The sequence below is a fragment of the Heterocephalus glaber genome, unplaced genomic scaffold (assembly GCF_053883595.1).
Source record: "Heterocephalus glaber isolate CG9 unplaced genomic scaffold, H.glaber_assembly_v1.0 deba00001465, whole genome shotgun sequence".
Lineage (NCBI taxonomy): Eukaryota > Metazoa > Chordata > Mammalia > Rodentia > Bathyergidae > Heterocephalus > Heterocephalus glaber.
In genome coordinates, this window is record NW_028258312.1 from 1,161,480 (window position 1) to 1,437,299 (window position 275,820).

A 275,820-nucleotide genomic window follows, 5' to 3' on the forward strand; every position below is an offset into this window, starting at 1 on the left:
GCTAGTCATTATCTGAACACGGGCAATCTTGTAGGCCAAGCTGGGCTCCTCGTGATCCTTCTGCCTCAGCTTCTGGAGTGCTGGGGTTACAGGCATGGGCCACCCAGCCCAGGAACTTTTTCTCTCTTAAAAAATACTTGCATAGGGCCGGGGATTTAGCTCAGTGGTTTTGTGGCCTGCTGCGCAGGTGCAAGGACCAGTGTTTGATCCCCGGTACCAAAAAACAAAACAAAACATGCATAGGGTCTGGCTGAGGTTGTTGCTCAGTGGTACAGCACTTGCCTACCAGGCTCAAGGCCCTGGGTTCAATCCTCAGCACCTCAACAAAAAAAATTATGTACGAAATAAAAAGTGAAAGTTTCACCTGCATAGCGGTGCACACCTGTAATCCAGGTACCAGGAAGCTAAGGCAGGAGGATTGCAAGTTCTAGGCCAGCCTGGACAATTTAATAAAAGTCTGTCTTAAAATTTAAAAAAAATTCTTTTATTGGTACATTTTAGATATACAATACGTTTACATTTATCACTGGGTGCTTGTACCTGTACATGATCTATCTTAGTTCTTATTTTTTTCCCCATTACCTGCGCGCCCTTCACCCCCTATCTTAAAATTTTAAAAAGGGAGGGCCGGAGATTTAGCTCAATGGTTCCGGCGCCTGCTTCGCAAATGCAAGGTCCCAAGTTCGATCCCCGGTACCAAAAAAAAAGAAAAAAAAAAAATTTGAAAAAGGCGGGGACTGGGGATGCACCTCAGTGGTAGAGTACCCTGGGTTTAATCCTCAGAATGGGTGTGTGTGGGGGGGGTGTTTCTCCTTCTTGAACTCCAAATCCTGTTTCCTAAGATTTATAGTTATCAGTTTGGTGTATATCCTTCCAGACCCTTTTCTTTTCATTTGTCTATCTCTATATAAACTTAGGGTTTATTACTACTCATATGGGATCTTTTCTGTCTTGCTTGTCCTTTTTGGGGGGAAGGGGGTTGGGATAGGGTCTCACTTTGCAATTCAGGCTGGTCTTGAACTCACTATGTAGCCCAGGCTGGACTCAATCTCATGGCAATACTCCTACTTCAGCCTCCCAAGTTCTAGGATTATGGACATGTGCCACCACATCTGGCTCTTGCTTGTCCTTTTATGTCAGCATATCGTGGATGTTTTTTCACGTTGGCATTTGCAAAACTACACTTTTCTTTTTCTTTATTTCTCCTTATTTAATATTATTTTGTGTGATAGGGATCTCACTATGTTGCTCAGGCTGGTCTTGAACTCTGGCTCAGGCAAACCCCCATCCCTTCAATTTCCTGTGTAGCTGGGACTACAGGCACACACCACAGCCTGTTACAATGTCACAGGGTTTTCATTTTTTTTCATTTTTTTTTTTTTGTTGTTGTTTTTGGTGCTACAGGGATTGAGTCCAGTGCTTTCACACTAAACTACATCTCTAGCTGCCCCCTTTGTTTTTTTGTTTGTTTTTTGGGATTTTTTGGTATCAAGGATCGAACTCAGGACCTTGTATTTTTGAGGCAAGCGGCAGCACCACTGAGCTAAATCCTTGGCCCCTGGCCCTGTTTTTTTTTTGGTACCGGGGACCGAACTCGGGTCCTTGTGCTTGCGCAGCAGGCGGTGAAACCACTGAGCTAAATCCCTGGCCCATGGCCCTGTTGTTTTTTTAAAAAACAGGGTCTTGTTGTTTAGTCCAGCCCAGCCTGGAACTCACGGTAATCCTCCTGCCTCAGCCTCCCAAGTGCTGGATTATAGGTGTGCACCACCACTCCCTGGTGTCCCCCCCCAACCCACATTAAAAAAAAAATTTTTTTTTGAAACAGGGTCTCTCTAAATTGTAAATTGCCCACATTGGGTTAGAACTTGCAGTCTTTCTACCACAGCTTCCCAGAGTATTGGGATTACAAACATGGGCCCACAATGCCTAGTTATACTTTTTTTCTTAAAGACCATAGAGTATTCAAGCTAATGACTGTGTCTGGGCATGGTGGCACATGGCTGTAATCTCAGCACTCTGTGAGGCTGAGGCAGGAGGATTGCAGGTTCCAGCCCAGCCTGGGCAATTTAAATTTAAGGACACCCTGTTTCAAGATGATAACAATACATATTTTAAGAAGAGCTGGGAAGGGCGGGGGATTTAGCTCAGTGGTTTCGCTGCCTGCTGTGCAAGCACAAAGACCCAAGTTCAATCCCCAGTACCCAAAAACAAAACAAAACAAAAAAATTAAGAAAAGCTGGGGATATAGCTCATTGTGAAGCCCCAGATTCATCCCCAGTACTGCCCCCTCCAAAAGAAAAGTAATAATTGATCGCAATTTATTAACTAAAACCCTACTGAAGGATATTTAAATGATAGCTAACTTTTGGCACATTTATAGAATAACTTCTAGATGTGGTATTTCTGAGTGAAAGGATTTGAAAACACATTTCTTTTTTATATATTGAAAGATTGTGTACTAAGAAGCTTACACTGACACCTGTCCTCAATCATGTGTGAGACCCCTGTTTCCCTGTGCATGTCTCCCTTATCCGCTGCCTGCCTCGCAATTGCAAGGTCCTGAGTTCAATCCCTGGTCCCCCCAAAAAACCACCCTTATCCCAAAGGAGGTCAGACACACTTTTTCACATGCTTATTGGCAATGCATATTTACTTTTTTTCTTTCAAATTTTTATTTTTCTTAGTACATGTTTGGAGTACATAATGATTACATTCATCATGGGGAGTTGGTACCTAACACAGCTTCCTTCTTTTTGTGTCCCCTTCTGCTCCCCTGGGCGCCCTCCCTCCTGGTGGCAGTGTGTAGCTACCACTCAGATTTGCATGCATTTATCTTTCTGAAGCTTGGTCTCTTCCTTGTTAAAATAGGGATGTACCCCCTGGGAATCCCAAGCATGAGAGTTATAAGACCAGGAATCTAAGTCAGGGCTGGGGTGTAGCTCAGTGGTCGAGCACTTGCCCAGCATGCCTGAGGCCCTGGGTTCAATCCAAAAACAAAGAATGAAAGCTGGGCCTGGTGGTGCACAGGTATAATCCCAGCACTTAGGAGACTGAGGCAGGAGGATCACCCTGAATTCAAGGCCAGCCTAGACCACATAGTGAGACCCTGTCTCAAAAAACCAAAAAGTAAAAAATGAATGACTGTCAGTGCTTGTGCAGTTCCTGCTTCCTTCACCTCCAGCCCTGGTGGGTGAGAATCCCATGCATTTTGGCTCCCTTTTGGAAGCAGGCCCCTGAAGGTGGAGAGGGAACAATAGGAGCTTCTAGGGGCTTCTTTGTTGTCATTTGTTTTGTTTTGTATTGATTTTTGTGCTGCCAGAGATTGAACCCAAAGCCTTCACACTGAACTACCTCCCCTGCCCACTCCCGTTTAAGTTTTAAAATTTTGAGACACATTCTCCATAAGTTGCTAAATTGCTCAGGCTGGGCTGGAATTTGTGATTGTCCTGCCTCAGCCTCCCAGAGTGCTGGGATTAGAGGCATAAACCACCATGCCTGGCTAGGAGCTTCTGTTCTGAACAGCCTTCAGTCCCTTTTAGTAACTCACTGGAAGTCCCCAGTCATTGGTGGCAGGACAAACAGCACCTGCATCTCCCTATAATCCTCGGCGACAGCTTTTGAGGGTGGCCAGATTCTTCCAATTTGACTCAGAATCACTCTGAGGCATCATGGGAGGCTCTAAATTGCCCAGCCCCTTCCTGAAGGTGATGTTGACCAATGGATAGAGGTCCCAGCACTGCCATTTATTTTGCTAAATAATAAAGTATTGGGCGGGGGCCATCCCCAATTTGAGCTCAGTGCTTCTATCTGAGAAATGCATGATGGAGGCCAGGGATTTAGTTCAGTGGTTCCGCCACCTGCCTTGCAAGCGCAAGGTCCTGAGTTCAATCTCTGGTTATTATTATTATTATTTTTGGTACCAGGGATTGAACTCAGGACCTTGCCCTTGCGAGGCAGGCGCCGGAACCACTGAACTAAATCCCCGGCCCCTGAGTTCGATCTCTGGTACCAAAAAAAGAAAGAAAAAAGAAAAAGAAATGCCCAATGGAATTGTTGTAGGAATTGATAAGTGAATACATGAAGTACACCAGGCAGCTGTCCAGGTGGCTACAACTTATTTTTACAGGTTTCCAATCACAGATTTCAGAACCTCTCCATAAGTATCCATTTATAGCTGTCAATAGAGAAATAAATCTTTTTTTTGGGGGGGGGGTACCAGGGATCAAACTTGGGTCCTTGTGCTTGCGCAGCAGGTGGCGAAATCACTGAGGTAAATCCCCGGCCCGAGAAATAATCTTTTGAAATCAGAAGGGCTTGATCCATTTCAGCCCATTTCAGATAATCGCTTGAGCAGTTCGGGAGGCCATTTTTAGGGCCCTCTGTAGCTTTTTCTTTTTCTCCTGGTTCCAGGCACCGTCGGCAGAGTGGTGGAGTGAGAAGGTAGCCTGGGGACTGCTCTTTCTTTGCCCTGCACCTGTCCCTGGAGACCCAGATACTGTCTGCTGTCAGAGGAGGGACAAGGGAGGGACGTGTGGTGGGGAGGGGGACATTCTCACCTGGCCTGGCTTTGGTGAGATCCCTATTGTGGGGCTCTTCGCACACACCCCCAAGTCCCAGAGGGCCTACTGACCCGTTCTGGAGAAGGAGCAGGTGGGGGTGGTTGGGCTGAGTTAGAAGCGGCTCCTGTGGAAGGTTAATAATCATCACAAAGGCCGTCCCGGCTAGGGTGGTCCCAGGATCCTTGGAGGCTTGAGGGGCTTTCACATTCAGGATCCTGGGGGCCCCCTTTGATCGTTCTCCATCCAGCAGTGACAACGGCCCCCTGTGACAGTGCACTTACCGTGGTTTGTAACAATGGCTAGCACTGATTGAGTGCTTATTAGATACCAAGCCCCTTGCCACTGTTTGGGAGGAAGATACTATTACAGTCAAGGAAAAGGAGGCCAAAGGCCCTTAACGGCTCAGCGACCAGGCAACCTAACAGCCTGGCCAGCTCTGAAGGCCCAAGCTGGGCTTCAAAACCAGTGCACCCCACCTCAGAGCTCCCTGTACCCCCAGACCTGCCCATTGTTTCCCTCCCCCTACACTTCAGTCCCCCAGACTCCCTGTATCAGTTTTCCTCAGGGCTCTTTTCCCAGATCTTCCAGTCCATTCACAGATCCAGTACTCCCCATCTTCAATCAGTGGCCCGCCAATTATCCAAGACAGCCCTGAGTCAAAGGAGAATACTTTCTCTATCCTTTCTTTTCTTTTTTTGTTTTTTTTTTGGTACCGAGGATCGAACTGGGGTCCTTGCGCTTGTGCAGCAGGTGGCGAAACCACTGAGCTAAATCCCCGGCCCCCTCAATCCTTTCTAGTCCAGCCACGTCTGCATTCTTTTTTGTTTTGTTTTGAGACAGGGTCTTACTATGCAGTTCAGGCTGGCCTCAAACTCACTATGTAACCCAGGCTCACCTCGAACTCATGGCAATTATCCTGCCTCAGCCTTCCCAGTGCTGGGATCATAGGCTTGCACCACCACACCCAACCCCTGCATCCTTTTTATTTTTCCACACTAGGGATTGAACTCAGGATTTCTCGATTGCAAGGCAGGCATGGCACCACTGAGCTAAATCCCTGGCCCTATCAGGTCTAGATCTGAACAAGCAACCTATCCCTCAGAGCTAAAGGTGGGAACATCTGGTCATCTCCAGGCTCAGGTCCCACTGCTTAGTAGCTTAGTGATTTGGCCAAATCAGTCCCCCATCCACTTTGTTTTTGCAGAACTGGAAATTGAACCCAAGGCCTCACGAATACTAGGCAAGGGCTCTGTCACTGAGCTATAACCTCAGTCCACTTAGCTCCTTCTTGCCTCAGTTTCTTTATCCATAAATTGGGAATAAAGATAACACTTCTGTAGCCTTTGGTGAGAATTAAATTAGGTAATACACATAAATACCTAATATGAAAGGCTGGGGATGAGTGGAATGGTTTGAAGCATCAGTTAGCACCAGTGGTCCCAAATGGAGACAGTCTTACACTGTACTCCCCAGAGATAAAAGATTCCCTGTTTTGAGCCAGGCATCATGACACCCACCTGTAATCCCAGCACTCTGAGAGGCTGGGGCAGGAGGATCCCAAGTCTGAGCCTATATTGGGCAATTTAGAGATTTACTGAGACCCTCTCTCAAAAAAAATATAGTTTCCTCATTCTGCTAAAGAATCCCTTATAGCTGGGCACAGTGCTGCAGGCCTATAATTCCAGCTACTCGGGAGACTGAAGCAGAAGAATCTCAAGTTCAAGCCCAGCATGGGCAACTCAGTGAGAACCTGTTTTAAAATTAAAAAGGGCTGTGCTGTAGCTCAGGGACAGAATGCCCCTGGGCTCAGTCCTCAGTACTTAAAAAAAAAAATCCCTCAGAAGCACCTGGTTGGCAGGGAACTGGGACAACAATGTGCAGGAAAACCAGAGTGGGGCACTAACTGATCCTGTGGTTGTTTTCTATCTTTAAGTCTCAGGGCTCCTAGGAAAAGCTTTGACCATTGGCAAAAGGTTGCCTCTTTCCCTCCTGCAGAGGCTCCTCCTGCATCAGCAGGGTCTCCTCACTGGACTCCTGGGATCTGACTACATAGGCCCATCTGCATTTTGGCAATGGCACCACAAGACTGCTCCTTTGCCCAGGCATGGTGGCACACACCTGTAATTCCAGCCCTTGAAAGACTAAAAACAGGAGGATCACAGTGAACCTACCCTGAAAAAAAAAAGTTTGCTCCTTTAACCAATAATTCTACATCTACAAAAGTTTCCTGAAGGGCTGAGGATTTAGCTCAATGGTGCTGTGCCTGCCTCGAAAGGGTAAGGTCCTGAGTTTGATCCCCAGTACTGGCAAAAGAAAAGTTTCCTGAAATAACAAAAGAACCTGGCAAAGATTTTCTCATAATGCTATTTATAAAAAGAAACAAGCTCCATATCTAGTGACAGGAGACTGAACCTATACATCCCCAACACAACAGTCTGTAGCAGTCATAAATGGGCAGCATAAGAAGGTCTTAATAGCAGGAACCAATATTCAGGATCCAACTTCTTTAATTTATCATTTTTAAAGAAATTGATACAAACATTATATATCTCTTCTTGTTGCCTTTCTGTGGTTTCTATTTTTTTTTTTTTTTTTGGTACCAGGGATTGAACTCAGGTCCTTGCACTTGCGCAGCAGGCCATGAAATCACTGAGCTAAATCCCCGGCCCTGTAGTTTTTAATTTATTTGCAAATGAGCATGTGTTAATGTTAATATTGTAATAAACAAAAAAAGCCACATTTGGCAAAAACTCAATAAGAGTTGTGGATTGGTGGTGTGGTTTATAGGCAGCTAAGTTAGATAGAAATTAATAGGCAGTCAGACAGGGATGGGCCCTTGAGAGAGTTAGTGCAAAAGAGGAGAACATGCCAAAACTGTGGCTGGAGGCACATCCATTGAAGGCCAGGCCTCAAGATAAAGATGCAGTGACCGGGCCTACACGCCTCCCTGAGGGGTAAACAATAACTTGAGATGGTACTGGGATTGGCACCACCTGGTCCAGTAAAGTCCACACAGACATCAGTCACCCAGATGAGTGACCAGAGTATCTGGACCCATCCATTCCCCAAAATGACCTTTGTTCTTTCCATGCACCCTTGCTATATGACTCGCTTCCCTATTGGTTCAATATTAGCTGAGCAGCTATACTTGTAATCTTAAAGGTTGATTGTAGTTTGACCCACATTGCACCTACATTGTGACTTTGCTGTATAAATTACCCCTGACAAAGGGCTTCAGCAGCAACCCATTTTTGGGACCCCTCCTCTCTCTCAGGAGCTATTTCTCAATAAATCTTTCTTACTTTTAACCTCCATTGTTCCTTAGAACTCATTCTTTGATTTCGGGGAACATAAACTTGGCACATCTGACATCTGGCAGGTTGGGAGTTCCGTTTCTCCTGCATCGGTGGCGCTTGCTTTGTATTTAGCTGCTGGATGGAGTCCTGTCTCTTGGTGGGCCAGTGAACTCCAGAGTAAGAAGTCTTCATATATCTTTAGGTTTGTGGCCACCAGGGCTCTTTGTCAAGGGTAATTCATACAGCAAAGTCACAATGAGGGTACAATGTGGGTCAAACTACAATCAACCTATAGGATCCCAAGTATGGCAGCTTAGCTAATATTGATCCAATAGGGAAACAAGTCAAGTGGCAAGGGTGCATGGAAAGAACAAAGGCCTTTTGGGAAGGGAGAGCAATGTGGGTCTGGATGTTTTGGTCCCCACCTGTGCACCTGATGCCTGTCTGGGCCCACTGGGCCAGGGGGTACTAACTGCAGCCAAATCTCCAGTTGCTGTTTATCTCTCAGCCCTGGCTACTCCGGTGCCATTCTGAGGCCTGGCTCTCTTCAGGTTTGTCTCCAGCAACAATTCTGTTGTCTTTATTTTTTGTACTGACTTCCTCGAGGGCCCAATCTCTCTCTGACTGCATATTAATGTCTATCTAACTTAGCTGCCCATAATATTGGGGGATAGAAGTGTTTTGGAGGGTTTGCTTCGCTTTTTTGGTGCTGGGGATTGAACCCAAGGCCTCCTTCATGTTAAGCACAACTAAGCCACACTTCCAGTCCAGGAAGGCTTTTGAATTGGGTCTCAAAAAGTGAGAAAGGATCGGATAGGTAGAGAAGGTGGGGAAAGGATATTTGGGCCAAAGTGCAGAGGAATCTATGATAAGACCAAGAAAGATATTGGCAGAGGAAGAGACAGGGAATGACAGGAAATGTGACTGTGAAAGGGCCTTGCAGGCTAAGCTAAAGGTTTGGACTGGATTCTGGGGGCAGTCAGAGCCATTGAAGCCAGGTGTGGTGGTGCATGCTTCTTATCCCAGCACTGAGGAGGCTGAGGCAGGAGAATCCCAGCCAGTTTAAGGTCAGCCTGGGCTATATAGGAAGACCCTGTTTCAAAAATGAAGCCACTGAAGAATTTGGGCCCATGAGTATATTCCAGTAACACAGAAGCGTTAACATAGTGTATATTAGCAGGTGGTAGAAATGAGTCCCCATAGTCCCAGCTACTCCAGAGGCTAAGGCTGGAGGATGGCTTCTGTAGCCCACCAGTTCAAGGCCAGTCTGGGCAACAAAACGACCATATCTCCTTAAAAATAAGTAAATTAAAGCTGTTAGCCAGTCGAGGTGGTATATGCCTGTGGCTTGTAATTTCAGCACTCAGGAAGCTGAGCTATAGGATCACTTCGAGCTCGAGGCCAGCCTGGGTATATAATGAGTTCAAGTCCAGCCTGGACTACATAGTGAGACCCTCTCTAAAACAAAGAAACAAACAAAAAACAGAAAGAAGGGCTGGGGATTTAGCTCAGTGGTGCTTGCTCGCAAATGTAAGGTCTGGAGTTTGATCCCTGATACCAAAACAAAAAACAAACCCAGAAACAAAACAGAACACTTGTGTGTGTTGGGTGCTGATTTGTAATGAAAAGGATGATTTCACTTAGTGCTTCCAACCATTTTATGAGGTATCTCTTTTTGTTTTTTGAACCCAGAGCCTCAGACATGCTAGGCAAGAGTGCTATCACTATATCACTGAGCTACACCCCATGTGGCTAGAGGCGGTGAGCCCCCTGCAGGCCGGGACCTGCTGCCCAAGAGACAGCGGGCATAGAGCAGGGCTCCAGCGCTCGGAACCGCGGGGTCTTTCAGACTGCCGGGTGCCAGGCAAACGGGCGGCTGCGCGCAGCGCCCTCTAGCGGGCGGCGAGGCCTCAGCACCGCCGATGAGGTCACCGCTGCGAGGCATGCCGGGAGCCCAAGCCGCCAGGACGGTCAGCTGGGCGGCGGGAGGCGTGGACGCCTGTCAGACCTGTGTCCTCACTGGAGACTCAGCGGACACCCTGGTGCAGGGTCTCCCGACTCGAGGTCCCAGACGTGCGGCGTCACGGAGAGCCCCACAATACCTTTCCCGCCTTCCAGCCTGTGTTTTGGACAGGTCCTTCATGTTCCACAGTGGATCCCTTCTCCCTCCACCCCTCGTCGCCTCCTCTCCCTTACTTTCGAGGCCAGGGCGTCGTGGGCCCCGAGGGTGCTGCACGACCTCCGATTCCCCCGCGGCTCTCGTCTCAACGGTCTCTCTCCTAATTCACACCCACTCTTCTCCAAGCTGGAGGCCACGGCAGCAGTCCGTCCTAGGGACAGTTAGGGAGGAATAGGCAGCGTCAGGTGTGACGCGGGGGGGCCAGCCTTAGAGATAACCGCATCTTACTCCAGTGGTGATGTATGGAGGAGGCTGCCTTTGTGGGTCCTTTGGATACTTTTTGCTATGTGCCCATAGCTCCGTGGGCCTTGGCTCACCCCAGAAACAAAGGCTAAGACCCTAATTGTACTAATCAGAGAAATACTTAGTTTTAGAAAATCAGTGTGCTCTATAAGTATGGGCAAGACAAAGATGCCATGTTGAAGGCTTTTAAAACTTTTAACTTTATCTCCCTAATGAGTGCATAATTCAATCTTGTTATTGTACTGATTAGTATTTTTCTGATTCTAGAGTTGCACACCTTTCCTTGTGCTATACTGGCTATTTATCATCTTCTTATGTCTACTTTTTAATTGGGTTGTCTATTAATGAGCTATAAGAGTTCTTTATATATTCTGGTCATAGGTTATATGCATTGTAAATATGGCCTGTTTAAGGACTACTTTTCATTTTAATGATGTCATTTAAAGTTCTAAATTTTGATGGAATCTCATTTATCAATTTTTTTCTTTTATACATCATGTTTTCTGTATCCTAGGTAGTTCTTGCCTACCCTGAATTCATAAACATTTTCCCTTATAATTTTTCTTAAAGTTTTATACTTTTAGGCTTTCATATTTAGGTTCATAGATCCCTTCAAGTTATTTTCATGTATGGAAATAAAGGGTTGAGGTTAATTTTTTATATATGGATACCAGGTGTTCTAGTGCCATTTGCTGAAAACACTATCTCTTCCTCGGCTCTTGAATCGAGTTTATATTCTATAAAATGCTAATGTTAAATAATCTTTCAAAACTCAGTGGACCATATATGTGTGGTTCTATTTCTAGATTCTCTGTTTTATTCAAATGATCTATATGTCTTTTCTTACACCAACACTGCCTTGATTACTGTAGCTTTAGAAGAAGTCTTAAAACTAGGTACTAAATGTCTTCCAACACTGTTGTGTTTTTTGCTTTTTTTTTTTTTAACTTTTCTAGGTCCTTTGTACTCCTACATAACTTGTAAATTTCAATATTCAATTCTTCATTTACAGCAAGTATACACAGACCTGAATTTTTATATATAACTTGTGTTTTCTAATCCTGCTAAATTCAAATACAAGTTTTAGGGGCTCCTAGAGATTTCTTAGTATTTTTTCTGTAGATGATCATTTTATGTACATATAAAGATTTTGCTTCTACCTTGCCAATCCTATCCTAATTGTGTCATTTTATTGCCAGGCTATTTTGGTTGGGCCTAGGTTTCAAAGTTTAATGAACAGATAAAGAGTAAGCATATATGCCCTTGTTTCCCACCTTAAGGAGAAAGCATTGTATCTTCTCCATTCATATAAGGCATTCTCGCTGGAAGTATGGAGTACATGTCTTTAATCTGTTGAGAAATTTCTGTTCTACTTCTAGTCTCCTGATAGCTCTTACCATGAACAGCTGTAGAATTTAGACCAATACTTTTTCTCCAACTAGTGACAGGATCATATGGCTTTTTCCTTTCCTCTGTTAAAACGATGACTTTTGGAGGTGGATCTTCCAATGCTGAACCAACACTGCTATCCCTATAATAAAACCACTTTTTACATACTGCCAGATCTGACTTCTAATAATTTGTTTTGTTAAACAAATTTCTATCTATGTTCATACTTTTTTCTTCTATTTTCTTTATCCACTTTTAGTATTAGTACAATGTTGATTTCCTAAAATGAAGGGAGAAGTGTTCCGTCTTTTTTCTGCCTTAATTGTTTGATATAATCTATCAGTTAAAATGTATATGAGCCTGCTGTTGTCATACAGGTAGGTTTTCAAGATAGGAATATACTTTCTTTAATAGGTGCTATTTAAATTTTATATTTCCTCCAGAGTTAATTTCATTAATTTGTCTTCCAAGGTATTTCTTAGAAGTTGTCAAATTTATTTCAAAAAAGATTTTTGTTTTATGCTTTCTATATCCTATTAAATTCTGTAAAATCTGTGGTAATGTCTCCTAGATCTTGATATTGTAATTTTAAAAAATGTATAATTGATATTGTGTAATAGGAAGAAAAGGTCTAAAGGTGCAGGGGAAGTGGGAGGGGGAGGGGAAAGGAAAAAAGGGAAAAGAAAAAATATGAGAAAAAAAATGGAAACAAAGTCTTTGCAAGTAGGGAGGGGTGAAGGGGGTGAAAGGAGGGCAAGGGAATGGGGAAAAAAGTAAGAACCAAGATACTCATTTAAAGGTACAAGATCCCAACAATGAATGTAACTGTATTTTATACCTAAAATGTACCAATAAACTTAATGGGGAAAAAAAAAGATGCCATGTTGAGACGCTTACCTTTGAGCTTCTCCTACCATACAGCTCGCAATATTATCAATAAAACTTGGGTTTACTTTACTTTTCATTATCTGAGTTTCTCATTACATGCTGCCAGAGAGATTTTCGGTTCTGAGTGAGCCTCACTTCACCCCTTGCATTCCTGAGAAGCTGACAGAGTCTCTTCATTGGAAGACACCAGCTCCCCAGACCTCCACCTGATGCAACGCTGCCCTCCGCAAGTCATTTTCGGCCCAGCAGCTGGAGGAGGGCTCTCTGTAAAGATTCTGTGGTTCCCAGGACTAAAACTGCAGTGCTTTCTGGGAGTGGTGGTGCACACGTGTAATCCCAGCACTTTGGGAGGCTGAGGCAGGAGGATTGCCAAGGTCGAGCCCAGCCTGGGCAACCCAGCGATTTACTAAGACCTTGTCTCAAAATAAAAAATAGGGCCAGGGATTTAGCTCAGTGGTTTCGATGCCTGCTGCGCAAGCCCAAGGACCCAAGTTCGATCCCCTGTACCAAAAATAAATAAATAAATAAATAAATAAATAAATAAATAAATAAATAAATAAGGGCTGGAGATGTAGCTCTGCATGAAGGCCTTGAGTTTGATTCCCAGTACAGGAGGGTGGTGGTGGGGGTGTCAAACTCCTACAGCTGACCTCCCCACCCCATCCTCTGACCTTTGCACCCCTAAGCCCACCTTTCACAATGCCTTGATCCAATCTCAGCTGCACCAAAATCATTAGTGAAGCTTGTTAAACGTGCAGATTCTGGGTTCTCAGCTCCAACTCACCAAATCAGAATCCCTGGGACCTGCGTTAAGAGGCTCCTATGATAGAGATTCATTTCTTGTAGTTCCTCAAGAACACCAGGCTGTTTTCCCTCCTGCAGGATCCCCTCACCTAAAAATACCTGCTTCCTTCACATTGAGTTTCAGGGCCACTCTGATTTCCTGAAGTCCTGGGCTTCTCCAAAAGAACAGCACTTAGGGCCGGGGAATTAGCTCAGTGGTTCTGGCGCCTGCCTCACAAGCACAAGGTCCCAAGTTCGATCCCTGGTACCAAAAAAAAAGAACAGCACTTATTAAGTGACTTTTTCCTGTCTGCTCCTTGGTCTGCCCGACCAAAATGCAAGCTGCTCATGCCAGGGGCTGGGTCTACCTTGTTCACACAGCCAAGTGCCTGGCATAGAGAAGCCTCATTAAATACTTGCTGAGTATCTGGGCAGAGCCAAAGTTTAAGGCAATTTCAGGAGCTGGCATGAGGGGTGAGAAGAGAAGCTCAGAATAGCCAGCCCTGGGGGTGGAGGAGGAAAAGAGATGAGAGGGTAGTGGACCCTTACAGTCTCCCTTATGCTCCTGTAGATTATGGAGGTCTGGTTTAGGGATACACCTTCCTTCAAGGATGCCTAGGAGTCTGAGTCCATCTATCTATCTATCTATCTATCTATCTATCTATCTATCTATCTATTTTTCTTTTGCCTTTTTCTTTTTTTGAGACAGACTTTCAGTAGTCATTCAGGCTGGCCTTGGGCTCATTAAGTAGCCCAGGCTGGCCTTGAACTCATAGTGATCCTCTTGTCTCAGTCTCCTGAATGCTGGGATCACAGGTGTGTACCACCACGTCCGACTCTGCTCAGGCACTTTCAGCTCAGCTCACTGGAGCAGAAGCAGCTTTAATTTACTTCAGCCTTTTCCTAAATAGCTCCTTCCTGTGGCTCATGGTGCCCCTAGAACACAGGGGAGGCACAAGAGAGGGAGCAGGGGGCAGAGAGCATATGCAGAGCTGGCCCTGCAGTCCTGGTCGGTCCCCTGGGTGGCTCTCCAGGCCCAGGCAGACAGTGTCTCCTCTTTAGTCTGCATTTATTCTTTCACCTCTCAAAGGGGAAGGACTAGGCTGGGGATTTAGCTCAGTGGTTCTGCCGCCTGCCTCACAAGCGGAAGGTCCCGAGTTCTATCCCCAGTACCAAAAAAAAAAAAAAAGAGGGCGGGGGAAGGACTGTTATGTGCCAGTCACTGTAATAGGCCCTGGGACTCAGTGATAAACGGGACAACAGCTGTCTCTGTCTTAGTCCAACTGGCCACCAGGTGTCACTAGCACCAGCCACATGGTGCCTCACAGGCTGGAGAAGAGCTGGGTTGGGATGGGGAAGTGTAGGTGGGTGACTTTGACCTGCTCTGCTTGGGCAAGCCTGAATCAGCACCAAATTTCAAATCCGGCGTGGTGGTGCAGGTCTGTAATCCCAGCACTCTGGAGGCTGAGGCAAGAGGCTCACCAAGGGTTCGAGGCCAGCCTGGGCTACATAGTGAGTTCAAGGCCAGCCTGCACCACAGAGTGAGACTGAGGAGGAGGAGGGGGTGGGGGAGAGGGAGGGGGAGGGGAAGGAAATTTCTCAAGTAGAAAAGAAACCTCCCTCCTCCCTCCTGATGTCCTCCACAGCCCAGCTGGCCCAGGACATGGCCCGTCACACCTCTGGGCAGTATGAGCAGGTCAGGACTCTTTCCGCAGCTGGTCCCTCACAGGGAGCCCGCCAGGCTTCTTGCCACTTCCCCCCTTGGTGATAGGACCTCACTTCCTCACAAAGCAGATGGTCTTATTAGAAGTTTCTTCCTTGGACTGGGGCTGTAGCTCAGTGGCACTGCACTTGCCTGGCAAGCTCAAGGTCCTGAATTTGATCCCCAGTACTGCCAAAAAAAAAAAGTTTCTTCCTGATTTCAAACCAAAATTTGATGCTCACTTCAACTTGTCCTGCTTCTGCCATCTGTGGTCACAAAGAGGAAGGGTCTTCTGTCCCACACAGTGCTTCAGACATTTCAAGAGAGGCTTGGGTTCCTTTAGTTTGTGTGTTTGTTCCCTTGATAATGACTCTGTGAGAGCATTTGTTCTGTGTTGGACTTGGGGCCAGAGCAGAGAGCAAAGAAAGTTAAGGCCTGTCTGTCTGTGTCTTGTCACAGGTAGGGATCACATAACTGACCTAATGAGCCTAGGCTGAGTTTTATTTCCATTTTTCTCTTACTCATTTCTCTATCTCTCTTTTTTTAGTGGTAGTGTTGGAACTTGAACTCAGGACCTTGAGCACACTGGCTGAGCACTGCACCACTAAGCTATATCCAGCCCTTCAGTTTTGATTACAAAAACAATACATATTCAGGTAATAAAATATTTAAACTACAATAAACCAAGTTAAAATCTAAAGTTATTAGCAAGGCGAGGTGGTGCAACCTGTGATGCTTGCCATGTGTGAGCCTGAGGCAGGGAAATCACAAGTTCAAGGCCAGCTTGGGCAATTTACTGAGCCCTTGTCTCAAAATAAATTTTTTTTTTTTTGGTACTGGGGATTGAACTCAGGACCTTGTGGTTTCGAGGCAGGTGCCAGAACCACTGAGCTAAATCCCTGGCCCTCAAAATAAAATTTAAAAAATGACTTTTGGTAGCATTTTATTTATTGCTATGTAACAAATTATCGCCAAACAGTAGCCTCAAACAACACTTTTGTCTCACAGATTTTCTGCTTCCACAGTTTGAGAGAGACTTGGCTGGTGGTTGTGGCTCAGGGTTTCTCCCAGGACTGCAGGCAAGATGTCAGCCCAGGCTTCAGCCACCTGAAGGCGTCAAGAGGGCTGAAGGCTCCCTGGCAAGACAGTACCAATCGATTGATCAATCGTAGGAGGTCTTGTAGGTCATTGTTTGGACCTCTCCAGCCTGCTACTTGAGTGTCCTTGTGAGATGGCTGTGAGTTTCCTCAAAGCAGGTGAAGAAAGAGAACAAAGAGGAAACCAAAATGACTTTTGTGATTTACATTGGAGGGGTGCAGGGTCTTGCTTTTTAGCTTGGGCTGGCCTTAAACTCACTGTGTAGCCCAGATTGGCCTTGAATTTGTGGCAATCCTCTGCCTCAGCCTCCTGAGTGCTGGGATTACAAGTGTGTGCCACCCACACCCATGCCCACCTCTTTTTTTTGGTACCAGGGATTGAACTCAGGACCTTGCATTTTCGAGGCAGGTTCAGTGCCACTGAGCTAAATCTCCAGCCACGCCCAGCTTTTTGTGATTTTTTTTTTTTTAATGGTACCAGGAATTGAACTCAGGGCCTCACATTTGCCAAGCAATGCTGTGTGGCTGAGCTACATCCCCGGCCCTTGTGATCTATTTTTATTCCTACACTTGGAAGTGGAATTAGGCTTCATGTTTTAATTTTGCTTGAGGATCTAAACCAGGGGTACTCTATGACTGAGCTACATACCAGCCCTTTTTAATTTTTATTTATTTATTTTTAATTTTGATGGTATCCCCAGGGATAGTGGTGCCAGCCTATAACCCAGCACTCCAGAAGTTTGAGGCAGGAGGACTGAAAGTTTGAGCCTAGCCTTGGCAATTTATTAATTTAGTGAGACCCTGTCTCAAAAATCAAAAAAAATAAAAAAGGAGTGGGAATGTAGCTCAGTGTGAAGATCCTGGGTTCAATCTCTAATACCAAAAAACCAAACAAACAAAAAGAAAAAAATGAGATCATAACATACGTAGCATGACTTGTACTGTTTTATTTAATGTTCAGAGAGGTAATTATGCACACAATATAAAGCTTTAAAGGTGCAAAAGCTCCAAAGCATATGCAGTTACAAGTGAGTATCCTTTTATTCTTGTTCCCAGGCCTTCAGTTCCCTTCCCTAAATTTGATTGCTTTCCCAGCTCCTTGTATGCTACAAACATATACTGTACGTTTATCTACCTTTCGTTTCCGCATTCACAGTTGTGTAACTTACTTTTTCACCTCTCAAACCAAACCCAGGGCCTCAAGAATGCTAAGCAAATGCTCTTCCACTTAACTGCACCCCCAGCCCCAAGATTGTCTTGTTTTTAGAGATGGGGTCTTGTTATGTTATTCAGGTTGGTCTTAACACTCCTGAAATCAAGTAATTCTCCTGCCTCAGCCTCCAGAGTGCTGGGACATGTGCCACCATGCCCAGCTTGTTTTTATTTTATATACCTACAAATATACCTATTTAAAAAAAACTATGAGTATATGTTTGTAGTACATAATGATTGGATCCACTGTGGGCAGTTGGTACATCTTCGTAACACATCTTAATTCTCTTTACTTCCCCTCTCTCTTACTTCCCTTGTCCTATTGTTTCTTAGTTAAAAGAAGGAACTGGGAGTGTAGCTTGGTAGTAGAGAGGGGACTCAGCATGTGCCAGGCCCTGGGTGTGGTCTTCATCAACACACACACACACACACACACACCACCACCACCACCACCACCACCACACGTGTTAGCTACAAAACTATAGAATTTAAGAAAAAAATCCATTTATACCTATTGTGATGCCACACACCTGAAATCTCAGCTACTTGGGTGGGTTGAACAGGAGGACTGCAAGATCATAGCCAGCCTAGGCAACTTAGTGAGACTGTCTCAAAATTAAACAAAAAAAAAGTTGTGTTTTGTTTTGTTTTTGAGACAGTCTCGCTCTGTGTTTCAGGTTGGCCTTGAATTTACTATGTAGCCCAGACTGACCTCGAACTCTTGTGGCAATCCTGCCTCAGCCTCAAAAGTGCTAGAATTACAGGGATGCACCACCACACTCAGCAAAATAAATAAATAAATAAATTAATTAATTAATTAATGTGAAATAAAAATTGGGCCAGGGATTTAGCTCAGTGGTTCCACTGCCTGCCTCACAACCGAAAGGTCCCGAGTTCGATCCCCTGTACCAAAAAATAAAAATAAAAATTGTTTAAAAGGGGAAACTGGGGACGTAGTGGCAGAGTGTCCTAGGCTCAATTCTCAGTATCTCACACACACACAAATTCTACAACAATAACATTACAAGGAATAGAATAGAAAACAATTGATAGTTCCTCAAAAGCCAAACAGAGAAGTACCATAATACCACTCCCAGGCATATACCCGAAAGAATTGAAAATAGGGACTCAGATGCTTATAACAAAACAAAAACCAAACAAACAGGGCTGGGGATTTAGCTCAGTGGTTTCACCGCCTGCTGCGCAAGCGCAAGGACCTGAGTTTGATCCCTGGTACCCAAAAAAAAACAACAAAAAAACCCCAAACAAACAAAGAAAGGTGAGCCAGGCATGGTGGCACATACCTGTAATCCTAGCACTTGGGAGGGCAAGGCAGGAGGATCACTGAGAGTTTGAGGCCAGCCTAGGCTACATAGTGAGTTCAAGACCAGTCTGAACTACACTGAAAGATACTATCTCAAAAAAAAAAAAAAAAGGGCAAGGTCCTGAGTTCGATTCCCGGTACCCCCCCCAAAGATGAAAACAATCCAGTTGTCCATCCATGGTGAATGGATAAAAAAATGTAATATATTGTACAATGGAATATTATACAGCCATGAAGTGTTCTGCTTATTTTTTGGTACAGGGATTGAACTCAGGACCTTGCACTTGCAAGGCAGGTGCAGTGCCACTGAGCTAAATCCCTGGCCCTAAAGTGTTCTGATATATGGTAAAAATGGATGAACTTTTTTCCTAGTTTCTTTTTCAAATTTAATTTTTTTTTTTTTTTTTTTTTTTTTTTTTGGTGCTGAGGATTGAACTCGGGACCTTGCACTTGTGAAGCAGGGGGTGGAACCACTGAGCTAAATCCCTGGCCCAAATTTTTAAAATTTTTATTAGTGGGCCAGGGATTTAGCTCAGTGATGCCTTGCCTGCCTCACAAGTGCAAGGTCCTGAGTTCAATTCCTGATGCCAAAAAAATTTTTATTAGTACATGTTTGCTTAACACAGATGAACTTTGAAAACATGATGTTAGTGAAAAATGTCACACACAAAAGGTCAAATATGGTATGATTCCACTTTATATAAAATATGGTCATGATAGCAACTGAAGATTAGAGGTTAGCTTAGAGACTCCCAGAGGCTGAGGGGATGGAAAAGTAGGGAGTTATTGCTTAATGGGTGCAGCATTTGTTTTGGGGATGATGAAAAATTTTGGAAACAGTGATGAGGTACTGTACAATACTGTGTGTATATCTATGCCACTAAATCCTACACCTAAAAATACTTCAAAAGGCACACAGTGGCACACACCTGCAACGCCAGCTCCTTGAGAGGCTGAAGCAGGAGGATCACAAGTTCAAGGATGGCCTTGGCAATTTAGCAAGACCTTGTCTCACAATAAAATAAAGAGGGCTGGAGATGCAGCTCAGTGCTCCTGGGGTTCAAACCCCAGTACGGGGGGGGCTCAGTTATCATGGCAATATATATCTCTTTCCACAGTAAAATTTTTTTTTGGTATGGAGGATTGAACTCAGGTCCTTGCACTTGCAAGGCAAGTGGCAGAACCACTGAGCTAAATCCCTGGCCCCACAGTAAAATTTTAAGAGTAATTATAGATGCATATACATTTTTTCTAGTGCTGAGCCGTGAGCAGTGCCCTGTGTTGCACTAGCAGTAGCCCCACACACCTTGTGCTCATGGTGTCTCTTGACTGCATTGTTTTCTCTTGTGCTTCACTGAGTCTAGTGTTTGTTCACCATGGCCTCTAAGTATGCAAAATCTGCTTCTAATGTCAGCGAGAGGCCATGTTGAATGACTGACCTGGAAGTGATTAAAGACTACAAAGATAGAAAACCCATCATGGCCATTGGTCACCAGTCAGGCCCCTGGATAGCTTTGATCTTTTCGTATGTACGTGTGTGTGTGTGTGTGTGTGTGTGTGTGTGTGTGTGTGTGTGGTACCAGGAATGGAACTCAGGACCCTGTGCTTGCAAGGCAGGTGCGGTGCCAATGAGCTAAATCCCCAGCCCAGGATAGCTTTTATCTTGAAAAATAAGAACAAGGATCTCAGCTCTTGAGAGGCTGAGGCAGGAGGATTTCCATTGAGTTCAAGGCCAGCCTGGGGCACATAGTGAGTTCAAGGCCAGTCTTAATTACATAGAAAGACTCTGTCTCAAAAAAACAAAAACAAAAAACCCCAAGGTAACTGGAACTGTTAAAAGACCTGCTTCACTGAAGGCAAGGAGACTAACACAAATTTGGGAAGGGAGGCATGAAGAACCATCTAATGATCTAGGCTGAGACCCTGACACAGGAGCTTGAGTCTCTTAGCACCTGATGCTCTCAACTGAAGCCAGTTTGTTTGTGATGTTGAAAGAAAAGGCTGGACTCCCTCTGATGATTAATTTACACCCAGTTTATGGTGGTTTACATGATTCAGAGCCATGAGTCACGACACAATGTTGGCCCCCATCACAGATTTGTCTTCCACTAAACCAGTAACAAGTACCAAAAAGACAGGACTGCTGGCCTAGACTAATCTCAAACTCATGATCCTCCTGCCTCAGCATCTCAAATGCTAGGGTTACAGGCATGTGCCACTGTCTCCAGCTTTTTTTTTTTTTTTTTGAGACAGAGTTTTGCCGTATAGTTCAGGCTGGCCTCAAACTCACTACTCAAACTTCACTACCACACCTGGCTGTCCTCCACTTTTGTTTGTTTACATGTTTATTGTAGCAAATACATTAATGGCATTTGACACAACTCAGAATTTTCTTGAAATAGGTTCAAATCTGTGAGACTAAGTCAGCCAGAGTAGAGTCTTTAAAAAAAAAAAGAAATCAAACAACCAAATGATGCATATTGTTATATTGAATATATATGCATTATATTCACATAGCAAAATATGAAAATAGAAATCAAGTAACAAATGAAAAAGATAACTAAGCAAAAAATTTAAAGATTTTGATTCTAGCCATTTGACTTTTTGCTAGTGGTCCTACCATTGTTATAGATATAAAACAAGTCTTATAATAACTTAAGATGGCCTTCCAGACTTACCAAGAGGTTAAAAGAAAAAATTTAAACTGCCGCGTGTGGTGGCCTAAGCCTGTAATACCAGCACTCAGGAGGCTGAGGCAGGAGGATCGCTGTGAGTTCGAGGCCAGCCTGGGCTACATAGTGAATTCAAGGCAGCCTAAACTATGTAGTGAGACTCTGTCTCAAAAAAAATTTTTTTTGGTTTGATCCCCGGTACCAAAAACAAACAAACAAAAATTTTTTGAAAGTGTTCAAATAGTCTATAAATATTATTTTTTGTCTATAAATATTATTAACAAAATATATATTTTATTATACTTTTTGTCTTGGTTCAGTGAAGAGGTCCTTCAGCGAAGATGTCCAGGGCTCAAACTCAGTACCTTGCACTTGCCAGGCAGGCATGGCACCACTGAGGAAACTCCCCAGCCCAGATGTCCTTTTAAACCATCCTGTTTCCTTTTTGTTTTTTTTGGTACCGGGGATCGAACTCGGGTCCTTCCTCTTGTGCAGCAGGCGGCAAAACCACTGAGCTAAATCCCCCGGCTAACCATCCTGTTTCTTAACACTGTTTCACACTCTAGGACAGATGTTAGCTTTCTTCCAAGGTGATAATCTCAGTTTATCACAATATTTCCAATTAAGAAAGACAAATAACTCTAGAATTGTTCCGCCTGAGAAAAAAAGGGAGCACTGTGGCACAATTGATAAAGTTCTTAGAGTTAGTTAAATAAAATTATGGATCATCCATTTGACATTGTATGTTGATAGTTCAGCACTTTTATTTTTTGTTTGCGTGTTTTTATTTTTTTTTTGCAGTACTGGGGATGGAACTCAGGACCTTGTGCTTGTGAAGCAGGTGTGGCGCCACTGAGCTAAATTTCTGGCAGTTCAGCACTTTTTTTTTTTTTGGTACCAGGCATCGAACTTGCGACCTTGCACTTGCAAGGCAGGCTGCAGAACCACTGAGCTAAATCCCTGGCCCCTAGTGTTATTTTCAAGTTCTATTCTATACATCAGTAGGAAGTTTCTTACATAAGGTAGAAATTTTTCCTTTCTGTAAACATGCAGTGCCAATTGTTTCTTCAAGTAGTTTTTTCCTTAAAAGAGAGCTGCTCCAATGAAGATTCATTTTTTTGCGTATTATGTCCAGATTGCCCCCCCGCAAAAAAACCATTTTTCTGTGAAAACACAGAAAATAGCCAACCAATATGAAAGCTCTCTGTAATCAATTTGCCTATTACAAATATGTAATCAGGCCGGGGATTTAGCTCAGTGGTTTCACTACCTGCTGCACAAGCGCAAGGAGCCAAGTTCAATTCCTGGTACCAAAAAAAAAAACCAAGACATTGGGCTGGGGATTTAGTTCAGTGGTGCTGCTGCCTGCCTTGCAAGCATAAGGCCCCTTGTTCGATCCCTGGTACCAAAAAAACCCCCACAAAAAACAAATATGTAATCAGTCCCTACAGGAAAGCACTGACAAACTAAAAATGTTCTCCATTTTCTCAGAGCTTGTCAGACGTGCTGTTTAGCTTTGGTAATTCACATTCTTCAGTGGTTTGACAACTCTGAAGGATGCCCTTACACTGATTCCTGAGATCCTCTTACAAACAAATAGTTCCTTGTTCATGAGCCAAGGGTAACACCTTTTCACTCAGTAACATCTGCTCTTGAAATCCTTCCTAAGGAGTATTAGCATTTCAGGATGGTAAAGCACAGACACAGGTTTGAGGAATAATGAGAGAGGAAGGTAGGGTGTGGCTAAAACTGGCTGGGAAGGAAGGAATGACAGGATCCCAGGACACATGTGCACAGCAGTTCCCAAAACCCTGCCTGTGGACTTCTCGAGAGAACTCAAGCAGGTTTTGCACAGGATGGCCTAGACCTGACCTCAGCCTGAGGACTGGGTGACACAAAAAGGACGGTCCACAATGAATTTTTGCCACTGTGTTCTCTCTTGCATGGTGGCCCCTCTCACGTGGTAGGGTGTACTTCTTTCCCTACTTTTACTTGGCCCAAACTTGCTCTGCAGAGCTGGTTTCTTTTCTCGACTTTAATATAATTTTGCTACCATTTGCACTTGTCTTTTTTTTTTTTTTTGGTACTGGGGTTTGAACTCGGGTCCTTATGCTTGCAAGGCAGGTGGTGGAACCCTGAGCTAAATCCCTGGCCCAGAAGAGCTTTTTTTTTTTTTTTTTGGCGGGGCGGGACCAGGGATCGAACTTGGGACTTCATGCTTGTTAGACAGGCGGCAGAACCACTGAGCTAAATCCCTGGCCCATTTGCACTTGTCTTGACCAATTCTTTGCTCAGGACAGAAACAACCTAGAAACCATCTCGAGCACCCCAAAACCTGGTAACAATAAGGTACAATGTGGCCACTTGGAACTTCCCATGCATCTGTTTCTCATAATTATAAGCTGTTAGGGTTCCTTGTCTTTGAAGTAGCCCATGAGAGAAAAAAAGTGCAAGAAAGGTCTCTGCTTGACCAAATGGGAGAATGGCTGGGGAAGACACTGGCGAGACCAGTTGTCTTAGACACAATATCCAAGACCCACGGCTGTAAGGAGAAAAGGTTTATTCTGGCTCCCAGTGGTTTCTGTCCATAGTTAGCTGGCTCCAAGGCAGGACAGCATGGCAGAGGGGCGTGGCAGAGGAGAAAGCTCACGGCATGGTGGTGGGAAGCAGAGAGGGTTTTTTCAGACAAGGTTTTGCTAAATTGCTAAATTGCCTACACTAGATTTGAACTTGTCATCCTGCCTCAGCCTCCCAGAGTGCTGGGATTATAGGTATGCACCACCACTACAGCCAGCTTCACTTGATATTTAAATGCCCCCCAATAGCCCTGTTCTAGCAGGATTAGGGGATGCTGGGGTGATGTGGACAAACCCTGAGAGGCCACAGGGCTCCCTGCCCCTCCACATTGTATCTAGGGCTGAGCAACCTGAATGGGGCTAGGGGCTGATTTCTCTTTTGGTTTTGTTTTGTTTTTTTGAGTAGGGTCTTGCTATATAGTCCAGGCTGACCTTTAACTCACTGCGTAGCCCAGGGTGGCTTCAAACTTGTGGTGATCCTCCTGCCTTAGCCTCCCAAGTGCTAGTATTACAGGTGTGTGCCACCACCCCTGGCCCTGATTTCTCTCATGAACACTTTTGACAAGTTTCAGGGAAGTCTAGTGGGAGCAAGAACTGGGCTGGAAATAGAAACCAAAAGCCTGCCCAAGCCTGCCCAGACTAGTCCTTCCGGGCTGTTTGGAGAGAAGCAGCAGCTACCAGGACACTGGCCTGAGAGCCCAGCAGCCTGGAGCTTGGGCCTAACTTCCCTCCACAGCCCTCTGCTTCCTCCTCAGATGACCAGATGGTCAGTCTGGAAGGGCTGCAAGTCCTTGCCCCTCTGTATGGCTGTCTGAGTTCAAGGACAACTCCATGCAAGCAGCTGATGTGACATTTCCTAGGCCCTGAGACCCTGGCTACAGCCGCCAAATGTCCTGCTTTGCTTTCTATCCTCTTCTTACATCGAAGAGCCTCTTAGAGACTGGGTTGTGCTCTTAAGGGGGTGGGCTCAAGTCCTAACCTCCAGTACCCATGTCTTAGTCTGCTTTCTGTTGCTAATAACACAGTACCACAAACTGGGTCAATTATAAAGAAAAGAGAGTTGTTTTGGCTTATGATTTTGGTCAAAGGTTGAAGGCTTCATATGTTGATGGCTTTCTTACTGCAGAGTCCCAGGATGGTACAGGGCATCCCCTGTCAAGAGACAGGGAGTGTGCATGGGTCTATCTCCACCAGTCTCCTGCTTTAAAGCCACCAGGCCAGTCTTGGTGGCGCACACCTATAATCCCAGCACTTGGAAGGCCAAGGCAGGAGGATTGCTGCAAGTTCGAGGCCAGCCTGGGCTATATAGTGAGTTCAAGGCCAGCCTGAATTACATAGTGAGACCCTATCACAAAAACCCTCCACATAAATAAAATAAAGCCAGCACTATTCAATCATGAATGATCTGATGACCTCCTTAAGGCCCCACCCCTAAACATCAGGGTTGAATTAAATTAAATTTTATCCTCTTACTACATCAAATTGGGGATTAAACTCCAACATGAGTTTCAGAAGAGTACAAAATATATTCAAATCATAGCAACTTATAAATGTGACTTTATTTATTTTTGTTTTTTGGGACAGGGTCTTGCTATATAGTTCGGGCTGGCCTTGAACTCACTATGTAGCCCAGGCTGGCCTTACAATGATCCTCCTGCCTCGGCTTCTCAAGTGTTAGGATTATAGGCATAGGGCACTATACCTAGCTCTTTACTGCATTCTTTAAACATTAAACATTTTAGGGAGGAGAGCGTCGGGAATTTCCTCCATTCTCAGGAAATTATTTCCAGTAACCAGAGGATTTCCAGGAAGCCATAATACTCCCAGTAGGCCAGGAAGATCTGAGCTCATGTCTCCTCCTGCATCTGCTTATGATGTGGTCCCAGCAAATGGTGAATTTGGGCACGAATGAACTGCTGCTGCTCTGTGGGCACCACCCTAATCCCACTCCCTAGCCTCCCCTGTCCTCAAATCAGCACAGAAGCCAGAGACAGAGATGCTCCTACACAAAGGGAAACTGGATGTGATGCATGAAACAGGGCTCTGGCACCTATCACCCTGTCTCAGGAAATCAAGGCACAGAGCAAGCTGGGCTTTGGAACAACCCACTGAGCTTCAAAGCCTCTCTCCCTTGCTTCCTGGAGCAAGTTATCTCAACTTGCTGGGCCTCAGATTACCCATCTGTAAAATGGGGATAGCATTGTAGTTGCCTGACATGGGGGCAGGGAGGACTGTGTGAAATGACATTTGTAGTACTTGGGAAACACTTTAGAATTATTAATGCAGAGACTGGGGGCCCTGTGTGGCCCCTCCCCGGATGTTACATTACCAGCTACACAAACCGCCTGGGAGCAGCTCTCTGACACTTGCAGGGTTGACAACTTCCTCCATGCAGTGCAGAGCCAAACCCCAGTCCTCCGCCAGCTCCTCCCTCAGGCCCTTTGTGTTTTCCAGGAAATAACTGTGCCTATTTCCCCACCCCCTCCTGATGTCCCATGGTTCAGAAAAGAATCTGCATCTGGAAATCCTCATCAACCAGACAGGGGCACTCGTTCGTGGCTTTCAACCCTGTGTGCTGTCCTGCTGGATCTTATCAGTGCTTGGATCAGTGGCAGGGCTGTGGTTGCAGGTGAGGCTGACAAGTGAACACGGCAATGGAATGGGGCTTTTCCAAGCCTTACCCACACCCTCAACTCAGGCCTGGCCGGTCAGGGCTGAGAACAGTCTGTCTCCCTGAGGAGCAGGAAATACCCTTTTCCTCCTCAAGTGGTCTGGCAGGGTGCCAGGGCTGAGGGCTTGCTGAGAAGGTTTCAGTTTTAATATTTCATTTCTAGGTTACACCCTGAGAGGCTCGGGTGGCTGCTGGTAGCCATTGCACCGACTGGTCCTTTGCTCCCCGTGGTCTTCCAAGAACAACCTGTGTCCAGGAGGCAGAAGGTAGGGGTAGGAGTTGCCCTGCTGGGACCCCAAGCCTCAGAAATGAGACCCAATGTCTGCTCCCACTCCCTGAGCTCTGGTGACTCAAGTCCTCCCTGGGGTGCATTTTAAGACAGCCCAGGCCCCTCAGGGTCCCTGGCAGGTTGGGTGGCACAGAATGCTTTCAGGTCTGGGTTTGGGAAAGTTGCTGCCTTCTTTCTGCACCATACCTATGGTCTCACTCGGGTGCGATTTGGCATGGAGGGGAGGCTGCTCTGTTTTCAACAAACACCCTGGACAGGAGCTACTGGGATGATGCATAGCCAGGCTACCCGCTAGAAGTGTCCCCAGGAGCAGCCTGTGGGAATGATGGGCACCAGTTCAGGGGAAGCTGAGGGAGGTGCCCAGCCAGGGCCACAGTCCCAGCAGGGCAGCAGAGTGATGTGAGTGTGCCCACAGAGTTCTTGGTGCCCACAGATGCTGTACTCCAGCCTGCATCCATCCATCCCACGCCCCAGGGGTCACAGGGCCCAGGAGGCAGCTTTGGTCCTGCTAGGGTTCTGCCTAATGGTCCTTTGGGGGACTGGGGAGCCGATGGACCACACTCTCCGATATCTGGTGTTCCACCTCGCCTCCCTGCAGCTGGGCCTGCTGTTGAAAGGGGCTTGCTGTCTGGCCGAAGAGCTATGCCATATCCATTCCAGGTGATTGCCTACTGTTCCCAGGAGTCTGGGTACCCAACAAGCCTTGCTTCCTTGACTCCTAGCCCTACCCCTCCCTGAATTTCTCTGCCTGAGTTGGGGCTGGGCTGTCCCCTGCAGGTACCGGGGCAGCTACTGGAAGGCTGTGCAGGCCTGCCTGGGCTGCCCCATCCGCCGAGTGGCAGTGCTGCTGCTGTCCTGCTATTTCTACTGCTTCCTCCCGATGGACACTGCCCTGTCCCTCAGCTGGACACTTGCACTCCTGGGCCTCTCAAAAGCACTCAGCATCCTCCTGGGCCTCCAGGTATGACAGGGAGGGGGAAGGTTTGGCTGAGTGGATGCTGTGGCTAGTGTGACCTGCCTGAGCTGAGTCCTGGGAGTGGGGCTAGTTTAAAGGGTGGGGTCCTGGCAGGGGAGCCTATAATGACCTCAGACGGTGAGCCCAGTGACAGCAGAGAAGGAGCAAGTCCACAGCAGGTTGGGAAAGTGTCTTGGAGGAGGAGGGCTCTGGGTGTCCTGCATGAAGGAGGGCCCACAGCCCCATACTGCTCTCCACAGGGCCTGGCTCCAGCTGAGATCTCTGCAGTCTGTGAAAAAGGGAACTTCAATGTGGCCCACGGGCTAGCATGGTCATATTACATTGGGTACCTGCAGCTGATTCTGCCAGGTGGGCTACCCTCTGTGTCCCTATTCCTGGGGAGTAAAATGCCCAGCCTCTGTATCCAGAACCTCCTCCATTTTGCAAAGTATCTTCATGTCTACCAAGGGCATCCTGGAAGGCTTTTGACAAATATGTACCTCTTGCCTCTTATATGCTTTTTATCTTTTACCTTATAGTCTGAAGAAGGGATAATTATCACCCTTATATTTATTTATTTATTTTTGTTTTTTGAGACAGGGTCTTGCTATGTAGTTGAGGCTGGCCTTGAACTCTATGTAGCCCAGGCTGGTTTCAAACTCACAGCAATCCTCATGCCTCAACCTACCGAGTGCTGGGATTACAGGGGTGCACAAACATGCCTGGCTTATCACTCCTATTTTAAAGATAAGAAAGTGTGATTCAGGACCAGGGATTTAGCTCAGTGGCACTGAGCCTGCCTTGCAAGTGCAAGGTCTTGAGTTTGATTGCCCGTACTGGGGGGAAAAAAAGTGTGATTCTTGCATTTGGGAGGCTGAGGCAGGAAGATTGCTGTGAGTTCAAGGCCAGCATAGGCTACATAGTGAGCTCAGGGCCAGCCTATACTACAAAACAAGATCCTGTCTCAAAAAACAAAACAAAAAAATGTGATTCTGAGAGATAAGTGATTTGCCCATCCCTACACAATTTAGTGAGAGGAGATAGGATCTGAACCCAGGCCTCTCTGGAGCCTGGGCCCTTGACTAATTCTCTGTGGAGCCCATGCATGTCTCATCTGACTATAGGCCAGAGCTGTGGCTCTTCCACATCTCAATGCTGCCTCTCTTTGGTCCCAGGGCTTCCCAAGGGAGCTGTTCTGGAGCTAGAGGCCTGGCTCTGTGCACCTAGCAGTGCTGGAAATGTTACCTCCCAGGCTCTGTCCATCTCTCAGAGCCCTGAAAGTCGTGGTGGGAAGGGATGGAGCTAACACAGGAATCTGGCAGAAGAGAAGGGAGAATTGGATGGTAGGAGTAGGAGAATGAGAGAGTCCCTAGGGACTCTTCTTTGCTCCCCTGGCCTCATGTACAATGAGGACCCTTAAATTTTTCTGTTGTTTTTTGTTTTTTTGAGACAGTGTCTAACTATGTAGTCAAGGCTGGCCTTGAACTCACTAAGTAGCCCAAGCTGGCTTTGAATTTGTGGTGTTCCTCCTGCCTCAGCCTCCCGGGTGCTGGAATTACAAGCACGTGCCACCACACCCAGCTAACTCGATTCTTTTGCATCCACACCCTGACAGGGCCAGTGGCCTGGGTGTTAGTACTGGATTGGATAGGAGACGGGATTAACATGGATGACTTCTTGGGCTTCCTGACCCCAGGGCTCCAGGCTCGGATCCAAGCTTACAGTGAGCTTCACAACAACATACTATGGGGTGCAGCGAGCCGCCGGCTGTACATCCTCTTCCCGTTGGACTGTGGGGTGCCTGATGACCTGAGTGTGGTGGATCCCAACATTCGCTTCCTGCATACTCTGCCCCAGCAGAGCATTGACTGTGCTGGGATCAAAGGGCGGATTTACTCTAACTGCGTCTATCAGCTTCTGGAGAACGGGCAGCCGGTGAGTGTGCAGAGAGGCAGGGGCCCAGGGGGGGATCAGGCCCACAAACTCTGGGCCCTGGCTAAGCACTGACAAATTCAGGACTCATCTCTCAGCCAGTTTCCTCAGTCAGTCCCAATGCTAGGAAAGATTCAGTTCTGGGTGATAATGAGTAACATTTATTGAGCCCCTACTGCACGCCAGATGCTATTCTGGATGCATATATGACCACCAATTGAATCCTCATCACTGCTCCATGGGGTAGGGACAGTTATGATACCTGCTTTTCAAAGGAGCAAATTTGTGAGGTGTGGTGGCCCATCCTAGGAATCCCAACACTCGGGAGGTTGAGGTAGGAGGATTGCCGAGAGTTCCAGTCCAGCCTGGGCTACATAGTAGTTCAAGACCAGCCTGGACTACACAGTGAAACCCTGTCTCAAAAAAAAAAAAAAAAGGGAGTAAACTGAGGCTCAACAACATGGTGAGAAAGTAGACAATTTTGTTTTCACCTCTTTTTTTTTTGGTACTGGGGATCGAACTCAGGACCTTGCGCTTGCACAGCAGGAGCCAGAACCACTGAGCTAAATCCCCAACCCCTAAGTAGACAATTTTGAATGGAATTAAACCATGTTCTTGGCCACAAAGCTTCTCTTCATGAAGGCTGGAAGAACATCTGGATGATTTCAAGAAGGTTTAGGGAAACCCAGACCATAGTTGAAGCTCAGAGCTCAGCCCTGAGACTCAATTTCCATCGGGGGCAGTGGATGGTCTCCTTCTCTGGCCCTTACCCTGGGATCTTAGGAGCAGGACATGTGAAAGGTGAATTTAGCCCAGCCTTGTCCTGCTATGTCAGAGGCAAAAGCAGGTGAGATGGGGTAGGCCCCACCAGCTGGTCACCTCCCAGGACTCTGTCCCACAGCCCTGGGCCCAGCTCACCTGGTCTCCCTCTCACCTCCTCCAGGTAGGCACCTGTGTCCTGGAGTATGCCACGCCCTTGAAGACCTTGTTTGCCATGTCACAGGATGCCAGGGCTGGCTTTAGCCGGGATGATCGGCTTGAACAGGCCAAGCTCTTCTGCCGGGCACTTGAGGACATCCTGGCAGATGTTCCCGAGTGTCAGAACATGTGCCGCCTCATTATCTACCAGGGTAAGAGGCTGGAGGGCATAAGGAGTTGGGGGCTCTGGGCTCCCAGAGTCAGAAGGACGTATGGTAGCACCATTTCTGGGCCTTCCCAAGTGGTCAGAAGAGTCGAACCCGGCCCCTTCCTCCCTGGGAGAAGTGTCCCCCCCCCAGATCCTGGGACAAGTGTCCCCCCCCAGATCCTGGGACACTAGATTGCTTTCTGAGGTCTTTGACTATAAGCCCTGGGTGGAGCCTGAAGAGGTGAATCCAGGAGCCCTCCACTTCATCTAGGGATGCTGCAGGAAGAAGAGCCCCCTTAGAGAGTATGGAGCACAAAAGGCCAGGCCTGTCATCTTGGCCCTGGCATTCCCTCACTGTGTGACCTTGGGCAGGTGCCTGCCCTTTTTGGAGCACCAGCCCCAAAAACAAAAGGTGGCAATTCCATTATATTAAAAGCCACTTCTTCTGGGCGTGGTGGTACATGCCTACAATTGCAGCACCTGGGGAGCTGAGGCAGGAGGATTACTATGAGTTTGAGGCCAGCCTGGGCTACATAGTGTGTTCAAGGTCAGCCTAGACCACATAGTGATATCCTTTCTCAAAAGAAAGAAAGAAAGAGAGAAAGAAAGAAAGAAAGAAAGGAAGGAAGGAAGGAAGGAAGGAAGGAAAAAAGAAAGGAAGAAAGGGAGAGAGAGAGAGAGAAAGAAAAAGGAGAAAAGAAAGAAAGAAAAAGCAAGCAAGCAAGCTACTTCTGAGCTATGCATAGTGGTATACACATGTAATCCTAGCACTCTGGAAGCTGAGGCAGGAGGGTGATGAGTTTGAGACCAGTGTGGGGTACATAGCGAGTTCAAAGTTGGCCTGGACCATATAATAAAACCCTGCCTCAGAAAAACCAAACTGAAAACCATACCAAACCAAACCAAACCAAAACATTCCCAGCTTTGGGATTCCATAAGACTCCAGTTGCCCTGGCTGCAGGGCAGGTGGGAAGAGGGCAGGGAGGGTGGAGGGTCTTGGCACCATTTCCTGTGGGTGTGTTCTAGAGTGAATGTGTAAGTCCTCACCCCTCTCTCCCCTATGTCCTATCCTAGGACCCACAGAAGGAAGCAGCTTCTCGCTGTCACAGGAGGTTCTCCGGCACCTGCGGCAGGAGGAAAGGGAGGAGGTTACTCTTGGCAGCTCCGAGACCTCAGCGGTGCCAGACTCAACCACACTGTCCCAGGAACCCCAGCTCCTCATCAGTGGGATGGATCAGCCTCTCCCACTCCGTACGGATATCTTCTGAGGCCGGGTCACCTTGCCTGAGCTTCTGGTGGTCCCCAAGATTCTGGACTGGGGACTTCTTCAGTGGCTGGATGTCCAGCAGAGCCCCTTCCTTTCACAAGGGACCTACAGGAAAGGGTGGGCCTGGATTTGACATCTCCAGCCGAGTCCTGCATCCTTGGCAAGGCTCACCTTGCTGAGCCTGTCTTCTCATCTACAAAACAGGATAACTCTTGCCCTGCCAGCCTCACAAGCTCATTATGAGGACTCTGTCCATGAGGTTCTGAGTAAATTCTAACTGCTGGGGAAACTTAAGGGATGTGCAGGAATCTTCTTTTGGCCTTTCCAGGTTTCCTCTGCCTCGGGATGCTGACCTGTCTGGTGACATCAGCAGACTCCCTTGCTCTCTGGCTTTTGGTCATGTTGGTCAGTGGGCAGCTCAGACAAGGGAATGGAAGGGAGTGAGGTTGGGGTATGACTTTCTCCAGCTCCCTCCCTGCAATACCGAGGTCACTGTGGGCCTCCTGCCAGGCCACCCTCTCAGGAAGGCTGTCTTCAGGCTTCTAGAAGTGCTTCCTGCCTGCTCTCCTGTTAGTGCCAAAGGCTCTCCCCTGAGGTACGTGGTCTTGCTGTGGTTTCATTATATCCTGACCCTTATCAGCAGCCCTCACACATCTAGGCAAGTGTACTAAGCTACATCCCCAGCCCTTTTTATTTTTATTTTGAGACAGGATCTCAGATAGGCATGGTGGCATACCTATGCCTGGCTATGATCCCAGCACTTGGGAGGCTGAGCCAAGAGGATTACAAGTTCAAGGCCAGAGCCAGGCTTGGTAGTGCATGCCTATAATCCAAGCAGTCAGGAGGCTGAAGCAGGAGGATGGCTGCAAGTTTGAGGCCATCCTGGGCTACATAATGAGTTCAAGGCCAGCCTGAACCACATACTGAGATTCTGTCTCAAAAAAAAAAAAAAATTTCTGAATAAAACATCATTTTGGAGAAATGTTCCAGACAAGGACACAGTGGCCAGAGGAAATTAGCTGGCCCTAGGGAGGACAGAGCCAAGGAAGTGAGTCAAGGGGGACAGTGCATTGTCCCCCAGCTGTATCAGCCATCTCACCCTAAGACTTGAAGATCCTCCCTCACATCAGTCATTCCTACACCAGAAACCACCCCACCCATGAGCCTGAAGCATGGTGTCCTACTATGAAGTCTGATGGCTCCCAGGTTCAAATCCTGACTCCACCACTTAGTTCCCATGTCTGGCTGGGCATCTTAACAAGCCACAGTTTGCCCAAGTATAAATGGGAACTATACGGTTCCTCCTCTCAAGGTTGTGACAAGTAAATGGTACAGTGTCTCTAGGTCCACAGATAGGACCAGAGTCTAGCACAGAGCTGACCCAAAAGAAGAAGGTGTTCCCAGGCCTAGTGGTGCACATCTGTAATCCCAGCTACTCAGAAGGCTGAGGAAGGAGGATCACAAATTCAAGGCCATCCTGGGCAACTTAGACAGCCTGTCTCAAAATAACAAGGGCTGGGGAGGTAGTTCACTGCCGACTGTTAACATTTTAACTGCCTCTTACCAGACTCTCAGGAGGGAAGCCTATTCCCTGCACACACTGCAACCCCCATGTCTGTTCCCCTTCATCTGCAGGTATGTCTCAGTCTCCCTGACTGTTGGGGTCTCACTGAGGCTATGCCCCCGGGTTGACTAATTTTCCTCCAGAGGTCTCCAGGGTAAAGTACAAGAGTTCCCTCCATAAGTATCTTATCCCTACCACCACCACCCAGTACTGGGGATTGAACCCAGGGCCTTCTCACTGAATTATATCCTCAGTCCCTTTTACTTTTTTCTTTTTGAGTCTCCCTAAGTCACCAAATTGCTCAGGATGGGCTCAAACTTTCAATCCTTCTGCTTCAGCCTTCCAGAGTGCTGGAATTGTAGGCATGCCCCATCACGATGGGCCTTTTTGCTGTACTGGGGATTGAATCCAGGACCTTGTGCATGCCAGGAAACACTCTACCACTGAGCTACACCCCCAGCCCCTTTTGCATGTTCTCAGCTGTACTTGGATGAGGTTCCAAGGTGCCAGAGAATGGATGTCTTTCCAGGGAGCCACCAGGTGGCCTGGCTTTGTCTTTGCAGGCCCTGCCTACATTTTCCTGCCCCTTCCTTCCCCGCTCACTTTTCCAGTGCCCCTCCACATCCTTCCTTCCCCAAAGAGGTTCCATGGAACTTCTTTTCCTTTCCTGTTTTCCCACCAGCTGGAAAGTTCTGGATCTGGGAAATGTTTTGTGGTAAATTCTAGGCTTGTTCCAACAGCCCAAGCATGTAGAAAAGTGGGAGATAATAAGAGCCTTTAGACTCCACCCATCACATCCTGGGAAGGCAAGACAGAGTCAAAGGGGGCATTCAAAGAGGATCTTGGAAATATAAATAGTGCTTGAGCTTTGGAGGTTGTCATCAGGCCTAGGTCCTGATAGCCAAAGGGTTGGCCCCCAAGGTGTGAAAGGCAAAAGATGCTCCTTCCTTCGCTGAGTCCCCAGAGTCTCAGAGAAGGCAGACCATGGGTTTTTCTGCCTCGGCTCTTCCGGGCTGTGTTTTGTAGGATCCAGGGCTTCTGCTGGGCCTCTGATGTTCCTGCTGGGAGAGCAGGGACTTGGAGAAGGAGGTTGGGGTTCAGAGGTCCTGAGGAGGGAGGACCTTTGTAAAGGTGGCCTTGGGCACTGGGAATGCCTGAAGCAGCATGTCCATGGGCAGGGCCCTTGAGCTTCTTTTTCTCCTGTCTGCAACAAGGCATGCTAGCCGAGTTTACCATTCCCTTCTGCCCAGGCTCCGGTTTGCTTTTGCTCTTTTCGTGGTCCAGTTTCTTGTTCTGACCCAGGTCAGGCTAACTTTCCAGATCTCCTTCCTACAGATATGTGACTTCATCCATGCTGGGCCTGGGCCCATCTGGAGCAGGGCTGGAGCCAAGGCCAGGAAGTCCTTGCTGGGCTTCTTTGGGACTGTCCTGGGGGCCCAGCAGCTGCCAGTGGATAAGGTAGATGCCATCCTCTGGCTTTGGGCCAGGTAGCTCTGTCAGGAAAGTGGCATGACCTTGGTGGAGTCTTGGCCAAAAGTGCACTGCCACTACGATACACACTGCCAGCAGGACAAAGATGACAACGATGATGGTGAGGAGCGGCAACCCATCCGCCCCACCCAGCACCTCTGGGAGCTGCCTCAGGGGCTCCTGCTCAGCTGAGCCGTTTGTAGAGGGAGAAGGTGGAGGGTAGTGGCCAACCTGGGAGGTGGGTGGCAGAGAGAGAGAGAGATTGACTGACATGGGCATGTGCTCATGAGAAAGACCAAAATAGAGAGGGATTCTCAAAGGAAGCTGAGAGTAACAGAGAGCTCCAGGGAGAAGTGGAGGGGGCCAGGGATTTAGCTCAGTGCTTCTGCCGCCTGCCTGCCTCGAAAGCACAGGGTCCCAAGTTCGATGCCTGGTACCCCCCCCCAAAAAAAAAGTGGAGGAAGAGAGAGAATAGAGAAAAAGAAACACAGAGGTAAACACAGACATAGCAACAGAGAGAATAAGACAGAGACAGAGAAAGATACAGAGAGAGAGAAATATACAAAGAGGAAAAGCGAACCTGCTGGTGGCTTACACCTGTAGTCCTAGCACCTGGGGGAAAGAGACAGGTGCTGCAGCAGGATTGCTGCAAGTTCAAGGCCAGTTTGGGCTTATTACAGTAGTACTGTAGTAAGTTCAAGGCCAGCCTGAATCTCATAGCAAGACAAAAATCTCAAAATGCCCCCCCCTCAAAAAAAAAGAAAAGAGAAAAAGGGAAAGAAAAGATCCAGATAAGGAAGACAGAAAAAAGAGACAGAAAGATAAGGTGTGGCCTAGGGATTTAGTTCAGTGGTTCTTCCACCTGCCTCACAAGCACAAGGTCCTGAGTTCAATCTCCGGTACCAAAACAAAAAAAAAGAAAGAAAGAAAGATAAGGTGTGATGTTAAATTTGTTCAGAAAGGGTCAAAAAGACAGACTTCACTTCAGTCTGGCATATAGGGTTGGCCCCAAAGTCCCCTCCCATTGCCCCCTTTTCCAGGTCTCCCGCCAGATCCTTAAATAGAGCCTGTGTCCTGGGTCGGGAAAGGGGCTGTTAGTGAGTAACTGCCCTAAAATCCTGAAAAGGGAATCAGTGGCCCCCAGTCTAACCCTAACCCCAGTCTCGGGCTCCCCATGCCAGACTCACTGGAAGATAAGAAGGTGGCACCAGGGGATGGGAGCAGGAAGAGGGGACATGAACTCCAGAAGCTTGGGGTGAAGTGTGGGAGGTGTCTCATCTCAAGACCACACCCTCATGTCCCCAGGCCTTGGGATTAAATCCTGGGGACCCGGAGAGGGAGGTGCCCAGTGTGGGTTCCTGGTTCTGCCAAGGGCGGACTATGTAGATCCCGAGTCATCTACCTCTGATGGGGTCCCTGGGTTCTTCTACTAAAAGCTGGGGAACATGCTCTGTCTCTACCCTGCTTATGTTGAATGGGGGTGGGGGTGGGGGCAGCAGTGAAGGAAGAAAACCTCAAAAGTAACCCCAGAGTTGGTGAGGGCATCATAGGATGAGAACCTTCCCTCCCTGGCTTCCTCCTCCCCAACCTGAGGTCCCGAAGCAGACCCTTGGGGGTGGAGGCCCCCTCCAACCCTGAGCCCTGGCCTGAGCCCCTGTGGATAGGCACCTGGAGTCCAGGAAAGGCTGCTCAGGGCAAACTCTTTTCCTTTATCCCCCAGTCACACTCCCCATGCATCCCATCTCCTACATGTGTCCCTTTGCACTTGGGAAGCCCAGTCCCCAGTCCCGTTGCAAGTCTAGGCGTCCAAGGCAGGCTGGCTGTAAAGGCAGGCTATGTAAAGCAGCAACGACACTGAATGTACAGGAGGAGAGAAGGGAAACTCAGGCCAGGGAAAGGTAGGGCCCTCTGCAGGGAGTCGGGGCAGCCTGGCAGGAAGGGGTGAGCCAAAAGTCTACCTGGTGCATTGTCCGGGAGTGGAGCGGGGCTCCCTGGGGACTGCAGGACAGCAAGGCAGAGGAGAACTAGCTGCCCCAGCTCAGTCCCTACCAGGAGCTGCCACGTCTGCGGGGCTGCAAGGCACACACCCTCGGCACACATCCTAACGGCTCTTGCACTTCCGGGAACATCTGGGCTCCCCTGGGCCAGCCCTGAACTCTGAGAACACCTTGACCTTCCCCCTTCGCTCCTCCTCTCACGCTGCCTGCCAGCTGCCTGCCCTTCCTCCACCGGCGCCCCCAGCAGCCCTCCACCAGGACAGGCTGACTTCCACGGCCACCAGTTTCCTGACGCTATTGGCCTGTGAGTTTTCCTCTTTCTATACAATGTCTTAACTGCACTGAAAAGTGTAGATTATCATATACTCTTTATATAATATACCGTTTAGATAAGGAATCTCTAAATCTCTACAGCCCAACCACTAGCTCTCTCAGTAGTTTGTTACATACATTTCTAAAATGTTAAGAACTACACTTTTTCTTTTCTTTCTTCCTTCTTTATTTTCTTTTTTGTATTTTTTATATTAAGTTTATTGGTACATTTTAGGTATGCAATACATTTACATTTATCATTGGGTACTTGTCCCTGTACATGATGCATTTGGTTCTTATTTTATCCCCATTCCCCTGCCCTCCCTTCACTCCCTCCATCCTTCCATATTTACAAAGACTTTGTTTCCATTTTTTCCTTTTCTCATGTTTTTTTCTTTTCCCTTCTTTCCTTTCTCCTACCCCTCCCACTTCCCCTACTCCTTTAGACCTTTTCTTCCTATCTTAATTATCAATTATACATTTCGATCCTTATTTACAGTTTTAGTTTTTCACACCAGAGAAACTATTTGGTATTTACATGTTTGTCCTATTTATTTCACTTAAGAGTATGGCCTCAATGTGCATTCATTTAGCTATAAATGTCTCTAGTTTCTCATTCTTTATGGCTAAGTAGTACTCCATTTTATAAAAAAACACATCTTCTTTATCCAGGCTCCAGTTGATGGGCACTTGGGCTGTTTCCAAGCTTTAGCAATTACAAACTGTGCCTCTATAAACATGGGTGCCCATATATTGCTGTGGTATGATGCTTTTAATTCTTTTGGGAAGATACCCAGCAGAGGAATAGCTGGGTCACATGGGACCTCTAATCCTAGTTTTTTGAGGTATCTCCATTTTGATTTCCACAAATCAAGTGATTACACCAGTCTGCAGTCTGCTTGCGGGGGGCGAAACCACTGAGTTAAATCCCTGGCCTGTTGGTTGATTTCTTTCTTTCTTTTTTTTTGGTACCAGGGATCGAACTTGACTCCTTGTGCTTGTGCAGCAGGTGGCGAAACAACTGAGCTAAATCCCCGCCCCCTGATTTCTTGATAGCATCTTTTTTGTATTTTTTTAAAAAATTATTTTATTGGTACATTTTAGGTATACAGTACATTTACATTTCTCATTGGGAACTTGTACCTTTACATGATGCATCTTAGTTCTTATTTTTTCCCCATTCCTAGCCCTCCCTTCATCCCCTCCACCCTTCCTTATTTACAAAGACTTTGTTTCCAGTTTTTCCATTTCTCATCATTTTTCCTTCCCCTTCTTTCCTTTCCCCTGCCCCTCCCACTACCCCTACCCCTTTGGACCATTTCTTCCTATTTTGCATTATCAATTATTCACTCTAATCATTGGTACATTTTAGGTATACAATATAATGACATTCATTATTGGAAATTTGCACCTTTACATAATCTCTCTTGGTTCTTATTTTTCCCCCTTCCCCTGCCCTCCCTTCAACTCCTCCATCCCTCCCTATTTACAAAGACTTTGTTTCCATTTTTTCATTTTCTCATATTAATTTCATTCCCTTCTTTCCTTTCCCACACCCCTCCCACTTCCTCTTCCCCTTTGCCCCTTTGCTTCCTATTTCACATTATCTATTATACCTTTTAGTCCTTATTTACACTTTCAGCTTCTCACACCAGAGAAACTATTCGTTATTTACATATGTGTGTCCTATTTATTTCACTTAAGATTATCGCCTCAATGTGCATCCATTTAGCTATAAATGTCTCTAATTTCTCATTTTTTATGGCTGAGTAGTATTCCATTTTATTAAAAAACCACATTTTCTTTATCCAGACTCCAGTTGATTGATGGGCATTTGGGCTGTTTCCAAGTTTTAGCTATTACAAATTGTGCTGCTATGAACATGGGTGCACAAATATCACTGTGGTATGATTCTTTTAATTCTTTAGGGAAGATACCCAGCAGGGGAATAGCTGGGTCAAATGGGACTTCCAGTCCTAGTTCTTTGAGGTATCTCCATACTGATTTCCACAGTGGTTGCAGCAGTCTACACTCCCACCAGCAGTGGAGCAGGGTTCCTCTTTCCCCACAGCCCTGCCAGCACTTGTTATTGGTTGATTTCATGATAGCAGCCATTCTTTCTGGAGTGAGGTGGAATCTCAGCGTTGTTTTCATTTGTATCTCTCCAATGACTGGTGATGTTGAACATTTTTGCATGTATTTTTTTGCTATTTCTACTTCTTTGTCTGAGAAATGTCTGTTTATTTCAGATGCCTATTTTCGGATTGGGTCTTTAAATTTGGGAGGTCTGATCTTTTTAAGTTCTTTATAGATTTGAGATAGTACACTTTTGTCTGAGGAACAGCAGGTGAAAATTTTTTCCCACATTGTGGGTTGTCTCTTCACACTGCTGGTGGTTTCTCTTGCTGTGCAGAAGCTTTTTAATAAGAAGAGATCCCACTTGTTGATTGTGCTAGTTCACAGGCAACTGAGGTTTTGTTCATAAAATCTTTTCCTACACCAATGTCTTCAAGAGTTCTACCTAACCTCTGTTCCAGCCAGTTCAGCTTTTCTATTTTAATATTTAGATCTTTAATCCATTTCGATTTTAATTTAGTGCATGGTGAGAGATATAAGTCTAGTTTTAATCTTTGGCAAGTTGAAACCCAATTTTTCCAGCATCATTTATTAAAGAGGCTATCTTTCCTCCAGTGAGGGTGTTTGGCTCCTTTATCGAAGATGAGATGGCTGAGTGTGTCTAGCGTTGTTTCTGCATCTTCTAATCTGTTCCACTGGTCCTCAGGTCTGTTTCTTTGCTAGTACCATGCTGTTTTTATCACAGTAGCTTTGTAGTGTAGTTGCAGGCTGGGGATTGTGATACCCTCTGCCATGTCTCTGTTACCTAGAATTGCTTTTGCTATTCTGGGTCTCTTCTTGTTCCAAATGAATTTTTGGATTGTTTTCTCAAGGTCTGTGAAGTATGCTGCTGGGATCTCAATTGGAATTGCATTAAATCTATATAGCAGTTTTGGAAGTATGGTCACTATATTAATCCTTCCTACCCAGGAGCAGGGGATGTCTGTCCATTTTCTGATATCATCTTCAATCTCTCTTTTCAGAGTGCCATAGTTTTCAGAGAAGAGGTCTTTGATTTCTTTCATTAGGATGATTCCTAGGTATTTCAGTTTTTTGGATGCTATTGTGAAAGTAATTCTTTGCCCTATTTCTCTCTCAATGAGTCTGTCATTGGTGTAGAGGAAAGCTATTGATTTGTGTGTGTTGATCTTGTAACCAGCTACTTGACTGAATTTGGTTATTAAGTCTAGAAGACTTTTGGTGGAATTCTTGGGATCTTCTATATAGAGTATCATGCCATCTGCAAATAATGACAATTTGACTTCTTCATTTCCTATCTTTATTCCTTTTATTTCTTTCTCTTGTCTAATTGCCATGACTAATGCTTCCAGAACTATATTGAACAAGAGTGGTGATAGTGGACATCCTTGTCTTGTTCCTGATTTGAGTGTGAAGGATTTCAGTTTTTGACCATTTAGTATGATATTGGCTGTTGGTTTTTCATAGATGACTTTTATCAGTTTGAGATAGAGACCATCTATTCCAATTTTTTGTAGGGTTTTTATCATAAATGCATGTTGGATTTTGTCAAATGCTTTTTCTGCATCTATGGAGATAATCATATGGTTTTTGTCCTTGGCTCTATTGATATAGTGTATTACATTGATTGATTTTCGTATATTGAACCATCCCTGCATCCCTGGGATGAATCCCACTTGATCAGGGTGTATGATCTTCTTGATGATCTTCTGCATTCTGTTTGCCATTATCTTATTAAGGATTTTTGCATCTATGTTCATTAGCGAGATTGGCCTATAGTTCTCCTTTTCAGTTGGGTCTTTCTCTGCTTTGGGGATCAAGGTGATGCTTGGTTCCAGGAATGAATTTGGGAGTATTGCTTCCCTTTCAATTTCATTGAAGAGTTTAAACAGTAATGGCAGCAGTTCCTCTCTAAATGTCTTGTAGAATTCAGCAGTGAAGCCATCAGGGCCCAGGCTTTTCTTAGTTGATAAGTTTTTAATGACATTTTCAATTTCATTGGTTGATATTGGGTTGTTTAGAATTTTTAGGTCTTCTTTGTTCAACTTTGGTAATTCATATGTATCTAGGAATCTGTCCATTTCTTCTGTGTTGTCCATCTTATTGGCATATAGGTTCTGGAAGTAGGTTGTTTTTTTTTATGGAAGTAGGTATTGATGATCCTCTGGATTTCTGCTGGGTTTGTTGCAATTTCACCCTTTTCATTCCTAATTGCATGGATTTGGGCCTTTTCTTTCCTTTTTCTGATAAGGTTGGCTAAGAGTTTGTCAATTTTGTTGATTCTTTCGAAGAACCAACTCTTGGCTTCATTGATTTTTTTGTACCATTCTCTTAGTCTCCATTGCATTGATTTTTCCTCTGATCTCTATAATTTTCTCCCTCATATGAGCTTTGGGTTTATCCTGCTCTTCTTTTTCTAGAAGCTTGAGGTTCAGCATCAGGTTGTTTAATTGGGCTCATTCTGTTTTCCTAATATGCATATTCACTGTTATGAACTTCCCTTGTAAGACTGCTTTCATTGTGTCCCATAGATTCCAATATGTTGTACTGTCATTGTCATTTAATTGAAGGAACTGTCTGATTTCTTCTTTAATTTCCTCTGTGACCCATTGGTTATTCAGAAGTGTGTTGTTCAATTTCCATGTGTTTATGAAATTTTTCCAGTTTCTTTTGCTATGGGTCTCCAATTTCATTGCACTATGGTCTGATAATACACAGGGGATAACTTCAATTCCTTTGCACTTACTTAAACATATTCTGTGAGCGAGTATGTGGTTTATTTTGGAGAACAACCCATGTGCAGCTTAAAAGCACGTGTATTCTGATTTTGTGAGGTGGAACACTCTGTAAACATCTGTTAAATTAATTTGTTCAAGAGTTCGATTGAGTTCTAGTATTTCATTACTTATTTTTTGTCTAGTTGATCTATCTATTTGTGACAGTGGGGTATTGAGGTCCCCCATTACAATTGTATTAGTGCATATATGACTTTTCATGTCCTTTAGTAATTGTTTTATATAGTTGGGTGCACTAGTGTTTGGTGCAGAGATATTTATGATTGTCATCTCTTCCTGTTGGATTGTTCCCTTCACAAGGATGTAGTGTCCTTCTTTGTCTCTCTTAATCAGTGTTGGTTTGAAATCCACTTGATCTGCAAAGAGGATAGCTACTCCTGCTTTTTGGGGGGGTTCTTGTAACATGCAGTATTGTTTTCCACCCTTTAACTTTCAGTCTATGAGTTTCCTTTTGAATGAAGTGTGTTTCTTGTATGTAGCCTATTGTTGGATTTTGCTTCTTGACCCATTCTGCCAGTCTATTTCTTTTGATTGGTGAATAGAGACCATTAACATTGATGGTTATAACTGAAACGTATTGACTTGTCATTGTCATGACTTTTTCTTTTTGTTGGGTTCTCCCCTTTACATTTAATTTCTTGTCACGCCTGATGGGTTCATTCTGTTTGCTTCTTGGGGTTGTGATCCTCATTGTCTGTTCCTAGGATATTGTCTAAAATTTTTTGGAGGTCAGGTTTGGTATTCATGAAGTTCCTAAGTTGCTCTTTGTCATGAAAGTATCTTACTTCTCCATCAATTTTGAAGGATAGTTTTGCAGGGTACATCAATCTGGGTTGGAGGCTGTTTTCCTTTAGGGCTTGGAATACATTACTCCAACCTCTTCTTGCCTTGATGGTTTGTGTTGAGAAGTCTGCTGTCATTCTGATGGGCTTTCCTTTGTATGTGATTTGTTTCTTTTCTCTAACTGCTTGTAGAACTTTGTTCTTCTGTTGAGTTCCTGGAATCTTAACAATTATATGCCTATGTGTAGATTTTTTTGATCAAGGCTATTTGGAGTCCTATATGCCTCACTTATCTGTATGTCAAGTTCTTTTCCCCTACTTGGGAAGTTTTCTGCCATTAATTCTGTGAACATTTTTTTTTTATGTCATCTGCACTCTCTCCTGTTTCTTCTTTGACTCCAATCAGTCTTATGTTATTCTTTTTTTTTTTTTTTTTTGGTACTGGGGATCAAACTCAGGACCTTGTGCTTATGAGGCAGGTGCCAGAACCACTGAGCTAAATCCCCGGCCCCAGTCTTATGTTATTCTTGTTTGCATCGTCTAGCAGCTGCTGGATTGATTTCTCATGGTCCCTTACAACTTTGAAGCAATTTTTCTTTTCCTGGTCACTAATTGCAGTTTTATCTTCGATATCTGAAATTCCGTCTTCACATTGGCTCATTCTGCTATGTAGACTTTCAATGGAGTTGTTTTTTTTTTTTTTTTTTGGTACCGGGGATCGAACTCAGGTCCTTCCACTTGTGCAGCAGGTGGCAAAACCACTGAGCTAAATCCCTGGCCCTCAATGGAGTTTTTGATCTCCTGGAAATCTATTTGCATCTGTTTTATGGATTCCATTTGTTTCCTGTGTTGGGATTCCATCATGTTCCTCAGCTCCTCTCTAGATTTATTAATCATGTCTTGCACTACAAGCACAGTCTCTGCTGTTATCTGAGAAATTATTTCTGATTTCATTTTTTCCAGATCCTCTTTTGTTGCCAGTTCAGGGGGTCCAGGTGTTTGAGTATCAGAGTGTTCCATCTCATTTCCCTTTGGGGTTGCTGTAGGTGATCTGGAAGTCTGGTTTTGAGACTTATTTATATGTCTTCTCATTTTGACCCAGTGCGGGGGGGTGTTGTTGGAGCCTGCACGGCTCACCTCCTCCGAGCTGGGAGTGGTGGGACAGCGGCTCAGAAGCCCCTTCCTCTGGGCCAGGAGCAGCAGGACAGACAGTGGCCTGGAAGCACCTTCCTCTGGGCCGGGCTTTTTTTTTTTTTTTTTGGTCCTGAGGATAGAATTTAGGTCCTTGTACTTGCGCAGCAGGTGGTGAAACCACTGAGCTGAATTCCTGGCTGTTTTTTGTATTTTGATACAGGGTCTTACTATGGAGTCCAGACTGGCCTCGAACTCATAATCCACCTGCCTCAGTCTCCTGATTGCCTGGATTCTTTTTTTTTTTTTTTTTTTTTTTGGTACTGGGGATCGAACTCGGTCTTTGTGCTTGCGCAGCAGGCAGCAAAACCACTGAGCTAAATCCCCGGCCCCATTTTTCTTTTTAATTAACACAAAATAATTGTATATTTATGGGTTACAGTGTACCATTACAATACACATATATGATGTATATTGATTAGATCTGGGTAATTGGAATATCCACCACTTCAGACATTTATCACAAGGTGGTTGTATTGTAGAATTTGATGCTCATCTTCCCCATGGAAGTTTTCACAAATAATAATTCCATGTCTCTTTGCATTTGTCTGAATGTGACTTCATTTGTGAGTGTTGGCTTTGATGTGCCCTAGTCACACAAAATGCCCGTCAGTCTCTTCTCTCTGGACACAGTAGTTACAAGACAATCCTCGGTCCCAGATGGCATGATAGGATGAGCCACCCCTCAGTCTGCCCTTGAGTCATGTGCCACCTTCCCTTCCAATCTGGAGACCAGGAGACTCTGGGAATTCCTGTCCCTGGCTTGGTGGCACAGGATGGAGCCTCCTGGTTCCTTGTCTCTTAGCCAAGCTGCCTTCATCCTGTTGTTCAGCAACCCTGCTGGGGTCTGTAAGCTCACTTGAGCCCAGGTCCCTGGGGTGCTAACCTGACCCCTCAATCCACAAGGCCTGCTGCTGGCTGGCTCTGCAGCCCCCGATGATCCCTTCCCCATACAAGGAAAGGCTCTGAGCATCCTTTGCCTCCCATTTTGGTCCACTTGGATGTTAGACAGAGAGGATCTGGACTCTTCCCCAAGTCCAGGACTTCAGCCACTTGCCTCCTGCCTCCTCCAGACACATGTGCCATTGCTCTTCAGTCACCTCCACTGGGACCCTGAGTCCAAAGCCTGACTTCTGATCCTTCTGACTACTACTTTTTTCCAGTTATCTGAGAAAAGGTCTCACTATGTAGCACAAGCTGGCTTTGAACTCACAGTGATCCTCCTGCCTCAGCCTCCCAAGTACTGGAATTACAGGAATGTGCCACCAAACCTGGGCTTTCCCCTTTCTCTCTCTCTCTCTCTCTCTCTCTTTTGCTCTCTTTCTTTCTTTTCTTTCTGGCTGGTTTTACTTTATCCCATGAAGGAGTTGCACTAGTTCAAGTGAAAGCAGACCCCAAAATGGTCACATTATGCAAGGTGTAAGGTTTTTTGTTTTGGTACCGGGGATGGAACTCGGGACCTTGTGCTTCGCAAGGCAGGCACAGGAACCATTGAGCTAAATCCCCGGCCCCTAGGTGTAAGGTTTTTAAACTTGTGATGGGATAGAAAGGAAATCCTCATTTAAGCTTCAATGAGCCACAAGCACTTAAAACCCAAGAACCTTCAGCTGATAGTCCTTAGCCAGTCCAATCTCTACCAGGAACTGGTTATGTTCTTGCACTGGTCACCCTGGGGCTGGATGAAGTCTTCATATTCTGGGGGTTTTTTGGTACTGGGGATTGAACTCGGGACCTTGCACTTGCGAGTCAGGCACCAGAACCACTGAGCTAAATCCCTGATCCTAAAGTCTTCATATTCTGGATGCTGGATTACAGTACCACTTCATGCAAGTTTCCTTTGGGTTTTTTTTTTTTTTGGTACCAGGGTTGGAACTCAGGACCTTGTGCCAGGCAGGCACTGTGTTGCTGAGCTATATCCCTGGCCCTGCAGGTAAGTTTCTTCTTAAACACCTTCATCAGTTTCTTTTTATTATAATCATCAGCAATCCCTTAGACAGTGGTAAGGGTCTTCCTACCATTTCTCAGTTGGATTCTTACATGGATATAATCCTCAGTGCTGGCAGGAAGCAGGTCATCCCCCTCACTTGCATCAGCAAAAGGGTTGAAAGAGTGCAGGTTCTGGATAGCAGACATACGACTGAGTCCTTTACTGCAGTGGAAATGGCCTTGTGGAAGGCAGCTGTGGGAGAAGGTGGGTGGTGGGGAAGAAGGAGCGCTGGGAAGCAGGGGACTCAAGGGCGAGGCCCAGAGTTCTTGGCTGTGGCTCAGTGATGGGGCTTTTTTCCTTTTCTTGACTCACTGATCCTAGATGTATCTTCTAAAGGGATTCAGAGAGAGTAAGAGAGTGGAATTTCTGGGACCAATCAAACTATGTTCCCAGCCTTTTCTCTCACTTTTCCATCCCCACACTCATTGGTTTGTTGTTTTGTTTTTCAGACAGGATCTCGGTATATAGTTCAGACTGGCTTTGAATTCACTAGGTAGCCCAGGCTGGCCTCAAACTCGAGGTGATTCTCCTGCCTCAGCCTCCCAAGTACTGAGTGCACCATCAGCTCAAACTCCGTGTTGTAAGCTGCCTTCCCACCATTCCTACCATCTAAACATTAGCCTAATTCAAGCATCACTTCCTCCTGTGTTATAGTTTGGATCAAAAAAGTCACCCCAAAATTTAATGTGAGGTTTTGGAAGGCAATTCGATCATGGGCCCCTAACCTCAGCAATGGGTTTATCCACTGAGGAGTTCATGGCCAAATGTGCTGCTAGGAGTAGGTGGAAGAAGTCTGTCCCTGGGGGGCGAGACCTGGAAGGGTGTGTTCTTGTCCCCCCTTCTCTCTCTCTGGCTCCTCCCCTGAACTCTGCTTCCTGGCAGCCCTGAAATGAGCAGCTTCCCTCCACACAGTCCTTCCACCATGATGTTTCTGCCTTACACCTAGCTGACCATGGACTGAGACCATGAACCTGAAACTGAGCCAAAATAAGCTTTTCTTCCTTTAAGGTTTGTATGTAAAGTATTTTGTCCCAGCAACAGAACGATGATTAATATATCCTGAAAATATTATTTAGCTCATTATACTTGAATAGCCTTCTTTCTTTTCTTTTTCTCTTTTTTGGGGTCGGAGGAGGCTTGAGACAGGGTCTCATTATGTAGTTCAGTCTGGCCTTGCCCTCACTGTATAGCCTAGGTTGTCCTTGAACTCGCAGTGATCCTCTGCCTCAGCCTCCTGAGTAGGACCACAGGCATGTGCCACCACGCCTGGCCAGAATCTGCTCTTATTTCACAGAGAACAAAAGCTCTGGTTTTTGAGGCTTGAGTTTTGGAACCAAAGATGAAAAGACTCTGGGGTTCACCCTAAAGTACGCCCTGGAGCTGGAGGCTCCTGGCCCAGCCTGTACACCTGGGGTCACCCTTCCTTTACAACTCTCCAAAGTTGGAGGGCAGAAATAGTTTTGTTGGTCTAAGGAAGACAAAGAACAGTCTTTCCTCCTGAACCTTGTGCCTGCTGAAGAAACCCAGGGAGTGAAACCTGCAGATGAAGCCTGAGGACAGGCACTGGTGGGGCCACTCTGAATAGGCAGAAGAAGCAGCTGGGGAGTGCTGGGATACCCGACTTTCTGGGCTCCTCTTAAACTCTGGGCCACTGGGGAAAAGCCAGGAGCAAGGGCTGCCCACCACATCCACACCACACTTTTGGCCTTCATATAAAAAGCTGTAGGTCTATGGGCCAGGGATGTAGCTCAGTAGCACTGTGCCTGCCTGGCAAGTACAAGGTCCTAAGTTTGATCCCTGGTTAGGAAAAAAAAAAAAAGCTATAAGTCTGTAAATGATGTGAGGTTTCTTTCTGGGGTAATGAGAATGTTTTCAAATTGACTTTACATATGATGGTTGCACAACTATCTGAACATACTAAAGCCACCCAGGCTGGTGTGTCAGAGCCTGAGTGGGGTGTGGAAAGCATCTATAGATGGGGGGTGGCAGCAGAGAAGGCAGCTTGGTTACTGCAAGGAAGGTGATCAAATAAGTAGGCATATTAAGGATAATGGGAGCCAGGTTTAAGAGAAGGGCCTTGAAGAAGCTACCTCTGAGTACCAAGGAGCTCGCCTACCATCCAGATCTCGGTTTCTAAACCCTATTCGCACCAGGCATGGTGGCGCATCCCTGTAGTCCTAGTACTCTGGGAGCTGAGGCAGGAGGATCACAAGTTTGAGTCCAGTGTGGGTAATTTAGTGAGAACTTGTCTCAACATAAAAAATTAAAAAGTAGCTGGAGATGTAGCTCACTGTGAAGACCCTGGTTTCAATCCTCACTACCATAATACAAAACAGAAAATAAAAATCACTATATAAAAGGAATGAAGTCTCCTTGGAGAAATAGCCAATTTCAGGGCTGAGGAAAATGAACTTGGAGCATGTCACTGTGTAGAAAGTAAAGAAGTACTCACAGAACGGTGAGCCATGTCAGAAGGGCCCAGAGACCAGCTCCAGGAGGTACCTAGTGGCCAAAAGGGGGACAATTGGGGGAGTGAATTCGTAAATTATTGTAACACATTATAACCCCTTTATGAACAGGAATACATAACTACATACAAATTCATATGTGGAAAAATTGATGAGAGAAAAATTTTTCTTAGTTTCTAAGTATCTCACCACAAAAATATCCATTTATTACAAACGGCAAAACCATAATTTGAGAGTGGAGATACCCATGTTTACAGCAGCACAACTCATAATAGCTAGATCTTGGAAGCAGCCTATATGCTCCTCAACAGATGAACGGATAAAGAAAATGTGGTATTTACAAACAACGGAACACTACTCTGAAATGAAGAAGGATAAACTTGAGTCATTTATAGAAAAATGGATGTACCTGAAAGCAAATGTTAAGTGAAATAAATCAGACCTAAAATATTAAATATTGTAAAACTTCTCTTATGAGAAGCCCAAAGTATAAATAATTTTAAACAACCAAAATAAAATAAAAGATAGGCAATAGGAAACGGGAAGACGATCTTTTGCAAATGGGAAGGGTACCCAGAAATGAAGAGAAGGAGGAAGGAGAGAAGGACAAAGGAAAAAAGAAGAATTAAGGGGCCAGGGATTTAGCTCTGTGGTTCTGCTGCCTTTCTCACAAGCGCGAGTTTCCCAAGTTCGAGCCCTGGTACCAAAAAAAAGAATTAAGTACATGTACCTACCCGCTAAGATGAATGCAAGCATGTACTCATAAAAAAATAAATAAACAGGGGCCAGGGATTTAGCTCAGTGGTGCTGCCACCTGCCTCGAAAGTGTAAGGTCCCAAGTTTGATCCCCGGTACCAAAATAAACAAACAAACCAGGAATGGTAGTACATGCCTGTAATCCCAGTACTGGGGAGGCTGAGGGAGGAGGATTGCTGCAAGTTCAAGGCCAGCCTGAGCTATATAGTGAGTTTAAGATCAGCCTGAACTATGTAGCGAGATCCTATCTCAACAAAACCAAGGAAGGAAGGCAGGAAGGCAGGAAGGCAAGAAGGAAGGAAGGAAGGAAAGAGAGAAAGAAAGAGTGGAGATAATTCTAGAACTCTGGGTGGCTGAGACAGGATGATTGCCCATTTGAGCCTATCCTGGGCAATTTAATGATTTACCGAGAACCTGTGTCAAAATAAAATATAAAAAAGAGCTGGGGATATAGTTCAGATCAAAGGCCCTGGGTTCAATTCCTGGTACTGCATAAAAATAATAAAACAAAACCAAGAAAGAGAGAGAAAGAGGAAGAAAGCTGGCTCTGGTGGGCTGATGGACGCCTCCCCCACCAAGACATGTCCATATCTTCATCCCAGAATCTGTGAATGTTAACTTCTTTGGAAAAAGAGCCTTTACAGATGGAATGAAGTTAAGGACCTTGAGATGAGGAAGACATTTTAGATTATCCAGAGGAGCCTTAAACTCAATGGCAAGTATCCAAGGATCACACAGAAGAAAAGATGTGGAGGTGACAGCGATGTGAAGGAGGCATGGAGCAAAATGACAAGGAACACCTCGAAATCCCAACAGCCACCAGGAGATGGAAGAAGCAAGGAATGGAGTCTCCCCTAAACCCTCAGAGACAGAATGACCCCACTGATACCTTGATTCCAACTCTGGCCCCTAGAACCACAATAAATTTCTGTTCATTAAACTCACCAGTTTGAGGTAATTTGTTATAGTAGCCACAGGAAAAAAATACCCTGGCAGACACCTTAAGTTAGTAATCAATGTTCTAGGGAATTAGCTCAGTGTTTCCACCCCCTGCCTCAAGAGCGCAAGGTCATGAGTTCAATCCCTGGTACCAAAAAAACAACAAAAAAAAAGTAAGAGGAAAATTCAAAATCATGGAGCACTTGGTAGGATACAGAGAAGGATATAGCCTTACATCTGTGACACTCCTGCCAAAGATACAAACCTAAATCTGCTCATGAGGAAACATCAGACAAACTCAAAGTGAGGAACATTCTATAAAATAGCTAACCTAGGGCTGGGGATTTAGCTCAGTGTTTCCGTCGCTTGCCTTGCAAGCGCAAGGACCCGAGTTTGATCCCTGGTACCAAAAAAAAAAAAAGCTAACCTATTAGTTTAATGGTAGGGTGTCTGCTATGTTCAAGATCCTGAGTTCAGTCCTTACCATGTAAAAATTGAGCCTGGCGTGGTAGTACATGCCTGTAATCCCAGCACTTGGAAGGCTGAAGCAGGAGGATTGCCATGAGTTCAAGGCCAGCCTGGGCTGCACAGTGAGTTCAAGGCTAGGATGAACTATATAGCAAGACCCTGTCTCACAAAATTGAAAAAATAATAATAATTGTCAAGGTCCTGAAAGTTAGAGTAAAACTGAAGAACTAGTCAAGATTTAAGGAGGATAAAGAGACAAGCAATGAGAAATTCTGGATAGATCTTTTTGCTATAAAGAACATTATCAGAACAACTGCCAAAATTTGAATGGACTTTGAGGATTAGATAGTAGTAATATAGCAATATTAATTTCCGATTTTTTTTCTTTCTTTGGTACTGGGGATCGAACTTGGGACCTTGCACTTGCAAGGCAGCCGCCGGAACCACTGAACTAAATCCCCGGCCTTAATATCCTAATTTTGATGGCTGTATTGTGATTATGTAGGTGATTTTCCTTCTCTGTTGGAAATACACACTAAACTACTCAATAACTACTAAATTACTTGTTGGCAATTTTTTTTTTTTGGTACTGGGGGTTGAACTTGGGGCCTTGCGCTTTCTAGGGAGGTGGCAGAATCACTAAGCTAAATCCCCAGCCTGTTGGTAATTTTTTTTGGTAGTGGTGGCACTGTGCTAAAGATTGGGTGTAGCACGAGCTACATCCCCTGCCCTTTTTATTTTTTATTTTGATACAGGAAAGTTCTTACTAAGTTTACCAGGTAGGACTCAAACTTGGAATCTGTCTCAGTCTTCCCAATGCTAAGGTTACAAGAAAATATTGTCATGTGTAGCTGGTAATTTATTCTTAAATAGTTCAGGGAGAAAAAGTTCCGTATGATACACTTTCTAATTTTCTGTAAGTTTGTAATTGCATAAAAAATATTGCTGGATATGGTGGCACATGTCTGTAATCCCAGTACTCAGAAGCTGAGACAGGAGGATTATTGTGAGTTCGAGGCCAGCGTTGGCTACATAGTGAGCTCAAGGCCACTGAACTACATAGCAAGACCCTATCTCAAATAATCAAAAAAAAAAATTTTTTTTTTTACTAAAAAATTAAAAAAGGAGTCAGGTATGGTGGTGCACACCTGTAATCCCAACTCTCAGGAGGCTGAGGCAGAAGGCTAGTTCAAGGCTAGCCTGGGCTAAATAGTAAATTCAAGACCAGCCTGAACTACAAAGCAACCCCCTGTTTCAACAACAACGAGAGAGAGAGAGAGAGAGAGAGAGAGAGAGAGAGAGAGAGAGAGAGATTCTAATCTTACATATAAATATTGTCGCAGACTGGTAGGCATATAGACTGGGAAAGAAATTCACAATAATGATAAAATTAATATTAATAAGGAAGGATTCTGTATAGGCTTGAACCTATGTGGTTACATTTGTTTTTGTTTTGTTCTGGGTTTCTTTTTGGTTTTTATTTGAGACAGGGTCTCCCTGTGTAGCCCAGGCTGGCCTTGTGTTGATCCTCCTGCCTCCACCTCCCGAATGCTGGGATTAGAGGCATGCGCCACCACACCGGGCCTGTGTTTATGTTTTTTGAGTTTACTTCAGTAAATACACACTGAGGACCCACTATTCGGCAGGCTATGTGCTGGTTGGTCCTAGATGTACTGGAAAAGGTAATGGTGCTGGCCTGCAGCCACGGGAGAGGACTTCATGGGATGTAGATAAATGCTGGCTGGAGACTAAGCACATGGTGCTGGAGGAACTCAGGGAACACCTAACCCCAACAGAGTGAGGAGTCAGGGAGAGGGTCCCTGGAATGTGGCCCTCTTGCTTTTCTCTTAGGAATAACAGCAGTGCTTGCAAGGCCTCCCTGAAAGATGCCGGGTGCCCCATCGGGATGGGGAGCCCAGAGAAGAGGAATGTGGAGAATTCTGAGTCCACAGGGCGTGGGCGGCTGGTGGGCCCAGCTTTGGCTCAGTCCTGGGAGAGGAGGACTGGTCTGAAACAGCAGCTCCAGGAAAACCTCCAGGTGGTGTGTAGAGGGACGGAGGGACCCCCTCAGAGGGGACAGTGGGGATGGAACCATACTGCCACACGGGTGGTGGAGCCCAGGCCCTGGAGGAGACCAGAGCGATTCTGCTCAGCCTCATATCCTCCTGTGGGCCGCGTGGAGGGCCCCTGGATCCAGTCCCAATCTGTTTCCTTCTATTCTTCGACAGGAAGCTCCAGGAGAGCCGGCCCCCATCCCACCCCGCCCCTGCACGCCCTGCTCCTCTCCACTATGGACAGAGCCTCAGCTGAGTGGCTGCCTGCCGGCCACACACCCCGCTGACATGGGCACCGGCAGAGCCTCGCAGCTGTTCTGGGCGATCCTGGGCTTGCTGATGCTCCGAGGTAAGAGGGCGCCTGCCAATGCCCTTCCACGGCCCCCAGCCTCCCTCCTCCAGGACATGCACCGCAAGGGCCCCCATCTAGGGGCTGCCTGAGGGTGAAAAATCCCAGGGCCTTTCCTTGAAGGGGATAGCTGGATGGGCATTTCCAGGCAGGGGTGAATAGGGATATTTAAACCCATTTGTGGGAAATTTTCCAGGGTGAACAAAGGCTGGCCCTCTGAGAGAAGGGAAGCCGCTGGCTGGGTGTGAGGCTCCTTGCCCAGCATATGCAGGCTGGTCTGGGTGTCATGGTCACTCTATAAAGTATTCCAGCCCCAAATTGTTGCATCTTGGGCCTTATAGGTGGTCTTTTTTCTTCTTTTTCTGTGAGGAATAACAACTTGGGAATTCGAAACGCTGACTTTAAGTTCAAGTCACAAGAGGGCCTCAGGTTATACAGAAAGCATTATTGATTGATCCAGGTGGGTGAATAATATTCTTACCCAGAGTGTGAGCTGAGATGACCTCTAGGGAGATGCTTTGGAAACAACATCTCTCAGGACTCAGCCAGCACATGGGGCCCTCTCTTTAGGGCACAGTTGCTGGGAACCATGAGAAGTCCAGGACACTGTGACTCACAGGGCAGCAACTTCCCCTCGGCCATTCCTCACCCCAAGTGCTCTGTGGCAGATTGATGAGGCTGTGGTTAAAGCAGCAGAGAGTGCCGGAGGGCTTGGGTGGGCAGGGGTCTTTGTGTTGGTGGACTGAGGAATCTTTTGGGCAAAAGTCCACAAAGGGACTTAACCGTACATACAGAGTCAGGGTAGACAGGGGACTTAGAGGATCTGAGAGAATCGGGGAAAAATAAGATGTTTGGCAGTGACTGAGCACTGTATTAAGTGCTTCATATGCATTTTCTTTCCTTTACACTTTGTGAAGTACTAATACTTGCTTTTTTTGTGTGCTAGAGATCCAATCCAAAGCCTGTTCATGCTAAGCACATGCTCTACCACTAAGCTACACCCCAAGCCTCTCACTTGCATTCTAAAGAACAGAAAATTCAAGCCCAAGTCAGACACTGAGTGACTGAGCTAGGATTTAAATCCAAGCCATCAAACTCTAAAATCTATGATTTAAAACTGGGCATGGTGGCTCATGCCTGTAATCCAGCACTCTGGAAGGCTGAGGTAGAGGGACAGAAAGTTCAAGCCCACCTGGGCAATTTAGCATCTTAGGAAGACCCTGTCTCAAAATAACATGGTGGTTAGAGTGGGGGGCAAAATTCAGTGTGAAGATTCTGGGTTCAATCCCTAGTACCACAAGATTAATTGATTAATTTAAATCTATGATTTTAAACTATACTGATGAGGAAACAGAAATGGAGAGTTAGATTGGAAGGAAATGAAATAGGTTGGGGTTAAAAAGTGGAGACCCAAAAATCAGAAATTCTTGTGACCAGAGTTCTTGGGTGTCTCCCTGGCCAGTAGTCCAGGGACCCAGCCTACTCCCTAAGTCCCTCCCCTTCTCACAAAGGAATCTTTACAGGTGACAAGTTGGGGAGAGGGAGTGACAGGAGGCAAAGAGAAGGCAGGCAACTGAGACTTAATGTTATGATTTTGGAAATCCTTCCAAGCTGCTAGATAGCTTTTTTTCCCCTAGGTAATTGCAGGAAGGTGGTGTACTGTGACTTCCCATCACTAACAGCACTTAGATACTTCTGTGACATGGTATCTAAGTAACTAAGAGTGTTGAGGATATGACTTGGATGGAAAGGGTTTAGTCAGGCTCAGACCCAGCAAGAAAGGGCTCTATCTGGCTGGGGGTTCCTACAAGTTTTTTTTGTTTGTTTGTTTTTGTTTTTGGGTACTGGGGATTGAACTTGGGTCCTTGTGCTTGGGAGGCAGGCGACAGAACCACTGAGCTAAATCCCCAGCCCGCTACAAGTTTTAACTCTCCTCTGCACCCTCCACCCACAATAAATGGGGCTGTGAGAGATGTAACCTAGAAAAACATGGCCCAGGGCTTGGGCAAGCGTGGGCTTGCAAACAATGAATTCTACACTATCCGAATGATAACCCCATGGAGCAAGGCAGTGGTTTAAGGAAAATAAACAGACCTCAGGCTGCTATAAGCTGGGGTGGGCCCCTGGCACCCAGCTGCCTCTGTCCACCCAGGCCTGGGCTCAGTGCTTCCCTGGCATTGAGAGGCCAAGCCGAGTGGAGGGACGGGAACCCAGATGGGCGGCTCCACTTCCCTACGTTGTTTTCCTTTCACATTGTTCACAGGTTTCAAGAATGATTTCATTGTGGAAAGTGAGCAAACACAACCTGACCTTTCAGGTCCCATACACCGTGGGACACACAAGCATGCACACATCTGCACAGACACCCACAGACAGCCGTATACACACAGAACTGCTAATGAGGACTTCCAACGGGGACTCCTGCTAACTGACTCCTCTCTGAGTTTGGCCAACAATGATAATTTCCCAATAGCTTCTGCCTGTGAGAATAAACTGGCAGCTCCTTCTAGAGCTTCCTTGTCTCCTGTACATAGCTTGGAATTTGCTTCCTGGGCAAGCCCCTACCTCTTGCTAGGGAAGGCAGAGATAACCATACAAACCCTAAACCCAAACTGTTTTATTCACCTTCTCACTGTCCCTCCCCTTAAGGCAAAGTCAAGATAATAATCTTCACAGGGGAAAAGGAATGGCCCAGCAATGGCATAAGATGAACATAAACTTAGAGACTTGGGTTCTTGGGTTCTTGTCTAGACATAGCAGGTCACTGGCCCTCTGTCTTTGGGGCCTTCTCCTGACTTTGTTGGTGTGATACCCATGGAGGATTGAAGAGACCAGAAAGGACTCTGGCCCTTGGAACCATAAGGTTGCAGTGATACTGTAACTGAGTCAGTCTCAGAGGAAGCCAGCACCATGACTTCCTTTAGCCCTCTGCTGGTGTGTCTGCCTTCCAACATGTGGGGGTTTGAACAGCCACAGGATGTAGGTTGCTAGACAGGAGACTTCCCAAGCCAGTCTGTGCGTTTCACTTTCTCTTGTAGGACACAACTTCCAGCCCATGACAACTCAGACTTCTCAGGGTAAGACAGAACTCACGGGCCTACTCTAGCATCCGGGCCTAGGGGCTTAGGGTGGCGTGAGAGGAGCTCTGGACCCTTGTAGCACTGACCTCGGGTGACTGGGGCTGGGCCAGAGCTCTTAGGGGCTCATCCTAGGGGTTGTTTTTCAGGTTGGCCCATCTGACATGCCCTGAATGGCATGTCTGGTTGAGGGTCAAGGAAGGGTAGGGAGAAAAACCAGATAATATCAGATAAAGGAAGAAGAGAGGGGCTCAGAGCAATAGGAAGTAGAGGACCACTCAGCCTCCATGATCTGTTTCAGGAACCCTCAGCAATCAAAGTCTTGTCACAGAGCCAACTTCTGCCACCACAGGTGAGTGTGGGTGCTTGCCTGGGGCTGACACCCCCTGCCTCACTCCATCCAAGGGCTGGAGCCAAGGGTTCTCAGATGGGCAAGGGAGTATGGTGTCACCAAGTCTGCCCCACCTTCAATTTCCCATCTCTTTTTGTCCTGACAGGAAACAGATCTTCCCCAGATCCTGGCAACCTTAAGCTTCTGGTCAGCACCAGTACCCCAGGTACTCAGCTGGTGAGACTACAAATGCCACCCAGGAGGGGCTGAGGGAGGAAGCTCACCATGTGCTCTACAGGAGAATGTAGACTGCCTGGGAAGGGACAAGCCAACAAGACGTCACACTGGCAGTTACAAGGCAGGGGGAGGAGCCCATGGGCAGGAGCAGGAGCTGAGGAGGCCAAACAGACAAAAGCCACTGGGGTGGGGGGCAGAGGGACATCCTGGAGGGAGTGGCCTCTGAAGCTGAGCAGCCCTGGATGGAGGTAGAAGGTGAAGAATGGTAGCCATGTCCCAGGCAGAGTGAAATGAAATGGTAAAGGCCCAGAGGTGAGCCAAGAATGGCCCTTTTCAGAATTAGAAGTAAAGCAAAGGAAGATTTGGGGCTAATGTGCTGTGCAAGTGCCCACCGATGCCTGAACAGGCTACTTGTGCTTCCTAATCCACAGCAGCTGCACAGAAGGCCTCACACAGCCCCCACATGTCAAATAAGCCTGGAACACCAAGGGTAAACTCCAAGGATGGCCACTTCCTGTCCCTGCTGGGGCAGCCCCAGAAGAACACGTCAGAACTTAGTGAGTACCCAAGGAGGGTGGGGTAGGGGGGTGCAGCACCCTGGGTTATGCCTGGGTGGTTTCCTTCTTCCACTCCTCTGGAGGCCCAGGTATTAGAGTTTTGAGGCCAGGAACCACATCAGTGGCACCCTGGTTTGGGAGAAACAGAGGTCTGAGTGGAACAGAGACAGGATGCTGGGCCTGGTCACAGTGAAATCAAGTCTGGGCTTGGGACTGAAAACAGCATAAAAGGGAGGCTTCAGAAGAAAAGGTAGGTAGGGCAAGGAAACCTAAAATGAAGGAGCAAGGAGGCAGAAAATGTTGAAGAAGGCCTAGCCTCTCCTCGGAACGGCTGAGGAGATAGGCCTGCCCTCCATCTTGGCCACTGGTTTTGGGTGCAGGCACAGGCACAGGTGGAGGCATCACAAGGGGAGGTGACCCCTGTGTGTTTACAATAAAGAGGAGTGGTGTGGGGCAGGGATTTAGCTCAGTGGTTCTGCTGCCTGCCTTGCAAGCACAAGGTCCCAAGTTCAATACCCAGTACAAAAAAAAAAAAAAGAGGAGTGGTGTGACATGTATAACCCTTTCTCTCAACTGTCCTGCAGCTTTTGGAATCTTTTACACTCCCAGACTTATTTGATGGGGCAGGGGATAAGGAAATGGAACAGCAATGACATACACTGAGTTGAACAGAAGAAAGGGGGGTGGCACCACTTTTTTAAGATGGTCAGAAACCTGTGCCCCTTAATGGGCAGGCTGGCTTGTTGGATGAGTGCCCGAAGATAAGCATCTGGTGCCCTTCTTTCCTCTCTCAACTCTTGGCAAAATACAGATAGCTCTACCTTGGCATCTGGTTTCCTAGTTCTTCAGCATAAATCTCTTTCCTTTGGGGCCCAAGGAATGTTGGGTAATGTCCTGAACTTTCTAGAGGCCTCTGGAACTAGTAACATGACTAACAAGCAGTACTGGTCCAAGGATCTTGCAACTCCACAGTTCCAACTTCTGTTCTCATGGGATCTGATCAGAGTAGCAGGGAGAAAGCTGTTTTTGTAGGGTATGAACTCTCTACAGTCTTTTGGGGGGGTCTCTCTCTCTTTCTCTCTGACAGGATCTTGCTATGTAGTTCAGTCTGGGCTTGAACTCACTATGTAGCCCACTATGTGGCCTCAAACTCGAAGCGATCCTCCTGCCTCAGCCTCCCAAATGCTAGGATTACAGGGATGCTTGGCTTCTAGCTCTCTCTTGTAGGCTGAGTCAATCCTCTTCACTGGTGCTCCAACCCCACTCTATTTCAGAAACATCTCAAAATGCTACTCCCAGTGCAATCACAATGAGCCTGAGGACAAGGGAAGACCTGACCATCCTGCCCAGCCCCACGTCAGAAACAGTGCTCACAGTGGCTGCCTTTGGTGAGAAAGGAGGGAACGGAGGGGAGTGGGAGGAAACCTCACCTGTAGAATTATTTTTTATACTGAGGATGGAACTCAGGGCCTCATCCATGCTAGGCGGGAGCTGTACCCCTGAGCTACACCCCTAGCCTTCACCCATGGAAATGACCTGGACTTTGGATCTGGGACCACATGTTCTTCTTGGCTCTGCCGGGCTCCTTCCTCTCTGTTTTTTTCTGTCTCTGTCTCTGTGTATATGTGTGTGCTAGTGCTGAGAATGGGACATGGAACTCAGGGCTTTGCACATGCTAGGCAAGGGCTCTACAAGAACTGTGGTGTATCTCAGCCCTTTTTAATGTTTATTTTGAGACAGGCTCTTACTAAAATGCCCAGGGTGGGCTTGAACTTGCAATCCTCCTGCCTCGGCTGCCAGCAGAGCTGGGATTATAGGCATGTGGCACTGCCTGCCTGGCCTCCAAGTTCTTACTGGAGGGTAGAGCTGAGCAAAGAGCCCACTCTGGTAGGTGCAGCACAGTGAGAGCCATTTGTTCCGCAGAAAAGTGGAATTCACTTTGCTCCCAGAGCCTGTCTATGCAGCACTTAGCCGGGAAGGGGATCTGAGCTCTTATCGCCTCCTGTTGTCCACTCTCTACCTCCCTTCATCCCATTTTTAACCCTGTTCAGGTGTTATCAGCTTCATCGTCATCCTGGTGGTTGTGGTGATTGTCCTAGTGGGTGTGGTCAGTCTAAGGTTTAAGTGTCGGAAGAACAAAGATTCTGAAGGTACCTGTCTTGATCCACAGTGCCCTCTCCCTTGCACAGGAGACCCAGAGGGAGAAGCTGAGGCTGAAACCCAGCCTGGGATAAGGGAGGGAATGGCGCATGATCCCCTTGATGACTGGGAGGGTTCCCTTGGGTGGGTTTTGAGGGGAAGGCTGGGCTTCTGAGTTATGGCATGTGACCCTAGTCTCTGTCCTTGGGTTTTTACAGACCCTCAGAAACCAGGGAGTTCGGGGCTATCTGAGAGGTAAGACTGTGAGAACATAAGGGAGGGAGCTTCTATCTGACCCCCATTTGGCCATTTCAAGAGGAAAATGAGCCAGGTGTGGTGATGCATAACTGTAATCCCAGTACTTGGGAGGCTGAGGCAGGAGGATTGCAGCAAGTTTGAGGCCAGCCTGGGCTACACAGTGAGTTCAAGGCCAGCATGAACTACATAGTGAGACCGTCCCTCAAAAAAATAAAAAATTAAAACATGAAGCAAAAAAACAACAACAAAAAAACATGAGGCTTAAGGCCCAGGGAACTGGCAAGCATAAGGTCCTGAGTTGGATCCCCAGTACCAAGAACAAAACAAAATGAAACATGAGGCTTAAGAGAGATTATAATTTGATCAGACCAGTAGCAGGTAGTAGAACCAGGGTTTAAATACATTTTTGAGGCCTCAGCACACTCTCATTCCATTGTGGTGCCCTTCCCAAATAAAGATTTTTTTCTTTTTCTTTTACGGTACTGGTGATCGAACTTAGGACCTTGCGCTTGCGAGGCAGGTGCAAATCTCTGGCCACCAAATACAGATTTTTGTGAAGCAAAGGTCTAAGGCTGAGCCCCCTCCCCAGTTCCTTGACTCCCATTGCCCTCCCTCTCCTCTCTGTAACCTAGACTTCCTTCCCATCCCAGCTGCTCCACAGCCAATGGAGAGAAAGACAGCATCACTCTCATCTCCATGAAGAACATCAACATGAACAACAGCAAAGCCTGCCCCTCTGCAGAGAAGGTGCCTTTTCTGTTTCCTTCCTTCCTTCCCCAAATTCCCCTTCCCCTCTCCTGCTTGAGAGGCTCTGGCTCTTTAGCCAGAAAGGGGATGCTTTCAAAGACCCAGGGTCTTCGGCCCTTCTCCCCTGCCTCTCCTCTAATATTATCTATTTGCTTTGTAGGTTCTTTAAAAGTGATTTTGGGTCCAAGGATGATGCAGCTGCTCCGTGACTGTGAGGAGGAAAAAATGAGATTGCCTCAAAAAAAATCAGACCCCTCTAAATCATCTGAGATGAATACTCTTCTCAGATGAAGAAGTAGAAATGGCAAATAAATATATGAAAAAATGTTCAACATCACTGATCATTCAAGAGATGCAAATTAAAACGATGCTGAGATTCCATCTCATTCCAGAAAGAATGGCTGTTATCAAGAAATCAGGGAATAACAAATGCTGGAGGGGTTATGGGGAAGAAGGAACCCTTCTCCATGGTTGGTGGTAGTGTAGACTGGTGCAACCACTGTGGAAATCAGTGTGGACATTCCTCAAAAACTAAAACTAGAGGTTCCATTTGACCCAGCTATTCCCCTTCTTGGTAATCTCAAAAGAATTAAGAGCCTCATACCACAGCGATATATGCACACCCATGTTTATAGCAGCAGTTTGTAGTAGCTAAATCTTGAAAACAACCCAAATGCCCACTAACAGATGAATGGATAAAGAAGATGTGGTCTTTTTATACAATGGAGTACTACTCTGTCATAAAGAAGGAAAATCTTTAGACATTTCTAGCTAAGTGGATGGACCTTGAGACCATACTCTTAAGGGAAATAAATCAGACACACATGTTTAAATACCACATTATTTCTCTGGTATGAGAAACAAAGTGGAAATAAGGATCAAAATGTATAATAGATATTGGGAAATGGGAAGAAAATGTTCAAATAAGAAGGGGCACAAGGGAGGAGGGAGGGAGAAAGGAAAGAAGGGACAAGAAAAAAGGATAGAAGGTAAAAATGGAAACAGCTTTTGTAAATAAGGAGGGGAAGAAGGGTCAAAAGGAGGGGTGAATGGGAAAAAAGAAGCAGCAAGATATATCATGTACAGGTACAAATTCCCTATGATGAATGTGATCACTATGTATAAAATGTATCAATAAATGTTTGCTTCAAAAAAATGAGATTGGGCTGGGATTTAGCTTAGTGCCACCAGGCCTGCCTCAAGTGCATGGTCCTGAGTTTGATCCCTGGTACCAAAAAAAAAAAGAGATTGATTGAGGTGAGGAACCACATATAAATTATTTTATTATTTTATGTCTGCTCCCAGATCTAAAGGATCCTGGCATTCCTCTGGGTTTGGAACCAAACTTTCAATATGAGAACCTCTTTCCCACAAGGACAGCCACTCTAGAGGTATGGCTGGCGCTCCTACCTGCTCAGAATCACAGGAAAGAGGAGTCCATGGAGCAAGAGCAAGGAAGATGACGAGATGGACTGATCCTTTCTACTTGCATTAAAATTATTTTCTGGCCTGCAGCCTAATTTCTTTAAGGTCTGTGTTCCCATGCACATTTCTTTTTTCTTTCTTTCTTTCTTTTTTTTTTTTTTTTAAACAGGGTCTCTATGGAGCCCAGGCTGGGCTCAAACTTGCAGTCCTCCTGCCTCAGTGTTCCAGAGTGCTGGGATTACAGACATGTATCACCACACCCAGCTAGGGGGCAGGCACATTTCTAAACAGTATTCTAGTGGCTTTGGGGCCTTCTTTCCCACGGCAGGCATGGATGCATGTTTCCTTACCTGGGAGGAGCTCTCTGAGAAATGAGGTAGTAGGGACATTTTTTTCAGGCCTGCCTTTGTTCTCCTAGTGTGTTAAGTAGACTTGAGGCAATTGACCAGCCACCTCAGTAGAAGAGAGAAACAGTTGGCTCTAAAGTGTCCAGTCATCACCAGTAACAAAGTTTTAAGTCTGCAGAGCAAGAACACGGGAAGCATTTTGACTAGGAAACTCCCGTGGTGAGAACTGAAAAATATGAAGACAAATGTCCTTGGCCTGCCCAGTGTACAAAACATCACTGTGGTCCTAGCCATGGCGTGAGCACTGGGAAGGTACACTCAAAGATAGGCGACTTTATAAACCAAAAATCCATCCACTTGACCCTATGCAGCTGTTATGTTGTGTCCTATAAGTAGAATAAAGGATGGCAGATAAACTGTGAAGTCATTCAAAAAGAAAGAAAAGAAAGGGACTTTTTTCTTAGTAATAGGGATGTTCACCAGGACTCTGGTGTGGTAATGAATCTTGGTTGAGAAGAATCAAGGGAAATTTTCTGTATGTGTCTGTAGGGAGTGTTTGATTTTATAATCACCTGGGAATCAGCAGTTTGGAACAGAGGGAGAACACAGCTTATTCATTCTGCAGCAATGACAGGCTATTTTCTTTTTCTTTCTTTCTTTTTTTTTTTGGTACCGGGGATCGAACTCGGGACCTTGAGCTTGTGAGGCAGGTGCCAGAACCACCAAGCTAAATCCCCAGCCCATCTTTTCTTTTTCTTTTTCCCCAGTACTGGGGATCAAACTCAGGACCTTGCACTTTCCAGGCAGGCGCAGTGCCACTGAGCTACATCCCTGACCCAACAATAGGCTATTTTCTTCAGGCTTAAATTTCACAAAGTGATATAAGAAAGAAATGCAATGAAAAAGTTTCATTCTCCCTGTCCCATCAAAACTATTAACATGCTGGGTGTGGTGGTGCTCATCTGTAATTCCAGCACTTGAGAGGCTGAGGCAGGAGGATGGCTATGAGTTTGAGTTCAGCCTGGGCTATTTAGTGAGTTCAAGACTAGCCCAAACAACATAGGAAGACCCTGTCTCAAAAAACAAAAACAAAAATAGTTTTGTTGTTTTGGTTTGTTTTTTGAGACAGGGTCTTGCTATGTAGTTCAGGCTGGCTTTGAACTCACTATATAGTCCAGCCTGGCCCTCAATTTGGGGCAGTCCTCCTGCCTCAGCCAACTGAGTACTAGGATTACAGGTGTGTACCACCATGCCCAGCTAACAACAAAACTATTAAAATGAGATTGAGGGCCAGGGATTTAGCTCAGTGGTGCTGTCACCTGCCTCACAAGTGCAAGGTTGAGTTTGATCCCCAGTACAAAAAAAAAAAAATGAGATTGAAGAAACCTATCAGATTCTACAACTGGCCAGGGTATTTAACTCTGCAGCCTCCTGTGTGTCACTCCGTGCCTAGCACATCCTAAGCAATAAAGACTGGCTTGTAGGTGAAAGAAATCTGGTCATGAATGAGGCTAGACTGCCACAAACTTGCAGCTTCACTTTGATGAAGTCATCTCCCTTTCTAAAACTATTTTCTTCCTGTTACAGTGAGGTGGGTGGGGCTGGGAGTGTGCTAGAGGGCCTGGGTGCAATCCATGGCATCAAAAATAATAATAATAATAATAATAATAATAATAATAATAATAATAAAGCAAGGTGGCTGAACTACTTGGCCCTTGCTGTCTTCTCTTGTTCTTAAATTCTACAGTTCTGTCAACTCCAGATTAACAAAAAATGAGCACAATCTATTGAATAGAGATCTCTGTGGGTGGGAGCTAAAGACAAGCCCTAGGTAAGCCTGGGCAAGTCTTTGACATGCTCTGCACTTTCCTCCTGGGTATTAACAGAGGGGAGCCAGGCATGGTGGTGCACACCTGTAATCCTAGCAGTGAGGAGGCTGAGGCAGAATTGCCAAGACTTTGAGGCCAGCCTAGGATACTCAGTGAATTCAAGGCCAGACTGAACTACATAGCGAGACCTTGTCTAAAAACAAAAACAGAGGAGAATGATCTCTATTTGGCCTTATCTATCTCACAAGCTACTAGGTAAAATGAAATAAATGTGGAGAAACTGGGGAAGTAAAAGTACTAGTTAGCAATTGAAGCAGACAACTTACTTCATTGCCCACCAGGTCCTACTTCCCATCCAAAGCACTTGTTCCCCAGCTGTGGGAAGTGTTGGCTGCTAAGTTCATGGCTTGTTTTTTACTGGTAAGGGGGAAGGTGGGGGTGAAGCTCGGACACTTTGCCTTATCTTCTCCCCCTGCCCAATTCACCTCACAGTTGTTTCCAGGAGCACTCGTCAGCATTCAAGTCTCAGACTCTTCGAGCCCTATTTCCTGAAGTACCCAATTTATATAGCAAAAGTACAGTATTTTAAAAAGTAATTTGTAGCTAGATGATGGTGAAAGCCTGTAATCCCACCACTCTGGGAGGTTGAGATAAGAAGATCACAAATTTGACCCCAGCCTGGTCAACTTAGCTAGACCCTATTTCTAAAAGATAAAACAGGCACTGGTGATATAGCTCAGTGCAAAGGCCCTGGGTTCAATCCCCAGTACCATACATACAAAATGGTAATAATTTATATTTGATTTAAAGCACATTGCAAGCTGGACATGGTAACACACACTTGTAATCCAATCATTGGGAGGCTGAGGCAGGAGGAGTACCTTGAGTTTGAGGCAAGCTGGATTACATAAAAAGACCATGTCTCAAAAAAAAGACAGATTAATTAATTAATTTTTAAAAAAGACTTCCCCTGGCAAGGGCCAGGGATTTAGCTAAGCGGTTCTGGCATCTGACTGGAAAGTGCAAGGTTCTGAGCTCAATCCCCTGTTCAAAAAAAACCACACACACACAGCAAAAGGCACATAACATACTAGCCAGTTCTAGTACAAAAATCCATCACTGGGATAGAGCCCTCTAGGTGACATAATAATGTCTAGAAGTCCCAAATTCTGTTTGAATTATTGTTCTGATTGCCAAGGGCACTTAGTTCAGCTGCTCAGCAGCTGGAATAATCAGGTCAAGGACATGGGTTTCACTCCAGGTAACTCAGTGATTTCTCCATTACAAGGCCACAACTTTCCCCCTGACTCTGGGCAACATCCTGCAAATGTGAGCTGTTAGTCATAAGGTATTTATATGTGGGGCAAGGGGCAAGCTGGTATTAATTCCTCCGAGATCGCAAGTCTCTTATTCTGCTGCTGACTCTGCAGAATCACATGAGCCATGTTGATTTTCCTGTTGCCAAGTAACTATCCACCGGGAAGGGGTTGAGGATAAACTCACTTAATGCTGAATTCTGTTCTCAAGCAATCTATACTAGAGGGGCTCTTTGGTGGGATCTATTATTTATGCAAATAGAAGACCACTTCTGACAGGAAATCCAGTGCAGCCTTCTGCTCCTGCAGCTTCCCTGAGATCACATCTCTTCCTTGATGTCTAGACAACAGGATGGTGACCATTTACAAGATGACTTCCTTCTTTTTCTTATACAGGACTATGTGGTCCTAAAGCAGGAATAGGTGGCAGGGTTGGGGGAGGGGTGCAGCATCCTGTTTCTCCTCTCACCCTATGGAAGGGCCCCCCAACACACTAGCTGAGGCACAGAGGCCCCATTGGGCAGGAGGACCAATTTTTTTGGTACCTGGGATCGAACTCAGGACCTTGTGCTTCAAGGCAGGCGCCTGAACCACTGAGCTAAATCCCTAGCCCCAGGAGGACCATTTTCTTTGTATCTTTCTTCTAGGCCTCAGTCATATATGGCACACTGCAAACTTCAGTATCACCAGGAAAAATTTACTGCAGTTCAATAAATATTTTTAAAAGGTCTGGAGGCTCAGGCAGGAGAATCACAAGTCCTAATCCAGCTTGGGCAATTTAGCAATTTAGAGACCATGTCTCAAAATAAAAAATAAAAAGGGCCAGGGTTGTGGGTCAAAAAACAAAGTAAATGGAGAAAACATAGAAACCTGGCCTCAGGCACCTTTGGCCTCACACTGGCATCTAATTTCCCAAAGCCAGGCTAATCCTACTGAACTCTGTGAATGTTGGAATATACTGTGGCTCTCTTTACCAGTCTCCTCCTTTCTCTCCAAACTTCTTTCTCTGTACTTGCTTCTTTTTGAGAACTAACTGCCTTGGCAATCCCAAGTTCTCTGCCCTTATTTCTCCTCCCAGCCTCTCCCCCACCCCTGCTTATTTTCCGCTGGCATCTCCACCCAGTACCCTTTGAGCCCAGAGCTTCATCTTTTTACAAAACACAGAGATTGGCTTTTTCAGTGGGGATTATTTTTGCTAAGTGCTTGGTGAATATAAGCAACAACTGGCAGAGAAGTGAGTTCAGTGTTGGGAGTTGGAGTTCTAAGTTAGTCCAAGTGATACATTCAGAGAAAAAATCATCCAGAAGTGTTGGTGGAGGTGTAAATGAGCTGAAGGGTACATTTGCATAGCAGTATCTGAGAAGGCTGCAGTGCTGAACCATTTTTTTTTTAATTATTGTAGGAGTAAAGGATTCGAGTCAAGGAAAGAAGAAGGGGTGAGCTTTCAAAGAACAAAGGGAGAATGTTCTTTTCAATAGACCCCAGATTCCCAAATCCTATCCAGCACTCTTGAACCTAGATTTTGCTCCTAAATAGTTCCATAATTCACAGTATCTCTTCTCAATCTAGCACCCCCACTCTCAGCCAGATACCTCTGACATCATGGTACTGAGCCATCTCTACTTGCCCTGTGCTCTGGACTTTGAGGTACACCCCACCTCAGCTGGCCGTCTTCTAGAGCAAGATGTCTATGCTCCCCAAATCAGAAAAAGTTCCTTCGCATGTACAACAGCCTGATGGATGTTCCTGACCAGGTCCCTTGGCCACAGAGCACCACTGATTCTTTCAGAATCCAGCCTTCTGGAAATGCATTGCTGCCTGGGATACACAAGCCAGGCATAGAGCCAGGGTTCCAGAGCTGGACCTTTCACTTATTCTGTGATTTGGGTCTCAAGTTTAAGGCCATAAAGGAAAAAAGTTTAAGCCCATAACAATCCATCTAGTAGTGATGGACAATCTTTCTCATACTAGTTCATGTTTGTCTCTTCTGCTCTCTCTCTTGCTCTCTCTCTCGCTCTCTTTTTTTTCCCAGTACCAGGGATCAAACTCAGGACCTTGTGCCTGCAAGGCAGGTGCTGTAACACTGAGCTAAATCCCCAGCCCCTCCTCTGCTCTTTTTTGAAAAATGGGGAAGATCATCAGCTTTAGTAGCTGGATTCAGGGGCTAGGGAACAGGGAAAGGCAGCTTTCTAGCCCTTGTTAGTAGTGTTATGGTTGTACTATTTGTAGTAATGATTGCCAGATATAATGGCATGGGGAACACGTTAGACATGTCCAGTACTAATGACAAACCCACTATTGATTTGTAATGCCAAACCACAAAAAACGATTATAGTTATGGCACAACCTGTTAGTAGTCAATTAGCTTGGCAGTTTTCAAATATATGCCTTTCCCCCCTTTCACTGACTACAAAATATAAAACAGAAATAGAGCTGCTCTGATAGGAAAAGGGTAAGGTGACAGAAAATTCCCTGCTGTGCCTTCCTCCTTCTTCCCATTCCTATGAGATCCCAAAGACATCTGCACATAGAGCATCAAGGATTCAATTTGTTTTAATGTTTTGCAGCGCTGAGGATTGAACCTAGTGCCTTGCACATGCTAGGCAAGCAGTCTACCACAAGGTCATACCTCCAGCCCAAAGATTCCTCAATGTAAAAACTACCAATCTAATCTAATCTTCTTAGCTGGGTGTGGTGGCACATACTTGTAATCCCAGCACCAGGGAGTCTGAGGCAGTGTGAGTTCAAGGCCAGCCAGAACTATATAGCAAAACTCTGTCTCAAAATCATCATCATCATCATCATCTAACCTTCTTATCTTATAAGTGAGGAGACTGAAGCCAAAGGAAAAGAAGAGAGTTGGTCAGGGTCACACAATGATTTATGGTGAAACCCCAATTATAACCCATATTTAACTTCTCAACCAGTCCTTTTTTCTGAGAGGCCTTGTTCTCCTAGAGCTTTACCTGGGAACAGCATCAGTGATCTCAGCGCTATGAATGCAGGGTAGGACTGGAACTGCTCTCTATCACAAACCCTCTCAGTGTGTGTCCAAGGCTACATATCCCCACACCCACCTCACTCCCTCAAAAGCCTAAGTAGCTGTTGGTTGTCTTCATAATTGATTTGGTCTTCTTGGACAAACTCTGAGTGAATTTCAAGTATTATAATTTTTCCCCACATAATTGTTTGGATAATTCTGCCCTTTTGCAGACCTGATCTTGGCCATCCCAACCTACCCACCACCTTCCTGCATGTATAAGTCAGTGTGTGAGGACACTGTAGCCATTTAACCATGGATGAAGTGAAAAAATTACCTTTATTCTTTGCTAGACTCCAGGCAAACTGAGATGAAAACGAGTAAGAATAGTTCCTCAAAAAAAAATATAAATTAATTAAAAAAAAAAAAAGAATAGTTCCTCATTTCCATTTTATTAACTTCTTAGACCTGGTCCTTCAGAAAAATAGGGAATGGGCTAAGGAAATGACTGGACTGGAAAATATGAAAAAAGTCTCAGAGGGACACTGGAGTAGAACAGAGTGGAGGAAAAATAAGGAACAGAAAAGATAGGGGCTCTGAAGAGGTCCCAAACCTGGTCTTTTTTTCTTTCTCTGTGATGCCTGAGAAGCTGGGCTGGGCTCTGGGGGCCTACCAGGACCACTTTCTAACCTTGTAAGTCTACCACGCCTTTTATTTTTTTGAGACAGGGTCTTGCTACCTTGTTCAGGCTGGTCCCAAACTTCTGAACCCAAGTGCTCTTCCTGTTACTGAGTTTCTTGATGTCCTGAACAAAGATTTGAGGACACCCAAAATGAGCAGCAAGATCAAAGATTTATTGAAATGGAAAGTACACTTAGGGCCAGGGATTTAGCTCAGTGGTTCTGGCGCCTGCCTCGCAAGTGAAAGGACCTGAGTTCGATCCCCAGTACCAAAAAAAAAAAAAGAAAGTACACTTCACAGGGTAGGGGTGGGCCAGTAAAAGGAGCTGTTGGCCCCCAAGGAGGTTTGGTGCAAAGGGGGTTTTTTTTGGTACCAGGATGGAACTCGGGACCTTGTGCTTTCCAGACAGGCACTGGAACCACTGAGCTAAATCCCCCACCCTGCTGCAAAGGGTTTTAAGCAATAAGGTTTGGGTTGGGATTGAAAGGTTGGTCTGAGGTTTGACTCCTGACAATGGGCCACTTAGTTTAGGGCCCTCCACCGTGCAGTGGAGTTTTTGACCTTTCATGGCCCTTGGAGGAATTGTCAATGACACAGTAATTGGGGATGGGGTGGGCCACGGGTTGCTGAAGATCACTGGTTGCATGCACAGAGACTTACTGTGTATTAGCTGGGTTACCTGGTTACTTTTCCTCATTGTATTTAGACCTGGATATACTGGTCCAGGCCTAATGTTTAACTCAGAAGGTGGATCTAGCCCAGAAAGCAGGCTCCTTAACTACTTCCTGCCTCAGCCTCCTGAATAGCTGTACTCCACACCATAGTCCCTGGGTCTAACTTTCTATTTTTGTAGCTCCTTAAGCTTCCCAGAGCTAGGGAAGGCATCGCCAAACCATCTCTGAATTTCCAAGGCCAAGGGCAGACTTCGCACAGAACAGGCACTGACATACATTTTAAAAGGACATTCCTGAGAATAGTCAAATTGTCACCTTAGCCAACAGTTTGTGCAGCCCTTCCCAGGAAAGACAGTCGCGCTGCCTTGGATGTCCTCAATTCTAGGGAGCATAAATGCCACCATGCGCACTCTACAGATGAGGAATAGCCAATGGCCACGTAGCAATCGGTGGAAGGCAAGCGTCCAGCCTCAGGACCTCTGCATCTCCTCGGGGCCTCACGCAGGGTCTGCCGGAAGTTGTAGTCCCGCGCCCCGGCAGCCCATAGCACCGAACTACAATGACCAGCGTGCCCCGCGCTCAGCCCCCTTCTCTTGTAGCCTCGAACGCAAGGGAGGCTCAGTGGACCTGGGAGCTGAGAATCGATTATGTCGGCCACTCTGGGCAGCGGGGAGCGCTGGACTGAAGGTACCAGGACCTGGACAGAAGGTAGGACGAGGCGGCATTACGGAGAGATAAGACGCATAATGGCTGAGATCCCGGGCCTGAGGTGAAGGATGGAGGCCTGTGAGAGGCTAAGCCTGAGGGTTCTGGTTGCTGGGCGAGATCGCCCAGGGCAGATGCCGGGATCCGGAACCGGGACGCTGGCTTGAGCTGGGGCCCCGGCCTCGAGCCCAGTCACGGGTGACAATTTGTGGCCTCTGGTCCCCAGCCACGCCCGGGGCCCGCGGCCATCCGGCCCTTGCTGAGCCCGGATGAGTGGACCGCCGGGAATGCTGCAGTCTCTCGGGACTGGCTTTCCATTTTCTTTCTTTCTTTTTTTTTTGGCTTTCCCTTTTCCATGCCTTTATAGCTGACACCCTCAAACTGGGCCTCTGAAACTCAGTCCCAATTTGATCATGTCTGTGCAGCCGCATCAGGACCAATAGGTTGTCCTTTTCCAACCTGCAGTCAGGCAAAAAGTATTGATCTAATACGTTTTATGTGCCCCACGTTTTGCTAATCCTGCAGTAGAGAATTGATAGACATGGGCCTCTGAGCTCACAGAATTGTCAGAATTGTGTGATGAGTGAACACAACAAGGAGGGGGGTTGGAGAGTACACCGACAAGGCACATAGCACAGCCTCACTGTCAAGGGAGGCTTCACTGAGAACGTGTTCCATAGGATGACATGAAGGATGCAAGTTAGCCAAGATGATTTAAGGAAGAGTGTCACAGAGCAGTGGTCAGTCACGGGGACATTAAGCTTGAGGAAGTGTTTTTGTTTTGTTTTGGTTTTTGCCATTGTACTGAACTACATCCCAGCCCTTTTAAATTTCAAGACATTATCTTGCTGAGTTGCCTAGGCTGGCCTTGAATGAGTCCTCCTGCCTCAGCCTCCCAGAGTGCTGGAATTACAGGTGTGTGCCACCACTCTTGGCCGAGAAGATGTTGTCATTTTGCAGTACTGGGGAATGAAATCAGAGCCTTCTTTGCTGAGCTACATCCCCAGCCCTTTTTTTATTTTTTATTTTGAGACAGGGTCTTGCTAAATCACTAAATTGCTCAGGCTGGGCCCAAACTTTTGAGTTTTCATACTTCAGCCTCCCAGAGTGCTGGGATTACATGTTGTGCCACCATGCCTAGCTAGGAAAACCATGCCTGGTTTTGTTTTTGTTTTTTTGGTATTGGCATCGAACTCAGGACCTTGTGCTTGTGAGGGAGACAAGGTGCCACTGAGCTAAATCCCCAGCCCTGGTTTTGGTTTTTTGAGACAGAGTAGACACTTTGACTACTCTGTAGTCCAGGCTAGCCTTGAACTATGTAGCCCAGACTGGCCTTGACCTCATGACAGTCTTCCTGCCTCAGCCTCCTGAGTGATGGGATTAGAGTGAGTATCACCACACCCAGCTGAAAGATGGTTTTTAAACTTTTCCCAGATCCTTCAGACAAGACATAAGTGCTCTGCTCTCTTTGACTGGATTGCATGTAACCCTCTTTACATTCTGCTAGGGTTATAATTTATCTAATCCTCTCTCATTAAACTATAACCTCTTTTTGGTCAACAGTAGGCCTTACTCATACATCTCCCTGATCTACCTAGCCAAGGGTCTTAGTGCATATTAGGTCTATAGCTGTTAGTTTAAAATAACTAAACTCTTCTCTATTTAAATCATATGGGTAGGAAGGGCCTGGGATTTAGCTCAGTGGTTCCAGTGCCTGCCTCTCAAGCGTAAGGTCCAGAGTTTGATCCCCGGTACCAAAAAAAAAAAGTCATTTATAAATCATATGGGTAGGAGATAGTGTAAGAAAAAGTATTATTGGGCCGGGGATTTAGCTCAGTGGTTCCGGTGCCTGCTTCACAAGCACAAGGTCCCAAGTTCGATCCCCGGTACCAGAAAAAGAAAAAGTATTATTTTATTTATTTATTTATTTTAAAAAAATATATATATATTTATTGGTAAATTTTAGGTATAAAATACATTTACATTTATCATTGGGTGTTTGTACCAGAACATGATGCATCTTAGTTTTTATTTTTTCTCCCATTACCTGTGCACCCTTCACCCCCTCCACCCTTCCCTATCTACACAGAGTTTGATTCCTTTTTTTTTTCTCATAATTTTAAGAAAAAGTATTATTTTATAAGCAGTGTCACTTCTGACCATGGAGCACAGAGAAATAGGCTTTCTCCTGTACTGCACTAAAGGCAGGGTGTTGGGCAAATGCTTCTTGAGCCCCCTGAGAAGCATGTGATATTGGGGATTGAACCCAGGGCCCTCACACTCAGCTACAACCCCAGTCTGTTTTTATTTTTTATTTATTTTTGTTTGTTTAAGACAGGGTTACACTATGTAGTGCAGTATGGTCTTGAACTCACTGTGTAGTTCAGGCTGGCCCCAAACTCATGGGGATCCTCGTGGCTCTGCCTCCTGAGTGCTGGGATTACAGATGTGCAGCACCATGCCTGGCTTTTACTTTTTATTTTGAGACAAGGTCTCACTAAGTCACTAAGTTGCCTAGGCTGGACTCAGACTTGCAGTCCTCCTGCTTCAGCCTTCCAAAGTGCTGGGATTACATGCTGGGCTCCTTTTCTGTCTCTAAGTCAAGATTATTTGCTGACTGACCATTGTAAATATAGTGGACTTGTGCTTCATGTTTCTGGCTTTTATAAGTTTTTCTTAGGTGATACCCATATTTTCTGTGTAGTTTTCTTGAGAAGATGTTTATTCAGCTTTGTACGGATGCTTAAAAGTAAGCATCATGTCATCCTATTCTTTGCACTCCCCTGCTCATGTCAACAAGCACTCTCCAAGAGTGAAGGCAGATAGCAAAGTTGATTTTCAGGGTCAAATGGAGGCCTACTGGAGGGGCTATTGCTTTGCAGCTTACATTGATGCAGTTAGAAGAAACAAATACCCAGAAGACAGACCTCCCGAGAGTCACGAGCCCTGTGGTTGCTGTGACTGTATGAAGCCACAAAAGGAAAAGAAGTCTGAGAATGAGCGGAACCAGACCCGGCAGGGTGAGGGCAGCTCCACTTATACTGAGGAACAGCTGCTTGGGGTACAAAGGTAAGTGTGTGGTGGGATGAAACGAGTGTTTCATGTAAAGTGCTTAGAAGAGTGCCTGGCACAGAGGATGTGCTATATAAGAATTAACTGCTGCTGCTGCTGTCACTATTGTTACTATTATTGAAGGACAATAACTTCTTTTCTGTTTGTTTTTTTGAGACAATGTCTTGCTATGTAGTTCAGGTTGGTCTTGAACTCACTATGTAGTCCACACTGGCTTCAAACTCATAGTGATCCTCCTGTCTTAATTTCTGGAGTGCTGGGATTACAGGTGTGCATCACCATGCCCGGCTCAAAGCACAATAGCTTCCTGACCTCAGAGAGAAGACTGGGTAGAAGTATAGTATTAGAGTATAATGTGAGCTACCTGGTAAGCCTGCTTCAGTTTTAAAAGAGGGAGGGGAAACCAACTAAATATAACACACGTCCATAGAACATTCTGTCCAATAGCCATGGAATATATATTCTTTTCAAGGATACATGGAACACTCTCTGGGATAGACCATATCTTAGGCCATATAATGAACATCCATAAATTTTAAAATATTAAAATCATGCAATATATGTTCTCTGAAATTAATAACAGAAGGAAGTTTGGAAATTCACAATTAGTGAAAGTGAATCCACAATTCTAAAATACAATAGATCCAGGCTGGGGATTTAGCTCAGTGGTTCTGCCACTTGCCTTGCAAGCTCAAGGTCCCAAGTTCAATCCCTAGTCTCCCCAAAAAAGAAAGAAAGAAACTTACTGCTATAAATGCTTATTTAAAAAAAGAAAAACCTCAAGTCAGTGACCTACTCTTCAACATTAAGAAACTAGAGAGGGCCGGGGATTTAGCTCAGTGGTTTCGCCGCCTGCTGCGCAAGCGCAAGGACCCAAGCTCTATCCCCAGTACCAAAAAAAAAAAAAAGAAACTAGAGGGCCAGCCGGGCCAGCCGGGGATTTAGCTCAGTGGTGCTGCCACCTGGCTCACAAGTTCAAGGTCCCGAGTTCGATCCCTGGTACCAAAAAAAAAAAGAAAGAAACTAGAAAAAAGCTGGGCATGGTGGCGCATGCCTATAATCCTATAATCATGCCTATAATCAGCATTCTGTGAGGCTGAGGCAAGAGGTTCAAATGTTCAAGCCCACCCTGAGTGACTTAGTGAGACCCTGTCTAAAACTAAAAATTAAAAAGGGCTGGGCCAGGGATTTAGTGGCACCACTCCTGCCTTGCAACCACAAGGTTCTGAGTTTGATCCCCGGTACTGCCAAAAAAGTGAAAAATTAAAAAGGGCTAGGGATGTAGCTCAGTAAGAAGACCTTGGGTTACCCCAAGTACAAAAAGAACAAATTAAACCTATACAAGCAGGAAAAGGAAATAATATAGAGTAGAAATAAATGAAACAATATAGAAAAACAGCCAGTAAAATCATAAGTTGGTTCTTTGAAAATATCAACAAAATTGAGAAACCTTTAGAGATAGAATGGCCAAGTACAAAAAGAATAAACTCAAATCAGGAGTGAAAAAGGGGACATTACTACCAATCTTATGAAAATAATAAAGATTATAAGAGAATACTATGAATAATTATATGCCAACAAATTAAATAACCTATATGAAATGGACAAACTCCTGGAAAGATATAAACTTGAAACTGGCTGAAGAAAAAAAATCAAAAATTTGAGTAGACCTACAACAAATAAGGAGATTGAATTAATTAAAAAACTTCCCACAAGCAATGGGGCATGGTGACACATGCCTACAATCCAAGCTACTTGGGAGGCCAAGGCAGGAGGACCACAAGTTTGAGGTCAGCTGGGACAACTTAGCAAGACCCTGTCTCAAAATAATATGAAAAGACCAAGGACGTATCTGGGTAGTAGAGCACTTGTCTAGCATGGGCAAGGTCCTGGGTTTAATCCAAGTAGTCCCCTACATCCAGAAAGAAATATTTTTTGGTAATGAAAAGAAATTAAGTACTGTTACATACTACAATATGTATGAACCTTAAAAACATGCCAAGTGAAAGAAGCTTGACACAAAAGGTCACATATTGTATAATTCTTTTTACATGAAATAATCAGAATAAGCAAATCTATAGAGATAAAAGTAGATTAGTGGCTTCCCTAGAGGAGGGGAAGTAGGAATAACTGCAAATAGGTATGAAGTTTCTTTTAGGGGTGATGAAAAAAAAATTTTTTTTTGGTGTTTTGAGACAGGGTTTTGCTGTGTAGTTCAGGCTGCCCTTTGAACTCCTGGCGATCATCCTACCTCAGGCTCCAAAGTGCTCTTATTACAGGTGTGCACCACCATGCCCATCAAAAAATATTCTGAAATTAGATAGCCATAATAAATACACAACTCTATAAGTAGACCCCCTCAAAAACCACTGAACTGTACATTTGAAAAAAAAGGTAACTTTACGGCATGTGAATTATTCCTCAATGAAGCTCTCATAAAACAAATTTAAGAGAGGAAGAGAGAATGGGGTCAGGGGCAAGTGAGTATCTGCCATCGAAACAGAATTGAAACTGGGAAGCTTTTTAGGAAGAGACCTGGTTGATATAGACCCTGCATTATAATTCATTATAATTCCTGTGTTACTGACTTACAGCAGCTTTTAAAAGAATGAAGTAGATACCTACTGTGGTAGCTAAAGTTTGTTTGTTTATTTATTTATTTATTTATTTATTTGGTACTAGGGGTTGAACCCAGGGCCTAGTGCATTCTAGGCAAATGCACTACCACTATTATGTTTCCCTAGCCCTTTTATTTTATTTTTGAGACAGGGTCTTGTTAAGTGGCCCAGGCTAGCCTTAAACTTTTGGATTTTCCTGCCTCAGCCTCCTGGGTAGCTAGGATTACAGGCATGTGCCATACCACCTAGCCACTAATGTTTATTTAGTGTCACTTGCTATCAAGTGCTTTGATAACTTTATTTAATCATAACATTTTTAAATTTTTATTTTATAGTACATGTTTATAGTATATAATGGTTATATTAATCATAACATTAATTCTGAAATGTAGGTATACTTATTAGCCCATTTTGAAAGATAACACTAAGGTACAGAGGTTAAGTATGATCAAATCCAGACAAAGGCATGTTTGACTCAAGAGTTCATGCAGTAGTCCACCAATTCTCAAAAAGTGGTTTGAGAATCCTGAAACTTTCCCAGGGAGATCTGCAAGTTAAAACTATTCCATAATTGGGCCAGGGATTTAGCTCAGTGGTTCCGCCGCCTGCCTTTAAAGCGCAAGATCCTGAGTTCTATCCCCGGTACCAAAAAAAACACAACTATTCCATAATAAGCTGGATGTAGTATTGCACATCTGTAATCCCAGCACTCTTGGAAAGTGAGGCAGGCAAATCAAAAGTTCAAGCCCAGCCTGGGCAATTTAGCAGCTTGGAGAGACCCTGTCTCAAAGTAAAACAAAACATAAAAAAAGAGGCTGATGATATAGTCAGTGAGAAAGCCCTGGGTTCAATCCCCAGTACCAAAAGGAAAAAAAGGCTGTTCTCATAATAATACAAACATGCTACTTGCCTTTTTCACTCTTGTTTTCTCATAATTGTACAGTGGAATGTTTGAAAGGCTACATGGTGTAATTTTTGTGTTCATTTCTAGTATAGTAAATACTGTATTGGTAGATATAACTCACACACTTTAGGGCTATCAGGAATCTAAAACAATTATTTATTTACTTATTTTCATGGTACTAGGGATTGAACCCAGGGTACTCTACCAGTGAGCTACATCCTTATTCCTTTTCCTTTTGAGACAGGATCTTGCTAAGTTGCCCAGGTTAGCTGAACTTTTATCCTCCTTCCTCAGCCTCCCAAGCAGCTGGGATTACAAGTGTATACCACAATCCCCAGCCTTTTCAATAATTTTTAAGAGTATAAAAGATTTCTGAAGCTGGATATAGTGGTGTGTACCTGTAATTCCAGCACTCGGGAGGCTGAGGCAGGAGAATCGGCACAAGTTTGAGCCCAGCCTGCGCTACATAGTGAGTTCAAGGCCAGCCTGAACTACATACCGAGTCTGTCTCAAAAAACCAAACCAAAAACAAAACAAAGCAAAAAAATCCCACAACCAAAACAAAACAGAAAAAGATATCTGAGATCAAAATGTTAAGAACTGCCATTCTAGTCTAAACTATTGCTCTATGTTTCTCATCTCTACATATTATGGATCAATCTCTAAGATAAATTTTTAGTTAAAAAAATAAGGAAAAATGATTTGTGTTTCCTTTAGGTGAAAAGAGGGAGGCCAGTTTTTGGTTTTTTTTTTGGTACCGGGGATCAAACTCGGGTCCTTGAGCTTGCGCAGCAGGCGGCGAAACCACTGAGCTAAATCCCTGGCCCAACATTTTTTTTTTATTAACAAGTATAAATTCTATATATTACTGGGTTCAGTGTGATATTTCAATACATGCATGCAGCGTGTGCCAAGCAAATGGAAATTAGCTGTTTCCATTCATTAGAACAATGGCTGTGGAGCACACCAAAAAATACTTTTAAGCCTGATGTGGTGGCATGCTCCTGAAATCCTAGCCCTCTGGGCGGCTGGGGCAAGAGGATCACAAGTTTGAGCCCAGCTTGGGCAATTTAGTGAGACCCTGTTTCAAAAATTTAAAAAAAATTTTTTAAAGGACTGAGGATATAGCCCAGTGCAAAAGCCCTGAGTTGAATCCCCAGTATCAGAACAAAAGTCTAGGTAAAGGACTTGAAAGTTTTATTAATGGGTTCGCTAATTTCTTTTAGGTTTGTTTTGGGTCTCACAGATTGAAGGGAGGATCAATGTATTATTTCGTAGTTAAATTGTAAAAGGGGCCTATGTGGGCATACCATATTTCTAATTTCTTTTCTTTTTTTTTGAGGATCAAGAAGTGCAGAAATTACTATGAAATTCTGGGAGTTGCCCGAAATGCCAGTGATGAAGAACTTAAGAAAGCTTATAGAAAACTGGCCCTGAAATTTCACCCTGATAAGAACTGTGCTCCCGGAGCAACAGATGCTTTCAAAGGTCTAATCTTGAACTGATGCTTAATTCTGCCCTTGTGATGGTTGGTGACAGCAAATTGGTTTATAAGGCCATATGCACGGTTTTATCCTTGTCATATTTCTTTTTTGTTTGTTTGTTTTTTTGAGACAGGGTCTCCTGTGTAATTTAGGCTAGCCTTGAATTCACTATGTAGCTGGCCTTGAACTTTGTGGAGATTCCCCTGCCTTAGCCTCCCAAGTGCTGGGATTACAGTGGTGTGTTGCCATACCCGGCTCCTTGTCATACTTCTTTTTTTTTTTTTTTTTTTTCGTACCAGGGATCAAACTCAGGTCCTTGCAGTTTCAAGGCAGGCGTTGGAACCACTGAGCTAAATCCCCAGCCCTCCTTGTCATACTTCTTAAGCAGTGATTATCAGCATAGCTCCTTCCTGCTTTCATCTACTTACCCTAATTTCTTTTGAAAAAAAAATTTGGTTTCTTTGTATACCTTTTGGAACCATTCATTCATTGATTCAGTGAATATTTATTGAAGACCTTCTATGTGGCAGATGCCAGAGTGCATAAAAGATAGACAGGCATGGTGGCACTTGCCTATAATCCCAGCATTCTGGGGGCCCAAGTGATTTAGTGAGAACTTGACTCAAAATAAAAATAAAAAAGGACTGGGGATGTAGCTCAGTGTAAAGGCCCTTGGTTCAATCCCCAGTACCAAAAACCAAAACAAACAAAAAACAAAAAAACCCAGACCTGATTGCTGTGGAACATAAAGGCTCGTGTTTGTGTCCAAGTAGAACATAGGCAGTATTCCCAAACTTCTACAACCATAGAATTCTTTGTACATAAACCCCTTATTATTTTTCTTTTTCCTTTTTTTTGGAGCGGGGCAGGGTCTCACCATGTAGTCCAGGCTGGCCTTGAACTCACTATATAGCCAAGGTTGGCCTTGAACTCATGGCGATCCTCCTGCCTCAGCCTCCCGAGTGCTGGGATAACAGGTGTGCACCACCATGAATGGCCTTAAAGCCCTTATTATTAAATGTTCATAGGAAAAGCTGTATGGAAAGAACATAAAAACAGTTATAGATCAAATCTTTTCCACTGATTTCCATATTTCCAGAATGTATATATTTTTGTGGTACTGGAGATTAAACCCAGGGCCTCATGCATGATAGGCAAGTGCTTTACCATTAAGCTACATCCCCCTAGTCCTATTTATTTATTATTTAAGACAAGATCTCACTAACTTGCCCAAGTTGGACTTGAACTTGTGATCTTTCTGTCTCAGCCTCCAAAGTAGGGTATGCAGCAGCACACCCAGCCTAAGAATACCTTTTTTTGTTTGTTTGTGTTTTTGTTTTTCTCGCCCTGGGATTGAACCTGGAGGCCTTTTTTTTTTTTCTTTTTTTAATTGAGACATGATCTCACTGTATAATTTCAGTTGGCCTTGAACTCACTATGTAGCCCAGGCTGGCCTCAAACTCCCAGCAATCCTCCTGCCACAGCCTCCTGAGTATTGGGATTACAGGCATGTGGCACCATGCCCAGCAAACCTGGTGGCCTTGTACATGCTACCCAATGCTCTACCAATGAGCAGTATCCCCAGCCCTGAAGAATACATCTTTGATGGATGAGCGTGCTAGCCAGTTAGAGGACATTTCCCCAACATGTCTGAGAATTATAGTGATTGGCTACCTGAACTGGAGGGAGGTGGTGAGGTCCGAGGACAGCTGAGATGACTCAAGAACTCTTTAAGAGTTAACTCTCACTTTAGGAGTACTTTTAGTTTGTCTGATTCCAGTGTTGTTTCTGGCTTACCAAGCTAGGTCATGGACAATCTCAAGGGGGCTTTGCAGGCCCAGGCATCTCTCTCTGGGCCCCTGTGATACTGTCCAACACCCGTCAACTCTGGGCCCTCCTTGCTGCTGCTGTGATTGGCCTCAGCACAGCAAAGGCCCTGCTCACGTGCTTGTTGTTGGTTGCAGCGATAGGAAATGCCTTTGCAGTGCTGAGCAATCCTGACAAGCGATTCCGCTATGATGAATATGGAGATGAACAAGTGACTTTCACTGCACCTCGAGGCAGACCTTATAATTATTACAAGGACTTTGAAGCCGACATCACTCCAGAAGAGCTATTCAATGTCTTCTTTGGAGGACATTTTCCTACAGGTTAGTATCCCAAAATTATGATTCTTTGTTTGTTTGAGACAGGATCTCACTGAGTATTCAAGATTGGCCTCAAACTCAAGGTGATCTTCCTGCCTCAGCCTCCCCAGTGCTGGGATTATAGGTATGTGCCATCATGGCCAATTCAGAATTGTGATTCTTAAAAATATTTATTTATGGTTCTCTGCAAGCTCTAGCTTTAAGATCTTAATAAAGGGACAGTGGTTTCGTGGAAACAGCAAGAATTTGGAATCAGTTGAACAGAAGCTTGAGGCAAGTCTCTAGCCTCCAGCTATGTGTTTTTGACTAGATCTCTCTCACCCTAGTTCTGCACCTGGAAAATGGGGCTGATAATAATATCTAGTTCTCAGGGCCAGGGATTTAGCTCAGTGGTTCCGGTGCCTGCCTTGCAAGCGTAAGGTGCCGAGTTCAATCCCTGGTACCAAAAACAAACAAACAAACAAAAATCTAGTTCTCATTTGCTATGAAGATTTTATTTTATTTTTTTTTTGTACTGGGGATCGAACTCAGGACCTTGTGCTTTCGAGGCAGGCACCAGAACCACGAGCTAAATCCCTGGCCCAAGATTTGATATTTTAAAGTGCTTTATAAATCATTAGCAAAATACCTATTGTTATGGTAACTATTGCAAAATAGAGGTTATAAAGATAAGTTGAAGTTGGGCACAGTGGCACATGCCTGTAATTCTAGCTACTTGAGAGGCTGAGACAGGAAGATCAGAAGTTTGAGCCAGCCTGGGCAACGTAGCAAGACCCTGTCTCAAAATAAAAGATAAAAAAAGCTGGGGATATGGCTCAGTAGTAGTGTCTCTGGGTTCAATCCCCAGTACTGCAACCCTCAGAAAATACCCCCAGAAGATTGGGACTGTGTGGTGCTGGGGATCATACCCAGGGCCTCACACATGCTAGGCAAGCACTCTATGCCTAAGCTATACCACCAGCTCTCCAAATTGAATTTTATGAGTTGCTATTAAAGATACCAATGACAGTCTGATTTTGTCCACAGCTACAGACATGAGCACACCAGATAAGATTCATGGTCCAAACACTCACTGTCTTCTAGTCTTTAGGGTTATCTCTGTCCCTCTCACCAGTTGCAAAGGACTGTTTAAGTGATGTTAGAAGAGCAAAGCACATTCCCTCTCCAGCTGGCTCACTGGCTCACCTACTGTCTTATTTTTCTGCTGGGTAATATAGCCCAATACTCTGTCCTCAAAGAACCTAGCTCGGAGCAAGGACCTTGAAAAAAAGGATTGTTCGCCATGTGCCTATGAAGTGTTTTTTTCTTTTCCAGGAAATATTCATATGTTCTCAAATGTGACTGATGACATTCAGTATTACCGCCGGCGGCACCGACATGAGAGGACACAGACACGGAAAGAAGAGGAAGAAGATAAAGCTCAGGTGCCTGGGGAAGTGACCACAGCTGTGGCTCATGAGCAGTTGTACTGAGCCCACCGTTATGAGGCATGGTCAAGTTCTAGAAGTTCACCTTGAGCTGTGGCCGAAATGTGCTTTAGGGGAGCAGAGGCAATGGTGAGAAGAGCTGGGTAATTGGCCCAAATAAGCCAGAATCTACCTCACCCTCACGCCTTGCCAGTTCTTTTGTTTCTCTCCAGATCTCAGTTTCCTTGTTGGGGCTATTTTGATCTGGTATTCTTAAATACAGAAAATAAGAGCCTCCTTCAGAAGATTCAGAACTAAAATGGGCTTGAGCTAAGCGATCCAGGGAGTCTCATGAAGCTCACGGGTGAGAGGACAGTCAGGAACCAGGACCTGGGTGCTGTTAGGCTCCCAGGCAGCTGCACTCACTGTGAGCTGAGCCAGGTTATCTCCAGTTTTCCCACTACTCTCAGCCTCTGGTTTGTTCTTTCTAAGCAGTCTGGCTTATTCTCCTTCCCCTTCCCCAGTGCCAGATATAAGTGTGAAGGGTGACAGACCTCAACCTCAAATCCCCAAGCAGGGAGTATCTGATTGTCCCTGCTAGAGTTAGATGCCCCTAGTCCAGTCATCTGTGGCCAAGGCAAGAGGGTCACATAACACTAACCTGCTATTGGTCCTAGAGGAGGGGCTGCAGTATTACTGGGTGTCAGCATACTCATCCATCAAAGATGTGTTCTTCAGGGCTAGGGATATGGCTCATTGGTAGAGCATTGCCTAGCATATACAAGGCCTCCAGGTTTGCTGGGCATGGTACCACATGCCTGTAATCCCAGTACTCAGGAGGCTGTGGCAGGAGGATTGCTGGGAGTTTGAGGCCAGCCTGGGCTACATAGTGAGTTCAAAGCCAACCTAAATTATATCTGGGTTGTGGATGGGCCTCCTTCAGCCTTCTCAGCAGAGAGGATAAGTGTTCCTAAAGAAGCCTTGGGCTTTGTGGGTCCTCCTGTACAGTGCATTAGAAATCTCCACTACTTTGGGATTTCTTTGTATTTTTAATAACCTTTACATTGATGAACAATGATTACACCAACAACTTTTTTCTTTTTTAGACTACATATTCTGCATTTATTCAGTTACTTCCGGTTCTTGTGATTGTAATCATATCTGTCGTTACTCAACTGCTGGCTGCTAATCCTCCATATAGCCTATTTTATAAATCGTAAGTCAGATATTTATAAGTCCTTCTCAATAACAGTATGGAACATGAAAAATGTGAAGGTTCTGCTGATATTTTACCAACATTTCGTTTCACTTTTCACTGTAGAAAACACTGATTTTATGTTTAAAGGAACAGCTAAGTGATAATAGTGCAGACTCAAAACTGCTGTAAGTAGTCTCAGGAGCTCTTCAGATGTATTGTTTTGTTCTACAGTGACATCATCTGGTCAGTTGCAGAATAGCAGCAAGTAGTTCAGAAGGATTAAGAGTAATGTCAGGTTCTGGGAAGGGGTTGGAAAGGGGAGAATAGGATAAGATAAAATAAAAATTTTTTTAAAAAGAGTAACTTGAGGTTCAAAGTAAACCCTTATCTCACCATGGTAGAGTTAGAAAGGACCCTAATGAACCAGGCATGGTGGTACATGCCTGTAATCCCAGCATTCAGGAGGCTGAGGCAGGAGGATTGCCTCAAGTTCAAGGCCAGCCTGGGCTACATAGTGAGTTCAGGGCCAGCCTGAACTACAAAGGGAGACCCTGCCTCAGAAAACCTAAAAAAAAAAAAAGAAAAAGGACATAAATAAATAAATAAAAATAAAAAATTATAAGGAGCCAGACATGGTGCCACATACCTGTAATACCTGTAATCCCAACACTTGGGAGGCTGAGGCAGGAGGATTGCCATGAGTTCGAGGCCAGCCTGGGGTACATACAGAAACCCTGTCTCAAAAAGGCGAAAATAACAAATGCACACTCTCAGGCTCCACTGCGTATTGCTTGAACCAGAAACCCCGGGAGTCAGGACCAAACTGAGTTTTAATAAGTCTTCAATATAATTCTGGCGCACGCTAAAGTTTGAGAATCACTGGATTAATTTCTTTTTATTACTCATTAATATGGGTTAGTGGACAAAAACCTTTAAAAAAAAAAGAATCTGGACCAGGGATGTAGCTCTACAGTTAAGCAGGCACCCATCCTGGATTCCATCCCCAGCAGTGAAAAAATGGGTGGAATTTATGGGATACTACATGACAGGAAGCATCTTTGTTGGTGATCACTGTAAACTGAAGACTATTGTTCTAGGCCAATATCTTCCTTTTACAGAGAGCAAAGCTTAGCTCTAGTCATCAGGTCAGAGAGAAGTTACTGCAGGCAGGTCACACTGGCCTGATTCCCTTGATTTCCCAACTTCTCCTCTTTTCCATACCACTTTGACCTTCTTTCTTGTCAGGCCAGTGAGCTGGGGCTGTTCTACTAACCCCTTCCCAGAGTGAGGTGCAAACAGTCATGCCCTTCAAACCTAGGTATTTGGCAATATCCTTAAGTAGATCAAACTAGAGGGCCAGGGAAGGGCACATATAGCTCCGTTAAGATGGAGTTTGTCCTGCTCAGGTTTTATACGTTGCTGTCATATTGTTTTAACTTGAATATGAGCTCACTTTTTTTTTTTTTTTGAGACAGGCACTTGCTGTGTATTCCAGGTTAACCTTAAACTCACTATGTAACCCAGAGAGGCCTTATAGGCAAGCTGGGATTACAGATATGTGCCACCTTTAATTCTTCAGTATGGTTAGAGTGGGGACAACCTCTTAATGGTTTTGAGCACCGGATACCATTGGATGTCTTGGACCCATGGAGTGTTAGACATCACTGAAGTCCTTTGTCTAAGTTTTTTGCAGTTCTCACATAGCAGCTATGTGTGATGTACTTTTTGTCATGTCCTATGAATTGCTTCTACATTAGAGCAAGCTGTCTGGTGTTTTGTAAATAGTTTGCTATAATGTTAATTCACATAACCACCATTCACCCACAGCCTACACTGTCAGGTGCCATGCCAGGTCCTCTACAATACATTAATCGGTTTTTTAAGCATTCATCATTCTACTTTTTACAAAGAAAACAGTGTAAAAGAGGTAAATCCTTGAAGAAAATAAACTTATATGCTGAAGCTGAATTCACAGTATGAACATGCTCATATAATATTGATAATGATGAATTTTACTATTTTGCTAGGGGAAATAAGAAGTGTTGGGTATAAAATGGTGTCTATGAGCTGGGCATGGTGGCACATGGCTGTAATCCCAGCACTTGGGAGGCTGAGGCAGGAGGATTGCCACAAGTTCAAGGCCAGCCTGGGGTACATAGTGAGTTCAAGGCCAGCCTGAACTACAGAATGAGACCCTGTCTCAAAAAAAAATAAGGCTGTGGGGCCTGGGATGTAGCTCAGTGGTGCCGAACCTGCCTGGCAAGTGCAAGGTCCTGAGTTGAATCCCCAGTACCGCCAAAAAAAAAAAAGGCTGTAGTTGTAGCTCAGTGTGAAGGCCTTGGGGTCCCTAGTATCACCCCCAAAAAAAGAAAAAAAAGAGAAAAAAATATCTGTATTTGCTCTCTGACAAGGTGATGGTTATCGTGATATCTGTTAGACCAGCGCTAAGAACGATATTGCCAAATATACCAATCTCACCTGAGCTTCTGTCTGTCTGTTTTAGGACATTGGGCCACACCATTTCTAGAGAAACCCAGAACCTCCAGGTGCCTTACTTTGTGGATAAAAACTTTGACAAGGCCTACAGAGGAGCTTCTCTGCGTGACCTGGAGAAGATAATAGAGAAGGATTACATTGATTACATCCAGACGAGTTGCTGGAAGGAGAAACAGCAAAGTAAGATGCTATCAAAGAAGCTTTTGGTGGGGGCTCTGATCCTACCATGAGGCATCTCCAGCTTCCCGATGCCCCCTCTCCTGGTTTAGGTTATATGTGTTTCTGTGAATAGAGACAGAAGACAGAGGCTCATTCAGGCTACTTCCAAAAAAAAAAAGGAGAGAGAGAAGCCAGGCAAGGTGGCCCATTCCTGTAATTCCAGCTATTTGGGAGTCTGAGGTAGGAGGATCACAAATTCTAGGCCAGCCTGGGCAACTTAGCAAGCCCTGTCCCCAAATAAATGGAGCACCTCAGGGTTTAATCTCCAGTAACACACACACACACACACACACACACACCATGGGGTGAGGGGAGTTTATTGATAGGGTACACATGGCCAGGACTTGGAAATCTTAGGAATTTAGGTAGCACTTATCTCTCTGTGGGTCTCTATCTCTCTCTGCCACTGGCCTCCCCTTGTCACCAGTGTTGTTTCTTCATGCTGTGCTTGCTGTGGTTGCTGACCTAGTTGCTTTCCCAGCTCCCTGATCCCGACAGTCATCAGTCCCTTTCTACATCTCAAGCTTCCTCCTGCAGTGCTCAGCGCTTGCTGCTTTGATCCTCAACTTCTGGATCCCATGTTCCCTAGAGGGAAATCTGATAGAGCCATGCTAGCATTTTGAGCCAAACCAAGGGTTTATTGGTTGCTGGTATTGAGTCATGTGTCCCCTACCCCCACCTCTGCTAGCTGTGGACACACAGAACAAAGTGACTCCCTTCATCTGCCCTTCATGGGGGTGCGTGTGTACAGCCTTGCTTTCTGTTTCCCTCTCTGGATTCAGTGGCAATGGCAGTGTCTGGGGCTTGGCTTACAACTCCAGTTGTTACTACGAAGTGCTGGCCCTGGCTCTCAGCCAGCAGACTCACTTTTTATCACACTTGAATTAAACATACACACACACACACACACACACACACACACACACACACATACCTTCAGTAACTATATCTTATAAAATTCAGCTTTGGTTGATTTTTTTTTTTCAAAGCACACTCTTATTTTTTGTTACTGGGTATTATTAAATGTCTAACAGTGTTGGATAAAGTTAGTCCTTTGGATCCAAAACCAAAAAAAATTAGCTCTTTGGTCACAGTGCTGCTAAACCCTGGCTGACCCATCACATACTCCTAACTCCATCCCTCAAGTTAATCTCTTTCCTCTTTTTTCTTTTCCTGCAGTACTGGAAGTTGAACCCAGAGCCTTTGCTCTGAGCTACATCCCCAGCCCTTTTTTAAATTTTGAGACAAGGTCTCACTGAGTCACTAGGTTGTCCAGGCTGGGCTTGAACTTGTGGTCCTTCTGCCTCGGCCTCCCAGATTACTGAATTATAGACATGCACTACCACAGCCAGCTCCCAGCGCTATTTTAATTTTATTTTGAGTCAGGGTGTCATAAAGTTGGCCTGAATCCTCCTGGCTCAGTCTCCCAAGTAGTTGGGGTTACAGGAGTAGCACCATCCCCAGTGCACTTTGTTCTTCTTACTAGCGTGTAATGATCATGCATATTAGTGTTCCATAGGTCTGTCATGCTCCCCTGCAGGACTGCTGACTCTCCAAGGATAAGACCATGTCGTACTAATTTTATGTGCCAGGCTGCTGGCACAGACCATGCTTCAGAATAGGTGCTCAACAAATGTCTTTAGAAAAGACAGGATTCTCAGGACTGGAAAGCAGTGAGAATGCTGAGGGTTATGAGTAACAGAGCAGGGCCCATGTCCTACCCCAGACCCTTAGGGGCCTTGTCTCTGCCTTCTTTCTGTAAGGCAAAGTACAGCTGCCTTCATTACATTAGGAGGTTGGGAACAATAACTTCGGGATATTAGGGGCAATTAAATAGGAAAAGGAAATTGTTTTTTCATTAAAAAAACTGAGGGGTCAAGAAGTACCACACCCCACTGTATGTTTTTAAAAATCAGCAAAAAATTTGGGAGCAAGATAAATGCCTTAGGCATATATATCTGGATCCAAATTAGGTGAAAACTGCAGTGTATATCCTAAACATTCCCATTGTTCTGGGCACTGGAAAAGTTTTGAGCTTATTGCTTTCTGAAAGAACTGGAGGAAAGTCTGCATTCGTATCTTCAAACACACACACACACTCCTCTGGCATTCAGATGTCACAAAGCTAGAACTATGCTGAGCTCATGACTGCAGCAAAGGTGGTTTCTCTGCCTTTGTTCCCACCCGTGTGAGGCCTGGTTTTGGAGCCTTGGCACACTCTCCGGGTCCAAGTGAGAACCCAGCAAGAGAGCATAACGCATGTGCTCGCAGGTTGTGCGTGTGGTTATCGGCACAAACTCCTAAAAATCTATTTCTGGCATTCAAGTACAATGGCTGTGCGGAGGCTCCACACCACCCCAGTGCCATTTGAGAACAGGCAGCACCTGCCCTCTGAATCTGCAGCAAGTGCAGCCCACAAGGGTAAATTTAGCATTTGGAGGTTGTAAAAATAAACCCACTTGAGAACAAAGTTCACTCTTGGCATAATATAGAATGGTAACTTTTTAAATCAGAGTTAACAATTGTCTTTTTTAATCTTTTGTTTGTTTCTTTTCTCTGCTCTTTCTTAGAATCCTGAATCTGGGTGAATTTTTATGAGTAATCCCTCACTATGAACCCTGATTGTTCTGTTTCCTTCACGGCTGCATCTGCGTAATAAGCCTGATGAGGGGTGGGGAGCCACTGGGCTGGGAAGGACACAGGCAGCAGGCAGAACTGCCTTCTGGCCTAGTGGAGCTGAGACCTTGTCCTGCCTGGTTGAGGAGCACTTCTCCAGGCCTTTGAGCAGGGTCATAGAGTAGGAAGAAGCTTAGGCTTCCACACGGAGGTAGAATGAACTTCCTTCTGGAGGTTCTGAGAAATGGCATGGGAATCACTTGCACGGTGTCTGGCACAGATGAAGCGCCGGATTCCTGGTGGGATCTGGGCTTTGTGTGGCCTTGCACAGCAGATAGGAGACAGCACTGTCTTGGAGGGCTGGGTCATGATGGGAGCTGGCATTTGTTGGGCCTTGCAGCTGTCAGAATCCAATCTGGGCTCTTGTGTAGCATGTTTTGGGGAGCAGTTCGGGCACTTGCTTCTCTTGGCAATTTGCCAGAGTCGGTTTACCTTTAAGGCTCAATGCTCTGTCCATCTGTTGTGCCTGGTGTTCAGTACAAAGGGAACATTTTGTTAAGAATAAAAAGTGTTCTCTTGGGCTGGGGATTTAGCTCAGTGTTTTCGCTGCCTGCTGCGCAAGCGCAAGGACCGAGTTCGATCCCCGGTACCAAAAAAAAAAAGTGTTCTCTTAATCCTGTCCCTTCCACAGATTTTTTTAAACTACTTAAAAGTTACTGAATATTAACAACTTGTCAAAAGTAACATTCTTCCAGTTGACTCTGCTCATTGAAGGGTGAAAGGATTCACTGGCAGCTTGGAGAGAAGTTGCTGTAAGCCTGGGGGGTTGGTGTGGGACATAATTCCTTGAAACACTGTCCTTGGACAGGGTCATCTCTTAGAGCAGGGGTCTCTGACTTAGTTTCAGTAACTTTATGAAAAGCAATATAATGTTTCAAGAAAAGCATTTATATATGTGTGAATGTCTTTCATAGGCTTTTTTTGTTTGGTTGGTTTGGTGGTTTTTTTTCTTCATTTTTGGTACCGGGGATCGAACTTGGGTCCTTGCGCTTGCACAGCAGGCGGCAAAACCACTGAGCTAAATCCCTGGCCCTGGTTTGGTTTTTTGAGACGGTCTTGCTATGTAGTTCACGCTGGCCTTGAACTCACTGAGTAGCCCAGGCTGGCCTCAAACTCAAAGCAATCCTCCTGCCTCAGCCTCCTGAGTGCTGAGATTACAGGCGCACACCACCACCCAGCTATTTTTTGTGTGTGTTTTAAAGCAGGGTCTCACATATAGTTCAGGCTGGCCTTGAGTTCACTATGTTACCCAGGCTGGCCCTGAACTCATGGTGATCCTCCTGCCTCAGTCTCTTGAGTGCTGAGATTTCAGGTGTGCACCTCGACGCCAGGCTCATCAGCTTTTATAGTAGTCTTTAGTGCAGAAAATACTAAGAATCATAAACCTTTAATGTTTTCTGGACTGAGACTTTAAGGAATGAGGTATCTAGAAAAGGTCAGTAAACAAAAGAACCTAGGGAATTTGAATGTAAAGCAAGGCCATGTAGTTCATTCTACATATAGTGGACCCTCAGTGTACAACCTGTCTGAAATATGAACAACTTGGGTTTTAATGGAAAATTCATCTGCCTCTTGTTACCTATAGCGTATACCCAGGTAAATATACAGATCTCAGCCATATTGACTTAGTTACAACCAGCCCTCAGGAACTTACTGAGTTCATAAGTTAAAAGTCCACTGTACTAGTGGAGCTGGGGCTCTAAAGGACCAAGGCCGTAGGCTGATTTTACAGAGACCTCATAAATAGGTTTTCCATATGCCAAGAAGCCCAAGAAATGGAGACAGCACTGAGATCTGGGCAGGATGCAGAAGCAGGGAGTTTTCACTTGAGTGTAGTGGACAACCCTCCATGAAGCCCATCACCTGCAAGGTGACTGCATGGGCAGGCTAGGGCTGGCAGGCACCTTCATCACGGGTGAGGCACATTGTCCTGCAGCCCGGGCCTGCTCCTGGCAGAGGGAGGGTTTTCCAGCATATCTGCCCCTCTCTCTGGAGTCCTGCCCTTTACTGCACTTTGTGCTTTACTTGTCGTAAACAGAATCACTGTGAACAGAAATGCCAGGCAGTATTTTGTGTCAGTAGAAACTTATTCAGAAAGCAGTGCCCATTGTTGCTCCTGGCTAAATATTAATTCATGTTTCCAGGCAGTTTGCTGATTAATCAGACAGGTGCCTCTTGTTCTGCCAATAAAAAAATCTGTCCGAAAAATGATTAAGAATGGATAGGCATGCTTCATATTGATTAAAATAGCATTTTCACAAGAATAGTTCTTTAACCCTGAGGAGTTTCCTGCTGCCTGAGGCTCTTGGAAACCACACAGCCCATCCTTGAACGCCATCTTGTTAATATGAAACTCATCTCTGGAGGTGCTTTTCAGCATTTCTCTCTCAAAATGTCTCTGAAACCTTACAAAAGAATAAAAAATCAAGGCAACCAAACCACTGTGGAGTCAGGAAACATAGCAGAGATTATATTCTAGCTAAAAATAGAATGACCTCTACCGTGAAAAGAAAATGAAATTCATTTAGTCAAGGAGACAAAGGTCACCAGATCCAGATGATTTCACTTTTAAAAGAGCCCAGCTGCCTTTCGCCTTTGAGCTGTAGACCCCACATGTGGTGAGGGAGTGAGGGAAGCTGCTAGCAGCCCGGCCTTCCACAGATGCTGCCCACCAGAGGTCAGCCCTGTCGAGTGTGAGTTATGATCAGCAATGCTAGGGAAGGAATGAAGCAACTGTCTTTGTTTCAGATAACAGGAATAGGTGACTGGCTTCAGTCTCTCCACCTGCCATCTGAATACCATGGATAGGAAGGCCACAATCTCCCCTTACTGCACACATGCACATTTCCAAAGTTGGGTGCCAAATGTTTTATTGATAAGAGCTAAGTCCAAGGCATTTACAGTAGAGCACAGATACTGTGGGACGACAGGATCACAGGTGTTCTGTAATCCTCAGCACTTGGTGCAGTGCCTAATACAAATAAATAAATTTAATGGAAAGAAAAAGCATTTAAGAAGACAGATATGGTGGCACATGCCTGTAATTCCCACACTGAGGAGGCTGAGACAGGAGGATCTCAAGTTCCAGGCCAGCCTGGGCTACATAGTGAGATCCTGTCTCCAAAAACCAAAACGAAAAGAAAAAAAACATTTAAGGAAAAGGCACTTTGAGTCCAGAAATATTGAAATGAAACAAAGGAGCTTAGCTCTTTTGATGAATTGGTTATCTCTTTTATCTTTCAGAGTCGGAGTTGACAAACTTGGCAGGATTATACAGAGATGAACGACTGAAACAGAAAGCAGAATCGCTGAAACTTGAAAACTGTGAAAAACTTTCCAAACTAATTGGGCTCCGCAGAAGTGGTTGAAAGGATGATGGGTCTTGCACAGGGTTGGGGTTTTCTTATTATTTATGTTCCTAATTCCATTTTATAATACAAAATCAGGAAATGATGAACATTTTCCTATTTGCTAATGTTGTCTGTTGCACAGAGTTGAAGGAAATTGAGCATGGAGCCAGGCTGGTCATAGAGAAACCCTTGCTGGGCAGGGCTGCTTCTCTAAGTTACATGAATGGCTGAGCATTTCTCTCAGCCCCTGCTCCATGTCTACCTTGCCTCTCGGAATGCAGTTCAGGGCAGCGGAGCACATCCAAATCTCCTTTTTTTTCCTGTGACTAGTTTGATTACAGAAAAAATGTCTGTTTTCAGCCAAATATGGTGGTGCATGCCTGTGAGCCCAGCACTCAGGAAGCTGAGGCAAGAAGATCACCAAGAATTTGAGGCCAGCCTGGGCTGCTACATAGTTTAAGGCCAGCCCAAATTACATAGTGCCGTCTGAAAAAAAAAAAAAAAGTCTGTTTTGGATTTAGGAAGGATGCATTTTTCTTCCTTCTTCCCTCCTTCAGTGAAGTCTCACTATCCAGGCATTCTAGACTTATCCAAATCAGCTTCATGTTACTTACAATTATTTACAATGTCTGTCAAGAATTAGACATCTGGGCTGGGGATTTAGCTCAGTGGTTTCGCTGCCTGCTGCGCAAGCGCAAGGACCCAAATTCAATCCCTGGTACCAAAAAAAAAAAAAAAAAAAGAATTAGACATCTTTGGAGTCATCAGCACCCTGAGGATTCAGCCCTTGGAACTTATTCCTACTCAACTTTCTGTTTTCTAAGGGGAATGTGCAGAAACTAAAGCTATTCAGCCCATAGTTTTCTATTATCCCAATCTCTGTTCAGTCAAGAAACATTAACAAACTGCCTGATTTGAGGTTCTTTTATTTTCTTAATCCTCTCTCTGGCAGAGAGTCCAGAAAAAAATTGAAGACTGTGAAACAGTTCAGCAGACAGCTCAGCTGCAGAAAGAAGGGCCGGGGGAGAAGCTAAAACGTAAGACTCTGTTTCTGCTCCTCGGTGCAGATTCCCCAGTCCACCATAGAAGGCAGAGACTCTCCTTTGTGTGATATCCCCTTGGTGTCATCACTTGGAATCGTCGACCTGAGTCCCTGTCCCAGAGGCACAGTGGCCAGAGCTGAGAAGAAGCACTGGCTCAATCCTGGGGGTAGAAGGGGACATCCTGTCTAGCATTGGCCCGAAGTCATTTTGTTTAACCCAGTGCCCTAGAGTTTGTAATATGAGATGCTTTTTCATTCATTCACCATTTACTGAGAGCCTCTTATAAAACAGGGGCTGTCACATGTATTTTGTTACTTAAGCCTCCTCACAACTGTGAAGTTGAGGTTTTATCTGTTTTTATGAATGAGAACCTTGGCCCAGAGAGGACCGTTGGTCTGAGTCAGACAACTGGTAGTGGCAGAGCCAGGTGGTAGGGCAATTGTCAAATAGGAATTGTGAGAGATCACCTTTAATTCTCAAGGGATCCTAGTCACATTGGCAAAGTAGAATCTTTCCCAAGGGTGCCTCTGTGCCCACCTCTCCAGAGTACCCTTGGATCTTTCTACAAAAGTCCTGCATCCATTTGGGACAATTTCCCTGCAGTCTTTAGGAAGCAGGGCCCTACACAAGCCCTGAACACAAAATAGGAGGTCTTTCAAAGGCAGGCAAGCCTTCCTGCTGGTGACTAGAACTAAGGTATCACCTAGGCTACATGGTATCAGGCCTTCCTGTGGAGGTGAGCAACCAGGATTGAGCTGCCAGATTATCATAGACGTGTCCAGTGCGGTTCAACATATGTGTGTGTTCCACAGAGGCAGGAAGTGGGTTTATAGGTAAAGAATGGGGCTTTTAGTGGCTGGTAGGGGACAACTGCTCAGCTACAGAGAGGAGGAGCAGTTCTAGAAACAGCCAGATTTTGCTGCCCACTTGCTAAGGCTGGCTTCAAACTCATGATCCTCCTGCCTTGGCCTCCAGACTAGCTGGTATAAAGCTGTGCACTACCACTCCCAGTTGTCTTGGGTTTTTTGGGCCTCCTTGACATGTGAATGACAGGGGAATTTACCCTATAAAACGTGCTTATGGAAAGTTCCTATACACACAGAAATCAAAGCTCTCCTCTCCCTACCCTCGACCTCTGCTAGAAAATGGGCCATAATGAAACTAACTTGACAGATTAAAAGACACTGCTCTAGATGCCCAAGAATAGCATAGTCACACATTTTATGGACTCCATAGTAGTGATGAATTATCTGTGATGATCCTAAATAGAGGTGGTAATAACCTCATTAAATGTTGTGCTGATTGTCTATTTTTATAGCATTGATGGTACTGTTTTATTTATTACTAATAGGCCACACACTCATGTCTGGTTTTTCTCAAAGTATCCTTTGGCTGAGGGATAGTTTAATCTACTATATTTGGTACTCTCCAGACACTTGTTAAACTCTAATTTCCTTGGTTATGTTTAGATGGGTTGTCTGCACGGTGGTAAGATAAGCTTTTTTCCTCTTGCCTATGTCCTTTGGAAGACTTCCTGATAGCACAGAAACTCTAGGTGAGGCTGGCTGTTCCTGCTGTCAGAACTTGGCACAGAGCGGGTTGTTTCTTTGAATGTTACTGCAGACTGGTGGCATATGCTGGGAGTGAGACTAAGAAATAGGGCTTAAGGCTCACACAAAACCTCAAGCTCTCATTCAAATGATCAGCAGTGAGGAGGCATGAAAAGCCTTCTCATCTCAGTAATGTTGCAGCTGGAAGGAACTCATGTCCCTGGATTATTAGTGGCTCCAGGGTTCATCTGCTCATGCCAGAAAACCTTCTGAGCTTCCATGATCAGCCTTAGGCCTCAAAGCTTGGGAGTAGGAACCAATAAGAAAAGGACATTGCTATGCTTGCTGGTGAAAACAACTAGAAATTACAGTGAATGCCAAACCCCACTGGAACATGGGCCGAAGGAGCCTGGCCCAGGATGTGCTCTTCTCAGATCTTCCTGGTGCCGTGAGGGTTTTGGGGGATTCCAGCAGCACTCTATCACAGCTGGCCACACATTGATCCACCGTCTGTGCATGCACCGCTCCTCACAGGAGCTAGCACTTCCCTTGTGTTTATTTTAGACTCATTGAAGGTGTCTCTGTAGTGTCCTAATATATTTATTTTTGGAAAGGTCAAGTTACTACCATCTTAGTTTTTGAACCTGGATCGTTGATACCTCATGCAGTGGCCACCAACTGCCTACCCATGTGTCAGCTATGGATGGCATCATTTGCATCCCTCTCAGTATTCTCAGTTAAAGATGTTCTGTGACCAGAGTCACGGATGACACAGATGAAATCAGCTCCTGGTGGAGTAAGAATCCTGAAAACTCTGGTCACCTGATCTACTGCATCTAGACTGTATTTTAACAAAGTAAAACATTAAATGATTTTATAGAAAGAGAATGGCCTCATATTTTCCTTTGTTCTTTGGCCACTGCCCATGATACCCGTGGGCAGTGTACATGCTTGACTCCCTTGGAGCCACTTGGCACTAGCAGAGCCATTGACCTCTGTTCCAGTCCCCGTCATCTAACAGTAGGATCATGTTTAGAACAGTAGATAGCACTGATCGATATCACAGATTCCATATTTTCTATAACAGCAGCTGCAGCATATCAGAGTCAATCTACAGGTAAAGACTATACTTATCATCAGAAAAATCAGGTGTAGGGCCAGGTATGGTGGCATACATCTGTAATCATAGCACTTGGGAGGCTGAGATAGATTGCTGCAAGTTCAAGGCCAACCTGAGCTACAATGTAAGACCCTGTCTCAAAAAAAGAGGGGCCAGGGATGTAGCTCATTGGCACCTTGCCTGCCTGGCAAGTGCAAGGTCCTGAGCTCGATTCCTGATACAAAAAAAAAAAAAAACCTCTGGTATAATCCCAGCTCCTTGCTGGCTTTGTTCCCGGCAGCCCATATTTAGGAAAATCTTGATTTAAAAATACTGTTTATGCCTAGCATAGTGGTACGCACCTGTAATCCAACACTGAGGGAAGCAGGATCACAAGTTCATGTCCCACCTGGGCAATTTAACGAGACCTTCAAAATAAAAAGGGGGGCTGGGGACTTAGCTCAATGGTGCCATGCCTGCCTTGAAAGTGCAAGGTCCTGAGTTCAGTCCCTGGTACTGAAAAAAAAAAGGGATATATTTCAGTAACAGAGCACCATGGGTTCGATCCCTAGTACTAGGAGAAAAATCAGTTTATGACATTTACATGAGCTCAACTGGTCACGATATCTTTCACTTGGGGGGGGGGAGAGACATGATATTTAAATCAGGAAAATGTGAGAACTTGCTATGTGACAGGTGGGGTGAGTTTCTTGGATGGGGATCAGGGAACAAGTGAGACCCAGTCCCAAGGCTCTTGGAACAACCATGTAGTGAGAAAACCAGGATTTAGATTAGGCATCCCCAGTGGGATGGATGTCACAGGGGGCACAAAACAGCCCACAGGAATCCACAACAAAGGGATGAGGGAGAGAGACCTGACATGTAATCACCCTTCCTATGGAGATAAGTGAACTTTCTTTTAATGGAGGAGCATGAAAGCCACACACAGTGCTTCCCTCTCCATGAGCAGCAGTACCATGCATCCAAGTACAAACCCTAGAAACCCAGGAGACAGTAGACGGTGTGTGGTATCTGGTGACCACACTGAATCTCCGCGCCCTTTTATGGTCCCCTTTCTAGTCTGGGCTGGCCTTTCATCCCCTTCAACCAATACAGTGGGGCCAAACTGGCAGCCTCCATTTTTGCACTTGGGGGAAAACCAGCCAACATTTCAGTCCGACTGCCCTGAGACCACTATGCTGACCACATGGAAAAGCTGCACAGGAGAGAACAAAGCAGCCAAGTTGAGCATTTGTCTCCCTGGCTGATGGGCAGAGCAATATCCGAATATAGAACTGTGAACAAATAAGAAAACTATGGCTGGCTGCCTTAAGCCATTACATTTTGTGATTGCAGCCATAGACAACCAAAACACTTTGGTGGCTCTTTCCCCATATCCCCTCCATCTCTAAGTCCTATTGATTTTACCTCTAAACATCCTAGACCCATCTCTTCATCTCCTCTGATACCACCTGATTCCCACCACTGTGCACTTTCACTGCAGTAGTCTCGAGTCTCTGCACCTGCACAGGGTCCCCTCCAACCTACACACCTCACTGCAACCAGAGAGGTTTTTGTTTTGTTTTTTGCTGTACTATGAATTGATCCCGGGGCACTGAGTACATCTCTAGCTCTTTTTATTTGTTTATATTTATTTATTTTTTATTGATTGAAACAGGGTCTCACTATGTAGTTCAGCCTGGCCTTGAACTCACTATGTAGCCCAGGCTGGCCTCAAACTCTCAGTGATCCTCCTGCCTCAACCTCCTGGGTGCTGGGATTACAGGTGTGCACCACCACACCTGGCCCCCTTTTTATTTTTTGAGACAAGGTCTCACTAAATTGCCCAAACTGGCCTTGAACTTTCCATTCTCCTGCCTCAGCCTCCTGGGTAATTCAGATTACAGCCCTGCACCTCCGCACCCACCTCAGTAGCTTTCTTTTGCCCCCAGAATGAAAACCAAGGCCTCAGCATGGCCTGCCATGGTTAACAGAGCTCTGCTAAGTTCTTGGCCTCTCCTCATGGCCCTATACATCCTTTTTTCTTTTCTGAAATATTAACCTAGGGCTGGGGATTTAGCTCAGTGGTTTTGCCACCTGCTGCGCAAATGTAAGGACCAGAGTTCGATCCCCGGTACCAAAACAAAACAAAAACACAAAAAACAATGAAATATTAACCTTTCAGTTCAGGCACTCTACCAAATGTTTGCCCCAAGGACTTTGCATACACTGTTCCCACTTTCTGGAACCATTCTCTACTCACCTGCCCCAACCCCTTTTCCAAGTGCCTCTCAGTTATCTTCATAGGTTTCAGCGGGACCATTCCTTCCTCACAGAAGCTTCCTCTTTGACATCTTAAACCAGACTGGGCAAACACTCCTCAGTGCAAAGGTCCTGAGTTCAATCCCTAGTCTCACTAAAAAAAAAAAAAAGGTGGGGTGTGTGTGTGTGTCCCCTCTCCTTGAAAGCAGACTGACTCCCTGCTGACTAAAAGTACAGCAGAGAGCTGGGGGTGTAGCTCAATGGCAGAGGGCTTGCCTAGCATGTGTGAGGCCCTGGGTGCCATGGCCAGACACACACACACACACACACACACACACACACACACACACACACACACACACACACACACACACACACACACACACACACTGTATACCAGAAATTACATTAGGCCAGGTCTTAAGACACTGGCATTTTCCATTCATTTTGGATGCTCTCTCTTTGACCCAGACACCATCCAATGAGAAAGCCCCGGCAGCTCAGGAAGAGAAAGCGAGACCCTTGGTCCTCAGCCCTGGCTGAGCACCCAGCTGACAGAGCCAAGTGAGTGAATTATCTTTTTTTTTTTATATCAGGGATTGAACTTGGGACTTTGTGCTTGCAAGGCAGGCAGCAGAACCACTGAGCTAAATTCCTGGCCCAAGTGAATTAACTTGAAAGACAAATTTCCGGCCCCCTTTGAACACTCCACCTGACACTTCATGGAGCAGATTGATCACCATTAAACCTTGCTATATTTGTAGGTTCATGAGCAAAAGGAGCTTTTAAAAGCTAGGGGTTGGGCCGGGGATTTAGCTCAGTGGTTCCGCCGCCTGCCCCACAAGCGCAAGGACCCGAGTTCGATCTCCGGTACCAAAAAATAAAAAATAAAAAAATAAAATAAAATCTAGGGGTTGTTTGTTATGCAGCAATAAAATGGAATATCAGCCTGATAACAACCCCTGCAGAAAGGCAGCCTTTCCAGGGCAGGGTCACAGAGCTGTTTGTGATGTCATCCTAAGCCTTACTAAGTCCTGGCTGACCAGAGCCGGGTGCTTGTTGACTCCTAAGGTCAGAGTCTGGGGTGGTCCCCAGCCAAGGTGGCCATCCCTCATGCCCATTCGGGGATGCAGATGTGAGCTGGGTCCTTCCCACAGCCCCACTTCCAGGGCCCTGGTGGCCAAGCCTAGGCTCACTAGAGTTTTGCCCCAGAGAGATGAAGGGCAGCCTGCTGGTAGGGGGAACCTTGAGTGGCAAAGGATGATATGAAGCAGCACCACATGAAAGACCCAGGAAAGGGACACAGTTTATAGGGAAGACAGGGATCACTGACCCAGAGGAATATGCAGCTTTGTCCACGGTGACTAAGCAGAATATTCCTGGTAGACAAAGTTTTGGCAGGGCTCTGCACAGAGGCACACAACCCACATAACACACTCTAGCCCCACACTGTGAGACAGTAGCTACTAACCACATATGGCAATTAACTTGTAATTTGGGTTGGGGGTGTGGCTCAGTCGTAAAGAGTTTGTCTAGCATGCACAAGGCCCTAGGTTCTATCCCTAGCACCACACATACATATGCAGAGTCCAAGTAGGTGGCAGATGCCTGTAATCCCAGCACTCTGGGAAGCTGAGACAGGAGGATTGCAAGTTCAATACCAGACTAGTCAATTTAGTGACTTAGCGGGACCTTGTCTCAAAATACTGGGTTCCATCCCCAGTATTAAAAAAAAAAGTAAATAAATTTTTTTTTTTAATTTAAAAACCAACTCCTTTGGAATCAGGCATGGTGGCACATGCCTGTAATCCAAGTGCTAAAGAGGCCGAGGCAGAAGGATTGCCACAAGTTCAAAGCCAGCCTGAGCTACATAGTGAGTTCAAGGCCAGCCTGGAATACATAGCAAGGCTGGGTTAAAAAAAACCCAAACAAACAAGAAAAATTCCTTTGTCACATTTCAAGCACCACACAGCCACAAGTGGCTAGTGGTTCCCTATGGGACATTGCAGATGTAGAACACTTGCATTACTGAAATTCTATTGAACTGTGCTGCTCTAGACCCTTTAACAGAAGTCAACAAGCTGGTGTGGTGGCACATGCCTATAATCCCAGCACTCAAGAGGCTGAGGCAGGAGGATTGCTGTGAGATTCTGGCCAGCTTGGGCTATATAGCTAGGCCCTGTCTCAACCAGCCCCCCAAAAAAAGAAAAAAGCTGTTTAAGTATAGTGGGTTAGTGGGGCATGGTGACGCACACCTGTAATCCCAGTACTTGGGAGGCTGAGGCAGGAGGATCACCACAAGTTTGAGACCAGCCTTGGCTACATAGTGTTCAAGACCAGCCTGAACTACATAGCAAGAGCTTATCTCAAAACTAAATTTTAGTGGGCTAAATAATACTTTCCAGGATCTATGAATCGCCTTTTTGTTGCTGGGACAAAATACTTTACATACAAACCTTAAAGGAAGAAAAGCTTATTTTGGCTCAGTTTCAGGTTCATGGTCTCAGTCCATGGTCAGCTAGGTGTAAGGCAGGGAGGAGCCAGAGAGAGAGAAAGGGGGACAAGAACACACCCTTCCAGGTCTTGCCCCCCAGGGACAGACTTCTTCCACCCACTCCTAGCAGCACATTTGGCCATGAACTCCTCAGTGGATAAACCCATTGCTGAGGTTAGGGGCCCATGATCGAATTGCCTTCCAAAACCTCACATTAAATATTGGGGTGACTTTTTTTTGTTTTGAGATAGGGTCTTCCTGTATAGTTCAGGCCAACCTTGAACTCACTACAAACTCATCTCAACTCGAGGTGATCCTCCTGCCTCAGCCTCCCAAGTGCTAGGATTACAGGAATGGGTGGGGTAACATTTTTTATTCAAACAGTAACACTGAAGGAGGTGACACTTGAATTAGGCTGAAACAGATGGTTGAGATGTTAAGGACAGGGAAAGGGTAGCTCACAACAGTGTGAGCCGGGCATGGTGGTGCACCCCTGTCATCCCAGCACTTGGGAGGCTGAGGCAGGAGGATCACCTCAAGTTCAAGCTACCCTGGACTACATATAGAAACCCTTTCTCAAAAAAAAAAAAAAGAAAGAGAGCAAGACAAAGAGAAGTCAACAGAGGGGGCTTTGTCTCCAAGGACATGAATATGGGAGCAAGAAACCAGGAAAGACAAAACCAGGGCTACCACTGAGAGACCCACAGTGATGGCCAAGTTTGTCAGCTCTCAACATCTAACCCAAAAAGAGGCCTTTATGGAGCCTGGAGAAGCAGCCTGAGTGCTTTATCTGAAATCTCTGCTTCCCTTCCTAGTCATCATTTTTTCCAAATTCCTTTCTAGTAGTCATTTCCTGCTCAAGAATATCAAGTTCTATAACTTTATTATCCACCATGTTCAACAAAAGTGCAGCCCAGCATCATGGCTAAGCATATGGACTGGTATCAAACTACATCTGAACCTTCTCGACTTACTCACTTGGGTGAACTTGGATAAATTTCGCACAACCACCCTTCTCATGTATATAATGGAGAAAATAAGCCGGATGTGTAGGAGCACCCCTGTACACCCAGCATTCAGAAGGGTGAGGCAGGAGTATCACCCCAAGTCTGAGGCCAGCCTGGGCTAGATAGAGACTCTGTTTCAAAAATAAAATAAAATAAAATAAAAATTAATTAAATAAAATAAAAAGAAAACACCATGATGAGAAGGGGACAGGAGAGGAAGGAGAAGTAAAAAATAATTAAGATGTGTTATGTGCAGGTACTAACTTCCCACGATGAACATAATCACTGTGTACTGCAAACATGTACTAAATAAAAAATTTAATAAAGTGTAACAGTGCCAAGAAATAGTGAACACTATATTCTTTGGCTTCCAAGGGGCAAAAATAGGCTCAGTAGGGACTTGGTGATTGTGTGATCGCTGTTTTTCCCTGCCTGCTTTTTAGATGTCTTCCTCAAGCACCACTTCAGCCCTCCAGAGCTCTTCCCCGGCCCTTCAGGGTCACACAGCTCTAGTGTGGCTGACCAGTACCTGGAATCATAGCATGAGGACTCCTGGATGAAGCCATTCTCCTTTCCTATCTTCGTTGCATAGGTTTAGGCATCCTAAGTGCTATGCATGTTCTAAGAGGCTGGAGTCTTAATGTGGGGAAAATCTATTGTTCAGGGTAAGAGAAGCCTGGGAAGCTAGACATGCAGGGCCGCCTAAACTGGCTCTCGGGTCAACATCCTGCAGTCTAAACAAGGCATGGGAGAAGACTGTCCGAATGTTGCCTGCTCACTGACACTAAAAGTAGAAGGGCCCTACTTGCTCCCCAAAACTGCGAGAAACAAGGTACAATAAAGGTGCACCTTTCCTGTAAATTTAAATTCCCGAGTTAAGAGGCTCCTGGTCCAGGCGACTCCTTTAAGAGGCAGGCCCTATTCTTCCTGAAAGAGGAAGTCCTCGCCCCAGGTTGCCAGGGTGCTCTGTGGCGTCGCATTCTCATTGGTGGGTGACGGTGGTGAGGCGCTCACCCGCGGCCATTTCCAACGAGCTGGCGGGGGCAAAAGATGGCGACGCCCCTCGGGTGGTCGCAGGGGAGCTCGGGCTCTGTGTGCCTCGCCTTCGACCAACTGCGGGACGTAATTGAATCTCAAGAGGAACTGATCGACCAGCTGAAGAATGTGGTACGCAGACGGAAGAGCTCGGGGAGAAGCCGGGCTGGACGCCTCACCTGCGGGCCCTGTTTGGATGGAAGGGGAGTGGCTAGAACACGTTGCCGAAGGGCTCGTCCGGAGGGGGCGGGACTCCATTGAATCCTGGCTGGGAGGGGCGGCCTCAAAGGTGTGGGAGATGCCCAAATATTTACCGGGGAGTGTTCACCTAAATCTAGCAACATTTACACTCTGCCTGATTGATGCGAGGCCTAGTGGATATTTATTGGGCTTCAGTTTCTCCGTTTATAGTGGTGATGACGTCACTGACCTACCAAGGCCCTCATGCAGGCAAAGAAATTGGCAGCCCTTCTGTTCTGGGCACCCCTCCACAGTGTCATGCTGAGGACAGTAAGCACAGATTTGGCCCTTTGAGCACACTGACTTAAGGGCCTTCAACCCAACTATGTCCCATTGCTCCTTCTCAAACCCCAGCTAACAGGTGCAAAGCATTGGAGCCACAGATGACTCCAATGGTGGCCAGCTGGAGGCCATGGTTTTTCTGTTTTGATTTTTCTGCCTCGGTAAGAATGTCAGGATGTATCTTCAGTTTAGAAATAAAACTGGCTTCACGTGTGTTTCTCACCCTGATGATTCGCAGACAACTTCTTCCCTTCTGGGAAGTTGGATATGAAAGGAAGAAGCGAGAGACGCGCTGTTGACTACCCTAAGACCCTATTTCAACAAAATGTATGCAGTTCTAGGCACCAAATTACCTTCAGTCTTTCTCTTGCTAGCTGCCTTTGACATGTGTGTTCACACCATCTGGAACACTTTTTTCTCTGCCCCTCTTCTGGCCTATCCTGTTTAGCAGTCAGACCTTAGGACTAATATCATCTTCTCTAAAAGCAGTTCTGACCCTTTGGCTGAGTCAGAGGCCTTTCTGGGTGCCACAGCCCCTTGTGCTTTACCATCATTGCATATACAGTGTTAAATGCGGCCTCAAGCTTTCTCTTCCATGGTTGCACCTTGAAGGCAGGACTTGCCACTGAGCCTCAATGAATCTGTGGAACTGAATTCTTCCTTTCCAGACCCTGTCTCATCCTAGGTGCCCTGGGCATCAATACTCATTATCCAGCCTTTGTCCTTGTCCCTAGAGGTTACCCTGCCCACCCCAGCTCCAAGCCTTCCCTGAGCCAAGCTCTGTTGCAGATGGTTCTCCAGGATGAAAATTTTGTCAGTAAAGAAGAATTTCAGGCCATGGAAAAGAAGCTGGTGGTAAGTAGTGGCCTCGGCAATCTAATGTTTGCCCATTTCCCAAGATCTCTGTGGCTGGGGAGTCATCGAGCATTGGCCTTTGAGAACCTCTAGTCCCTCTTGTGAGGCCAGAATCTTCCTGTACCCTAGCTTCTATCTGCCCCACTGAGAAAGGGCTGGTCAGGGCGACCCAAGGTGGCTTGGAGTGATGAGGTGACTGCTGCTGCCCCTGCAGGAAGAGAAAGCTGCCCATGCCAAGACCAAGCTCCTCCTGGCCAAGGAAGAGGAGAAGCTGCAGTTTGCCCTTGGAGAAGTGGAGGTGCTGTCCAAGCAGCTGGAGAAAGAGAAGCTGGCCTTTGAGAAAGCGTGAGTGGGCCTCAGGAGGGGCTGTGGAGGGAGGTAGGGGTCCTGTCTGCCTGTTGGCCTGCCTACCTTTCAGCCTCCCCACCCAGGCTCTCCAGTGTCAAGAGCAGAGTCCTGCAGGAGTCCAGCAAGAAGGACCAGCTTATCACCAAGTGCAATGGTAGGCGGGAGGCCCATGCTCCCCTCCACGGTAACGTGCACGGGCTCTTGCCTAACAGCCCAGTGCCTGTGTCAAAAGGAGGGTTTCACCCCAACTTCTGTCCCCGGCTGAGGATACATGCAGGCCCAGGCGGACAACACCTTCGAAAAGGCCTTCAGGGACCAGGCAAGCCACGGAAATGAGGGAAGCAGTTGGTGAACAGTATTCTTCATGACCATAAAGGAACGGGCTCGCTCCCATTTTTCTTAAAACGTACAACCTTCTTAGTCCACCTTTTGTTTTTCCATTTTAGAAAAAGTGCACTTTATGCATATTTCTGCTACCAGAGGAACAAAAGGGCGAGAAGTCCTACTGGGGAACTGGCCATTAGTCTCAGGGTCAGGGACTCAACAGGGAGAAGTGGGGACTGATGACACAAAGATCCATGCCCCCTCTTGGGTTTAGTACCTGTGCTGTGGAAATGGGGGCCCAGGACTGCCAGATTTTTACAAAAGAAACCAGAAACCAGTTTTTGCTTCATTTTGTTTGAGACCATGTCTCAATATGTAGTTCAGGCTGGCCTTGAACTCACTGTGGAACCTAGGCTGTCTTCGTACTCACAACAATCCTCCTGCCTCAGCCTCCCAAGTGCTGGGATTACAGTCATGTACCATCATCCCCAGCTGTTTTGTTTTGTTTTTGGGGGTGTGAACCCACGGCCTTCACATGGAACTACATCTCTAGCCCTTTTTAAATTTTATTTTGACAGGGTCTCACTAAATCACTAAATTGCCCAGGCTGGGCTCAAACTTGCAATCTTCTTGTCTCAGCCTCCTAGAGTGCTAGGATTACAGGCATGTACCACCACACCCGGCTAGAAACCAAGTGTTAATGGAAATTTATCTGACTCTATAGGATTGGCAACTGATTTAAACATTTTTAAAGTATTTGTAAACCAAGTAAGGTATGTGTGGACCACCAGTTTTCAACTCTGCTCTACACACATACCTTTGGCCACTTACTGGCTTAGTTGGTGTTGTGAGTTGAGGGCCACTTTGAGAGTCAGCTACCCAGTGTCCTGAGGCCTCAGGAACACCTTTCTTTCTCCCTTTTCGGGGGTGGGGGGGTTGAGACCAGGTCTCACTATGTAGTTCAGGCTAGCCTTGAACTCACTGTGTAGCCCACATTGGCCTTGACTTCACAGCAATACTCCTGTCTCAGCTTGCTGAGTGCTGGAATCACAGGTGTGCACCACCATGCCCAGTAGGAACCCCTTTCATTTTGTCAAAATGTGGACCTCCCTTTATCCAGTTTATGTAGATATGAATTCCACATGTAATATCTTCTCTACTGCAGCAGATCTTGAGTGGGCCAGCTCCTCTTTTGTTTTTTGGAGACGGGGTCTCATTAAGTTGCCCTAGCAACTTAACTAGCATGCCCAGGTTCAAAGGGATTTTTAAAAAAACTATTCTTTCTCTGGATGCCACGGGTTTTAAGAGTTACACAAATTTGTAATTCTTTTTGCCTAAAGAACTTCACAAGCAGGGGAATTGGGGGGGGATAAAATAAAATTTGTTTTTAAAAATTTCACAAGTTAGGCTGGGCATGGCATACGCCTGTAATCCCAGCACTTGGGAGGCTGAGGCAGGAGGATTGCCAAGAGTTCGAGGCCAGCCTGGGCTACATAGTGTGCTCAAGGATAGCCTGAACTACACAGCAAGACCCTGTCTCAAAAAAAAAAAAAAATTTCACAAGTGAAGTGGACAAACCATGGCATGCTGGTCCACACCTGTAATCCCAGCACTGGACAGACTGAGGCAAATTTGAGCCCAGCCTGGGCAATTTAAGTGATTTAGTAAGACCTTGTCTCAAAATAAATTAATAAAAGAGCTGGAGGATATAGTTTAACCTGAAAGCTCTGAGTTCAATTACCAGCACCAAAAAGAAAAAAAAACAACAAACCTAGGCCAGGCATGGTGACCACAGCTGTAATTCCTGCACTGAGGAGACTGATGTAGGAGAATGGTGAGCTCAAAGCCAACCTGGGCTACAGAGCAAATTCAAGACCAGTCTGGATTACATAGCAAAACAGTGTCTCAAAGCAAAAAACAAAAGAAATCTCAGTTTAGCTGGCTGACTTTGTGAAGGAGGTTCGGTAGTTCTGTCACTGGTAAGTTTTATGTTTTCATCCTTTCTCCTCTTCTTCCCTTCACTTTCTTTCCTTTTTCCATGTTGTGCCTTGACTTGGTACCAAATCTTCTGAAACGCTAAATGGATCAGCATTTCTACATTGTTAACAGAGTTCATATTCTAGTCATCCTCATCCAACCTTTACAGGCAGTGGGATTTTCTTAAGTGAATCAGAATTTTCCAGGGCTTCATGAGGGGCAGTTATATAAATGATGCACCATTAGATCCCTACAGCCTCCTTTGATTTTGACCTAAAACATAAAAATTATCCTTTTATCTAATGTGTGTCTAATTTGGGGCTGGTCTTTGCTACCAGTATCTCACTGGGTCCTTCCCACCCCCTGAAGTCTAGGGGTTGTCTCTGTCCCCATCTTACAGATGAGACACAGGTCTGAAAAGGAAGGCAACTGGCCCAAAGTGGTAATGTTTTCTCTTCAATATGAGCTTTATTGAGATGTAGCCTTGTCCTGTTCTATTCAATTCTGAGTCTTTTTTTTTTTTTTTTAAATGCTGAGGACAGGGCCGGGGATTTAGCTCAGTGGTTCCAAAGCCTGCCTCCCAAGCGCAAGGTCCCGAGTTTGATCCCCAGTACCAAAAAAAAAAAAAAAAATGCTGAGGACATAATTTGGCCTTGCACATGGTGTATAAGTGCTGTACCACTGAGCTTACCCCATCCTACCTGACCCAAACCCAGTCCTCTCCTCCCAAGTCCTAACACCTTTCAGGAGCTGTCTCCTGAGAGTAGGAATCCTATTTCCCACCATCCCTGAAGCTCTAGCACAAGGCTGAATGACCAGTTGGCCCTCAGTAATCTAGTTGGACTGAGATTGCTGAACTAGATGATGTTCCTGAGTCCTAAGCCTCCAGGGGATGTCCTTTTCATTCATTCCACAGATATATTTAGTGTGCACTTTATATGTGCCTGGAACTGTTTTAGGCCTTAGGTATAATGCAATGAATAACACAAAAATCCCTGTCCTTGTAGACTTTACATCCTACTTCGGAAGAAGACAAATAAATAAAATATATGGTATTTTAGATATAGACACTTAAGAAAAATAGAAATGCTTGGGAAATAAGCAGGAAAAAGTTGACAAGAAGGTATTGGTAAGGGTTTTAAGTTTTTGACTAAGGAGGGTCTCACCAAGGAGGTGACATCTGTAGACCTGCAGCTGCCCACCTCTCTCCAAGGACTCACCTGCCCTCACCTGGGTGACCTCCAAAACAGAACTGTAAAGTCCCTGACAACAATCATCAGACACTGCCACCCCCAAGACTGTAATAAACTCCTTCATACTAAAGTATTAGCACATGTTCGTGGAGAACCCAGGGTGGGGTGGCAAGTTTCAGTCAGTCCCATGAGGGAAGGCCTTAGCTCAGGAAGGGGCTGTGGGATGGGAGCCACCCCTCCTCCCTGTCTCTCTCCCCCACAGAAATTGAGTCTCATATTACAAAGCAAGAAAATATACTTAATGGCAAAGAGAATGAAATTAAGGAGTTGCAGCAAGTTATCAGCCAGCAGAAACAGATTTTCAGGTGAGGGGCCTGGGCCAGGCCAGGGGTTGTTGATGGAAGTGGGGAGCCTGACCTGTGGCCCCTACCCTGGGCTGCACACCGTCCACAACCAGCTGGCTCCATTGCAGGAATCATATGTCTGACTTCCGGATCCAGAAGCAGCAGGAGAGCTACATAGCCCAGGTGCTGGACCAGAAGCATGAGAAAGTCTCAGGGATTCGGCAGCCCCATAGCTACCAGCACCTCAGGGAAAAATAAAATGGTCATTGTTTTCCTATTTTTTGGCTAAAATGCCCAACCTCTGTCTTCTCTGCTCTAGTAAGCCCCCAACCGTTACCTTTCCATCCCTGTGGGTCACCTCACTCCAAAGCTGACCTCCAAAGAAGGGGCAGGGAAGAAGGCAGGAGCCACTTCTGCTTACTTGCCTGCCTGTTGCCAGGGCCTCAGTGACCTAATATAGTCATATCACCAGAGACTGGATGGGGAACAGGCCTTGTGCCACCACTTGTTGGGATACTCCTGGGCTCAGAAAGGGATGCTACTCAAGCCTCCAGCCCCAGCTACTTTCTTCCTTCCCACAGGCTGTGGGGGTCTGTGTGCATGAGGCAGAGTCTTTGTTGTGTAGTGGGCACCGCCCCTTACTTGAGGTGTTTAATCCTTTTCTATTTAAACAGCCTTGGGTACCCTAGCAACATCCCACCAGACCCACAACACTCCAGCAAACTGAACTCCAACTGGGATATAGGGCAGGATTGGCTGTGTGTGTGTAAGGCCTGACCAACTATTTCAAAGACAATGAATCTGGGAGATCAATCACCATCACCTAACAAGAACGTTACTCAGGAATCACATTTGCACCTTCTTTCACCTCCCTCAAATCAAAGCTTGTTTTCATAAATGAGAGGGAAAGGGAAATAACTGCTATTTGTAAAGTGAGGAAAGGGTGGGGAAAGGGCCATGGTTTGCTCAAATTGAACAAGCAGAGCTGGATGTGACTGTCAGACTACAACCATTTATCATGCATGTGCCCCAGGGAACACCCTAAGAGGGCCAGTGAGGCTGCTGAAACTGGTGAGTGTAGCCTCTGCTGGGTCAGTGTGGGCACAGCAGCCAGTTTTGGGCTCCAGGGCCAGTGGAGGCCTGAGTCATTGCAAGACCTTGAAGCCAGAAGTTTAAGGGCAAGTGGTGTCCATTGTCATAAGACAATGACAGGTGGCTTCTACTTACCAGACCCCAGGAGAGGACTGAAGGTTGTTGGGGCTGGAGAGGCTTTGTGACTGCCTGGAGGGGAGCACAGTGCTGTCCCTGCCTCAGATTGTTTAAAAGCCCGACCATGCAAAGCCTCTGGAGCTTGTTTTGGGTGCTCAGCTTGTGAAAGCTAAAGCTGCCCACTCTAGGCCCTTCCAATAGGCCTCACTGTGGGCAAAGGCTCTAGGCAGGGACACCATCTTCCGGAGGCCCCAGCACATTTTTTAGGGGGTGACCTCTAGCGATGCTCCTCTACCAAAGGCTGGGGTGTGTGTGTGGGGGGGGTAACCTGGGGTCAACAAAGCTCAAGAGCTCTACCTAGGGAAAGCCATGAAGCCGGGGTGGGGGGGTGGGGGGGTGGTTCCCTTGCAGTTATGTCAAGTCACTGGCTGGCACTGAAGGGAAGAAATCGTTGGCAAGACGTAAGCTCCCCACCCTGAAAATCTGGATTCCTAGCTCAAACCTTGAATCTTACACTGTAGCTGAACTTCACGCGAGCCCCTGTTGGGCCAAAATGCCCTCACCTGTGATAGGTGGGGTTGGGCCTGGCTGCCTTTCACTTGTCTGTCAGACAAAGCCTGGAGTCCCACCTCAAGGGCTCCGCCAGTGCTGGAGAAAGAGGTCGGTTGTCATGGGGGCTTGAAGGTAGGGTCCAGGCCCAGGTCTCTCCTGCTGCCAACGCTGCTGGCTCGGGAGTGGCTGCGGCCGCTTTAAGGAGCTCTGACCCCACGGCATCTCGGGCGGGGCGGGGACAGTGCCTGAGGCACCGGAGGAGGCTCCGCGAGGGAGGCAGTGCGCAGGAGTCCGGCCCACCATGCTGACTGCGCTCGTCCCGCCAACCCTGCCTGGGCTCCCAAGGCGGCTGCCCGCAGCGCCCCCACGGCGCCAGGATTCCTCGGGTTCGTCAGGTTCCTACCACACAGCTCCGGGTTCTCCCGAGCCCCCGGACGCAGGGCCAGACGCAGGTTGGGAAGACTGGCCCTGGGTGGCCCCCGGGCGGGGGGCGGGTGCGCAGCCTTGCCTGTCCGTCAGAGCCCAGAATAGCCGCCAGCAGCCCTGGTCCGGCTCGGGTTTCCCGCGAGGCCAGGGCTCCGCCCCGCTGCCGCCTCATCCCCAGCTGCGCGTGCTGCCGTCGGGGGAAATGGAAGTGATCTTCGGCGCCGGGCCCCGGTTCAGCCCCTCGGATTTGGAGGATCGTGAGGTGCAACAGCTCACGGCGCAGCCATTCAGCCCCTCGCCGCTGGGGACAGCGTCTCCAGCCCCTGGCCCACCGCTGCCCCCGGCTCCAGACGGCGGATCCCGCTGGGCCACCTACCTGGAGCTGCGTCCCAGGGGGCCGAGTCCTGCCGCCTCCGCTCAGTTTGAGTGTGTGGAGGTGGCGCTGGAGGAGTGCCCTGCGCCGGTCAGGCCCCGGACGGTGCCCAAGCGTCAGATCGAGCTGCGCCCCAGGCCCCCAAGTCCTCCGCGGGAGGCCTGCACGCCGCGCCCCCGACTGCTTTTGCGCACCGGCTCCTTGGACGAATCTCTGAGCCGCCTACAGGTCGCAGCGGGCCTCGTGCAGACGGCGTTAGCCAGAAAACTGGGTCCTGCGACCCCAGCCCCGAGTAGTCCCAGGGTTAGACCCGCGGAGCGGCCAGAACCTAAGACTGGAGAAACAACCAGCAGCACCCGCGTGGTTCTGGAAGAGGCCCGGTCTTGGCCACCCCGCCCACAAGAGAGTTCAGGCCCCGCCAGAGCCCCACGGCCTTGGCCCAGCCTCCGTGAGCGCGCTATCCGGCGCGACAAGCCCGCGCCTGGGTCCGAGCCGCTGGGTCCTGTTAGTTCTAGCATCTTCTTGCAGTCAGAGGAAAAGACCCAGGAGGCACGCAACCATCGACCCAAGACTTGGTTCCCGAAAGAGACTCCGTTCCCGAAAGAGACTCCGGGTCGAATCGCCCCAAGGGAACGGAATCCGTCTTTGGAGTCTAGAGGCCCCTGGGAGGTTCTGAGTAGGGCTGACAGGCCTAAGAGCCCCTCTCGGCTGGGCCAGGCTCCAAATGGGGCCGTGCGGGATTCTCGCTGCCCGTCCCCTCAGAACCTGTCCCCGTGGAATCGGACTGTCTTGAGGGTGAGTAGCCCTCCGTTCCGTGAAGCATCTTCCGCGTGGGAAAATCGGAATCCCGCCGTCGAGGTACCAGTCAGCAGGAGGAGCCCTTCCCCACCAACTCTCTCCCAGTGGAATCAGAACGGTGTGAGAGCTAGAAGGAGCCCATCCCCCGAAGTTCCTTCCCAGTGGGAGGTTCCGCCTCGGGCAGTCCGGGATGCCGTAGGGCGGGGTAAGAGCCCGTCCCTACCATCCCTGTGTCCGTGGGACGCGCCAGATAGTCCTATTGGATTTCGGAGCCCATTGCCCCAGGAGACCTGGGGACCCAGTCTGCAGGGGTCATCGATAGCATTTAGGCAGGAAGTTATGAATGGCATAGCTCAAGATTTGGCGCCGCCTACACCATCCATACCTGGGACCCCAGAACTAGCCGAGGTGCAGAGCCCGCCCACGCGGGAAATTCCTGATCTTGCCTTCCGCAGCAATCAGCCGTCACCAGAGGTAGATCCACCCGAGCCGCCTCGCAGTCACCTCGTGGGCGCGCTGGACTCTGACACGCGCCCAGGAGTCTTGGGCTCTGAAGAAGAGGCCTTTGAGCCCCCGCGCGTGGCCATTCCGCGGCCTCGAGATGTACGCAAGATGGTGAAGACCACCTATGCGCCCACCTTCCCCGCGGGAAGCCCAGGGTCAGAAAAGCCTGTGCCTAAGGACCACTGCGGGGAGGAGGGCGGCCTATCCCAGACACGAGAGTTCCAGGCGCTGGGGTCCCCCGCTCCGGGTCACTACACCTCCGTTTTTCTCAAAGACTTTTTGCCAGTTGTGCCGCACCCCTATGAGCCCCCGGAGCCATCCCTCGACACATTTCCCCGGGACGCCTCCAAGCCCAACGGGGTCTTGCGGCGGAGGGCAGAAAACAGCACGGCGAAACCCTTTGCGCGCACTGAGATCCGCCTGCCGGGTGCCCTGGCTTTAGGGCGGTGGCCGGAGAGAACGCCGGGAGTCCAAATGCGCGGTACCGGCCGAGAGAACCCGGATGCTGAGGCCTTGTGCCTAGTTCCAGACGGCCAGGGTCGGACCAGCCCCCTAGGCGGCGCTCGCAGCTCACCTCAGCGGGCCCCTAACGCGCCGCTGGAGCCTCAGCCAGCCCGCCCAAGCTCTCCGCAGGCGCGCCCCAACTCCAGCCCTGGAAAGGCCCCCAAACTGGAGACACCTTCGATGGCCCCCGAGCCCGCGGCTGCCTTGCAGGCGCCCCTCCCACCCCAACCGCGCGCTGCCTCGGCGCCTCCCGCAGACCGGTGCAGGCAAGGCCTCTCCCAGGGGACCCGGAGGCAGCCAGAGGCCTCGCACCCCGGAAAGGTTCTGGTGGACCCGGAGAGCGGCCGCTACTACTTTGTGGAGGCGCCGCGACAGCCGAGACTACGGCTGCTCTTCGACCCTGAGAGCGGGCAGTATGTCGAGGTGCTGCTGCCACCTGCGTCCCCGGGGCTGCCCCGCCATGTCTACGCCCCGCTGGCCATGGGGCCTGGCCTCTGCCCACCCGCCTATGGGCCCATGCCGAGCCTCGCACTGCCGCCGTCCCTCGGCAGCCCCCTGCTGCCCTGGGCTTCTGAGGCAGGGCCCCTAGACGGGATGTACTACCTGCCTGTGAGCGGAACCCCTAGCCCCGCCCCTTCCCTGCTTCTCTGTTCCCCACCCTCCAGCTCGCGTCCCGCCCAGCCTGGCAAGGGCTCAGTGGTCCCGTTGTGAGACCCCAGGCAGGGCCTGATCCCCAAGGTTGGGCCTCTTAGATGGCCTTGGAGATTCTGGTTCGAAGTCCCCTGCTCTGTCTTCCTCCCATCACCTCTTTGGTCCTCCCCAGCTAGTCGTCAGATCGGAAGTGAGCTTCAGAGAGTGTATCAGAGGCTGATGGAAGTGGAGCTCTTTGAAAGTGGCTGCCTACTTCCTACCCCCCAAAAATGTGTCCCTTTCCCAAGCATTCCCAGGTGTGGTGTGTTTATGTATGTGTGTATGCAGGCAAGCAAATATGAAAACGTGAGGAGCCAGCCTGAGGAGGTATTGAAGTTTTCCAGGAAGCAGCGGGAATGGGAGAAGCAGGGACAGGGCTGCCCCCAGAGGTGGACGGCTGTCTCTCCCCTCTGAAAGTGGAATCAGTTGACGTGGAGCAGACCAGAGGGCACTGTTCAGATGGGGAGGACTCTGGCTATAAAATCCATTATTTGGAAGAGGAGCTGAGCTCTGGCCTGGTAGGCTGTGGGGGGAAGTGGCTAGTGTAACCCCCAGGCCAGTTTGGGTCTGAGAAAGGAAGCTGTGGGGATAGCAGAAGGGAAGCAAAAAGTAACATATGAAGGGGCTGTAGAGTCAGGCTGGAACTGGGAGTAAGAGGGCTGGGATGAGGTAGGCCCAAGTAGTTGTGGTTCCCAGTGGGCAGCCTAGCTCCCCCTTCCTCCCCTTAATCCAGTCTCTGGCTTTTCCTGGGAGCCCTCAGAGCTGAGCTAGCCCATCTTAGGGGTGGGAGCTTCAGCCACTCCCACCCAGGTTATGGGCAGGTGAAGTGAATCACCAGGGAGGACTTACAAGAGGTAGGAAGGAAGTTTGGGCTGTTGTTTCAGAGGAGCCTTTTGGCCCCTCTTGGTGGTTGAGGGATGGGTTAGGACTGGCAGTAGGAGGGATAAAGCGTAGTAGGACAGAGAGGTCGGAAGCTCTCAGCTAGTTTTTCAGCTGGAATAGATGTGGCAACAATGCCCAGAGAGGGGCTGACCCTGCAGACTGTCCCAGCAAAGGACAGGACCAAACCTGTGCTCATGAGATTCCAGGGGCTTCTGAGGAGGGCTGAGAGTGCTGAGGGAAATCTGCTTGAGATGGGAGGCAGTCTGTATGGGGTCTGTGTGTGGCTCTGAGCCTGAAACAGCAGGACCTTGCTGGACCAGAGTGTGATGTGATACATTTGGGAAAGGACAGTTTTTATTAGCAGCAGCATCAGGAATGGGAATTAGTGCCTTTCTTGTTCCAGGCCAGTGAGGGCCTGGGTCCCTTGGAGTCCCTGTTCCCTGGACTGAAAGCTGATGAGGACCAGTATGAGTCAGAATAAGTTGCACATCTCTTGGCCAGAAACACTGGTCCCTTGGCATGGAGGGTCTCACGGCCACCCTCACCTCATCCTGGTATGCAATAAATGGCTGACCCTGAGCCACGGTGGCTGAAATGATGATTGGTGTAATGTGTCTAATTTCCTGCTGTGCCCATGTAACACCTTCCCTAGTGTTCTTGCATGCCTGGCTATGGCCTGGGCAAAGGAGAACCTGGTGCCCAGGAAGGAGACCATGTGTGCTTTCCACACTGTGGCCTGCTTGCCTCCAAGGGAAGGAGCCCTAGGCTGGCAACCACATCTGAGGCCAAGTTCCTCCTGGTGGCTGAGTGGCCAGTGGGTTTTGGGGGTCAATCAACCTTGGGTTTCAATCTCAGCATGGGTCCTCTAGCTGGGGCATTTGTCATTTCTGAGTCTTCATGTCCTCAGGGGAAGAATAAAGATGATAGGACACAACCACCTTCTCCCACAGGGTGCCCAGCATAGCATTCGCCACTTGGCCAGATCACAGCACATGGGAGCTGCCAGCCCCTGTGTGTTCTTGCTCAGGCCCAGCCTTCATCGTTCCCTACCTGCAAAATGGAGCTGAGTTGGCTGAAGCCAGTCCCACTAGAGAAAGAGCACACGTGGCTACTCCAGGGCCCTGGGGGAGGAGGGAGGTGTCAGTTCCCCATTGGTCTGGGCCAGGGGTGGCCCCACTACACACATACGCACACACACATGTGCACCCCACCCACATCCCGTGCTCACTGAGCTAGTTCTAGAGGCCATGAGGCTGTCGCTGTTGCTGCTTTTGGGAGCCTGGGCTGTCCCAGGGGGCCTCGGGGACAGGGCCTTCCTCTCTGCTACTGCTCCAAATCTGGATGAGGAAGAGAAGTACTCGGCCCACATGCCTGCTCATCTTCGCTGTGACGCCTGCAGGGCCGTGGCCTACCAGGTGAGTCCTTTCTTCAGGAGTTCCCTGACCCCTGCCAGACCCTACTTAAGCCAGACCCTTTCATCTACCTTGGATTCCACCACTGGTCTTTAATCCTCAAACCCAATACAGCATTAAGCCCCAAACTCAGACTACCATGGTATTGCCACCACCTCCAACTGCCATGCCTTAGCTTTTGGCTTGCCTGGCTCATCTGCCCACCAAACAGAGACAGATGATGGGGGACACCACAGTATCTTGATACACCAGGAAATCACTCACTTGACCTCTTTTAGACTCCTCCAGCTGGGTGTGGTGGTTCATGCCTGTAATCCCAGCACTCGGGAGGCTGAGGCAGGAGGATTGCTATGAGTTTGAGGCCAGCCTGGACTAAAGAGTGAGTTCAAGGCCAGCCTGAACTATATAGTGAGATCCTGTTTTGTTTTGTTTTTTAAAAAAGACTCCTCCCCTACCTTGGTGTCGACTCCCTCAGGTGCCTTCATATTTGTGTACATAGCACACGCATGTATGAGTAACACGTGTGTCTCAGTGCATACTTGCCACTGGTGAGCATGCTTGTAGGCCTGTGTCTGTGTGTGCATGAGGCCTGTGAGTGTATGTGCCACTGAAGATTGGGCTCTGTTTTTTCTTTTGTTTTGTTGGGGTTTTTTGCTTTCCTTTTTCTTGTGTTTTAAAATAGCATATGCTACAGGGCAAGTGTGCTCTAGGAAGGACCCCTTGCCCAGGCCTAACCTCCCACCTCAACAATTTCTTCAACCCAGGGAGATGGACCCTGCCTCCATTGACCCTGACCCAGCCCTGGGGACCTGGGAGAGGGTTCTGCAGCCTCTCACAGGTGCTTCCGGTTCAAACAGTTCCCTTTGTCACTTCATTTTCCCCCAGAGACTTGGGCTCTCCTCCTTTTCCCCTCCCCCCAAACCTCAGCCTCTCCTTGTTCCAGATGTGGCAACATTTGGCAAAGGCAGAGGCCAAGCTTCATACCCCAGACTCCAGAGGAAGGCAGGAGCTCAGTGAATCAGAATACACAGATGTCCTGGACCGAAGCTGCTCCCAGAACTGGCAGGAGTGAGTTGTCAATCTGGGCCCTGCCTCTTTCCTCCAGGGGCAGGGCTGGTGGGCACACACCCCTACCCTCCCACTCACCTCATACCTACACTCCATGGGGGCTCTGGCCTGAGGGGGTGCGGGCTAGGATGAAGTCCAGACTCTGGAACTGGGAGCAAGTGGGAATGCTGATGGCCAGCAGAAAGGTCACTGTGGAAGCTGGACCAAGGACTTTCCCTCTCTGAGCTCAGCAAATGCCCAGTGTCCCCAGCTTGGTGTGGAAACTGGTCTCTTTGTGGCTAGAATACCACCAATGCTATACCCCTCCCTTCCCACTGCCACCAGCTACGGGGTCCGAGAAGTAAACCAGATGAAACGACTCACAGGTCCAGGTCTTGGCAAGGGGCCAGAGCCAAGCATCAGCGTGATGGTCACCGGAGGCCCCTGGCCCAACAGGTAATGACGAAGTGGGGGCTGGGACTGAGCCTTTGGTTTTCCCCTCCCCTTCCTGTGGCCGGTGCAGTCTGAGGCTCCTGCTGGTCTCCCTTAGGCTCTCCAGAATGTGCTTGCAGTACCTGGGAGACTTTGGGGAAGATGAGATTTATGAAGCCCACCAACAAGGTCGAGAGGCTGTGGAGGCATTGCTATGTGGGGGCGCCCTGGGAGCTTGCTTGGCAGAGGCAGCAGTCACGAGAGAAGAACTCTAGTCCACAACTCCTGCCCCTGAAGAAAAGCTGCACCTCCTCTGAATCTTCCCCACTCCTTTCGGTGGCAGCTGGAGGGGACGGAGGGAGGCCTGGCTCAAAATTGCCACCTTTATCCTTCCTTTGTCACAGGGCAATGGGACCTGGGAGGGACAAGACTTTCCTCTCTGGATTCAAATAAAACTTGGTGACCTTCACTTCTCTTTGCAAAAGCTGTCTGAGGGGCTGGGAGTGCCGATATTGGTGTTTCTTATAATGTCTTCCTAGAGAGGGCCCAATACACATTTTGACAGCTCCCCAGATGTAAGAGATGTGTGTAAGCTCTGAAGGACAAATGGAAGCAGTTTATAAGCACGGGGACAGCCCAGGTCCTCAGACTCACCAGGAAGGAAAGAAAACCACAGAAAACTTCAGAGAGCCACCTCGTGGTCATTCCTAGGCATCTAGCTACTCCTCACTATCTCCCTGCTCCCAGAACAGTTCCTTCACTCTCTACACCATGACTCCGACCCCAGCTGTTATGGTTGGGCACTGGGTGTCCACCTGAGACAGAACAGGGCAGGGTTCCTGGAATCAGCCCAACCAGCCTCTTGGCTCTCATTCTGCTCTTTCTTAAAATTCTTCTGGCCAGGGGCCTTGCCTTTGAGAAATGATCTGGGAACCATGGTCTGGGTCTGGGTAGTGCTAAACTTGTTTCCTTCCTGAGTGTCTCTGACCCACTCATGCCCTTGTCAGGCAGACAGAGGGAGTAATAAGGGAACAGAGTGAAGGCAGAGATGCCAAGTTTGTTTGTTTTGGTTTTTTTTTTGTTTGTTTGGTACCAGGGATCGAACCGGGTCCTTTCGTTTGCACAGCAGGCAGCGAAACTACTGAGCTAAATCCCCGGTCCTGTTTGTTTTGGTTTCTTTGAGACAGTCTCACCATGTAGTTCAGTCTGGCCTTGAACTCACTATCTAGCTCAGGCTGTCCTGGAACTCATATTGATCCCTCCTGCCTCAGCCTCCTGAGTAATTACAGGTGTGGGCCACCATTCCCTGTTCTCTTATTACCTTAAAACTTTGGGACATATCTCTGCTCAGATCTGCAAGCAGGCATGCTAGTCACTCAGGGTGTGTCTATTACAGGTTTATTATTAAATTTCCATAGCCTATCTCATCCTCCTTCAAGATTGGGGACACCAAGATAAGAGTAAATTTTTCAGGATTTGCAAGGGCATCTGATTGCCAGCTTTTACAACACCCAGTTCCAAACCCCTTGAATCAATAGTCTTCTTTTTTGTACTAGGGATCAAACTTGGACCTTGCACTTGCAAGGCAGGCACTGGAACCACTGAGCTAAATCCCCCTCCCTCAAGTCATTGTTTTAAGCCTGCAGTCACCTCAGATACCAGGAAAAGTCTTCAGATCAATTCCCAAACACAATGGAAACAATTATCCTGACAGGAACTGAGGCCTCCCCTCAAAGCAGTAGCCTGATACTCCCTCAAGGAATGATGGCCCTCCCAGGACCTCATAGAATCAGTCCTAAGCTACCAAACAACCAGACCCTGATTTTATTATAGACAGCTAAGGTAGATAAAAATTAATATACAGTCAGAGAGAGACTGGGATATCAAGGGAGTCAGCAAAAAAATTAAAAAATTGTCACTGGAGGTGCATCTAAAAAAGATCAGGCCTCAAGATAAAGATGCAGGGACCAATGGGCCAGGGATTTAAGCACAAGGTCCTGAGTTCAATTCCCAGTACAGCCAAAAAAAAAAAAAAAAAAAAAAAAAAGCAAGGACCAGACCTACATGCCTCCCCTAAGGGATAAGTAATAACTTGGAATTATACTATAATTGGTATCACTTGGGCCAATAAAGTCCAGATAGACATCAATCACCCAGGTAGGTGACCAGAGCATCTGGACCCATCCCTTCCCCAAAATGCCTTTGTTCTTTTCCTGCACCCTTGCTATATGACTTGCTTCTCTATTGGATCAACATTACCTAAACGGCTGTACTTATAATCTTATTGGTTGATTATAGTTTGACCCACATTGTACTCACCTCATGATTTTATACCCACCTCATGATTTTGCTCCATAAAACATTCATAGAAAAGTGGCCTCAGTGGCAACCCACCACCCCTCTTGTCTCTCAGGAGGTATCTTTCAATAAGTTTTTCCTGCTCTTAACCTGTGCTATTTCTTTTTCTTTTTTTTTTTTAGACATGAGCCAAAGATGGATTTTATTTCTCTATCCTTGGGGGAGGAGGGATGCAAGTCTTTTTGAGTGTATGAAAGATAGTTAACATCTTGTTAAGTGAAAGCATGATTTTGCTATTATCATTATTGGAAAGTCATTAAAAGAGGTTGTGTTGTTGCCAAATTGAGAAAAGAAGCTCACATTAAATTATTCTATCATGCAGAATTCCCTTTCCGTTATGGTTCTGAATGAAAGTTGGCCAAAAGAGGAGCCTGCATGAAATCTGAAAGGCAGAAGAAAAGCAGTGGCTTGCAGAAGTTTGTTGCAGTAGGAAATATTGATGCACAGATGCAGGGGTCCCTGTGGATCCAAGCTTGTCCTCACTCTCCCTCAATTCCACATTCAGCCCACAGCTTCCCTTTCACCTCTCCAACCATTCCCTCTTCATGGTCTCACTTGATCAGCTGGATATGATTGGCCTCTTGGGTTTCCTTGTATGTTTCAGCTTGTCCATCTGTGCCAGTATTGCCACTGATTGGCTTTTAACTGCTCAGTGGGATAGTTCACGTAGAGAAGGCAAGATAAATGCCTGATTCTTTTCTCCTTATTTGAATAGATTCCTACCATCTTCCAAGATGACACCTAACTTTTGTCTCCCAAGTATATGGTTAACGGTCAACGAACTGACAAACATGTCAGTAGTCCACGAATTAACAAACATCTGTGACTGACAAAGACAAGAAAGTTCAGGTACAGTTTCAGGTTTTAGTCCATGGTTACTTGGTTCTGTTGCTTTGGACAGAAGTTCAGGGTGGAGGAGGCTTTTTGGCCAGGGGTACCAGATTTCCACTTCAGCCTTTGGAGCAAGTGGGGTCCTCTGCTATTTCTTTTTTTTTTTGGTACCGGGGATCGATCTAACTCGGGTCCTTGAGCTTGCACAGCAGGCAGCGAAACCACTGAGCTAAATCCCCGGCCCAGGTCCTCTGCTATTTCTTTTTTTTTTTTTCTTTTTTTGCTTAAACTCTTTTATTGGTACATTTTAGGCCTCTGCTATTTCTTACAATTTATTCTTTGACTTCAAGAGACACAAACTTGGCATATCTGACATCTAGCAGGTTGAGAGTTATATTTTCCTCTATTTCAACTTGACCAAGATTATCTACACTGCTGTTTATGCAAACCCCTAACATTTACCTTTGTACCCTTTTTTCTATAAACCCCCAAAGCTTCCATCAGCCCCTTGAGCCAGATTTTGAGCTTCTTTATCTTTCCTTCCAGCCATGGCTATGCTAATGAGAGCACCTTTCCTGCCTTCCACTGCTTATCTCCTTTACTGACATTGACCCTGGGAGTTGGGGCTTTTGCCCCAAAACTCCAGCAACACCCTGAGAGGTGGATAGAACAGACACACTAATCCTGATTTGACAGATGCAGAAACCGAGGCTTAGACAATAAAAGGCTCAGGTCAAGTTTCAGGCTGAGGAGTGGCAGGGTTGGGAGGGGATTCAGATTTTGGAGGTGGGGCCAGAGTGGCTGCTGCAGGAACCAGCGTGTCCCAAGCAGGTCTCAGGAGCTGTCCTGGAGCTCTGGCCCCCCACATCCCATCACCTGTTTCAGGATCTGCCTGGGGCCCCTGCTTCCTTGGCCCTCATCCCAGGAAAGAAGCCTCCAGCACCAGCAGGGCCAGGGCCCAAGGAACCGGTTGAGCCATCAGGAGTATGAGGTGTGGATTTGGGTGGACACCTGTGACAAGGACCTGCATGACCCTGTGTTTGTGTGGAGCAATTTAGAGACTGCATCAGAATCTGAGCGCTGTGGGTCCATTTGGGCTACTCTGCATCTGGACGCCCACATCTTCCCAGCTTCGTCAGGCATTGTGGTGAGGTTTGGGTTGAATTCAGTATCCATGGAGCTGTGTCTGCTGGGATGGGGCAGCTCCACAGCCCTCTGTGGAGCACTGGGAGGAGCCCATGGGGAACCAAGGGCTAAGGAGGCTCTGAACTAGTTGAATAACTTGGGAACCTGAGAGCAAAAGCCAAGAAGGAAAGGAGTGAACAGATGAACAAACAGGCTGGAGGCCAAATAGCCAGCAGGATTCAGGGCTGTGCCACAAGGTTGCTGTCTATCTGGAGAGCAGTGTTGCTTACAGACCCTCAGGGCTGGGCCTGGCCATGAGCTCAGCACCCCAGAAGTAAGTGGGCCCTGGGGTGGCAGGGCTGGTGCAGCCCAAAGAGGAGCAGATGGGGATCTCAGGCCTTGCCTTCACCAGCTGAGGAGCCTGAGCTTCTCAGGTCCCCCGAACCCCCAGCTTCCCCTCAGACAGCCTTCAGGCTCTTGGGCCAAGCCAAGGACTAGGCATGCTGGGAGGGGAGACAGGCCAGGCACAGAATGGCTTCTTGGGCTGTATGACATGCAAGGACACAGGGAGTGGTGCTTAGAAAGGCCCCATGGGCTGGGGATTTAGCTCAGTGGCACCTGGCCTGCCTCCAAAGTGCAAGGTCCTGAGTTCGATCCCCAGTACCAAAAAAAAAAAAAAAAGAGAAAGGCCCCACACTGAGTTTAAAGCTCTGCTGTTGCTATCTGTTTGTTTTTTGGTTTTTTTTTTTGAGACAGGGTCTCACTACATAGTTTAGGCTGGTCTTGAACTCATTATGTAGCCCAGGCTAGCCTTGAACTCACAGCGAACCTCCTGCCTCAGCCTCTGAGTGCTGAGATTACAGGTGTACACCACCACACCCAGCTCCTGTTGCTATTTTAAAAATTCAAAACACTTTTGGAATAAGGGCCACATTCTCATTTGCACTGGGTCCTGCAAACTATACATTGGCTCTGGGCTGGAAGAGGAAAGGAATCCTTGTCCTAACACATGGTGAGTGAGGGCTGTGAGGCCCCTCTTGCTTAGGAATGTAAGCACTGAACAGTGGTGAGAAGATGACTGATTTTCCAAACCCTTGCTACGTTCATGGCCTCAGTTAAATCATGCTCCTAAATCTTTCCTCGGCTGTAATTAAAAGGGTTAATATCACCCAGCACCAAGGGTTCCGCATGATAGTGCATATACAAACATACTATGGCTTGGCATAGGATCATTCCCCAGTAAGGAGAATGGCTATTTCGATCATGATAAGGGACTAATCTGTTACTAATAAGTAGGGAAGGGCCTTCTGGGGACAATGACATAATAAGTGTGCATTTATGACTCCCTTTCTTTTTTGTGTGTGTGTGTTTTCTTTTTTTGGTACCGGGGATCGAACTCTTGTCCTTGTGCTTACGAAGCAGGCAGCGAAACTACTGAGCTAAATCCCCGGCCCTCTTTCTTTTTTTTTTATGACTCCCTTTCTTTTCACCTTGCTCAGGGCTGGCTAAACTTCCAAGACTGTCCCCTCTTCACCCTTTGACTCTGTCCTCTAAGAAAGCAAGAACAAATCTTGTGCCAAGTTGGTGTTCGGGCAGGGAAGGGAGTACAGGAAGCAAATGTGGCAGAGGCTTGGGTGGCCTTTACCATAGCAGCCAGAGTTAATGCCTCACCTCTGCCCAGGTCCCCCTTTCGCAATCTGGAGCCAGGGGCCTGGTTACAGATTTACTTTGAACAATGTCTGATGTGTGGAGTAAAGTCCTCCTAGGCCTTTGTAAAGTCATCCTGTCTTCTCAGGAGCTTCTCAGACTTGTGCCCCAAAGATGAGGGCTCAAGAGGACTCCGAGGACCAGACACAGGTGCTGGGGGACTGGCAGGAGGGAGAGAGGCAGTGGGTAGGGGGGTAGAGGGACTGGACAGCCTCTCTTGGGGGCAAAGATGAGTTCTGATGAAAGCGAACCTGGGAAATGGGGAATGGGGCAGAGGTGAAAGTGAAGGAGCCTTTACCTTTGAGACTGGCTTACTTGAACTTGGGGCAGTAGGGGCCCAGCCTCCTTCCCAGTGACACCCCAATGACCTCTAGGGGGCAGCTGGTGGGACAGAGTGGGTTTATCAGCTGCCTAGAGCCCTCTTATCTCCTCCCCCGGGGCCTCTGAGGTCTTCTGACTCAGGTCCATTCCCAAAGCCCAGGACTGAGGGCTCTAGGCATTTTCACCCTGCAGGAAGCAAAGTGAAGTGGAATCGAGGTGCTGTCCCCAGCCAAGTGACAGCCTAGTGACAACTAGATGGATGGACAGTGGGGGAAGGTGGGGACCCCTGGCTTGGACCTCACTTTGAGGTGCCACTCAGGCCACCTGATTCTGGGCCTGTCCCATTGCTCCATCCTGAGTGGCTTCTCTCTCTGCCCCAGCAGGATCCCCAGGGCTCCAAGGGAGCTTCCACCAGGAACCCGAAGATGTCCCTGCCCACAGAGCCCAAGACTGACATGTTGTACAAGATTGAAGATGTGCCACCCTGGTACCTGTGCATCCTGCTGGGCTTCCAGGTAGGCCATCCCCAGTGCCCCACCCCAGCACTCCCCAGGGAGGCCGACCTTTCTCTCAGCTAAGGTGAAGAGAAGCCTTAGGTCTGCACAGTGACTGTTTAAGCAGGCTTGGGGAAGAGGGTGGTAGGGCCTGACAGAAGACTGGATGGGGGATGGGTTGGAGGGTCAGGATAACTTGGGGGGAGATTAGTGTCCCCCCAGAGTAGTGAGCAGTGGCTCTCTGGGAATCCCCACAGGGAGCGTCCTGTGGCTGGGCACACTGCCAGGGTGGCCCGGGTCCAGGCCCCTGAGCCAGGCATGAGGACCTTGGGTGCCCCTGTTTCTCCCTGAGTTCTGTGGGCCCTGTCTCAAACACTCTCCTCTCGCCATCCCCAGCATTACCTGACTTGCTTCAGCGGCACCATCGCCGTGCCCTTCCTCCTGGCTGAGGCGCTGTGTGTGGGCCACGATCAGTACATGGTCAGTCAACTCATTGGCACCATCTTCACATGTGTGGGCATCACCACTCTCATCCAGACCACACTGGGCATCCGGTGAGCTGCCTCTCCCCCACTTAGGAGCACATGTATGTGTACAGACATGTGCATGCACACACACACACATTCATATACACTGTAATCCACACAGTAACAACAGGAACAGGTGATTTTGCTCAGAGGGCTTTTAGGGGACAAAAAAAGAAAAAAGAAAACCCAAACCAAGCTGATTGTGGTGTCACACACTTGTAATCCCAGCACTTTGGGAGGCTGAGGCAAGAGAATCACATTAGAGCTCATGAGATAAAGAAAATTCAATTTTTATAGACCATGGAGTACTGCTCTGCCATAAAGGATAAAGTTGAGGCATTTTTAGGTAAATGGATGCACTTTGAGACCATACTTTAAAGAGAAATAAATCTGACACATATATTTAAATATTGCATTGTTTCTCTTGTGAGAGAAACTGAAAGGATAAATAAGGACCAAAATGGATGATAGATATTGAGAAGTAGGAAGAAAATGTTCAAATAAGAAGGGGAACAAGGGCTGGGGATTTAGCTCAGTGGCACCACACCTGCCTCAAAAGTGCAAGGTCCTGAGTTCGATCCCCAGTACCAACAACAACAACAACAAAAAGAAGGGGAATAAGGAAGGGGATGGGGGAGGGAAGGAGGGGGGAAGGAAAAAAAAAAGAGAATAGAAGGAAAAAAATGGAAACAAAGCTTTTGTAAATAAGGAGAGGAAGCTGGACATAGCGTCATATGCCTATAATCCCAGGACTTGGGAAGCTGAGGCAGGAGGATGAGTTCCAGGCTAGCCTGGGTTACAAAGTGAGTTAATTCAAGACCACCCTGAACTACATAGTGAGACCCTGATTAAAACAAGAAAAAAGGAGGAGAAAAGGGTTAAAAGGAAGGGAGGGAAATGGGGGAAAAAATGAAGAATCAACATATGTTATGCACTGGAACAAATTCCCTGTGATGAATATGATCATTATGTATATCAAAAGAGTACCAGGCCAAGGATTTAGCTCAGTGGTTCTGACACCTGCCTCGCAAGTGCAAGGTCCCGAGTTCTATCCCTGATACCAAAAAAAAAAGAGTACCAATAAAATTAATTTTTTTTTTCTGGTACCAGAATTGAACTCGGGTCCTTGCACTTTCGAGGCAGGCACTGGAACAACTGAGCTAAATCCCCGGCCCCAAAATTAATTTTTTTGGTACTGGGAATTAATTTTAAATTAATTTTTTAAAAAAGAGCCTAATCTGGACAATGTAGAGACTTATCAAGACCCTGTCTCAAAATAAAAAGGGCTGAGGATGTAGGTCAGTACAGAGGCTCTGGATTCAATCTCTAGTATCATAAAGGAATAAAAAAACCCAAGAAACCCCAACACTGTCTGTGCCTCCCTGCTGCTTCTATTTCCAGGCCAACCTTAGCCCTAGGCAGCTGGACGCCAACCCTGGTCCCTCAATTTAGGGGGTCTGCTGTGCTGCTCCTCCAGCACGATGAGTCTGGATGGGTGAGAGAGTGTGTCCTACATGGGCTCTTCTCTCTCTCTCTCTCTCTGGTACTGGGGATTAAATCTAGGGCCTGCACACTGAGCTACATCCCCAGCCTCTGCCCCCTACCTTTTTAAAATTTTTCTGTTTTTGAGATAGGATCTCGCTATGTAGTTCAGGCTGGCCTTGAACTCAGTATGAAGCCCAGGCTGAACTCACAGGGATCTTCCTGCCTCAGCCTCCTGAGTGCTAGAATTACAGGTGTGCACCACCATGCCCAGCCCTTTTTGTGTTTGTTTGTTTTGGTACCGGGGATCTAACTCAGGTCCTTATACTTACGAGCCAAGCAGTGGAACCACTGAGCTAAATCCCCGGCCCAGCCCTTTTTAAATTTTGAAATTAGGAGTAGTGGTGCATACCTGTAATACTAGCACTTGGGAGAGTGAGGCCAGCCTGGAATACATAGTGAGACCTGCCTCAAAAAAATTTTTTTGGGGGCGCCAGGGATTTAGCTCAGTGGTTTCACCGCCACTGCGCAAACCCAAGGACCCGTGTTCGATCCCCGGTACCAAAAAAAAAAACTGGGCGGGGGGGAGGTTGGGGATTTAGCTCAGTGGTTTGGCCACCTGCTGCGCAAACGCAAGGACCCGTGTTCAATCCCTGGTACCAAAACAAAATTTTTTTTTAAATTTTGAGACAGGGTCTTATTAAGTCACTAAACTTCTGTATTACCCAGGCTGGGCTTGAACTTGAGATCCTCCTTCCTCAGCCTCCCAGAGTGCTGGGATTACAGGCATGTGCCACTGGTCCAGTTCTCCTCCTCTTAAGGGCTACTCTGAGTGTACAGGGCCACTCTTTTCCCTGCCACAATGGTTGGACAGGCTTCCAGGGCCTGTGTGGGCCAGTGAGAGCACGACGGTTGTCTGATGTGCCGTGGGGGATGCGGAAAGGTGTGAGCAGAGTTTGGAAGCCAGAAGGGACCCGTGGTGGGAGTGGGAACTAGTATACAAAGGAAGGAAAGGGGCAGGTTTTGGGCTAGAGGAGGCATTTGTCTTCTTCCTTGGCCCTGTCCTACCTGGGGCCTCAGTGACCTCCCTCTTCCCTGCCCCTACCCATATCCCTGTCTCTGCTCCCACCCTTCTGATCTGTCTCTAATCCTCCTCTTCCACCCACCCCACCTCTGCCACCCCACACCTCTCCTCTAGGCTTCCCCTGTTCCAGGCCAGTGCCTTTGCATTTCTGGTTCCAGCCAAAGCCATCCTGGCCCTGGAGAAGTGGAAATGCCCGCCAGAAGGTGTGCCCATTTTGGGGTTCTGGGGCTGGAAGAAAGGGGAGGCCCAGGGGCCTGTAGGTCTGGGCAGCTGTCCTGAATTCTGTCCCTCCCTGTCTCCCTCTGTGTGTCCCTCTCTGCCCCAGAGGAGATCTACGGTAACTGGAGTCTGCCTCTGAACACCTCTCATATCTGGCACCCACGGATGCGAGAGGTGGGTACAAGGGCCAGGAGCCAAAGAGGGGGATAGATGGGAATAAAGGCCCCTGTTGAGTTGGAGGCACTTGAGGAGGTGGTCTAAGAATTGCTAGTGGCCAGCCCATGGTCTTTATATTGTGACTTACAGCTGTCTTTGCCCTTCTAGATCCAGGGTGCAATCATGGTGTCCAGCATAGTGGAGGTGGTGATCGGGCTGACAGGGCTGCCTGGGGCCCTCCTCAGCTACATTGGGCCTCTCACGGTCACCCCCACTGTCTCTCTTATTGGCCTCTCCGTCTTCCAAGCTGCTGGCGACCGAGCTGGCTCCCACTGGGGCATCTCAGCTTGGTGAGCAGGCACCAGGCCTGATTCCTTCCCAGCCCCATCCCCTGCCTCCCAACTCCTTCCTGTTCTGTCCCTTTAGTCTTGGCTCCTGTCCCCAGCCTGGACTACCAGCCACCTCCTCCTTGTGCCTCTGCCCCCAGCTCCATTCTCCTGATCGTCCTCTTCTCCCAGTACCTTCGCAATGTCGCCTTCCTGCTGCCTGTCTACCGATGGAGCAAGGGCCTCACTCTTTTCCGAATCCAGATCTTCAAGATGTTTCCTGTGAGGAGCTGACAGGCAGCTGGGGCTGGGACTAGGGCAGGGCCTAGGTGAGGGATTGCAAAGGCAGAGATAGCATGGGAACCAGAGCAGAGATGTTGTCCTTCCTAGCCAGGGGTTGGGGCAGGTGTTGGGGCTGGAGTCAGAACCACAGCAGGGGCTAAGTCTGGGGCTGGAGTTGGGCTGGGCTGAGGTAGAAGTGGGTTAGTCTGGATGGAGGCCTGCAGCACCTGTTGCTACCCCTCGACTCACTCTGCTTCAGATTGTGCTGGCCATTATGACCGTGTGGCTCCTCTGCTATGTGCTGACACTGACAGATGTGCTGCCCTCAGATCCGACAGCTTATGGCTTCCAGGCACGAACTGATGCTCGTGGGGATATCATGGCTATTTCACCCTGGATCCGCATCCCCTATCCCTGTAAGCACCCAAGCTTGGGCCTTTCCACCCCTGACTCAGACACTGTGAGATCCCTGGTGACCCCAGTTCATCTGATGACACAACTAGCACTAACCACAGAGTTTTCTTTTTTTCTTTTCTCCTCCCTAGTACTGGAGATAGAACCCAAGGTCTTTGCACTGAGCTATGTCCCCAGCCTTTTTTAATTTTGAGACAGTCTCACTAAGTCACTATGTTGCTCAGGCTGGACTGAAACTCGTGATCCTCCTCAGCCTCTCAGAGTGCTGGAATTACATGCGCCACTGTGCCCGTGTCCAGGTTAGCCACAGAGTTATTGTGTGCCAAGAAGAGAAGTGTTATCTCAGACAAAGCCTCACTCCAGCTCCATGCCTCTGAATAACCCAGATAAGCTCCCATAATTGCATGGCCCCTACCCCAGCTTGAGACCTCTCCCCCACCTTCTCTATCCCTCAAGAATTGCCCTATCCATTCCCAATCCACCACAGGCTCCTCACTGTATCCGTCCTCTTGCCTCCCCATCCAGGTCAGTGGGGCTTGCCCACAGTGACAGTGGCTGCTGTCCTGGGAATGTTCAGTGCCACCCTGGCAGGCATCATCGAGTCCATTGGCGATTACTATGCTTGCGCCCGCCTGGCAGGTGCCCCGCCCCCTCCAGTCCATGCAATCAATAGGTATGCTCCCTGCCCACCTCAATCTCCGACCCCAGAGGGGCCACTCAGGAAGCTCACATAGGGGTGGGGTTGAGTCCCAAGAGGTGCAGACTTGGGTGGGCAAGTCATTCACACCTCCAGACCTCATTTTCCTTGGTAATGGAAAGAGGCCTCGCATCACTTACTCTGAGTTTTGGGAGCCGAGGAGGTAACAGTTGGAGGGAAGCCACAGTCACCGACAACCTTTCACGTGCCCAGGTGTTCATGTGCCTTCTTCCAGGCAATCCAATAGCCATGAGACAGGCTCCACTCCACTGTATCTCCACTGTACAGATGAGGATATTAAAGTCCAATTGCCCAGGAGAGTAAATGCCAGGACCCTGGGACCCGCGTCGCTACCAGGGCTCTTAGCTTCCAGACCTCTTTGTGACCTGGAGGGGGAGGACTTCACACCCACAATGACAGCCCAAACCGCCCCAGAGGGGGAGGAAGTGTGACAGGTGATGGGAGGACACAGCCCGTGAAGGGGCTGGAGTAAGCCCCAACTGGTCCTTTCGTTTACAGGGGCATCTTCACCGAAGGCATCTGCTGCATTATCGCAGGACTGCTGGGCACCGGCAACGGGTCCACCTCGTCAAGTCCAAATATTGGCGTCCTAGGGATTACCAAGGTGCCGCCACCAACCAGGGCAGCACAAAAATTCCGTCTTGCTTCCATTCACCCCGTCCCCACCCTGACCTGGCCCCATCCCGTGTTTGACAGGCCCCACCCCTAGCTAAAAAGCCCCGCCTACTTAGGCCTAGTTCTACCACTAACCCGCCCTGGCCCTGGTCCCGTCCCGGCTTCCTGGCAGGTGGGCAGCCGCCGTGTGGTGCAGTACGGTGCTGGTATCATGCTGGTCCTGGGCGCCGTCGGCAAATTCACTGCTCTGTTCGCCTCGCTCCCTGACCCCATTCTGGGGGGCATGTTCTGCACCCTCTTCGGTGAGTGCTTGGCTTGGGCCTGGGTGCGAGGCACGGGTCGCTGAGTGGTGGGATTCACTCAGCCCGAGGCGTCTGTGTTTTTCTTTCCTCGCAGGCATGATTACGGCTGTGGGGTTGTCCAACCTGCAGTTTGTGGACATGAACTCCTCCCGCAACCTTTTTGTGCTGGGATTTCCCATGTTCTTCGGGCTCACGTTGCCTAATTACCTGGATTCCAACCCTGGAGTCATCAACACAGGTGCTTCCTGGCTGTCTAGTCCCTAGCTGTTGGGGTGGGGGTGGACCCAAAACACGCGCTGGGGATGTGTAGCTCAGTGGTAGAGCGCTTGCTTAGCAGTCACAAGGTCCTTGGTTAGATCCCCAGCACTTTAAAAACAAAAACTCTGGGGCTGGGGATTTAGCTCAGTGGTTCCCGCTCCTGCCTCGAAAGCGCAAGGTCCTGAGTTCGATCCCCGGTACCAAAAAAAAGCCCCCAAAACAAAAAACTCTGAGCACAGCCCTTTCCCTCCAAAGCTTCACACAGGCAGAGCCACAAATCCTTCTTAACTCTGGACATTAGTATTGGAGAGGCTAATTAGTAGCTATCCTTTACTAAAACACTTTCTGTGGATAGGTATTGAGCATTTATTTACATATGCTATGTAATTTTCAAAAAAGCTCCATGTGACTGATACTGTTATCATCTCTTAGCATGATTAAATGACTTGTCCCAAGTCAACAACCAGCAGCTGACAGAACTGGGCTTTGAACCAAAGATGGGAGAGAGAAGTAAAGATGAACTTGAAAGTCAGGGCTTTGTGCAGTTCCCTGGCCATGACTGCTCAAGGATGTCAGTAGTTTGCCCCTTGGCCTGTTCCACAGGTATTCCAGAAGTGGACCAGATTCTGACTGTGTTGCTGACCACGGAGATGTTTGTGGGCGGATGCCTTGCTTTCATATTGGACAACACAGTGCCAGGTATGGGTCAGCCTTACAAGGGAAGCACAGAGCAAGATTTGACTCATATACAGTCCACCAGATGGCCACTGAGCTGGAGATGTGGCCAGATCTGATGCCAGGTGGGCGCTGTAGGAGCAGATGGGCTGCTGCCATGCCGGCTGGTCAGAGGGAAAGACAGGCACAGACATGCCTTGTAGGTCTTGGAGTGGGTGAGGGCAGGAATTATTTCTGGGTCCCGTGAAAGAAAGTCTGCTTTCCTTTTCTGTGTGTGTGTGCATATGTGTGTGTGTGTGTGTGTGTGTCTGTCTCCAGGACTTCAAGCATGCTAGGCAAGTGGTCTACCACTGAGCTACATCCTTAGCCTTTTTTTTTTTCTTTTTAATTCTTTTATTGGTACATTTTAGGTATACAATACATTTACATTTATCATTGGGTGTTTGTACCTGAACATGATGTATCTTAGTTCTTATTTCTTCTCCATTACCTGTGTGGCCTTCACCCCCTCCATCCTTCCCTATTTACATAGACTTCATTTCCATTTTTTTTCTTTTCCCATAATTTTTCCTTTCCCTTCTTTCCCCTTCCCCTCCAACCATCCCTACCCCTTTGGACCTTTTCTTCCTATTTCAAATTATCAATTATTTAATCATTTTAACCCTTATTTACACTTTCAGTTTCTCACACTAGAGAAACTATTTGGTATTTACACGTGTCCTATTTATTGCACTTAAGAGTATGGCTTCAACCGCCTGCTGCACAAGCGCAAGGACCTGAGTTCGATCCCCAGTAACAAAAAAAAAAACAACCCAAAAATAGTATGGCCTCAATACGGATCCATTTAGCTATAAATGTCTCTAGTTTGTCATTCTTTATGGCTGAGTAGTACTCCATTTTATAAAAATAACACATCTTCTTTATCCAGTTTGCAGTTGATGGGCACTTGGGCTGTTTCCAAGTTTTAGCTATTACAAACTGTGCCGCTATAAACATGGCTGCACATATATCGCTGTGGTATGATTCTTTTAATTCTTTTGGGAAGATACCCAGCAGGGGGATAGCTGGGTCAAATGGGACCTCTAGTCCTATTTCTTTGAGGTATCTCCATACTGATTTCCACAGTGGTTGCACCAGTGTGCACTCCCACCAACAATGGAGAAGGGTTCCTTTCTCCCCACACCCCCGTCAGCATTTGTTATTGGTTGATTTCTTTTCTTTTTTTTTTTTCTACTGGGGATTGAACTTGGGACCTTGGGCTTGTGAGGCAGGCAGCAGAACCACTGAGCTAAATCCCTGGCCCTTTTTTTTTTTTTGGTACCAAGGATCAAACTCGGGTCCTTGCCCTTGCGCAGCAGGCGGCGAAACCACTGAGCTAAATCCCCTGCCCATATTGGTTGATTTCTTGATAGCAGCCATTCTTTCTGGGGTGAGGTGGAATCTCAGTGTTGTTTTTATCTGCGTCTCTCGAATGACCAGTGACGTTGAACATTTTTTTCATATATTTATTTGCTGCTTTTACTTGTCTGAGAAATGTCTGTTCATTTCAGATGCCCTTTTTGAATTGGGTCTTTGATTTTTTTCAGTTCTTTATATATTCTAGATAGTAGTCCTTTGTCTAGGGTACAACTGCTAAAAACTTTTTCATCCTTAGCCTTTTTTGAGATAGGGTTTTATTAAGTTGTCCAGGCTGACCTTGAACTTGTGGTCCTTCTGCCTCAGCTAGGATTACAGATGTGCACCATCGTGCCTGGCTCCCTTTCCTCACCATTTCTTTTTTTGTTTTTTGGTACTGGGGATGGAACTCGGGTCCTTGCGCTTGCAAGGCAGGTGGCAGAACCACTGAGCTAAATCCCTGGCCCCTGAGGTAAATCCCTGGCCCTCCTCACCATTTCTTTATAGCCACTTGTTTGAGAATTATCTTTTTCATAGAATAGTCAGATATAAACACATCAATTTGTTGGTAAAATCCACTCCAAATATGTTAGCAGATATATGCTAATTGAAGAACCTCAACATGTACCTTTGGTAATGGGGCATTTTGTAGGGATTGTGCAGGATACACACAAGTGTGCCCAGTGAATGTGTAAAAAACTGAATGTCATTAGGCACTCTAATAAGCACAGTTAACATTTACTAAAGATTTATAAGTCAGACATAGAGCTAAGTATCTTATTTTATCCTTAAAAACTATGACCACAAGGTCAGTCTCAAAACTGGACAGCACAAATCTTTTTTTTTTTTGGTACCAGAGCTCGAACACGGGACCTTGTGCTGGTGAGGCAGGTGCCAGAACCACTCAGTTATCCTCCTGCCTCAGCCTCTTGAGTACTGGGATTATAGATGTGTGGCACTATATCCGGCCAGCTGTTTTGTTTTTTGAAAAGCAGAATAGTACACAGGGCCTTTGGATCCTACGTCAGTGTCTCACCAAGTCACTAAGTTTCCCAGACTGGACTCAAATTTATGATCCTCCTGTCTCAGCCTCTCAAGAGGACTGGGATTATGTGCACCATGCCTGTTAAGAATGAGGGAGTCTTGGCAGTAGCTGTCCCTTGGATAGATGGGTAGCAACTCAACCATGGCACTTAACTTCCCCATTCAGAGGAGAGGCCAGGCTGGGGCTGGATCAGGCCCGCTTGTGGTTCTGAGACAGTGAAATGGCAGCTTTGATGCCTAGAAAATCTAGCAAGATATAGGGCCTCTGAGTGGGCAGCTGTAAAATCACCTCAAACTACCTGGCTTAGTCCTTCATGTCACCGACCTTCAACCCAACTGAGCTTCAGCAATCATCTGTGTTACACCACATAATTTTCAACAGCCCTTTAATCTGCTTTGATGAGGAACACAAAGATCAGAATGGTCAAGTTACTTGACGGAGGTCAGAAAACCTGCATTCAAACCCAGGCCTGGCTGGGTTTTAATGTTGTTAAAGACAACCCAGTCTTTAACTATGGACCAGCATAGCTTTCTCCAGCTGTTAACTTGCAGGAAAGTAAAAACAAAACACCCCTGACCCCCACCACCTGAAGATTGAACTTGGCCCTTATGTTGAGCTACATTTCCAGCCCTTTTTATTCTTTCATACTGGGGATCAAACTTGGGACCTTGCGGTTGTGAGGCAGGTAGTGGAACCATTGAGCTAAATCCCAGGCCCATGCCCTTTTGTTTTTTTCCTTCCCCCTTTTTATTTTTTGAGACAGGGTCTTGCCAAGTTGCCCAGGCTTGAGTAAAACTTGCAATTCTCCTGACTCAGCTTCCCAGAGTCCTAGGATTACAAGCACACACCACCACACCCAGCTGACACTTGAAGGATATGTGTGCAGTTCAGTGGTAAAGCACATGCCTAGAACGTGTGAGGTTCTGGGTTCAATCTTCAGCATCACAGAAAAATTTTTTAAAAAATTACAAGTCTGGGGGCTGGGGATTTAGCTCAGTGGTTTCACCGCTTGCTGTGCAAGCGCAAGGACCTGAGTTCGATCTCTGGTACCAAAAAAAATTTACAAGTCTGTCTTAGGACCAGGTTACTTGAAGGGAGGTAGGAGGTCTTGCTGGCCTTGGTAAATGACCCCACTGTCCTCTTCCAGGGAGCCCCGAGGAACGAGGCCTGATTCAGTGGAAAGCTGGGGCCCATGCCAACAGTGAGACATCTGCCAGCCTGAAGAGTTACGATTTCCCCATTGGGATGGACACAGTAAAAAAGATTGCCTTTCTGAAATACATTCCCATCTGCCCAGTCTTCAAAGGATTCTCTTTGAGATCAAAAAACCACCCTCCAGTTCAAGAAGACACTCCAGAAAATACAGAAGCTGTATCTGTGTGCACCAAGGTCTGAAAAAAGTTACTTCCAAAAAAGGTAAGATACGCTGATGGCTTTTGTCGGATGGCTGCATAACCAAAACATTTTTGTCTCATCAAAAGAAAACCCAAACTACTCAGTTTCCATTTTGCGACCTCTTTGGGTTCCCTTAAGGGGAAGGTGGACTCGGCAAAGTCCATATATGGATTCTAGGTGGAATTCCTTAGTCATTTTATAATTAGAGTGGAACTTTCCCAGCTTGCATTGGCCACTAAGTAGATACAAGTTTGTGAAATATTTATCTTTCCAAACACCTGGAGACAATCTAGGCCAACTAGAGTCCATCAGCTAGTCATGGGCATTTCCAGTATGTTGGACAAATACCTGACATTGGAAAAGTCAGGAAAAGGCTAACAAATCCTGACAGCAAAATGGAAAAATCCTCTCCTGTATACGGTCTTATTTCAATTGAGGTCGTAAAATTAAGTTCTCTGAAACAGGATGACTTCAGTAACCCTAAAACTACACCAGGACAAGCCCTGATGAGATGATCATTTGTCCCCAGGGCTTCAAATATGTGTGCAGCTGATAGTGAAACTTTACATATCCACCAGGAATGCAAAATGCAGAAGGTGCTCTAAACACTGAAGTGGTTTCAATGCGCATGTTCCTATTGGCAGGCAGATAGTTCTAAGAGATGAGCCTTGTTTTCTTTTTTTGGTAATGGGAATCGAACTCAGGACCTTGCACTTTTGAGGGAGGCACGGTACCAATGAGCTAAATCCCTGGCCTGCCTGTTTTTTTAAGAACTGGAGATTGAACAAAGAGATTGCTAAACAACATCCCTAGCCCTTAAAATTTTTTTTAAAATTTTCAGACAGGGTCTAACTTCCCCAGGCTGGCCCTTGAACTTGTGATCCTCCTGCCTCAGGTTTCTGAGAAGCTGGGAGTACATGTGCACCATTAACCCAAGGTTTTTTTCCTCTTTGATGGTGCTAGGGACTGAACTTGGGGCTTTACACATGTGAAACACATGCTGTACCATGGAACTACACTCCCTAGACTTTTTAAAAATAGGAACAGAGGGCCGGGGATTTAGCTCAGTGGTTTCGCCGCCTGCTGCACAAGTGCAAGGACCTGAGTTCGATCCCTGGTACCAAAAAAAAAAGACAAAATAAAACAGGAAGAGCCATCACTTAAACAGGACTTTCAATATGTCAGAACTGTCTTGAGTGCTTGATGTATAGCAATAATCACAGTCTGGAGGTAGATAATTCTTATTACAAGTTGAAGATCCTTTACTGAAATTCTCAGTATCAGAAATCTTTGTTGGATTCTGGAATATTTGTATAGACATTTCTGGTTAAGCATCTCTACAGTCTGAAATCTAAAATGCTACATGAGATGGCCATCCAATATACCTAGCATGCGTGAGATAGACCCTGTACTGCAAAATAAACAAAACACTGAAATCCAAAACATTTTTCTTTTTTTTGGTACCAAGGATCAAACTCAGGACCTTGCCCTTGCCCTTTCCAGGCATGCACAGGCACCACTGAACTAAATTCCCAGCCCCGAAATCCAAAACTTTAAAAAATGTCCTGTCAGCATTTCCAATATGTGCAGAACAAAGGCACAAGAAACAGTTTCATGATCACAGCAATCATATCCAAGAAGTTTGGCTAGAATCTTTGCACTTGATCATTAGGTTATGGTGCCTTTCTAATTGGTGGCTATTATACCGCATTGCAATTATTCAGAAGTTATGTGGAAGTGAACTCATTTGCCCCTGAGCTCAGAGGGAAAGAACTTGTAAGTCACATATATTTGGCAGTTGGCTGTGCCACTTGTGATAACGAGCTGTTAGAGAACTAGGGACTGAGTGGTTGAATCATGGCTTAAACATTTTTCTTTAAAAAAGCAAAGTATGCGATCCCTGGTACCAAAAAAAAGTCATTTAATCTCCACTACAGGAAAAAACAAATCCCCCACCACCACCACTTACTAGTTTATTTAAAGGGGGGTGGTGACGCACACCTATAATCCCAGCACTCAGGAGGCTAAGGCAGAGATCACTGTGAGTTCAAGGCCAGCCTGAACTATAATAGTGAATGAATAGTTTATTTCTAAATAAACAAACAAAAAATTTAAAAAGACCCCTGTTGGGGTTGTAGCTGTAGATCAGTGGCACAGCACTTGTCTAGAATGTGCAAGGGCCATGGTTCAGTCCCCAGAACTGCATGCATGTACAAATAAATAAAAGACTTCCAGAACTTCCTATGAATACAAGCCAAAAATGACATTAGGATCTTAACTTTCAGTTTTATAATCTCGAGTCCCATTGAAGGATCTTAACTTTCAGTTTTATAATCTCGAGTCCCACTGAAGGACAGAAACCTATAATTTTTTTTTTTTTTTTGGTACCGGGGATCGAACTTGGGTCCTTAGCTTGTGAGGCAGGCAGTGGAACCACTGAGCTAAATCCCTGACCCAGAAACCTATGATATTATACTGTCATGAGGCTACCATTATATTGGTCAGTCATCATTTCTTTTTCTTTTTGGGGTACTGAGGGCTGAAGCCAGAGGTCCATGCATGCTAGGCAAGTGCTTTACCATTGAGCTATAGGCTTATCCGTTCCATAGTTTCCTAACACAGCTATCTACTATTGCCTTCATACTGCAGTTTCTGGCAACAAAAAGCAAGCACAGGGTGGCTGGGTTTATTGCACTAATGTTCTGTGGAAAGATACATACACAGCAACATACTTGCTACTATGGATTCTAAGGAGTCCTGCTTTCTCAGCATGTTTTGCCCACGAGGTTGTACTGAGAGTCCACATTAAAGTGAATATCATCACTAGAGAATCTGTAGTCTAGCATCAATAAACACAACATCAGTTCAGTTCTACTATTATTTTATTTTTTTTAAATATTTTTGAAAAAATATAATTTTTTTACAATATTTTCAACTTAAACACTATTCACACTGAACACGTATGGCAGCTTAACCTACCCAAATATGAAGTTTAAGAAGCCAAAACTGTTCTAGCTTTGTTAAAAAGAAAAGTTGTGCTGCAGACTACTGTCATGATGGTTAACAAAGCAAGGAAAAGCACCATTCAAATCACGTAACAATCTCTTTGTTCAACTGGATTACAGGCTGGCATTTGTCCCAAATTAGACTTCACACAGATATGGCTGTGATGAGGTGAATCCTCAGAAGACACGATTCTCAAATCACATATTCCTCAAATGTATCATTAGAAGAATTCAGTATTTCTTTTTCTTTTTCTTCTACCAGGGATCGAACTCAGGACTTTGCGCTTGCGAGGCAAGGCCCCGGAACCACTAAGTTAAATCCCTGGCCTTGAATTCAGTATTTCTAACACGATAACGTACCAGAAAAGCCAGCACTAGCTCTTATCTATCATTACCTTGTTACCTCAGTCACCAACGACACAGAGTTATTTCAAATTACCAGGTATTTTTCAGAAAAATATTTTTTGTTTTGTGTTTTTGAGACAGGCTCTTGCTATATATAGTTTAAGCTGGCCTTGAAATCACTATGTAGCTGAGGCTGGCCTCCAACACACAGCAATCCTCCTGCCTCAAGGAGATTCTTCTTATAAGGACAAATGCAACTGAGAAATGTGAAATGTAATTTAAATTTACTCATTTCTACAAAGTGTAGACATTAACAAGTGTTAGTTAATCCTAAGGGACCAGTTTAGTCTCAAAGATGATAATTTAGTTAAGATTTAGTTTGTTTAATTCGGTGCTTTGTCACAACTTGACTGGTGCTTCTTTCCTCACTGTCTTTACATTGGCTATGGGGCCAATTCTATTTTCAGTAAATGTTTGACAGCTTTTTACTTAATAACAGTCTCAGCACTTTTATTAAGCATGCAAGACTAACAAAAACTTTGGCAATGCATAAGTGTAACACAGTGACAAGAGAGCTTTTACAATTAAGTCTTCTAATACTGCCTTCACAGTGTGGAAATTGTGCTACATCCACCAAAAGAGGGCCCCGTCTACTCAAATATTTTAGTACTTCACCCCAGGAACAAACTCCTTTGCATTTGGATTCAGATTGCTCTTGACCTGGAAAAGAAGTACATAAAAAAAAAAATCAAGTTCATTATAAATGGCTTCAGATACTTAGAAGCATTCAGCCTAGATCCACATGCAAAAATACCTTCTTAAAATATATAAAATGAAAGCAAAAACTCACATTAGGCTTCACCCAAAAAAATTTATGGCTAGAAAAGGAGGACCCAGATATAAGCTAAATACTATATTACATAAAATTGTATCAACTTTCTAAAGAGAAAGTAGAAATTGAAATTAAGTGTGCTGAAGTATAACCAGATATCCACCAACTTCACATAAACTAAAGGAATTGTTAGTTTAACAACTATCCTTCACTTTCTTAAAACATTTCGTATCATGGAAACATGCTAAACAAGTGTTGAGATTGTGACTAAAGTAAATGGGAGATTGCTGATGGATTAATTTTACTTTATGATCCTTACTGAAAACGTGGAAGCTGTTTTGCTACAACTGCTGTCTTCTAATTCCCACAGGAGGCATGGTATGTAACAGGAAAAGAAAACTACATGGGGAGCCAGAAGATCTAAGTTCGAAGTCTCAGCTCTGTCCCTATCTACGTGTTCTATGTGTGCAAGGATAAATCACCCTGAGACTCCATTTTTTTGGGAGCGTACTGGGAATTGAACTTAGAACCTTGAGCTTTCAAGGCAGGTGCGGCACCACTGAGCTAAATCTCTGGCCTTGAGACTCCATTTTTGTAACAGTTTGAACAAAATGGAGAAAGTCTCTAGGAGCTGTAGAGACATGTACCAATATTATTCTAAGCTTCTAAATCTTTACTTCCCTAAGTTGACACATCAGGTGTATAGGAAGAATAGCTGGAACTCCTCTATTGCATTTTGGAGAGCAATGATAAAAAGAAAACGAGAGCTAGGCATGGTGGTGCATGCCTGTAATCCTAGCAACTCAGGAGGCTGAGGCAGGAGGATGGACATGAGTTCCAGGCCAGCCTGGGCTACAAAGTGAGTTCAAGACCAGCCTGAATTACATAGTGAGACGCTGTTTCAAAAAACCAAAGAAAATGGGACAGATTCCTGGGCCTAAATGCAGGCATGTTGGTAGGCTTTTATACTGAATTTGACCCCTATGTCACTTACTTGAGGACAAAAACATTATATTAAACAACATATTGGAGCAATAATTTAATCTTAGTTTCATAACTTATACATAACAACTTCCTTGGACAGGATCTATTCTCCTTTCTCCCACAGGAAATATGTCAAACAAGCGTACAGTTTACAGGTAGAGATGTAGTTTAGCGATAAGAGCATCTGCTCAGAATGCTTGAGGCCCTAGCTTCAATCTGCAACATCACATATACACAAAAAAGTCAAAAGTGTAGATAAACAGTATTCTTAAATACACAATATTCTGGCAGTTATAAAAGAGTAAGAACAAATGAATCTTAAATAGAATGAAAAGAACAAACCAGTTTCTGATTTATGGATTTATACTGGGTTCAGATTAAAGTTATACTCCACAAGCCAGGCATGGTGGTACATGCCTATAATCCCAGCACTCCAGAATCTGAGGCAGGAGGATTGCCACAAGTTCAAGGTTAGCATGAACTACATAGCAAGACCCTATCTCAAAAAAATCAATCAATCAATCAATCAATCAATCAATCAATCAATCAATCAAGTTATACTGTACATTTAGCCTAGCAAGAAGCTTTACTCATCAGGGCATGACATGACTAATGTAGCCATAAGCAAGTATGATTGCAACAGACTCTTTTTTGGTACCAGGGATCAAACTCAGGACCCTGTGCTTGTGAAGCAGGCGTGGTGCCACTGAGCTAAATCCCTGGCTAGACTCTTAAAATTATATATCTGGTCAACTGGGTTAAGTCATTTACTACAACAAAGGCTATACTATACCATCAGGTAAATTTCAGTGCTTTTGTTTTAGAAGAATGTTTTCTGAATGCCTGATGGGCAGGACAGCTGTATAATAAATCATCTGCGGTGTTTTTTAAAAATTAAAATGCTTAAAAGACTGAGTCTCCAAGTGTAGAATGCAGCTGAGGAGCTGATTTTTGTGATGCTTCATAGGTAATTAAGATACACAAATTAGGAAATTAATGCAGTTAACAGAAGACAACTGCTAAAGACAAACACACACCACACAAAACAAAACATTTCAGAGTCCAGTGGATAAATCCCAGAGAACTATTTGGTAGAGGCAATGAGAGATTATTTGTGTGAATGATCCTCCTGCCTCAGCCTCCACAGTAGTTGGGATTACAGGTATGTACCACCATGCCTGGCCAAAATAATTTTGTTTTGAGATTAGGGTTTTTCTATGGAAGTACACACTGGCCTTGAACTATGTAGCTGGTCTCAAACCTATGAACCTCCTGCTTCAGCTTCCAGAGTGTGGGATTACAGGTGAGTATCACCACACCCAGCCAAAAATTCTTCCTTTTTTTTTTTTTGGCACTGGGGATTGAACTCGGGACCGTGCACTTGTGAGGCAGGTGGCGGAACCACTCAGCTAAATCCCTGGCCTGAAAAATTCTTTTATCTTGATTTTAGTAAGAATTCAACTTTAGTGATGTTTAGTTACCACAGATCCTGAAAAAACTTTTGACGGCAAATATAACATCAGTGATGAGACAAGACAATAACAAGGCTGGGGATTTAGCTCAGTGGTTTTGCCGCCTGCTGCGCATGCACAAGGACCCGAGTTTGATCCCCGGTACCAAAAAAAAAAAGACAATAACAAAATGCAAATCTAGGTTTGTGTTCCTTTTTTGCCATGTGCTTTTGAAATTTCCTATTTTATCACAGTTCCAAATGAACTGGATACCTCAACAAAAACCCTGGGTCAAGAGAAGATCTCCATAATTTTATCTTTTACATCAAATTTTGGGCCAGGCATGGTGGTGCATGCCTATAATTCCAGCTATGTGAGAGGATGAGGCAAAAGGATCCTAAGTTCAAGGCTGGCCTAAGCAACTTTGTGAGACCGTGTCAAAATTAAAAAGGGCTGAAAAAAGGGGGGAGGGCTGGAGATGGAGCTTTGTGGTGGAGCACCCCTGGGTTCAATCCTTAACACAAGAACAAAACAAGCCTAGCAGGGTGGCACAATTGGGAGGCTGAAGCAGGAGGAATGCTGCAAGTCTGAGACAAGCCTGGATGACATGGTGAATTCAAGGCCAGCTTGAACTATATAGTGAGTTCTTGTCTCAAAAAACAAAATAGGAAACAAAGCAAATTTTGTAAATTTTACCAAATATTTAGGTCAAGATTAAAGAGCAAGGTACTTGTGCACAGACAAGTCATATGATAATACTGTGCATCCTTCTAGATTCTTTTAAGACAAGTACCCTATGGCAACATGATGTCTAAAAGATAACATGATGGCTAAAAGCAGAGGCAAGTCTGTTAGTGGTCTAAGACTCCATGGGTGTGGCCAGAAGTCACTCCATCTCCATGTCAATAGAACTGGAGGCCCTTGCTTCCACTGTAGGAAGCGGTGTAATTTTGGAAGGGGAAGAGATGCAGAACTCTTCTTAAATAGATGGTAGCTGGCTTTCCACTTATGGGAAAGATGAGCTAAGGTCTAAAAAGATGAAAAGTAACTTTTACCACAAGATCTTCCAGAGAAGAGCCATCACTGATAACAAGGTCATTAAATTGGTCTTGGAGTTGGTCCATAGTTTGTGGGAGATCTCGAGCTGGAATAAACCACTCGTGTTCTTCTTCCTCTTCCAGCATTTCTTGGAAACAGCGTTCGATAAATTCTTCTTCCCACAACTCCTCTTCTATCTAGATTTACAATAAATAAATAGAAAGATAATTTATAGCACCCTTAGTAACACATCACTGGGGGTAGCTGAAAATAACCCATTCAAAACCAAAATGTTGGGGCTGGGGGTGTAGCTCAGCAGTACAGCACATGCTAAGCATGCATCATTTCTGGGTTTAATCCCTGGCAGACATAAAAAACATTTTTACAAATAAAAAGTGTCCTTGGTGTGAGAAATCAAAAGTGGAAATAAGGACTAAAATGTGTAACAGATATTGGGAAATGGAAAGAAAATATTCAAATGGGAAGGGGAAAAAGGGGGAAGGAGGAAGAAAGGGAGGAAAGGACAAGAAAAAAAGTGAAAATAGAAGGAAAAAATGGAAACAGCTTTTGTACATAGAGAGGGGAAGAGGGGAAATGGGAAAAAAGAACCGGGATGTACCATATACAGGTACAAATTCTCTATGAGTGTTATCATTATATATGCCTAAAATGTACCATAAATGTTTTGTTATTTAAAAATATAAAGTGTCCTAGCCAGGAATGGTGCATGCTATAATCCCAGCACTCAGGAAGCTAAGGCAGTAGGATAACCACAAGTTTGAGGCCAGGCTGGGTTACATCGTGAGTTCAAGGCCAGCCTGAACTGCATAGTGAGACCCTGTCTCAAAAAACCAAAAACAGCTGGGGATGTAGCTCAGTGGTTTCACCACCTGCTGCGCAAGTGCAAGGACCTGAGTTTGATCCCTGGTACCAAAAATAAAATAAAATTTAAAAAAAAAACCCCAAAACAAAAAACTGCCCTAAAAACCAAAACCAGGGCCAGGGATTTAGCTCAGTGGGGCCACCACCTGCCTTGCAAGTGCAAGGTCCCGAGTTTGATCCCTGATACCAAAAAAAAAACACCAAAAAGAAAAAAAAACAAAACCAAAATCAAAAGTAAACAAAACTCCAGCTTACTTTATTATAAAGACCCAGGAAGATCTGTTTAGCATTTTTCTGTATCTTTACTTTGTATTAGAGTTTTTTTTCCCACTGAGGATGGCAAGCAGAGAATGAATGAATGAATAAAGGAGTGCTCTCTTTAAGGAGTGTGTATCAGAATTACCTGTAATACCTTAAAACTGTACAAACTCTCATTCAAACTCTAAAACAAAATCTCTTGGGACTAGGGTCACAGCACAAGTAATCAAAACAACCCTGGGGCTAGGGATTTAGCTCAGTGGTTTCGCCGCCTGGGCAGGCAACAAGGACCCGAGTTTGATCCCTGTACCAAAAAAAAAAAAAGAAAACCCCCACCCCCCGCACTGATCCTAGCATTCATGAGGCCCTGGGATCCATCCCCAGCACTGAAACAAAAAATGAAACATAACACACCAATTGAGACTCACTGAAATAAGATTGAACTGTTTTATTCTAGAACAGTGATGGTGAACCTTTTCAGAGCTTTCAGTGATACAAACAGCCGGCCGTGGCATGCATGCCATAGGTTCACCAACACTGCTCTAGAATGTCCATCACTGGATATGGAGAAGTCAAACTGTTCACTGATTACCAAAACTATAATAAAGGGAAGAATGAGAAAGAAGATGGAAAAAGATGCCAAAAATACAGAAATAAAAGACAACATTGTATGACAATGTATGACAGTTCTCTCACCAGTGATACCAGATTTTTTAGGCTGATCAGATTTGAGGATCTTAGATGAAAAAGCATAATTCTGCATCCTAGTACCTGTGTCCATCTGCTCCCAATTTCAGAATTCCCTCCACTTGCACTGCAATACAACAATCTGGTGTAATACAGTGGTTTCTAAACCTGATTGCTCACAGGAACCATCTGGGAGCTTTTCAAAAAGTTTCCCAGGGACTGGGATTTAGCTCAGTGGTTCTGCTGCCTGCCTTGCAAGCGCAAGGTCCAGAGTTCGATCCCTGGTACTAGTCCTCTTGAATCAGAATCTCCAGGGTGGCACCCTGGAACAAGCTCCTCAGCTAATTTCAATGAGCAGTTAGGCTTGGTAATAATCAGCAGCCAAATAAAACAGAAGTGGTAGCATATATAGCCACACACAGCATTTCATACAAAGGACCAGATTAACACATTTCAGGGCCAAGTAAAATCATACTGAGGACTGTAATGGGCTATGAAAAACATTTGTACTACAAACTAACTTGTCTGTTGAATTCCTCTTCATTTTCCATCCACATGTACTCTGCAAATGGATTGTCATCTTCGTGAGAATGACCGTTAATAATCACATCTTCATTGATGATGCTTGGACTAGTACTGCTGCGACTTGGATCTTTCATGGTTGTCGTTTATTGTCGTTTTTAACCTTAAAGTAGAACAATACAGTTAATTCAGCCATTCTTTCAGTGCTTAGTGAGCATCTAGTTATTATTATCAGGCATCATGGTTGGGTATCAAGACACTCAATGATACATTAAGAAGAACACTTCTATTTTTTTCTCCCAATGATTTTACTATTTAAGAATTAGCTGAGGACAGTCAAGATCCACCTAATGTTTTCTGCTAACAGTAAATGAAAGGAGTCAACTGCTTACATGGAATCTCCAAACTATTCAATTTATCTTTTGATTTTTTTGGTACTGGGGACTGAACCTAGGGAGCACTGAACTGCATCTCCAGAAACCCCCTCCCCCCGCTTCTTGTTAAGTTGCCCAGGCTGGACTTGAACTTGTTATCCTCCTGCCTCAGCCTCCCTAGCTGGGGTTACAGGTACAGGCACCTGCTACCATGCCTGTTGGATACTCCTTGTTTTATAAAACAAGCATGCTAGAGGCCGGGGATTTAGCTCAGCAGTTTCGCCGCCTGCTGCGCAAGCGCAAGGACCCGAGTTCCATCCCTGGTACCAAAAAAAAGCATGCTCTGTCAGACTTAAGTCATCAAGTGAAGTGATGAAAAGAAAATTATTTTAAAATCGATTTCATAAGTCCAGAAATTCAAAGTGCAAACACATTTTTAATAAACTTTTAAGTACGCAGTCAAAAGGTATTGCTCTGGATGGGTCCTTCAGAACCTATTTGCTTTCTCTCTGGGTCTATGTTTAGTTCCTCTGTGTTTGGATATTTCTGACAGATGGTAAATTTCTGGTATCTAATCTCTTTTTAGCTGAGTAAAATAGCATCAAATATAGTAGGTTGGGTTTTTAAAAAATAACCTACTCAACAGCTGATACTATGATGTATACTAAAAATTAAAGCATGAAGTTTTAGATTAATATGAGTCATTTATACATAAATTCAAGCAACGGTGTGACTTGTGCCAAAGAAAAGAAAACAGCAAGGCTGGGCATGGTGGTGCATGCCTGTAGTCCCAGCACTTGGGAGGCTAAGGCAGGAGGATTGCCATGAGTTTGAGGCCAGCCTGGACTACATAGTAAGTTCAAGGCCAAGCTGAACTACATAGCGAGATCCTGTCTCAAAAACAGAAAACAGCATACCTAATATGAAAGGACGTTTCTTATTCCTTTTTTTTTTTCTGAGACAGGGTGTACTATGTAGTTTAGGCTGGCCTTGAACTCACTACATAGTCCAAGCTGGCCTCAAACTTGCAGTGATCCTTCTGCCTTAAGTCTCCCAAGTGCTGGAATTACAAGTGTGAGCTACCACACTCAGTGCAAATTTCCTATTCTGTATCAGTTAAAACCCTGTTGAGCCCTACAGTTATAATTGTTTTTGGTATCGGGGATCGAACTTGGGACCTTATGCTTGTGAGGCAGGCGGCGGCACCACTGAGCTAGATCCCTGGCCCTAAAGAGTACCTTTTTGGTACTGGGGATCGAACTCAGGTCCTTGCGCTTGTGCAGCAGGTGGTGAAATCATTGAGCTAAATTCCCAGCCCATCATAATTAATTTTTAAAAAATAAAAACTAAAAATGTATAATTATTTTTAGGGGGGCTTGGATTAAGATACAGAGGAGAGACTTGTTCTATGTGACTTCTGACTCCTTAAATTAATTTTATGAACTTATCTGTAAGAGGACATAAGTGTAAAGCTGGCATGGTGGTGCCCACTTGTAATCCCAGCTCAGAAAACTCAGGTGGATCCCTTCGCGCTCAAGGCCAACCTGGGCTACACAGTCAGTTCAAGGCTAGCCTGAATTACATAGTGAGACCTTGTATCAAAACAAAATGAAAAACCCACAAAATCAAAAAACTAAACAGGACATAAGTGTAATAAAAATACATGGCTGTAGGGGCCGGGGATTTAGCTCAGTGGTTCTGGCACCTGCCTCACAAGTGCAAGGTCCCAAGTTTGATCCCCGGTACCAAAATAAATAAGTATGTGCTCACTTCGGCAGCATATATATACTAAAATAAATAAATAAATAAATAAACAAATAAATAAATAAATAAAAGTAAAAAACACATGGCTGTTTATGTAATATGAATTTAGTCTCTATCACCCACAGATATTTTCTCAAATACTAAATACTAATGACAATAGTATGGTGGTGAGAACTTTAGTTACAAGGTCTTCAACTAAATTATTACTGAAAACTTCTGTCCTAGGATGTACAGGTGTATAAAAAAAGAGCCAGTGACAGACTGAGTTGTGGAAGGGTGTCAGTGGAGAAAAAAAATGATTTGGGTTAGGAAACTGAGGTACTGTAAAAACAGGTAAGAGAAAATAGACAATGTCTGATACTTCTGGAAGAAGCATAAAATGTTTTTAATTCATTAAAGTTTTTTGAGACTGGCCTTGGTCTTGCAATCCTTGTGCCTCAGCCTCTGAAGTACTGAGATTATAGGTACGTACTACTATGCGTGGCTAAAACTATCCTGATAACAACTTTTGACTAAATAGCAATCAATTCCTCTAAAGAAAACCCCTCATTCTTATACACATGTATCAGGGAACCAAATACCTATATGCTCATCTTTAAATGAACAAATTTTTAGTAACTCTCCTCTCTCAAAAGACGATATAAAAAAAAGTAACAAGGTACAACACACCCCTTATATATCTAATTAAAGATAGAAAAAAATTAAGTTTAGCAGAGTATAGGTTATATAATATTCAACTGGAATTTAATAAATATTAACTGTATGTATGAGACTATATATACAAAATACTTCTAACTTGCTTTAAAAATGCTTGGTGGGGGGCAAGCATGGCGGCAAATGTTTATAATTCCAGCAACTTGTGAGGGGCAGGAGGACTCAAATTCAAGGATAGCCTGGGCAACTTTGTGAGACCCTGTATAGGCATAACCTTGTGCTAACAATGAAAATCTGCCTCAGAAAACTGGGAATCAACAGGACTCCTTCCTCTCTGCTGGATGTTCACCGGTGGCAACAAAATTCAACAGTAGGTGTCTGAACAGGAAACAATCCCCACATTTGAAAAGGTTTAGGTCAGCTTTTTACCCTCTAGCATCTCATCCAAAAAAACCTATGGGCTGGCCAGGTGTGGTGGTGTAGGCCTGTATTCCTAAGATTCAGGAGGCTGAGGCAGGAGGGATCACCTGAAGTTCGAGGTCAGCTTAAACAACAAAGTGAGACCCTGTCTCAAAACAAAGGGCCAGGAATTTAGCTCAGTGGTTCTGGCACCCGCCTCGCAAGCGGAAGGACCAGAGTTCAATCCCCAGTACCAAAAAAAAAAAAAAAAAAAAAAGATTTGGTTTCAGCCAGGCAGGGTAGGGTAGTGCATACCTATAAATTTTAGCACTCTGGGAAGCTGAGGCAGGAGGGGATTATAAATTTAAGCCCAGGGCCAGGGATTTAGCTCAGTGGCACCACACCTGCCTTGCAAGTGGCAAGTTCCTGAGTTCGATCCCTGGTACCAAAATAAATAAATAAATAAATTAAAATAAAATAAATGTAAGCCCAGCCTGGGGTACATAACAACTTAGCAAGACCCTGTCCAATTAAAAAAAGGGGGGTCGGAGCTGGAGATGCAGCTCATTGTTGAAGGCCCTGGATTCAATCCCCAGTACCAAACCAATCAATCAACCAAACCAGGAAAAAAATTTGGTAGAGTGTGTGCTTAGTATGCATGAGACCCTGGGTTCAACTCCTAGCAACTAAATGAAAAGAGAAGGGGGGAAAAAAAAAGAAAAGAGAAGAAAAAGAACAAAGGAAAACCATGAAAGAATGAGGCCCCGGGGTTCTAGTAAGAGGCTAAGGGAAAATGATCACAAACTCAATCTCAGCCTGAACAATTTAGAGACCCTGTCTTAAAATTAAAAACTGAAAAAGGGCTGGGGATGTAGCTCACTGTGAATCCTTGGGTTCAATCCTCAGAATGGGGGGACGAGGGGGGTGGTGATATTGGGGGTACAGGCGAGACCCTCCTCAGGAAGAAGGCACTTTAATTCTAGTCTTATGGGCACGCACAAAAAGTTTTCAAGGAGAATGAATAGTACACAAAGATGAAACCCACAAGGAAAAAGACAAGGCATAATGAGCAAAATACAGCACAATTTACAGAAAGCAAAAGACCCACACAGACTTGAAATACTGAAATTATGTGGCACAGATAAGATTACATGTGCTTGAAAATACCTTCAGAGACTGCAAAAAATAAAAAGTGCGTAGATTTGAAAAGAGCTTAATAAAACTTGTAAGTATATGAAAATTATAACGTGAATAGAAATGTAATTTTTTTCTTTTTTTAAAAAGAGGTGAGGTCTCACTTTGTTGCCTAGGCTCACATGATCCTTCTGCTTCAGCCTTCTACACAGCTGAGACTACAGGGGTTCCACTTTGCTCAGCTAAAATGTAATGGTTTGGAAGCAAGTTAAGAGTTAATAGAAAACCTAGAAGATTAACAACAATAACTGGGCCGGGGATTTAGCTCAGTGGTTTCGCCACCTGCCGCGCAAGCGCAAGGACCCAAATTTGATCCCCGGTACCCCAAAACAAAGCAAAACAAAACAAAAAAACACCACCACCACCACAAACACAAACCACAGAAGAGAGGTCTAACTAATGCAGAGCACAAAGAGCATCCAAGTTTTAGAAGAGAAAAAAATGGGGCAAGGGCAGGATCAGATCTGATGTAAGAAATCAATGTATATGTTTAAGAAACCAAAGGCTGGATGAGATACATGCCGGTAATTGCAGTTGCTGGGAAGGCTGGGACAGGAGGATTGGAAATTAAAAGCCAGTCTGGGTAACATAGTGAGACCCTGTCTCAAAAAATACATAGTGCAGGGCCGGGGATTTAGCTCAGAGGGATCATGCCTGCCTTGCAAGCGCAGTGTCCTGAGTTCAATCCCTGGTACCAAAACACCAAAAAAACTATAGAGTTCCACAATAGCAGGGGGATACAGTGCAAAGGGGCATATAGTACAGCAGGAGAGCACCGTAGATTCAATCGTCTCTACTAAAAAACCCAAAACCAAAAAACACTTGCAAATCCAGACTGGTAGACCTATAGAAAATAGCTGGAAAACAATTGAAACAGAAAATGTTCCATCCTTAAATGTGAGAATAATGTGAGTTACAAGAATGAGCAGGGATTTAGCTCAGTGGTTCCTCCTGTCTCTCAAGCATAAGGTCCCAAGTTTGATCCCCAGTATTAAAAAAAAAAAAAAGAATTGTGGAGGGCCGGGGATTTAACTCATTGGCGCCTTGGCCTGCCTCACAAGCACAAGGTCCTGAGTTCGATGCCTGGTACTGAAAAAAAAAAAAATTAAAATGGTATATACTATTAAAAAAAACTGTGGGATCCCAGATGGAAAATAAATGTAAAATTGAACAGGCTTGGTACTTTTAAAACTAGTATTATCCTTAACAACTTTTAATTTCTTGTCATGATTAGTCAGGTTATTGTGGTAATTAGGGAGATGGGTGTGCATTCAGTTAATAAATGCACAGAATCTCTGGAAGAATATAAAAGAAACTGAGAAGCCAAGTGTGGTGGCACATTTCTGTAATCCCAGCATTCTGCAAGGCTTGAGGTAGGAGGATTGCAAGTTCAAGTTTGGCCTGGGCAATTTACAGACACCTTGTCTCAAAACAAAATCTAAAACAGGGCCAGGGATTTAGCTCAGTGGTGCCGCTGCCTGCCTTGCAAGCACAAAGTCCTGAGTTCAATCTCCAGTACCAAATAAATAAATAAATAAATAAATAATAAAACAACAAAAAAAAAAAACAAAAAAGGCTGGGTTATATAGCTCAGTGAAAAGCCCCTGGGTTCAAGCTCCAGTACTACCAAAAACCAAAAAACAACTGAGAAGCAAATAATGCATCTGATGAAGGACTTGGATTTAGAATATATAAAGAACTGTTAATAAAAGATAAATACTCCAATTTAAGATTAATAAAGGTAGGGCTGGGGATTTAGCTCAGTGGTTCCGCTGCCTGCTCTACAAGCGCCAAGGACCTGAGTTCGATCCCCGGTACCAAAAAATAAAATTAGTAAAGGACGTGAACAATTACCTAAAAGACATACAAATGGCCAATTAAGTGCATGAAAAAATATTTTAACATCTTTAGCCATCAGGGAAATGCAAATCAAAACCACAATGAAAAAAAAAAAACACAATGAAATGCCAGTTCATACTCACTAGGATGGGTATAATCAAAAAGATAATAAGACATGAAGGAGAGGGGAAAAAGATAATAACAAATGGGGCCAGGGATTTAGCTCAGTGGTTCCACCGCCTGCCTTGTAGGTGCAAGGTCCCGAGTTCGATCCCCGGTGCAAAAAAAAAAAAAAAAACACCAAAAGATAATAACAAATGTTGGTCAGGATGTGGAGAAATTGGAACCCTTATGAACTGTTGGTGGAAAAGTAAAATGGTACAGCTGCTTTGGAAAACAGGCTGGGTCGGGGATTTAGCTCAGTGGTTCCGCCACCTGCCTTGCAAGTGCAAGGAACCAAGTTCGATCCCAGGTACCAAAAAAAAAAAAAAAAGAAAACAGGCTGGCAATTCAATGGGTTAAACAAGGAGCTACATATGGCCTAGCAATTCCATTCCTGTGAATATATACCCAAGAGAAATGAAAACATATTTAGAACTTGGTGTGGTGGCGCATGCCTGTAATCTCAGCACTCAGCAGGCTGAGGCAGGAGGATGGAATTCTAGGTCAACCTGGGGCTAGACTCAGAAAGTCAAGTATTAAAAAAAAAAAAAAGAAATTAAGTCAAGTATTGCAAGTTTTCCCTAATATGTGGAACAATCAATCAGTCCATCTATCCATCCATCCAAGATGGTGGGAATAAGGGAATAAGGTGGGGAAGATGTAAGGTAGGTAGGTAATGAGGTTATGGACACTATCAAAATGTTACCCACATTATAAAAATACTATATGGAAAAATCTTATTGAAATTAAGGGGCACTAATAAAAATATAGTATATTAAAAATATGTTTATATAGTAACTTGTGGACAAATTTCAAAGCTGCATTATTCTCAATAGCCAAAAAGTGGATGCAACCCCATCAGCTGATAGTACAATTTTTTTTTTCCTTTTGTACTAGGGATTGAACCAAGGGTTTTGCACTGAGCTACATCCTTATACCTGTTTTATTATTTTGTTTTTTTTGAGTGAGGATCTCCCTATGTAGAGTCCAGGTTGGCCTTGAACACGCGGCAATTCTTCCTCAGCCTCCCAAGTGCTGGGATTATAGGTGTGTGTGCCATGCCTGGCACAAACATACTAGTTTTAAAAAAATCTAAAAATAGATAAACTGCAGAAAAAAATGATAGCTAAGGGCTTAGGGATATAGCACTTGGCTCTCATGTACAAGGCTCTAGGCTAGTCCTCCAGCATTACAAAACAATAACAGATGACAGCTAAGATGTTTTAACACTTAAAATTCATAAACTTCACCAGATTTTGGTTAAGAGCAATTTTTTCCTATTAATGTTTCCTGGAATTCAATAAACCCTTTCAATTTACAAACTCAATATTTTACTAAATTATGCCTTCAGCTGTGTTTTTCCCTCCTGAAATACCTCATTGATGTACTGGCTTCTAGCAGTGTCCTTTTATATTACTGAGGAAATTTTTTCTAATCATGGGAAATTCAGGTTTTATAATTTTAATCCTCAGCTTTGTCTCTTAAGAATTCTCATTAAAATTCAAATACAGGGCCCAGGATTTAGCTCAGTGGTGCTATGCCTGTCTTGCAAGTGCAAGGTCTTGAGTTTGATCCCTGGTACCAGGGGAAAAAAAATTCAAATACAGTTCTTTTCTGTTTCTTTCACTGATCTGTATTCATAGACATCAACTTTTCTTATTCCTTTGGACTCTACATAGAACTCTGTTTTTAACCTTAGCTACATATGGCATATATATATGTATATGCACATTCATATTCATTGTCTCTTCAGCAGTAAAGATAATCAAGAAGTTTTTCCATCAGCCTGTTTTCCACTCAATTTTTTGTTTTAATTTTTGTCAGTGTAAGGTAACATTTAAAAAAGTATGACTACAACTGGGCATGATAGAGCTACTTGGGAGGCTGAAGTAGGAGGATCACAAGTTTGAGGCAACCTGGGCAATTTAGAGACCCTGTCTTAAAACACACAAAAAAACCACAGTCACTGGAACTAGGCTGACAGATTAGCTGTGTGATTATGTATGGGAAAGTCATTTAAACTGAGTCTGTTTACTTATCTGTAAAGGGCAATAATAGCCTGCCATGGTGGTGCATGCCTGTAATATAGCACTTGGGAGGCTGAGACATGAGGTCCACCACAAGTTCATAGCCAGAGAGTAAGTTTAAAGCCAACCTGAACTACACAGGAGACCCTGTCTTAGACAAAACAGAACAAAAAACCAAAAGGAAAGAACCTCGGTGGAGCATATAACAATTAGTATTGTTTATCTTGGTGTTTATTAAACATTTAGAGCAGTTAAAGGTCTCTAGATCACAGTACAAGGTAAAAATCTCAGGTCCTAAACCTGCAGAAGTACAAGTTAGCAAGACCTTACCTTAAAAAAATTAAAAGGGCTAGGAATGTAGTTTGGTGGTAGAACACTCCTGGGTGCAATCCCCAGCACTTCAAGGTTAAAAAAAATATATTCCAAAAGTTATAACCTTAATTTCCAGTGACAAGGGCGATTAGATAAGGAAAAGGATAGCCTACCCCATTCCCATCATCATTATTGTTAAAAAGTCAAACATATGGGGCTGGGGGTTTAGCTGCCTGCTGCGCAAGTGCAAGGACCCAAGTTCGATCCCTGGTACCAAAGAAAAAAAAGATCAAACATATTAGAAAAGCAACCTAACTCACACAAACTGATACAATATCCATTAGGTACAGGTAACTATTTAAAACTTAACTCAACTGCACTCATTACATATCTGTCCTTTCTTTTATAGTACTGGTGATTGAACTCATGCCCTCTGCAGTGGGCTACATCCCCAACACTTTTTTTTTGTACTAGGGATCGAACTTGGGACCTTGAGCTTTCGAGGCAGGAAGCGGAATCACTGAGCTAAATCCCCGGCCCCCCCAGCACATAAATTTTTTATATTGAGAGAGGGTCTTGCTAGATCACTTTGTAGCCTAGGCTGGGCTTGAATTTTTGATCCTTCTGCCTCAGCCTTTCAAACAGGTGGGGTTATAGGTGTGCAGCATTATACCTGGCTATTATTTCAAGTGCTCAATAGCTACATGTGATTAGCTCCTACTTTACTGGATAAAAATGTTCTGTAAGAAGTTAGAAAATTAAGAAAAACAAATGTTACTAGAACTGAATCTTAGCAGACCTGTAATCCCAGCATTCTAGAGGCTGAGCCGAGAGGATAACTGTAAGCTCGGGACCAGTCTGAGCTCCACAGCAAGACCCTATCTCAAAAACCCTGTAATTCTAGCACTTGGGAGGTGGAAGCAGGAGGATTACTGCAAGTTTAAGGCCAACCTGGACTACATAGTGAGTTCAAGGCCAGCCTGAACTACATGGTGAGACCTTGTCTCAAAAAAACCAAAACAAGGGCTGGTTCAGGGGTTTCGCCGCCTGCCTTTAAAGCGTAAATTTCCAAGTTTGATCCCCGGTACCAAAAAACAAAAGAAAACAAAAAACCCAAAACAAAACCCCAAAAAGTAGCCCCAACTATGCCACTATTCACTTACAGGATTCCCGGGATGTCACATGCAGTACAGTATAATGGTTAAGAGAATATACTCTGGACTACTCGGATTTTAATTCCAGTACTTACTAGCTGTGTGACACTGGGCAAGTTACTTCACCTCATTTGTTAGCTTCATTTTTACAGTAGGGTCTACCTCCTAGAGATGTTGAAAATTAGTTAACAGTATTTGTGAAAGTACTTAGAACATTACCTGGCATTACTAAATGCTATGCATTTGTTAAAGTAAAAATGATCTCTTAACCTTCTATTTCCTCAATTTCTGAATCAGCAGGTTTAAACTTGGAATGTCTATTTCACAAGTTGTCATGATAACAAATATAGTTTGTAGGGGCCAGAGATTTAGCTCAGTGGTACCGCGCCTGCCTCGCAAGTGCAAGGCCCCAAGTTCAATCCCTGGTACTGCAAAAAACAAAATAAACAAATATAGTTTGTAAATTATTAAAAAAAAAAAAAAAAAGCAACTCCACAAAAGGTTACAAAACCACAAGACTACCCCCCCGCCCATTTTTCCTTTTCCAGGACTGCAGATTGAACCAAAAACCTCATCCATACTAGAGAAGTGATTTACCACTGAGCTACCCTCCTCCTCCTTTTAAATTGTGATACTGGGTCTAAGTTACTTAAGCTGATATCAAACTTACCAACCTCTTGCCTCAGCCTTCCAAGTAGATGAGGTTACAGGTATGTGCCACCATGGTAGGCAGATTACTTTCTTTATTCTCCTACAATACTTACTAAACTGCTCTAACAATGGACATTTCCTAAATGTTCATTAAAACTGGAGCATCACTCTCTAGAGTCATAGGCTTACTGCTTATTCAAGAACTCTGCCATAAAATTTACTCTGTCCAAAAGAGGGTGGAAATTACCTACCTCAATTTGAGTGCCCTTTAACCATTACAGTGACTCTCCATTTGCCCTTCCCAGGAAACATAAACAAGCTATTAATTTGGGGGGTTACCTATCTTCATTTGTGAAATTTATGTGTAAGAATTAGGTTTGTTCAAGTTCAGAATTAACAAGTAACATGAACACACTAATTTGTCCCAAAGAATCTGACCTTCATAAACAAGAAACAGAACCACAAAACAGTTAATACTGGGATTCTCAAAAATCCTGAGACCCTTTTCCAATTTGCAAACATAACCTACATCCAATGAAATTTTAGATTACTTAAAAAAAAATTTCATATTACTTAATGGATCAGCTGTTCAAATGAAATTTTTTTTTAGTTTAAACGCACTTTATTTTTAGACAACCTACATGACATGTTTTTTTCCCCCCTAAAAAACAACGCCTCCACTCCAAATAAATCACGGTCAAAATAAACGAAGCGTTCAAGATAACATCAGTCCCACTTGTCTAAAATCCCGGTGTTGTGTGGATGACAAGCAGCAGCCAGTTATGACAAGTGATATATCCAAGGTAACCGCCAAATCCATTAAGATTTTTCCATTTCTAAACCATCCTTAAAGAAAATCATAAATGGGGTCACACCATCCTCACGGTAGTCCAGGAGAGCAACCATGCCATCTGGATTCATGTTTGCACCTATAAAGAACTGATAGTTTTTGAAATTAGCAAGGATGTGCTTGATTTGTTCGGCAGCCCCTGTCATAAAAGGTTTTACTCTTTCTGGTATTTGTTCTTCAAGTTTGCCTTCGACTGATTTCATATAATCTTTGATGTACTTCTTGTAGGCCTCTTTTGTGAAGCTGGTTTCCTGCAAGTGATGGTTCCTGACAATATCAACACCAGTGACTACTGTGCTGCCGGTACCTTCACCCTCCGGGCCTTCAGCGGAGGGATTTCCCCCAATGAGCGAGTCATGAGTTACCCTCTGTTCTACTGACCATCTTGCCCTCCGCCTCCAGTCACAGCCCGCCCTCGAGCTCCCAGATCTTGTAAATGTCGGAGAGCATCTCATCGTGGCTAATGAGGTCCCGATAGATAATCACGATAGTGGCTGAAGGGAGATGAGGCCGCGCTAACTTAGTAGGAGCCGGAGTGGAGCTGCGCACAGAAGAGGGGGACCTCAAATGAAATTTGAAAAACAGTGACACCACTGTACAAGAAAAGACTAGCCAACACCTGCAAAATGGGAATTTGATTTCTGCTGAAATGAACAGCCGAAGGCTGTCAGATCTGTTAGATCTCCCAAAGGATCAGAAGCCAAATTCTTTCTAGAGTTTGAGGTTTCTGTGAGTATTGGGCTGTAAAATGAAGGAAAAGCGTTCAAGACAACAAAAGGATGCAGATAAGGCATCTTTAACAAGTTAGAAAATATCCCTGGTGGCTAGCAACACGTTTTGAAAAGTGTTAACTTTGCCACAAGCGGTGGGGAGCGAGAATAAGCACATACTATAAAAAGACAAGACCAAAATCAATGAATGTGAACTGAATAGGCTCTTAAATGCAACTTGTTCAGAGATCTCCTGGAACAAAGTTTCCCAGTACCTCTAGATACAGGTCTTCATATCTGGAGGATGGGATACAATTAAAATAAAACTAAGGAATACGGATAGCAAAGAAATGGGAGAAAGAAGATCAGCAAGGTACTATACAGGCCGGTCGACAGTTGCAAGTGCTTCCCTAGGACACCGCCAGCCCGTCAGCCCGCCAGCCCCTCCGCCCCTGCCTCTCCCCCCACCCTAAACTTGAGGAGGGCGCACGCGCGTAGCGACGCGCAGGCGTAAAGTCTGTAGAAACAATGAGCTTTGTTGCCGCGGCTGTAGTGAGGGGCGAAGGGGGAAACTGGAGGTTGAGGAACGCGAGAAAGTACTATCCCGGCAATCCTTGCGCGCCACCGAAGACCCGGATAGAGAGCTGCGAGGTCTAAATAAAAAATGACAATGAGAAAAAACCGGCCATTTCTCAGGGAAGAATCAAGTGGGCCCAAGCTCATCCCTCAGATGTGGCGGAAAAAGAGGCATGAAACAACGAAGGCCATAAAAGGCCTAATGGCCAGCAACCCGGAGGGCGTTTTAGGCCCCTCAGCCGTCGCCGAGGTGCTGCCTTTCCACATTGGGCACGCCAAACCCTTCTCGCAGCTCCGCCCGAGGGGACCCCTCACCCAGTGCACGGCAGCAGGGACGGCAGCCAACGAATCCTGTCGGCCTCCACGGATCTCCACACGCAGCGCCGCTCCCCCACTCGACGTGCGCTTCGCCCGCCGCCTTCCTTCTCCAGTCCAAACAAACACCAGCCCGGAAGTGACTTCACTTCCGTCGGCGGCCCCGCCCCCTTGCCCTGTGAGCGCTGCTCTCCTAGACCACTAGAGAGCGCAAGAGAGAACACGTTTCCAAAGCTCTCTTTGCTTCCAGACCTACACGTGTGCGTGGCTAACAGCCTTGCCAGCGCGCACCGGCGACACACCGCCGGTTATACTAGGAATTCTCTTTCTTTCTGGAAGGCAGGATTGGAGACAAACCACTGTCCTGACTCCACAGCCGCCCACACTTCGAGGATGGGATGCAGTGAGCGGGGGAGCTAGGTTCCAAGGGAAATGTGAGCTACACTTTCAAACACACTTAAGAGGAACATCTTCGTAACAGCGCACTTAACGTAGACATACACTAATATACAGTGTCACACTAAGTGACATGCACAGATGTCACATCGAGATGCTGAATGAACAAATTCACAGGGCCATGCTAACTGATCTCTAAGCCCTTGTACTCAGATTTACAGGCATAGCACTTTGAATCAGGACTTTTACGTAGACAAAAAGGTTCAAGAATCCTAAGACCCTTGGTGTTTTGCCCCTATTATCATCTACGACTTCTTTACTATCGTTGGCAAGCTCAAAGATAAATTTCTAATGACACTAAGCAAGGCAGAGAAGTTGTCTGCGTAAGAAAAAAGCAAGGAAGTAAGCTCTGGATGTATTCATTGTTTTGGAAAGGGTACATACAAACCCCAGTTCTTTCTTAGGGGGGAAACAGAGTGGGGAACTAGGAAATGAATCCAAAGAATCACCTTTATATTCTCTTGGAAAATGTGACTTTAAAAAGCCACGTTTAATATACACTAAAATTATTAAAAATTCCCTCGATGGGAAAGCTTGAATGCACAAATGAGGTTACTTTTCTCTCTAAGCCATTTCATTCACTCAAGATCGCTTTGGGTCAGTGCAAAGCTACTAAAAAAACCAAAACAGGTGTTCTATTTAGACCCGATTCAACCGCTTTATCCACTTCGACCTGTATCCTGGATGCTGTGTTGATTCGTGAATAGAGAACACAGTCAGAAGGCTAACAAGTTTCCTAATTATGAGGACAGACTCTGCAATGGGACTAGCACAGATCTAATGATACCACTGCACAATTTTATCTGTGCCAAAAAGAGAAAAAGTCCCAGATGTAATTATGGTCTCACTGTATACTAACACCTTCCTCTAGTCCTTTTTTTTAGGTACCGGGGATCGAACTCAGGACTTCGTGCTTGCGAGGCAGGTGCAGCACCACTGAACTATGTTAGAAAATGCTTACCTTCTTACCGAGTCCACGTAGATATTGTATCTTTTTTTTTTTTGGAAACAGTCTCGCTACACAGTTCAGACTTGCCTCAAACTTGTAGTGATCCACCTGCCTCAGCGTCCCAAGTGCTGGGATCACAGGTGTGGATCATAACTCAAAATTACTCAACACTTGAGTGCTTAAGGGTGCCACCAGTTAAAGGTACTTAAGATAGACAGTAGCTTGGCAGTGGCTCATGTCTGTAACCCAACCACTCTGGGAGGATGAAGCAGGATGATCCAAAATTGAACCTCAACCTGGAGAATTTAGAATCTTGCCGCCAGTCATCCCCACCCGCCCTGAGGTTTTTAGTGAAATTTTAAACTAAGCTTTTTTTTCTTTTTTAAAGGCAGGGTCTCTCAATGCAGTTCAGTTCAGGCTGACCTTGAACTGTGTAGCCCAGGCTGATTTTGAACTTGCAGATCCTCCTGCCTCAGCCTCTGAGTGCTGGAATTACAAGCATGGGCCACTACACACGGCTTAAGCTGACATTAAAACAAGTATCAAATCTATATATGATTATACAGGATGAGCAGGATTTGAAAATTAAGGTATAGGCAGGGAACAGGTAAAGATTTTTTGCAGAAGTGATATATGAGCATACAGACATGGAGAATACTCAAAAAGCAAAAGCAATCCCTCCTTTAGTCTGGGCCAAGTCCTTCCCTGTTGGGTTTGTGCAGCTTGCTGCTTATAGTTAAGAGGGGTCACATACACTTGGAGGCTGAGGAACAGCAGCAGTCAGGAAAATAAATTATCTGTGCAGTTTCACAGTGCATTACACCAGTAATCAAGTCACAATCCTTTCTCACAGGCTCTCACACCACACTGTAAAGTGAAGGCAGTGTTTTTTCTATGCTGGGACCGCACCTCAGGGCCTTGCACATGCTAGGCTACAGCTACATGCCCAACCCTGAGGTTTCTTTATAGTAATGGACCCTTCCCTTAAAATATTAATTCCATATAGAACTTTTTAACAAGATCTAGTCACCCTTTGGTATTCCCAGCCAATTCTATGAAGAAAAATCTCCCACACTTAAGCCAATTTCTGAAACTGTATTCTGTGTACAACTCACCTTTCAAATATCTGATCAATCTCTCTGGGAAATTGTTTATATTTCTACCAAAAAACAGCTGAACTTGGGAAAGCACAATCTGTCCCTGAAATGTTTTCCCGATTTAAAAAAATGCATTGCACTGAAATCTACCCCAAATGGTAACTACTTTTCAGTATTTCCTTTATTCTTTAAGCTTTGTAAGAAAACAAGCCAGGTGTGGTGGCTGTAATCCTGACACTTGGGAGGCTGAAGCAGGATTGCCATGAATTTGAGACCAGCCTGGGTTATAGTGAGTTTGTGATCAGCCTGAACTACACATCAAGACTGAAACATCCTCCACTTTAAAAGAGCACAAAACATTTTTTCTGAAACATTAAACATTCTAGGCATCTGGTTACAACTGGCCAGGACAAAACCGTTCCTCAGCTATAGGTAAAACAATAATTCTGTGTCGTCTTTAGCCTTCACATCACCATCACTTGGCAAATGAGCTGTCAGGATCCATCCCCAACACAGGAAATCAGAATACAAGGACCCTGCAATGTTTTTATCTCTAGCTAATTCTGATACATACTAACATTTGAGAGAGTTCACACAACAGTTTGTGTATTAGTGTTGTCTAGTAATCTTGGCCTCAGTATGGTCATAAGAACTTTTATCAGAATAGCAGGGTCCTTTTTATCTGGTTGGCTTAAAAATCAGCACAGCATGCCCTTGTCAAGAAATTATCATCTCCAACTCAAAACCACAGAATGGCCAAGCTTTCAGCTATACTAAGCCACAAACTGCATGGAAACCAATATAGAAGTGTACCCAAGGAGGGCCAGGGACTCAGCTCCATGGTCCCATGGCTGCCTCAAAAGCATAAGGTCTTGAGTTCAGGAACTGCTTCTGTTGAAGTGCATCTTAAAAAGCTCATACAAACTAGGTGTGGTGGCACATGCCTGTAATCTCAGCACTTATGAGGCTGGGGAGAATTTTAAGTTTAAAGCCACTCTGGGCAATATTAACAAGGACCTATCTCAAAATAAAAATTTGAAGCAAACAATGCCGATTGGCCTTCCATCTTCTTTCCCCTTTCAAACCTTACTACTCTGCCTGCCATGTTACTTAAAAATAAGGTACAGAGGACACTAGCCATGGCTGGGCACACCTATTATCTCAACACTCAGAAGCTTAGGCAGAATCGTCACCAGTTGGAGGCCAGCCTTAGAGTCAGTGAGTTCAAAGCAAAGATGGACTACATAAAAAGACCTTGACTCAAAAAAAAAAAAAGCTTCATAAGGAATTTAGATAGAATCTTTAAAGTTCTTAAAATCTTACCATGTAAAATGTCTAGCGTCAAGCATAGTAGCATGTTGATCCCAACACTCTGGGAGGCTGAGGCTGAAGAACAAAATTCCATTGATTAAGCCTAGCCTAACAAATGCAGGGATGTAGTTCATTATGAAGGGGGAAAAAATTCCTAGAGATGCTAGTGCTATACATGATTGTCATAAGATAACTCATGTTTCTGATAAAATTCATCTTATACCAAAAATTTTTTTTCCTGAGATGAAGTCTATGTTGCCCAGGACAGCCTGTAACTGGGGCTCAGCTTGTCCTTTTGCCTTTTGTAGTAACTGGGACTACAGGCACATGTCATTGTGCCTAGCAAAATAAAAATTTTAAGATACTCAAAGCAGTAATACTGTAGCTATACAAATCCAAGCCTCTTCAGGAACACTATCACACCTTGAATTTACCAGCAATGAGTAAAGGAAGAAAAAAAGTAAACTAAACTCAAGGTATTTCTAAGTTTCCATCACATTTGTATAATATGACCGAGGGTGAAACAGTGGCAAGAAAGATGTTCTTAAAACTTTACAGCATTTGATCCCCAGTACAAAAAAAAAAAAACAACACACCAAAACAAAACCCTTTACAACAGGTTTAAATGGAAAACATTCTCACTAAAGGTTTGCTATAATCTGGGAAACAGATGTTATACATACATCACTAGAAGCTTATACATGAAAATTTTTCACTTTTAAAAGATACTAAAGATAAACTTATCAAATAGATTTCTTCAACTTGCTAAATCCAACGAAATGGGAGTAAGGAAAAAGCCATCACTGACAGGAAACCAGAATTCCATTGCACATGTAATATTTTCTGCAGTGTCTGTTAATAAATTGGAATTAAACCAAGGTTGGTAATTAGTAAAGTCTAAAACTAATTGAAGTAAACTGGCAAAGATTTTTTGTACATGTTACATACATTGCTTAGTCAACTCTTCATGGAGACCTTAAAATTTTCCCTATTTGAAATATCGTTTAATACATACATCTGGTCTTGAAAGTCTCAGAGTAAGGGGGTTTTTGTATTTGAAATTAGTTTGACAAAAGATAACTGAACACATCAAGAATCTGTACATAATTATTTTGAAAGGCTGGCAGAACTAATTTTTGCTACTCCATGTTATTTCTAGTCTTATTGTTAGAAGCATGGACATTGTCTAAACATAAGTTTTTGCAATTTCTTAATGTTTAGGATTTAAATTCATAGGGTTCTACAAAACCATGCAGTCTCATTTTTAATTATGCAACAGGAACAAGAAATCCACCATAAAGTTCAAAATTCAAATCTTTAGTAGCAGTCTTTAGATACTCTAGACTAAAAAGTAGTTTGTTAAAGCATGCACAAAAGTGTAACAGTGAATAAAAACCACAACTGACAAATATATTGGTTAACATTACAAACATGTATAACCAAAGAACATGGCCTAGTGGTTTTTTTTTTTTTATTGGTATTCACTTCAGTAACTTGAATCCACAGATATAAGCAGTATATGACCAGAGAGTTACAAGTAAACACAGATTATACATGCAAATTTCTGTTCACAAAGGTCACATGTGCAGGTACATGAATTAGAAGCGTGCATCAAAAATTATGGCCAAACTTTTTAAAATGCAGCAATGTAGAATTACATATTGAAAATACGAAGAGATGGTTTACACACTTCAAAAATCAAATGTTGCTTATACCAAAGATGTATGACAGCTATAGGATTCAAGTGACAAGCAATAAGATCCTCAGAAATTAATACTGGTCAAAGAGAATGGGAATATTTTTACATTTCACTGAAAATACATTGACTACTAGAATACAAAACCTAGCAGGAACTCAGGGAAAAAAAATTACAAAATCTAAAGCCAATTACTCAATATTTCTTATTACCTAAACAACAGCATGACATTCAAAGAAAATTGCACCTGCATTTGAACGGCCAATCTCACATGAAGTTCTCTAGAAATAAATGCAACCCAAACAGCTTCAAACTCCAAATGAAAAAGTCTGCAAGGCTCAGATTAAAATGTGGAATGTTTCAGATGAAAGTAATAAAAATACAGTCGGTTTTGTTCTTTATTGAATGGAATCAAAAGTTGACATTTCTTTGAAGCTTGAACTACTAAATTTCATTTGTCTGAATGGTTCTATGTTATCCTTTTCTTAGTGGTGCAAGTCGTTTTAGCTTACAGTCAGTCTCTACAAAGTACTTCAGTCTGTTGCCATTCTGATGAAACAAAACTATTCATCATTAACTTAACCGTATGTGTATTTTTTGCTATTAACACTTAACACATGAACAGATATCTATTATTTTTCCACTAAAACAAAAGAGTACAATAGTTTTCTTCTAACTATCAGTATTGTATTTAAAAAAGGTTAACATTAAAAACAACCATTGTTTTCTTTGAAATCAAACTTCTTGCCCATCTTAAGCTTCTTTCTTCTGCCTGCGTTCTTCTGCCAATTTATTCAGAAATTTCTGAGAACAAAAAAGTATAGGGAGGATTAAGTTACCTAAGAGAAACATACATGAACTGCAAAATATTTTTTCCAAGTTTTGTCCAATTCAAACTGTAACTTAATCAATATCTAAAGAACGATTTTTTTAAAAAAAAAGACAGGTTCTCGAAATGCAGTTCAGGTTGACCTTAAACTCACTATGTAGCTGAGGCTGGCCTTGAACTCATGGCAATCCTCCTGCCTCAGGCTCCTGAGTGCTGGGATCGTAGGTATGGGTCACCACACCCAGTAAAATGAATTCATTCTTACTGTACAAGACTAAACTGGTTCAGAAGACACCACAATAAGGCATGGGAAAAATAAAAGTTTAATGTAAAAAATGAGTATTTCAATGTGCTGTTAACCCTAATTTATATAGATGAGAAAACAAAGAACACAGTTACACAGAACTAGTGGACTCCAACATAGCCAAATATTTTCTCAAAGGACCAATGATAAGTATTTTAGGCTTGTGGGGCACTTAAGTCTTTGCTGTTACTTTTCCTGTACTAAACTAAAATAGCCACAGACAATTTGTAAATCAATAACCATGGGTAGGTTCTAAAAAAATTTATAAACTTTACAAAAGCAAGAGAAAAAATAAAAAAGGTAGCCAAGGTGGCACACGCCTGTAATCCCAGGGCAGCCTGGGATACACAGTGAGATACTATTTCAAAAAACAAAACAAAATGCAGGTGACTGGGTGACGAGTACAGCTTGCTGATTCCTGGTGTTAGATCTGTGATCTAAGACAATAATAGAAGTACAAGGGCAGGGGCTTTAGTGCAGTGGTACCGTGCCTGCCTTGCAAGCACAAGGTCCTGAGTTCAATCCCTGGTACCAAAAAAAAAAAGTAAAGTACAAAAAGACACATTTTGAAAATCTAAAAAATACACACCCCCCCCCATTCTGGAAATTCAACTCAGAACATTAACACTGAGCTACATCTCCAGCCCCCTTTTAAATTTTGAGACACAGTCTCACTAAATTGTCGAGATACCCAAGTTGTACTTGAACCTGCTTCAGCCTCCTACAGTGCTGGGCTTATAGGCATGTGCCACCAGTCCTAGCAAGTATCTGAAGTTTCTTTACTTCTGTATGAAACTGATTACCACCAAGATTAAAAGCTATTCTACCCTTAAAATGAAAACAAAAGATACTCAGTTAAGAAAATAATCATTTATTAGCAAGGTACTATATTGCCTAATACTTCCTTAAGGAAGTTGAAAAGCTTTCTTCTAAAATAGAAAAGCGGGCCACGGATTTGGCTCAGTGGTTTCACTGCCTGCTGCGCAAGGCAAGAGCAATGACCCGAGCTTGATTCCAATACCAAAAAAAAAAAAAAAAAAGAAAAAATAGAAAAGATTGCTGGGTGTGGTGGTGCACGCCTGTAATCCCAGCACTTGGGTGGTTGAGGCAGGAAGATCACCACTGAGTTCCAGGCCAGGCTGAACTATACAGTGTGACCCTGTCTTAAAAAATTTAGCCAGGTGTAGTGGCACATGCCTGTAATCCCACACTGGGAGGCCAAGACATGAAGATCACAAACTTAAACCCAACCTGACAAATTGGTGAAAGACCCTGTCTCAAGGAGGAAACAACAAAAAAGGCTGAGATATACCTAGGTTCAACCCCTAGTACCACAAAAAGTGAGCTACCTCCAATAGACCAAATACGTAACTATGAAGCATAATACTGTTTCTATAGTATGAAAGCACTTAGAGACTCGTATTATTTCTATACTCTTCTAGGCAACACACAATTTCCGATCTCCAATCTCTTAAAATTAAAGCAGATAAAATCATTTACACTAGGGCCAGGGATTTAGCCCAGTGGTTCTGTCGCCTGCCTCGCAAGCGCAAGGACCTGAGTTCGATCCCTGGTACCAAAAAACAAAACAAAACAAAATCATTTACACTAGACATTAGGGATGTAATTCAGTGGAAATCCCTAACACTTACACACTCTGAACCTAAATTGCTATTAGCAATGGAGTAACCACTATTCTTTTTTCACATCCACAGTGGTAGAGAGACAAATAGATAAGGCTACCTTTTTCTATATCCATCCATATCCATTGATGACAATTTCTACAGGTTTAGAGTAACCTTATCTGAAATGCCTGGGATCTTAAGTACTTATTTTGGATTTCAGATTTTGGAGTATCTACAAATACATACTAAAATATCTTTCAGTGGACAAGACTCAAGCCTAAACACAAAGTTTATTTATTTCATTTACATTCACAAAGTCTGAATATAAATTATTTTTTTTCACAGTTCTAGAAAATCAAATCTAGGGCCTTACGCATGCTAGGCAAATTATCAGTCACTGAGCCCTACCTCTACTTCCTAATAGTAATTTTACACAATGCTTTTAGTGTTCTAGCATCTTGACCACTACCTGTTGAGGCCAGGTGGAATTTTCCACTTGTGACATCATGTCAGCCTAAGTTTCAGATTTTGAAGCAGTTCAGATTTTTAGATTAGGGATACTTAACATATAGTAACTGCATAGTATAAAGCAGTGTGAAAAACCCAGTTATCTTCAATTATGAGTTCTTTACTATTTCATGTTTTCTTCCATTATCTATTTCAATGATTAGACCTTAAAGAGATCTGTAACTTTAAAATAGGAACTAGCTATTGTTCCTGTTATGCTTTTATCTAAAGTGTATTATTATTATTATGGGCACCAGGGATCGAACTCAGGACCTCATGGTTGCGAGGCAGGCGGCGGAACCACTGAGCTAAATCCCTGGCCCCTAAAGTGTAACGTCAATGTAAAAATCATTAAATAGGGATATGGCACTTTACAAAATCGAAAAGCCTTTGTATTAACTCTACTTAATATTCAGGCTTCCAGGATCTTCCATATTAGAGAAATTATAGCCCAACACGAATCTAAGAACATAATTTCAGTTATATTATAGACTTTATCACTAATCAGGATGAACTATGAAAAGAGGTTGAATAGATGTTCCTCAAATCCATTAAATTGCTTAAAACCCTTCAATCTAAAGAAATATACTATCCTCAGGAGAAAGCACTGTGCTGGATGCAGAGAGACATACATACATTTTACTTATCTAACTCATTTATTTCCATTGTGTAAATGATTTGTTAGTTTTTACAAAAAAATAACTCTCCTCTTTTAGATTCAGCCTTACCTTTAATTTCTGATAATGAGGAAGGCTGCTGCAATGTGTATTCTTTGCAACTTCTTCATTTGTATAAAAGAGTGAACACAGCTTACAGTAAAACCCTGTTTTAGGTATCACATAGTCTATACCTAGAAACACAAACATATATTCTTACAAATTAAGTAAACTGAAGATATTCTTTAGTAGTCTCAAATCTTTTTCCTGTCAATAATATAATCTGAATAAGACAACATATTTGGGAGAAGTCCAATGTGGCTTACGGTGGCAACAAAACAAAACCAAAACCATGAAATTACCAGTTGCCAGCTGACTTTTAAGTTAACTGATATTTAAGGTCCCACCTAACTGTAATTTTTAAATGACAGAAATGTAACACTGAAACACAAAACAAAAAGGAATGTGTAATTGTTAGAAATCTTTATGAGGAGATAACACCGTGGAACGATAACATAATAGAAAATTAGAAGACATGTTTAAGAGGCAAAAAACAGCAATATAAATCAGTTAAGATTTATGAGGGCCGGGGATTTAGCTCAGTGGTTCCGCCGCCTGCCTCACAAGCGCAAGGTTCCAAGTTTGATCCCCGGTACCAAAAAAAAAAATTTATGAATTAATTCCCCACAAAAAGGTTAATATACTATCAGAACTTACATTAAGACTGGATTTTAAATCTTATTTTAATAAGATTGTCAGGGTAGGAGTAGATAAGAAAAGGGAAGGACAAAAGCTTAAATTAAAGCTCACCAACAGGAACATTGGGCTGGTATGGTCCAATTCTATACTCATCTGGGATTGTATAGTCCTCCTTGTTTTCATCACTTTGGCCATCTGCATTTTCACTTGTATCTTTGTTGGGATCGTCAGCATTCTCAGCAGATTCAGCACCTGGTTCTGTATTTTCTTCATTTTTAATTCCATTTTCCAACGCTGCTTCATTGTCTTGATCAAGTTCCTCGATCTTGTCCACCTTAATTTCAACCAAATCATCATCATTTTTGTCACCAGATTTTTTAAATGCCATGCCCGATTTACGAAGTTTCTGAAGTTCGGAATCTTCCTCATCACCAACCTCATCTAGAGTGACAAAACCTTCCATACTCCCTGGGAAACGACGCTGTTAAGAAAGACAAATTTACTCTGCAACAATTATCCTGCAGCATCCCTTCCATCTGTTTTACTTGAAGGGAAAGGGATAGCGTCATTGTCTTTTCTTTTTTGGTATGGGGATCGAAGTCGGGACCTTGTGCTTGCAAGGCAGGTGGCGGCACCATTGAGCTAAATCCCCAGCCTGCGTCATTGTCTTTATTCTCTCAAAATACTGACTTTTCCTTTCCTTACCAAAATCACTGGTAGCTTTTTTTTGGTGTTTTGAAACAGGGTCTCACTGTAGTTCAGGCTGGCCTCAGCCTCCTGAATGCTTGGATTACAAGCATTCAAGACCATCCTTGCCTATCCACTGATAACTTTTAAAAACAATTCAGATCATTTTAGAATTAAAAAATGGGGTAGGTTGCATAGCTCTGCAGTAGAGTTCTTGCTTAGCATGCTCAGAATCTCTGGGTTCAATCTTAAGCACCAAAAAAACCCCAAGCAAAACAAAAACCCCCAGTAAATGGAAGGCTTGCTTCTCACAATAAGAAAACTGATCATACCCTATTGTCCCTTTCCTGAGACTACCATGCTAAAGAATACACAAAAGAACTAATTTGTTATAATGAGCTGTGCAATGTTCTCTGCAAGACAGTATTTTATAATTTGTTTAGGAAAAATCTTGTTTGACATATGTAACAAGAAATCAAGCTCTGGAGCAGAGCACGAATTCATGCATACATTTAAATTTTGGCTCTGCTACTTATAGGCAGTATAACTACTAGGCCAAGTTATTAAACTTCACTGTGCTCTAACTTTACAAGATATAAGAATAGGTACCTAGTTCCTATGGTTAAGAGAATTAATGAATATAGAGGCTTTTTTTGGGGGGGGGGGGGTGTGCCAGGGATTGAACCCAGGACCTTATGCTTTTGAGGCAGAACTTTTATGGCATATATTAGAGCTCAATAATCACTAGTTTTTTGGGTTTTTTTTTTTTTTGAGACAGGGTCTCACTATGTAGTTCAGGCTGCCTTCAACTCAGGGATCCTCTTGTCTCAGCCTCCCCAGCGCTGGGATCACAGGTGTGCAAATAACAACTAGCTCTTGCAGGGGGAAACATACTACACAACAATCATCTCCAGAAAAAAAAAACAAAAACTAAAATTATGTGACAAAGCCATCAAAACCGAGAGTAAATATTAGTTTTCTAATTATAGAATGCTAGTATGACAAAAATCTCATTTTACTATTTAAGAGCCAGTTAAGGGCCGGGGATTTAGCTCAGGGGTTCCACTGGCTGCCTGGCAAGTACAAGGTCTCCAGTTCGATCCCCGATACCAAAAAAAAAAAAAAAAGAACCAATTAACAAAGGAGTTTCAAAGGCATTTTAATGCCCGAATCCTCAAACTGAATAGTATAAGGGGTCTCTTTTACTTTACTATTGCTTACCTTGTATGAATTTTTTATCATCTTATAGAATTTTCTAATAAAATTGTTTCACCCGGGCATGGTAGTGCATGCCTATAATCCCAGCACTTGGAGGCTGAGACAGGAGGACTGCCACAAGGTTCGGGGCCAGCCTGAACTACAAAGAGAGACCCTGACTCAAAAAAATCAAAGTTTTAAAAGACACTGAAATGCTTAAGCCTATATTTCTCAAACAGGAAAAATTTATCAAATTAAAAAAATTTTTTTATGGGGTGGGGATTTAGCTCAGTGGTTTTGCTGCCTGCTGCGCAAGCACAAGGACCCAAGTTCGATCCCCGGTACCAAAAAAAAAAAAAAAAAAAATTTTTTTTTTTGATCCTCAGTACCAAAAAAATAACGAAAAAAATTTTTTTTGTTGGGCAGAACTGGAGATTGAATCCAGGGCCTTTGCACTCAATTTTATCTTCAACACTTAATTTTTTGTGTTTTGATACAGGGTCTTCCTAAGTCACTGAAACTGGGTTCAAACTTATGGTCCTTTTGCCTCAGTCTCTAAGGCTGTTGGGATTTTAGGTGTGTGCCACCATGCCTGGCTCAAAACCAATTTTTAGATGAATGGCAAACTGTTTTAAGCGTCTTGGGTCCTTCAACTTATTGGAAACTTGTAACTCACTTTTTAAAAAACAAGATGTACTAGATAAGGCTACCCCACCAGTACTAACTACGATACAGACACAAATAAGGTTTTATCCTTCACCTTGTTTACTGAAGTTTTCTTTGCAAGTTGATTTTCTTTTTTGCAATTATAATACAATGTCTTATTTAATTTATTGCAGAGTTGGGATTTAAATGTTTATATTCTGAATCATATCTGATTTTTCTGATAGAAATAATGTAATTCTCTTTATCTGACACTGCTTGAGTAAATAATCTGGAAAACTGATCTATTGTGCTAATAAAAACAATCAATATAAAATCTTTTTTACCTTTTTAAGTTTTTTCTTTGCTGCTGCTGAAGCACTTGTATCTTTTTTTACAGCTTTATCTGAAGGCTCCTTTTTCCCATCAGAAGCCACATCACCTAAATTAGCAAGATCAGTCTCATCTCCCACCGAACTTCCACTTTCTAGAAGAGCTGCCGCTTCTTCTTCATCTACAAGTAGCTCATCTTCAGATTCAAGAAGCATATTAGGTTCCTGTTCTGTCTGGTCATCCTTTGTATCTTTCTCAGCATCTTCACCTGACTTCTCTTCTTGTTCTTTACCTTCAGTTGTACTTTCAGTCTTCTGAGAACCATCAGTTTTGGATTTCTTATCGCTTGGAGATTCTTTGCCATCCGGAGAATAAGATCTTTTTCTGAAATCAAGAAGATTAAAAAAAAAGATACAGCACAATTAACTTTTCTGGATTGGAAACCTAACAATATACTAATGTATATAATCATATGCAAAATGAAATTACCGGGACTTATCTTTTTTTAGTAAATCAATCCCTCTGTTGGGAATCTAAAAGACAAAAGTTGTGCAGAAGTTAAAACAAATGTATCAGGGCTGGGGATTTAGCTCAGTGGTTTCGCCGCCTGCTGCGCAAGCGCAAGGACCCGAGTTCGATCCCCGGTACCAAAAAACAAAACAAATGTTATCAAAATATACTCATGTAGACTACACAATCATTCAATGAATAATTTGTGGCCATTCTTATATAACCAACTCAGCTCATTAATTCTTACAATAATAATAATGTCTAAAACCTTAAACTGCCTAAAGTCAAGTCATCATAATCACCAAACCAGAAGAGAACCGGGTAGTATTTTGCTAACAAAATTGTTCATCCAAAAAAAAAATTTTGGGGGGGTACTGGGGAATCAAACTCGGGACCTTCCACTTACGAGGCAGGTGGCAGAATCACTGAGCTAAATCCCTGGCTGTTCAAACACAAATTTTATTTTATTTTATTGGTACCAGGGATCGAACTTGGGTCCTTGCGCTTGCGCAGCAGGCAGCAAAACCACTGAGCTAAATCCCTGGCCCCAAACACAAATTTTAAACAGATAAAAGCAACAAAGGTGGTCCTAACACTAGTTTTAAAACTTTTGGTACTACAGAAGATAAGAAAAATGGTTATTAAAAAAAAAGAAAAATGGGTATTTTCTTTTGATGACCAAATCTTGTGTAGGACTTAGGGGTCACATAAGCTTTGTGGTTGTGATTTTTTTTTTTGGTAGGGGGGATCAAACTCAGAACCTTGCACTTGGGGAGGCAGGTGTGGCACCACTGAGCTAAATCCCTGGCCCACACAAGCTTTGTAATGAAGAGAATTCAAGCACTACATACCCTCAGTACCAGTTTTTTGTATTTCTCAGACAAGTCAACCTTAACGCATCTCCCCTGAAACCAAAGGGCTTTTTTCAGACAATGGTCAACCATTGCCATTGCATCTTCTCTGGTCTCCATCTCAATGAAAGCCTAAAACAATCCACAAAGGACATTTATTTTCACAGAATTGCATGGAATTTTATCTTTTATTCTAACACTGGTTAGGAATCTTACTCTTTAGCACAGCAACACTAGTAAGATTCAAGAGTCACTAAAAATAAAAAGGACCACCTGACAGATTTATAAACTCCCCAATAACCTCTGTAAGCTCAAATTTTCAACTACCATTATATAGTCTTTCTGCAAAACTGTGGAAACTGAAAACACAGAATGTTGAGCTATAAAATATTTAACAAAAATTTTAAAAAGCCAGGTGTGATGGCACATTATCATAATCACAATTATGTGGGAGGCTGAGGTAGAAAGAGCTCAAGTTCAAGGTCAGCCTGGCCCATTTAGTGAGACCTCGTCATAATAAAAAGTAAAAAGGCAGAGGGTGTAACACAGCTCAGTGGCAAAGTGCTTTCCTAGCATGCTCACAGCCCTAGGTTTTAATCTGTAGTGTGTATAAAGGTAAGGACACATATACATATTGTACATGTGCTTTCTTTCCTCACTGATTTTTCTTGGGGAATGAACCAGGTCTTTCTACTACTGAACTACATCCCCTCGTCCTCTAAAATTTTTAAAATGAAAAATACAAGCATTAGACAACTTAATTCTGCCACTAAATAAGAGTCTGACAAGCCTGCAGTATCCAATGTTCATAAAACAATGCTCTTGTGATTATAAATAGGTGCCTATTTGCAAAACATTTGGCAACATCAAAGAAGACAAGTATCAGGATTCAGAATTTCAATTTTGAAATTTTATAACTATGTACACAAAAAATGAAAAAATTCAAACGCTGCAAAGTGCATAGCAGCATTAATAGTGGAGCTAAAAAAAAAGCAACTCTATAAATAATCCACCCATTTAATCCATGAAGTTGTTTTTCTTTTCTTTTTTTTTTTTTTTTTTTGGTACTGGGGATCGAACTTGGGACCTTGTGCTTGTGAGGCAGGCGCTGGAACCACTGAGCTAAATCCCTGGTCCTAATCCATGAAGTTGTATTTGTCAGTTAACTCAGTGAAATCATGCAGAATACCACTTGATGAAAATAAGGGTGTGTCTACATTTACATTTGGAAGCAAATGGTAGAAACAGTGTTACTAGCCAGGGCAAAAGAAGAGACCTTTCTTTTTCTATTTTGAGACAGGGTCTTGCTATGTGTAGTTCAGGCTGGCCTTGAACTCACTGAGATCCTCTTGCCTTAACCTCCTGAGGGCTGGCATTACAGGTATACACTAACTCACCTAGCTGAGACCTTTATTTTCTACCTTCTATTTTCAGAATTTATTCAATGCTTCACCATGAGTATCTACTATGACTTAAAAAAAAAATCACTCATCATTTTATGATTAAGAAAACAAACCTGAGATTAAGCATATTCTTTCCTGCTTTCTTCATTAACAATGAAGATACACTGATAACACACACACACACACACACACACACACACACACACACACACACACACACACTTTTTTTTAAAGACAGGGTCTCACTATGTAGTCTAGGCCAGCCTTAAATTTACAGTGATCCTCCTGCTTCAGCCTCTGAGTGCTGAGACACACACACTTTTGGTGCTAGAGATTGAACCCAGGACCTTACATATGCTAAGCATACACTCTGCCACTGAGCTAGTTATATTCCCAGACAAATGAATCTTAAACATTTTGAGAAACAATTTTTTTGCAAAACCTTCGGGTGAGGATATACCTCAGTGCCAGGGCACGTGTCTGTCATGTGTGAGGACATGCATTGAACACCTAGTACAGCAAAAGGAAAACATCTCCACATGTGTATTACCTGACTTTTCATCCTCATCAATATATAATTCTTTATTTTTCCATAAGGCTCGGCAAGCTTGAGGACAGCACTATCAGAGTAGCCAGAATGGGGTAAATTGCTGAGATGTATCACACGTCCAAGCTCTTGCTTTTGATCAAATTTCTGATCTGGCTTTCCTTCAGGTTTCTTTAAGAAGGGAAAAAATGCTAAGTCAAAATGTTGGTAAGGTATACTATAATCATTAATCAATAGTTAAAAATATTCTAGTTTTTATCAATTTTCAATTGACAAAGTGAAGAGCAAAATGATTTAATAAATTGATTGGTTATAAATAACCTAGAAAAGGAGGATATACTACCTTTATTCTTTTATACTTCTGGGATAAATGAACTCTCACTGGCTTGCCAAATACTAACGCTGGTGTAGTTGTATAATAATCCACTGCAGCCTGAGCATCTTCTGTAGTTGCCATTTCAATAAATGCCTGAAATTGTATAGAACAATTATTTTTAAACAAAACACAATTATACTAAATCTTTCTAGCTATTTAATCACTAAATTGGAAACATTTTCAGGAATTGGTAAGCAAAGGACCAGAGCTATCAAACTGATATTTTATTAAAATTAAAGGGTCAGTTGTACTTCTAATACCAGATACAGAGGTGGCTAAGAGTATCACAAGTTCAAGCTCAAACTGGGCAATTTAGTGAGATGGTCTGAATATTAAAAATGGCTGAGAGGCCCAGGGATTTAACTCAGTGGTTCTGCCCCCTGCCTCCCAAGCACAAGGTCCCAAGTTCGATCCCTGGTACCAAAAAAAACAAAAACAAAAAGGCTGGGAATGTGCTCTGGATTCAATCCTTAGTACTACGACAAAAAGTCACTTCAGATTTTATCTGGCTACTAAACTCTCCAGTAAAAGGCAAAAGATTTATACGATCTGAAGAGAAACAAGAGTATGGCTACTAAACTCTATGTCTACTGGATTGAAAAAATGATTTGGTATTGTTTTGGTGTAAGTCTGAAATGGCTGTGCAAAGAATTTTCCTTCTACAATCCCTTTAGTAGTATAATAATGACAATTATTATTTTGAGAATCATAGTTTATAGAGTTACTAATAATGCTTTAGTAGTAGACACTATCTTAACTACTGGCTTTTTCCTTATTTACAGTCCAAATTAATAAAGATTACAGAGTTACTTTTCTAATCCAAAATCACTTCCTTTAGAAAATAAATAGTAAAAAGAGAAAAAAAGAAAATACAATAGTGATATGAATAATGTGCTTATTCCAATACATACCTCGTTGATTTTATTTAGAATCAGATGATTTGAAATAACTCCAAATGGTTCCACCAGCTGTAACAGTTGGTATCTCAAGTTTTTCCCTCGCTGAAAATCCATGATGTGAACAACTCGGCTAGTTTCCTATCCATTGTGGGAAAAAAATCAAGTCAATAAAAATCTCTTTAAAAGCAACACAAGTGAGCTGAGGATGTACTTCAGCAATACAGTGCACGCTTACTGTGCATAATGCCCTGGGTCCAATCCTCAGCACTTAAAAAACTAAATTAACCTGAAAGATGTTATTCACTAGAATTTAGTCTATAAATTCTAAAAGCATTTAAGAAAAGATTAAGAAAAGAATTAAGAAAAGATTACTTAAAATAACAATTCACAACATAGTAGAGAATTTAAAACTACAGCAAATGAAATGTCACTGAATAAATTCTGCCAAAACCCAGATGGCTGTACTATCAAGAAGTTTCACAAAAAGGTCTGTGTACTGATTTTTTAAATTAAATACTGTGTACATAACTGGGTACCAGAAGTCCTAACACGGTCAATGAAGGTGAGATCTCTCTAAGTACTGACATATGAGAATTAAAGTTTTAACTATTATCAGTCATATAAAAGCCTAATGATTTTCAACTTTTAACACCAATACCATTCATCTAATAAGGATCACGATACATACTCAATTAGTAAGTATTTAAAGTTAAGAGCTGGGTATTTAGCTCAGTAGCACTGTGCCTGCCTCCCAAGTGCAAGGTTCAGAGTTTGAACCCTGGCACAAAAATAAATAAATAAATAAATAAAGTTAAATCACATTTACATACTATAAATACAATAAAAGCAATAGCTATCCTACTGACCACTCTGCCTTTCTGCATGTGTCTTGGTCCTTGCAGGTTCCCATTTCCAGCACCTTTATGGGGGAGAAAGTATTTAAAATAAATGCATTTTATTTTATTGAAAAAACAAACTTCAAAAACAAACACCAGGTCTGAAGTATAGCTTAGTGGTAGAGCAGTTGCCTTACATGTGGGAGGCCCTGGATATGAATCTAGCACCACAAACCACTAAAAACAACCAATGGTGGAGGAAAAGAGACTATAAACATGGTCTTCTATGTTGTTATTTTTAAATAACATTTCATTGAGACTTCTTATGCCTACAATCACTGCATTCAATTTTAATGGAAGAAGGCATCAGAGAAAGGTAACAAATTTGATATAATCACCCAGATTTCCTCTTGGTCCAACTGCTGGTCCCCCAAGATGAAATGAGGGAGGTGGCGGTCCCAGAATTCCCGGTGCTGGGTTTGTAGACTGCTGCAACATGAATGGATCACCCCTAGTAATATGAAGAAATAAAATATGAAGCATAATAAAGAGGTCCAATAAAAGTTAAGATTTACTGTTAATGCACCCCTTGTATGACTATGATCAGTTCTTGGGAGTATTTACAAACGAACTAGGGAAAAATCTAATAAAAATTACTATATGAAATATTTCCTAAAAACTTCTGAACTACAGTGACTTTTACCAATCTCTACAGAAATTCTGAAAATGTTTTTATGAAATACTGTTAAAGCAGGATTCCTTACTTCGATCTCCTTTACAAACATAGCTTAAAAAATTTTAACTTACATTGTGTGTCCGGTATCATTGTCAGGATTCCATTCTGGGTAGCTTTAAAAAGACCAGAAAATTAACTTTAAGATAAAACTGTCCTTGTCACAAAGTAACTTTGGCCTCTAAAGATAGAGATCATTTATTAGTAAAGTTATTTGAGAGTCTAAGTGTCAGAAATGTTATAGTTTTAATCATTTTTTCTTAAAGACAGGGTCTTGATATGTAGTTCAGGCTGGCCTTGAACTATGTAGCCCAGGCAGGCCTCAAACTGTGGCAATCCTCCTGCCTCAGCCTCCCCAAGTGCTAGGATTACAGGCATGTGCCACCACACCTGGCCTTAATCATGTTAATATAGATATTTCAAAGGAAGAATTCCAAAACTTCACAACAGTACAAATGAATGAGTACAAATTGCTTGCAAATGTAATATATGTTGAAATTAAATTTTTCCTGTATGTTATATTAGAAGCTGAAGTATTGCACAAAGAATTATGTGGATTATATACAGAAATAAGGACAGATCACAGGTTTTTCTCCCCAATATTAAATATCAAGAGCACAATTAAGTTTTGTGGCACTACTAAGGATTACCCTAAAAGAGCTAGGCATATAGAAAATTCCAACTCCAGTCTAGCTATGTGGTTCAGGCTGGGCTCAAACTCCTGTCTAAGCCTTCACAGTGCTGAGATTACAGATGTGTGCCATCACACTTGGCTGCTTTAGGCAATTTATGAACCCCATTTCACTGTAGCAGCCTAAACTCAGAACCAATGCATTCAAAAATAAAAAATACACAAGGGGATTTTCCTTGATAATTAATAACTTTTTTTTTTTTTTGGTACCGGGGATCGAACTTGGGACCTTGCGCTTGCGCAGCAGGTGCCAGAACCACTGAGCTAAATCCCCGGCCCCTAATTAATAACTTTTAATTATCCTCTCATATCGTCTATATTTTTAGAGCATGTATTAACTATTACTGAAAACATACAAACCTATTTTACAAAGGTTATCTTTCATTAAATCTCAAAATTCTTTTCACTTGTGCAAAAAGGCCAATGTATATTTATCCCAGAAATAAAATCAGATAGCAAAGTATTAGTACTGCTTTATATAATATTCAATGTAAGATTATAGACCTAGGCCATGTCATTTATAATTAATATTGCCCAGATAGTATTAACTATGTGATAATAACAACACTGTACTATTACAAGTAAAAGACAAACTCCAAAAAACCAATAATGGCTGTTTCTGATTCACAGTAAGGATGCTTTAAAGGTATTTCAAACTCCTACATTTCAAGAAGAAGCTGGCATCGACGACTGTGACTTGCTCCATTGATATGTTGACTCCACTCCTGCAGCAAAGTAAATTAGTAGAATTAACAAAAATAAAACTATGATATTTTCATCTGAACCATTCAAACTTTAGGATGTTAATGCTTATGTAGTATCATAGGCTGTACAAACTTCTGTCCATTCATTAAATCACACTTATTTAGTAAAAAACCATTTCTCTGACACTTGATCCTGCCCTCAAATACGCTATGCACATTCTTGGAAAAACTGGATTAACTTGGTCAACATACTTAGAGATGTAATAGGAAAAAGATAACAGTACAGTACTAATAAAGATTAAGAATAGTAACTAACCTTGAGATCAGTTAAACATTAAACTGCTATGGACACCAAACTTAAATATTCATTACATATTACTAGAAGTGCTATTATATAACTCTAATAAATGATAAAATATCCATGTCTGCATCTACTTTTCTAGAAAAATGGATAGGTGTGAATATAATAGAATCTTTAATTTCATCAAGCCTTTAAGGCACAATCCAGTATACTACCTACTAATTTTGTGAGGCATGAACCATAATTTGCATTGTCATAAAAGGCTAACATGATTTGACAAGAATTGGCTTGTCTGGAAAATACCCCCATTATCAAAGAAGCTACTATTCTTCCTGAAATATAGGAACAAATTTAAGGAATATCAGTTTACAAATTTTAAAGGAGGGAAATTTTACATTTTTGTCAATGTTTGCTCCTTAGTGGTTTAAGTTTGAAGGAATTAATTGAATTTCCTATTTTATTCAACTTTTCCCTTCTTTAAGGGACAAAGAGAACACTCATTGTTGACTTTTAGCTAATAAAATAAAGAGGCAAAGTGGGGCTCTGCTGTCAACTGCTGGGGTTCCATTCCTAAATTGTGTATTGCTAGATGTGACTCCTTTGTCTGAGTTATTTAAATTCATGTGAAATTTTCTCAAAGGGTTGTTGTGAAAAATAAGTTAATAAAGGTAAACTGCTTACCAGAACATTCATGTGAAATGTTCTCAAAGGGTTATGAAAAACAAGTTAATAAATGAACATTACCAGGCACATGAAAAGTGCTCCAGAAAGAAAAAAGTGAACTATCTGTATCATTTTACAACTTGTTTCTACAATATTGAGGCTGCACAAATTTCCACAAATTGAGACACTTTCTGCAAAAACCATTATACCTAATAAAAAAACTAGAATATAGTTAGGCAAGGTGTTTTTCCTAAAAGCCAGGACTGGGAGATTGCAGTTAAAAATATGGCAGCAAGTTACAAGATACACCTTATTGACAAGCTTCAGAATGGCATTTTATATATGGGATCCTGATTTCTAAAAACTGATTTACATTAATTACAACTTTTACATACATTCCTAAACTCTAACAGAATTAACTAAAATCTTGCAAAAGAACTAAGTTGGTAAACACACCCCAACAAAATGGTACTTAGAACACAAGGAGCTATCAACTACTATTCATTCCTGTCTCTCAAAACTAGATTCCTTTAAAAAAAAAAACTAGTAGAAACTCTAGCTGGCTCTACAATCAGTTATTTGGAATATATAGTTTCCTTGCAAAGACCATTTACTCGTTGGAGGCCGCTTTTAAAAAGTCTACAGTATACGCAAGAGGAGCCATAGATAAAGTTCACAAAATTCGGAAGAGGAGTTAAATTTTCTGAACTAAAAATCTTCAGATTTTATTAAAATATCCTTAACAATGTTTCAGGTGAATGAATAAATGGTCTTCTATTGGGAATGTTTCTAATTCATAGGAGTTGGAAAGGGTGTGTAGCAGAAAAATTATATCCAATCCCATGTTTATTAAAGGTTCAAACTTACAGTAAAAATGTAGTTTGTCTTCCAAAATGCTGAAAAGGTCAAGGTCATAAAGTCCATCACGTACCTTCTAGGCCCACCCAGTGCTAGTCTGCAGTAACATACCTGATCTCTTACTTTTTTTTTTTTAAAGGTAAAGAGTAAGAGTCAAGAAGCGTTTAAAAAACAAAACAAAACAAAACAGGGTCAGGGATTTAGCTCAGTGGTTCCACCTCCTGCCTCGAAAGCAGGACCCAAGTTCGATCCCCGGTTCCAAAAAAAAAACACCCATATCCCCATATTCTACACTGAGACAACGCTTATTGATTGATGTTAAGAATAAGGATTCATTTTTTTTTAAAATTCAGGTATCTCTATAGGAAAATTATATGAACTTTGATGTCTCTAAGATATCTTAAAATTATATAAAGAATAATCTGGGAAGCATTTTCAGAATGGCAAAATAAATAATTTTTTAAGGGCTTTTAAAGTAGTACTAAAAAGAGATGAAATTAAGTGACAAGACAGCAGAGGCTGGAGTGGGCAACTTTAAGTGAAAGGAACTTGAAGTTTGAGATTGTGTAGAAAAGTAGCTTGATGATCTAAAATGACTTAGAAAGTAATAAAAGCAAGGCCTCACTTAAAGTTACCCAAAAATATAAAAAAGACTCTCCATGATAACAAATTAGATGCTTTTCACCTAAGTTTTTATCATGTGGGCTATTTATTATCACTAAAGGAAAGTAACAGATTTTCCAAGTTATGCAGCAATACCAGAGAGCAGGATTAAATGTTTAAAATTTTTCATTATTTATTTCCATCACAAGATTATCTAAAGTCACTTCTCTATCAGTTATAAAATCAAGCGTCTACTGCTAACGTGTACAGTTTTTTCAATGATGCACATATATATATAAAACATCAGCTAAATTAAGGCAAGTAGGCAACATTTAAGAGAATCCACATTTAAACTTCTTAAAACTGGTCCAATTTACAAACATAAATTTTGTAAATCAAGTAATTTTTTAAAAAAGTCCTCTAAAATACTTTTTAAATACACTCAGTATTTTAGCAAAATACCCACAAAATCTAGACAGTAGTAAACTTTAGAAAGAAAAGAATCATATACAAAAACAAACTTTTTTTGAGACAAGGTCTCATTATGTAGTTCAGGCTGGCCTTAAACTTGAGGCCCCCTGCCTCAGCCTCCCAAGTGCTGGGATTACAAGTGTGCGCCACCACACCTGGCTAAGAACAGAAATTTTTATCTGATAAATCCTCTCAAGGCTCTTTTGTTTCTTTATGAGGTCCCAACAGCTTTTATGGCTCTAGTAGCAAAGGTTTTAAGATTCTTAACATCACTTTGAGACACTTTTTTCCTTAAAATTTTGAGATCTCTACTGAGAATATTGGTCCATAGTGCCATTTCTGCTGTTTCTTTGTAAATGGACAGGAAGTAACAGAAAAAATTGGAGTCATCAAAGTTCAATGGACCTTTGCATTAGATTTAATTCACACTAGATCTAAACCTTAAAGATTAGTACAGAGCAAGAACAAATTCCATATGTTTACCATATCCAACAATTTGGAAAAGAACAGTAAGACCACATACCAAATAAAAAATTTGCTGACTCATCAGTTTGAGGCTTTAATTCTTTAATAAAAACAAATCTATGAACCTTAATTTAGCATTTATGCTAACTTATTTTGACATGGATTCAAGATTAAAAGACAAAAATGCTGAGATCCAAACATAGGAAAGGGAGTGATTGATAACTCTTTACTCAAAAATCAATACTAAAAAATGCATTTCAAGGTAATAGATATGAAAAGGAAATGACCCTTAGAGATGTTACTGTAAAGAAAAACCCTGCAACAGTAACCATCAAATCAATTTCATGGCAGCAACTTATTCCAGTTAAGTAGATAACTATGTAGCACATAGGGAAAAATGGATGGTCATAGATTATAGAACAAGCTAGTAGGGTGCTTTAATGTTGACTTTAAGTCAATTATAATATATTTTGAAAAAAGCACCCACTGAGAATGAATAACACTGAAAAAGTTGAAAGAGAAAGGACAACATATTTAAAAGGGCATTTTGAAAAAGTCTCCATTTTGCCAGATGTATAATTAAAGAAAAGGAGAATTAGATTTTTTTTCCCAAATGACTATACCAGAAGTCTAATAAGCCTAAGTCAGAAAAAGATTTGTTTATGAGGAACACAGAGCAGGACACTGTAGTAGTTGATTTATCCAAGTCTCTAAAGGGACAGATGCAACATGGGATAATAATAAAAAGTGAGTTTTGAAGTATGTTTAAGAAAGTTGTGGAAAAGGAGAAAAAAAATGATGAAAAATTTCAGCTGTATGAGAATCTGTGTTAAAGGGAAATTAAAAAAGGAAGAATGAACTAATCTAACATATGAAACATACTGAAACAAACACCAGGGCTCTACATTAACTCTTTCCCTGTAGCCACAGATAAGGAAAAAAAGAGAATTGTTCAAGAATACATCTTTACTACATACAAATCAGCAATCAAGACAGATGGAAAGCTGAAATCTAGCATCCTAAATGGTAGAGTACATTGACTGCAGGAAAAAATACTTAAAACAATTCAACAAAGCAGACAAAAAACCTGCTTAAATATTAAGAAGAACATATTGATGCCAAAAACCAACAAGATAATTCCAGTGGATGACAGCTTTGTGGCCAGAAGTAATCTAGGCAGACTGCATTAATGTAAAGCCCTGGTTTAAAATGCTCAAAAACAGTTACTTTTCCAAATAAAGTAAGTGTTCTCAAAAGTATAAAAATTCTTGATCAACTCAAGTGTCATCAGACTACAGAATCAGAGTAAAAGATATAGGTAAATACAGAATAGGCACTACAATGTAAAAGAAATTAGAAGCATCTGTTGCATTAACTCACCTTATTAGAATGAACTGGCAAATCACATATAGAGCACAGATGGGGATAACCCTTCGGTAAGAGTCCATGGAAGTCTTCAATATTGCTACTTGGAGGAGCGCCCCTCTTTTTCTCAAAGAGAGATCTCTCTTGTAAGGGACCAGGACCGCGTCCCATTCTCTCATACTCACTGTCAAATTTATGATAGTTATGCGAGGTCTCACCAAAAAAAGAGTCATCCCTACACCTTTCTCCATCTCTTAATCTGTCATCTTCATAATCCATTCTGTCATAATAACCAGATTCTTGAGAACGACTTCCATGGTCATAATCAAGCACTGGGTTGAGACTAGGACCACGATCATCAAAACTATCTCTTCTAAAGTGCCTTTTTTCTTCCCAATCATCCCTAGGTACTCTGTATGGTGGCTCCCGTGTAGCAGATCTGCCATCTCTACCATAACTCAATGTAGGGCCTTCTTCAGTTCTCCTCCTTTTAAGCTGTAGAAGGATCTGGGGCAAATTCTCAGGAGTAATCTTGTCCTCTGGATAACGACTCAGTTCATCTAAGTCTCTAGCAGACAGACCAAAGCTGGCCAAAATGTTACTGGCCTGGTCTGCATCTCCACGGTGTTGAGAAGACAAAGGGAGTGGACCTCTACTTCCAATGTTAAATATAGACTGCAAATTATGGGAAGAAGTACTAGCAGAAGACAGTGCACTATGAGCTCCTTGTTGATTCAATGAAGAACTCATTCCAAGATTCATTAAACTAGCAAGGCGTGCAGTACCCTGGTTCATCCTTCCAAGAGATGCTGGCATACTTAAAGACTGGGTAGCAGCAGCAAGAAGGCCTATTCCTGCTGCAGACAGGTCACGCCCATGACCCTGTGAGTCCCTACCGAGAGATGACTGCTGGAATGACTTGGACATTGTAGAACTATCACTTGTCTATTTTATAGATTTAAAAAAATTTTTTTTTAAAAGATGGCCAAAAAGAAAGCTCAAACTAGAAAGCTAGGTTAACTTTGCTTCAAAAATGGTAACGCCAAGAAAAAGGATCAATAAGGACTGTAGAATCTTCTTCAAGCTGAGAACCAGCAGACAACTCTGTAGAAAAATAAGCAGTTTTAGTCATAAATCCCTTTAAGCAGATGCCGTTTTTTTAAGAAAAAAAAACTTACGCATCATGTTGATTTAAAAAACCATTTAAGATCTCAAACTTATAAGAAATTTATTACATATCTTAAACAGATTCCAGATGTATGCAGAGCCTGCATAGATATTTAAAAAGTGCTTTTTCATGCTAAAATTTAACTACTAAAAGGAATTTCATACTGAACTTAAAAACACTTAAACTGAAGGAATAGATGTCTGAGTACATCAAAACTTCAGTGAAAACACAGATGGGTCTCTTCTTTAGAAGAATAAAAATACACCCTATAGTATGATGGTTAAGTTCCAGGAGAAGACTAAAAAAATAGTAATAGTAATAAAAAAAACCAAGGTCAGCAAGTCAAAGATGAAATCAGTTGTATTCTGCTTTGGAAAACGAGACCTACTATCACTATCGGAAAGGACCAAGTAAAATCACAAGTAAATGAAGTTTAGGGGGTCAAGTACCTAATATAAGATCTAAGACCAAATAATAGTTGAGACCTTCATACAGTAAAATCAACTGGAGGTGAAGACAGATGTGGATAAGAGTAAGTAATTTCCTACAGTTTTAAGGATTTTGGCACAAATTTAAGCCATATCTCTAATTGCCTTCTTATTGACCAACATCAGGCAGTTCTTATTTCATATCTATTCTTATAAGGTAAGGAGAACCAACTTTGGCCAGTATAGAAACAGGAAATTTTCTAAGGAAAAAACCCAATATAGGAAATAAAGGTGTGATTTAAAGAAGGGAAACATCCCAACTTTGCCTCTATCAGCACTCATTTATAACATTCAGGATTACAGCACCTCTAGAGCTCAAAATAGGTAAAAATGAAAGTGACTCCTTGGTTACACAGATTTCTGCCAACTTTTCACAAGACTAGCCCAAACATCTGAAAAATTTAAATTCTGATTATTATATTCTCCAAGATGTGTACCTGGATGAAACTGTTTTCATTTTCTTTCTTAAATCACATCTCACAAACTGTCGCAGAAGAATTTGTAAACCATTTACATGTGATTCTTATAAAATATTAAAAGATGTACGTAACAAATGTTTCTCAGTGAAGCAACTTTTTAATCACGTAGATGTAAATCTAATACTGTTTGCTACAGAATTCTGTTAATTGCTTATCAAGCTTTGCTTGATCAACCATACACTCAAACACTGGAACTTAATATGTTAAACTTTATTATACATAAAACTAGACAATACCCAATAGTTACAAGTCTATTATGGGAACAGTTCCATCAATGATAGCTCACAGCAAAGATATACTGGACAAAATACAGTGGTAGACAAGGTATAAAAAAAAAGTTACAGGCAAGAAAGAGTCAGACCAGATTTTTAAAAAATAGATGCAATAAAAAGACACAGAAATGCTATCAAAGGTGGCTGAGTAACAGATGTTTTTGCACACCAAGGAAGATGAATTTGAGAAAAGACACCAAAGAAACTAGCTCTGGACAAGATCCACCACGTAAAGTAATTTAAGATTAAAGACAAGAGTGAGTGAACTTTGGATGAAAATTTCTTTGATATGTCTTTAAAAATGTCAAACAGAACAGCAATTGAGAGACCATGTCCACTAGTATTGATAGGGATCTAAATTTTCATGTATATTTTTTAAAAATCAGTATGTTTACAGAAGTTTGAGATAAAAGTTTTTCTAAGTATTAGATTTATTAATTGCAGCTTTGATCTTCATATTATAGTCAAAGCATTATATTACTGAAAAGCCAGTCTTCTAAAATAACTTTACCCTTAGAAAAATAATGGTATTTTGATACTGTGTAAAAAAATTCTAATGACTATAAGGTAATATGGTTAAATTATAGAGATCAATTATTTTTGACACCTTGCATGAAAACAGTGGATCTGGAAAAGTTAAGAGAAGGTCAAAGATGACAATTTTAAGACAAAACAAAATGGATGTCAGAAAAACTCAGAAAAGTGGCAAGACAATGTAAACTTGACAAAGTTTAATTTCATGAGAATCTTAATATTTTTAAGATAATCTAAGTTTCAACAAGGATAGTATAATAGTATCATTACCACTATTCACTACATTACTGAAAGAAACCAAATTGGTTATTTTTAAATTAAAAAATGGAGCAAATTCTCAAAAATATTTTTATTAGAACAAAGAAACTAGACATGATAAAACTATTTAGAAAACTCCTCCTCTGATCAATGCTGAACCTGTTTGTTTGTTTTTCAAATTACCCCCTTCACAGTACTGATGATTGAACCCACGGAGCTCTACTACTGAGCACAAGATCTTGTTACATAATGCAGGCTAACTTCAAACTGGTGATGCTTCAGCTTCAGTCTCACAAAGTAGCTGGGACTGGAAGGCATGGGCCACAATATACAAGCTGTTTTGTAGCTTGTACAAATTTTGTAGCTTGGCACAATAGTAAGACATTTACTAAATTACTAAATATCTACAAAATACTAGCTTTTCAAACTGTTTTCCTTTATAACTGTTTTTTCATAGTAAATTGCATTAGAGGTTAATTCAATTTAGAAAATAACTCATTTGAAAGAACTGATCTAAATATACAATGTCCAAATATAATTTACTCAGCCAGGTGTGGTGACCATATCTGTAATCCCAGCATTTCAGTGGCTGAGGCAGAAGGATTAAAAAAGGATCCATAGTAGTCTAGACTGCACAGCCAAGCCTGTCTCAAACAAAACAAAAGCATCAATTTACCCATAAATCCTATACCCCCCCTCCCCAGGATACAGTCTATCCACATTATGTGTAATTTCACTTCATGTTACAAAGTTTGGGGGTAAGGCAGTGGCAGAGCACTTGCCTAGTGTGTACTCAATATAATTGCAGTTTTCTACTCAAATTCTTAACAAATAAATGGGCTCAAAATTCATTTTACAGACAACCTCAAATAACATGGAATTTAAATTTATTTCATGATACAATTTTAAATGGTCCTAAAAACATAAGCTTCACATTCAACATCTAAACAACTATTTCTACATATGGTTAAAGAAATGTTCCAGTTAAAGCTGAGTATAGTGGCATATGCCTATAACCAGAGGAGTCTGGGAAGCTAAAACAGGAGGATTTCAAGTTCCAGCCCACCCTGGGCAACTTCAAGATGTAGGAAGACCCTGCCTCAACAAATTAAAAAAAAAAAAGGGAATGTAGTGACTATGAAGGCTTTGAATTTAATCTATAGTACCACCACCACCAATAATAATTTTAGCCATAGTGGCATGCACTTACTACAAACAAACAGGGCTGCTTTAACTATTATTTCTTGGTTTTTGTCTGCTTTTTTCTTCTTTTAAGACAAGGTATTGCTATGTAGCCCACAATGGCCTCAAACATGATCCTCTTGGCTCCACCTCCCCAGTGCTAATACAGGTGTGCATCTACAATCATGGCTAATTCAATTTTTTTCCCACTCACAAAATCTTACACAATGGACCTTAAAGAACTAATATAATTAATTTCCATTTTAAAATGGTCAGAAATTATTCCCCACTTTAATAATGTTAATTTACTTAATCACATCTTTTTTGTGGTATTGAGGACTGAATCCAGGGTCTGACACATATTAGGCAAATGCTCTACCACCGAGCTTTAGCATCAGCTCTCAATATATCTTTTTTTTTTTTTTTTTTTTTTTTGGACCTGGGATCAAACTCAGGTCCTTGCACTTGCGCAGCAGACAGGGAAACCACTGAGCTAAATCCCCAGCCCCTCTCAATATATCTTATAGCAAGTATTTCATTTTAAAATTATGATATCCGGGGCCAGGGATTAGCTCAGAGCAAGATCCCGAGTTTGATCCCTAAAAAAAAAAAAAATTACGATATCCGAGGAACCACAATTTTTTCCTAACATTTGAGTCACTTTAGAATCTTATATTGTTTTTCAGTACCATCTCATCTCAGTATGACATATATCTCAGAGTAATATAATTTTTCTTCTAATAAAATAATTTAAATAGTAAACCCCACAGGATATGAAGTTCCAGCTCCCCCCCCAGTTTTATATAAAGTAGTAAAGTGTCATCACACAATAAGAAAGATAAAGCATTATAAAGTATAGTGCCAGGAAGGCTAAAAAAAAAAGTATTAGTATTTACAGGTACTTTAAAACTATTGCTCTCAATCCATCTGACAGACCTGAATTCAACTTCTAGTCCTCTTCTGGATCCTTAGGCTAATGATAGGTAAGGGAGTTGCAGAGTGCCTTCAGCTGCTGAGAAGATAGACGTTTCACGTTAATTAGAAGGAATTCCTACTCTGTCTTGGAATACTTATTTTCTTCTTCCCAGATTTAAAAAACTTTCCTGGTGACTTTCAATTAGATGGGATGCATTCTCAGATTAAAACTACCCAGGAAACTGACCAGGTAAACACAAATGAGATGCAGAAATTTACTTATTTTTCTCTCTAGTCACTTAAAGCTCTACTCTCTTGTATTTCGTAAACATTTGTTTTGATTCCACATGTACTGAAAAGCCCAAATAGTTTGATGTGAATTCTGGTTGTACTAAAAAATATCTATGTGACTTTCAGCAAATTGCTTTACCCAAGAGTTTATTTCTGCAAATATAAAATAAAAACACTACCTTTTCCACAATACCATAAAGATTTAATAATAAACTGAGCTACATAAAACATTAGAATAATGCATTATAGGCGCTGTCAATCTATTTTTATGTAATCTGGCCCTCACAAAACAAAGTAAAACACTGCTATTTATTTTTTGGTGACAAAATCTTTACAGGTAAATGAACTCATCTAGGACATGAATAGGACTTGTAACCTGTACTGTACTTTTCAAAGCTAGAATTCAAATTTCAGTTTTGTCATATACCTCACAGGAATCACCATTAACACATTCCCACTGGTTGAACCACTACTGGTACTGTACTTGTATGACTTGTCCCTTTGGGTGGCTTGTACCACTGGTGGTACAAACTGATCTAATAACTTTTTTTTTTTTTTTTTTTTTTGGTACCAGGGATCAAACCTGGGACCTTCTGCTTTCGAGGCAGGCGGCAGAACCACTGAGCTAAATCCCCGCCCTGATCTAATAACCTTTACCAGTCCTTTTTACTAATAAAATTAATAAGCTGAATTCAACCCCCAGTACCACCACCGATAACATTATTATTTTGGATTTATGAACTTTAATACAAATTGACAACATGCATTCTTACTTGCTTTTTTTTTTTTGGAGACAGGTTCTCACTGTATAGTTCAGGTTGGCTTTGAACTCAGTACGTAAGCCCAAGCTGGCCTGGAATTTGAGGCAATCCTGCCTCAGTCTCCTGTGCGCCGGGATTACAGGTGGGTGCCACCAGTTTCTACTTGCTTTTTATACAAGCATTAAGCCTATGTTTTCATTGCAATACCAGTATCATTATGTATGCACATATGAATGCATCTTGCAAATAATAGACATTTATGTTCTTTTCAATTTCTTATCAAGAATACTGCTATTGGGCCGAGGATTCAGCTCAGTGGTTCCACCGCTTGCCTCCCAAGCGCAAGGACCTGAGTTCAATCCCTGGTACCAAAAAAAAAAAAAATACTGCTATAAATATTTATCGGTGTGTTCTGGTGCCTAAGTGCAAAACTCACTCCTCCATGCTGTGTTCCAGAATGCCAGGTCCTGCACAAGGACAGAGACTAATAAGCACTAAAACTGGTACTAGGGGCTGGGTGTGGCTCACTGGTAGAGCAACAGCCTAGCAAGCAAGGCCTTGAGTTAGATGCCACACAGTTATGAAACAAAACTGGTTAGTCTTTTGACAGAATATTTTAAGTGTTTGTATTTCTAATATTGTTTCTTCCTCTAATGCATGCCTTAGATGCTGAAATAATTAACTTCAATTTTGCACACATGGCGTGCGTAGATTCCTCTGTGACTTACATACCACGTGGGGATGTTTAATGTACTAATTATAGCCACAAAAGAGGAAAAAAAATCCCACATAGATCATTTTTAAAAACTGAATTATTCATCATTATGAAGTGAAAGCTATAGGTACTGCAAATCCAAAATTCTAGTCCCATATAAAAGACTACTTGTATACTTTTTGCACTTATTGTTAGGCCATTAACACACCTTCTTTCTTTTCCCAGGCAGGGTCTTGCTAGAATAGTCCAGGCTGGCTTCGAATTCACAGTGATCATCCTTCCTCAGTCTACCAAGTGCTGGGTTTACTGGTGTCCACCACCATGCCTAACTTCTCTTTGCTTTTCTCATCCAGGAGTAGCTGAACCTTACTCCAGGACCCTCTCTATTTCCCTACTAACCTGTTTCTGCCTGGAAATGGTACTAACATCCACAGGTTACTGGGATTCTAGAGTAAAAAGAATGTCAAATATGACACATTAAGTTTTCAGGAAAAAAGGGAAGTACAGTTTCATATCAAATATCCCCCCCCCCCTTTTTGGTGGTACCAGGGATAGAACTCGGGACCTTGTGCTTGCAAGGCAGGCGCCGGAACCTGGAGCTAAATCCCCGGCCCTTCAAATAATATCCTTTAATTTTAGAATAGCTTTAAAAATGTTTTAAAGCTGGGCCGGGGATTTAGCTCAGTGCTGCTGCTGCTGCGTGCCTCACAAGTGCAAGGTCCTGAGTTGGATCTCCGGTACCAAAAAAATAGTTTTAAACCTAAACTTTTGTTACCACTCATGTAGATTTTCTTTACTTTAAAAGGAACTTGGAAGTGGAGGCAGGAGAACCACCACAAATTTGAGGTCAGCCTAGGCAACACAGTTCATGGCCAGCCTGAACTAGGTAGCAAGCAAGACCTTGTCTCAAAACATTCCAAAATCCCCAAAATAAAATATACTAATCCATCACCTTGTTTATCTCTGCTCTACTTTTAATTATTCACTATTTTTTTTGTTTAGAAACCTTTTTATTTCTTTTCTCCACCCCCCCCCCAAGGTAGTAAGAATTGACCCTCCAGTTCCCCTTTGCACCAAGCAGTATTTTGAGCCCTTCTTATCTGGAGACCAGACCTCACTAAGTGACTAAATTGCCCAAACTGGGTTTGAACTTGTGATCCTCATGCCTCAGCCTCCCAAAGTGCTGACGGTGCTGGGATTACAGCTACCACACCCAAGCCATATACAGTAAACCTTTTTCTGAAGAATAAATGCTCTAAGGATCCAATAAAAAAGACCCACTACACACCCTCGGAATGACCATGTATATTTTAAAAAGGCAAAACGCCCCAGCCTACAATGCTTCCACACCACTCAACAAATACAGAACTGTCCATTCCAAACATCAAGCCAGGCATCAACTTTTAGAAACTGGATGGTTTTATTTGCAATCTGAACTTGAGATGGGATATAAGAATAAAGAAAAAGACTCTTAAAATTTTTCATAACTACAAAAGTAAATTTAACTTCCCATGGAAATTTCAGAATAACATCAGGATGGAAATACAAATCACCTGTAATGCCAAAGTCCAGAGGTAACATTTTTAGGTATATCTACTTTTTTACACACTCCTTTAAAAAAAATTGAAATTAGTAGTTTTCTTACATTTTTCCTTTCCAGCTAATATTGTACACCATAAAACTGGGATACATAGCTCAGTGGCGCTGCGTCTGTGTGGCAAGTGCAAGGTCCTGAGTTCAATTCTCCATACAGGGAAAAAAAACATTGTACACCATAATCATTTTCCATTACTCCCCCCCCCACAACTCATGGTAAGGAGGTGTAAAGATTTCCATAATACAACTAGCAGTAGGGCCGGGGATTTAGCTCAGTGGTTCCAGGGCCTGACTCTCAAGTGCAAGGTCCCGAGTTCAATCCCCAGTAACAAAAAATAAATAAAACTAGCAGAGCCCCAAGGTGAGTCAGATTCCTAGGATGAAACTTATTTATAATTTTTTGTGGTGCTGATGAATAAATCTAGGGCCTCATACATGCTAAATGACATACTACCAAGTCACAGCCTTAGCTTGAATCTTTCAAATCTTTAATGTTTAATAACTGATACTAACGTTTATGTACACAATCTTTGACACACTATTTCCGTAGGATAAATTCCTGTAAACACAGTCTTTCCATTTTAAGCCTATTTATGAAGAAGCTTGAATCAAGGACTAAATCATAAACCTAGCAACTGCCAGTGTAGTCCCTCCCTCTGGAGGGACTGTGTAACCACCTTCTTTCTAGTATTTAACCTACCAAATTAGGGATTTGAAAAATGTGATACCTCTGAAATTATGTAATATCATTACTGCATTCCTCAGTTATTAAAAATTTTAATTATCATTAACTGTGTTGTAATAATGTCTACACTCCTTTAACAAATGTTCAGATTAAATTCTAATTAGTTCAAAATGCAATACAAAAGTTGTACACCGGGCTGCGGGTATAGCTCAGTGGTAGGGCGCTTGCATAGCCTGGTTCAAGACCAGTATTAAAAAAAAAAAAAATGCTGCATACAACAGAAAAGAAAGATATGTAAACACTTAGAACTCTGTGTGCTAAGAAACGTATACTTAATTTCAAGGCAAAATTTTCTGCTTGATCTTTTTCGAGTCTTATATAACCAACCAGAAAAATTTTCATGTAGTACTTCTATGGCGTTTGCAAAAACATTTAAGAGCAAAAGGCATTTGTCAGAGTTTTCAGCAAAAATGTCTCCTTCGCCTTTAATTGTGAAAACAAAATATCCGAAAATTATGTCAATGAACTGCATAGATGACTGAGCTTTTATTGCTTTTATTTTTTTCTGAGCTTTTAAAGATAAATTTTATTTTGAACCTTTATGAAGTCTAAATTATCTTTGCCTGCATAATCAACAATTAAACTGGCCTAAGAGAAAAATGTATTCTAACGAATACTTTAAAAATCTTAAAAGCTTTAATACACATAACGCAGTTATCAGTACAAAATCCCGTGACAGCTGCCTACGAAATCAACGAAACATTATACCAGCGCTAGAAAGATTAGAAATTACAGAACCAACAAAAACGTTCTACAAATGACTAGCTGAAAAAACTGATCCAACAGGAACAGTCACAGGGGAGGCTTTTCCACAGACCAGGCCACAGAGAAGGGTGAAAACACCTAGGAGCCATTTATCCACGGTAAAAGTAGAACACAGAACATGACACAGCGCTAGGCAATAAAAAGAACAACGGTACGGCAACTACACCACGGTACTCCAAACCCTTTGTCTGGAAACCGGAAGGTCCCACAACATATGAGCCTCTCAGGAGAAACCTGAACAGTGTTTAGATAAAAGGAAAAAGCGTTGTGAGGTAACTAACCAAACAACAGCAAACCGGCTGCCCCTCAGCGTACTGGAGACTGCTTTCTCCACGACGCAACACGAAAAACAAGCGTTAACGTTTCATTTTTCGGCCATTTTTACCCGACGGGTGTGTGTGTGGTGGGGGGGTGTTCCAGCTGCCCGGCTAAAATCGCGCGCGCTGTGGGCGGTGGACGGGGGAGTCTTAGGGGGCGCTAAGGAGGCGATGGGCGAGAGACGGCGCGAAGGCTGTGATACCAGTAAAAGAAACGCTGTTCAAACCTGTTAAGCCTTTTAGTGTCTGCGAAATCCTCCATTTTGGGGTATATTTCCAGAGGAAAAAAAGGCAAACGCACTGCTTGGGACTGACGCTACCCAAGGACTTCGCTCACTTAACCATCTTCCCCCAACGGTAGGCCCTCAATGGACAGCCGGTCCCTCAGGCCTCGAACGCTCCTCCCTCCCCCTCAGCGCCGCGGTCCGCGTGTAACGGGCTTGGCGTCCCGCCCCCACCCACAGTAAGCCCAGGACGTGTGGAGCTCGGCTGACCAGCTGCCTTCGGGAACCTCTGACTCTCCCGCCGTACCCCGGGCCTTTGGCTGGCCGGGAATCTCCCTCCGGGACCGCTCACCTCCGACGCCCGAGGAGAATGGTTGCGCCGCCGCTGCGCTCTTAACATGGCGGCCGCCGATCAGGCGGCTCACATACGCAGCGCGGAGGGAGGCAGAGCGGGCGAACGGGAGCGAGCAAGACAGGCGCGCCGCCGGCTCCCCGCGGCCCTAGTCGCCGTCGCTGCCCCCTCCAGGCGGACGTGGAGAGCCCCCCGACCACCCCACCCCGACTCTTACCCGCTTCACGCCTACCTTAGGGAAAAGGAGAGGGAAAAGGAGAGGTACCTCTCTCTCAGAGAGCGGGACGCGGAGGCTCCCACAATTCCCCGCAGCAAAGCGCTGGCAGGAGGCGGTGGCAGCGGCTGCAGCTCAAGAACCGACCCACTCTCGCGAGACTGCTTGTTCCCCACTCCCTCAGATGTTGGTTCGGCGCGCGCCGAGCGTGCCAGGCCACTCCCGCTGCCTGGCGCGCGCACCTCGCTTGAGCCCTGGGCTGCAGGCGTTGTTCCCGACTGAGGTGGGAAATGGGGCGAGAGCTATGGCCCTACTTCGAGTCCCATTCCCAAAGAGGTATTTTTCCCCCATCTTCTCAGTAGCATAATGCAGAACTTAAGAAGGGTGCACGTTAGTAGCAGTTCGCGGGACTCCCTGCTTTCAACCTAACTTGTCTTCAGTTATCTGAGGAGGGATGTTAGGAAGCTCCAAGAAATGGGGGCCATAGAGGGCACGTGTACCGTTTCGGTTGTTTTTGTTTTGTTTTCCTTGCGGTACTTGGGTTAAACGTAAGGCCTTCGTATTGAGCTACTTTTGTTTGGGTAAGGGGACAAGGGTCTCGCTATGTAGCTCAGGCTGGCCTCGAACAGCCTGCCTCAGCCTCCTGAGTGCTGGGATTACAGGATTGCAGATGTGTGCCACCTCGCTAGGCATGGCTGGTTTTTAAATTTTAATTTTATTTTTTTGGTACCGGGGATTGAACTCAGGACCTTGTGCTTGAAAGGCAGGCAGCGGCACCATTGAGCTAAATCCCCGGCCTATGGCTGGTTTTTAACTTAAGGAATTCCAGAGCAGGAGGGTCATTGTGGTAGGAGGCAGCCAGTCCATTCCCTCAAAAAGACCAGAAAAGACCAACATGGCCAGTTGAATTTGATTGTAAAACACTCTTGGGACTGAGATACTGGTTCCAAATTCCTGTGGAGATTTTCAGATAAGTCCCTGAAGCATGTCAGGTCTGGAGGGCAGGGAATTTTCCATCACAGTGATAGAATAATTATGGAATGCTTACTATGAGCAAAGCAATTTACACGAAAGTTTTAAAAAGTAGTCTACACACAACCTTACAATAATCCTGACATGTGGCTGTTAACATCCCATTTGATAAATGAAAAAACACAAAGGTTATGGAATTTATCAAACGTGAAAAAGCTAGTAAGTAGTCTTGAAGATTTAATCAGGCATTTCCTGAAATAGATAAAAATAAAGTCAGCACCCATACCTGTAGTCCCAGTACTGACTGAGGTTGAGGCAGGAGGATCATATAAACCCACCTGGAAAATTTAGCAAGTCCCTGTCTCAAAATTTAAAAATTTAAATGGGAGGGCACCTGGGGGAAACAGCTCAAGGCAAAGACCCTGTGTTCATTGCCTAGTTTGTGGGGAGGAAAAAAAAGGTAACCTCTCCAAGGGGGTTACCTGGACCAAGTAACAAGCCCCAGTTCACAACTGTTACTCAATTTCAATCTAGTGATAGAAGTCTCCTGGGTCATTTTGGTAGGCCGCAGGGAAACAGTAAAAAACATGGGCAATACATAATCCTAGCACTCAGGAGGCTGAGGCAGGAGGATCTCTGTGAGTTCAAGGTCAGCTGAACTACATAATGAGACCCTGTCTCAAACCAAAAAACAACACCCACCCACCCCCACCCCGACAACAATAAACTTAGACAAAAGTAACCTTTGTCCTCATGGAATTTATATGAAGACAGATATTGAACCAATAAAAATGACTTTAAACTCAGCTAGTTGAGAAATCAGAAATGGGAAGCTTTCCTAAAAATCTGAAGTTTGAGCTAACACCTGACAATCAGGGGTTTTTTGTTTTTTGTCAGTGCCGGGGATCAAACTCAGGGTGTTGCACTTGCGAGACAGGCGCTGGAACCACTGAGCTAAATCCCCAACCCTGACAGTCAGGTCGTTAACCTAGTGAAGGGAGTGAAACAATATTCAGGCAAAAGGAAATGAATGTGCAAAAACCCATGTTGTCATGGGTAGGCTTCTGGAAATTTCATAGATAAGGATGAGGAGGTAAGGAAAATGTTATAGACTGCCATGAATCCACTCATTTAAATAGGCTTTTTTTGTTGTGAGGAAATGTTTATTCCAGTGAACAGGGACTAAATTCAGGGAGATTCTAGCAGCTAACTGGGAAAAGCTGAGTTTATTACATCCATGTATGGATGGGCTAACTGGGAGAGAGAAATAGCAGCGTCTAGCTGGGAGAGATTTTATCCAAGAGTGGATGGGCTAACACCAGGAGAGAGATATTAGCAACTTACTGGGAAAGGAATTACGCTTATATAGGTATTGAAGGGGCTAGGGAATCTGGAGTGAAAGGTTTATGATTGCGTCAAGGACAGTTAGCACAGGTGTGTAGACAATCAGTGCACTTTTGGCACCTGGGGGATTGTATACTTCATTTTCAATCCATTGGTCCTATTTACTGAGAAGCTGCTGCTGTTTGCTGAAAGCAGCCTGTTTGCTTTGTCCTGTTTGTTTGTGAAGGACTCAAGTCAGGCATGATACATGTCATTTTCCCAGAGTTGCAAATGCAAAGACAGTCAATTGAAGCCAGAGATAAATTGGTGGATACAAGTCATGATTAATAGCACTCAAAATAAAATAAGGGCATGCTGAGCCAGGTTTTTTGGGTTTTTTTTTTCAGTACTGGGGATTGAACTCAGGGCCTTTGCACTGATTTACATCCCCACCCTTTCACTATATTGCTAAATTGCCTAGTCTGGGCTCAGGCTTTCAATCCTCCTGCTTCAGCCTCACAGAGCATTTTTGAAAAATCATTTGTTTCCACTGTGAAGACTATGGAGGGGGCAAAAGATACAGAATAGAAAACAGTACACAAACTGAAAAGAGAATTTAGGAGGAAAAGAACCAAATGTTGTCAGTTTGATTGGGTATGGGAAATGAAGGAAAGAAATGTTATGAATGACAACTCTATAGTTGGCAATATTGTTCATTAAAATAAAGTGCACTAGCCAGGTGTGATGGCTTACATCTATAATCCCAGCAGTTGGGAGGCTGAGGCAGGCAGATTGCTCTAAGTTTGAGGCCAGCCTGAACAGCTTTATTATCTCAAATAACATTTCACCTAGCCTCAGTCAATCCTGAGAGAAAATAATTAACATTATAATTTCACTTTTAATAAACTAGGTTGAAATATATTATTGCTAAGGGTCATATTGAAAAAATTAAATGTTTTTCTGGGTTTCTATAGCTTGTAAAAGTAAAATAAATACCTAATATAATAGTAATTGAAAGAGCTTGAATTATATGTTTTCAATGTCCTTCTATTAAGCTATGGTGGGCAGACAGAAATTTCTTTACAGCACAATAGAAAAAGTACCATGAGGGAAAGATGAAAGATTTAATTAATAGTACAATAAAGTATATAGCAAGACTATGTGTCTCAAAAAATGAAAAATCAAAAATAAATAAAAAGATGAAGACTAAAAATTTAGCAACATCCATAGTATTAGAATATTGAGAGCTGCTCCCAGTAAAGTGAAGTCAGACCAGAGGAGCTGAATTTGTTGAAAATAAGGAGATAGAAACTGCAATGAAAGAAAAACTTCCTATGAAGAAACTACAGCAGAAAAAGAAGAGTTGAGAAAGATTTCTTATTTTACTATGGAAGGTATCCAAGTGCATTCATTGACAGTAAGGATATTTTAAGAAAAGAGTGGTTGTCCAGGGATTTAGCTCAGCGGTTCCTCTGCCTGTCTTGCAAGAACAAGGTCCCGAGTTCGATCCCTGGTACCAAAAAAAAAAAGAGACTGGTTGAAAAGATGGAGGAGAAGGGATTATCTATAATGAAGGTTACCTAAAGGACAATGGAATCTGGTGACAGAAGTTCCTTTATTGTAATAGAGAAGACCATGCTGAGATTTCATTAGATTTGTTGGAAGGAAGAGATGGTGATTAGAGTGCATGACTTCAATTTTTCTGTAACAAAGTAATTTGTTGAGGGGTAGAGTTACAACAGGGAAATTTCTGAAACAGCTATTGTGAAAACTAGAAAACTTGGGCCAGGGATTTAGCTCAGTGGTGCTATGCCTGCCTGGCAAGTGCAAAGTCTTGAGTTCAATTCTCAGTACTGGAAGAAAAAAAAAGTAGAAAACCAGGAATCCCAGCACTCTGGGAGGCTGAGGCAGAAGGAACCCAAGTTTGAGCCCAGCCTGAGCAACTCAGTAATTTAGTGAAAACCTGTCTCAAGGGAAGGGGGATTGATGGGAATGTAGCTTAGTGCAAAAGCCCTGGCTTCATCCTCAGCACCACAAAAAAATAAAAAGTGCAAAAATACAATCTCATATTTGTATGCTATGATTTTTATATTCGATTCTCATATTTGGATGCTATGATTTTCTATAGGCTTGGAGAAGGAATTTGTTAGGATTCCTCAAGGGCTGGGGCTCCCCTAAAGAAATGAATTTTAAGTGCACCATATAGCTATCTTTGGAAAAAGAAATTTTTGGAGGGGATCCTAATTCTTCATTTAACCTTGGGTCTTGCTTCTGCTTGAAACCTCATGTGCTTTCCACTCTGTAAGTCTGATTCAAACTGATCTTGGGTAAAGCCATCCCCATATGTTGTCCTCAACTCTCAGATTAAACAAGAGGCCAAGGTCCACTGGCAGACAGAAACATGGCTGCCTGTCAAATCTCAGTTCAGATATGCATTTATCCATGTTTGCATAAGGCTCTAATGCCATCTGGTGATTGTGGACAGAATAAAAGTCAAGCTTTTCAGTGGAGTATTTATTGAAGATATGCATAGAGGATATAGAGGATCTGCATAAGCTCAAATATTAGAGGCTCAACAGCAAAGCTGCACAGGAAAACAAAGTTAATAATAGTGTATTTCATTCCCCAAATGCTTATTCAGTGATGGACACTGTACAAGATTGGGGATACAATGATGGCAAATTGCCAGCACTTGAGGACCTTGATCTTTTTTTTTTTTTGACACCAGGGATTGAACTTAGGACCTTAAGCTTGCAAGACAGGTGGCAGAACCACTGAGCTAAATCCCCGGCCCAGATTTTTTTTTTTATTTTGAGACAAGGTCTCACTAAGCAGTCCACACTGGCCTTGAACTCACTATGTAGCCCAAGCTGGCCTCGAACTCATGGTGATACTCCTGCCGCAGCCTTCCAAGTACTGGGATTACAGGTGTAGGACACCATGCCCAGCCAGCAGTTTATAATTAGCACAGTACTGAGCATAAAGTACCATATTCTCCATGTCTTGCAAAAGACATTAAAGTGGGAATGCCAGGTTTGGTGGCACACATATGTGCAAGGTTTGGGTTAGATTCCCAGCAGCAGAAAATAATACAGATTAAGAAGCTTTCTGGGCCAGGGATTTAGCTCAGTGGTTCTGCCACCTGCCTTGAAAGTGCAAGGTCCCGAGTTTGAACTCCCATACCAAAAAAAAAAAAAAAAGAAAGAAAGAAGCTTTCTCTAGCTGTGGCCTTCCAGCTACAGAAAAAAGAAGACATTCTGATTATTATGTTACACTGCCTTCAGCAGAGCTCTGAATTCAGAATTCATTGGGATAGATTCAATGCCTTAAAGCCATGTCATTTTTTAAAAGCCACTTAAAAACAAAACTGTTAACCAATGACTACTTCAGCAGAATCATGGGGAGATTTATATAGAGAGTCCAACAAAAAAATGTATACATCAGGAAAAGAAAAACTTGTATAACTATTTTAATATTAAATTTATCAAGACATCATGAGATTAATACAAGTTACCTTTGGCTTCTACAATTACAAGAGCTGGTAAGTGGTGGCCATTAGCTTCTAGATATTTATTAGTATAGTGAAAACTCTCTCTCTCCATATATATATATATGTTATAGGGGAGGTGGGATTGAACCCTAGGCCTTCACACTGAGCATTATCCCCAGCCCTTTTCTGGTTACATTTTTTTTTTTGGTACCGGGGATCAAACTCAGGTCTTTGCGCTTAGGCAGCAGGCAGCAAAACCACTGAGCTAAATCCCCAGCCCCAAATTGAAAATAGCTTTTTTTCAAGAGCAATTTTTTTGGGGGGGGAGGGGATACTGGGGATCGAACTCAGGTCCTTATGCTTGCAAGACAGATGGCAGAACCACTGAGCTAAATCCCCAGCCCTTGTATATCCTTTTATTGGTATATTTTAGGTGTACAATATAATGACATTCATCATTGGAGATATGCACCTTTATATACTCTTTTGGTTCTTATTTTTTCCCCCTTCCCCTGCTATAACACACTGTTTCCTGAATTGCAAGGGACAGTAATTCAGCAGGGCACCAACATAAGTCAGTGAAATAAATTAGATATTTGTAATCCAACTTTATTAATAGATGGATGGCAGCTTAGTGTAGCCAGTTTGAAGATCAAACTCCTATTCCACTATTTGTTTCTGTAACCTTGGGCAAGTCACTTACCCTTTCCAAACTTCAATTTTTATTTTTTGTTTTGTTTTGTTTTTGGTACCAGGGATTGAACTCAGGCCCTTGCACTTTTGAGGCAAGCATGGTGCCACTGAGCTAAATCCCCAGCCAAAACAGCCAAACTTTAATTTTCTTAACTTTTTTTTTTCTTTTTTATATATATTAATTGGTACATTTTAGGTATACAATACATTTACATTTATCATTGGGTGTTTGTACCTGAACATGATGTATCTTAGTTCTTTTTTTTTCCCCCATTACCTGTGCACCCTTTACCCCCTCCACCCTTCCTTATTTACATAGACTTTGTTTCCTTTTTTGTTTTTCTTTCTCATAATTTTTCCTTTCCCTTCTTCCCTTTCCCCTTTCCCTCCCACCACCCCTACACCTTTGGACCTTGTCCTATTTCAAATTATCAATTATTTGTTTTAATCATTTTCATCCTTATTTATACTTTCAGTTTCTCACACTAGAGAAACTATTCGGAATTTGCACATGTGTGTCCTATTTATTTCACTTAAGAGTATGGTTTCAATATGCATCCATTTAGCTATAAATGTCTCTAGTTTCTCATTCTTTATGGCTGAGTAGTACTCCATATTGGAATCAAACTGTGTAGATAGGGAAGGGTGGAGGGGGTGCAGGGTGCACAGGTAATGGGAGAAAAAATAAAAACTAAGATGCATCATGTTCTGGTACAAACACCCAATGATAAATGTAAATGTATTTTATACCTAAAATGTACCAATAAATATATATATATTTTTTAAAAAACAAAACCACATCTTCTTTATCCAGTTTCCAGTTGATGGGCACTTGGGCTTTCCAAACTTTAGCTATTACAAAGTGTGTCGCTATAAACATAGGTGCACATATATCGCTGTGGTACGATTCTTTTAATTCTTTGGGGAAGATACCCAGTAGGGGAATAGCTGGGTCAAATGGGACCTCTAGCCCTAGTTCTTTGAGGTATCTCCATACAGATTTCCACAGTGGTTGCACCAGTCTGCACTCCCACCAACAATGGAGAAGGGTTCCTTTCTCTCCATACCCCCACCAGCATTTGTTATTGATTTCTTGATAGCAGCCACTCTTTTTGGGGTGAGGTGGAATTTCAATGTTGTTTTCATCTGCATCTCTCGAATGACCAGTGATGTTGAACATTTTGTGATATATTTATTTGCTGTTTTTACTTCTTTGTCTGAGAAATGTCTGTTCATTTTGGATGCCCATTTTTGAATTGGGTCTTTGAATTTGGGGGGTCTGATTTTTTAAGTTTTCTTAACTGTTAAACCCAACTGTGCGGTATTGTTGTGAGAATTAAAGATTACAGTATGACAACTTCTCCATCATATTGGCTAACAAATTAGTAGAGTCTCAATAATTTTTAAGTCCAAGACATTGTGGAGGCCAGATGATTTTACATATGTTGAACCATCCTTGTATCCCTGAGATAAATCCGACTTGGTCAGGGTGTATGATCTTCTTGATGACCCTCTGTATTCTGTTAAAGCCAGATGATTTTGAGGTCCTGATGAACTTGGGGTAGGTGTGCAAGGGGTAGGTCAGCTGACAGGCCCGGTGGCAGGATGCCATATCGCCCAAGACCGAGTCGAACGCTTCGGCCAAGGCAGTCCCTGAGCCTCCGGCCAGGGTCATGGTCAAAAGTAGCAGCGGCAGGATCCCCAGTTGGGCCCAGACCCAGAGGTTCCCCTTTGGTGCCTCCATCTTGTTCCCTCTGTCAGGTTACGTTTTATTTTGAGACAGGGTCTCTCACCAAATTGTTCAATTGCCCAGGCTGTGTTAGAATTTATAATCCTCCTGCCCAAGTTTGTCATAGTGCTGAGATTTTAGACATGTATCACAATGCCTAGCTAGATTGTTTTTTTTTTCTGGAGACAAGGTCTTGCTATACAGTTCAGGGTGGCCTTGAACTCACAGCGATCCTCTTGCCTCAGTCTCCTGAGTGCTGAGATCACAGGTGTGCACCACCACATTCAGCTAGAGGATGGGTTTGGTTTTTTGAGACAGGTTCTTGCTATGTAGTTCATTCTGGCCTTGCAGTGACTATGTAGCCCAGGCTGGGCTCAAACTCAGTGATTCTCCTAACTCAACCTCCCAAGTGCTGGTGTTACAGGTATGCGCCATAGGGGATGGGTTTTTTTATTTTTGAGACAGGGTCTCACAATATAGTTCAGACCAGCCTTGAACTCACTATGTAGCCCAGGCTGGCCTTCAACTTGTGGTGATCCCCAATCCTTTTTATTTTTTTCTTTAGGGACAACGTCTTCCCAAGTTGCCAAGGCTGGCCTTGAACCTATGATTCTCCTGCCTCAGCTTCTTAAGTAGTTAGATTTACAGGAGTGCACCATTGTGCGCACATAACTTAGGGATTTTTAATTTTAGTTAGGGTCTCGCTATGTAGTTCAGACTGGCCATGAATTCACTATGTAGCCCAGGCTGGCCTTGAACTCACAGCAACCCTCCTGGCTCAGCCTCCCCAGAGCTGGGATTACAGGTGTGCACCACCACGCTTGGCTAACTCAGGGAATTTTTTAAAGTTGTTTTTTTTTTTGTACCGGGGATCGAACTTGGTACCTTGTACTTGCAAGGCAGGCACCAGAACCACTGAGCTAAATCCCTGGCCCCTAATTCAGGGAATTTTGATACTTGTTTTCAAATACTAAAGTTTTAAGGTAAATGACTGGGGATGTAGCCCAGTGGTAGGAGTGCTTTCCTAGTATGTGCAAGCCTGGGATTTGATCTCCAGCACTGGGGTAGGGAGAAGTTTCAAAGTGGTCTGTTATTCACCAATACTCTGAGCAAAGTTTTAATAAAAAAAAAAAAGATATATTTCTTGTTTTAATTTCTTCGATTAAAGCTGCCTAGTATTCTATTATACAGTTAGTAGAAAATGGAACTAGTGTCCTTAAAATGGAGTTTAGAAAAAAAATAGAAAAAAGAAAAACAAAAAAAATGGAGTTTAGGCATTTTCCTATGTTCTTGTACTGAAAGGTGATACAATACCACCTCCTCATGTAATACTCCACACCTTTGTATGTGTAGTTTAACCTAAACTCCTTTTTCTTTTTTTGTTTTCATTTAATTTTATTGGTCCACTTTAGGTATACAATATAGACATTCATCATTGGAAATTTGCACCTTTACATAATCTCTCTTGGTTCTTATTTTTTCCCCTTCTCCTGCCCTCCCTTCAACCCCTCCATCCCTCCCTATTTACAAAGACTTTGTTTCCATTTTTTCATTTTCTCATATTAATTTCATTCCCTTCTTTCCTTTCTCCCACCCCTCCCACTTCTCCTTCCCCTTTGCCCCTTTACTTCCTATTTCACATTATCTATTGTGACTTTTAGTCTTTATTTACATTTTCAGCTTCTCACACTAGAGAAACTATTTGGTATTTACACGTGTGTCCTATTTATTTCACTTAAGACAATCCCCTCAATGTGCATCCATTTAGCTATACATATCTCTATTTTCTCATTTTTTATGGCCAAGTAGTACTCCATTTTATAAAACAACCACATTTTCCTTTTTTGGTACCAGGGTTCGAACTCGGGTTCTTCCACTTGCGTGGCAGACAGTGGAACCACTGAGCTAAATCCCCAGCCCAAACCACATTTTCTTTATCCAGTCTCCAGTTGATGGGCAGTTGGGCTGCTTCCAAGTTTTACCTATTACACATTGTGCTGCTATGAACATGGGTGCACATATATCACTGTGGTATGATTCTTTTAATTCTTTGGGGAAGATACCCAGCAGGGGGATAGCTGGGTCAAATGGGACTTCCAGTCCTAGTTCTTTGAGGTGTCTCCATACTGATTTCCACAGTGGTTGCACCAGTCTACACTCCCACTAGCAGTGGAGCAGGGTTCCTCTTTCCCCCCAGCCCCGCCAGCATTTGTTATTGGTTGATTTCATGATAGCAGCCATTCTTTCTGGGCAGAGGTGGAATCTCAGCATTGGTTTCATTTGCATCTCTTGAATGATCAGTGATGTTGAACATTTTTTCATATATTTATTTGCCATTTCTACTTCTTTGAGAAATGTGTGTTCATTTCAGATGCCCATTTTTGGATTGGGTCTTTAAATTTGGGAGGTCTGATTTTTTTAAGTTCTTTATACATTCTAGATAGTAGACCTTTGTCTGAGGAACAGCAGGTGAGAATTTTTTCCCACATTGTGGGTTGTCTCTTCACAGTGTTGGTGGTTTCTCTTGCTGTGCAGAAGCTTTTTAGTAAGAAGAGATTCCACTTGTTGACTGTTTGTGCTAGTTCACAGGCAACTGAGGTTTTGTTAATAAAATATTTTTCTACACCAGTGTCTTCAAGAGTTCTACCTAACCTCTCTTCCAGCCAGTTCAGCATTTCTGTTTTAATATCTAGATCTTTAGTCCACTTCAATTTTAGTTTAGTGCATGGTGAGAGATAAAGGTCTAGTTTTAATCTTTGGCAAGTTGAAGCCCAATTTTTCCAGCAGCATTTATTAAATAGGCTATCTTTCCTCCAGTGAGGGTGTTTGGCTCCTTTGTCAAAGATGAGGTGGCTGAGTGTGTCTGGCATTGTTTCTGCATCTTCTAATCTGTTCCACTGGTCCTCAGGTCTGTTTCTTTGCCGGTACCATGCTATTTTTATTACAGTAGCTTTGTAGTATTGTTGCAAGTTGGGGGTTGTAATACCCCCTACCATTTCTCTGTTACCTAGAATTGCTTTTGCTATTCTGGGTCTCTTCTTGTTCCAAATTAGTTTTTGGATTGTTTTCTCAAGGTCCATGAAGTATGCTGCTGGGATTTCAATTGGGATTGCACTGAATCTATATAGCAGTTTTGGAAGTATGGGCATTTTCACTATGTTGATCCTTCCTACCCAGAAGCAGGGGATATCTTTTCATTTTCTGATATCATCTTCAACCTCTCTTTTCAGAGTGCTATAGTTTTCAGAGAAGAGGTCTTTGATTTCTTTTTTTAGGTTGATTCCTAGGTATTTCAGTTTTTTTGATGCTATTGTGAAAGGAATTGTTTGTCCTATTTCTCTCTCAGTGAGTCTGTTGTTCGTGTAGAGGAACGCTATTGATTTTTGTGTGTTGACCTTGCATCCAGCTACTTGACTGAATTTGGTTATTAAGTCTAGAAGAGTTTTGGTGGAGTTCTTGGGGTCTTCTATATAGAGTATCATGTCATCTGCAAATAATGACAATTTGACTTCATTTCCTATCTTTATTCCTTTTATTTTTTCTATTGTCTAATTGCCTTGGCTAATGTTTCCAAAACTATATTGAACAGGAGTGGTGATAGTGGACATTATTGTCTTGTTCCTGATTTTAGTGTGAAGGAATTTGGTTTTTGACCATTTAGTATGATACTGGCTGTTGGCTTTTCATAGATGGCTTTTATCAGATTGAAGTAGAGACCATCTATTCCAATTTTTTATAAGGCTTTTATCATAAATGTGTGTTGGACTTTGTCAAATGCTTTTTCTACATCTATTGAGATGATCATATGATTTTTGTCCTTGGCTCTATTGATAGTGTATTACATTTATTGATTTGCATATGTTGAACCATCCCTGCATCCCTGGGATAAATCCCACTTGGTCAGGGTGTATGATCTTCTTTGTTTTGTTTTGGTTTTTTTCGGTACCAGGGATCGAACTCGGGTCCTTTGTATGATCTTCTTGATGATCTTCTGTATTCTATTTGCCAGTATCTTATTAAGGATGTTTGCATCTATGTTCATTAATGAGACTGGCCTATAGTTCTCTTTTTTTGGTTGGGTCTTTCTCTTCTTTGGGGATCAAGGTGATGCTTGCTTCCAGGAATGAATTCTGGAGTATTGCTTCCCTTTCAATTTCATTAAAGAGTTTAAACAGTAGTGGCAGTAGTTCCTGGCTAAATGTCTTGTAGAATTCAGCAGTGAAGCCATCAGGACCCAGGCTTTCCTTAGTTGGTAAGTTTTTAATTATGTTTTCAATTTCATTGATTGATAGTGTTGGTTAGAATTTTTAGGTCTTCTTTGTTCAACTTTGGTAATTCATACGTATCTAGGAATATGTCCATTTCTTCTGGGTTTTCGATCTTATTGGCATATAGGTTCTCGAAGTATGTATTAATGATCTTCTGGATTTCTGCTGGGTCCACTGTAATTTCATCCTTTTCATTCCTAATTGCATGGATTTGGGCCTTTTCTTTCCTTTTTCTGATAAAGGTTGGCTAAGGGTTTGTCAATTTTGTTGATTCTTTCAAAGAACCAACTCTTGGCTTCACTGATTTTTTTGTATCGTTGTCTTAGTCTCCATTGCATTTTCTGCTCTGATCTTTATAATTTCCTCCCTTGTATGAGCTTTGGGTTTGTCCTGCTCTTCTTTTTCTAGAAGCTTGAGGTTCAGCATCAGGTTGTTTAATTGGGCTCACTGTTTTCCTAATATGAGTACTCACTGCTATGAATTTCCCTCATAAGACTGCTTTCATTGTGTCCCATAGATTCCAATGTTGTATTGTCATTTAATTGAAGGAACTGTCTGATTTCTTCAATTTCCTCTGTGACCCATTGGTTATTCAGAAGTGTGTTGTTCAATTTCCATGTGTTTATGAAATTCTGGCAGTTTCTTTTGCTATTCATCTCCAATTTCATTGCACTATGGTCTGATAATACACAGGGGATAACTTCAATTCCTTTGCACTTAAATATATTGTATGAACGAGTATGTGGTCTATTTTAGTGTGCAGCTGAAAAGAATGTGTATTCTGATTTTGTGGGGTGGAAAACTCTGCAAACATCTGTTAAGTTCATTTGTTCAAGAGTTTGATTGAGTTCTAGTATTTTGTTGCTTATTTTTGTGTCTCATTGATCTATTTGTGACAGTGGGGTATTGAGGTCCCCCACTACTATTGTATTAGTGTTTATATGATTTTTCATGTCTGTATTTGTTTTATATAGTTGGCCACACTAGTATTTGGTGCATATATATTTATGATTGTTATCTCTTCCTCTTGGATCGTTCCCTTTACAAGGATGTAGTGTCCTTGTCCCTCTTAATCAGTGTTGGTTTGAAATCCACTTGATCTGCAAAGAGGATAGGTACTGCTTTTTTTTGGGTTCCTGTCACATGGAGTACTGTTTTCCACCCTTTAACTTTCAGTCTGAGTTTCTTTTTGAATTAAGAGTGTTTCTTTTTTGCAGCATATTGTTGGATCTTGCCTCTTGACCCATTCTGCCAGTCTATTTCTTTTGATTGTTGAATTGAGACCGTTAACATTGATGGTTATAACTGATACATATTGACTTATCATTGTCATGACTTTTTCTTTTTGTTGGATTCTCCCCCTTTGCATTTAATTTCTTGTCGTGCCCGATGGATTCATTCTGCTGGGCTTCCTGGGTTTGTGATCTCATTGTGTTTTCCTAAGATATTGTATAAAATTTTTTGGAGTGCTGGTTTGGTATTCATGAAGTTCCTAAGGTGCTCTTTCTCATGAAAGTATCTTAATTCTCCATCAGTCTGGGTTGCATGTTGTTTTCCTTTAGGAGTTGGTATAACATCACTCCAACCTCTTCTTGCCATGACGGTTTGCATTGAGAAGTCTATTGTGATTCTTGCTTTTTTTTTTTTTTATACTGAGGATCAAACTTGGGACCATGGGCTTGTGAGGCAGGCACTAGAACCACTGAGCTAAATCCCTGGCCCCTAGTCTCCCGTGATTCTGATGGGCTTTCCTTTGTATGTGATTTGTTTCTTTTCTGTAATTGCTTGTAGAATTTTGTTCTTCTGTTGGTTCTCTGGAAGCTTAACTATTATATGCCTATGTGTAGATTTTTTTTTTGGATCAAGGCTAGTTGGAGTTCTATATGCCTCACTTATCTGTATGTCAAGTTCTTGGACTCTGCTTGGGAAGTTTTCTGTCATCACTTCTGTGAAGTTTTTTTATGTCATCTGCACTCTCTCCTGTTTCTTCATTGACTCTGATCAGTCTTATGTTACTCTTTTTTGCATCATCTAGCAGCTGCTGGATTGATTTCTCGTGGTCCCTTATAATTTTAAAGAAATTTTTCTTTTAATTGCAATCTTATCTTCTATATCTGAAATTCTGTCCTCACATTGGCTCATTCTGCTGCATAGACTTTCAATGGAGTTTTTAATCTCCTGGATATCTGTTTGCATCTGTTTTATGGATTCCATTTGTTTTCTATGTTGGGATTCCATCATGTTCCTCAGCGCCTCTATTTTTTTAATCTGTGTTCTCTCTAGATTTATTAATCATGTCTTGCACTATGGGGACAATCTCTGTTGTTATCTGAGAAATTATTTCTGATTTCATTTTTTCCAGATCCTCTTTTGTTGCCAGTTCAGGGAGTCCAGGTGGTTGAGTATCAGAGTGTTCCATCTCGTTTCCCTTTGGGGTTGATGTAGGTGATGTGGAAGTCTGGTTTTCAGGCTTGTTTATCTGTCTTCTCATTTTGATGTGGGGAGGTGCTGCTGGCACCCGCGTAGCTTACCTCCTCCGTGCTGGGTGTGGTGCTACGACAGCCTGGAAGCCTCCTCCTCTGCACTGGGCCTAAACTCCTTTTTCTAGAGCTGTGCTGTCCATAAACTACCTTTAGTTTCTCAATGTCAACATGTACATTTGCACATAACCTACTGTTGTAGAGCAGAGGCTGGCATAATTTCTGTGAGCACCAAGTCATCTGTCAAGTTCTCTATAATTTTAATACTGTAGTCTTAAATATAGACAAATGGGCATAGTTATGTTCCCATAAACATTAAAATTCGATTGGCGGGTGCAGGTATTGCACATAGGGTTTTGTTCTCTCTCTACCGTTCACCTACATCCCCAGCTCTGTAAGTTCATATAACTTTCATGTTATTTTAGTCTCATTGGAATTGCTGCTATAGTTTGTATCTAAAATGACCTCCTAGGGCGCATGTGCGGTTTTTTTTGTGGTACCGGGGATTGAACTTGGGTCCTTGCACTTGCAGCGAAACCACTGAGCTAAATCCCCAGCCTGGGCTCATGTGTTAAGCAGTTGGTCCTTAAGCAGTTGACAGTGGTGGAACTTTTAAGAGGTGTGGCTCAGTGGGACCAGGTACCTTCCTCCTTTTCTCTTCCTATAAGGTGGTTTGATCACCACAGGCCCAACCATGGACTGAAACCTCTAAAACTATGAACCAGGGCTGGGGATTTAGCTCAGTGGTTCCGCTGCCTGCCTCGAAAGCACAAGGACCCGAGTTTGATCCCCGGTACCAAAAAAAAAAACCATGACCCAAAGTAAACCTTTAACATTTTTGCAGTACTGGCGATTGAACCCAGGGTCTCATGAACATCAGGCAGGCACACTACCAGTGAGCTATATTCCTAGCCTAATGTTTCTTCTTTGTAAATTATTATTTTGGTACCAGGGATCAAAGTCAGGACCTTGGACTTGGGAGATAGGCATGGTACCACTGAGTTAAATCCCTGGCCCTGTAAATGATTATTTTGTTATGGTGATACTAACACAATCACTTAGTCAGAATATATGCACTTTTTTTTAGTTTAAAATTTTGATTTAAGATGGATGTGGTGGTACAAGCATGCAATTGTAGCTACTCTCATGGCTGAGAGAGGAGGCTGCCAACTTTGAGGGGAGCCTGGGCAATTTAGTGAGATCCTGTCTCAAGATAAAAAGGGCTGAGGGCTAGGGATTTAGCTCAGTGGTTCCAGTGCCTGCCTTGCAAGCACAAGGACCAGAGTTCAATCCCCGGTACCAAAAAAAAAAAAAAAAAAAGATAAAAAGGGCTGACAATTCAGCACTTCTTGGGCTCAATAATACCACAAAAATAAATAGACAAAAACCTATTTAAATTTGGCATGGTAGTAAACACCTATAATGCCAGCATTCCAGAGGCTGAGGTAGGATAGCTGAAAATTTCAAGGCCAGTCTGGGCTACATAGAGTTCAAGGCCAGCCTGAACTATATAGTGAAGGCCTGTCTCAAAACAATCAACTATTTAAATCTAATAACCAAATTACTTTACAGTTGAGCACTTATCTTCCCATTCTCTTGTTATACATTTTTGCAATTCTGAAAACATTTTTTTCTCAAATTAACTTGGGTGAAGGTTGTGTTTTGTGTGTGCACGTGTGGTACTAGGGATTGAACCAAAGGGCACTGAGCTACATAGCTATAATCCCCAGGATTTTTTGTTTGTTTTGTTTTTCTGTTTTTCCCATTCTGAGACAGGGTTTTGTGAAGTTCCTAGGACAACCTCCAATTGTGATCCTCCTGTCTTAGTTTGCCAAGTAGCTGGGATTATAGGCATGTGTCACTAGGACCAGTCAAGCAGTTTTAACTGTGCATTTCTTTGCCCCCCCCGCCCCCCGCCCCGGAAGAGTCTCACTATATAGTTCAGGCTAGCCTTGAATTCACTATGCAGCATAGGCTGGCTTCAACTCACAGGGATCCTCCTGTCTCAGCTTTCCAAATGGTGGCATTACAGGTATGTGCCACCTTGCCCACCTTCTCTTGCCCTTTATATTGGGCCTTTTAGTCTTGCTTATAAAACCTCTAATTTTTTTTTTTTGAGACACAGTCTTGCTATGTAGCCCAGGATGGTCTGGAACTTGCAGCTTGTGGTGTTTCTCCCTCAGCCTGCCACCGGGATCACAGGCATGCACTACCACATCTGGCATTAAGACCTCTATTTTAAAAAGAACCCTCGATCAGCACCTTTGCCAGTTTTTATACATGTATATTATTTTTCCATAGGCTTTATAAAAATGGAATCTCTTACTCTTAGGTATTTTTTGGTACAGAGATCGAACTCAGGACCTTGTGCTTGCAAGGCAGGTGGCAGCATCAGTGAGCTAAATCCCCAGCCCTAGGTGTTGTTTTTAACTTAGAAGACAAAATCCCTCCAGAATCATAAAAAATATCCACGTTTCTTTGTATTTTTCAAATTAATTTTTCATATATAAATCAGGCATAGTGGTGCACACCTGTAATCTCATTATCGCCAAGAGGCTGGACTCAGGAAGCTAAATTTGAGCCACTATGGGCAATTTGATGAAACCTAGTTTCCAAATGCTGTCCCAAATACTTGTCTTTTGACCATTTATTTGGAATGCTATAATAACAAAATTTCCCACTGTCCCAAGGTCTTTTTGAATATATCTGCCATATTAGTGTATCCATTCAAACTCTAGTACTATCCTATTTAGTATTCCTATTAGAGAATAACTTTGCAAATTACTTTTCTATGAGAGTCAGTGTACAGTTTTTGTTTTTTCTCCAGTACTGGGGATCAAACTCAGGACCTTGTGCTTGTGAGGCAGGAGCAGCTCCACTAAGCTAAATCCCTGGCCAGTGTAGTTTTAATTTGTACTGAGACTGTTATCTTGCCATTTTCACTAGGGTTGATTTCTTGAACATGGTATGATTACAAGTGGCTTTTGTGCCAGCATTTTGTTCATCTTACACATGTGCTTATTCTTTTTTTTGGTATTGGGGATCGAACTTGGGACCTTGTGCTTGCAAGGCAGGTGGTGGAACCACTGAGCTAAATCTCCAAATTGATCACCTGCTTAGACATTTTCTGCTGTAAAGTAAAATTACCCACAGTACTTCCAAGGCATCTCATTTCAAGTTTCTTCATTTATATTTTGCCTACAATACCTTAGTTTGAGGAAAATATTTCTAGGCCTTCCTACTATTTCTATAGGTTGTGCAGATACAATTTACTGGTCTAGGAATGTTGGGTATCGAATTTTAGCAAATGTTTGACGAGGGGAAATTATTTGTTGCCTAGGCTGGGCGTGAATTTGTAGTCTTCTTGCCTAGGCTCCTATAAGGCTGGGATTACTGATGCCAATTACATCTATGTGCCAAGGAAGCTGTTGCAAACCCCACTGAGTGGCTGAAATGTGCATGGTCTGCAACAAGGTTAAGAGACATCTGGTATAATTCAGTAGTCACTTTGCTAGTCTGAATTGGGTGTGGTGGTTGAACTCTGGGAGACTGAAGCAGGATTTCAAATTCAAGAGCAGTAGCCTGGGCAATTTAGCAAGACCATATTAAATTTTAGGGACATGCCTTGGCACAAAGGCACTGTTACAATCCCCCAGTACTGCCAAAAAAGTCTGAATGAGGGTGCTAACTAAAGAAAGTTTTAATCTGTTGGACTTTGGGCCACTACATATGAAAGTTTGCAAACCAAAATCTGTAACTGTGTAATTTTACTGATATTGTTTATCTTGTTGAAAGGATTAAGAGATGTGTTGGATGCAGTTTGTGTACTTCTGGCTGACCATCAATATGCAGTAAATGGCATTAACATTCTATGACTATCACATTATGTTCAAGTACATTCACATCAATATCATAATGTGCCCAAACCTTGGATTCAAAGATTCATTTTTATAGAATCCCAGAGTAATAATGTTAATGTCCTTAAAAAAAAAAAAAGAGCCCCACACATGTATTTTAGTAATGACTTCAATAACAAATCCATTCTTTTTATTTATGACTGAAGCTACATTTAGTTTCAAATAATAGTACATGAGGGCCAGGGATTTAGCTCAGTGGTTCTGCCGCCTGCCTCGCAAGCAAAAGGTCCCAAGTTCGATCCCTGGTACCAAAAAAAAAAATAGTAGTACATGAGCTTATACCTTTGTATCTACTGGCAAATGATCTGGTAACCGGACACCTCTGTGTTCACATAAAAAAGCCAAAAGAGTAGCGGGGGCCTGGTGGTGCGATCCTATAATCAGTACTCGGCAGTCAAGAGGCAGGAGGATTGCCACAAGTTTGAGGGCAGCCTGAACTATGCAGTGAGACCTTGTCTGCAAAAAAAATAAAAAAATAAACCGAAAGACCAAAAAGGAACTTATTATTCCTGCACTATTTGGGGGGACATTATGATATCAGGATACTAATATAGCAGCTGAAGCTGCTCTAGTCAGCAGCTTGAATAAAAGGAAAAACACCATGTGTGAAAAGCTATAGGAAAAATACTTATCAAGAACTGAAAGGGGCAGGGATTTAGCTCAGTGGTGGCATGCCTGCCTGGCAAGGTCAAGGTTCTGAGTTCAATCCATGTTACAAAAAAGAAAAAAAAAAAAGAACCATAAGTCCACATATGAATGTGAGGGTGTTAAAGATGAAGATAGCCTATAGCAAGTATGTTTACAAAATAATCTCAACAACTAGCAGAATTCAGTGAATAAAGCCATACACCCATAGGGAATTCCTCTTTTGGCAAGATTGGTAATTAGTATAGATTGTTATTTTTCACACTCCATCTTTTATTTTTTCTGGTACTGGGGATTGAACTCAGGACCTTGTGCTTGCCAGGCAGGCACGCCACCACTGAGCTAAATCCCTGGCCCTTCATACTCCATCTTGAAGGATATTCTTGAAGGTATTACACATAGGCAGGAGTCTGGGGATCCAGGATTTTTTTTTTTTTTTTTTGGTGCCGGGGATCGAACTCGGGGCCTTGCGCTTACGATGGGGAGCCAGGATTTTAAATGGGTCACTGGAAAAATATACTGTGGTTGGGTCCTAATATATAGGGTAAGAATTGGAAGCCTAGTGTAGAAAAGGGTAATGTGCTACCTATAGGCATATAGGTAGTACAGGCTGGCACACAACTTTTCTATTTTTCTTCTTTCCAATTCTTTGCCTCATGTCCAGTCCATCTTTGTTTGAGGAGCCAGCATATTCCAAGAGGTTTAGATCACCCTTGCATTGTCCCCCAGAGTTACAACTGAAGAGGAATTTCCAATGCTGTTACTCTGGCAAAGCCAAAATTCTAACTTGGGTTTTGTCCCTTGATAAGGGGCACATCATCTCCACTTTCCTTCAGTTCATCAGAACCCTAGGTCTTGGGCTTGCTTGGCTTTTCCCTTCTACTAGCAGCTGATACCAAAATCCTCATCCTTTGCTATAACCTGTTGGGGTAAGGAAAAAAAAAAAAGCCAGCCATCTAAGGACTATAGCACCCACTATAAAAAACAGGCTCAACTACCATGCTACATGAAATAAAATGTGCTGAGTACTTTTGGGGGTTTTTTGGTACTGGGGATCAAACTGCACCTTTGAGGCAGGTGCACTGTCACTGAACTAAATCCCCAACCCTGAGTACTTTTGTTTTGAAGGTACTAGTGATAGAACCCAGCTCACACAAGCAGTGTTGAATACTAAAAAAATGTTTTAATGAATGAGACAATGAGCTATCACAGCTTTACTTTATTGTTCCATCAGCTGAAAGAATACCTCAGTATCAAGAGCACTTCTAATGCTCAGGCATTATTTCCTTAACACCATTTTCAAGTAATAAAAACTAGGGAGAAATGCTGAATTCTGGGATTGAGGCCAAAAGTATACAAGTTGATCTTGGAACATCTTATAGTGCCATAAAGAGGAAATGTTCCAAAAAGCAGAAACAAAAAACAAAATCATGAGAATATGTCAAAGGGATATAAGATATTTATGAGGCTATCCCCAAAGAACCAACTAAGACAGTTCCCAATAGTCAAAGTTGCAATACTTTGAAGAAAATAAAACATTACTGGATTATTACCCAAAGTATAAACATACCTGACTCCATAGGGATATGAATGGTAAATTTCTTTGAACATAATTCCAAATAACTTGTGTGGATATCTACCCTCCAGAGTGGCACAACTCCCTACTCCTTCATTAAGTGTGGAGTGCTCATTCTAAAGAGCACAGTATGAAAAGGGGAAAAAGAGTAGCTACAGTGGAGAAACCTGACAAATAAGACCTTCAAAAGTGATTAAGGTTAATTATCAACAGGTTCAAGTCATGTTTGATAGTATCATACCCTTTATATGTAATGAAGATGGCATTTCACCTCTGTAGTCTTTCTAAAACCCATAAATCTTACCCTAATTATATGGGAGGGGTAAATCTTAAAAGGACTTCTTCCCATAAATTTTATTTTTTGGTACCAGGGATCGAACTGGGGACATTGCACTTTCGAGGGAGGACCAGAACCACTGAGCTAAATCCCTGGCCCTTTCCCATAAATTCTAAAGTAATTGATCAGTACTCCTCAAAACTTGTAAGCTCATTAAAAACAAGAAAAATTTAAGAAGTTGTCCCAGCTATGGGGAGGCTATGATATGACAAATCAAAGGCAATATGATAGGATCCTGATATTGACAAAGGACATTAAGTAAAAACCTAATGAGGGCCCCCAGATGTAGCTTAGTGAAAGAGGAGTTACTTGGCTTGTTTAGTGCCCTGGGTTCTATCTCTAGCACTGTCAAAACAGAAGCTAAATCTTAGCAAAATATTCACTTCGGTTAATACTAATACACCAGTATTACCACGTTCATTGTGAACAATCACAACACACTAATGTAAGACATCAATTATTAGGGTAGAATGGGTATGTCCTTCATGGGAATTCTTCACAATATATTCCTTGATTTTTTTGGGGGGGGGGGGCGGGTACCAGGGATCAAACTCAGGACCTTGCGATTGCAAGGCAGATGGCGAAGCCACTGAGCTAAATCCCCGGCCCCTTTTCCTTTTTTTTCCTTTCCCTGACTTTTCTTTTCTTTTTGGTACCGGGGATCGAACTCTGGTCCTTGCACTTGTGCAACAGGCGGTGAAACCACTGAGCTAAATCCCCGGCCCTCTTTCCCTGAATTTTCTATAAATCTAAAACTATGCTAAAATAATTTCAATTCCAGGTCCATTTTATCACCCCTTTCCCAAAAGGTGCTTCAACAAGCAGCACAGTATATTCTCATACCCCAAAGGGCCTTCACTACTAGATAGGAAAGGCAAATATCAGGCTCCTTTGAGCCAAGTATTAGACTATTTAATTCACAAATATATGATCTAACAAGTTGGCTCATTATAATTGTTCCTAAGTAACAGGAGAAAGATGTTGCTAAGCAAAGATTTTAAGTATTAGAGCTAATTTGTTAACTCAGCGAAACTGTTTTCCAAGAGAATTGACAGGTTCATTAACTACAGCTGTTCATAAAGTCCTAATTAAGCAACAAGATTCACAGGAGTTACTGTCACTCTTTTTAAGTTCTTAATTAGTTGCTCATAGCAGGTTGTTTTCCTTTGTGTAAATTCCTAGGCACTTAGCTACCTTTATGTGTCCCTTTGGGGCTTGCAGAATTTATCCCTCTGGGCTCCATTTCCCTGACTGAAATGTGAGTCATGATCCAAAATTTCAATTGAAAAAATATCCAATGTTACTGGGCATGGTGGTGCATACCTGGAATCCCAGCACTTGGGAGGCTGAGGCAGGAGGATCGTTCTGAGTTTGAGGCCAGTCTGGACTACATAATGAGACCCTGTCTCAAACAGATTCTAATGTCACTAAATTTTGGGGGGGGGGGTACCAGGAAATGAACTTAGGACCTTGCGCTTGCCAGATAGGTGCAGCCACCACTGAGCTAAATCTCCGGCCCTCAAGTCACTCATTCCTCTGAAAACAAGCAAGAAGCGACATAAAATGTTAGGCATCATAGCAGTTATTAATTGCAGTCTCCACTTACCTTCAGAGTTTTCCCTCTTAATGGAGTACAGGATTTAATCCTAAAATTTGGTCATATCAATGAAGAGGGTATTTGTGTTTATTTCTACTTTGGCAGTTGGCAGCTTGTACATTCAGAACATTAACCCCACCAAGCTAATTAATTTGTTTCCGTTGGAACGCAGAAAGATGATAGAGATGAATAAGCTTAGCTAAACTTTACTTGGTCTTCTTATATTCACCAGGGCATAAATTTCTCTGCTTAAAAAAAATCTAGTTAACAAGCATAAGAAGGTGACTAACTTCATGTATCAATTAGGAAATTGCATATTATTTTAATATGCATGATTATGTCATTGAAAACTCTTGAGGGATTGAAATACAGGCACAGAAACACCTAAGGAATTACCTCTTTCAAGTAGCAACACAGAAACCTCTCTGCATAAGGGTAGCCCTACTATGGTTAAGGCCTTGAATACTCAAGGAACTCAAGAACCCAGATTTAAAACTCAATAGAGAGCTGGGGTTATAGCTCAGTGATAAGAGTACAGCACTGGTTCAAACCCTAGCACATTCATGTGCTCGTGCACACGCACATACACATCTTACAAAATTATTAATCACAAAATTTTTCTTTTCTTTACCTGGTACAGTTTGTGATCAAAGGCTGTGCTGGAAAGTAAAGACTGCTTGCTGTTCGTAAGACTCCCCCTTGAGTGTAGATTAAAAGTTGACAAAACCATTATAATAAACCATGCAAAAAATACTCATCAACCCCAAATTCAGAAATAGACTATTTTACCCCTGAATAATTTGTGTCACATCATTCCTCTAAAAGATGAGAAGAATTAGGCTGGGGATTTAGCTCAGTGGTCCCAGCACCCGCCTGGAAAGTGCAAGGACCCGAGTGTGACCCCTAGTACCAAAAAAAAAAAAAAAAGATGGGAAGAATCTAAGGCAAAGGTACTGATAATATAGAACTTTTCAATGGACATTTTGGCACTGCCCCAAACCTGCCACTACTGAGCTGTTCAACTCTCAAAACCTGAATATTATTCTGTAGAAGATGTTGGAAACCAGAGCCCACCAGCCAATCTACTGTACTATCTACTTTTGAGTGGCCCTGGAAATAATGGTTTTCAAACATGAAAGTGCTTAGGGAAAAAAAAAAAATTTTGTATTGTTTTGAGTCAGTGTTTCACTGTGTAGTTCAGGCTGGCCTCAAAATTGTGGCAATCCTCCTGCCTCAGCCTCCCAAGTGCTGGGATCACAGGTATGTACCACCAGGTTCGGCTGTGCTTGGGGAAATTTTGACACTTAAAATTTTATGAACTTTGGGCCAGGGATTTAGCTCAGTGGTTTTGCTGCCTGCTGCACAACCGCAGCGACCCAAGTTCGATCCCAGGTACCAAACAAAAAAAAAAACTTTTATGACTTTTAAAGTCTTATTGGAACATACTGTATAAGGCCACTTCACATATGTGGTAGTGGGCATATGGATTAAACCCAGGGCCTCGTGCAGTACTTCATCTTCAGCCCTTTTAAATTTGAGACAGGGTCTTGCTAATTTGCTGTTACCCATGCTGGGTTTTATCAGAGGCTAATCAATCCTCTGACTGCCTAGAAAGGGGGATGGTGAGGGCTAAGAAAAAAAAAAAAAAAAAAAAGACAGTAGGGCCAGGGATTTATTTAGCTCAGTGGCACCTCACCTGCTTCGAAAGTGCAAGGTCCAGAGTTTGATCCCTGTCACCACCAAAAAAAAAAAAAAAAGTGGAATTTGTCTCTCCTCAGCCCTCAGGCACAACCTTTCTTTTACTACTCAGTTCTAAAGGAGCCAGAATGGCTTTAGCTGATGCAATCTTGCCCTTGAGTATCACAGCATCACAAGGCCATTGAGGTCTCACCTGTGACAGGAGGCAAAAATGGAGTTATGTTTTGTTATGTCATAGCTGGCTTATAGGCAAGAAAACTAAGCCTAATTATAACTTAATTGTGAAATTATTTTCCCCCAAAATTATGTAGAATGGTTCCCGACAGGGTTTGAACTTGCAATCCTCCTGCCTTAGCCTCCCAGAGTGCTGGTTACAGGTATGAGTGACTGTGCCCACCTGTTTAAGGCTTTCACATCACAACTGCAAATTAAATGCAAATACCACACGGCTGCATAAGCCTAATATTTACTATCTTGCTCATTACATGAAGTTTGTCCTGATGCCCATTCTAGAACAGTGAATAAATTGTCTACATTGACAAAATGTCTGAGCTGTCTTATATGGTAGTCACTAGCCAAACAGAGACACTGTGATTGAAAAACTGATTTAATTTATACCAACTTAAATACCGATATATATAGCACAAAGATATTGTATAGCAAAGCTCTGAGAAATGACAGCTGGACAGCTAAACATTTGTCTCCAGAATTTAGATCCTCTCCAGTCTGAGCTAATTAGGACCTACATGACAAAAGGACTACATACATTACTCAATGTGTCACAGGGGTGTCAGACATCTGAAGTCCTGATGGAGGCAGGTTTCTCATTCACAAGAAGGTATCTAGGATTAAAGGAGGTAAAGGATGTCAAGGTGTTCCTACAAGGGTCCTTGAGGTGTACTAAGAATTAAACTCAGGGCTTCGTGCCTGACAGGCAGGCACTCTGCCACTGAGCTACACCCCTAGCTCTCCAAGGTTTTTTCCTAATACAAAATGTTTGTACCCAGACTAGGACCAACTCCACAGCAGAAGCCAGTCCACTCTCAGAGGTACAAAACACTGCTCAAAGGCGCGAGACCACAACACCAAAACAGCGTGTAGAGCCAAACCTCAATAAAGACAGTGCTTGCTCTTCCAACAGTGTAACACAATCACAGGCACCACACTAGCCCAGACAGCTGACAACTGCTGGATTATTCCTAATATAGATTTCTCATTTGCTTCAGATTATAGGCTCCCCAGATAGGAGACAGGTATAGAAGAATCATCATCAGGAAACACGTGATGAGTAGCAGGCATGGAAGAAGCACTTTCCAAGCTTTCTGTAGTTTTGCCTAATATTCGAGGAGTTCCTGCTACACTTGATCTTAGCCAAAAGGCTGAGAAACTATTCAGGGAGTTCCTGGTATATGTCACAGACTAAGCTTGGGATCTAGCAGTGAACAAAGCAAAATACACCACTTTCCCTCATGGAATTACAATCATCCTGTAAATTTCTCAGATGGGAAGGATACAGCAAATCTCCAAGATCCCTCTTTACACAGATCACCAAAATCCTACTTTCATTTCCCAGAGACTAAATTTGTTAGAGGCAAATATAAATGCCACCCAATTGTTTCCTGATGGATACCAAGTAGCCAACAGGCCTGGCATGGAGGTAGTCAATGCTGGAAGGACATTTACCTGAAAACTCCATACCCACACTGTCCACCTGCCATTATTTCATCTTTTCAGGAGGGTAAAGAATACTGCTTTTTACATCATCCTAAAAAGGAAACCAAGCGAAATATTAGTGACCTATTATACAGAGTAATGACCATAGTAACAATGCATTATTTAAAATTGCTAGTTATATTTTAAAAGTATTCTCCATACACAGTTATATGCAATTAATTAAAAGTAAAGACAAGTAGAAGTAGCATATTTTCCATGGATTTCACTGGTTACTGTCCCAGACTGAGAGCTCATAATGCCTCTTACCTGCAGAGCTAGAAACAGTGCTGTACATGGTTCAAGATTTACCATAGTTCCCACTATTTTGACTTTTCCCTGCCTATGAATACTATAAAGCTAACCATCCCCCAAACCCTCTGGATATCCCTTGTCTTAAGACCCCATATGAGAAAGGCTATTCACAATTAACATTTGAGGCATTCACAAAGCCCTCAACATTTTGCTGAGAGAATCCCTTTAACAGAAAAGCCAATTGGCTGAACAAAACAAGCTTTGATAACTTAGTTCCCTCCCCCTCATCCTCACCAGTTCCTCCTATGGATACTAGGATGCTGCTTTTCACAGAAGCAGTAACTAAGTCAGCTCTACTGGACAATCTCCAGAATCATCCTGAGTACTAAGTTTTTTGCTAGAACTGACAGGAGTCTCTTTTCAGAAAATTAGCATTTCTAAAACAAAATCACTATGAAGGGGATTCAATACTTACTGAAGGGGTAACAACTCTGTTCACTTTTGAAAATTAGTACCAGTACAAACATGCTGTCAGCTCAAAGCAGAAATTGGTGTAGTTTTACCTAGGTCTAATACCCTGAGCCTTTATCTAACATTTTTATATTTTTTTAAAGAGCTAGAGAATCCCCATAATTTTGCTGTTAAAACAGGGTCTCACTGTGTTGCCTTGGAAGTTCTCAAGTGATTCCCCTGCCCTGATCTCCATGCCACCCATATTTTTAAAGCAAGCTCACATTAGTATTTCCCTAACAGGGCACCCTATGGACAGTTTCAGATATGAAATCTTTTAACCAAGGGATCATGGCTAACTTTTATCATTGGGAGAACGGGAGCCATACACCTTGATTTCAATGAAATGTCCTATATCAGACCCTTTCACTGCTTCATAGGCACAAAAATTGTGATTTCTCCCTTCTATTTACACATCCCCCCTGATTTGATTACTCTGTTCAGTTTTCAAGGTGTGATTAAAGTAAATTCACTAGGGCCGGGGATTTAGCTCAGTGGTTCTGGTGCCTGCCTGGAAAATGCAAGGTCCAGATGTTTGATTCCCAGTACCCAAAAAAAAAGTAAATTCATACCAGTCAAATCTATTAGACCAGAACCACTCAGAAAGGTAAGGATTTAAGGCTTTATCCCTGCAAAAGTTATGCTCTTACAGATTTAACCTTACTGGATAAATAACTATGCTGACATCCTGGAATAGTTACCACAAAAGTGTCATGAACCAGGTCCAGAATGCCAACCAGCTATTTGCTGCTGTTCTCCCAGCAGTGTAACACGTGCCCAGGTACACGGCAACCTAGGCAGCTGCCTACAGCTGGGGCCCAAAAGGGGTGAAATGGGTTGCACTCACCTGGGGTCTCATCTACCTGAAGCCCACCATCAGCCATTCTGCAATCAAAGCATTCCAGGTTATCATCAGCAAACAGTTTTAGAGAGCACATGTAGCGTCCCTTAACTTGGTGAGGCCAGAGCCACAGAAACAATACCAGATAATTAAAGGGGGGAGGGTGAGGATACAGCCTACTGAGAAGGCCCTGAGTTCAATCCGTATTAACGCAAACAAAAGAGCAAGAACCAACATGCTTGCAAAAACGTTAATAAACGTGCCTACACACTCATCATTATAATTCACCTTTATGTAAAGTAAGGCTAAGCCCGTATCGTTTCCCAGCCATTTTCAAATATATTTCACTCCTGATCTCCTCCAAATAATCAGAGGAACAGGAACATAATAGAGGATTCATTGCTCGTATCTAAGAACATTATCTAAAACTGGCCTGCTCCTTTCTGGGCCTTGGGCTGAGTCAGGGACTGACCCAGTTCCACCCGGACACGTGCTCCTCACAACCTCCCCAAGTACAGTATGTGACTGTGGAGTTCGAGGCTCTCGGAGTCCAGCTCCCGCTGACTCCCCAGAGAGAAACAGTGACAGCGGAACACAGGGGGTTGACTCTGGACCTTCAAGTTCCCAGTCTCTTTAACATGCTTTCCAAACCCGGGGTCAAAAGCGAACAAACCGTAGTTTCGACCCGTGCCCCGGTAGAAGCCTCCCCACATTCGTTCCAGCCCCGGGAGAGTAAACTTCCAGTACCTCCCCGCAGCGGACCCCAACTCACCGCACGTGTGTCCGGAGTTCTGCAGGTTGAGGCAGCCGGCGCAGAGGCCGTAGGTGAAAGGGCAGCCGGGAGGCGAAGGAAGCCCCGCCCCGGGTCCGCCGACTGGGAGCGGGGGATGTGGGCGGGGACACGCGCCCCGCCCAGGAAAAGCAGGGTTTAAAATGCAAAGGCTGTAGTGGAGATGAGTGTGCTGTGTACAGGCGCTAGACTTTCGTAGAAAAGGAGTGGGGTGCCGTCCTATTTCTTTTTTTTTTTTTCGTCCTATTTCTTATGGAGGGGTTGAAGGGGCAGTAGTTTTGGAACCTCTAAGGAGACAACCTTCTGTGTGTCCTATAGAGGAAGCCTGACTCCCTGCCGGCTCAGAGCGCGCCCGGAGTGCGTGTTTCTCGCACACGTGTGACAGCTCTTGGTTGCTGTAAGCCTGCTCTACGCTTTTGTGCCTCCCCTGCTGATCCTTTCTGTAGCAGCAACTGTCACTGGCTAATGGATCTCCCACCTATACAGGTCACCTTGGTCCAGTCCTCCAGGAGGTTTTTCGGAGTCAGTCTTATCGCCTAAACCTGCAGCCTGCATCCCTGATTCCCTGCAGTAAGATCCTTAGTTGAGCTGCAACGCTGAAGAACTCCGGCTTTTTTTTTTTTTTTTTTTTTTTTGCCAGCCACAATCAGCCAAAGAGGCCGTATCCTTAGTCTAAACAGACAGAACGCCATGTTAGGAAGATTTCTTTTGAACACTAAAACTTCCTTTCCCCACTAGGTAGAGTCATTATGATTCTGTCTTGCTTTAACAGATGGAGATGCTGAGGCCTAGAGAGAAAAAGCCAATCGGCAGTAATTCCTAAATTTATATTGTAATTTCCTAGATTCTAGAGCTCCTCCCTTTCCAACTCCCTTTCCCCTACTCTTTCCCCTGCATCCCACCAATGTGCACCTGGCACAATATATTGCCTAGCCCCTGGGAATCAACCACTGCCCTTGGCATCTGCCAACATGTTTTGTTATCTATTTTCTCAGCTCTCTCACTATGAAAATATGTGCTTTCTGTGCACCCCAACCGTTGCAGACCTCTCCTGAAAAAGCCCATAGTCCAAATTGGTTTCAACAAGAGACTCTAGGCTATAGGGCCAAAGACCTGCTTGAAAAGCACCAAACACAAATCCTCCACAGTTTTAATGGAGCTGGACACAGACTCTGGTTGGGAAAAGACTTACATAAATACAGTAATTAAAATGTCACACGATCATTGCTGGGCTGGTAGGCAAGAGCTCTGCTTTGCAGTTAAATAGGAATGTGGCTGAAGACTACTGCCATTATCAATGCCACATCCAGCTGTCACAGTGTGTTCATAAAGGAGGGTTATGAGAGCTATAAAATGGAGCTGATTGGGTGGATAATTGTCCTGCAGAGCTCTTCAAAAGGAAAAACTGCATTGGCATCTCATATATTTTGCTGTCTTTCCTTCCAAACACACAAAGTGGAGAAGGCAGAGCTACCCTGAGGATTCATGAAAAGGAAAGCTGAGGGTGTGTGTGTGTGTGTGTGTGTGTGTGTGTAAACATCAGCATGTATGATTCCAGAGAAGAGACAGGAAGTAATTGAGCACAGGGAAACATGAGAGCCTTTGAAGAGAAGGGAACCAATAACCTGGTGATTCACAGGTTGGTCTAGGTAGAAGGTAGGATTTATGTGGAAGGAAAGCCAGCCATTATGAATAAGACTTTGAGGTAAACCATGTTCTCATATTATATTGAAAATGTGGTCTCTTATTTTAAATAAAGGCCCTCTAGTGTCCTATAGAGGGAAGCCTAGATTATGATTTCTTCTTTTCCTAGTTAAAAGATCCTTTATAGTCAACCTTCTTGACCTCTGTTCTTTTAAATTCTGCATTCATGGTAGTGGGTTGATTTATGTGTTCTTTTCCCTGTAATATCTAATATTTTTGTTTCTTATGCCCTCAAAGACCAAATTGTTAGGAATAATAATTTTTTTTAGGAATAATAGTTTTTTTAAAAGGGAAGCAGGGTGTGGTAGCATATGCCTGTAATCCCAACACTAGGTAGGCTGAGGCAGGAAGATCACTGTGACTTTGAGGCCAGCTTGGACTGCATAGTGAGTTCAAGACCAGCCTGAATTACGTAATGAGACTTTGTTTCAAAAATCCAAAAAGCACAGCAGTGCTGTGCTGGCCTCGAAAGCGAAAGGTCCCGAGTTTGATCCCCTGTACTGAAAAAAAAAAACAACAACCAAAAAATAAATACATAAAATAAAAATTTTAAAGGGAAACATTTCTAGAAAAACAAAGGGCAAAGGACGAGGATGTATTTGTTCTGAATTTGACCTAAGTCTGGCTCCAAGTTCCCCAAACTTCTTGCCTGCCTTTCCCTTTCTCTTCCACTTACCCTTTCCTTCTTGCTTCTCTCTTGATACCTTTTGCCCTCGAGGTTGGTCTTTTCCTCTCCTCCTTGAACAGAAATCACCACTAGAGAAATATTTAACAATTTGTTCAGCCAATTGGTCAACATTTACTGAGCATCTAACAGGAACCACTTGTTCAGTTACCACTAAGGCCCTAGCAATAGAGATTCCTGTTTACCTAATGCTTAAAATCTAGGGGGAAGAATGATAAATACTATGGATATTCTTGGGCACATGTCAGGGGCATCTTACCTGGGTTGGGGGCCAAGGAGAGTATAAAATTGACTGTGTTCTCTCTGGCTGATCCTAAAGGATTAGAGTAAAGGAGGGATTCTTCCTCCATCCTTGTACTCCTCTTGCAGCTATGTAATAGCTACCCAAGTTAGATAAAGCTCTGCAGTTGTTCTTGTTATTTCTCAAAAACATCGATTGCCAAGAGTGTAGAAAAATTGGAATCCTCATATACTGCTTGTATAAAATGGTAGATCTCCTTTGAAAAGCAGTCTAGCAGTTCTTCAAATAGTCAACCATAGTTAGGTGTGGTGTTACATACCTGTAGTTCCAACATTCTAGAAGCTGAGGCAGGAGGGTTGCTGTGAATTTGAGGCCAGCAGGGACAAGATAGTGAGTTCAAGGCCAGCCTGAACTGAATAGCAAGACCCTGTTTCAAAAAAACAAAACAAAACCATAGAGTTATTTTATGGCCTAGCTATTTCTTTCCTAGATGTACAATGAAATGAAAACATATCCACATAGAAAACTGTACACAAATGTTCATAGCATTATTCATAATAGCCAAAAGGTCTAAAAACCCTGAATGTGCACCAGGCACAGTGGTGCACACCTGTAATCTCAGAACTCGGGAGGCTGAGGCAGGGGGATTACAGCAAGTTCAAGGTCAGCCTGGGGTACTTAGTGAGTTCAAAACCAGCTTTAACTACACGGTGAGACCCTGTCTCAAAAGCAAACAAAAAACACAATCCAAATGTCCATTAACAGATGACTGGATAAATAAAATGTAGTATATCCATGCAATGGAATTTATTCAGCCATTAAAAAAATGAAGTACGGGCCAGGGATTTAGCTCAGTGGTTCCACCTCTTGCCTTGCAAGCACAAGGACCCGAGTTTGATCCCCAGTACCAAAAAAAAAAAAAAAAAAAAAAGTACTGATTCATACTAAAATTTGACTGAATCTTTCCCTTTTATTTATTTAATTAATTAATTTATTTATTTATTTTTACTGGGGATCGAACTGGGTCCTTGTGCTTATGAGGCAGGCGATGAAACCTCTGAGCTAAATCCCCAGCCCGTAACAATATCCTTGTAAGTGTCCTCTGAGAAATAGATATAATTTTTTTTTTCCAGTACTGGGGTTCAAACTCAGAACCTTGTGCTTGCGAGGCAGGCGTGGTGCCACTGAGCCACACCCCTGCTGAATCTTGAAAACGTTAAATTAAAGAAGCCAGTCAAAAACACCACTTATTCTTTGATTTCATTAATATTTGCTATGGTTTAGCTGTTGTTGCCCCCCCGTATCAGTCAGCTTTAAGTGGCTGCGACAAACTATTTGGTACCCACAATTTAAAGGAGGAGAGGTTTATTGTGACTCACAATTTCAGTCCATATTTTGCAGGCGGAAACGTGGCAGAGAAAAGCTTCTCAACTCTTGGCATCTGGGAAGCAGAGAGCAGGGGAAGGGACTGAGAGGAAGGGGCCAGGGACCAGTTATAGTACTTAAGGTCATGCCCCTGGACCCACTTCCTCCATTTAAACCCCAACTTCTAATAATCCATTCAGCTATGAATTCATCAATAAAGTAACCCATTCATCTCACAATTCACTCTATAAACCTGTCTAGGAGTCTCTTAATCCAGGCAAATTGACAATCAAGATTAACCAGCACATCCCCCAAAGATTCTTGTGCTAGAAACTTGGTCCACTGTGTGGCACTATTGAGGTGTTGGAACCTTTAGGAAGTAGTCCTAGGAGAAAGTGATTAGGTTACTGAGGGTGCCATAGGGCTTAGTATACTTCCCTAGGGACCCCATCAGTTCCTTTGAGAATTTGTTTTGATGTTTGAGACAGAGTTTCACTAAATATTCCAAGCTGGTCTTGAACTCCCTACGTAGCCGAAACTGGTCTCCAATTTGAGGTGACCCTCCTGCCTCCACCTCCCAAATCCTGGGATTACAGCTGTGTACCACCATGCCTAGCAAGAATGGGTTGCTAGGATTGGGGATTTAGCTCAGTGGTTTTACCCCCTACTGCGCAAGTGCAAGGACCCAAGTTTGATCCCTGGTACCAAAAAAAAAAAAGCATTGCTATAAAAAGAGCAAGATTTGCTGGGCACGGTGCCGAATGCCTATAATTCCAGCACTTAGGAGGGTGAGGCAGGACAATCGTCATGAGTTCAAGGCCAGCCTGGACTACATAGTGAGTGAGACAGAGCTAGACTGTCTCAAAAAATAAAAACAAAAACACTGAGATTCCACCTCAGCCCAGAAAGAATGGCTGCTATCAAGAAATCATCCAATAACAAATGCTGGTGGGGGTGTGGGGAGAAAGGAACCCTTCTCCATTGTTGGTGGGAGTGCAGACTGGTGCAACCACCGTGGAAATCAGTATGGAGATACCTCAAAGAACTAGGGCTAGAGGTCCCATTTGACCCAGATATTCCCCTGCTGGGGATCTTCCCAAAAGAATTAAAAGAATCATACCACAGTGATATATGTGCACCCATGTTCATAGCAGCACAGTTTATAATAGCTAAAACTTGGAAACAGTCCAAATGCTCATCAACTGGAAACTGGATAAAGAAGATGTGGGTTTTTTTATAAAATGGAGTACTACCCAGCCATAGAGAATGAGAAACTAGAGACATTTATAGCTAAATGGATGCATATTGAGGCCATCCTCTTAAGTGAAATAAATAGGACACACATATGTAAATACCGAATAGTTTCTCTAGTGTGAGAAACTGAAAGTGTAAATAAGGATTCAAATGATTAAAATGAATAATTGATAATTTGAAATAGGAAGAAAAGGTCCAAAGGGGTAGGGATGGTGGGAGGGGAAGGGGAAAGGAAAGGAAAAATTATGAGAAAACAAAAAAAATGGAAATGAAGTCTATGTAAATAGGGAAGGGTGGAGGGGGTGAAGGGCGCACAGGTAATGGGGAAAAAAATAAGAACCAAGATACATCATCTACAGGTACAAGCACCCAATAATAAATGTAAACATATTGTACACTTAAAATGTACCAATAAAAGAATTTAAGGAAGAAAAACAAAAACAAAAGGGCCAGGGATTTAGCTTAGTGGTACTGCAAATGCCTCACAAGTGCAAGGTCCTGAGTTTGATCCTCAGTATCAAAAAAACTCAAAAAAACAAAAAAGCAAGATTTGTCTCCTGGTCTCTGACCTCACCATATGATTTTTCTCTCATGTATAACACTCATGTCATAATGTTATCTACTTTGTGATACAGCAAGGGGATCATGTAAGCTAAATAAAACTAAACTATTTTTCTTGTGGTGCTGTGAATTGAACCCAGAGTGGTGCTCTATCACTGAACTATATCCCCAGGAAACCGCCCCCTCCTTGAGAGAGAAACTTGCTAATTTGTTCAGGCTGGCCTCAAACTTTTGAACCTCCTGTCTCAGCTTCCTAAGTAGTTGAAATTACAGATGTGTTTCAACACCCCATCTTTCAAAGTTTCTTTCTTTTATTATTATTTTTATTTTATTTAATTTTACTTTTCAGACAGGCTCTTACTATGCAGTTCAGGCTGGCCTTGAACTCACCATGTAGCTGAGGCTGGAACTCATGGCAATACTCCTGCCTCATCCTCCTGAGTGCTGGGACTATAGGCGTATGCCACCGTGGCTAGCTAAGAATCTCTTTTTGAGGCAATGAAAAATGTTCTAAAATTGACTGTAGTAACCAGGGATGGTGGTGCATGGCTGCAACGCTGAGGGAGGAGGATCACAAGTTCAAGCCCAGCCTGGGCAACTTAGTAACTTAGACCCTGCCTCAAAGAGAGGGAGGGGATTGGGGATATAGCTCAGTGTGAAGGCCCTGGGTTCACTGCCCAGTTACCCACACACATACACTTACTCTTAGTATTCAGGAGGCTGAAGCAGGAGGATTGAGAGTTCAAGAAAGAGTTTTTATTCTGGGTCTTACAGCATCTCAGAGCTCCTTCCTCAATCTATGGAAAAATGTAGGGCATTTGAGCCAGCAGGACAGATGACAAGGGGTACAGTGTACATTTCCATTGCTTTCCCTCCCTAGCTCAAATCCCTCATCATAACTTGCCTCAACATTTATGGTGTACCTACTATGTAGGAAGCATGGGGGAACTGAAAGAGCCAGAATCTCTTATTCTCTCCAATGTTTAAAATTAAATTATACATCTCTAGTCCTAGCTACTCAAGAGGTTGAAGCAGGAGGATCCCAAGCTTGAGGCCAGCCTGGGCAATTTAGGAAGACCTTGTTTTAAAGTGGTTTTGAAAACACTTAGAGGTGCGGCTCAGTGATAGAGTGCTTGCCTAGCACCTAGTCCAATCATCAGTACAGTGAAAAGAAAAGTTGCTATAAGCGCAGAGCGGTCGTTGGGAGAGTATCGTTTTCGTTTTTTGGCAACTGCAGCACTTTACTGAACGCTGGCATGGCCGTCAATCAGAGAATAGACCTAAGACTTCGGCGTTGGGTAGAAGAAAATGGCCCGAACCAAGCAGAGTGCTCGTAAGTCCACTGGTGAGAAAGCCCCCGTCCCCCCAAAACAGCAGGCCACTAAAGCTGACAGGAAAAGCGCTCCCTCTACCGGCGGGGTGAAGAAACCTCATCGCTACAGGCCCGGTACCGTGGCGCTTTGAGAGATTCGTCATTACCAGAAATTGACCGAGCTTCTCATTCGGAAGCTGCCTTTCCAGAGGTTGGTGAGAGAGATTGCCGAGGATTTCAAAACCGACTTGAGGTTTCAGAGTGCAGCCATTGGTGGCCTTCAGGAGGCTAGTGAAGCATACCTGGTGGGCCTATTTGAAGATACTACCACTAAGAGAGTCACCATCATGCCCAAAGACATCTAGTTGGCCTGCCGGATACGTGGAGAGAGACCTTAAGTGAAGGTAATTTTTATGGTATTTTGTAGTAAATTCTGTAAAATACTTTGGTTTAATTTGTGACTTTTTAAAATAAGAAATTGTTTATAATATATTGCATTTGTACTTAAGTCATTCCTTCTTTCACTCAAGATGAATGCGAAAAGTGACTGGTACAGACCTCAGTGATGTCAGCAGTGTTGCTCAGGAGTGACAAGTTGCTAATTTCCAGAAGGGATGGGTGATGTTTCTTGCTTCTCGTGATACATGTTTCTGTATATTAATGACTTGTTGGGTAGCCATTAAGGTACTAGAATTGGTAAATGTGTACAGGGTCCTTTTGCAATAAAACTGGTTATGACTTGATCTAAGTATTTAATAATTGGGGCTGTTAAGTCTTACCATACATCACTGAGATAGAATGTGGGCTTTTTCAACGGTGAAGATACAAGTCTTAACCACAGAGTAACTTACAGTTTCCTTAAAAAAAAAAAAGTAAACCTGGCAGCTATAGAATATACTATGTGCATTTATAATAGCTATTTTATATATTGTAGTGTCAACATTTGTAGATTAAATGTTTTACATTAAAAAAAAAGAAAAGTTACTATAATGCCCTCTCTGTATACAAGTACAGCTCTTTAGACGATAGCCAACTTGGTTCAAAGAATGGTTGAAAAGTAACCTAGGATTCTGGGCTCTCTCTATTGCATGTAGGGAAACATCATGGTGACATCATCTGCACAAGACCAATATCCAGTTCTTCTTGGAGTTGAGCAAGTTCCAGAACTTGGCTCCCTCCGCACATGCCTCCTATCACCCCTTCATTTGGTTGCTAAACTCAATTTGTTAGTCTATTTTCATACCCCTCATTTTCTCACCAACCCCACCCCCACAATGTCCAAATTGGCCCTCCAATACTGAAACCATTTGCCGGAAATTCATTAAACTGAACACATGGGAAATTACAGAGGAGATTTCACTTGTCACTTAGGCTCAAATATAGAAAGTAATTTTGAAGGACAGTGGCTAGAGACTATTTTTATCTTACTTGTTTTTGCTGACTTTTCTTATCTTACTGTCTGTCATTCTCTTCCTGGCTACCTCTCTTCTTCCTTGCTTTAAACTAAGCATTGGGCTTTTAAATCTTTGTCCCATGTTCTTTTATCTTGCTTTTTAGAATCTGTTTCTACCTTTGTCATTCATTCAACATACATTGAATATCTCCCATGAAGCAGGCCCTGGGCTGGACACTGGGAAGGATACAATGGGGAATGAGACAGACATAGTTCTTTTTTCTTTTTGGTACCGGGGATTTAACTCAGGACCTTGTGCTTTCAAGGCAGGCAGTGGCACTACTGAGCTAAATCTCCAGCCCGAGACAGACATAGTTCTTACCATTACCAAGATTGTAATCTAATGGGGGAGGTGGATCTCAGGCAGAGTGAATTCAGATTTGGTCAGAGGAAGGAGAGGAGGTGGTTACTTTCTCTTTTCTGATACTAACTTTACCTTCCAGTAAAGGGATATGTGAAAATAGACAGAATCCCAGCTTGTTTATTTGGGAATAAACTCAGTCTCTCACAAAGTATGTAAGGAAACCAAAGACCTAGATTTCTAGGTGATATATACTCCCTGGGTAGAGAGAACTTGGAATTGGGAATCAGATGTAGATCTGATTCTGACTCCATCACTTACATATTAGCTATGTGACTTTTAAGTAAGTATAATTTCCTCAACTATAAAACAGATTCAGTGGTATGAGCCTGGAGGCTGAGGCAGGAGGAACCCTTGACCCCAGGAGTTTGGGCCAGAGTAGGCAACATAGCAAGATTCCATCTTTTAAAACTTTTTGAAATTAAGGCTGGGTGTAGTGGTACACACCTGTAATCCTAGCACTCAGGAGGCTGAGGCAGGAGAGATTAGCCATAAATTGGAGCCAAGCCTGGGCCACACAGTGAGTTCAAGACCAGTGTGAACTAAATAGGCCCTGTTTCAGGAGAAAACCAAACAGAAATTAAAGAATAAGAATAGTGAGATCCAGGGGCCGGGGATTTAGCTCAGTGGTTTCAGCGCAAGGACCCAAGTTCAATCTCCAGTCCCCCAAAAAACCCCAGAATAGTAAGATCCATATTTTAGTGTTATTGTGAAGATTAAATGCGATATTATATACAATGTGCCAGGCACGCACTCGATGTATGTCATTTCTTTTCCATTACTTCCCTATTCCACCCTTGAAAACCAAAATTAAAAAGAAATAAATAGCTGAGGGTATGGTTTAGTGGTAAAGCACCTGCCTAGCATGCACAAAGCCCTGGGTTGGATTCCCAGCACCATAAAAATAAGTAAATAAATAACCCTGCTGCTAAATTGGACTGGCTCTAGAATAAATAATTTTTTAAAAGCCCATTCTCCTGCTAGGAATGGTGGTGCATATCTCTAATCCCAGTATTGGGGAGGCTGAGGCAGGAGGATTGCCATGAGTTTGAGCCCATCCTGGGCTGCATAGTGAGTTCAGGCCAGCCTGAACTATGTAGCAAGGCCCTGTCTCAACAAACAACAGACAAAGAAGCCTATTTTCCCAGTGGGAGATGAAGTTTCCCAAATAGTGTTTGGGCCAGGGTGTAGCTCAAGGAGAGGCTAGTGCTAGTGGATTTGATTCTTAGCACAGGAAAAAAAAATCAAATTATGTTTGTTTACTAATCATATATGCCCAGAGAGATGGGTTGCCATGTGGATGTGATGTATGCAGCTTATGACAAATCACTCCATTCTTCTAGGGAAAGAGAAAGGCAATAAAAGAATTATAGAGAAAAGAATAAAATAAGATGTACTAAGGACTTTCTCATTTTGAAGATTGGAATGTGAGTGAATTCCTGAGAGAGTGAAAGAATCTACTTTACTAGGAGCATCTCTGGGAAGTGGAGGGACCTTGTGGCTCCTCTTCCTTTTCTAAGTCAGGCATGCTCTGGGGAGCTGACTGCTGCCATAAGGCTTATTATTCACAAGGAAAGGAAAAATGGCAGCTGCCACTGCAGACACTTAATAAGTATACTAAATTAAGAAGCTGCTGATGTGGTTTACCTGATTCCTCCTCTTTGATAGAGAAGAAATCTTTTCAATCAGCGGTTCCTTGAAGTGGAAAAAGAAGCCTGAGCTTAAACTGTGGAAATTGGCAGAAGCAATGTTTAAAGGAAAAAGCAGAGTTCAGCCAACTGGGAGTACTAGGATTCCAGGATTCTCTCTCTCACCCTAGCTCCATCCATAGGAAATTTCAGATTGCTTTTGTTCTTCAAGTTATTTGCAAAAAGAATTAGTTTAGTTGTCCTCTCCTCTCATCATCATTTTTCTTTCTTGTTCCTGTCTCCTTTTCCTTTCCTTTCTTATTCCTCCTTCTCTTGTTTCCTCCTCCCTCCTCTTGATTTCCATTTCAGATGTTAGAGCTCATCAGTCACCTGAGCAAGATTTTCATTCCAAGAATTTTAGCATTTCTTCTTGATCTAAAGTAACAGTACTATTGGGACCACAAAGGCGATGCTTTGTATTTGTATACAGCAAGGTTTCCCAAGGTATAGTCAGGTACATGAGGGAAAACCTTTAAGTGTGGGATTTTCAGAGCCTTTTGTATGTTAAGATGAATTGTGAATGGCCCCAAGAGTTAGAATATTAGAACCAATATTTCCCAGACCTCTTTGAACTTTTTTTTGATCTTTCTTTTTCTTTACATAGCTTATCTTTTTTTTTTTTTTTTTTTAGTACCAGGGATTGAACTTGGGACCTTGTGCTTGTGAGGCAGGCGCTGGAACCACTGAGCTAAATCCCTGGCCCTACAGCTTATCTTGGGACCAGTGGTCTTTGGAACACATTTCAAAAATACTTACATCATGTATTAGAAATTTCTTTTCCTTTATTTATTTATTTTTTTGGTACCGGGGATTGAACTTGGGACCTTGCTCTTTTGAGGCAGGTGCCGGAACCACTGAGCTAAATCCCTGGCCCCCTTTTCTTTTTTAGAAATTTCTTAAATGCTGTAACCTTCATTATCTCATTTGATCCCTATGACTACCTTATAACAGGACCAGAAAGTTTATAAGTCCTACTTTACAGACGAGTAAAACTGTAGCTCAGAGAACTTATGTGCCTGGTCAGATAACTAGCCAACAGGCAACAAAGCTAGGTCTTATTTACAGCCCCTGTATGTCTGCACTGCCTCAAACTGCACTTAAATATAATATATATGTGATATATGATATGGAAACTAGAGGATATACTATAATTAGTGGATTATTGGGATAGGAGATTAGGGCTGGGGCAAACCAGACAACTGGGTGAAATTTGTCCAAGGTTGTAAATACTCAGATGACATGTGCAGAGTACAGGGGCCAAAATGACCCCACAGCTCATAAACATTGTACACAGAACATATCAGAAAGCAGTATTTTTAATCCCTCCTTTGACTCTGGCACTATTTGAGGAACAGTCAGAAAAATGGTATCTTCATTTCTTCTTGACTTCTGGAAGTCAAGGAAATCTTATAATAGGGCAGTTTAAATCTGGCCCCAGGCTAAGTGAGTTTTTGATAGGAAAACTGTCCCAATTTCTTATTTGCATGAAGGAGAAGCCAATCCAGGAATTTTTGATATAAAAGATCCCTTTTTCTTAATCTGTGGGTCTGTTCACTATCCCACTGTCGCCCTGTAGAACATACTTCTCTACCACCTTTAATAAATGTACACAACTTGCTACCTTTTCTCTATGTCTTGTGCAATTCTTTGTTTGGAACACCAAGAACATGGAAAGAATTTCTATGGGATCCTCCATTGGGTAACGTGATGACATTCATTTGTTTTTTTCATTTAAGTATGTATTACACATACACTTTTTTGGGGGGGGCCGTACCAGGGATCGAACTTAGGACCTTATTCTTGCAAGGGTGGCACGATGCCGCTAAGCTAAATCCCCAGCCCAACACATATACTATTTGCTTGTCACAATTCCAGGTGCTGGAGATAGCTGGAGCTTACATTTTAGTGGGGAGGATAGAAATCACAAGATAAATATGTAAAATATATTTTATTATATATGTCACATAATTATAAAATTAAGAATAAAAGTAAAGTAGAGAAAAGGATAGGAAGATGGTGGGAGTTGCTTCTTAAGATGTGTTGGGAGGGATGTCAAGAAAAGAGATTTTGGTTATAGGTGTGTGTATGGGAGGGGGTTCCATGAAAGAGAAAAGCAAATTCAAAGGCCTTGGGAAGGTACTCAGCCAAGGGTCAGGCTGAGCTGAGGCAAGCTAGTAAAAGATGAAGCTAGAGAGAGAGTGAGGGATGGAGTCCAGATGCCAGATTTATAAGGAAATGAAGTGATATAATGCAGATGATATGCCATGATATAATAATAAAACATATGGCAGGTCTATTATGTTGCTGCAAAACAAATTGTCCCCAAATTTAAGAGCTTAAAACAGCAGACATTTATTTCACAGTTTCTGAGGGAAAGGAGCTCAGCTAAGCTGGCTCAGTATCACTAGGTTGCAGTCAAGCTGTCAACATGGGTGCAGTTGGCCATCTGAAACCTTGACCCAGGCCAGAGGATTGGCTTCCAAGATCAGTAATGTGGCTGTGGACATGAGCTTCTCCATGGGGCTGATCACAACATGGCAACAGCCTTCCCCCAGAGCAAATGATCATAGAAAGAGAAAGTGACAAAGAAGAAGACCAAGAAGGAAGCCACAGTGTCTTTTGTAACCGAATACTGGCAGTTACATACGATTACTTCTTCCATATTCTATTGGCTACACAGACAAACCCTGGTACCACAGGAGAGAGGACTACTGATGCATGAATAGGAGATATGGATCATTGGGAATCATCTTGGAGTATAGCATTTGCAGAAAATTTCCTCAAACTCACCATCTCTCTCTTCAACATATATACAGTCCTTAACATTTCTGGGAAAAGGCCTGAACACAACACAGAGAAGATCTTAACAAAGCAGCTGAGTCCGTGGATCCTTATGTCAAATCTGAATAAGCATGCTTGTTTCTTCAAAGCTCTGCTTCCTCTAGGCCTGGCCTCATTATTTCATTCATCCAATTAACTCAACTCAGAATAATCTTAGTTAAACCTGCAAAGAAAAAAAAATCACTTTGAAGAAAGCTATAGAACTTCAAAGGCAGGTTGGTACCCCTCTGGGTAATTTAACCTTGAGATGACACTGGACTTTTATAAAAGATAGTGAAGGGCCGGGGATTTAGCTCAGTGGTTCAGGGGCCTGCCTCGAAAGCTCAAGGTCCCAAGTTCGACCCCTGACCCCCCCACACCAAAAAAAAAAAAAAAAAGATAGTGCAGACTCACCCATCCCTTTAGAATGCCTATGTTCCTTTTTGTGGGAGAAAGGGATGCTGCCTAGTCAAGAAGGATGACTGATAGGAGGGATCAGAGCATTTGCTACATCCCTGAGGGCCAGTATTGATTTGTCCAGAACAAAAGCACAGATGATCTTCTGCCCAACCCACACTAGCTTGGGCCCCGCCCTGCAGCCAGAGCAGGGCCAGTTTCCTTAGCTGGGCAGCAGATGGCATCACAGCCTCAGGAGCGAGCAGCTAAGACTGCTGGCAAGAGCAGCTCACTGTGAGGAACTCAGGCTGTTGGCTTGGCATCTGGGGGCTCCTGGGGTGGTGCCCACGTCTCCCCAGCTCTCAGCTCAAGGAAGCTGCTGTTCTGTGCCTGCAAATTAATATCAAAAAAAATTTTTTTTTGGTACTGGGGGTTGAACTTGGGACCTTGCTATTGCGAGGGAGGGAGTGGAACCACTGAGCTAAATCCCTGGCCCTTGTACCTGCAAATTAAGATAGTGTCTGGCCAGTATCTCAGAGAGCGTAGACCCTAGTCAGGAAACATATGGAGAACAGAGGGTCTTTTCTATGTTCTTTTCTAAGAAAGATGAAAATCAATGGCTGCTGTTTCCAGTAAGACTGCTTTTCCTTCCCTAACTGGGAGGAGTCTGCATGGAGCATGTCCTGATTTAGGGGCCAGCAGGTGCCTAGAAGAAGCTTCCTGGGATGGCCAGATGGGATCAGTGGGCCCTGGAAAACATCTAGGGAATTCTAAAGGTTCAAAACTGAATCCTTTTTTCTTTTCCAGTGACACAAATGAAGAGCCATACCCCAGAGCTACTGTGATCTACACAGGACTCAGCCGGCAGGGCAGGCCCTCTGTCTGTACCTCATCTCCTTCCATTTCCTAGGTTTCTGATTCTTCCCTCCTTGCCCTTCCTTTTCTACTTTGTTCCATTTTTCTCTCCCTCCCTTTCCTCTGTTATTGCTATCCCTTTATGTCTTTCCCTCTGTGGATCCATTTCTTTCTGCTGGTCCAGTGCAAGGAAGAAAGCTGTTTACCAAACAGCCTCAGCAAAGTGGCTGTGAGCACTGAGCTGCGACACCATTGGTTGTCTTTGGGGACTCAGACCCTTTCCACTCACCCTCCCTTCCTCATTTCCTCCCTCCCTGTTGCTGCCTGATGGTTAGTCCCAAGGGGGCATGGACAAGGCAGGTTAAGAGGTCACCAAAACAATCTATTTTCCTCTCCTAGGGCCTATGCTCTTTGCTTTTTCTGCTCAGACAGGAAAGACCCCCTTGTAGCTCTATCCCAGTAGGACTAAGAGGCTGTTTTCTGAGCACCCATTATATGCCAGTGAAACATGAATTCAACGGCAGACCTTGTACTTTGTTCACTATTGCATCTGCAGGATCTAGCACATAGTAGATATTCAATTAATAATTATTAAAAACAGTGGGTGGATGGAAGGATGAATGCTGAACTCTTTATTAGGCAGTAGGGGTACAAATTTTCTTTCTTTTCTTTTTTTTTTTTTTGAGGCAGGGTCTCACTATGTAGTTCAGGGTGGCCTTGAATTCATTATGTAGCCCAGGTTGGTTCTGAACTCACACCAAGCCTCCTCCCTCAGCCTCCTGAGTGCTGACACTATAGGCATGCAGCACCACATCAGGCCTGATTTTTTTGAGACAAGGTCTCTCACTATGTAGTTAAGGCTAGCCTTGAACTCACTATGTAGTCTAGGGTGGCCTTGAATTCATGGCAATCCCAAGCACTGGAATTATAGGTGTGTGCCACCATGACCTGGCACAGGTACAAAGTTAACGTTGCAATCCCTGTCCTTAGAGAGAACTCTCAATTAGCCAACTGTAATGTAGAGTAGGAAGTGAGGTTGATGGTAATAGGAGCTGTAGTGATACCTGAGCCTGCACTGTGAGGACAAAGCCGTTCACTCCTCCTTCAACAGTTGTTCATGGGGGCCTATTGGCTCTGGACTAGAGCAGGGAAAAAGCAGGTTCATTGCCTTCAAGGATCTCCTAATTGGGTGTGGGAGAAATACAAGTAAATAAACAGGCTTAATGCTGTACTGGAGTAAATGCTGGACAACGCGAACAGAAAGCAGAAGCAGCTTGCCTACACTAGGGGTTGTAGAATGCTCTCTGGTGAAAGGAGTTTAGGCTAATACCAGCGGGAAAAGTCAAGCAATTTAGTCAGGAAAAGGGGAAGAAGAGTTCCAGACTGAAGGAGTATCAGGTAGGTTCAAGAGTGAACAGGCAAGCTTCAAGGAACTGAGCAAATGTGTCGAGAATTGTGGCTGGAGTAGCAGTGTAGTGGGTGGATCCAGAAGGCAAGAAGCAAGAGAAGTGAGAGGGAGTAGGGTGGAGGAGCCCAGAATCAGGTGAAGGAGTGATGACTTTACCTTTAAGGCATGGGAAGCCATTTAAGAGTTTTAAGGAGGGAAGGGTGATATGATCAAGTTTGCATTTTAAAAAGGTTACTGTGGGTGCTTTATGGAAAATGGAAGGGGTAAGTTTAGAGTAGCATCCTGGAGACCAGTTAGGGAGCAGTCAGCAAAACATGATGTTCTGAATGATGATGATGTCAGTGGAAGTAGAGGTTATGCTGGAGCTGAGATTGAGGATAATTATGAATTTTCCTGGTCCACGAAGACGTAGAGTAATGTGATGATGGCCTTCCAGGCAAGGGCTTCAAGAGCTTGGTATGTTCTGGGAAACACATTTGGCCTTATATTTTTAGCCTGTGGAAGAGCACAAGGGTAGGTAGTTGCAGATGAGGTAGGGAGGAGCTAACCTTTGCTGAAGAGCTTTGGGAGCTTAGCATGAGCTCTGGAAGGAGAGGGAATGTGTGGTCATCCCCTGCAGTTACCCAGATTATCTAGAGGGGTCAGAGGAGTTTCACGACAAATACATCACTCAAAATCAAGAATTCAAGGGTAGATAATGTTCAAGGAAGTGAAGGAGGGCATAGGAACTGGAATAAACAGCACTAAAAAGGGGATATACCCAGAGAATGGGAAGAGACTGGCTGCTAAGCACAGAGAAATAAGCAAGACTGGATGATATAGGCCCCAGCAGAATTTGGAAGTCCTTATTCTAGAAACATCTAGCCCCAACTCATTCTTCTCGCTTCTGCTCCCAGGGCTCAAAGGTATCATCATAATAATATCACTAAATTTTTCCCCAAAGAAAAGACTTAGAAAATAATAGAGAGGCTAGACATGATGGTGCATATTTATAATCCCAGCTATTCAGGAAGCTGAGGCAGGAAGATCACAAATCTGTGGCCTTAGTGATACTCTGTCTCAAAATAAAAACAAAAAGGCTGGGATGTAGCTCAATGGTAGAGTACCCCTGGTTTAATTCCTAGTACCATTCATGGGTCAATTAACATAATGGTTAAGAAACTGGGCTCTGCTTCTTCCTGAATTTGTGACTTAGGGTAGGATAAATAACTTAAAGGAGTTATTTTTCTCACCTGTTGGTGCCAAAATTTTGAAATGAGGCAATGTGAACAGAAAACTTACATAGTGAAGGTTCTAAATAAATCTTTGGAGTTTCTAGGATTTTGGTGTGAGCCGAATGGGTTAGGAGGTACAGGGCATAAAGAGCTAGGAAGGGATGTAAGAGAAGAGGACTGAGTGGAAAGGGAGTGAGTTCCACAGTGTTTGGAGTTCTTCAGTGACTTCCATAACTTTTTTTGTAAAGCAGTAGCAAAATTTATTTCAAAAAGTAAAAGTGAGAAAAAAAAAGTAAAAGTGAAGAGTGAGGGAGAAACTGGGTCTGCAGGGTGGGCTGAATAAAAGAGGCAAAAGCAAGATCAAAGTACACCCTGGAGAAAGCAGGGTGAGCTATTGTGGCTTTCTTTATGAGGAAAGCCATGACAGCCAGTGTAACTTACTAGACAATGTTCCACTGCTGTTGTTTGGATGTGTTCCCCAAAGTTCACGTTAGAAACTTCATCCCCAATATAACACTGTTGAGAGGTGGGGACTACTATGAGGTGACTGAATTAGTGCCTTTATTGAAGGAGTGTGCTTGTTAGAAAAGCAAGTTTGGCCCCTTTTTATTCTCTTGTTCTCCCATGCTCTTCTGCCGTTCTGCCTTTTGCCATGAAATAACCCAGTAAGGAGGCCCTCACTGGATGCCAGCTCCTCACTCTTGGACTTCTCCAGATCGTGTGAAATAGCCAGGTGGTGGTACATACCTGTAATCCCAGCACTTTGGAAGCTGAGGCAGGAGGACCACTAGTAGTTCAAGGCCAGCCTGGACTAGTAAGGAGTTTGGGGCTACCCTGAACTATACAGTGAGACCTTGTCTTAAAAAAAACAAACAAAACAAAATTTTGTGAAATAAATCTCTGTTCTTTCAAATTACCCATCCCATGTATTCTGTTACAGCAACACCAAAGACATCAACCAAGCCTGATTCCTGCCTAGTTGTCCTGTTTCATCTTTCACTGCTCCCAATCTCACTTTGCAGACTAAACACGACACTACCACTTGTGATTCCCAGAACACACCGTGTTCTTCAAGCTGTTCTTTTGGAGAGAAAGTGGCCTCTCAAACCAGTCTGCATACCAAATATCAGGAAGCCTTCAGAGACCTGGGGCAGGGGTTGTGAAGGGACTCAGTGTGTGTATTACAAGAGGAACATGATGTACTAAGGAGAAAGAGGAGCAGATGAAAATTAATGTGGCTCAAATAAATGATATTTGGCAGAGTGGTTAGGTAAGACAGAGGGACAGGCGCATTGATGGGAGTGCTTCTATTGCCAGTGAGGCTAGGACTGAAGGAGAAGAAAAGGTGACAGTCTTAATGGAGCCCCAGCATAGCTCTGAACCTCCACCCCTTCCCTCGTTTTCTCCCTTCCTCCTTCTTTCCATTTAGGCACAAGTTTCCTAGGAGTGTTGTTCAGGGACTCACTTGTTACAATTAAGGCCCCAGGATTCAAAGGTCCAATTATGTGGAAGGTGCCTTAGAAAGACATGTGCAAAGGACTATGGGAGCCTGGAGTAGGGTAGAGCTAACTCAGGCCAGGGGAGCCTGGGAAGGCTTCATAGAAGCAGGGAGCTGGGCCTTGGCAAAGAAATAGATCACCAGATAGGACAGGGGTTCCAGGCAATATGCACAATGTGAACAGAGATAGGCACTGCCTGGTCCCTGTGGAGATAAAGTATGTTCTTTACTTCCTTTCCTTTTCCTCATCTCCAGAACTGAGCTCTCCTTACTTCTCCTCCAAGCCTAACCTTAGAATCACTGAATATTAGAGCTGAAAGAAATCTGAATGATCTCATAGGTCACCGCAGTCTTTGAATTTAAAGTCAGAGAAACAGAGGCCCAAAGAGAAGAAGCGCTTTGTTTCAGGTTTGTCAGTGGATGGGGAATTTAGGTCCAGAACTCAGGGTTTCAATTCATCTCTGCTCCCATTTCCTAGTGCCGCATTGCCAAGTCCACCTTGGCCCCATCCTCCATCTCCTACCCAAGGGACTGAGTCTCCCCTCTCCCAGGTGAGGACAGGGAAGGAATTTTAACCTAATGATAATAACTACAACTCTCCTTTGTTGAATATTACTTTGTGTCAGGCACACTTCCAGGCACTGGGGACACAAATAGTCTCCACTGTCCTATAGCTCACATTCCAGTGTGGAGACAGAAGTAAATAGACTCATAATATGTCAGGCAGTAAGTATAATGAGGGAAATTAGCTTTAGAAAGGAGAATTGGCGTAGCGGTGCATCCCTGTAATCCCAGCACTCAGGAGGCTGAGGCAGGAGGATCCCCTTGAGTTTGAGGCCAGCCTGGGCTACATAGTGAGTTCAAAGCCAGCGTGAACTACATAGCATGACCTTATCTCAAAAAAACCAAAAAGAAGGGAAAAAAAGCAGTCAGCCAGGACTACAGTCATTTGACAAGGGCTGGAAGGTAGGCTTCCAAGATGTCTCAGGAGGCTGTTAGTTGGATGCCTCCATGACTCATGATGTTGCCTTTCCTTTGGGACTGTGTGTGTCATCACATGGCAGCACATGATCAAAGAAAGACAATAAGAGGAAGCCACAAAGCCTTTTAAAAACTTTTTATTTCAGAGTAATTTTAGATTTGCAGACAAGTTATAATAAATTGCATAGAGAGTTCCCATAGTCCTATGTACATTTCACTCAGCTTTCCCTAATGTTAATATCTTACATAATCATAGTACATTTGTCAAAACTAAGAAATTAACATTGGCACACCACTTTTTTATAGATTGCACCAGTTTTTCTACTTTTTCTACTTTTTTCTCTCTTTTTTTGTTCCAAAATCCAATGTAGGATATCACATTTTATTTAGTCATAGTGTTTCCTTTAGCCTCCTTCAATCTATGACAGTTTCTTAGTCTGCCCTGTTTTTCATTATCTTGACAACTTTGAAGAGTACTGATCAAGTTTTTTCTAGAATGTACTTCAGTCTGGATTTGTCTGATCTGTTCTCATGATAAGATTACAATAATTTTTTTTTCTAGACAAGGTCTTGTTACAAAGTTCAGGCTGGATTTGAAATCACAAGGCAGTCCAGGTTGACCTCAAACTGTCAGTGAACCTCCTGTCTCAGCCTCTCTGGTGCAGAAATTACAGGCATATTCCACCATGCCTAAGTAATCATAATTATTATTAGTTTTGTTTTTTTTTCTTTTTTGGTATGGGGGATTGAACTTGGGTCCTTGCGCTTGCACAGCAGGAGGTGAAACCACTGAGCTAAATCCCCAGCCCAATCATAATTATTTTGATGACCTTGTAATAGAAGTCACATATTACTCTCACCATAATCCTTTTTTTTTTTTGGTACGGGGGATCGAACTCAGGACCTTGCACTTGTGAGGCAGGCGCAGTGCCACTGAGCTAAATCCCCAGCCCCATAATCTATTCTTTAGAAAGGACTCACTTAGCCCAGACAATTATCAAGGGGAAGGGAAATAGCTCTAGCTCTTGAAAGGAGGAATATCAACTAAAAAGCATATTTTAAATCCACCAGAGATGCCTCCCTGATGAAGTGACATTTGAACAAAAACTTAAAGGAACAAACCCTGGGGATATCATGAATAAGGTTTTTTTTGTTTCTTTTTTGAGACAATGTTTTACTGTGTAGGCTAGCCTTGAATTTGAGATATTCCTGCCTCAGCCTCTCAAATGCTGGGGTTACAAACATGCACCACTGTACCCAGATCATGAGTACAGCTTTGTAAGTACAGGAGACAGCCAGTGCAAAGGACCTGGGGAAGAGGTGTGAGTATCGATGTTTAAGAAATAGTTACAAAGCCAGCATGGTTTACCAAAAAGAGTAGCATGGAATGGGTTCATAAAGTGTGTGGGGTGAGGGGTTATGTAGGGCCTTGTGGTACATTGTAAAGATTTTGGATTTTATGCTGAGTGAAATAGGGAGCCATTGAAGGTTTTTGAGTAGAGGAGTGATATGATTTTTTAAAAAGTCACTGTAGGGCCAGGGATTTAGCTCAGTGGTGCCACCGCCTGCATCCCAAGCACAAGGTCCTGAGTTTGATCTCTGGTACAAAAAAAAAAAAAAAAAGAATAAAAAATCACTCTAAGGCTAGGAGTGTAGCTCAGTGGTAGAGCATGTACTTAATATGTGTGAGGCTCTGGATTTGATCCCCAGTTTAAATAAAAAAAGGAAAAGGAAAAAATAGATCATTTTGACTGCTGTATGAATGGAATATAGGAGGCAAGGTGGAAGTTGGGTGTTAGATGAAGAAAAAGTCTGGTCTTCCAGACAGAGGCTCTTTCCATATCCAGGGGAGAGAGAATTTTTTTTTTTGGTACCGGGGATCAAACTCAGGACCTTGAGCTTTCGAGGCAGGTGGCGGCACCACTGAGCTAAATCTCCAGCCACTAGAGAGAATGTTTATTGTCTCACTGAATCCCTAATTTCAGGGACATTATGAGGATTAAATAAGGTCGAACATGGTGCTCAGCATAACAAACCTCAGCAGCAGCAGTGTGAGAGGAAAAGGGGCACCTGTGCATCTGGACCATATCTTTCTTTTGTGCCCAGGATGTGGCTTGGCTCTGAAGATGAAGACAAAACTTAGTTCTTGACTTTGGGGAGCTCAGAGCAGATATTCCTGCAAGAAAAATCCAGACAAGAGTGGCCAAGCAGTACAATTGGCTTGGCACAGGGAGCTCTGAGGGTCCAGAAAGGGATCCTGAATTGGGAAAGTACCAAAGAGGAGACCTGACCTTTCTTGTTAGCATCTAGAAGAACAAAGAAAAGGACTTTAGGGCAGAAAGAATAGTATGTGGAAAAGCCCAGAGGCACTGCAGAGGGTAGTGTGTTTCTGTGACCACTTTAATAGCAACCATAGGGGTAGGGGTGTAGCTCTGTGGTAGAGCACATGTCTAATATGTGTGAAGCCCCAGCACTGAAGAAAACACTCCTTCTCTGGGGCTGGGGATTTAGCTCAGTGATTCTGCTGCCTGCCTTGCAAGTGTAAAGTCCCAAGTGTGATCCCCAGTACCAAAAATAAAAAATAAAAAAAACCCTTCTCTGAAATGCTTCCAATTGAGAGCTATCTGAATCTCAAGGCCCCATTCCTAATTATTCCTATATATTGCTGGCTGTGTGGTGACACACACTTGGCTCATATTCATGTCAGTTATATCTACAAGGCCCTCCTAATGCAGTAGATTGTTAAGTTTTCAAAAGCCTTAACACAGGAGGACTACAAGGCTTTTTAGTCTTTTGATTTATATTTGTTTCAAATAACATTAAAGAGTACACACAGCTGGGCGTGGTGGTGAACACCTGTAATCCCAGTACTCAGAAAGCTGAAGCAGGGGGATTTCCAGGAGTTTGAGTTAAAGGCCAGCCTGAACTACATAGTGAGACCCTGTCTCAAAAATAAATAAATAAAAATTAAGAAAAGGGAGAGGAAATAGCTCTCTATTGAGGTATGTGGCTTCTATGGCCAAGGCCTTGGTGAGGCGTCTCTGGGTGATGTGGGAAGGTCATGGCTGTGGTCCTGAGACTCCTCCCCCAAAAGACTCATCAGCCCTGATTTAAAAAGCCCTGCAAGGGGGTATCACAATCCCCAACTTGAAGCTATACTACAAAGCTACTGTGATTAAAAACAGCATGGTACCGGCAAAGAAACAGACCTGAGGACCAGTGGAACAGATTAGAAGATGCAAAAACAACTCCAGACACACTCAGCCACTTCATCCTTGACAAAGGACCCAAACACTCCCACTGGAGGAAAGATAGCCTATTTAATAAATGGTGCTGGAAAAATTGGGTTTCAACTTGCCAAAGATTAAAATTAGACCTTTATCTCTCACCATGCACTAAATTAAAATTGAAATGGATTAAAGATCTAAATATTAAAACAGAAATGCTGAACTGGCTGGAACAGAGGTTAGGTAGAACTCTTGAAGACATTGGTGTAGGAAAAGATTTTATTAACAAAACCTCAGTTGCCCGTGAACTAGCATAATCAACAAGTGGAATCTTTTCTTACTAAAAAGCTTCTTCACAGCAAGAGAAACCACCAACAGTGTGAAGAGACAACCCACAATGTGGGAAAAAATTCTCACCTGCTGTTCCTCAGACAAAGGTCTACTACCTAGAATGTATAAAGAACTTAAAAATATCAGACCTCCCAAATTTAAAGACCCAGTCCAAAAATGGGCATCTGAAATCAACAGAAAATCAACAGTAGAAATGGCAACTAAACATATGAAAAAATGTTTAACATCACTGATCATTCAAGAGATGCAAATGAAACCAATGCTGAGATTCCACCTCTGCCCAGAAAGAATGGCTGCTATCATGAAATCACCCAATAACAAATGCTGGCGGGGCTGTGGGGAAAGAGGAACACTGGTCCACTCCTAGTGGAAGTGCAGACTGGTGCAACCACTGTGGAAATCAGTATGGAGATACCTCAAAGAACTAGGACTGGAAATCCCATTTGACCCCATTATTCCCCTGCTGGGAATCTTCCCCAAAGAATTAAAAGAGCCATACCACAGTGATATATGTGCAGCCATGTTTATAGCAGCACAATTTGTAATAGCTAAAACTTGGAGGCAGCCCAATTGCCCATCAACTGGAGACTGGATAAAGAAAATTTGTTTTTTTTATAAAATGGAGTACTACTCAGCCATACAAAAATGAGAAATTAGAGACATTTGTAGCTAAATGGATACACATTGAGGAGGTAGTCTTTTTTTTCTTTTTTAGGTACTGAGTATCGAAGTCGGGTCCTTTGCTCTTGTGCAGCAGGTGGCAAAACCACTGAGCTAAATCCCCAGCCCTTGAGGGGGTAGTCCGAATTTACCCCTTGAGGGGGTAAATACCAAATAGTTTCTCTAGTGTGAGAAACTGAAAGTGTAAATAAGGACTAAAAAGCATAATAGATAATGTGAAATAGGAAGAAAAGGGGCAAAGGGGAGGGGGAAGTGGGAAGGGTAGGGGAAAGGAAAGAAGGGAATGGAATTAATATGAGAAAATGAAAAAATGGAAACAAAGTCTGTGTAAATAGGGAGGGATGGAGGGGTTGAAAGGAGGGCAGGGGAATGGGGAAAAAATAAGAACCAAGAGAGATTATGTAAAGGTGCAAATTTCCAATGATGAATGTCATTATATTGTATACCTAAAATGTACCAATAAAATTAATTTAAAAAAAGAAAAAAAAAGTCCAGCCCATTTTACAGATGAAGAAAAATACCCTCTGTGAGAAAAAGGCTTTGGGACAAGATGGTACTTCCACTTCATCTCAGAAATCACTAGCTCTAATTCATTTGGGTGAACATTCTCTCAAGTGTGCAAAAGGAAAACAAGCAGGAAAGCAGAGAGGACAAGCCTGAGAGAAAGACAAAAAATTGAGGACACAATCAGAGGAGGCAGAATTAGTCAGGGGAGAGGAATGGGCAGAATAGCTGAGAGAAGTTTAAAAAACAATAAGCTGAGGAGTAGAGAGAGGAAGATGCATTTTTCCCTAAATAAATGCCAGCTGACAATGCCCCGTTTCTATGGGTTGACAGAGCATCTGTGCCACCTGCCCTCAGTTCAGTCTCAGTTTTACCCAGTGGGAGGCAAGGTGGCCATCACTGGCCCTGTGCTACTTCTCATCTCTTCCTGCCTCCCCTCAACTAGTATTTACTAAGAGCCATCTAGGGTCAGGAACTGTTAAGAAGTCCATTTTAGGCAGTGGCACATGCAATGAATAGAGTAAAACAGTAACAGGGTGGGATATGTCAGGGAGGCTGCCTCAACTAGAGGATTCTCTTGTGCTGTGGGCATCGTTTCGGGAACTTCCTCACTGGCTGCTGAGCAAGCTCTCATTGTTACTATGTTAGTGTCTGCAGGGCCTGTTTCTTTGGGCAAGTTTGCTGCCTTCCTTGGATTGATTTTTTTTTTTTTTTTGGTATCGGGGGATTGAATTTGGGACCTTGCGCTTTCGAGGCAGGCGGCGGAACCACTGATCTAAATCTGCTGCCCTGCCTTCATTGGATTTTGCAGTCTTAAAAGTAAAGGACTATTATTTTCTGTTGTATGGAGAAGTTCATAGCACAGTGTCTGGCATACAGTCTATAAATATTTGTTGGTTGAATGAATACATTTCCATTTCATCAACAGAGAAATCAAGGTTGAGAGTTTAAGGAGTCAAGGGTAGAGCCCAAGTCTCTGGATCAGAAGGACTTCAGGCCTGGGGATTCTTAGGCTTCAACCTTGATGCCCCTAGAACTCACTTTTTCTCTGAATGAGGCTGGTGGGTTGTGGTGGCATGAGATCCCAAGAGGCCTTTGACACAATGTCAAAAGTGGTCTTAAAAGGAGCCCTGTGCTGCATGACTCTCCTTATTCTCCCCATCTCTCCTGATCAAGGACAAAGGTAAGAGACTGGCATACACCCTAAATCTTTCTTACCCTGGCTACTGTGGGCTGTTCCCCAGCAGCCAATCATGCCCTGCAAACCCACCCATTCTTTCCTTTCCACCGCTAAACCAATGCTCACTGTTGAGATAGCTTTCCTCCTCCTTTCCAAACCTTCCTTTTCCTGTCCTGCGTAAAGCTCTCCCTTTCTCCTGTCTCTTCCGTTTATTCATTCCTCTCTGATCTTTATTTTCTCCCCTTCTTCTCCCCCTTCCCTCCCTCTCTTCATAAAGCAATAGCCTTGCTCTTTCTTCCCTAAACTGAAGGGCAGTAGTGTAGTAAAACAAATCTCTGTCAAAAAAGTACATTTCCACTGTATTCATCCCCATGTAGGGAAGATTTATCAGGGCTTCTCACCCTGCATTGTTATGTAAATGTGGTAATCCAGTGGAAATATGATGTCTAAGGAGTCTGAGCATAGAGTCACCATAAAAACTATCAATTACCCACTGGGGCTTGGGTTTGGTTAACTCACTCACCGCCTTGCCTGTTTCTTTCCCCACTTCCCCTTTTAAGAGACAGCTAAACAGGTGGTACAGCTACAAAAAATGCTTTCTGCCTCCTTGGGTTCTAGGAGGTCATCTGGAGGATCAAATGTTTGTAATGCTTGAGAAATTATAAAGTGCTACAAAATTTAAGAGTATTATTATTTCTATTGCTGTGTAGGCCATCTCTGCACCTCTTTGGTTTGACAGATATCAGCTATCTTCAATCTGTGCTCACCCCACACTTCAGTGTCTGTAGCTCTCTTTTGGCTGCATCTGTGAGTAATGCCTTATTTTTTCCTTCTTTTTAGTTAGTCCCTGGGCTCCTAGAATCACATTGATGTTTGTTTGTATTGGAACTTTATTTATTTTCTTCACAGTACTGAGTATTGATATTGGGGATGCTCACACTGAGCTATGTCTCTTTTCCTTTTTTATTATCATTATTATTTTTTTCAATTTGGAGACAGGTCTTGTCTTTCTAAGTTGCCTAGGCTGGTCTTGAACTCTCTATCCTCCTGCCTCAGCCTCCTAGGGTGCTGGAATTACAGGTGTGTGCCTTGCTTATGATGGTTGAAGATTGATTGTTGAGGGGAACAAGAATTCTCTGAGTAGCCATCTACATTTCCAGTCCACTGGAGTGGAGAGTGGGGCAGGTCTCCAAGAACAATGGGGAACTAGAAGGTAGGCTAGGGTTGAAGTCTCTAGCCCCATAGCACCCAGGGCAGCTGTACCAAGGGCCTGAAGATTCCAGATGCTGCCCTTGTTTACTCCACGGTTGGGCTCAAAGGGGCCTACATTGCCCTGAGTTCCCAACACAGGCAGAAAAGCGTGGCAACTAACAGCTCAGGATGAGAGTTCTGGATTTCAGCCCCAGCTCTGCTACTTTCCCAATTAGTTCTCTCTCACTTTTCTTGCTTGCAAAATATCTGTGATAATACTGTCTGTTTCATGGAGCTGTTGTAAGGAATAAATGAGACAAGCCCTGTGAAGAGCTTAGCATAGAGGAAAACAATTTGTGTTGTTTTAGGTGTCAATCATAGAGCTTTCCAGATCATGAGCCTCGTCATGGTGTGACAGAACTTGCCTGAGCACACTCCCCAGGAAAGGGCTTCTAGGCCTGTGTTGTGCCTGCTTCTCTTGGAATAGGGCTGTTTCCACCCAGCAGTCCCTGCAGGCTGGAGCTGAGGGACCGGAGGAGGCAATAGAAAGGCAAGAAGAGTTTTGGGGGAGGTGGGTGTCTCTTACATGGAAATGTCAAGAGTCAGAGCTGGAAGAGAGGGAGGTGGCGGGGGTGGAGGGAGGAGGGAAGAGTATAGGATGTCTCTAAGCTGCCAGAATCCGGATGGGGCTGCAGTTCTGGGGCTCTAGTACTTCCTGCCACCCCCAGTCTTCAGAATGAGTCACTAGAGGGAGGAGTGATGGAGGCGTCATGCTCTGCCCACAGAGCATCAGGTTCTATTCCCCAAAAGAGGACTGGTGGGACGGAGAAGGAGGTCCAGAGCTTAGTGCCCAGGGACAGCCAGGCCCAAGGGGAGTGAGCAGGAGCTCCTAAGGCCCAGTTCACCTACTGCACTCCAGGGAGCAGGCCCTCCCTTTCACTGCTTGTGCCAGCTCAGTGCCCACCAAAATTATGAAAAATCAGTCCACAATTGTTCTTGTGACTTCTGCCTCTGCCTGCCCAGTTTTCTCCAGAGAGGAGCTTCATATCCTTCTGGTCACCCACAGCAGGGGAAGGAACAACAGTCCACTCCCAGCTGGGTGTGGTAACATATGCCTGTAATTCTACACACAGGAGGCTGAGGCAGGAGGATCTCCATGAGTTCAAGATCAGACCGAACTACACATCAAGACTCCATATCAAAACAAACAAACAAACACTAACAAGCCAGTCCACTTTTCCCTTTTCCACCTGGCCAACTCTTGCATTCTTTCTTCCAAAAGCCTTTCCCTCTGCCCCTGCGCAACAAGTCCAGGACTCTGTAGTGGCTCATAGCTCATTGGGTGGGAGTGGGGGGTGGTTCTTTTTCAGGAATGCCTGATCCCTCAGTCTTTCTGCCCCTCAAACTCATGGTCTTCTTATGTCTCAGGAGCCCAGCCAAATATTAAGACATAAATGTAAGTATATGGCCTGTTTTTTTTCTTCCTGTCTCCTTCAGTTACTGCTATCCTCTTACCCTTTTTTATTGTTCCTATTTACTGAGCACCTACTATGTGCCAAGTGTCTTTATACATTAATTTATTTTATCCTCCAATGCCCATTTTATAAATGAGAAAACTGAGCTCAGTGAGGTTAAATAACTTGTCTAAGGTCAGAGTCAGCAGATGGCAGAGCTAAAATTTGATGGTAAAGCCCTCACATTTTTTGTTGTTTAAGAATCTTTATTCATATTATTAGAAATAAGGTCTTGCTACGTGTATTAGTTAGAGTTGTCTAGAGGAATATTCAATATAAAATAAAATAGATGTATGATTATACAAGGCATTTATTAGATAGGCTTAAGGATAAGAAGCAGAGGAGTCCCAGCGGCCATTCTGTGCATTGCAGAGCTGGAGGATCCAGGAGCAGTTGAAGGACAAAGGCCTGGAAGCTGATTGCAGAGTCACTGGTGAAGGTCTGTGTCAGGGGGCTGCAGAGTGCAGGGAGGGAGGCTGAAGGAAGAATCTGCACTGGAATGGTGAAGGAACTGAGTACCAACATCCAAAGGCAATAGCGAAGACAAGAGCTCCTCTAAAAAAAAGACAAACACTTCTTTCTTCCTTCTCTTTTTATTCCATTCAAGCTACAAGCCTATTGGTTGGAGTCATCCACATCTGGGGTGGGTCTTATCCCCTCTTCCATGACAAGCATCCATAGACACACCCAGAATTTACTGATCTGCTAAGTGGTTCTTTTTGGTTGTTGTTTTGTTTTGTTTTTTGAGACAGGGTCTTGCTATGTAGCTCAGGCTTGAACTCACTAAGTAGCCCAGGCTGGCCTCAAACTCATGGCAATCCTCCTGCCTTGGCCTCCCAAGTGCTGAGATTACATGCATGCACCATCACACCCAATGCTAGGTGGTTCTTATTCAAGTCAAACTGACATATTACAATTAACACACTGTTTCTGGGACTGGCCTTGAATTCTTGATTCTCCTTTCTCAACCTCTTGAGTAGCTAGGATCACCGGTGTGGGCATACATGCCCAGCTTCTATTATTATATTTAAATGTAGTAATTAGATCTCTTAGTTATAACATTTTCATACATAATTTTTAGTGAATTTGTGGGTTGCCTACTGCTTTATTGAGGTGTAATTTATATACTGTGTTAGCTTTTCATTGTGATAACAAAATACCTAGGATGATCAATTTAACGGAAGAAAGGTATATTTTGGCTCATGGTTTCAGTCTATGGCCTCTTAGCTCTATTGTTCTGGGTTGTGGCGAGATAGAACATCACGGTAGAGAGGGGATAAAAGAAGAAAGCTCCTTACCTCATGGCAAGTGGGAAGTAGAGAAAGAATCAGAGAGGAAGAGTCTAGGGATGAGATATAATCCCTAAGGTCACTCCCCTATGACATACTTCCTTCAACTAAGCCTCACTTCTTAATAGCCCATTCAACTCACTGATGGATTGGTCCTTTATAGAGGTTAGCACTGTCATGATCCAATAACTTCCGAAAAGCTCCACCTCTGAATGTTGCTGAATTTTGGAGAATGCCTTCAGCACATTGAGGCTTTTGAGGGACAATTTATTTCCCCCCAGTACCAGGGATCGAACTCAGGACCTTGCACTTGTGAGGCAGGTGTGGTGCCACTGAGCTAAATCCCTGGCCCTGAGGGACATTTTAGATCTAAACCGTAACACATATCATATAATTCACCCATTCAAAGTATACAAGTTAGTGGTTTTTAGGAGGAGGAGGACAAGGAATAGTCACCCATTTTGGGCAAACAGAAGTAAATTCCAATGCAGGAAGATTCCAGGACAATCAAGAGGCAGACCTTGGGAAAACTGAATTGTTCCTCATGAGATACATATCCCATTAACCCTAGTGTCAGGCCATATGTGAGTAGATTGCTTGACTCTTGTTTTTTTTCCTTAAATTCTTTTATTGGTACATTTTAGGTAAACAATACATTTACATTTATCATTGGGTGCTTGTACCTGTACATGATGTATCTTGGTTCTTATTTTTTTCCCATTACCTGTGCGCCCTTCCCTATTTACATGGACTTTGTTTCCATTTTTTTTCTTTTCTCATAATTTTTCCTTTCCCTCCTTTCCTTTCCCATTCCCCTCCCACTTCCCCTACCCCTTTGGACCTTTTCTTCCTATTTCAAATTATCAATTATTCATTTTAATCACTTTAATTCTTATTTACACTTTCAGTTTCTCACACTAGAGAAAGTATTTGGTATTTACACATGTGTGTTTCCTATTTATTTCACTTATGAGTATGGCCGCAATATGCATCCATTTAGCTATAAACGTCTTTAGTTTCTCGTTCTCTATGGCCGAGTAGTACTCCATTTTATAAAAAAACCACATCTTCTTTATCCAGTTTCCAGTTAATGGGCACTTGGGCTGTTTCCAAGCTTTAGCTATTACAAACTGTGCTGCTATAAACATGGGTGCACATATATCATTGTGGTATGATTCTTTTCTTTTGGGAAGATCCCCAGCAGGGGAATATCTGGGTCAAATGGGACCTCTAGCCCTAGTTCTTTGAGGTATCTCCATACTGATTTCCACGGTGGTTGCACCAGTCTGCACTCCCACCAACAATGGAGAAGGGTTCCTTTCTCCCCACACCCCCACCAGCATTTGTTATTGGGATTGCTTGATTCTTGACTCTTTCCTCTCCAAAATTATTCCCCTTTCTTCCTTAATATCTTTTCCAAATACAGTGGACCCTCAAGTTACGACCGGCGTGAGATGCGAACAACCTGGGTTAATTAGTTAATGGAAGATTCTTCTGCCTCTTGTTATCCATAGCGTGTAATCGGATCTCATCCAGATCTCAGCTGTATTGACTTATAACCAACCCTCCCTCGGGAACTGATTGAGCATGTAAGTCAAGGATCCACTGTACCTGGTGGTTACAGGGATCTCTTATATGCCTTGATTTGTGGGTTGAAAGTGCTGCTGAAAAGCCCCAGGTTTCAACAACAGAAGAAATAAATTTCATTCCCACCCCCCTCTCTGCAGAGTGAAGTTTTACAGCCACTTCTTGGTGTCATAAAAGTTCACCTCTGTTCTAGAGATACTGACATATAGAGGGTGTGTGTATATGGGTCTCCCAGGGTGCTCTCGGGTGTGCAGGGTGGGAATGGGGCTGTGATGTTTATATTCTCACTATCTGGTGAATTCAGCTGGGCCCAAAGTGTCTTGCTACAATCTGTACCTTCTGTACCTCACCCAGACCATCTTTGTGGCTAAAAGCTGGTGAGGGAGGGAGGAATGAGGCTATGGGAGGTGGGAGATCAGGCAGAAAGAGAAGTGAGTTTAACTCTGTGCTAGTGGATGGAGAAAGGATGATTAAAATTGCTCATTTAGCAAACGATTTAGCCAGCTGTAGAAAATCCTATTTCATGACAATTCTTATCTCAGTCTCTTGCTCCTGGGAAGAGTAGCTTTGGGCTTTGTGAAGACCAGAGCAGTCTCCTCTGGATCCAGTCAAACAATCATCACCAATAAGAAACTAAAAGCCAGACACAGGCAAACTTTACTAGGTCTCCCTGTGTTTCCCTGTCACTTCATTCTGGTCCTGCATATCATTTGTCAATTATCTGGTTAGCTGAGCCTTTTCTCTGTCCATTGTAACATAAATAGCGACCATTTTATGGGTCCCCATTAAGCAATGTGATCAGCATCAATTACCTAATGAGACTCTGGGAAGTCATGATTTAAAATTCTGTCCTCAGTTGTGACTGGGCTTTGTCTGGAGCCAGTGTGATAATTGCATTAACATCCAAATAAATTGTGCTCCAGATGTGGGGCCTCTACTCCACCCTGGGTTTGGCTCTGGGGAAATTCACCCTCTGCCAAGGAACCCTATCTGTGTACTTTGCTCTGAAAGGGAGAGTTTTGTATGTCCTGGGAAGTCTTAGCAGGTAATGGGTGGATCTGCCCAAGTCTGCCCTGTAACCTCAGCACCTCTGGACATGGAAGGAACAGGATGAGCCTAGAAGACAGTGCAGGAACACTGGCGATGGTCAGCTCCCTGTGGGCAGAAGAGTTTTGTTTCATCTGTTCTCTGCTATTCCTATGGTGCCTATAGACTTCCTGGCACATAGTAGGTGCTCCAGAAATACCTCATGAAGGAAGGAATAGAACCTCAGGACAGTTCCTTCAGCCAGCGAACTCTTCTCTTTGAAAGTCCCTTTCTCCCAATAGAGACCTATAAGTTTTAGAGAAAAATGAATGCTAGAGACTAAAGGGTAGGATTTTTTTTTTGTACTGGGAATTGAACTCTGGACCTTGTGCTTGCAAGGCAGGTGCCAGAACCACTGAGCTAAATCCCTGGCCCAAGGGTAGGAGTTTTAAAGCCCTGAGGTTAGTTTAGAACCAGTTCCCTGGAAAATAAGGAGAGATTTTTGTGTTCAATGATGACCCTTGTAGCCTGAAGATTCATTAAGTGCCCTGTTTGGGCTGATGGCATGAGACTCAACATCTGATGTTGATAATCTGGAGAGTTTCAATGCCTTTCTCTCCAAAAACACCCTATCCCCCAGCAGCTGGGTTAAGGATTATATTCTGGCTTTTTTCTGGAGCAACACAGGTGGTCCCTTTTCTTCCTAATTTTCCTAGCTCCTCTCTTGGATAAGAGGCAACTTGAAGTCACTTCCCAAATCTATTTGGCAATCTTCTCTTGTCATTTATCCAGTGTCTCAGCAGCTTTTGACCTAGTTGATCATACCCTTCCTTTTTTAAAAATACTGGCTCTTTTGGCTTCCTGAGCACCAATACTTTTTTTGGTTTCCTTAGAAGCTCCTTTCCCTATTTTTATGTCTTTTTTATGTTCAGGTACCTAGAGAATCTGTTTTCTATTTGTGCTCATTTCCAAGTGATTTTCTCTAGCTTCCATCTTTAAATTGAATACTGACAGTTTCTACTTCATATCTCTAACTTTGCTGTTTCTCCTAAGTTTCAAAGTCAGATATCTAATGGCTACCCAACATCTCTACCTCTGTCCCCACACCCCCACCTTTCGAGGCAGGTGTGGTGCCACTGAGCTAAATCCCCCACCCCTTCACTTCTGTTTTAATAGGAATCTCAAACTTTGTATGGCCAAAAGAAATTTCTTTGTTGTTATTGTTGTTTTGGTTTTTTCGGTGACAGGGTCTTGCTATGTTGAACAGGCTGGCCTTGAACTCACAGGCTGAGGTGATTCTCCTGCCACAGCCTCCTAAAGCAGCTGAAACTACAGCCATGTGCCATCAGGCCTGTCTTCAAAAGAGAATTCTTGACCCTTGCCCTCCTTACCCACCATTCTCTGCATCCTCTTAGGACTCAATTCTCTCCAATAGCATCTCCATTTACTTTTTTGCTCGAGTCAAGTACCTAGGGACCATTGTTGACCATTCTTTCCCTCAGTTCCCATATTTAATCGATCAGCAAATTCTGTAAATTATATCCTGAAAATATATTCTGCATCTGGTTGCTTCATGACAATTTTGTAATCACCATCCTGATCCTATCCATCACCCACTTTCACCTAGTTTACTGAAGCACTTTCTTAACTGGCCTCCCTGCTTCCACCTCTCCTCTAAGGAGCAGCCTATTAAATTCAGCACTTAGAGTAGTCCTTCAAGAATATTAAATCAAACTGGGCTTTGTGGTGTGGGCCTATAATCCCAGCACTTGGGAGGGTGAGGCAGGAGGATTGTGGTGAGTTCAAGGCCAGCCTGGGCTACATAGTGAGTTCAAGGTCAGTATGGACTACATAGCAACAAAGCAAGATCCTGTCTCAAAATGGGGGGGGGGGGGCAGGGATTTAGCTCAGTGGTGCTGCTGCCTGCCTCGAAAGTGAAAGGTCCCGAGTTCAATCCCCGTACCAAAAAAAACCACAAAAAAACCCTGACAACACCAAAACCAAGTGTAGACAAGGATATGGAACAATTGGAACTCTCATTCATGTTGGTGGGAATGTAGACTGGTAAATGCCCTTAGGTAAGCCGGCAGTTGCTACTAAAGCTAAACATATACTTTCCCTATTATGTAAATTTTTTTAATCCAAAAAACCCCAAAAGCAAACCAAAACACCAGGTGTTGTGGTGCCCACCTATAATCTCAGCATTTGGGAGGCTTAGGCAAGAGGATCTCCACAAGTTCAAGGTCAGCCTTGACTACATAATGAGTTAAAGACTGGCCTGGAATTACACAGACCCTGTCTGGAATTTGAGACCCTGTCCCAAAACATCAAAAATAAAAGCAAACCAAAACTTCTTAAGATTGTAAATTGTAGCTTGGTGTGGTGGCACATGCCTGAAATCCCAGCATGTAGAAGGTTGAGGCAGGAGAATTGCAATTTTGAGTCAGCCTAAGGAAAGGTTTTTGATTGCCCATCATTTCCTGCACCCTCTTAGGACACAATTCCTGCCAAGTGGCATCTTAGCAAGACCCTGTCTCAAGGTAAAATTATAAGTGCTGGGAATGTAGCTCAGTACTCCCTGTTTTCAATTCCCAATATGAAAAAGAATAACTAATTAAAATAAAATAAACGTTCCACAAGATCTGGCTCCTTCCTACCTCTCCCTCTAAGTAGCTTTGTTACTGCTGGAGGGTCACTGAGCTTTAGTGAACCATTGTTCCAGAAATCGTGGAAAGAAATACAGGGAGACACAGAATTTGGGTAAAATAATAAAAGTTTACTTGCAAGCAGGCAGGACTGCCAGAAACCGGTCTGGTCAGTGTCAGCCCCGTGTTCTTTGTTTGTCTCCTTTTTATACCTTTGTTAGTCATTATCTCGTCCCTAGTGTTCTTTGTTAAGTAAATAAAGTTCCAATTCCTGGTTAATGGTTAGACACAGGTGGTTTCTGTTACTGATTACAGTCCTAAACACATGACAGTTAAGGCACATATATCACAAGTTTGCCCAAGCATTGCAACTTTGTTCTTCAGAGTTAAAATGTTATCTATAGTAGAGCTACAGATCAAAGGAGCTATATAACCTTCACTTTAAACAACAAAAGCAATGAGCTAAGGCAAGTTTTAAAGGGATACACTACCTATTTTGCTTTTACAGCTACTTTAATAGCTAATCTACTAAACTGTCTCAAACTTTTTCCCTATCACCAACCTTTTTCACCTATCATCCTTATCTCTGCCTGATAAGCTCTTTCCTTTAATATCTGGTTCACTTCCTCTCTTCATTCAGGATCTGTTATACCAATTGTGAGAGGCTTTCCTTGACCACCATGTCTAAAATAGGTACCATTCTATTCCTTGCTATCCTGTCCCCTTATTTTTCTTCAAAGCTTATTAAAGAATAAACTTTCTAACCAGCCATGGTAGTGCACCCTTTTAATCCCAACATTCCAAGAGGCTGAGGCAGGAAGATTTCAAGTTTGAGCCCAGCTGGGCAACTCAGCAAGTTAATGAGACCCTATCTCAAAATAGAAAACAAAACAAAACAAAGCAAAGAGGGGTGAGGATGAGACATAGTGTGAAAGTCTTAGTTCAATTCCCAGTAGCATAAACAAACAAACAAACAAACTAGTTAACTTATTTTCTTAGTTTTAGTTTTACAGAAAAGTTACAAAGATGATGAAGTACCTGGCACACCTAGTTTTGCACTCTATTATTAACATTTTACATTAGTATGGTACATTTGTCACAGTTATTGAGCCTTACTATTATCAAAGCCCCTACTTTTTTTTTTTTTTTAGGGTCTTTGAGTTTGCAGAGCAGGCGGCGTAACCACTGATCTAAATCCCCAGCCCTCAAAGCCCCTACTTAATTAAGATTTTCTTTAAAAAAAAAAAAAAAGATTTTCTTACTTTTTTCTGTTCCAGGGCACCACATTATATTTATTTATACAATTTTTAGGGGGACAGATAGGATCTTGCTATGTAGTTCAGGCTGGCCTCAAACTCATAGCAATCCTCCTGCCTCAGCCTCCCAAGTGCTGGGATTATAGGTATGCACACCACGCCTGGCTACCACATTATATTTAGTCATTATTGTTTCGTTTCGCTCTTCTTGACTGATAGTTTCTCGCATATTCCTTCTTTTTGATGGCTTTTAACACTTTTGAGGAGCACTGCTCAGGTATTTTGTAGCACTTTCCTCAGCTGGGAAGCTTTTCTCATGATTAAACTAAGGCTGTGGGCTTGTGGGAGGAAGACCACAAACTGCCATTACCATCACATCATCTCAATGAACTCATGACTAAATTTAACTTTGCTGGGTTTCTCCACTGGACAGTTATTTATTCTTTTCTTCTTCTTCCCATCCTAGAATCTTTGGGATGAAGTCACTATGTACAGCCCACACTTAGGGAGTGGGGAATCATACTTCACCTCCTTGAGGAAGGAATGTCTACATAAATTTTGCTTTTACCTCCACATTATTTGTTTTTTCAGTCAATTTTTTTGAGACAGGCTTGTTACGTATCTCAGGCTAGCCTTGGAGTCACACTGATCCTCCTGCCTCAGCCTCCTCAGTGCCGAAATTGCAGGTGTGCACCACCACACCCAGTCAGTCAATTCATTTTTATTAATATGGATTTATAGTTGCTTATTTTATGCTTTGGGCTATCATACAACAATAATTTATTTTGTTGCTCAAATTGTTCTAATTTTGATCCCTGGGAGTTCTTTCAGTTGATTCCTATGTCCCTTTGATGAACCTTGTCTGTGTTTTTGTCTGAGCCTTTCCTTTCTTCTTGGTACTATAAGTTTCTTGAGGTACATATTATATATTTCCTGCCATAACCTTACAGCCAGTAATTTCTGCAAGAAGCTCTGATTTCTTTTTTTTTTTGGTACTGGGGATCCAACTCAGGACCTTGCGCTTTCGAGGCAGGGACGTGCCACCGAGCTACATCCCCAGCCCTGATTTCTTTTATTATAAAGAAGTTTCTTCCTGGAATTGTATTATTCCTGTGCATTCTATCTGTTTCTTTTGCTAGAACATAAGGTCCTTAAAACAGGACCTTTTCTGCTTTCTCACTGCTATATTTCCATTACCTATAATAGTCTCATAGTATCTGGCACACAGGAGGATATCAATAAAATTTTAGCAAGTGAATGAATAAGTGGATAAGGCCAAGTATTATGTCTTTTTATATATACATTCTTCACAGTGTTATGACAGTCACAAGAATTTGATCAAAGGAAACTGTATAGATGGATGGACATGTGGATGTATGAATGGACAAATGAATGGACAGATAGATAGATTGTTAGAGTTATGAATGAATTGAGAAACATAGATGGTGCTGGTACCATTATTATGCACTCTGGCTATTCATGAGAGAACCTGGGTGTTAAGGAACTTTATTTTTGATTCCTCCACCCTTTCACCTCCCACATTCAATAAAACACTATGTCCTGCTCATTTAATATCTTTTAAAAATTTCTGAGATGGGGTTTTGCTATGCAGTTCAGGCTGGTCTTGTACTCACTATGTAGCCTAGGCTGGCCTCGAACTTGCTGCCATCTTCCTGCCCCAGACTCCAGAATACTGGGATTACAGGGATGCACTACCATGCCTAGATCTCATTTTATATGTTAAGTATTTCTTAAATCCATTCCCTTTTCTTCATTTTAACTGCTAATGCCATAGTGCAGGCCCTCTTCCTCCCTTGCCCTAGTGCCGCTACAGCCTCCTAATTCATTTATCTGCCTTTAGCCTTGTTCTCATCTCCACCGCCATTCACATTCCTACCAGAAAGATCATTCTGAAATACAACTGTGTCTAGCTGAGTGTGGTGGCACTTGCCTATAATCCCAGCACTTGGGAGGCTGAGGCAGGAGGATTGCTTTGAGTTCGAGGCTAGCCTGAACTAAATAGTGAGACCCTGTCTCAAAAAACAATAACAACAACAACATCTCACAACTGTGGCTGATCATACTGCTGCTTAAACCTTTAGGGTAAATTTTAAACTCCATAGCATGATATACAGCTCCTACAATGAGCTGGACAATGGGCACCTATCTGGCCTCTCTCCTTGCCTTTCCCTACCTTGGACTGATTTCTAAGCCTTCAAAATACCAAGCTGCCTGCTCTTCCACCAGGGAGCCTGCTACTCCTCTGCTCTGTCCTTTGTTCACACTAGTCCCTTGTCTGGAATGCCTTCTCCTCACATCCACAGCTCAGAATTCTTACCAGCTTCAAATTGTTGAAAGCATGCACTTTTACAGTTGTGCTTATTAGTGGAAAGAGGTCTAGGATGCAAAATCTGAGGAGAGCCATGCAGTGAGAGTATATCTTGCTGGTGCAGGCCTGTAATTCCTGCACTCTGGGAGACTGAAGCAAGAGGATGGCAAATTGAGCTTAGCCCAGGCAATTTAGTAAGAATCTGTCTTCTAATAAAAAAATGGGCTGAGCCGGGTGTGGTGGCAGACACCTGTAATCCTAGCACTCTGGAGACTGAGGTATATAGTGAGTTCTAGGCCTGACCTAGGAAGTAAGACTCCAACCCCGTCTTGAAAATGAATGAATGGGGCCGGGGATTTAGCTCAGTAGTTTTGCCGCCTGCTGCACAAGCGCAAGGACCTGAGTTTGATCCCCAGTACCAAAAAAACAAAAAACAAAAAACAAAAAAACCTAAGAAAATGAATGAATGAATGAATGAATGAATGGGCTGGGATATAGCTCAATGTAAAGTCCCTGGTTTCAATTCCCAGTACCAGAAAAAAAATCAATTCTTTAATTCTTCATCTTTTGCCTTTCTCTTTAAAAAAATTAATTTTATTGGTACAGTCTGAGACACATAATGACCACATTCCTCACAGGGAATTTGTACCTGTACATAATATATCTTGATTCTTCTTTTATTTTTTATTTTTAAAGTTTTCACTATGTAGTCCAGGCTGGTTTCAAACTCACAATCCTGTTTCAGCTTCCTGAGTGCTGGGATTACAGGTGTCTGTTCTTTCTTGTTTCTTTTTTTCTTTTCTTTTCTTTTTTTTTTTTGGTACCAGAGATTGAACTCAGGACCTTGCACTTGGGAGGCAGGCACAGTGCCACTGGGCTAAATCCCTGGCCCTGTTCTTTCTTAACATCTTGAGTTGGATGCTTTTTTCAGCTTTTTCTTACACAAGCATTTAAATTCATGTATTTCTATTTAGTCATTTAAAAAATTTATTTTCTCTCCACAGCTTTATTTATTTATTTATTTTTGGTACCAGGGATCAAACTCAGGACCTTGCACTTGCCACTGAGCTACATCCCTGGCCCAATTTCTTTCTGTTTTTCTTGTTGCCACTGGAGATTGAACCCAAGACCTTTTGCATGCTTTTTTTTTTTTTTTTTTTTTGGTACTGGGGATCAAACTCAGGTCCTTGTGCTTGCACAGCAGGCAGCAAAACCACTTAGCTAAATCCCTGGCCCTCGACCTTTTGCATGGTAAGCATACACTTTACCACTGAGTTAGCTACACTCTTAGCCTCATCTTTCATTTCTTTTTTTGTTTTGTTTTTTGTTTTTTGAGGTAGACTCTCACTATGTAGTACAGTCTGGTCTTGAACTCACTATGTAGCCCAGGCTGGCCTCCAACTCTTGGCAATCCTCCTGCCTCAGCCTTCCAAGTGCTGGGATTACAGGCATACACCACTACATACAGCTTCCTCTTTCATTTCTAAAGATCTTCATTTTGATTCTTTTCTCAATGAGTCTAAAAGTGTTTTCAGACACACAATGTCCTTGTTATCTTTCTGTTGTGGAGTTCTATTGATTAGAGAAAGTGGTCTGTTGATTTTTGGGTATCTGACAAGATATGCTCTCTGGTTTAATTTGGTTTCTTTAGATGGTCTACTGATGCTTGAAAGAATAATTGTTGGCTGCCTCATGGGGTCATTGTGAGGATAATTATTAGATAATACATATAAAGTGCTTAGCACTTAGTAAGCTCTCAAAAATTGTAGCTCTTTGTTTTTGTACTGGGGATCGAACTCAGGACCATGGCTTGTGAGGCAGGCGTGGTGCCACTGAGCTAAAACCCCCAGCCCTGCGGCTCTTTGTTTGTTTGTTGTTTGTTCATTTGTTTGTTTCTGACAGGGTCTCTATGTAGTTGGGCTGGCCTTGAACTCTATGAAGCCCAGGCTGGCCTGGAACTTGTGATAATCCTCCTGCCTTAGTCTCCTGAGTGCTGGAATATAGGTAAGTGCCACCACACCCAGCTAAGAGATGCCAGTTCTTATTATTGTTGTTGATAGGTGACAGTTCTGTCATTGCTCTGTGTGTCCCTCAGTGTTCTGGGAAGTGGGGAAGTTGAGCCCTCTCCTGAAAGTCAGTTCTCTACAATTCAGTGTCTACGCTAAATAGAGGGTTAATTAATTTTGGACACACATGGAAAGCACCACTCAGCTCATTCTAGTTGAAAAGTTCAGAGTTTGAGTGCACCTGACCTGTACTGGGGCCCTGGTTTGGCCCCTCATTAGCTGTGTGACACTTTCCTTACCCTTGAACTACTCTTAAACTCCACTTTCTTTCCTCAGAAGAATGGTTATGATCTTGGACTTGCAAGGTTGTTGAGATTAGTGATGTAAGAGCCTTTAGCAAAGGGCTGGACACCAAGTAGACCAGTGACAAGTGTTGATTTATTTCCCTTTCCTTTTGTGAGCCTGCAGGGACAGAGAGGAAGTGAAGTTGGAGCTGTAATGGTACAGCTGCCTCCACTCTTCTTTCTTGGGCTTCTCTCCTTAGAAAGCCTCCTTCCCATCCCTGCAAGTATATTCTCTGATACACTTCCCCAGAGAGCAGCTTGAAGCCAGCTGTGACTGAATGAGAAGGGACAGGATGTTAGCACATGCAAATCAGCAGCCAGCCTCCTGCCAAGTTAGCATGACACCTGCTAGACAGAATTTTCATTTTGTCTCTTATCTGGAGCAGGCCACTTCAGTTTTCAGGCCACCAATGATCCTCCTTAGAGAGCAGGGTCATCCTCCTTGGTGGCCACATAAACTCAGTAATTGCCCCTGTCCTCTCTGACATCCCCAGGTCAGATCAACATCTCAGGGGTGCCCCTGCTTTGCCATGATCTGGCCTCCATTCTATGTTGATTGTGATCTCACCTCCCTTTTCCCAAGTTTCTGTCGGTGTGTAAAGTGACTGGGCTGATTTTCCCACCTTTGTGTCAAAGGAGGAGGAAGAACAAAATACTGAAGCATGATGGGCAGAGCTGAAGGGAACTGAAGAAGGGAAACTCTGGACAGGTGTGTTTTAAAAAAGTGTTCTCAGACAAAGATGGTCACTTTGCTTCCATTCTCACCACTACCTCTAGTTTCTTTACTTCCTCTCATTTTACCTCTCCCACTTTCATTTCTATGCATGCCTCTTAAAAGCTTCATTCTCTACTCCTGCCTTCAGGCTGGCAGAGGAAACCACAGACCCATGGTCACTGGCTCGTGTCTGATTTCCCATTGTCACAAGGGCCTTCCATGCCCCTCAGTAATCCTCATAATCGCTTTTATTCTCCTGTTGTGAGCATTTGAGGTTGGTTCCAATTTTAACTATTATGAATAATGTTGCTATGGGCATTCTCACATGTCTTTTTGTAGACATATGTTTTTCTATATCTTGGGTAAAATAGGAGTAGATTTGCAGGTCATAGAATAGGTGTGTATTTAGCTTTATCTGAAAGTGCCAACAACTTTCCAAATTGTATTAGTTAGGGTACTTATTAAAAAGAAATATCCCTAGGTGCTGTGCTGAATATTACTGAATCAGAATATACCAGCAATAAAACTAGAGATCTGTGTATTTAAAAAGTTTCCCATGTTATTCTAATGCAGCTGGTTCATGGATTGGCATTTGGGAACCACTGGACAGCACTTGGTGTCTTTATTTTCTTGTTTTCCATTCTGTCCTCCTCATGTAATTTTGGCCACTGTATTACCTCTCCCATCGCTGAGGCAGACACCCACAATTTAAAGGAGGAGAGGTTTAATTTAGCTTACTATTTCAGGGGATTTAGTCCATGGTTATAGGCTAGTTCCAAGGCAGAACTAACATGGCGAAAGGGTGTGTTGGAGCAAAACTGCTTAGTTCATGTGGGCAGAAAATAAAGCAGGGGAACAGTACCAGAGAGGAAGGGTTGAGGGACCATATATAGTATCCAAGGTTATTCCTCTATAATACACCCAGAATGTGCTTTACTAATCCCCTTGGTGGCTCCCTAGCCAATTGAGTTGATACAAACCTAACCACCATAGCCACCATGTATCATTGTTGCAATAATGGAATAGTTGAGTACAGTGATTTAATACATAAGAACATATATTTATCTCACATAAGAAATTCAGAGGGCCAGGTGTGGTGCTGCAGGTCAGTATTGTGGAGGCTGAGGAGGATCACTGTGAGTTTGGGCCAGCCTGGGCTATATAGTGAGTTCAAGGCTAGTCTGAACTACATAGTGAGACTCTGTCTCAAAAAAAAAAAAAAAAAAAGAAAAGAAAAGAAAAAAGAGAAATTCAGAGTAGCTGAGGGCAGTGGCATATGCCTGTAATCCCAGTACCCTGGGAGGCTGAGGCAGGAGGATCTAGATTTTGAGCCAAGCCCAGGCAACTTGATGATTTAGCTAGACCCTGCCCCCAAATAAAAGTGAGACAGGGCTGGGAAAGTAGCTCAGCATTAAGGCCCTGGGTTCAATGTCCAGTACCACAGATAATTAAGTAAATAAAGAAAGAAAGAGAATCCGGAGGTGAGTACCTCCAGGTTTAGCTAATGTGTCTATTTAGTATGCCATTAAAGAGTCCAGCTGAGATAGGAGAGTAGGGTGTGGCAAAGCTGGCTGGGGAAGTAGGCTGACCCATTGATTACAGGATTCTGAACACAAGTGCAGAACAGTTCCCAAAGCCCTGCATGTGGACTTCTCTGGAGAACTTGAGCAGGTTTTCAATATGATAGCCTAGATCTGACGTCAGCTTGAGGGATGGGATCTCAGCATCCCCTCTCAGGACCCATATGTAGTTCTCATGGGTTTTCTTGAGATTTGGACAGTATAAAAGGAGAGGCAATATCAGAAAATAGAAAGATATCTCTTGTTCTTGGGTAAGAAGAACCAATGTAGTGAAAAATGGACATACTTCCAAAATTGTTATACAGATTTAATGCAATCCCAATCAAAATTCCAACAGCATATCTCACAGAATTAGAAAAAACAATCCTAAAATTCATTTGGAACCAGAAGAGACCTGGAATAGCAAAGGCAATTCTGGGCAACAAAGGCAAGGCAGGGGGCATAACAATCCTTGACTTGAAATTATTCTACAAAGTTACTGTGATAAATACTGCATAGTACTCCCAAAGAAACAGACCTAAGGATAAGTAGAACAGATTAGAAGATGCAGAAACAACTCCAAACACACTCAGCCACCTTATCTTTGACAAAGGAGCCAAACACCTTCACTAGAAGACTGATAGCCTTTTTAATAAATGGTGATGGAAAAACTGTGTTTCCACTTGCTGAAGATTAAACTAGATCCATATTTTTCACCATGCTCTAAACTAAAATTGAAATGGATCAAAGATCTAAATATTAAACCAGACACACTAAATCTGTTTGAAGATAGAATAGGTACAATTCTTGAAGACATTGGTGTAGGCAAAGACTTTATGAGTAAAACCTTTCATTGCACAGGAACTATCTATCACAAAGAATCAACAACTGGGATCTCATCTTATTAAAAAGCTCTGTAGGGCCGGGGATTTAGCTCAGTGGTTTTGCCACCTGCTGCGCAAGCACAAGGACCCAAGTTTGATCCCCGGTACCAAAAAAAAAAAAAGGTCTTGCACAGCAAGAGAAACCACCAACAGAGTGAAGAGACAATGCACAATGTGGGGAAAAATTTTTGCCAGCTATTTCTCAAAGGACTACTATCTAGAATATAAAGAACTCAAAAAAATCAGACCTCCCCCCAAATTTAAAGACCCAATCCAAAAATGGGTATCTGAAATAGATACTTCTCAGATAAAGAAGTAGAAACAGCAAATAAATACAAGAGAAAATGTTCCCCATCACTGATCATTCAAGAGATGCAAATTAAAACAATGCTGAGATTTCATCTTACTCCAGAAAGAATGGCTGTTATCAAGAAATCAACCAATAACAGGGGCTGGGGATTTAGCTCAGTGGTTCCAGCGCCGGCCTTGCAAGCGCAAGGTCCCAAGTTCAATCCCTGGTACCAAAAAAGAAAAAAAAGAAATCAACCAATAGCAAATGTTGGCAGGGCTGTGGAGAAAAAGGAAAACTTGGGCCGGGGATTTAGCTCAGTTTCGCCGCCTGCCTTGCAAGCACAAGGACCTGAGTTCAATTCCCGGTACCAAAAAAAAAAAAAAAAAAAAAAGGAAACCTTCTCCACTGTTGGTGGGAGTGTAAACTGGTGCAACCACTTGGAAATCAGTGTGATTTCTCAAAAAACTAAAACTAGTGGGCCAGGGATTTAGCTCAGTGGTTCCAGCACCTGCCTCACAAGCGCAAGGTCCCGAGTTTGATCCCCAGTACCAAAAAAAAAAAACCCCAATACCCAAAACTAAATCTAGAGGGTGGGGGATGTAGTTCAGTGGCCCCACACCTGACTGGCAAGCATAAGGTCCTGAGTTCAAACCCCAGTACTGGAAAACAAAATAAAACAAAACAAAAGAACAACAACTAAAACTAGAGGTTCTATTTGACCCAGCTATTCCCCTTCTTGGTATGTTCCCAAAAGAATTAAAAGCATCATACGACAGCAATATATGCACACCCATGTTTATAGAAGCACAGTTTATAATAGCTAAATCTTGGAAACAGCCCAAATGCCCATCAACTGATGAATAGATAAAGATGTGGGTTTTTTTATACAATGGAGTACTACTCTGCCACAAAGAAGGAGGTGCTTGAGGGCCAACCCACTTTCTGGTCCCTCTTCTGTCTCTCTTAGACAGAAGCTATCTTCTTCTCAATACATTTTTCCTACTCTTAAAAAAAAAAAAAAAGGATGAGCTTGAGACATTTCTAGCTAAATGGATGCACCTTGAGACTATATTCTTAAGTGAAATAAATTGGACACACATATTTAAATACTGCATTGTTTCTCTGGTGTGAGAAACTAAAAGTGGAAATAAGGACTAAAATGTATAATAGATATTGGGAAATGGGAAGGGGAACAAGGGAGGAGGGAGGGGGGAAGGAAAGAAGGGATAAAGGAAAAAAAGAGAGAATAGAAGGAGAAAATGAAAACAAAGCTATTGTAAATAAGGAGGGGAAGAGGGGTTGAAGGGAGGAGGGGGAATGGGAAAATAAAGAAGCAGCAAGATATATCATGTACAGGTGCAAATTTCCTGTGATGAGTGTTATCATTATGTATATCTAAAAGGTATCAGTAAATGTTTTGCTAAAAAAAAAAAAAGGAGAGCCACGAAGAACTTGTTATCGTGACTTCCCATGGTAGCCCATGCTGTGTTTCCCAGATGTATTGTGTACTTTTATTTTTGCTTTTATCTTTTTTTCTCTTGTTCTGCCCAAGTTTGCTCTGCAGAGCTAGTTTCTCCTGTACCCCCTCATCCCTCATTTTTCAAATAAACTTTTGGCACTGTTTTTAGCTTGTCTCATCCAATTCTTTGTTCAAGATGAGAAAACCTGGAATCTAACTTCAGGAGAAACAAAAAAAAAGAGGGGGGGCTACCCAATAACAGCTTTTAAACCAGGTGTTGTGGTGGTCTTATTGGGGAGCTCCTTCTAAAAGTGGCTCACCAATTAAACGTTACTGGGTTCTGAGTTGGTCACCTCTCCTTCTGGAGTTAGACTCCAGGTTTTTATGTCTCGAACAAAGAATTGAAAGAAACGAGCAAAAAGCATTGGCCAAGTAAAAGTGAAGAGCGAGGGAGAAACTGGCTCTGTAGAGTGAGCTTAGGGGAGTGAAAGGAGAAAAAGCAATAAAAGGACACTTCGGAGAAAGCAGGGCAAGCTACCTTGAAGAAAATCATGATAGCAAGTTCCTCTTGGTGCCTTCATCCTTGTATGTTGTCCAAATTTTGAGAAAACCTTCAAACTTCTAGTTTCTGAGGCGGTGCTGGGGTCCCAGTCTCAGGCTGAGGTCAGGTCTAGGCCATCCCATTGAAAACCTGCTTGAGTTCTGGAAAGTTCACCTGTAGGGATTTGGGAACTGTTCTGTGCATGTATGGGGGATCTTGTAATTGTCTGCTTCCCCAGCTAGCTCTGCCATACCCTAATCTCTTAGTGGCACACACCTATAATCCCAGTACTCTGGGGGGCTGAGGCAAGAGGATCAGAAGTTGAGCCTAAAAAAGGCTGGGGATATAGGTTGTTATGAAGGCCCTGGGTTCAAACTCAGCACATACATCTCTTTCCCCAACAACAAAAGAAAGATTCAAACTTTTCTCATTTTCCTTTTTGCCATTCTCAGGGAATTTGTTCCATTTGTGGGTTTGTCTTAGCATAGTTCTAAGATGGCTGCCGCACCTTAGAATAGTGTGAATTTATATGACGACTTCCAAGGCAGGAAAGAAGTGTTTGAAGGTTTTTTCCTGAGCATATCTTTTATTGGGGAGGAAAAATCTATTTTGGAAGCTTCCAGCTGGGCATAGTGACACATGGCTGTAATCCCAGTACTTGGGAGGCTGAGGAAGGAGAATCACCGGGTTTGAGGCCAGCCTGAAGTACACAGCAAGACCCTGTTTCAAAAAACAAAAACAAGCGAGGTGTGTTGGTGCATGCTTATAATCCCAGTACTTGGGAGGATGAGGCAGGAGGATAACAGTGAGTTCAAGGCCAATCTGAGCTACATAGTGAATTCAGTGCCAGCCTGCACTACAAAGCAAGACCCTATCTCATCCCCTCCCCAAACAAACACATAAACAACAAAAAAAGAAGCTTCCAGAAGACTGCTTCCCAAGTTCCTTTGTGTAGAACTGGGTCACACACCTATCTCTATGTTTAAAGGGGGGTAAGTGAAAGCAAAGTATCTGGGAGTTTTGAGTCTTATGTAGTGGGAGGCAGTCCCTGCCAATAATGAAGACAAGTGGAAAATGGCTTTTGTATAGGTGATCTATGGTCTCCCACAAGGCCTCACTAAAAATGTCTTAGAAGTTCACCTCTAGCTCTAAGGACTTCTTTCCAGTTTTCCTTGTACCTGACCTGTCCATAGTGCTTTACATTGCTGGCTCTCTCTTGAAACTTTTATCTTAGATTCTGCTATGCATTCTCTCCACCTCCCTGATCATTTCTTATCCTTGAGCGCTCCTCCACTACTCTATCTGTTGGTATCCCCTGGGCTTTTAATCAGATCCTGCCTGGGCACCTCTGAGCATCTAAACCAGTAAATCTATGCTAATCCTGTGAACAAGAGCCAATGGAAGTTTTTTGTGGTCCAGCCCATGAATCCACGGGCTTCCTTTCCACCTGCATTCCTGATTTACCCTCTGCATGTCTGTCTCTTCTCATTACTGGGCTATTGTCTTGATAAGTTCCTTACCAACTTTTTCTTAAGGACAGACTTTTTTTTTTTTTTTTTGGTACCAGGGATCAAACTCATGACCTTGAGGCAGGTGAGGTGCCACTGAGCTAAATCCCTGGCCCAAGGACAGACTTTTTAAAAGTCTTAAGGTAGAACTGAAGGGCCTTTGTTTTTCCACACATCCTGGGATTTTGCTGGGCTTGAACTTGCCATCATTCTGCCTCAGCCTCCCAGAGTGCTGGATCACAGGAGTGTGCCACCACATCAGGCTGGAATTTTGGAACAGAAACTGAATTGTTCTACAACATAAAAGGGTGATGAATTTGGAGTTCCAGAGTTTAAAAGATAAAGAAAAATATAAAGTCAGCTGAGAGGCAGATGATGGACAAGTTGAGAAGAACTTGTCACTATATGAGAGAATTGGCATACACATGTTCAAGGCTGAGTTTTCAAGTGAAACAATGTGTGTTGTGATCCCTGCCCCCCACTTCAAGACTGTAGATGTTTTCAGGGAAACCTCTGGAGCCACCATGTATTTGATGTCACTCAACTTCAGATGGATGCCATCTGAGTCACACCTAGACTCTTGAAGTATCTTACTGATTTCCCTGCCTCTGGCCTTTCACTCTTTGCAGTGCCTCCTCTGCATGGTTGCAGATTGATCTTTCTGAGCCACAAACCCAGGTCATCTTCCTGTTTAAATCCTTTAATACCTTCCCATTGGTATTTCTCAAGCCTGGGGTTAATGGATCCCTGAAAACACATTCTCAGGTGTTCTGAGAAGTTTACTATTTGTTTCAGTCTCAGGATTTATCTTTAAAAATAGCAATAATGTAAGCATAGTCTGTAATACCCAGAGAGCCTGATAACAGCACTTTTACATGAGATTTTACTGTTTTGGTTCACCTTGTATTTATTGACTGGGTTGGTGCCAAATGATCTTCTGAAATGACAGCAGTTAACTTTATTTTCTGGAGGGAGGCTGAAGATTGAACCCAGCACCAAGGCCTTGAACATGCTATGTTAGTACTCTATCACTGAGCTATCCCCAATCTCCTATCCAACACTTTTTTTGTGATACTGGGTATTGACACCAGGGCCTTTACACTGAGCTATAGCTACAGCCTTTGTTTTTATTGTTGTTGTTGTTTTGTTTTTGAGATAAACTCTTGCTAAGTTTCTAAACTGCCTAGAGTTCCTTGCACTAACATGCAGGGGCTCATCCTCAGCCCTTTTTAAAATTTATTTTGAGACAGGGACTAAGTTGCCCAGGCTGATCTTGAACTCTTGATCCTCCTGCTGCAGCCTCTGAATAGCTGGGATGACAGACTTGTGTCATCATGCCTGACAGCATTTAATTTTTTTTTTTTTTTGGTACCAGGGATCCAACTCAGGACCTTAGGCTTGCAAGGCAGGCGGCAGAACCACTGAGGTAAATCCCCGGCGCAAGCATTTAACTTTTAATGCTATAACTTTTATGTCATTGTTCATGATACATCCTTAGTACCTAGAACAACAGTGCCTGACACACTATAGATGTTCAATCAAGATTTTTTTTTGATAAATAAATGAAGTTTCTCAGAATAGGTTCCAAGATCCTCTGGGATCTTCTAGTTTGAAATCTTCACAGCATGGCACATGAGGCTCTTCACAATCAAACTAGGAATACTCAACCAGTAATTTTGCCAGACAGTCTGGGCAAGATGTGGGGGTGTAGCTCTTTTTAGAAAATAAAAAAAGTGAAAGCATAAAGGATTTATGTACATTTTGACAGGGCAGACGTGATATGCAAATGACATGCAAACATAATGCAAATTACACACAACTACTCATGCAAATGAGCATCCTGTCTTTGGAGTCAACTGCAGAGTATTCACTTATTTGTCTGCTTGGCAGTAAATCTTTTGAAGGCCCAGGATGCAAGTTGCTTTGGTGGAGAAGTGTGTGTATTGTAGAGGAGAGTGTTGCAGGATGTGGTCTCTCAAGGAAGAGTCAGGATGGTATAAAGTTTAATAATGGTCTGTAGCTTAATATGAGGGTATTCTGTTGTGATACACCAAGAGCTGGCCTTTTGGGAAATGGCTGAGGATGGGGGCAAGGAAATTTGACTTCTTACACTCCTTCATGTCTTTGGCCACCTCGTAGCTTTGTCTCTCCCCATGTCACACCATCTGGGCTCCTCCTATCTATAGGAACAGAGAAAAAGGAGTCAGGGATCGCTGTCTGGAGGTCCTCATCATGAGGACCACAGAAGAGCTCTTATAAATCATATCTGGAGGAGGTTAAGAGCATGGTGTAGAGTTCTGCATTTGCCAATTTTATGACAAGCAGAATTTAGCTGAATTTCTAGGCCTGTTAGAAAAAGATGTGTGGTTACAAGAAGAATTGGGCTTTCTGAGAAATATAGCTGCTTAATCTCAATGCCAATGATGCAGTATCTGACAAAATTGGGACGCTTACTGGGAAACCTAAAGAAAAAAGAGTCAACTTTTTTTAAATTATAAAAACCTATTCTTTCCTGTCCCTTGTGTGAAAGGAAATGTTTGGTTACATAGATTCTTTTCTATTAACTATAAAAATATTGGGCAAATGAAATAAAAGGGCCTCTAGCAGATGTATTTTAACACAACTCACAATCTATTTTTTCTGACACTTTCCTTTGATGTAAAATCTGAACTCAAATACCACCTCACAGCTATATAAACTTGCGCCTCAATCTTTCTGAAGCTCATTTTCCTCATCTGTAAAGTAGAAATAAAAGTAGAAACCTCATGAGGTTGCAGTGAGGATTTAATGAGATAATGCATAAAATTATTACAGTGCCTGGCTCATACATTCAATAAATGTAGCTACTTGCAGTGGTGATAGGTGAAGCTGCCTCCTATTGTCTATCTGATAATCATACCCCATTTCTTTCTGGCAAACCATCAGTCTCTCTTCAGTCCATGTGGCTGTAGTGACACGGACTTTGTTCTTAGAACCAGGAGTGAAATATATAACTTAGGTTAAATCAATGAGAACATTCCATCTTAAGGTTACAGTAATTGATTCAAGAAAGGGACCTACATCGAATTACCATTATAACCTAGGAATTCTACTTCTAGGTATACACTCAAGGGAATTGGGAACTAATGCGTAAACAAAAACTTGTACATAAATATTCATAGCACATTATTCACAATGGCCAAAAGGTAGAAACAATCCATTGAAATGTTGTTTATCTAAATAAATGAACACTAGTCAGTCATAAAAAGAAATGAAGTACTGATTCATGCTATAACATGGATGAACCTTGAAAACATATGCCAAGTGTAAAAAAAAAAAAAATCAGGGCTGGGGATTTAGCTCAGTGGTTCTGCCGCCTGCCTTGCAAGCGCAAGGACCCAAGTTTGATCCCAGGTACCAAAAAAAAAACCATATGCCAAGTGAAAAAAAGGTAGGCACAATAGACCATATGTTGCATGACTCCATTTATTGAAATATACAGGAGACAAATCTACAGAAGCAGAAAGTAGATTAGTGGTTGTCAAGGACTAAAGGGAAGGGGAATGGGAAGTAACTGCTACTAGATATAGTGTTTCTCTTTGGGTGATGAAATGTTTTGGAATTAGTGGTAATAATATATGATTTTGTATAAATATATATACAAACATAACTGAATGGCATACTTTAAAAAGATGAATTTTATGATATGTGAATTATCTCAACTAAAAAAAACTAAACAACAAAAACAAATAGGCACATGACTCAAGCAAACCAGTAAGAACCAATAATACTCAATCCTCTAGCACTCTGGAAGGGTGAGGCATGAGGATCACAAATGTGAGGACAGACTGGGCCGCTTAGTGACTTAGCGAGACCCTGTCTCAAAAAAAAGGGGGTTGGGGTGGAGGATTACCATGAATTCGAGACCAGCCTGGGCTACACAGTGAGTTCAAGGCCAGCCTGAACTATATAGTGAGACCCTGTCTCAAACAAAATAAAACAAGTGCAATGTGAAACAGAGATGGTATATGACCCACAATGCCTAAAGTATTTACTTTCTAGCCCTTTGTAGGAAAAGGCCACAATTCTATGTATTAAAACAACCATTTTGATATAGTTCATGAATCTTTCTGGGTCAAGAACTCAGGAAGAGTTACACTGAGCAATTCTGTTCTACGCGGTGTTGACTGGGACCTCTCAGGGGCACTCAGCTGGAGGATGAGCTGGTCTGGAGGACCCAAGAAGGCCTCGCTCACATGCCTGGGATGTTGGCAGGACGGCTTCTAGGCCAGGCTCCACCAGGCTCAGCAGGCCTCTCTCCCTTTGTATGCTGTCTCTCTGTTTGGGTGGTCTCAGTTATTATGGAGTGACTTTGGACTCCTGAGAAATCAGAGCAGAGACACTCAAAGGCTAAGCTTACATCCCGATAGTGTCAGCTTTCCTGTACTGCACTGCTTACAGGTCAGCCTAGATTCAGAGTGAGGGTAAATATAACCTGCCTCTCAGTGGCCAGGACAAAGAATTTGACTACAGTTTTAATCTACCTCTGTACTGAGTCTGTTTTCTCTACCTTATAGCATAGCACCTGGCAGGTGAATGCAATAAATATGTTAACAGATGTACTCTGATAGGTAAAATCTGACCTATTTTAATATATGAGCATTAGACTTGGAGATAAATCAAGACTGAGGTCTACTTGGAACTTTCAGGGGCACACCAAGCCACGTGTTC

General features: G+C 43.4%; 11 protein-coding genes, 2 long non-coding RNA genes, 1 other non-coding gene and 1 pseudogene across 42 annotated transcripts; 9 read left to right on the forward strand and 6 right to left on the reverse strand.

Moving 5' to 3' along the window:
* Window positions 1-26,339: 26,339 nt before the first annotated feature.
* Window positions 26,340-32,454, forward strand: Sting1 (stimulator of interferon response cGAMP interactor 1). 4 transcript variants are annotated; one of them, XM_021255909.2, is made up of 8 exons: window positions 26,340-26,549; window positions 26,755-26,857; window positions 27,296-27,540; window positions 27,658-27,841; window positions 28,096-28,204; window positions 29,451-29,770; window positions 30,711-30,897; window positions 31,968-32,454. In XM_021255909.2, exons 1-8 carry the CDS (start codon window positions 26,416-26,418, stop codon window positions 32,159-32,161), a joined length of 1,476 nt encoding a protein of 491 aa, XP_021111568.1. In that variant the 5' UTR covers window positions 26,340-26,415; the 3' UTR covers window positions 32,162-32,454. The 4 variants fall into 4 exon arrangements, with proteins under 4 accessions (XP_021111568.1, XP_021111569.1, XP_012926633.1 ...); XM_021255910.2 differs by having other exon boundaries at window positions 26,346-26,549; window positions 27,314-27,540; XM_013071179.3 differs by having other exon boundaries at window positions 26,356-26,549; window positions 29,532-29,770.
* A 2,457-nt stretch (window positions 32,455-34,911) lies between these two features.
* Window positions 34,912-37,290, reverse strand: Smim33 (small integral membrane protein 33). The gene is made up of 2 exons (XM_087180802.1): window positions 37,153-37,290; window positions 34,912-35,425 (listed from the first exon to the last, which is right to left on the reverse strand). Exons 1-2 carry the CDS (start codon window positions 37,159-37,161, stop codon window positions 35,054-35,056), a joined length of 381 nt encoding a protein of 126 aa, XP_087036928.1. The 5' UTR covers window positions 37,162-37,290; the 3' UTR covers window positions 34,912-35,053.
* Window positions 37,291-37,390: 100 nt separating this feature from the next.
* On the forward strand, window positions 37,391-61,064 carry Ecscr (endothelial cell surface expressed chemotaxis and apoptosis regulator). Of its 3 annotated transcripts, none has more exons than XM_004841840.3 (11): window positions 37,391-37,495; window positions 53,212-53,386; window positions 56,425-56,463; window positions 56,765-56,815; window positions 56,961-57,020; window positions 57,463-57,588; window positions 58,863-58,976; window positions 59,640-59,738; window positions 59,946-59,982; window positions 60,636-60,732; window positions 60,893-61,064. In XM_004841840.3, exons 2-11 carry the CDS (start codon window positions 53,326-53,328, stop codon window positions 60,899-60,901), a joined length of 693 nt encoding a protein of 230 aa, XP_004841897.1. In that variant the 5' UTR covers window positions 37,391-37,495; window positions 53,212-53,325; the 3' UTR covers window positions 60,902-61,064. The 3 variants fall into 3 exon arrangements, with proteins under 3 accessions (XP_004841897.1, XP_087036927.1, XP_012926632.1); XM_013071178.3 differs by lacking the exon at window positions 37,391-37,495 and adding an exon at window positions 53,756-53,846 and having other exon boundaries at window positions 53,290-53,386; window positions 60,618-60,732; XM_087180801.1 differs by lacking the exon at window positions 37,391-37,495 and having other exon boundaries at window positions 60,618-60,732.
* Window positions 61,065-70,514: 9,450 nt separating this feature from the next.
* On the forward strand, window positions 70,515-93,062 carry Dnajc18 (DnaJ heat shock protein family (Hsp40) member C18). Its single transcript, XM_004841838.3, has 8 exons — window positions 70,515-70,692; window positions 73,572-73,758; window positions 78,626-78,771; window positions 80,732-80,917; window positions 82,229-82,338; window positions 83,427-83,536; window positions 86,022-86,194; window positions 92,153-93,062. Exons 1-8 carry the CDS (start codon window positions 70,632-70,634, stop codon window positions 92,275-92,277), a joined length of 1,098 nt encoding a protein of 365 aa, XP_004841895.1. The 5' UTR covers window positions 70,515-70,631; the 3' UTR covers window positions 92,278-93,062.
* On the reverse strand, window positions 91,933-98,384 carry LOC147826538 (uncharacterized). Its single transcript, XR_015438919.1, has 3 exons — window positions 98,215-98,384; window positions 96,314-96,467; window positions 91,933-92,974 (listed from the first exon to the last, which is right to left on the reverse strand). It is a non-coding gene; the product is annotated as an uncharacterized LOC147826538 (long non-coding RNA).
* A 4,294-nt stretch (window positions 98,385-102,678) lies between these two features.
* Spata24 (spermatogenesis associated 24) lies at window positions 102,679-108,590 on the forward strand. 2 transcript variants are annotated; one of them, XM_087180803.1, is made up of 6 exons: window positions 102,679-102,881; window positions 104,061-104,126; window positions 104,341-104,471; window positions 104,558-104,628; window positions 108,231-108,334; window positions 108,406-108,590. In XM_087180803.1, the coding sequence occupies exons 1-6, from the start codon at window positions 102,765-102,767 to the stop codon at window positions 108,568-108,570; spliced, it is 654 nt and encodes a 217-aa protein (XP_087036929.1). In that variant the 5' UTR covers window positions 102,679-102,764; the 3' UTR covers window positions 108,571-108,590. The 2 variants fall into 2 exon arrangements, with proteins under 2 accessions (XP_087036929.1, XP_004841892.1); XM_004841835.4 differs by having other exon boundaries at window positions 108,231-108,333; window positions 108,441-108,590.
* Window positions 108,591-110,245: 1,655 nt separating this feature from the next.
* Window positions 110,246-114,849, forward strand: Prob1 (proline rich basic protein 1). The gene has a single exon (XM_004841836.4). It carries the CDS (start codon window positions 110,375-110,377, stop codon window positions 113,387-113,389), a length of 3,015 nt encoding a protein of 1,004 aa, XP_004841893.2. The 5' UTR covers window positions 110,246-110,374; the 3' UTR covers window positions 113,390-114,849.
* A 533-nt stretch (window positions 114,850-115,382) lies between these two features.
* Window positions 115,383-117,610, forward strand: Mzb1 (marginal zone B and B1 cell specific protein). The gene is made up of 4 exons (XM_004841834.3): window positions 115,383-115,665; window positions 116,606-116,730; window positions 117,055-117,165; window positions 117,260-117,610. The coding sequence occupies exons 1-4, from the start codon at window positions 115,498-115,500 to the stop codon at window positions 117,414-117,416; spliced, it is 561 nt and encodes a 186-aa protein (XP_004841891.1). The 5' UTR covers window positions 115,383-115,497; the 3' UTR covers window positions 117,417-117,610.
* A 5,562-nt stretch (window positions 117,611-123,172) lies between these two features.
* On the forward strand, window positions 123,173-156,662 carry Slc23a1 (solute carrier family 23 member 1). Of its 5 annotated transcripts, none has more exons than XM_087180820.1 (15): window positions 123,173-123,312; window positions 123,867-123,998; window positions 124,374-124,531; window positions 127,185-127,273; window positions 127,396-127,463; window positions 127,614-127,795; window positions 127,933-128,053; window positions 128,313-128,469; window positions 128,993-129,140; window positions 129,684-129,789; window positions 129,973-130,102; window positions 130,197-130,340; window positions 130,964-131,059; window positions 134,623-134,891; window positions 156,483-156,662. In XM_087180820.1, exons 1-14 carry the CDS (start codon window positions 123,277-123,279, stop codon window positions 134,868-134,870), a joined length of 1,815 nt encoding a protein of 604 aa, XP_087036946.1. In that variant the 5' UTR covers window positions 123,173-123,276; the 3' UTR covers window positions 134,871-134,891; window positions 156,483-156,662. The 5 variants fall into 5 exon arrangements, with proteins under 5 accessions (XP_087036946.1, XP_004841888.1, XP_087036945.1 ...); XM_004841831.4 differs by lacking the exon at window positions 156,483-156,662 and adding an exon at window positions 139,423-140,951; XM_087180819.1 differs by having other exon boundaries at window positions 123,181-123,312; window positions 123,864-123,998.
* Window positions 137,735-158,019, reverse strand: Paip2 (poly(A) binding protein interacting protein 2). The gene is made up of 4 exons (XM_004921069.4): window positions 157,856-158,019; window positions 144,874-145,037; window positions 142,543-142,722; window positions 137,735-138,940 (listed from the first exon to the last, which is right to left on the reverse strand). Exons 2-4 carry the CDS (start codon window positions 145,009-145,011, stop codon window positions 138,884-138,886), a joined length of 375 nt encoding a protein of 124 aa, XP_004921126.2. The 5' UTR covers window positions 145,012-145,037; window positions 157,856-158,019; the 3' UTR covers window positions 137,735-138,883.
* On the reverse strand, window positions 156,041-156,638 carry LOC101718759 (translationally-controlled tumor protein-like; annotated as a pseudogene).
* A 5,106-nt stretch (window positions 158,020-163,125) lies between the features above and the next one.
* On the reverse strand, window positions 163,126-223,266 carry Matr3 (matrin 3). 18 transcript variants are annotated; one of them, XM_004841828.3, is made up of 18 exons: window positions 223,209-223,266; window positions 222,443-222,480; window positions 220,804-220,885; window positions 219,887-219,962; window positions 183,135-184,223; window positions 178,353-178,414; window positions 177,073-177,114; window positions 176,664-176,776; window positions 176,296-176,348; window positions 175,442-175,567; window positions 174,498-174,623; window positions 174,158-174,325; window positions 172,205-172,336; window positions 171,333-171,376; window positions 170,858-171,227; window positions 168,096-168,318; window positions 167,358-167,479; window positions 163,126-164,168 (listed from the first exon to the last, which is right to left on the reverse strand). In XM_004841828.3, the coding sequence occupies exons 5-18, from the start codon at window positions 184,044-184,046 to the stop codon at window positions 164,118-164,120; spliced, it is 2,544 nt and encodes an 847-aa protein (XP_004841885.1). In that variant the 5' UTR covers window positions 184,047-184,223; window positions 219,887-219,962; window positions 220,804-220,885; window positions 222,443-222,480; window positions 223,209-223,266; the 3' UTR covers window positions 163,126-164,117. The 18 variants fall into 18 exon arrangements, with proteins under 18 accessions (XP_004841885.1, XP_087036937.1, XP_087036936.1 ...); XM_087180811.1 differs by lacking the exons at window positions 219,887-219,962; window positions 220,804-220,885; window positions 222,443-222,480; window positions 223,209-223,266 and adding exons at window positions 188,437-188,512; window positions 194,447-194,480; XM_087180810.1 differs by lacking the exons at window positions 219,887-219,962; window positions 220,804-220,885; window positions 222,443-222,480; window positions 223,209-223,266 and adding exons at window positions 188,437-188,512; window positions 194,414-194,480.
* On the forward strand, window positions 194,228-230,415 carry LOC147826539 (uncharacterized). The gene is made up of 2 exons (XM_087180821.1): window positions 194,228-194,731; window positions 230,274-230,415. The coding sequence occupies exon 1, from the start codon at window positions 194,228-194,230 to the stop codon at window positions 194,675-194,677; it is 450 nt and encodes a 149-aa protein (XP_087036947.1). The 3' UTR covers window positions 194,678-194,731; window positions 230,274-230,415.
* On the reverse strand, window positions 220,113-220,313 carry LOC147826540 (small nucleolar RNA SNORA74). Its single transcript, XR_015439022.1, has one exon. It is a non-coding gene; the product is annotated as a small nucleolar RNA SNORA74 (small nucleolar RNA).
* A 23,276-nt stretch (window positions 230,416-253,691) lies between the features above and the next one.
* Window positions 253,692-264,995, forward strand: LOC147826541 (uncharacterized). 2 transcript variants are annotated; one of them, XR_015438907.1, is made up of 3 exons: window positions 253,692-254,548; window positions 263,705-263,806; window positions 264,736-264,995. It is a non-coding gene; the product is annotated as an uncharacterized LOC147826541 (long non-coding RNA). The 2 variants fall into 2 exon arrangements; XR_015438908.1 differs by having other exon boundaries at window positions 264,789-264,995.
* The last annotated feature ends 10,825 nt before the right edge of the window (window positions 264,996-275,820 follow it).

Bases quoted from the DNA above. Each gene is read 5' to 3' on its own strand.
- Sting1 (XM_021255909.2), top strand. From the start codon at position 26,416: ATGGTTCAGAAAAGAATCTGCATCTGGAAATCCTCATCAACCAGACAG. The intron at 26,858-27,295 runs GTAGGGGTAGGA...GTGTGCCCACAG, and splicing joins CTGTGTCCAGGAGGCAGAAG to AGTTCTTGGTGCCCACAGAT. The intron at 30,898-31,967 runs GTAAGAGGCTGG...GTCCTATCCTAG, and splicing joins CCGCCTCATTATCTACCAGG to GACCCACAGAAGGAAGCAGC.
- Ecscr (XM_087180801.1), top strand. From the start codon at position 53,326: ATGGGCACCGGCAGAGCCTCGCAGCTGTTCTGGGCGATCCTGGGCTTG. The intron at 56,464-56,764 runs GTAAGACAGAAC...GATCTGTTTCAG, and splicing joins GACAACTCAGACTTCTCAGG to GAACCCTCAGCAATCAAAGT. The intron at 59,983-60,617 runs GTAAGACTGTGA...TCTGTAACCTAG, and splicing joins AGTTCGGGGCTATCTGAGAG to ACTTCCTTCCCATCCCAGCT.
- Dnajc18 (XM_004841838.3), top strand. From the start codon at position 70,632: ATGTCGGCCACTCTGGGCAGCGGGGAGCGCTGGACTGAAGGTACCAGG. The intron at 73,759-78,625 runs GTAAGTGTGTGG...TTTTTTTTTGAG, and splicing joins CAGCTGCTTGGGGTACAAAG to GATCAAGAAGTGCAGAAATT. The intron at 78,772-80,731 runs GTCTAATCTTGA...TGTTGGTTGCAG, and splicing joins AGCAACAGATGCTTTCAAAG to CGATAGGAAATGCCTTTGCA.
- Spata24 (XM_087180803.1), top strand. From the start codon at position 102,765: ATGGCGACGCCCCTCGGGTGGTCGCAGGGGAGCTCGGGCTCTGTGTGC. The intron at 104,629-108,230 runs GTAGGCGGGAGG...TCTCCCCCACAG, and splicing joins GCTTATCACCAAGTGCAATG to AAATTGAGTCTCATATTACA. The intron at 108,335-108,405 runs TGAGGGGCCTGG...CCTACCCTGGGC, and splicing joins AGCAGAAACAGATTTTCAGG to TGCACACCGTCCACAACCAG.
- Prob1 (XM_004841836.4), top strand. From the start codon at position 110,375: ATGCTGACTGCGCTCGTCCCGCCAACCCTGCCTGGGCTCCCAAGGCGG.
- Mzb1 (XM_004841834.3), top strand. From the start codon at position 115,498: ATGAGGCTGTCGCTGTTGCTGCTTTTGGGAGCCTGGGCTGTCCCAGGG. The intron at 116,731-117,054 runs GTGAGTTGTCAA...CACTGCCACCAG, and splicing joins TGCTCCCAGAACTGGCAGGA to CTACGGGGTCCGAGAAGTAA. The intron at 117,166-117,259 runs GTAATGACGAAG...GGTCTCCCTTAG, and splicing joins GGAGGCCCCTGGCCCAACAG to GCTCTCCAGAATGTGCTTGC.
- Slc23a1 (XM_087180819.1), top strand. From the start codon at position 123,277: ATGAGGGCTCAAGAGGACTCCGAGGACCAGACACAG. The intron at 124,532-127,184 runs GTGAGCTGCCTC...CCTCTCCTCTAG, and splicing joins CAGACCACACTGGGCATCCG to GCTTCCCCTGTTCCAGGCCA. The intron at 128,470-128,992 runs GTAAGCACCCAA...CTCCCCATCCAG, and splicing joins GATCCGCATCCCCTATCCCT to GTCAGTGGGGCTTGCCCACA.
- Paip2 (XM_004921069.4), bottom strand. From the start codon at position 145,011: ATGAAAGATCCAAGTCGCAGCAGTACTAGTCCAAGCATCATCAATGAA. The intron at 142,723-144,873 runs GTTAGTTTGTAG...TTGTAAATCTAG, and splicing joins AAGAGGAATTCAACAGACAA to ATAGAAGAGGAGTTGTGGGA. The intron at 138,941-142,542 runs GTAAAAGTTACT...CTTCTTTTCCAG, and splicing joins CTTCTCTGGAAGATCTTGTG to GTCAAGAGCAATCTGAATCC.
- Matr3 (XM_021255903.2), bottom strand. From the start codon at position 184,046: ATGTCCAAGTCATTCCAGCAGTCATCTCTCGGTAGGGACTCACAGGGT. The intron at 178,415-183,134 runs GTGAGTTAATGC...ACTTTGCTGCAG, and splicing joins TGCCAGTTCATTCTAATAAG to GAGTGGAGTCAACATATCAA. The intron at 172,337-174,157 runs GTAATACACATG...GGATTGTTTTAG, and splicing joins TGATGAGGATGAAAAGTCAG to GCTTTCATTGAGATGGAGAC.
- LOC147826539 (XM_087180821.1), top strand. From the start codon at position 194,228: ATGGCGGCCGCCGATCAGGCGGCTCACATACGCAGCGCGGAGGGAGGC.